Below are 246,054 nucleotides of genomic sequence, written 5' to 3' on the forward strand. Positions count from 1 at the left end.
ATTAAAAAATATATATATTTGCAAAAATGCATCATATTTTTAATGACCACTAATGGCCCACCTGCAGTACCACCACGGCCCACCAGGGGGTCGTGGCCCACACTTTGGGAATCACCGTCTACATAAACGGGCATTTGGCATTCATTCATTTATCATAATTTTACAACTTTGAAGAATATTCTTTAATATTTCCAGATATTTTTTTCATAATATTACAAGTTTATTCTCGTCAAATTGCCAATTTTTTTCTCAATATTTTGACTTTATTCTTGCAAAATTACAGCTGATTTTCCAGTTCTGTTAACAATTTCAACTTTCTTCTTGTAAGTTTCTATGCCGCTTATCCTCACTAGTATTGTGGGGGTATGCTGGAGCCTATCCAAGCTGACTTCAGGTGAGAGAGGCGGGGTACACCCTGGACTGGTGGCCAGCCAATCACAGGGCACATATAGACAAACAACCATTCACACTCACATTCATACCTATGGACCTCAGACCTCACAGCTTGGAGACCAGGGTTCAATTCCACCCTCGGTCATGTCTGTGTGGAGTTTGCATGTTCTCCCCGTGCATGTGTGGGTTTTTTCCGGGTATTCCGGTTTCCTCCCACATTCCAAAAACATGCTAGGTTAATTAGCGACTCCAAATTGTGAGTCAACGAATATGAAAACAACACGATGATGAGACTTACTCTTCATATTTAACGTGGTATAGTATCTCCTCCTCTGTGGGCTTCCCTTCAGCCTCGTCTCCTTTGGGGGTCTTGGTGGACTTGGTGACGTTCACAATCTGGGCCTCGAACCACGCCCCCATGTTCAAGTCTCTTGCGTCCACCATTTCATTGACCTAAGTGAATAGAGGAAAATATGTTTAAACCGACATCTTGTTGGTTTCTCCTGTTTACATTGATAAATAATACAAATTTATAAAAACAATGGAGCTCATTCTTGTGTACGTGTATAAAAGCAACCACTATTACATTTTACAGCAGTTCATAAAACAGACGATCATGTGCATCTTATCAGTTATGCATTTCTGTCATCATAAACGCGCCATTGCCCAATGGCTGCACAAGTACGACATGTCGGTGTCGATCAAATCCAGTGTTTGCCATACATTCAGCAGTATAGCGTGTATGTAAAGGTGTGGAAAAAAATACCCACAAAAAAACAAGAGGTTTTTGTTTAATATTCCCATAATTTGTGGTTAAAAGTAGGGCACTTTCGCTGCTCAGTGCTGTTGCACGGTGGCGCCACAGGGGGCGTTGCAGGCTTGGTTGTTCGGAAGCCCGCACACGGCGGTGAAGAAGAAGAAATAAATCAACTGCTGCTCTTTCGTGTGTTTCAGGTCGGTGAAAAAGAAGTTTTTAAGTACACCACAATATGTAGTACAGTCATGTAGAGTGACTTTTGATGTACTGTATGTTTGTTGTTTATGTGAGAACAGAAAGTCCGTGTATATTATATTATTATATATATTCGCTAATGCTAACAGGCCTAGCGGTGAGAACCGAAGCCTGGCCGCCTTTAGCACCCATTTTAGGTGCAAGTGAAGTAGATGGTAGCACCATGTTTTTTTTTTTTTTTTTTAAAAAACAATTTTCAATGACGCACAGTGGACAAGTGGTTAGCACACAGGCCTCACAGCTAGGAGACCCGAGTTCAATTCCACCCTTGGCTATCTCTGTGGGTTTTCTCCGGGTACTCCGGTTTCCTCCCACATTCCAAAAAACATGCTAGGTTAATTAGCGACTCCAAATTGTCCATAGGTATGAATGTGAGTGTGAATGGTTGTTTGTCTATATGTGCCCTGTGATTGGCTGGCTGGACACCAGTCCAGGGTGTACACCACCTCTCGTCCGAAGACAGCTGGGATAGGCTCCAGCACCCCCACGACAGTATCACTCTGATACTATGAACATCCAGCAGCAACACAACATTTTGGCATGACTACTATTTTGATGAAAAATATACTGAACCAGGGCTGCACAGCGGACGGGTGGTTAGTAAACAGGCTTCACAGCTAGGAGACCCGTGTTCAATTCCACCCTCGGCCATCTCTGTGTGGAGTTTGCGTGTTTTCCCCGTGCATGCGTGGGTTTTCTCCGGGTACTCCGGTTTCCTCCCACATTCCAAAAACATGCTAGGTTAATTAGCGACTCCAAATTGTCCATAGGTATGAATGTGAGTGTGAATGGTTGTTTGTCTATATGTGCCCTGTGATTGGCTGGCCACCAGTCCAGGACAAAGACAGCTGGGATAGGCTCCAGGCTCATTCATTAATTAACACATTGCCGGAGAATAAGAAGACTCAGCAGGAGGGATCACTGTTGTCAACTTAGCGACTTTGTCACTATATTTAGGGAGTAATGAGACCCCTATACAGCAGATCCCTTTTCATAAAAAAGCAACTAGTGATATATAATATACAATAATAACATAATAATAATAAAAACATGGGATGCTGTTGAGGGTGTAATCCTGCTAAAAATATATTTATAAGGAAGGAATGAAAAGTACAGTATTAATAAAAATGAATATTTAAATGTACCTTGTAATATCCGAAGCCAGGATCGGTGAGCTCTGCGGTGTTTGTTTGAGCGGAGGTGCCGGCGGTCTGAACCTCCATCTCGCCATGAGTTGAGCTCTTGTCAGACTCGCTCTGTGTTGAGCCGCAGCCAGAATCGGAGTCCGAGAGCTCGGCTTCTTTGTCCTTGTTTTTGGCTACTTCAGCAGGGGGCGCGTTCTGTCTGATAAGCAACTGCACGATGTCGTTCAGGCCCACGTTGTAGTCGAAGATGGTGTGTCCGTCCTCCATCTTGAGAAAAGGTGAACAAAAAAAAGGGTCCTCAAAGCCTCCATCATTTAAACTAAAAATCTAGATGAACATTTATTTTTATTAAATATCTTACCTGCTTGCCACGATAGAAGAGCCTTTGCCGGTCGGGCTCCACCTTGAAGAGCTCCGAGATCTTCAGACGCAGCTCGTCCACCTTGGTGAGTTTGGATAACGCGTCCACCCGATGGGTTTCTTTCCCATCCATAGTACGCACCTGAATCCACATTGCAGCTGCCCTGTGAAGTGACAGGTTAACTCAAAAGATGGTAGAGGTGCGTATCGGCAACAATCTGGCAATACGATATATTCCATAAGTGGGTCATAAATGACCCGATCAGGTTGTTTTCTAGAAATATCTTCGTAATGAAAATTTTAATAATTTCATATTCCAGGTATTTTTCAGAAAACATGTTTTTGATATCATGCCATTCACATTTTTAACTTATTTTTTATATATTTTAAGAAATTTTAGTTTTTTTGTTACTACCCCAACCTTCCATAAGTGGGTCAAAAATGACCCGGTCAGGTTGTTTTCTTGAAATATCTTCAGAATTAAAATTTTTCATCATTTCATATTCCAGGTATTACTCAAAAAACATGTTTTTGATATCATGCCATTCACATTTTTATCTTACCTTTTATACATTTTAAGAAATTTTAGTTTTTGTGTTACTACCCCAACCTTCCATAAGTGGGTCAAAAATGACCTGGTCAGGTTGTTTTCTTGAAATATCTTTGTAATGAAAAATTTTTATCATTTCATATTCCAGGTATTCCTTAAAAAAAAACATGTTTTTAATATCATGCTATTCACATTTTTAACTGACCTTTATGCAACACACAATCGATCCTCACATTTTCTATTTTTCAAAGATGTAAAAAAAAGTGAAAAATGAAGATGTTTCTAACATGAAATCATTCTTGTGTGGTCCTAAATATAATACTAAATATCATACAAGTGATTATTCCTAACCAAAATGGCAAAATTGTCATAAAAAGGCATTGATTCTAGTATGGGTCACTTTTGACCCACTTATGGAAGAGGGTAGGGTCCAGTCACTTGTGTATCTAAGAGTTAAGGATGTTTGAAATAAGCATTATTTAACATTTGTTCACTTCCTGCTTTCATAATATAATTTAAGTTGTTTTTCTGTGTAATAATTTATTATTTTTTTTAAATTTTATGATTTTATTTTATTTGAACATGCATCAGATTACAATTGAATGCATCCCATAATCAGTTCCCAGTTCCACATGTCCAAAGGGAGTAGGAAGAAGCAAAGCTTACTAAATCCTACCCCCTCCATCTGGTACTTTTACAATCAGTAACTGTTACATTTGTTCACTTCCTGCTTTCCCAATATAATTTAATTTTTTTATTAAAAAAAATATATTTTTAAATGGTTATATTTCATTTGAACATGCATCAGATTACAATTGAATGCATCCCATAATCAGTTCCCAGTTCCACATGTCCAAAAGGAGTAGGAAGAAGCAAAGCTTATTAAATCCTACCCCTCCATCTGGTACTTTTACAATCACTAACTGTTACATTTGTTCACTTCCTGCTTTCCTAATACAGTTAAAGTTGTATTTTTTTTTTGTCCCGTACCAACGTACTACTACTAGTAGTACGAAGTAGTATTTATGTAGCCAAGGTCCGGCGAATGTGCGTTTTGTTGTGTGAAGTTGCAGCATTTTTTGTTATTTTTAAGGTTTGTGCATATTTTTGTGGCATCTGCAGCATATTTCTGATATTTTTGATATTACAGTGTTTGTGATTGCAGTTGAAATTAGCCGACATTTTCTAGCACCGGCGAGGACATCTTCTTGCTGCTCCCGCACTCACCGGACATTGCACGGTGATGCTATGAGGGGGGGGGGGAGAAAGGCTGTCATTTGTGAACAACATCAGCAAAGGGAGGGAAGAAGCTCATTTAAATACAGTGCGGGAAACTGCCACAAGCCACGCCCAGTTCTTTTAAAACCAAGCACATCCGGACGGACGCGAGGGAGCGCTAGCAAACAATGTGACAATGAAACATTTAAGTGTTACCTTCCAAGCTGGTTAAAGCAATAATACAAGTGATCGATGCTGAAATGCAAGATCATCGTGGGTTAGGGTGTCAAATAAATAGCCTGCAGAGTGCGTGGCGTGCACTTTAGCATCCACTCGAAAAAAAAAACACCAACACAAGAGGACGAAAAATAGTGAACCAGTAACAATAGCGTACAACAATAAAAACATTTATTCGGGTTTTTGTGGACTTGACATAAATTTGCGAAATAATTGAGGAAATTACACGTACGAAGAAAGAAGTGGATTTGTTTCGCTTTAAAGTGGGGAAGCCTGTAGAAGGAAATGTATGGTAGTCTTCACGATCACAGGCGAGCTAAGCAAGGTTCACCCTTATTCATAACAAAGCTTAACCTCCAATAAAGTAAATGTTAAAGTTTAAGTAGGATTTAGTAGAATTTGTCCAATGTAAAGACGGAAAACTTTTGATTTTGTTCGCGTCGGTAAGTCTTTGTGGTAAGCACGCTAGTAACGAGGCATGACAAGTTAGCTAACCTCACTGTAACAAGCACCGGCTGTAAATATAAAGAACTAAATAAGATAGAATAAAATTTATTTACCTGTTTGTTCGTCCAAGTGGAAAAAAAAACGGAATTTAACGGACTGGTTCGTTTAACTCCGGTAACTTCTCCGCAGCGCCCGCAAGCCCAACTCGGATGCCTGTTGGCTTCTTTTCAATGAGTAATTCTTCAAGACTTTTCATATCCCACCCGATTTCACCAAGCCTCCACACCATTGGTTGCTTCACTCCCAGTAGCTGCATTTCATTGGCTGGCGGCACTGTCAATCTTTGGTGTAAATGGCGCTCAGTTTCAGCGCGCGAAAGAACATTCTCGTGGGCGCAGCTCACTTCCGACAATTCATCGCGAGATTATGAAGTGCCCCTAAATCACGTGCCCTGACAGATGGTTGCCTAGCTAAACATGTTGGGGTCGTACCGCGGTACTTTATCTTTTCATCAAAGCTTTACTCGACGTTTACTGAACGTAAGCAAACCCTTTAAGACGGACATTATACATTGTGTGTTTGTGTGTATATATACATATTTAGTCAAATTTAGTCAAATTGTAAAAAAAAAAACGTTCAATATTTTACGACTACTACTTCCGGTTAGCACATAAACAGCAACAATGTTAGGAGCCTTTAATTGGTCTTTTACTCTGAATAAAACTACAGCATAACGGACATTATACACTGTGTTTGTGTGTATGTATACATATTTAGTCAAATTTAGTCAAATTGTAAAAAAAAACGTTCAATATTTTACGACTACTACTTCCGGTTAGCACATAAACAGCAACAATGTTAGGAGCCTTTAATTGGTCTTTTACTCTGAATAAAACTACAGCATAACGGACATTATACACTGTGTTTGTGTGTATGTATACATATTTAGTCAAATTTAGTCAAATTGTAAAAAAAAACGTTCAATATTTTACGACTACTACTTCCGGTTAGCACATAAACAGCAAAAATGTTAGGAGCCTTTAATTGGTCTTTTACTCTGAATAAAACTACAGCATAACGGACATTATACACTGTGTTTGTGTGTATATATACATATTTTGTCAAATTGTAAAAAAACCAAAAACGTTCAATATTCTACTAATACTACTTCCGGTTAGCACATAAACAGCAAAAATGTTAGGAGCCTTTAATTCGTCTCTGAATAAAACTACAGCAATCAAATAACTTTTGCAAATAGCTAATGACAATCACGACAACAAAGTCAATATTGAATATAATGTATTTGAGTATTTAAAAAAATCTCAAGTTTATTAATATTTATAATAGTGTATTTTTTATTATTGGCTTTCATATATTACAGGGTATATTACATGTCAAAGAGATCAGCCATATGGCGTCTGTGATGGGGTGGGGCCAGCAGGACAGAGCTGCCTCGGGGGAACGGAGCAGCACTCCGAGCTCAGGGAGGACGACAGGAAGTGGACACGACAGGCCAAGTCGTCCAGGAAGTCTTTTTGTATCTTGGTTATTGCTTGAGAGAGCACATCGGGCAGGGAGCGCATGTTGACAAGCATGAAGTCCAGTTTGTCCTCCAGGGCCACAATCCTCCTGTCCAGATCCTCGCTCCGATGCTGCAGATCCGAGACCAGATCGTACATCATGTTCTGAGTCTGCAGAGCAACATGCAGAGAGACGTGTGACTTCACACTTTGCTGGGCAAGGAACCGCACTGGAGAACTTAAGAGCATCCATTGTAAGTGAGGGCCACTTTCATACATTTTGTGCATGATAAACACAATACGGTGTATGTCAATATATGCTAAGCTATCTGAGAAAAACCCCATTCATGTTGTAGCTTTGCGTTATAGGTGATTAATTAATCTTACAATGTGCCAAAATGGCCCCTGCAGCCCTGACTTACAATATTTGGGAAATCTTTCGTACAATGTTAGTTGGAATAAAATGGAATAAGTCGTCACTGCTACTGTTAAAAGGAACAATGGAAAGCAATTTAGCATATAAAAGTAGAGCACACCAAAATACAGTATTTGCAGGAATGGAATATATAGTAGAAGTATATAGTAGGTCTTTACCACTCGAGCACTCGAGCACCGTGCGGCCCCATGCTGGGGGGGCCATTCTGACATTGTTATAAAATTTTAAATTTTATAATTAAAAACAAACCAAAACATATGTTGGCAGCCCTTATATATTATATATATGTATATATAATATTGCAATTAATTATGAGTTAACTACAAACATGATTAAATATTTTATTTCATTATATATATAATGAATATATTAAATATTATAATTATTATTAATAATTATTCATATATTAAATATATATTTTAAATATTAATATAATATTTATGTTATAAATATTCATATACATTATTAAACACATATATATAATATAATGTTAGGGTTGTGTATGGAATAAAATATTTAATCATGTTTGTAGTTAACTCATAATTAATTGCATTTAATCGCAGGTAAATATAAATAGGGATGGTGAATGATTTGATACACAACTCCAAATTTTATTTAAAGGGATATTAATTGTGGAAATGTGGGCCATTATTTAATTCAAAAAATAATATATTCTGATATTGTTATATATTTTTTACTTTGTAATTTTTTAATTTTATAATTAAAAAAACAAATATGTTGACTGCCCTAATATTATAATATTATATACATATATATATATATATATATATATATATATATATATAATATTGCAATTAATTATGAAATTATGCAATTAATTATGAGTTAACTACAAACATGATAAAATATTTTATTACATTTTATTTCATTATGTATACAATTAATATATTAAATATAATTATTATTAATAATTATTAATATAGTAAATATGTCTTAAATATTAATATAATATTTATATTATATAAATATTCATATACATGTTAATATTATATATATATTAAATATACATATATATATATTATAATGTTAGGGTTGTGTATGAAATAAAATATTTAATCATGTTTGTAGTTAACTCATAGTTAATTGCATTTAATCGCAGGTAAAATGTTTTTATCTATAATAAATAGGGATGGTGAATGATTTGATACATAACTACACATTTTATTTAAAGGGATATTAATTATAGAAATGTGGGCCATTATTTTATTCCAAAAATAAAATACAGTTAGAGATCGCACACTATCATTTATTAGTGGTGAGTACATGTACATTTCATACTTTAAATGTGTTTAATAAGCGTGTGCCATGGAAATGATGTGTGTTTTTATTTTCCCGCCATTCGCTGGTGCTTCCAGGATATAACCACCCCCCCCCCCAAATTGCAAAGATTGTACAAACCTTTGCAAGATCAGCGATGGTGTTGGCCTGGTCAGTTAGCTTCCTTTGATCCATTTTAACTTTCCGCAGTCTTAAAGACAAAATATTAGTACATTGTTGACTTATCAATTGCACCTCATAAAATTAAATGGCGTATTTAAGAACTGTTCCGTTTATTGTAAATAATTTCCAAATCATTTGCTAGCATGCCAGACGCATACGTACTGGTGGATGGCTTGCAGGAATTTACGCTGATGGTGGCGCACTCTGGCACGATCCACTTTCTTCACCAGTTTGGTGTACTTGTAGATCAGCCATGTTTCCCTCAACACATTGGCTGCTGTGTTTTTTATCTGAGGGGGAGAATTCATTCTTTTAAGATCGGTAAAGGGAAAGGAAGCACTCAAGCAGTCATGCCAAAATGTTGTGTTGCTGCTGGATGTTCACAGTATCCGAGTGATACTGTCGTGGGGGTGCTGGAGCCTATCCCAGCTGTCTTCGGACAAGAGGCAGGGTACACCCTGGACTGGTGGCCAGCCAATCACAGGGCACATATAGACAAACAACCATTCACACTCACATTCATACCTATGGACAATTTGGAGTCGCTAATTAACCTAGCATGTTTTTGGAATGTGGGAGGAAACCGGAGTACCCGGAGAAGAGAACATGCAAACTATACACGGAGATAGCCGAGGGTGGAATTGAACCCTGGTCTCCTAGCTGCGAGGTCTGCGTATTGTTATTATTATTATTATTATGTTATATTTTGGTTGCATGGTGGTCGAGTGGTTAGCACGCAGGCTAGGTTAATTAGCGACTCCAAATTGTCCATAGGTATGAATGTGAGTGTGAATGGTTGTTTGTCTATATGTGCCCTGTGATTGGCTGGCCACCAGTCCAGGGTGAATGAATGAATGAATATTATATATTTTTTTCTCGTAGCCCCAAATATCGTGTCGTCTTGTGACACCCAAAGTACAGAGACTCTTTTATGTCATATATTTGGGGATTTCCAAAAATGAAAAACAACCACAGTAGACCTTTTTATAGAGCTGAGTATCCATCATGAAGTTATGGACGTGCTTCTCAGCTCTGGTGAGTTCGGACTTCCTTGCAACCACAGCGACCACCAACGCGGTACAGCCTGCTCCCTGAGGACAAGAGCGGTAAATACGGTAATTAGATCAGACTCTGTGACTACGTGGGTACAAGTACACTATTATAGCTGCTTACTGTAATACACCATTTATTGTTGATTGTTAAGGCCGCAATATCCTAATTGTATTGGAAGTGAAAAAGCGGGATTATCGCACCTCTATGAGACACGTAATGGTAATGGTAATGGTAATGGTTTTATTTAATTTGAACATGCATCAGATTACAATTGAGTGCATCCCATAATCAGTTCCCAGTTCCACATGTCCAAAAGGAGTAGGAAGAAGCAAAGCTTATTAAATCCTACCCCTCCATCTGGTACTTTTACAATCATTAACTGTTACTTTTGTTCACTTCCTGCTTTCCTAATATAGTTTACATTTTTTAAATTAATTTATTTATTTTATTCTTATTATAAATTTTTGTTTATTTTATATTTTTGTTTATTTTATATTTTTGTTTAATTTTATTTTATTCATTCATTCATTTTTATTTTATTATTATTATTTTGTTCATTTTATATTTTTGTTTATTATATATTTTTGTTTATTTTAATTTTATTTTATTTTTTTCATTTATTTTTATTTTATTATTATTATTTTTGTTTATTTTAATTTTATTTTCATTTATTTTTTTCATTTATTTTTATTTTATTATTATTTTTTTGTTTATTTTATATTTTTGTTTATTATATATTTTTGTTTATTTTATATTTTGTTTAATTTAATTTAATTTGATTTTTTTCATTATTTTTTATTTTATTATTTTGTTTATTTTATATTTTTGTTTATTATATATTTTTGTTTATTTTATATTTTTGTTTAATTTAATTTAATTTTGTTTAATTTAATTTAATTTAATTTTTTTCATTTATTTTTATTTTATTATTATTATTTTTGTTTATTTTAATTTAATTATTTTTTTTTCATTTATTTTTATTTTATTATTATTATTTTTGTGTATTTTATATTTTTGTGTATTTTATAATTTAATTTAATTTAATTTAAGTACCGAAGTACTCGGTGATATGAGCATCCAATGCCATAATGGGTACCATAGTAAGTGTCAATATAGTGATATATATAGCACATCATTTCCGTTAGAGCTTTTCGTCCTGTCACTCACATACTCCATGCGTGAAGAGTGAAAGGTAGGAACAGGAAACAGGAAGTCCATAAGATACTGTACAACATTGCAGTGGTAAAACTGGTATTAAGTGTGATTGCATTGGTATTCTACCAGGTTTATCATCTGTAGAGAATAAATCTCACCATGATTCCTGTCAGCAGGCAAACCCCCTTTCCACAATACGTGTGAGGCACCATGTCGCCGTAGCCGATGGACAGGAAGGTGATGGAGATCAGCCACATGGCTCCTAGAAAGGTGCTGCTCACCTCCTGTGCGTCGTGATACCTTTCGGAAGACAACAGCACCTCGTCAGTCGTGTCCAATTCCCGGAAATGAATCCATTCCGATGCGTGTGGCGCCGATACCTCTCGCATATGCGCACGGTCCACGCCGCGATGATCCAACAGGACACACTGAAGACCAGCAGCACCGTGCCGGGGCAGATGGTCATCAGGGTCTTCATGACAAAACGGGTGTCGAAACTAATCTTGTTGAGCGCTCCGATGCTACGAGACGAAGCGTCGGTGAAGAGCTTGCTGTGGAGCAGCATGACCCGGCCAATCAGGTAGAGGCGTAGGAACATGGGCACCGACAGGATGATGTCCACGTCGGCGTCCGCTACCGATGTGGTGTAGCTGAAGGCCAGCCGAGCGGTCCAGCTGAACACGTACTGGCCCGGGATGGGATGGATGGCGCACACCAGGAGCTCCAACGCGACAAAGAGGACTCGCTCAAAGGTCACGGCGATCCTCCAGTCATCCGCACCGTTGTCCACCATGAACAGCTGAGGAATCAAACACTTTCAATCGTTTTGTGCTTTGCTCGACGCTCAAATCTGATTTCCTCTTTTGTTTGCTAACTTTCCCGAACTTAGTAGTATTTCTAGTTTCTAACTAACCAAGATTAATCATGATTAATAATACGCACAAGAAAAGAGCAGACCTTTTGGTCTAACTGAAATGAGTGTTAGTATTTCTAGTGTCTAACTTCGTTTGATGTGGCAGTCTGCTCCATGTAAATCAGATTAATCACGGTTTTGAAATGATTCAATCATGATTAATCACGATTAATTCCTGCTTTCCTCATATAATTTAAGTTTGTATTTAAAAAAAAAACATGATTAATCACAATTAATCCTGATAATAACACACACAAGAAAAGAGCGGACCGTTTAGTCTAACTGAAATGGGTGTTAGTATTTCTAGTTTCTAGCTTCGTTTTTTGTAGCTATCTGCTCCATGTAAATCAGATTAACGGTTACGGTTATTTAACCGGTTATATTACGGTTTTCAAATTATTCAATCACAATTAATCAAGATTAATAATAGCTATCTGAAATGGGTGTTAGTATTTCTAGTTTTTAACTTCGTTTGATGTGGCAGTCTGCGCCATGTAAATCAGATTAATCACAGCTTTCAAATATTCAATCATGATTAATCACGATTAATCCCTGCTTTCATAAGATAGACCTTTTTATTAATTTTTTCCCTTTTAAAAATTAATCATGATTAATTGTGATTAATAATACGCAAGGAGCGGACCTTTTAGTCTAACTGAAATGGGTGTTAATATTTCTAGTTTCTAACTTCGTTTTTTGTAGCTATCTGCTCCATGTAAATCAGATTAATCACGGTTTACAAATGATTCAATCATGATTAATCACGATTAATTCCTACTTTCATAAGATAGTTTAAGTTTTTATTATTTTTGTAAAAATCATGATTAATCATGTTTAATTGCGATTAATACACACACACAAAGAGCGGACCTTTTAGTCTAACTGAAATGGGTGTTAATATTTCTAGTTTCTAACTTTGTGTTTTTGTAGCTATCTGCTCCATGTAAATCAGATTAATCACGGTCTTCAAATGATTCAATCATGATTAATCACCATGTTGCACAATATTTTAAATATGCACATTTGACTTTAATGGCTAGAAAAGATGGTGTTTTTAGGTGGCCGTACACAAAATATTGATGAAAACTTTATGGTAAGATGACTTACTCGTGTTTAGTCAACAGATGGTTTGTCCCAGCAGTTACCTGTATTTCCCTGGCATGGTACATCCCAATGAGAGCCAGTAGAACAGCAGTAGAAACACTAATGAGGCCTTTGAGCACATAAGAATACATGGAGTCCTGGAAAAAAAAGAGGATCCAAGCATGAATGAGTGAAGAACTCCAAAATACTCCACAGACGACCGAAATACCTTGCTGTAAAATCCTCTGGACATCTCCGTCTCGATCACCATGACGACGATGCCGAACATCCCGCACACTAAGGCGTAGTCGCTCAGCTGTTTACGTTTGCCAAAAAGCGCTCTGCGTTGACCCAGCCTGTAGCTGATGTCCTTCTTCTGCGGTACGTTACCTTCCTCCCTGGCGGCGGCGGCGGCGGCGTCGCTATCGACCTTGCTCGAATCCTCCCTGATGACCTTGGAGAAGGCGTCCTCCAGGAGGGCGCTGTGAAGAAGCGGTGAGGCGTCACGGCCGGCCGCCGATTTCACAGCATCGCCGTTGCAGAGGACGTCGCTTCCCGCGACTTCGTAGGGCGTGATGCGCTGGGAGTGTTGGAAAAAACATTTGATGAAATTAATATCAGTTTTTTTTTTTATGATTTAAAAAGGATGAGGTCACCGATTGAAACTTCCTGTACTTGACTTTGTCGTGATCTCGCCGCCTCTTCGGCGAAGCCGTGGCGGTCGAGTGAACTACAGCGACTGGCGGAGAACGACTGGAGAGCCGGCGTGGACGACCTCTTGACGGTCCCGGTCCCGGTCGGATGGTTGGATGATAGATGGCGGCACTTGAAGATGAAGGCGGGGTCTCCGTGCGAATAACGCGCGTGATGGGTAACGTCGGGACGTTGGTTGGCGGACATGTTGGGGATGTTGAACAAGTTGGATCGGGAGTCCTTGAACGCCTCTTGAGGCATCAAACTACCTTGCGATCGCTTTTGTGCGACTTTTGAGACATCTTGATTTGTTTCGTGTGGAAAAACTTGACATGAAAGGTTTTTTTTGTGCGAACGACAAGTGTGATTGGACCGCGGTTCAAAGATGGACGCCATGGAGTCGGGACAGGAACACGCACACGCGTCATTGTGGTTCGGACCGGACGAATCGCCTCCTTCGTCGCTAACCTGGCCACGTAACAGCAGCCGGTCTTGATTACTCAACTGTGATAGGCTCATGCTTTCCGTCTGCAGCTGTGACATCATCGCATCGCAAACCTCCGAGGACGGAATGACGCCATTGGACGTTTCGTGCGGTGCGCGACTTGCCTCCTGCGTTGGTGACGTCGCGTCCGTGAGGCTTCCCGAGTATGGTCCGTGCATCCCGTCCGGACTCTTGGTCGGGGGTGTCGGACCACTCGAAGAGCAGAGCTCATGGTCGCCATCGCGGAACACCTGACCCGTGCTGTCCAGGCGGCGGGTGGCGTTGGTGGGTTTCACCAAAATCAACCTCATGGCATCCCTGCACAGCCCAAACACAAAAAGACTTATTTTTTTGTTTACTACTTTTAACCAGGGGTCTCAAACATGCGGCCCGTGGGCCAAATGTGGCACGCAGGACACCAATTTGAGGCCCCCGCCTTGATATGAAAGTTTAATGTTTGATATGGATGCTGTATGGTATCATGTACCCAGAAAAAATTATTACGTTTGATTCATGTTCATGTTAAAGGTTAAATAACTGTTAATAGTTATCCTCCCTATCCATGTGGAAGTGGTAAGTTTTTGGCTATTTAAGTTGAAAGGAAATAACTTGAAGGCTACCGTTTAGGTCGCTAGTTCTCTAGTTTGCGAGTTAGCATGTGTCTAAAAAAAACATACATAAGTCGCTCCGGAGTATAAGTCGTACAAGGCCAAAAATGCATAATTAGGTATGCTTATTCAGCTACACAAAAAATAAACATGAACAGAAAAGGTGTCCAGTGTTTATGGAACATAAACACTTTTTTCATGTATAAGTCGCTCTGGAGTATAAGTCTCAGGAACAGCCAACCTATGAAAAAAAAGTGTGACTTATAGTCGGGAAAATACGGTATTTAAGAAAAAAATATGAAATTTTTGTAAAATAAACAATTTTTTTTAATGAATAAATGTACAATGAATAAATGTAAATAAGTAAGTAAATAAATAAATGTACAATAAATACATGTAAATAAGTAAGTAAATAAATATGTAGGTAAATAAATAAATGTAAATAAATGAGTAAGTAAATAAATAAATGTACAATAAATACATGTAAATAAATGTACAGTAAATAAGTAAATAAATAAGTAAGTAAATAAATAAATGTACAACAAATAAGTAAATAAATAAATGTACAAAAATAAATGTAAATAAATGTAAATAAATATGTAAGTAAATAAATAAATGTACAATAAATAAATGTACAATAATTAAGTAAGTAAATAAATAAATGCAAATAAGTAAATAAATAAATGTACAATAAATAAATGTAAATAAATAAGTAAGTAAATAAATAAATGTAAATGAGTAAATAAATAAATGTACAATAAATAAATGTACAATACATAAGTAAATAAATAAATGTAAATAAATAAGTAAGTAAATAAATAAATGCACAATAAATAAATGTAAATAATAAGTAAGTAAATAAATACATGTACAATAAGTAAATGCAAATAAATAAGTAAGTAAATAAATAAATGTAAATAAATAAGTAAGTAAATAAATAAATGTAAATAAGTAAGTAAATAAATGTACAATAAATAAAAGTACAATAAATGTACAACCCTAATACAATAAAATGTGACTACATCTGAGGCAGGAATCAATTTCTGTATTTGTGAAAATTAAATAGTAATTACCTTAATTCCAAATACAATAATTAAAATAAGCTACATTTAATTCCAATTCATTTGTTATTTACTAATCAGGATGTAAACCAGAGACGCCCCTCCTTCATTTATCAACATAACAAATCAAAGAAGTCTAACATAACTACTACAATACACGCCCTTGTACTTTATTTGTCGACTGTCCTATAAAGTACTTTTAAAAAGGTCACAGTCCAAAATCCAACCCACAGGCGATCCTTACCTTCTGTTTGGTGTGGAAGGTTCCCACTCGGAGGTGCTCCAGAAGCAGAGTGTCAAGAAGAGGCGAGGGAGTGGGTGTTTCCTCCTCTTGATGAAAGCTACTTTGGAGACGCTCCCCTTTCAAAGCAATCATTAGGATTCAGCCTGAAGATAAGAAGAAGCGGGCAGCCGGCCATGCAAATAGGAATGGCAGTGGGAGGGGGCGATGGGTTAAGATGCAAAATAAATACATAAATTAATAAATGCAATAAATTCATGTAAATAAATATGTAATAAATACATGTACAATAATTAAATGTAAATAAATAATTAAGTAAATAAATAAAGGTACTATAAATAAGTAAATAAATAAATGTACTATAAATAAATGTAAATAAATAAGTAAATAAATAAATGTACAATAAATAAATCTAGAATAAATAAATGTACAATAAATGTAAATAAGTAAGTAAATAAATAAATGTAAATAAATAAGTAAATAAAGAAATGTACAATAAAGAAATGTAAATAAATAAATAAATGTAAATAAATAAGTAAGTAAATAAATAAATGCACAATAAATAAATGTAAATAAATAAGTAAGTAAATAAATAAATGTAAATAAATAAGTAAGTAAATAAATAAATGTAAATAAATAAGTAAGTAAATAAAGAAATGTACAATAAAGAAATGTAAATAAATAAATAAATGTAAATAAGTAAGTAAGTAAATAAATAAATGTACAATAAATAAATGTACAATAAATAAATGTAAATAAATAAGTAAGTAAATAAATAAATGTAAATAAATAAGTAAGTAAATAAAGAAATGTACAATAAAGAAATGTAAATAAATAAGTAAATAAATAAATGTACAATAAATGTACAAAAAAAATGTGTAAAAAAAAAAACAACAAAAAAAAAACATCAGACAGGACAAACCGTGCAAGATCACACATATCAGTCGGGACCGGATCCGCCGATCACCTCTGAGGATCTGCTAGCCTTCAATGCAAAAATAGCAAATAAAAGATGAGTGGCACTCGTCATTTGATGCTCCGTGGTTCAAAGGCCTTTGACATCTCTTATCTGCTCCGACAACAAGAGAGCACGGCTGGACTAAAGCGTCCCATATTAAATCAGCGCAGCGACAACAAGGCCTCTTTAGATGTGCCTGAAAAGAAGTACAAAAAGTAGCAATTATTGAAGCACAGATAAATACCAAAATACAAAAATATATGCCAAAGTATCGTACATATATATATATATATTTTTTTTTTTGGCATATTTATCACACTTAAATGTTTCAGATTATCAAAAAAAATTAAATATTAGAGAGAAAAATTGCACGGCCGTGTGTGAAAAACCTACTAACTTAGCAGTAACAATTGCAATCAAGAGTTTGTGATAACTTGCAATGAGTCTCTCAGAGACAATTTTGCGGAATTGTTGTCATTCGGCCAAATTGGATGATTTCCCAACAAAAAGTGTCTTTTTTTTTTTAAAAAAGGTGGATCGTGGTTCTACCTTTTGGATCACGTTCCATGCTGAAGAACCCAAGTTTGCGGTCACCAATCAAATGGCAGGACATTTCCCCTTTAGGATTTTTGTCACAGCAAGTCTTTCGGATCCTGAAACACAGCATAACAGCCCCAGACCATCACACTACCACCACTATATTTTACTACTGTTGGTATAATGTTCTAATGCAGGGGTGGGAAAACTTTTTGACTTTTTAACTCTATATTTTACACGTAACAGTCCACCTGGAATTATTGGATCAGTAAAAGTGTCATGCAATCTGCTAAATGTGCACTTGGAGATCATTTATTTGATGTAAAGTGCGTTATAATTTTTATTATTTTATATAATTTACTATTATTTTATATTATTTGTTATTATTTTATATTATTTATTATTTATTATTTTATATTATTTGTTATTATTATTTTATATTATTTGTTATTATTTTATATTATTTGTTATTATTTTATATAATTTACTATTATTTTATATTATTTGTTATTATTTTATATTATTTATTATTATTTCATATTATTTGTTATTATTATTTTATATTATTTGTTATTATTATTTTATATTATTTGTACTTACTTAAGTACTTACTTACTTAATTTACTATTTATTTGATGTTGACGTTATAAATTTAGCATAATAATACTAAATATATTATTTTATATTATTTGTTATTATTTTATATTCTTTGTTATTATTTTATATTATTTGTTATTATTTTATATTATTTATTATTTTATATTATTTGTTATTATTATTTTATATTATTTGTTATTATTTTATATAATTTACTATTATTTTATATTATTTGTTATTATTTTATATTATTTATTATTATTTTATATTATTTGTTATTATTTTATATTATTTGTTATTATTATTTTATATTATTTGTTATTATTTTATATTATTTATTATTATTTTATATTATTAATTATTTTATGATATTATATTATTATTATTATTATTATGTGCTTGTGTCCCTTTTTCCAGGAGCATTTTGTAAACAACAGACCACATCAAATAATTAAATTGCAGCTACTTAAACCATGAAAATGTCGGCTCAAGCTATGATGCCAGGTTGTTTTTTTTACTTTAAATGAAACACCTTGGAAAGAACGGGCGGACCGCATTCAAACACTTGGCGAGCCGGATGTGGCCCCCGTGCCGTAGTTTGCCCACCGCTATTCTAATGGGACACAAAAAGTTGGAACTTTTGTCTCATCAGACCGCAGAGTATTTTCCCAAAGATGATGCAAAAAGTCCCACTTGTGTATTTAAGTGTTTTTTAAAAGTGTCACAGGAGTTCGAACCTGGTAATATGTTAGGACACCCACAACTGGTTTAGCTGTAGTCGCTGCCAAGCGCCAATGAAACAGGAAGTAAACGACAAAGCCTGCATGTCTGCTGCCTCAGCAGCTTAGATTGAATGTTGCTGTGTTGTAAAAAAAAAAAAAAAAAAAAATTTAAAGCAACACTAGTGGAAAAAAAAAATATATATATATATTTTTTTAAAGCAACACTAGTGGAAAAAAATAAATTAGATTTTTTTTTTAAAGCAACACTAGTGGAAAAAAAATAAATTAGATTTTTTTTGTAAGCAACACTAGTGGAAAAAAATAAATTTGATTTTTTTTTGTAAGCAACACTAGTGGAAAAAAATATATATATTTTTTTTTTAAAGCAACACGAGTGGAAAAAAATAAATTAGATTTTTTTTTAAAGCAACACGAGTGGAAAAAAAATAAATTAGATTTTTTTTTAAGCAACACTAGTGGAAAGAAAAATTGATTTTTTTAAAGCCAACACTAGTGGAAAAAAAAATAAATTAGATTTTTTTTAAAGCAACACTAGTGGAAAAAAATTAATTAGATTTTTTTTTTAAAGCAACACTAGTGGAAAAAAAATTAAATTTGATTTTTTTTTTAAAGCAACACTAGTGGGAAAAAAATAAATTTGATTTTTTTTTTAAAGCAACACTAGTGGAAAAAAAATAAATTTGATTTTTGTTTTTTTTTTTAAAAAGCAACACTAGTGGAAAAAAAATAAATTTGATTTTTTTTTGAAAGCAACACTAGTGGAAAAAAAATTAATTAAATTTTTTTTTGAAAGCAACACTAGTGGGAAAAAAAATAAAGATTTTTTTTTTTTTTTTAATCAGCTACATAAAACATGAAAATATAATTTATTTTCCGGCAAAATAGACCATGTCACATCCAACTGAGTTATTACATTTTGCATTTTAATGAGAGCCACCTTGTCCACACTTTGAATGGCTTCACCTCAGATGCCCCCCCGTCCCCTTGTCTCCTAATTGAGGGGGGGGGGGGTAGGAATAAAAATCACAGCAAACTAAACGGCCCCACAATCTGGTGGAGGAGATAAGAGGACGCTTACATTCAGCCTCTCGGGAACAAAGCACCATATGACCTCACCTCTAAAAAAAAACGAAGAACTGAATAAAGAACTTATGGGACATATTTGTCACCGGATAACTTTAACTTTAATAAATTAGTATGGAAACATCTGAAAATGATGTAATGATGTCGTTATATTTATTAAGACGCCCTGTGAGGAAGCCGAGATATTATATTATGATTATTTTGTATGAATGAAGTATCCGATGTACTTTGTTTATAAGTATTAATTAATATGAAGTGGGGGAGAGATGGTGCCTTCACTTGGCGTTGTACACGGCAAACTTTTGATTGAGGGGGTTCTCGGGGGACTTTGTCCACTCCTTCTTCAGCTGCTGCTTCAGCTGAGACAATCTCATGTTGGGGTTCTCCATCTTTAAGCGGGGCATGTTGGCTTCCTCGAAGGAGGCAAAAGCGGCTTTCAGCCTGCGCTCGGGATGGCGATCCAGGTCCTCGGGCACCACGCTGGAAGACAAGGAGAGTGGCGGCATCAAACTCGCTCGTCTTGAGTCTTGAGCTGGTCTCGAGTCTTCTTTCCTCCCGTGGCGGCGTGCGATCGTATTACGAGATTTACGCTATGGTCTGTTTCAAGCGGACGTGGACGTGCATGGTGACATTTGTCAACAATGTGTAACATGTAACATGATTAGAGCCCCATACACATAAACTAACACCCCTATAGTCATCTTTACACTCGTATTACCCAATGTAGTAGGCACACTATGTATAAATAAGCCATTTAAGGCATAAATGAATGCATTATTTCATCATTCTAAATACAGTTTTAACATGATTAGAGCCCTGTAGACAAAAACTAACACCCCTATAGTCACCTTTACAGTCGTATTACCCAATATAGTAGACACACTAAGAATAAATAAGCCATTTAAGGCATAAATGAATGCATTATTTCATCATTCTAAATACGGTTTTAACATTATTAGAGCCCCATAAACATAAACTAACACCCCTATAGTCACCTTTACACTTGTATTACCCAAAATAGTAGACACACTAAGAATAAATGAGCAATTTAATGCATAAATGAATGCATTATTTCATCATTCTAAATACGGTTTTAACATTATTAGAGCCCCGTAGACAAAAACTAACACCCCTATAGTCACCTTTACACTCGTATTACCCAATATAGTAGACACACTAAGAATAAATAAGCCATTTAAGGCATAAATTAATGCATTAGTTCATCATTCTAAATATGGTTTTAACATTATTAGAGCCTCATAAATATAAACTAACACCCCTATAGTCACCTTTACACTCGTATTATCCAATATAGTAGTCACACTACAAATAAATAAGCCATTTAATGCATAAATTAATTCATTATTTCATCATTCTAAATACGGTTTTAACATTATTAGAGCCCCGTAGACAAAAACTAACACCCCTATAGTCACCTTTACACTCATATTACCCAATATAGTAGACACACTAAGAATAAATAAGCCATTTAAAGCATAAATGAATGCATTATTTCATCATTCTAAATACGTTTTTAACATTATTAGAGCCCTGTAGACAAAAACTAACACCCCTATAGTCACGTTTAAATTCGTATTACCCAATATAGTAGACACACTAAGAATAAATGAGCAATTTAATGCATAAATGAATGCATTATTTCATCATTTTAAATACGGTTTTAACATTAGAGCCCTGTAGACAAAAACTAACACCCCTATAGTCACCTTTACACTCGTATTACCCAATATAGTAGACACACTAAGAATAAATGAGCAATTTAATGCATAAATGAATGCATTATTTCATCATTCTAAATACGGTTTTAACATTATTAGAGTCCCGTAGACAAAAACTAACACCCCTATAGTCACGTTTAAATTCGTATTACCCAATATAGTAGACATACTAAGAATAAATAAGCCATTTAAGGCATAAATGAATGCATTATTTCATCATTCTAAATACGGTTTTAACATTATTAGAGCGCCGTAGACAAAAACTAACACCCCTATAGTCACGTTTAAATTCGTATTACCCAATATAGTAGACACACTAAGAGTAAATGAGCAATTTAATGCATAAATGAATGCATTATTTCATCATTCTAAATACGGTTTTAACATTATTAGAGCGCCGTAGACAAAAACTAACACCCCTATAGTCACGTTTAAATTCGTATTACCCAATATAGTAGACACACTAAGAGTAAATGAGCAATTTAATGCATAAATGAATGCATTATTTCATCATTCTAAATACGATTTTAACATTATTAGAGCCCTGTAGACAAAAACTAACACCCCTATAGTCACCTTTACACTCGTATTACCCAATATAGTAGACACACTAAGAATAAATAAGCCATTTAAGGCATAAATGAATGCATTATTTCATCATTCTAAATACGGTTTTAACAAATAAAAAATGTTGGTACCTGAGCACAGCAATGGCATCTTCTATTGTTCTTGCTTCCACCGTTCCGTCCTCAATGAGAATCCTGTTGACGTTTTCCTCCAGTGGCGTCTCCAGGTGGCTCTTCTCTGGAATGTGAAAGTGTGATGTTGATAAACGTCTTTATCATGTGGAATTTTAACGTCATTGTTAATCTTCATCGTCTTCATCATGTTTACGTTTTGGCTTGAGCTCCTGAGGCTGCTGCACCATCTGGATGGCCTCCTCGATCTGGGCCCGGGTCACTTTGCCACCGCTTCCACCGCCATCTTTCTGGGTCTTGCCTTTCAGTTTGGCGTTCTCCTCGTCCAGGAGCCGCTGGGTCTCCTTTTTCCTTTCCAACATCTCCGCCCTCCTCTTCTCCTTGTCGTCCTTCAGAAATGTAGAAAAATTACTTCAGATGTTCAGATGCTGTTTTTGGACACAATACACATACTATAAAATTATTTTATGTTTTTTCAAGTCTATTATATTGAGTAGTATGAGTGTAAAGGTGACTATAGGGGTGTTAGTTTTTGTCTACGGGGCTCTAATAATGTTAAAACCGTATTTAGAATGATGAAATAATGCATTCATTTATGCCTTAAATGGCTTGTTTATTCTTAGTGTGCCTACTATATTGGGTAATACCAGTTTAAAGGTGACTATAGGGGTGTTAGTTTTTGTCTACGGGGCTCTAATAATGTTAAAACCATATTTAGAATGATGAAATAATGCATTCATTTATGCCTTAAATGGCTTATTTACTCTTAGTATGTCTCCTATATTGGGTAATATGAGTGTAACGGTGACTATAGGGGTGTTAGTTTTTGTCTACAGGGCTCTAATAATGTTAAAACTGTATTTAGCATGATGAAAAAATGCATTCATTTATGCATTAAATTGCTCATTTATTCTTAGTGTGTCTACTATATTGGGTAATACGAGTGTAAAGGTGACTATAGGGGTGTTAGTTTATGTCTACGGGGCTCTAATAATGTTAAAACCGTATTTAGAATGATGAAATAATGCATTCATTTATGCCTTAAATGGCTTATTTATTCTTAATGTGCCTACTATATTGGGTAATACGAGTGTAACGGTGACTATAGGGGTGTTAGTTTGTGTCTACGGGGCTCTAATAATGTTAAAACCGTATTTAGAATGATGAAATAATGCATTCATTTATGCCTTAAATGGCTTGTTTATTCTTAGTGTGCCTACTATATTGGGTAATACCAGTTTAAAGGTGACTATAGGGGTGTTAGTTTTTGTCTACAGGGCTCTAATAATGTTAAAACCGTATTTAGAATGATGAAATAATGCATTCATTTATGCCTTAAATGGCTCATTTATTCTTAGTGTGTCTACTATATAGGGTAATACGAGTGTAAAGGTGACTATAGGGGTGTTAGTTTGTGTCTGCAGGGCTCTAATAATGTTAAAACCGTATTTAGAATGATGAAATAATGCATTCATGTATGCATTAAATTGCTCATTTATTCTTAGTGTGTCTACTATATTGGGTAATACCAGTTTAAAGGTGACTATAGGGGTGTTAGTTTTTGTCTACAGGGCTCTAATAATGTTAAAACCGTATTTAGAATGATGAAATAATGCATTCATTTATGCCTTAAATGGCTCATTTATTCTTAGTGTGTCTACTATATAGGGTAATACGAGTGTAAAGGTGACTATAGGGGTGTTAGTTTGTGTCTACGGGGCTCTAATAATGTTAAAACCGTATTTAGAATGATGAAATAATGCATTAATTTATGCCTTAAATGGCTCATTTATTCTTAGTGTGCCTACTATATTGGGTAATATGAGTGTAAAGGTGACTATAGGGGTGTTAGTTTTTGTCTACGGGGCTCTAATAATGTTAAAACCGTATTTAGAATGATGAAATAATGCATTCATTTATGCATTAAATTGCTCATTTATTCTTAGTGTGTCTACTATATTGTAGTATGAGTGTAAAGTTGACTATAGGGGTGTTAGTTTTTGTCTACGGGGCTCTAATAATGTTAAAACCGTATTTAGAATGATGAAATAATGCATTCATTTATGCCTTAAATGGCTTATTTATTCTTAGTGTGCCTACTATATTGGGTAATACGAGTGTAAAGGTGACTATAGGGGTGTTAGTTTGTGTCTACAGGGCTCTAATAATATTAAAACCGTATTTAGAATGATGAAATAATGCATTCATTTATGCCTTAAATGGCTTGTTTATTCTTAGTGTGCCTACTATATTGGGTAATATGAGTGTAAAGGTGACTATAGGGGTGTTAGTTTTTGTCTACTGGGCTCTAATAATGTTAAAACCGTATTTAGAATGATGAAATAATGCATTAATTTATGCATTAAATTGCTCATTTATTCTTTGTGTGTCTACTATATTGGGTAATACGAGTGTAAAGGTGACTATAGGGGTGTTAGTTTGTGTCTACGGGGCTCTAATAATGTTAAAACCGTATTTAGAATGATGAAATAATGCATTAATTTATGCCTTAAATGGCTTATTTATTCTTAGTGTGTCTACTATATTGGGTAATACGAGTGTAAAGGTGACTATAGGGGTGTTAGTTTTTGTCTACAGGGCTCTAATAATGTTAAAACCGTATTTAGAATGATGAAATAATGCATTAATTTATGTCTTAAATGGCTTATTTATTCTTAGTGTGCCTACTATATTGGGTAATACGAGTGTAAAGGTGACTATAGGGGTGTTAGTTTTTGTCTACCGGGCTCTAATAATGTTAATTATTTCAACTTTCTTCTTGTAAGTTTCTATGAAGCTTATTTATGCCTTAAATGGCTTATTTACTATTAGTATGTCTCCTATATTGGGTAATATGAGTGTAACGGTGACTATAGGGGTGTTAGTTTTTGTCTACGGGGCTCTAATAATGTTAAAACCGTATTTCGAATGATGAAATAATGCATTCATTTATGTCTTAAATGGCTTATTTATTCTTAGTGTGTCTACTATATTGGGTAATATGAGTGTAAAGGTGACTATAGGGGTGTTAGTTTTTGTCTACTGGGCTCTAATAATGTTAAAAACGTATTTAGAATGATGAAATAATGCATTCATTTATGCATTAAATTGCTCATTTATTCTTAGTGTGTCTATTATATTGGGTAATATGAGTGTAAAGGTGACTATAGGGGTGTTAGTTTTTGTCTACCGGGCTCTAATAATGTTAATTATTTCAACTTTCTTCTTGTAAGTTTCTATGAAGCTTATTTATGCCTTAAATGGCTTATTTACTCTTAGTATGTCTCCTATATTGGGTAATATGAGTGTAAAGGTGACTATAGGGGTGTTAGTTTTTGTCTACAGGGCTCTAATAATGTTAAAACTGTATTTAGCATGATGAAAAAATACATTCATTTATGCATTAAATTGCTAATTTATTCTTAGTGTGTCTACTATATTGTAGTATGAGTGTAAAGTTGATTATAGGGGTGTTAGTTTATGTCTACGGGGCTCTAATAATGTTAAAACCGTATTTAGAATGATGAAATAATGCATTCATTTATGCATTAAATTGCTCATTTATTCTTAGTGTGTCTACTATATTGGGTAATACGAGTGTAAAGGTGACTATAGGGGTGTTAGTTTGTGTCTACGGGGCTCTAATAATGTTAAACCGTATTTAGAATGATGAAATAATGCATTCATTTATGGCTTATTTATTCTTAGTGTGCCTACTATATTGGGTTATACGAGTTTAAAGGTGACTATAGGGGTGTTAGTTTATGTCTATGGGGCTCTAATAATGTTAAAACCGTATTTAGAATGATGAAATAATGCATTAATTTAGTTTTAGTTTATATCCAGAGGGCTCTAATAATGTTTAAAAAAAGGCTTTCTACGCTCTAGCTACAAAAATATTATTTTTATCAATTAGGAATCATACTCGGCGCCTTGTCTTAGTTAAATATCATAAGTAAAGTTGATCCACGGAATTACTGGAGTACGAATCCCTTTGGAGACGGTGCCTACCTTTCTCTGCTCTTTTTTGAGTACGTGTTTGTCAGTTTCCTGCCACAAGGCATCGTCCTCCTCCTGCTTCTTACGAGCGTCCGCTACTGCCTTGGCCTCCGCCTTGCGAGCTCTGGCCGTGGCCGCCTTGGAGTTCTCACCCTGGAACTTCTTTGGCATCCCAGCAGCCGCTGTTCCGCTGATAAGAAAGAGGAAGTGACTTCATTATGAGACATAGTGGGAATTCATGGAATCACTTTAAAACTACTTTCTTTTCATTTTCTGTTACTATTTATTGAATTGTGGCATTGTATATGACTCACTCATGAAAAGTTAGAGATATTCAGGTCATGTATTAATCTTTATTAATCTTTATTGCATGATTTGAAACAGGATGTTCCCCCATAATATATACACAATAAAAGACTATTGCCAAGTCGTTAAATGTTCAAATGTGCAAAAGGGGATGGGTGGAATTCACAACAACCATAACTGCGTCGTTTCTGAATACAGCAATCAAACTTACAAGCTAACAAACAAATGCTAAGAGAAAAAAATAAGTAGAAAAATATAAATACATGATTTCTCTTCCTCTGTTTAGGGCGACTCTCGGCTAGCAGGATGTTAGCCAAATAAACACGTCTCGTTGTTTATTGACTAAACTGCCCACCTATCTTCGTTTATGAGCGCGAGAAGAGCAAAAATAAATATAATTTAAGAAGAAGTATTATATAATACCAGTATCAGACGAAATTCGGGTCGTAACCAGACGACAGTAGTCTGTTGTTACGAAGAGGCATCTGCCACCGATTCCACTCCTTTCACGTAGCGGCGCACTCTGATGACGTCAACAAGTAACGCTAACATTCTATATATTTTGATATTCGATTATGTTAATAATAGATCTTGTGTTGTAGTAATAATAATAATAATAATAATAATAATAATAATAATAATAATAATAATAATAATAATAATAATAATAATAATAATAATAATAATAATAATAATAATAGTCTATTAGGGACAATCTTAGCAAGTTAAAAAAAATCAGCGTTGTTAATTTACTAAAAAGAAAAACATACCTTCCATTTTGGTACAAACGGTGCAGTTTTACCAGCCATAATGCCTTAAATGGCAACGGACACAACCGATATTCATTTTAACAAACAGGGCGGCGTCGACGCTGTGAATTATACGTCACAAACAGCGAATACGTGTGTGTTTGGTGGGTTATATCATGATCAGAGTCAGAGGCACTCATGTTTCATATCTCTTCAGACCTTTACCACTGCTGGAAACAAACCAAGGTAGTTGATTATTTACTTTTATGTATCTATTTATATATGAATCTGAGCTATGATGTTGATACATGATAGAATAGCATAGAAATCTTTAAATTAGACAAGCAAATGGGGCACATAAACAAAAAAATATGATATTGTAGTGCTTGGTTACCGGTACATAATTCACCCCGGAACGATTGATAAGTGGAGTGGTTGCCACCCGGAGGGATGGGCGCGATGGACAGGGTTTTTTTCCCCCGCTTCTTCCTGTTGTGGTTGCGATGCGGCGTTCAGGTTCTCACGTAGCAAGTGAATGTTTGTGAAGAGAATAAAGTTTTCTCTCAAATTCGAGTTAATGTTTGTGAAGAGAATAAAGTTAATAAATTAATTCGACACTCAATATACTAGATTACGTTTTGACTGAGTTTGGCTTTGATCTATTGTCCTACTTTCAAGTACTAGCATAAACACTATGATATTGCATTGGTATCACTTTTCAATAAAGCCATGGACCAATCCAAAATCCACGTAGACTACAATGCTAATCCAATAAAAAGCCGTAGACTAGAAGATGATACAGAGAGGACTTTAATTAGAAAATTCACATGAATTATTATTATTATTATTACTACAATATCCCGTGCTATACAATTTACAATACGATGTATACAATGCGAATGAAAGTTTCTAAAAATCAGAAATCGTTGTCGCTCTCCTCAGACAGAGGCGGTCTCACGCGTCCCTTGGAGGAGCGAGTGGCCCTCGACACGGGGTCTTCCAAACTGTCATCGTCCAACGCTTTGCTCTCGTCCTCACCTTCTTCGTCGTCGTCGTCTTCGTCCACCTCGATCTCACTGTCTTCGGACTAAAAGCAGAAAAAAGGCATCTCGAATTCACAATTGTATGTTAGAATAGAAGTACGATTACACAAAAAGTACTAGTAATCTATTTATTGGTAGAAGGGGGGGGGGCACACAATGGATGGATGGATGGATGGATATAAAAAACACATTTTGAAGCTTGTACACAAGTTTTCTATGCTCCAACTACGAAAATATTCAATTTATCTCACCTACTTCACTGAAATTCACTTATCAAGGTCGGGTCTGGAACCAACTAGCCGTGATAAACGAGGGATTACTGTACTGCATGAGGTCTTACAGTGAAAATAGGATGGATTATTATTCTAATTCGAATACACAAAAATAGACAGTGCTCCAACTACGAAAATATTCAATTTATCTCACCTACTTCACTGAAATTCACTTATCAAGGTCGGGTCAGGAACCAACTAGCCGTGATAAACGAGGGATTACTGTACTGCATGAGGTCTTACAGTGAAAGTAGGATGGATTATTATTCAAATACACAAAAATAGACAGTGCTCCAACTACGAAAATATTCAATTTATCTCACCTACTTCACTGAAATTCACTTATCAAGGTCGGGTCAGGAACCAATTAGCCGTGATAAACGAGGGATGAAAGTAGGATGGATTATTATTCTAATTCGAATACACAAAAATAGACAGTGCTCCAACTACGAAAATATTCAATTTATCTCACCTACTTCACTGAAATTCACTTATCAAGGTCGGGTCTGGAATAAATTAGCCGTGATAAACGAGGGATTACTGTACTGCATGAGGTCTTACAGTGAAAGTAGGATGGATTATTAATCTAATTCGAATACACAAAAATAGACAGCGCTCCAACTACTAAAATATTCCATTTATCTCACCTACTTCACTGAAATTCACTTATCAAGGTCGGGTCTGGAACCAACTAGCCGTGATAAACGAGGGATTACTGTACTGCATGAGGTCTTACAGTGAAAGTAGGATGGATTATTATTCTAATTGGAATACACAAAAATAGACAGTGCTCCAACTACGAAAATATTCAATTTATCTCACCTACTTCACTGAAATTCACTTATCAAGGTCGGGTCTGGAATAAATTAGCCGTGATAAACAAGGGATTACTGTACTGCATGAGGTCTTACAGCGAAAGTAGGATGGATTATTATTCTAATTCGAATACACAAAAATAGACAGTGCTCCAACTACGAAAATATTCAATTTATCTCACCTACTTCACTGAAATTCACTTATCAAGGTCGGGTCTGGAACCAATTAGCCGTGATAAACGAGGGATTACTGTACTGCAGGAGGTCTTACAGTGAAAGTAGGATGGATTATTATTCTATTTCAAATACACAAAAATAGACAGTGCTCCAACTATGAAAATATTCAATTTATCTCACCTACTTCACTGAAATTCACTTATCAAGGTCGGGTCTGGAACCAATTAGCCGTGATAAACGAGGGATTACTGTACTACAGGAGGTCTTACAGTGAACGTAGGATGTCAGGATGGATTATTATTCTAATTCGAATACACAAAAATAGACAGTGCTCCAACTACGAAAATATTCAATTTATCTCACCTACGTCACTGAAATTCACTTATCAAGGTCGGGTCTGGAACCAACTAGCCGTGATAAACGAGGGATTACTGTACTGCAGGAGGTCTTACAGTGAAAGTAGGATGGATTATTATTCTAATTCGAATACACAAAAATAGACAGTGCTCCAACTACGAAAATATTCAATTTATCTCACCTACTTCACTGAAATTCACTTATCAAGGTCGGGTCTGGAATAAATTAGCCGTGATAAACGAGGGATTACTGTACTGCATGAGGTCTTACAGTGAAAGTAGGATGTCAGGATGGATTATTATTCTATTTCGAATACACAAAAATCGACAGCTAACAAAACGCTAACCCGTCACAAACCTTTCCCTTCGGTTTTGGTCTTCTGGGAATGGCTAATGTTGGCTTTGAAGAAACAGATGAGTGCAAAGAAAGAGATGAAATGGACACAGATTGTTGTTAAATCCCATAAAAGCAGTCTTTACCTCGTCGCTGTCACCACCTTGCATGTTCCCGATGAATCTTGCCCCTCTTCCTGGAGGGAAGAATGTTAAAAATTAATGGTAATACTGGTAGAGATGAATGCAATACTGGAAGTATCAAAGTATATATTTTTTTAATTTGTGTTTTAAATGTTGTTCTACCACACAGCTTACTTGGTCCCACCAAATTTAAATGAGATTTTTTTTTCCCCTGCAGAAGCTACAGTTATTTTACACCTGATTAAACTTACTTAAGATTTGTCAGATCAAAACACAGACGGTGCATAAGACTTCGAAAAGTGACATAAGTGACCCTACACTCTTCCATAAGTGGGTCAAAAGTGACCCATACTAGAATCAATGCCTTTTTATGACAATTTTGCCATTTTGGTTAGTAATAATCACTTGTATGATATTTAGTATTATATTTAGGACCACACAAGAATGATTTCATGTTAGAAACATCTTCATTTTTCACTTTTTTTACATCTTTGAAAAAGAAATGACCCCGTACAACAATAGAAAATGTGAGGATCCATTGTGTGTTACATAAAGGTAAGTTAAAAATGTGAATGGCATGATATCAAAAACATGTTTTTTGAGCAATACCTGGAATATGAAATGATGAAAAATTTTCATTACGAAGATATTTTAAGAAAACAACCTGACCGGGTCATTTTTGACCCACTTATGGAAGGTTGGGGTAGTAACACAAAAACTAAAATTTCTTAAAATGTATAAAAGGTAAGTTAAAAATGTGAATGGCATGATATCAAAAACATGTTTTTTTAGGAATACATGGAATATGAAATAATAACAATTTTTAATTACGAAGATATTTCAAGAAAACAACCTGATCGGGTCATTTTTGACCCACTTATGGAAGGTTGGGGTAGTAACACAAAAACTAAAATTTCTTAAAATGTATAAAAAGTAAGTTAAAAATGTGAAAAGCATGATATTAAAAAAATGTTTTTTTTAGGAATACGTGGAATATGAAATTATGAATTTTTTTCATTATGAAGATATTTCAAGAAAACAACCTGACCGGGTCATTTTTGACCCACTTATGGAAGGTTGGGGTAGTAACACAAAAACTAAAATTTCTTAAAATTTATAAAAGTTAAGTTAAAAATGTGAATGGCATGATATTAAGAACATGTTTTTTTAGGAATACCTGGAATATGAAATTATGAAAAATTTTCATTACGAAGATATTTCAAGAAAACAACCTGACCGGGTCATTTTTGACCCACTTATGGAAGGTTGGGGTAGTAACACAAAAACTAAAATTTCTTAAAATGTATAAAAAGGTAAGTTAAAAATGGAACTCAATTAAAGAAACAAAAATAGCTAACATACTGAACAAATCGCTGGTCTGTTTGGCAGCCATCATGCCATTTCGAGTGGGCCGTGGATTGGAGGGCCGGGACTCTTCCAAGTCACTGTCCATGTCCGCTTCGTCCTCAAGGACGTCCATGTCAGAGTCCACATCTTTCACTGCAAGAAATGCATGTTACATGTTTTTGTTATTATGTGTTATATTTTATACGTGTAAACATAGAAGATTTCAGGTCTTGTTGGTCTCACATGAGCTCCTCATGAGATCCCGATCCTCTTCCTTCAGATTTTGCTGCATCATCCTAAGAGTGTTCTCCGTCTCCTACATTGAAATGGACAACATGAGAATCATATTCAATAAGGTATAGAACATATTTTTTTAGTCATTACTGTCACTATTTTGATGCTTATTACAATCAACTCACTAACATCAGTTATTGTGATGCCAGTCACTACCAAAATCCTATTTATAAGTGTTTTTTTTTATTTTTCAAACCCATCCACTCGCTCCCAAAGACAGATTTGGCTTTCTTTTTTTTCCACAAGAGGCACAAAGAGGTGATGATGCAACTCCACAATAGAAAAGAGCATGTTTGGTGCAGTTTTTAGGTGGAAAAAAATGGCAGAAGTGCATTTTACAAAGAGTGCCATGTATGTAGCAACCAGGAAGTGTTGCGCCAAGGAGGTTACGCATTGAAGGGAAATTTTAACACATACACAATTTTTAAAAATTTAAATGTAGAAATTGTGAATAGTTTATGGTATATTTCATGTAGATTCATTTTCTACCGCTTATCCTCACAAGGGTCACAGGGGTTGCTGGAGCCTATCCCAGCTCTCTTCAGGTGAGAGAGGCGGGGTACACCCTGGACTGGTGGCCAGCCAGCCAATCACAGGGCACATATAGACAAACCACCATTCACACTCACATTCATACCTATGGACAATTTGGAGTTGCTAATTAACCTAGCATGTTTTTTTTTGGAATGTGGGAGGAAAACCGGAATACCCGGAGAAAACCCACGCATGCACGGGGAGAACATGCAAACTCCCCACAGAGATGGTCGAGGGTGGGGAAAGACAAAATAAGAAGCCAAAAAGTTACCACTTCCACACAAAATAGGAGGAGAACTCATTCATCCATTTTCTACCGCTTATTCTCACAAGGGTCGCGGGGGGTGCTAGAGCCTATCCCAGCTGTCTTCAGGTGAGAGAGGCGGGGTACGCCCTGGACTGGTGGCCAGCCAATCACAGGGCACATATAGACAAACAACCATTCACACTCACATTCATACCTATGGACAATTTGGAGTCGCTAATTAACCTAGCATGTTTTTTTTTTTGGAATGTGGGAGGAAACCGGAGTACATGGGGAGAACATGCAAACGCCACACAGAGATGGCCGAGGATGGAATTGAACTTGGGTCACCTAGCTGTGAAGCCTGTGTGCAAACCACTCGACCACCGTGCAGCAATAGTTCAGGGTGTCAATTTTATTTTTTTTAAGTGTTACATCATTGTTTAGACATCTTTCTTTTGGTATAAGCCAAGAACACCTTAAAAAAATCAGTCAAAAAATCAACAAAAAATGTCCGATTCCGAGAGGAACGACTGGGATTAAATGGTCTGGAATTGAATGACTATAATGACTATCATGATGTCCTACCTCCATGAAGCATCCTTTGAACCTACCTCAAACCTCTCCTGCTCCAGCTGATGATAATCTTCCAGCTGAGACTCGAGGAAACAAAGGTTTTTGAACTTGGCCACGTAGATCTCATATTGCTTCTGGAGTTCTTCTTCGATCTTCTCGTATTCATCCATGAACGCTGGTCTAAAAAAAAAAAAAAAAAAAAAAAGTGAGCGGACAAGAGAGACATTAGTAGTTGACCTTAATGACGCATGAACATGTCCTTATTATGGATGTTGTGGGGGATGAACATACGTGTATCATATATGTTTTTATTCATAAAGACTACATAAAGTGTCCAAAAAGACTACAAAAAGTCACTGTTTTTTTAAAAAACTGAATCTAGAGGCATCTGAATCCTCCTTGAGCTGAGTGGCAACATCACCCCCCCCCCTCCCACCTCTACATCTTCTCCACCACACTAGGGGCCTCATTCATAGTCATTCAAGTGGTGGGCAAAACTGTTCATTCAGTAAAAAGATCCGTTCATTTCGGTTGATTGGTTGTGTGATCTCCCAGTGTGCAAAAACCTGGTCAGATGTGTCGAGTCAGTTCGTTCACTCATGTTCAATTTGGTTCATTTTTGGTTCCGACTCAACAGCGCAACAACACATAACGACTACTGGTGTGTCGGTCATGAACGAACAAGTCAAAAGAATTGGTTCTTTTTTGTGAACGGAATAAACAAAGTCACTGATTGTGTCGGTCAAGCTCTCGGTCTCGATCTTGAAGTCAGCTAACCCCACCCACCCACCCACCCACCCACAGAGCGAGGCGCGACGATCAGATAAGACAGGGAAGCACTGTCTGCTGTTTGCAACTGAACGGGTATTTTAGGGAAAGTGACTTTGTTTATTCAGTTCACAAAAAAAGAACTAGTTCTTTTGACCCGTTCGTTCATGACTGAGACACCACTAGTTCAATATTGGTACTCATGTTTTCCCGCCTACTTTAGTATTATATCAATCACTGTTATTGTGGTGGCTGCACGGCGGTCGAGTGGTTAGCGCACAGCTCGGAGACCCGAGTTCAATTTCCAATGTGTGGAGTTTGCATGTTTCTCCGGGTACTCCAGTTTCTTCCCACATTCCAAAAAAAACATGCTAGGTTAATTAGCGACTCCGAATTGTCCATAGGTATGAATGTGAGTGTGAATGGTTGTTTGTCTATATGTGCCCTATGATTGGCTGGCAACCAGTCCAGGGTGTAACCCGCCTCTCTAGCTCGAAGACAGCTGGGATAGGCTCCATCACCCCCACAATAGTATCACTCGGATACTGTGAACATCCAGCAGCAACACGACATTTTGGCATGACTACTATTTTGATGAAAAATATACTGAACCAGGGCTGCACAGTGGACGGGTGGTTAGCACACAGGCTTCACAGCTACGAAACCCGAGTTCAATTCCATCCTCGGCCATGTCTGTGTGGAGTTTGCATGTTCTTCCCGTGCATGCGTGGGTTTTCTCCGGGTACTCCGGTTTCCTCCCACATTCCAAAAAAAACATGCTAGGTTAATTAGCAACTCCAAATTGTCCATAGGTATGAATGTGAGTGTGAATGGTTGTTTGTCTATATGTGCCCTGTGATTGGCTGGCTGGTCACCAGTCCAGGGTGGGACAGCTGGGATAGGCTCCAGCAGTAGAAAATGAATGTTATTGCGGTAACACCGTCGACTCACCGCACGCTTTGCAGCGTCTGGAGCCTCTTTCGACTTCTCTCCAGTTCCTGTTGTTTCTTTTCTACCTTGGCATCCAAACTGGCCTCGTCAGAAGCAATATTATTCAACATCTCTTTGGTCTTCTCCACCGTTTCCTTAATAAGAAGAAATTATGTCGGTATTACTATAACTTCAATCACGTTATTGTATGAAGAGAAATACGTACAAAGGCCTCTTTGATGGCGGCTCTGAGGGCCCTCTCGGTGCCATCGATCTCCAGCGGTCTTGCAATGGCGGCGGTTCTCTTTTCCTAAACATAAACGCAGAACCTTTTACGCTAAAAGACAATAAGGACTCGTTCAAAGTGTCCGGGCTTCCGCTCACCCTGAGTTCCACCTCCTTGCCCAGTAAATCGTAAAGCGTCGCTCCTTTAGACGTGACCTCAGACGCCAACTGTCGAGCTTCTTTAAGGTCTGAAATCTAAAGCGAGGACAGAAGACTGAAAACTTTAAAAACAATTTTTTTTTTTCATTTTAAATATTGAGAAAAACTCATTATACCCGTGAGCTAATATCAAATTTGAACTTGCTGCCGTCCTCCTCCACTTGTTCCTCCAGGCCCATCTGCTTGGTCTTCATGGCGCTGTAGAGCACCGAGGTGACCTTCAGCATCTCCTTGACGGCGTAGCCATCAGCCTGGTAGAGGCGCTTGGTGTTCAGCTTGATGTGAGCTTTAGTCGCCTTGGGAGAAAATACACGTACGTATATATACCAGATTGACAAGCAGGTACCTCGTGGATGTAGTAATGTAACTGACGATATTACCATAAACTGAGCCACGGCCTTGATGAAGAATACTCTGTCGGATTCTGTGTCCACATCTGCGGGAATATCCATTTGAGGTTCATATCTATGCCGTGAAACAAAACACAATTATTTCTGCTATCTGGAGATAGATATATATATATTTTTTTATTTTATTTGAGCAAATATATGAAACATTAGTGTTTGTTTGTCAAAAAGTTACCACTTCCACACAAAATAGGAGGAGAACTCATTCATTCATTTTCTACCGCTTTTCCTCACAAGGGTCGCGGGGGTGCTGGAGCCTATCCCAGCTGTCTTTAAGCGAGAGGCGGGGTACACCCTGGACTGGTGGCCAGCCAATCACAGGGCACATATAGACAAACAACCATTCACACTCATATTCATACCTATGGACAATTTGGAGTCGCTAATTAACCTAGCATGTATTTTTGGAATGTGGGAGGAAACCGGAGTACCCGGAGAAAACCCACGCATGCACGGGGAGAACATGCAAACTCCACACAGAGATGGTCAAGGGTGGGGAAAGACAAAATAAGAAGCCAAAAAGTTACCACTTCCACACAAAATAGGAGGAGAACTCATTCATTCATTTTCTACCGCTTATTCTCACAAGGGTCGCGGGGGTGCTGGAGCCTATCCCAGCTGTCTTCAGGCGAGAGGCGGGGTACACCCTGGACTGGTGGCCAGCCAGCCAATCGTAGGGCACATATAGACAAACAACCATTCACACTCACATTCATACCTATGGACAATTTGGAGTGGCTAATTAACCTAGCATGTTTTTGGAATGTGGGAGCAAAACCGGAGTACCCGGAGAAAACCCACGCATGCACGGGGAGAACATGCAAACTCCACACAGAGATGGTCGAGGGTGGGGAAAGACAAAATAAGAAGCCAAAAAGTTACCACTTCCACACAAAATAGGAGGAGAACTCATTCATCCATTTTCTACCGCTTATCCTCACGAGGGTAACGGGGGGTGCTGGAGCCTATCCCAGCTGTCTTCAGGCAAGAGGCGGGGTACACCCTGGACTGGTTGCCAGCCAGCCAATCACAGGGCACATACAGACAAACAACCATTCACACTCACATTCATACCTATGGACAATTTGGAGTCGCTAATTAACCTAGCATGTTTTTGGAATGTGGGATGCACGCATGCACGGGGAAAGCATGCAAACTCCACACAGAGATGGCCTCTGTGTGGGTGGAATTGAACCCTGGTCTCCGAGCTGTGAGGTCTGCGCGCTAACCACTCGACTGCCGTTACCATTATTATTGTTATTATTATCACCATTATTATAATCATCATTAATATTACAATTTTTATCATTATAGTTGTAACAATTTTTTGATTTTTTTTTTCATTTTTTTATTTAAGTTATTTAATTTTACAGACTTCATTGCTTCTTGTAGAGTGCTGTATCATTCCATATGTTGTTTTCTGAAATGTGCAGTATTTGTACTTTTATTATCAATTTATTAGCCCACTTTTTCCCATTTTTTGTAACATTTACATATCATTTTCTGGATTGCATGTGTCTAATCTTATGCATTAAAAAAACAAGAACTTGAGACTGTGTCTGAACAGGTGATATTTTGTACCTTTTCACAAGCCATATCATGATTTCTGCCACCAGGTTGAAGTTAGGTGTTCTGAAGTTCTCCATGGATATCAAACGAGGATAACCCAACGCCCTCATCATTTCTGTAAAATCTGGAAGGGAAAAAACAAAAATATGAGCACGTGCATGCGGTTGAAAATGCGTTGTCATGGCGTTGATGTTGTTGTGATGATAGCTTACTTCTCAAATCCCTGAAGGACATTGTCAGTGATGCTCGGTCCTCGCACCTGCATGTCAAAAACACACGGTAACAACGAGGGTAATAAATTTATGAATTAATGACTGTAATAACGTAGTCAAATAGCTTAAATTCGTGGTTTAAGTTGTTGTGTGCCAAGCTATGTTGTGGTTAGCGTGACTTGTGGTAAGCTAGCTAAACACGTAGCGCGCAGCTACTGTACTTTATTTATTTTCATAATCTACATTATTGGTGTAGATTCTACATTCTCAAAAGTAAATTGATAATATGTAATGTTTATAAGAGTCGCCAATGGTTACCTGTTGAACAGCCAGTCGAGCGGTCGCCCTGAGTAGTAAGTATTTCCGCACGGAAGAAAAACCAAATGACTGTTGACCAATAGCGTACAGTTATACTCATATGTCAACCAATAGGAGACAAAGATAATGATAGAGGCGCCATTTGCGATGCCTGAGCGGAGTAATAAATTTTAAAAAATAAATGTGTTATATATATAATCGTTATTTCATCGGTTGGGTGCGCGAAAAATATTATATGATAATTTAGGAAATTCACTAACAATATATTAGGTGCCTTGCAGACAATGTTAGTCGCAAAAGTACCGTTCCAATATGGCCGCCGTGCACACGCATATGCACTTGAAGGGGCCCAAAGGGTAAAAGTACTAGCAAAAAAACACAGTCGTCAAACATTGTAGACATTTTTTTAATAAGTGTTTCTGAAAGATATCCGTCAAAAAATTAAATTCCAAAATTAATGGAAAATACTGTCTTATTTTGAATGCAAAATACTTCCTGGTTTTTCCAGTGATGTGTTGTTTGTTAGAAGATCTGTCAGCTAGCCGGTTATGTTGATCGATTTATTGTGTTTTAGGTAGGAATTGAGTCTTTAATTATAATCAAAACCAACTTTATTTGCTTAGTATGCTTACACAAATAAGGATTTTAACTTGTGGTTAAATTGTCACTCATATCCACAAATACTTACGTAAGATAAGATGTTAATGAATAGTATTGTGTGGTTTGGGTAACACTTGTCTTTTTTGTTGCAGTATTCCCAATCTACCACGCGGGGGCGACACCGTCCAGTCGTTACCAAAGTAATGTTTTCTATTTCTTCGTTCCGCATTCCTGTTTCACAGCACCATGGAGCAGAGCGGCGAGCCTCTTGACACCAACCACCCGGCAGGAAACGACTCGCCCGGCCGCGGCCTCGACAGCAAACGCCTGAAAGAACTGGAAAATGTCGCCCTGCAGACAACTTTAGTATCGAGAATGGAGGCCGAATCCAGCGCGGACGCCGGCAGCCCCACGGAGGAAGAGCAGCTTAACGGCTTGTCCTTGAGCCACCACGGCGCGGCCCTCTCGCACTTCAACTCGGACGCCAGCGCCGAAGAAACGGAGGTGGCGAAGGTGCGTGTGGCGGAGGAGGAGGAGAGGACCCTGACGGACCATTTAAACAAACGTTTGCTTTCGTCTTTCCTGGAGAAGCTCAACGAAAGGGACCTGGCTCTTCCCGGAGTGGAGCGTCTCGACTGCGCAGTCGCGGACGAGGACTCCAACAGGGCCGCTGATGAGTGGTGACTCACCGGGGGCGGGGAGGGCACGAGGCACGCGGAAGTGGCTCCATTAGGAACAATCAGTGAAGAGACTCTGCATCACATTCAACTACACTTTTGTAAACTTCATTATGATATATAAAAATGAATTATGCTCTTCAAAGTTTGTTTTCTTAATGCCTAAAAATTGTATATATTTTTCAGGTAGTACATGGGATGATAATACAACCACATTTGTTTTATTAACAAGTTTATTTTACCCACAGTATTTCTAAACGTGGGTTGTTTTAGAACCACATTCTGAATTAAAAACATAACAGAAAAAAAAACAACATCAATGCAACAGCAAATCTTTTTCAGGTAATACACTCGGAGACGGAAATGTGACATATTGAACATTATTCCATAGTTTTGCATGACTCTCGTCACGACGTCTGTGCGGCTCTTTCAAACGCACGAGCTCTCGTCTTTCTAGACGCCGCTTAGCCTGGGCGGGATAAAAAAAAAAATGTGGCAAAAAAATAATATAAATGCATAATAGAGTAATTCTTCGTGTTAGCTGCTATAATAACAGTGTCGAAATTGAAAATGCTAATACATGCTAACTGTTTTTCACTTTGGAGAAATATAAAATAGGCATTCAGGAGATGCCTTCAAAGATAATGTGAATAATATGTAGTATTCTCCTCTGGACTCTAGGTGTCAGTAATGTTACAGTAATGTTTGGTGAGACACACAAGCACCAGACTTGATAAAAAAAAAAAGAGGTAATACGGTGTCTAATAATGTCAAAACTCCTATTTAGAAAGTTTTAACCTTCCTCTTGTGTTAGCTTTCTGGTAGCATCTCTTATGTTAACGGGTCGGTTTTGACCCGTGTATTAAATCAGATATAAAATACACTAAAAACAATAAATTTGCTTCTCATGTCTTGGTTACTTTCTTAGGCTTCTTCATCCATGAAAATGTTGCTTTTAATACTTTTGGCCTTTTTTTGGTCACTATACCCCTCCATTTTAATTTCCAAAAATGGTCAAATGAACCTCAAAAGAATATTATTAAATTAATAAATTGAAGGTTCTTTTGTTACCTGGCTATTACTGAGGGATATAGAACATATCTCTTAAATCAATGAGTTTGATTTATTTTCTCATTTTAGTATTAATCACTAAAGAAACAACTATGACAGGGGTCTCAAACACGCGGCCACTAGTTTGAGGCCCCCGCCTTGATATGAAAGTTTAATGTCAGTGCGGCCCGCGCAAGTTTGATATGGATGCTGTATGGTATCATGTACCCAGAAAAAATTATTACGTTTGATTCATGTTCATGTTAAAGGTTAAATAACTGTTAATAGTTATCCTCCCTATCCGTGTGGAAGTGGTAAGTTTTTGGCTATTTCAGTTGAAAGGAAATAACTTGAAGGCTACCGTTTAGGTCGCTAGCTCTCTAGTTTGCGAGTTAGCATGTGTCTCAAGACCCTGCAGTTGCGCAATATGTTGTAAATAAAAAAGAGTATAAATGTGACTATAGTCGTGTTTTGTCATGTCTACAGGGCTCTAATAATGCTTTGTTCATTTTAATATGAAAAAAAATAATTTGTCTACCCACCAACTATATGTGGTTTCTTAAGTTTTTATTATTTGCCGTTTTATTATTATTATTATATTTATTTATTTCTGATTGATTTTCTTTATTCTTGATTTGTTTATTTATTTTTCATCTTATTTTATGTAGAAAAATAAAAAGTACGATATTTGAGAACAGTGGAATGTTTTATCAGAGCTTTTATTGTAGAAAATTGGAACCAAAGCAAAGTTTTTAAAAATTTTTTGTTTTTAATAAATGCGTTTTTTTTTTTTTTTTTTGAAAACCTGATGCGGCCCAGTCTCACCCAGACGCGAGCTCCAGTGGCCCCCAAGTAAATTGAGTTTGAGACCCCTGAACTAGAGTGTGACTATTAAATAACCCACCATGGGGCCAAAAGTGCCAACAATTTATAAAGAAGGTGAGAAACATTGTTGAATTCGATCTCTGAGTAATTATTGTAATTATATTTTTGCATTGTTTTCTGCATGTAAATCAAGAATTATTCTCTATAAAAATGTAACTTTTGATTAATTTAATTGACATGATTTCCTATGGGAAATATTACCTCCATTTGCGTCTGACCTTTCGGAACGAATTACTAACAAAACTCACGAGTCATGACTGAATGTACACACATAGTGAGATACTTTGGGGGTAGTTACCTCGCATTCTGCTTGCATGGCCGCCTGCTTTTTCCCCAGGTCCCACCATAACAAGCCCGGTTTAAGATCAGCTCTCTTGGTCGGTCCTGCATGTTGAGAGAAATGATAACCACTTTTGTGAGTTAACAACTACTCAAAACGAGCCTTTTAGCCCAAGGACACAAGAGAGAAAACAACGTTTGTGTTACTAAGCAAATGGAAAATACTTCATTCATGAGCTCTCAAGTCTCTTTTATCTGCTTACCTGAAACAGAGCTTACAAGGATCCCAACTAGAACAGCCGAGACGACTGCTATGGCACCAATATAGAGGTAGGATATGGCGTAGAAATCATGCAGGCCCCTAGATGTAGCAAAATGATGAATGTATTTACTTTATTTATAGCTTTGATATCACTAATATCATAAAACGGTGCATAAACAGCATCCTACAAAAAGTTTTTTTTTATTATTTTTTTTTAATTTTTATTTGTATATTTTATTTTTATTTTTATTTTTATTTTTATTTTTATTTTTATTTTTAGTTTTAGTTTTATTTTTAGTTTTAATTTAAAATTTAAAATTTAAAATTTAAAATTTAAAATTTAAAATTTAAAATTTAAAATTTAAAATTTAAAATTTTTTATTTTTTATTTTTTATTTTTTATTTTTTATTTTTTATTTTTTATTTTTTATTTTTTATTTTTTATTTTTTATTTTTTATTCAGCATCCTACAAAATGTTTTTTTTATTTTGTTTTATTTTGTTTTATTTTTATTTGTATTTTTTATTTTTATTTTTATTTTTATTTTTATTTTTTATTATTTATTAATTTTTCATTTTTAATTTTATTTTTTTGTTCACTTCCTTTATTCCAAATGTACTCTTTGCCAATTTTGATACATAGGTAAAATATAAGGCGGTATAATATCATAATATAACATTACATAATGTGGTACAACATCAGTCAAAGTTTATAATCACTTTCAATAAAACACATAACAGTCATATCAAATATGGATGTCCGATAATCGGCTGATAATGTCCAAGTCTCAATTTCCGAGTCGGATATCAATACTGATATGTTTAACATCACACTGTAAAATCATTATAAAGTAGCAGTAAACTTTAGTGAGTACAGTTGTATTTGCATCTCCACCCATATCTGAGTACATAATTAATGTATTACATATTTTATATAAGAATACATTTGTGTTACTTGTGTTAGCTTTGGAAAGATTCAATTTCTTTTTTGTTAAAGGGGTATTGGTAAAAATAAATTATACATATGTACATTATATGCCTATATTAGGGATTAGCATATAAATGTGGTATCGGTAGACATCGGTATCACATTATTATTATTATTATTTTTTTTTTTTTACAAAAAGTTTTGTGTGGCACTGACCCGGGACCGTCAGGGAGAAGTGGCGTTGAAATGGAGTGCTGCTGTTGAGTGTCATTCAGGATTCCGGGTTCACACCGGTCTGTGTAAGTGGGCAGCACGCCCATGGTCGCCTGGCTGGGCGGGTACAGAGTGGAACCGACAGCCAGCCACAAAGACACACAGAGGCCCGCTGTCACGCCTGAGAAGGCACCCTGAAACAAAACAGACACCGTTAGAAACCGCAATGTCCAAGTGTACCTCCCTACTCGTCCCAGACCTCATGCGCAGAAACACTGAGGATTGAACCAGCAACCTTCAGGGTGGGCGATGACTACTCTTCCACCCTCGGCTATCTCTGTGTGGAGTTTGCATGTCGTCCAAATTGTCCATAGGTATGAATGTGAGTGTGAATGGTTGTTTGTCTATATGTGCCCTGGGATTGGCTGGCCACCAGTCCAGGGTGTACCCCGCCTCTCTCGCCCCAAGACAGCTGGGATAGGCTCCATCACCCCCACAACAGTATCACTCGGATACTGTGAACATCCAGCAGCAACACAACATTTTGGCATGACTAGTATTTTAATGAAAAATATACTGAACCAGGGCCGGGTGGTTAGCACACAGGTGTCACAGCTAGGAGACCCGAGTTCAATTCCACCCTCGGGCATCTCTGTGTGGAGTTTGCATGTTCTCCCCGTGCATGCGTGGGTTTTCTCCGGGTACTCCGGTTTCCTCCCACATTCCAAAAACATGCTAGGTTAATTAGCAACTCCAAATTATTCATAGGTATGAATGTGAGTGTGAATGGTTGTTTGTCTATATGTGCCCTGTGATTGGCTGGCTGGCCAACAGTCTAAGGTGTACCCCGCCTCTTGCCCGAAGACAGCTGGGATAGGCTCCAGCGCCACCGCGACCCTTGTGAGGATAAGCGGTAGAAAATGAATGAATAATATTAATGTGAGAGTGCACGGTGAACAAGTGGTTTGCATGCAGGCCTCACAGCTAGGAGACCCGAGTTCAATTCCAACCTCGGGCACCTCTGTGCGGAGTTTGCATGCGGTACTCCGGTTTCCACCCACATTCCAAAAACATGCTAGGTTAATTAGCGACTCCAAATTGTCCATAGGTATGAATGTGAGTGTGAATGGTTGTTTGTTTATATGTGCCCTGTGATTGGCTGGCTGGCCACCAGTCCAGCGCCACCGCGACCCTCGTGAGGATAAGCGGTAGAAAACGACAACGAACTAATGTTACATGTAGTGTTAAAAGTAAAACGAATGTAACAGTACAGCGTTCGAGTCCCCAAAATAGCCCGCAATAAGTGAAATCCGCTAAGTAGCCAACGTCATTATTCTATATGTTTTAAAGGCAGTAAACCCCCTCAACATACACTTTTACACTTTTTTCTCCACAAGTAATTATTAAGTCACTCACGCATATTTTTTACTCTTTTTACTCCTGTGACTGTATCTTTTCATCCCGTTGTGGTTCCGCTGTGCTGGAACGTATTTGTAGCCTCGTTAGAACATATTGCTGCGGTCTTCCAAACCGGAGATTCATTTACAAGCTAGCTAGCATCACAAACGGAGCAGACACGGCAAAGCAGCGGGAAGGACATTGATTGACAATGAGCTACAGCCAATCAGAACGTAGAAACAATGGGCGGTGCAGACAGACGACGGAAGGAAGAGAGAGGCAACTCAAATTCCCACAATGCATTTCTTTTTAAAGGGCTAGCAGCCTTCATGTCGGTAATAAAAAATACAAATAAACAAATTCACGAAATATCAAGTAAAATGTTACAGAATGTTACAGAATGTTACATTACAAAAAAAAAACATTTTAGCAGAGGACACAAATACATTTTCAATGAGAAAAATGGCACAGAATATATGAAATTACAGTACTTTTTTATTGAAATATGCCTGTGATAAATCCAAAATGTTATGGTAAGATAAAATAAACAGCAAAAGTTCAATTTTAGCATATAAAAACATAAAACCTGTGACAACCTACACGCTCCTTGCAACTTGGCTCATTCCATGTCGGCTGTCCAAAATCCTTATTGTCCCGTGTCCGTATTGCCGATTATATAGTTGAAAAAAAATTCCACTAATGTTTTCATCTGTACAGAAGAATTACAGCACAGTGTGGTATGATCACGGAGGAATGAAACAACTCACCAGTTTGTTTGTGCCTGGAAGAAACATCCCCAAAATGAACACACCCAGTAACGGACCACTGATGGCAGCCATGACTGTAAGGGACGCCTGAGGAAAAAGCACAACTAATTTATTCCAGAATTAAAGACAGTTGAGTGTAACTGTAACTTTTCACAAAAGTGGACATATTTGGGGGTGTTACATATATATATAGAAATGAAACAAGCATTGGTAATTTTGCAAAAAAAATAGTAATGGTAATGGTTTTATTTCATTTGAACATGCATCAGATTATAATTGAATGCATCACTCTTGCTAGGTGCTAGCATGGTAGCCATTAGCATGTTAGCATTTTAGCTAATTTACTCATGTCTAAAGGCAAATACACTCATGGCATGATGTGGGGACACTATGGGCCTGCCCCAAACTTTTTCGGGACCTGAGGCTGTCTTGCTAGGTGCTAGCATGGTATCCGTTAGCATGTTAGCATTTAAGCTAATTTACTAATGTCTAAAGGCAAATAGACACATGGCATGATGTGGGGACACTATGGGCCTGCCCCAAACTTTTCGGGACCTGAGGCTGTCTTGCTAGGTGCTAGCATGGTAGCCGTTAGCATGTTAGCATTTAAGCTAATTTACTAAAGTCTAAAGGCAAATACACACATGGCATGATGTAGGGCTGTTAAAGGACGACCTTGGCACTTTCTAAACTTGAGGCTCTCTTGCTAGGTGATAGCATGACAACAACTGTTAGCGTGCTAGCATTTTAGCTAATTTACTCATGTCTAAAGGCAAATACACTCATGGCATGATGTGGGGACACTATGGGCCTGCCCCGAACTTTTTCGGGACCTGAGGCTGTCTTGCTAGGTGCTAGCATGGTATCCGTTAGCATGTTAGCATTTAAGCTAATTTACTAATGTCTAAAGGCAAATAGACACATGGCATGATGTGGGGACACTATGGGCCTGCCCCAAACTTTTCGGGACCTGAGGCTGTCTTGCTCGGTGCTAGCATGGTAGCCATTAGCATGTTAGCATTTTAGCTAATTTACTCATGACTAAAGGCAAATACACTCATGGCATGATGTGGGGACACTATGGGCCTGCTCCAAACTTTTCGGGACCTGAGGCTGTCTTGCTAGGTGCTAGCATGGTAGCCGTTAGCATGTTAGCATTTAAGCTAATTTACTAAAGTCTAAAGGCAAATACACACATGGCATGATGTAGGGCTGTTAAAGGACGACCTTGGCACTTTCTAAACTTGAGGCTCTCTTGCTAGGTGATTGCATGACAACAACTGTTAGCGTGCTAGCATTTTAGCTAATTTACTCATGTCTAAAGGCAAATACACTCATGGCATGATGTGGGGACACTATGGGCCTGCCCCGAACTTTTTCGGGACCTGAGGCTGTCTTGCTAGGTGCTAGCATGGTATCCGTTAGCATGTTAGCATTTAAGCTAATTTACTAATGTCTAAAGGCAAATAGACACATGGCATGATGTGGGGACACTATGGGCCTGCCCCAAACTTTTCGGGACCTGAGGCTGTCTTGCTAGGTGCTAGCATGGTAGCCGTTAGCATGTTAGCATTTTAGCTAATTTACTCATGTCTAAAGGCAAATACACTCATGGCATGATGTGGGGACACTATGGGCCTGCTCCAAACTTTTTGGGACCTGAGGCTGTCTTGCTAGGTGCTAGCATGGTAGCCGTTAGCATGTTAGCATTTAAGCTAATTTACTAAAGTCTAAAGGCAAATACACACATGGCATGATGTAGGGATGTTAAAGGACGACCTTGGCACTTTCTAAACTTGAGGCTCTCTTGCTAGGTGCTAGCATGACAACTGTTAGCGTGCTAGCATTTTAGCTAATTTACTCATGTCTAAAGGCAAATACACTCATGGCGTGATGTGGGGACACTATGGGCCTGCTCCAAACTTTTCGGGACCTGAGGCTGTCTTGCTAGGTGCTAGCATGGTAGCCGTTAGCATGTTAGCATTTAAGCTAATTTACTAAAGTCTAAAGGCAAATACACACATGGCATGATGTAGGGATGTTAAAGGACGACCTTGGCACTTTCTAAACTTGAGGCTCTCTTGCTAGGTGCTAGCATGACAACTGTTAGCGTGCTAGCATTTTAGCTAATTTACTCATGTCTAAAGGCAAATACACTCATGGCATGATGTGGGGACACTATGGGCCTGCCCCAAACTTTTTCGGGACCTGAGGCTGTCTTGCTAGGTGCTAGCATGGTAGCCGTTAGCATGTTAGCATTTAAGCTAATTTACTAAAGTCTAAAGGCAAATACACACATGGCATGATGTAGGGATGTTAAAGGACGACCTTGGCACTTTCTAAACTTGAGGCTCTCTTGCTAGGTGCTAGCATGGTAGCCGTTAGCATGTTAGCATTTAAGCTAATTTACTAATGTCTAAAGGCAAATAGACACATGGAATGATGTGGGGACACTATGGGACTGCATCAACCTTTTCTGTACTTGAGGTTGTCTTGCTAGGTGCTAGCACGGTAGCCGTTGGCACACCGGGCCCGAGGTTCACAGCACAGGTGGCAAGCCCATCAAAATTTCTGCGGGAATTTTCTAGTTTGGAAAAGTTTGGACACCCTTGATGGAAAAGTTAAGTAAACACACAGAGGGCAACTACGGCCACTGTGGGGTAAAATAAACCATTCTATTAACGGTAACCATGGAATCTAAATAAGTGCCGCAAGGCATGCTGGGAAGCACTCCAAACAATGCACGTGCCAGGAAACAAGCAGGCAAGAAATGAGCTGAAATTGCATCATACTGATTGTTTACCTGAAGAACCCCCGCGTCCAGGAGGGAGGATAGAGCAGCTACAATGATGCAAGCGGTTCCGTAGACCAAGGCTGGAAGGAGAAACAAAGAAACAAGGTCAATAGGTCGTTCAGGGTCATGTACATCACGGCCATGCTTCCATCTGGCATCTCTCATCCATAGCTTTTGGAACAGAAACCGACGTTGTGCTCCACCTACACAGTCCTTTCGAAAGAAGGATTTGTTTCTTCTGGTTCATGCCGCGCAGATGAGGTTGTAAGAGATCCTCCATTGTTACTGCGGCCATTGCGTTGATACTCGTGGAAACCGTGCTGTCAACAAGGGAAATTCAGATTAGCATGGAAGCTCAGTTAGCATGTTGTCCGGTTAACGTCAAAGATTTATTGCATACATTTTTCAGTTTGTGTACAAAAACTTTTCAAGCATAAAAATATCAAAATGTACTAAAATATAAATATAAGACATTCTGAAGGCGTTATGTTACTATAATGTTCGGTGAAACGCACAAGCACCAGACTTGACCAGACTTTTATTGCAGGTTTGAATTATTTCACAATGGGCACAATAATCCAGAATAAAAACACAGTTAAATAACACGTTAAGCTGACACTCAACTCTAAACCTCCGATGTCACTTCCTGTCCAACTTTGAGTCATCTCCCCGCGGGGGGAAGACATTTATAGCAACACACAAGCATCTTATTTGTCTTAAATTGCTTATCTACTCTTATTATGTCTACTATATTGAGTAATACAGGTGAAAAATGTAACTATAGGGGTGTTAGGTCATGTCTGGAGGTCTTTAATAATGTTAAAAAAATATTTAGAAAGTTTTCTAAACAGTTTTCTATGCTCAAATTGCAAAAATATAATATTAATAAAAATGGAATCGTTCTTTGTGGAACTTTATTGATCAAGGTCGGGTCTGGAAAATAATATTATAATATAATAATGTATTTTGGTTTCAGATGGAACACATTATAGAACTTATAGAGTGGATTAATGCTGCTACCGAAGGTTCCATGGTGTAGTGCTAAACTAAATATAATCATGGAAAATCATGGAGCAAAATAAAGTGGGAATCATAGTACTTGGGGGGGGATTTATCGAGAAAGACAGGATTCAAATACCTCAAGGTGCCGCTGTACGCACAGGCCAGGAACAGACCAGGAAAGCCAGGATAGTTTTTGAATATGTCCAGCACAAAGTACGGCACATACTGCAAAAAAAGAATACTTTCAACCTTTTTACTAGGTAACATCTTGAGCATGGGTCTCAAACACGCGGCCCACGGGCCAAATGTGGCCCGCAGGACGCTAGTTTGAGGCCCCCCGCCTTGATATGAAAGTTTAATGTTAGTGCGGCCCGTGGATGCTGTATGGTATCATGTACCCAGAAAAAATTATTACGTTTGATTCATGTTCATGTTAAAGGTTAAATAACTGTTAATAGTTATCCTCCCTATCCGTGTGGAAGTGGTAAGTTTTTGGCTATTTAAGTTGAAAGGAAATAACTTGGAGGCTACCGTTTAGGTCGCTAGCTCTCTAGTTTGCGAGTTAGCATGTGTCTCAAGACCCTGCAGTTGCGCAATATGTTGTAAATAAAAAGAGTATAAATGTGACTATAGTCGTGTTTTGTCATGTCTATAAAAAAGATTAAAAAAAAAGATAAAGAATTATTTCTCAGAAAATACTTAGCAAAATATGTATAAATCAGGGGTCTCAAACATGCGGCCCGTGGGCCGAATGTGGCCCGCAGGACGCTAGTTTGAGGCCCCCCGCCTTGATATGAAAGTTTAATGTTAGTGCGGCCCCGCGCAAGTTTGATATGGATGCTGTATGGTATCATGTACCCAGAAAAAATTATTACGTTTGATTCATGTTCATGTTAAAGGTTAAATAACTGTTAATAGTTAACCTCCCTATCCGTGTGGAAGTGGTAAGTTTTTGGCTATTTAAGTTGAAAGGAAATAACTTGGAGGCTACCATTTAGGTCGCTAAGCTCTCTAGTTTGCGAGTTAGCATGTGTCTCAAGACCCTGCAGTTGCGCAATATGTTGTAAATAAAAAGAGTATAAATGTGACTATAGTCATGTTTTGTCATGTCTACAGGGCTCTAATAATGCTTTGTTCATTTTAATCTGAAAAAAATAATTTGTCTACCCACCAACTATATGTGGTTTCTATTAGTTTTTATTATTTGCCGTTTTATTATTATTATTATTATATTTATTTATTACTGATTGATTTTCTTTATTCTTGATTTGTTTATTTATTTTTCATGTTATTTTGTGTAGAAAAATAAAAAGTAAGATATTTGAGAACAGTGGAATGTTTTATCAGAGCTTTTATTGTAGAAAATCGGAACAAAAGCAAAGTTAATTAATTTTTATGTTTTTAATAAATGCATTTTTTTTTTTTTTTTGGAAAACCTGATGCAGCCCAGCCTCGCCTAGACCCTAGCTCCAGTGGCCCCCAATTGAGTTTGAGACCCCTGATCTAGAGTCAACCACTTTCCAAATGTTTACAATTTCTCTTGTGAATTTAAAGTGATAGAAACAATGTTAAATAGCGTGACTGGTTCTTCGGTAGCGGTACTCGACAATACGACATCATGCGGAACGTCACTTACTAGATCAGGTGAAGAAAATCTGCCAGACCGCAAAGGATCGCAGTTGACATAGTAAGCAAACATGACGATGCCACAGGTTGCTGCGCTGCCCACAATTAGGAATAAGCCCAACTGGTTGATTAGTAATGCCCTGTGGGGAAAAAAGTCACGTTGGAATTAATCACTTTTTAAAAATATTTACAGAGCGAAAAACAGGAGGGGAAAAAATAATTTTGATAAACGCATATAGTAAATGTAATATTACTTATACTTGAGTTTCGGTCTCGGCCTAATTTTGCCATTGTTAACACTGCTGTTATTCATACTTTGAAAACGTACTTATTCATTTTGACTAAGCTTGACTAAGCCAAACTATCCTCAGGGATCCATCACAGACAGGACATAAACTGTTTGAACGGCAACAATCCAGTCTGACGTAGATACTGGACTTGAAGATCCAGAACAAACCAGTTTTTTTTACCGCAGAGCAATAACTTTGGTCTACAAGCAAAAGGCTTCCGGGACAAAAGTAGTGAAACCTTTCTTGATTTAGGTGACTAATAAAGACAAAGTAAGCCAGAAGTGCAGATTGGTAATAGTTTCCAAAATACAGTATTGGGTCAAAGTAGTACATTTATGCAAAATAAGGAAAAAATGGTAGTTTTTCAGAAGGTAGAGATGTCTACAATCAAGCAGTTCTATCTGACAGCCTGTCTGCACAGTCCAATATATTCATTTCAATAATAATACCAAAAATAATTATAAGCAGCTGGTTGCAAACTTCCGTTTATTTTAATATGGCTCGAGTTTTGAACATGACAAAATACACGCATGTTAAGACGTTTCATGAACGGTAGCAGAAATGAATGTTTGAATGATAATTATAAGCAGCTGGTTGCAAACTTCCATTCATTTTAATACGGCTTGAGTTTTGACATGACAAAATACACGCATGTTGAGACGTTTCATGAACGGTAGCAGAAATGGATGTTTGAATGATAATTATAAGCAGCTGGTTGCAAACTTCCATTCATTTTAATATGGCTCGAGTTTTGAACATGACAAAATGCATGCATGTTGAGACGTTTCATGAACGGTAGCAGAAATGGACGTTTGCATGATAATTATAAGCAGCTGGTTACAAACTTCCATTCATTTTAATATGGCTCGAGTTTTGAACATGACAAAATGCATGCATGTTGAGACGTTTCACGAACGGTAGCAGAAATGGATGTTTGAATGATAATTATAAGCAGCTGGTTGCAAACTTCCATTCATTTTAATACGGCTCGAGTTTTGAACATGACAAAATGCATGCATGTAGAGACGTTTCATGAATGGTAGCAGAAATTGACTTTTGAATGATAATTATAAGCAGCTGGTTGCAAACTTCCATTCATTTTAATATGGCTCAAGTTTTGACATGACAAAATGCATGCAAGTTGAGACGTTTCACGAACGGTAGCAGAAATGGACGTTTGAATGATAATTATAAGCAGCTGGTTGCAAACTTCCATTTATTTTGATATGGCTCGAGTTTTGACATGACAAAATGCATGCATGTTGAGACGTTTCACGAACGGTAGCAGAAATGGACGTTTGCATGATAATTATAAGCAGCTGGTTGCAAACGTCCATTTATTTTAATATGGCTCGAGTTTTGAACATGACAAAATGCATGCATGTAGAGACGTTTGACGAACGGTAGCAGAAATGGATGTTTGAATGATAATTATAAGCAGCTGGTTGAAAACTTCCATTCATTTTAATATGGCTCAAGTTTTGACATGACAAAATGCATGCATGTTGAGACGTTTCATGAACGGTAGCAGAAATGGACGTTTGAATGATAATTATAAGCAGCTGGTTGCAAACTTCCATTTATTTTAATATGGCTCGAGTTTTGACATGACAAAATGCATGCATGTTGAGACGTTTCACGAACGGTAGCAGAAATGGACGTTTGCATGATAATTATAAGCAGCTGGTTGCAAACGTCCATTCATTTTAATATGGCTCAAGTTTTGACATGACAAAATGCATGCATGTAGAGACGTTTCACGAACGGTAGCAGAAATGAACGTTTGAATGATAATTATAAGCAGCTGGTTGCAAAATTCCATTCATTTTAATATGGCTAGAGTTTTGACATGACAAAATGCACGCATGTAGAGACGTTTCATGAACGGTAGCAGAAATTGACTTTTGAATGATAATTATAAGCAGCTGGTTGCAAACTTCCATTTATTTTAATATGGCTCGAGTTTTGACATGACAAAATGCATGCATGTTGAGACGTTTCACGAACGGTAGCAGAAATGGACGTTTGCATGATAATTATAAGCAGCTGGTTGCAAACGTCCATTCATTTTAATATGGCTCAAGTTTTGACATGACAAAATGCATGCATGTAGAGACGTTTCACGAACGGTAGCAGAAATGAACGTTTGAATGATAATTATAAGCAGCTAGTTGCAAAATTCCATTCATTTTAATATGGCTAGAGTTTTGACATGACAAAATGCACGCATGTAGAGACGTTTCATGAACGGTAGCAGAAATTGACTTTTGAATGATAATTATAAGCAGCTGGTTGCAAACTTCCATTCATTTTAATATGGCTCAAGTTTTGACATGACAAAATGCATGCATGTTGAGACGTTTCATGAACAGTAGCAGAAATGGACGTTTGAATGATAATTATAAGCAGCTGGTTGCAAACTTCCATTCATTTTAATATGGCTTGAGTTTTGACATGACAAAATACACGCATGTTGAGACGTTTCATGAACAGTAGCAGAAATGGACGTTTGAATGATAATTATAAGCAGCTGGTTGCAAACTTCCATTCATTTTTATATGGCTCGAGTTTTGACATGACAAAAATGCATGCATGTAGAGACGTTTCATGAATGGTAGCAGAAATGGACGTTTGAATGATAATTATAAGCAGCTGGTTGCAAAATTCCATTCATTTTTATATGGGTCAAGTTTTGACATGACAAAATGCATGCATGTTGAGACGTTTCACGAACGGTAGCAGAAATGGACGTTTGAATGATAATTATAAGCAGCTGGTTGCAAACTTCCATTCATTTTAATATGGCTCGAGTTTTGAAAAAATGCATGCATGTTGAGATGTTTCATGAATGGTAGCAGAAATGGACTTTGAATGATAATTATAAGCAGCTGGTTGCAAAATTCCATTCATTTTAATATGGCTAGAGTTTTGACATGACAAAATGCACGCATGTTGAGACGTTTCATGAACGGTAGCAGAAATAGACATTTGAATGATAATTATAAGCAGCTGGTTGCAAACTTCCATTCATTTTAATACGGCTCGAGTTTTGAACATGACAAAATGCATGCATGTAGAGACGTTTGACGAACGGTAGCAGAAATGGACGTTTGCATGATAATTATAAGCAGCTGGTTGCAAACGTCCATTCATTTTAATATGGCTCAAGTTTTGAACATGACAAAATGCATGCATGTAGAGACGTTTCACGAACGGTAGCAGAAATGAACGTTTGAATGATAATTATAAGCAGCTGGTTGCAAAATTCCATTCATTTTAATATGGCTAGAGTTTTGACATGACAAAATGCACGCATGTAGAGACGTTTCACGAACGTTAGCAGGAATGGATGTTTGAATGATAATTATAAGCAGCTGGTTGCAAACTTCTATTTATTTTAATATGGCTTGAGTTTTGAACATGACAAAATGCATGCATGTTGAGACGTGTCATGAACGGTAGCAGAAATGGACGTTTGAATGATAATTATAAGCAGCTGGTTGCAAACTTCCATTCATTTTAATATGAGTATGAGTATAAGAGACATTTGAACCCTACTTTGCGGAAATGCACTCATCGTAGCTGGATGTGGAACCAGTTCCCCGCCATAAACGAGACACGACTACTTCTTGTTTACACGTCAAGTATCGTATTTGTACTGCTCTGTATTGTTGACACTTCATGCATCATTTATGATCAAATTTGCACTACTCGTTATTGACACGTCATGCATCATGTATGATCATAATTTTAATGGGTGAAGGAAAGTGGCCTTAAATTATCTGATGGTATAACCTCAAGTAATATTTGCTGATTTGAAGATCTTAAAGATAAACTGGATTCATGAAAATTGTAATATTGGAAATGTGGTGCCTTCGGGTATTAAGGCACGGTGTTCAAAGTAAAGGAAAAAAAAAATAATAAGTAGTCATACAAACACAAATTAATTAATACAAATTAATTCATTAATTCATTCATTTTCTACCTCTTGTCCTCATGAGGGTCATGGGGGTGCTGGAGCCTATCCCAGCTGTCTTCGGGCGAGATAGGCGGGATACACCCTGGACTGGTGGCCAGACAGCCAATCACAGGGCACATATAGACAAACAACCATTCACACTCACATTCATACCTATGGACAATTTGGAGTCGCTAATTAACCTAGCATGTTTTTGGAATGTGGGAGGAAACCGGAGTACCCGGAAGAAAACCCACGCATGCACGGGGAGAACATGCAAACTCCACACATAGACAGCCGAGGGTGGAATCGAACTCGGGTCTCCTAGCTGTGAAGCCTGTGTGCTAACCACCTGTCCACTGTGCAGTTCAGTATATTTTTCATCAAAATAGTAGTCATGCCAAAATGTTGTGTTGCTGCTGGATGTTCACAGTATCCAAGTGATACTGTCGGGGGAGTGCTGGAGCCTATCCCAGCTGTCTTCAGGCGAGAGAGGCGGGGTACACCCTGGACTGGTGGCCAGCCAATCACAGGGCACATATAGACAAACAACCATTCACACTCACATTCATACCTATGGACAATTTGGAGTGGCTAATTAACCTAGCATGTCCCGAGCTTTTTTGCCTTTGCCACAGTATGAATATTGACAGAAAATGACATATAACCACATTTTTGCCAAGATTTAGACTTTTAAAGGCTGTGGTCTTAAACATTTGATCAGCTAATGAGGAGAACAAATAAACCAGGACAGGCAACGATTAGGAGGCATGCAAAATGACTGAGTGGTTTTCATTTATGATTTGTTTATTTATTATCGGGAGACGGGATTTTGGTAATGGTAATGGTTTTATTTCATTTAAACATGCATCAGATTACAATTGAATGCATCACATAATCAGTTCCCAGTTCCACATGTCCAAAAGGAGTAGGAAGAAGCAAAGCTTATTAAATCCTACCCCTCCATCTGGTACTTTTACAATCAGTAACTGTTACATTTGTTCACTTCCTGCTTTCTAATATATATATTTTTAATTTTTTAAAAATATTTTTCAAATGTTTTTATTTTATTTTTTTTTTTTTTACATTTGTTCACTTCCTGCTTTCTAATATATATATTTTTAATTTTTTATAAATATTTTTCAATTTGTTTTATTTTTTATTTTTTTACATTTGTTCACTTCCTGCTTTCTAATATATTTAATATTTTTTATTTTATTAAAAAAATTTTTGTCCCGTACCAAACTACAAGGTGATATGACCATAAACTGACATAATGGGTACCATAGTAAGTGTCAATATAGTGATATATTGTATTTTGTATATATTTCTATATATTGTACTTTCTATATTGTACATGTATTTAGCAAACATCAACTGCTTGTATTGTTTCTTGAATTGGCTCATCGTTGTGCATTGTTTGATTTCCTTACTCAATCCATTCCATCGTTTGATTCCACATACTGAAATGCTATGCTAATGCTAACGTAGTCCTAGCATAGAAGTGTTTCAAATGTACTTCTTCCCTGAGATCATATTTCTCCTCTCTTGTAGAGAAGTATTGGATGACATGTTTAGCTAATTGGTTATTTTTAGCATTATGCATTATTTTAGCTGTTTGAAGATGAACTATATCAGCAAGTTGAAGTATTTGTCATTTTAGAAATAAGGAGTTAGTATGTTCTCTGAATTATCCTTACTGGCCTTTTTTTGCAGTACATTTAGCGAGTGAAGATTGCTTTTATAGTGATTAGCCCATATTTCCACACACAAAAAATTATTAAAATTAAAAAAAAATTGAAAAATATAAAAAAATTAAAAATATATATATTAGAAAGCAGGAAGTGAACAAATGTAACAGTTACTGATTGTAAAAGTACCAGATGGAGGGGTAGGATTTAATAAGCTTTGCTTCTTCCTACTCCTTTTGGACATGTGGAACTGGGAACTGATTATGTGATGCATTCATGCATGCATGTTCAAATAAAATTAAACCATTACCATTTTTTTTTTTTGCATATTTGTCACTCTTAAATGTTTCGGATCATTTTTAGCTAATTGGTTATTTTTAGCCTTATGCATTATTTTAGCTGTTTGAAGATGAACTATATCAGCAAGTTGAAGTATTTGTCATTTTAGAAATAAGGAGTTAGTATGTTCTCTGAATTATCCTTACTGGCCTTTTTTTTGCAGTACATTTAGCGAGTGAAGATTGCTTGAGAACAAATTTTTCTTTGTTCAATATTGAAATATTTCTGTCCACCTTATGTTGTATATTTAATAATATAATATGAGGTTTACAGATCATATTTTTTGTGATCTATTGTGATCTTTTTGATGTCATGACACCCTTCGTGTCGAGTCTACTCACCACTGGGCGTCTCTTTCTGTTTTGCAGGAGACATATCGCTGGACTTGAGCTTGGTTCGCTCCATACATGGACAGCCAGACGAGTGCCCCCCCCACGGATAAGCTCCAGAAGGTGTAACGTCGACGTGGGTCAAAGTCAAAACTGTTGAAATAAATCACATATAACTATTTTTTTTTTTTTTAGTACAATAAGCTTTGTGATCCTATCCTAAAACTGCCACATACTCATTGAAATTAATCCGTGATCCATTGTTGGCGATTTCCAGTACCATCGCAGGACCGCCGACGAGAACCGTACCGTGGATGAAAATGGCCACAAAGCCTGAAAGCATCACAATGATCTGGAAAACATCCGTCCAGATCACGGCCTTTATCCCGCCCTATCACAGACGCGTCATTGAGGAAATATTAGCTTTCCATTTCGGCATACTGGGAAGTCTCGGGAATGCCGACATGCTTTACCAGCGTTGTGTACAGGGTGCAGATGATTCCGGTGGAGCAAAGAGACAGCCACATATTGAGTCCAGTTGCTGGAAGTGAACACGCAGCAAAGTTGACTTGCATGAATATAGACGGTATTTCTTGTCGGTCATTGAACTCACCTTGATTAAGTATGAGTGCCGGTGCGTAGATGACAATCCCGGTGTAAAACACCTGAGGAACGGAATCAGACGTACAGGACAAACAAGCAAAATAGACTTTCAGACATCAAACACACTGGTAATGTAATTAATATGTGTTGTTAGTGTGTCTACTGATCTGATGTTAAAGTTGAGACAATTGCTTTTTCTCGAAATAATTTAGCAGGATATAGCGCAGTAAAAATCAGCATTTTTTTCACTAGTTAAATATGAATAAAATAAAATAAAATAAAATAAAATAAAATAAAATAAAATAAAATAAAATAAAATAAAATAAAATAAAATAAAATAAAATTAAATTAAATTAAATTAAAATAAATTAAATTTTACAGCTGTTTTGCTTTATTCCCATAATATTTTGACTTTATTCCCATAACATTATAACTATTTCTGCAACCGAATTTTCCAAAAATTAAATAATAACTAAATGAAATGTATCAATCCATATTAAGAAACGGTAATATTAATTTAGATCATTTACCAAAAAATTAAATTAAATTAAATTGAATTAAATTAAATTAAAATGATGGAGGGGCACCAAAAAAAGATACAAAAAAATCATATTTAACTAGTGAAAAAAATGCAGATTTTTACTTTAAAATTTAAAATTAAATTAAATTATTATTAAACTAAATTAAATTAAATTAAATTAAATTAAATTAAATCAAATTAAAATATATTATTATTTTGGTAAATGATCTAAATTAATATTACCGTTTCTTAATATAGATTGATACAGTTCATTTAGTTATTATTTAATTTTTGGAAAATACGGTTGCAGAAATAGTTATAATGTTATGGGAATAAAGTCAAAATATTATGGGAATAAAGTTGTTGGAAATTAAAAAAAAAAAAAGCAAAACAGCTGTAATTTAAAAAATGTAAATCGCCCGGGGCTTGTTCCTATCGCTGCCACATTTGAAAAAAAAAGTCTGCATTTTTTTCACTAGTTAAATATTATTTTATTATTGTTTTTTCTATTTTTGGGAAATGATCTAAATGGGAATATGGGAATAAAGTCGTTGGAATTTTTTTAAAAAGCAAAGCTGTAATTTTAAAAATGTAAATCTAATGAGACAAAAACTTTGTAATTTTATGAGAATAAACTCATAACAAAAAAATATAGCAATATATATATATGTATATATATATATATATATATATAGCAAAACAGCTGTAATTTTAAAAATATAAATCTTATTTTTTTTTAATATAAAACTTATTTTAAATAATTTTATAATTATTTTAAAAATATAATTTTAACTTTGTAATTTTATGACAATAAACTGACAATAAATATAAATAAAAAAATATAATTATGACGAAAGATTATGTGATGAGGTAAAAAAAAAATGAAAAATCACTCCAGCATCGCTACGACGCCCCGGGGCTTGTTCCTATCTCTGCTGCAGACTTATAAACCTTTTGGAGCCACGGTTTGTACTTCTGAGCTGCCGCTAATTTTCAAACGTTTCCTTATTAGTCGTGACGTCATCATATTTTGTAAGGATAATCCGATATAGTAGTTTGTCAAATCCAAGTTTTAATTTTTTTTGTTCTTACTTTGCACCAACAAAAGCTAAGCCTTAATTTAAAATTCGGTTATCAAAGTGGGCTTGAAAAAAAAAGTACATTCCTAAAAAAAAACTAAGATAATTTTCAACAGTGCTGATAGTATATGAAAGAATAAAACAAAGTATGCGTTTGTCTCACCGTGGCCACGAGAAACTGGACACTTCCAAGCAGCTGCATCCCTCTGCCGAACCTCATCTTCAGATACTGAAGGACAAGAACACACCTGCACTTACAACTACACACTCCATCTACACACACATTCCTTGTCAGTCTTCACTTCTTATATTCATCACGTTTCAGAAGCACGTTTCAACAGTTTGGTCAGAAGAGATGCTGGCTGGGAATACTTGGTTTGGTTTATACACTAGAGTATTTATTTACTGCTAAGGTTTTAGGGCCAAGAAGTATTCGAGACACCAAAACGTGTAATTGTAATTGTAATTAGGGAAAAGTCATACTTTTAGAGAAGAATAAAGATGTCTATCGTTCTGTCATTCTGTCGTTCAGTCTATCTATCTATCCATCTATCGTTCTATCTATAGTTTTGTCGTTCAGTCTACCGTTCTGTCATTCAGTCTATCTATCTATCCATCCATCCATCAATTGTTCTCTCTATCATTTTGTCGTTCAGTCTATCGTTCTGTCTATCATTCTATCTATCCATCCATCCATCCATCCATCCATCGTTTTGTCGTTCAGTCTATCATTCTGTCGTTCTATCTATCTATCCATCCATCCATCTATCGTTCTATCGTTCTGTCGCTCTGTCTATCTATCGTCGTTCAGTCTATCGTTCTGTCTATCATTCTGTCGATCTATCGTTCTGTCGTTCAGTCTATCGTTCCGTCGATCTATCGTTCTGTCGTTCAGTCTATCGTTCTGTCGATCTACCATTCAGTCTATCGTTCTGTCTATCGTTCTGTCTATCGTTCTGTCAATCTATCGTTCAGTCTATCGTTCTGTCTATCGTTCTGTCTATCGTTCTGTCTATCGTTCTGTCTATCGTTCAGTCTATCGTTCTGTCGATCTATCGTTCAGTCTATCGTTCAGTCTATCGTTCAGTCTATCGTTCAGTCTATCGTTCAGTCTATCGTTCAGTCTATCGTTCAGTCTATCGTTCAGTCTATCGTTCAGTCTATCATTCTGTCTATCATTCTGTCGATCGTTCTGTCGATCTATCGTTCTGTCTATCGTTCTGTCGATCTATCGTTCTGTCTATTGTTCTATCGTTCTGTCGATCTATCGTTCAGTCTATCGTTCTGTCTATCATTCTGTTGATCTATCGTTCTGTCTATCTATCGTTCTGTCATTCTATCGTCCTATCTATTCATCCATCCATCCATCCATCCATCCATCTATTGTTCTGTCGTTCTGTCTATCTATCGTTCTGTCATTCTATCGTCCTATCTATCCATCCATCCATCCATCCATCCATCCATCTATTTAACTGTCGTTCTGTCTATCTATCGTTCTGTCGTTCAGTCTATTGTTCTGTCGTTCTATCTATCCATCCATCCATACATCTATCTATCGTTCTATCGTTCTGTCGTTCTGTCTATCTATCATTCTGTCATTCTGTCTATCTATTGTTCTGTCTATCTATCTATCTATTGTTCTATCTATCGTTCTATTGTTCTGTCGTTCTGTCTATCTATCGTTCTGTCGTTCTGTCTATCTATCGTTCTATCTATCTATCGTTCTGTCTATCTATCGTTCTGTCTGTCTGTCTGTCTGTCTGTCTGTCTGTCTGTCTGTCTGTCTGTCTGTCTGTCTGTCTATCTATCTATCTATCTATCTATCTATCTATCTATCTATCTATCTATCGTTCTGTCTATCGTTCCATCCATCCATCTATCTTTTGAGCAGTAGTGTATATGGTTGAATTCCTATAGCAATGAATCCTTTGCTTTGTAAAAAGTGTCCATGTTGACGTTAGCTTACCAAGCACCTGCATCCACTTGGCAAGTCCAATTCCTTTCCATCCACCAAGTCATAACCATCCCTACACAGACTAGAGGTATCACACTGGAATGGACTTCTCACCTGATTGGTGCTTGTGACCCCAAGACGAAAGAAAATGGGCAGAAAGAGATACGCCGTCAGCAGAGTGTTGATGCTTTGGCCGAGGCACATGTACACGAACTTGAAGCCGTAGCGAGAAGCCTCGACTGGAACCCCCAAAACCTGGACGGCGGACATAAAGCTGGCACAGAGGGACAGTCCGACGGGCACCGCCGGCAAACTACGACGACCGGTGAAGAAGTCATCGGTGTTTGCATCCTGGGGCTTCTTCTTCAACGCCTGAAAGAGTCCGATGCCCAAGGAGATCACCAGCATGGCGGCGAAGACCGCATAGTCCGCTAAGACAAAGCTCTGTGTGGAGAACTCGCTGGTTGACTGCACCGCCATCATCCTGTTTGGCAGACGCGCATTGAAACGCATTAGTGCAAATTCAAAAATTTTTTTTTTTTACGCTTTTTCAGCAAGTCTTGAAATTTCCCACTTTGTTCTGTGGTCCTTGAACGCACCATGATTGTATGTCATCATAATTTAAAATGTGTTCAATAAAGTGTTGTGAGGCGTACTTAGGGCTTATGCCTGAATTGTACATCTGGCGTTTAGCATTTAGCTTGTTAGCTTCCAACTGAAAAGGGGAGTCACTTTTATTGCAAATGTTTTTTCTTAAAAATATATTTTTTAATAATATACTGTATTTGTATTTGTATATACTGTATGTGGTGTACTCGCTCATCCGTCATTTCGAGTTTTTTCTTTTTTTTATGCTTTTTCAGCAAGTCTTGAGATTTCCCACTTTCTTCTGTGGTCCTTGAACGCACCGTGATTGTATGCCATCATAATTTAAAATGTGTTCAATAAAGTGTTGTGAGGCGTACTTAGGGCTTAAGCCTGAATTGTACATCTGGCGTTTAGCATTTAGCTTGTTAGCTTCCAACTGAAGAGAAAAGGGGGGGGGCACTTTTATAGCAAATGTTTTTTTTCTTAAAAATATATCTTTGTATTTGTATATACTGTATGTGGTGTACTCGATCATCTCAACACTTTATGAGAGTTTTTTTTTTTACGCTTTTTCAGCAAGTCTCGAGATTTCCCACTTTGTTCTGTGGTCCTTGAACGCACCGTGATTGTGTGTCATCATAATTTAAAATGTGTTCAATAAAGTGTTGTGAGGCGTACTTAGGGTTTATGCCTGAATTGTACATCTGGCGTTTAGCATTTAGCTTGTTAGCTTCCAACTGAAGGGAAAAGGGGGGGGGGCACTTTTATAGCAAATGTTTTTTCTTAAAAATATATTTTTTAATAATATACAGTATTTGTATATACTGTATGTGGTGTACTCGCTCATCCCTCATCTCGAGTTTTTTATTTTTTTATTTTACGCTTTTTCAGCAAGTCTCGAGATTTCCCACTTTGTTCTGTGGTCCTTGAACGCACCGTGATTGTGTGTCATCATTATTTAAAATGTGTTCAATAAAGTGTTGTGAGGCGTACTTAGGGCTTAAGCCTGAATTGTACATCTGGCGTTTAGCATTTAGCTTGTTAGCTTCCAATTGAAGAGAAAAAGGGGAGTCACTTTTATAGCAAATGTTTTTTCTTAAAAATATATATTTTTAATAATATACTGTATTTGTATATACTGTATGTGGTGTACTCGCTCATCCCTCATCTCGAGTTTTTTTCTTTTTTTTACGCTTTTTCAGCAAGTCTTGAGATTTCCCACTTTGTTCTGTGGTCCTTGAATGCACCGTGATTGTGTGTCATCACAATTTTGTTCAAAAAAGTGTTGTGAGGCGTACGTAGGGCCTAAGCCTGAATTGTACATCTGGCGTTTAGCATTTAGCTTGTTAGCTTCCAACTGAAGAGAAAAAGAGGAGTCACTTTTATAGCAAATGTTGATCCAAAATTGGAGAACATGGCCAAACTAAAGTTTGGAGGGGTAAAAAAAATAGACAATTTTACGGCCGTGTCAATGACGAGTGATTCTTGCTATTCCTTGAAGGCAAGGTGGTCCTTGAAGGCAACTCCAACCAGTTTCACTTGAATGACTTTCAACATATATCCACTTTAGTAGTATTATTTGGTAGAACATCACAAAACTATAATCATTCCATCACAGATATGCGTGATGCTAGGTGAAAAATCATCAACATCTGATATATGAAAGACATTTTTTTTAACCCTTTTATGGGATTTATTCTGTTGCATTTTTGCCATTCAGAAAAACTAATGACTTTTCATTCTAAAAACAGAAGTGCATGACTTTCAGTATCTCGTATACTCACTGTGTTGGTCTTTAAATGAAAGATTCCACAGAAGAAAAATGATGGAACTAGTATTCCCGAATTCTGGAAAAAAACATGATAGCCGTCATGGAGCTGAATGGAGCTTCCGTTGCAGCTCATAACCGTTGGGAGTCTAAATAAACTCGTTTAAAAAGACTCACCGCTCTTATTGCTGGTCCCGTTTGACTTCCCTGGCAGGAGAATGCCGATACTTTGAATAGAAGCGCTCTTGCAGCCTGCAGCCAACAACACACTAACACACTCCCAAGGGTAGGTGGTGCAGTCAAAGGTTTACTGCTTATGCAGGAAAAGGGATAATACACGATAATACACGATAAACACGATAATACACGATAAGCACGATAAACATTATATAACATGGGAATGGTTTGATTTCATTTGAACATGATTTTAGAAATAAGGAGTTAGTACAGAGGACTCAAACTCAATTTACCTGGGGGCCACTGGAGCTAGGGTCTGGGCAAGGCTGGGCCTACAAAAAAAAATGCATATATTAAAAACAGAAAAATATACAAACTTTTTCAGTGCTTTGGTTCCGATTTTCTACAATAAAAGCTCTGATAAAACATTCCACTGTTCTCAAATATCTTACTTTTTATTTTTCTACACAAAATAAGATGAAAAATAAATAAGAATGAAAATCAATCAATCAGTAATAAATAAATATAATAATAATAAAACACCAAATAATAAAAACTTATTATTTTTTCAAATTATTTTTTTCAGATTAAAATTACCAAAGCATTATTAGAGCCCTGTAGACATGACAAAACACGACTATAGTCACATTTATACTCTTTTTATTTACAACATATTACGCAACTGCAGGGTCTTGAGACACATGCTAACTTGCAAACTAGACCGCTAGCGACCTAAACGGTAGCCTTCAAGTTATTTCCTTTCAACTTAAATAGCCAAAAACTTACCACTTCCACACGGATAGGGAGGATAACTATTAACAGTTATTTAACCTTTAACATGAACATGAATCAAACGTAATAATTTTTTTTCTGGGTACATGATACCATACAGCATCCATATCAAACTTGCGTGGGGCCGCACTAACATTAAACTTTCATATCAAGGCGGGGGCCTCAAACTGGTGTCCTGCGGGCCACATTTGGCCCTCGGCCCGCATGTTTGAGACCCCTGATTTATACATATTTTGCTAAGTATTTTCTGAGAGATAATTCTTTATTTTTTTTAAATCTTTTTTTATAGACATGACAAAACACGACTATAGTCACATTTATACTCTTTTTATTTACAACATATTGCGCAACTGCAGGGTCTTGAGACACATGCTAACTTGCAAACTAGACCGCTAGCGACCTAAACGGTAGCCTTCAAGTTATTTCCTTTCAACTTAAATAGCCAAAAACTTACCACTTCCACACGGATAGGGAGGATAACTATTAACAGTTATTTAACCTTTAACATGAACATGAATCAAACGTAATCATTTTTTCTGGGTACATGATACCATACAGCATCCATATCAAACTTGCGCGGGGCCGCACTAACATTAAACTTTCATATCAAGGCGGGGGCCTCAAACTAGTGTCCTGTGGGCCACATTTGGCCCTCGGCCCACATGTTTGAGACCCCTGATTTATACATATTAAGCTAAGTATTTTCTGAGAGATAATTCTTTATCTTTTTTTAATCTTTTTTTATAGACATGACAAAACAAGACTATAGTCACATTTATACTCTTTTTATTTACAACATATTGCGCAACTGCAGGGTCTCGAGACACATGCTAACTCGCAAACTAGAGAGCTAGCCACCTCAACGGTAGCCTCCAAGTTATTTCCTTTCAACTTAATTAGCCAAAAACTTACCACTTCCACACGGATAGGGAGGATAACTATTAACAGTTATTTAACCTTTAACATGAACATGAATCAAACGTAATAATTTTTTCTGGGTACATGATACCATACAGCATCCATATCAAACTTGCGCGGGACGCACTAACATTAAACTTTCATATCAAGGCGGGGGCCTCAAACTAGTGTCCTGCGGGCCACATTTGGCCCGCGGGCTGCGTGTTTGAGACCCCTGGGTTAGTGCAAAATTTGTTCTCAATCAAATATCACTCCACACTCTTTATTGCTCTCTGGTTCTACCATATCTTACTTATTGTGTGGAAATATGGGATAATAACTATAAAAGCAATCTTCACTGGCTAAATGTACTGCAAAAAAGGCCAGTAAGGATAATTCAGAGAACATACTAACTCCTTATTTCTAAAATGACAAATACTTCAACTTGCTGATATAGTTCATCTTCAAACAGCTAAAATAATGCATAAGGCTAAAAATAAGCAATTAGCTAAAAATGTCATCCAATACTTCTCTACAAGAGAGGAGAAATATGATCTCAGGGAAGAAGTACATTTGAAACACAAGCCCGATCACTTTAGGCCCCAAAGTGCTTCCTAACTATGAACCATATAAGGACATCCACCCCTCTGTGACATCACAAAGGGACAGTTTTACCACGCCTTTTGAAACCGAGCGTTTTGAGCCATCCCAAAACTTCTTTCAGGGCTCACTTCCAAATACGCAAACCTCATGACATGAAACTTTGGCATAGTTTAACACAAGAATACAACATTTTAACTACATTTATAGGTCAGAAAAGGGGAAAAAGCATAATAGGTCCCCTTTAATATATATATATTTATCCACCCATAATAAAAACTTCCATTGAAAAACTGCAGTTTGTCTTCAGTTGTTTTGTCATTGGCTAATTTTAACTAAATTTGTTTGATGATCCGAAACATTTAAGAGTGACAAATATGCAAAAAAAAAAAATGGTAATGGTTTAATTTTATTTGAACATGCGTGCATGAATGCATCCCATAATCAGTTCCCAGTTCCACATGTCCAAAAGGAGTAGGAAGAAGCAAAGCTTATTAAATCCTACCCCTCCATCTGGTACTTTTACAATCAGTAACTGTTACATTTGTTCACTTCCTGCTTTCATAATATAGTTTAAGTTTTTTTATTTAATTAAAAAAATAAAAAAAATAAAATAAAATAAAAAAATAAAAAAATAAAAAAATAAAAAAATAAAAAAATTAAAAAAATAAAAATTTTAAAATTAAAAAAATATAAAATTATTATTATTTTTTTTATCCCGTACCAAAGTACGAGGGGATATGAGCATCCAATGCCATAATGGGTACCATAGTAGGTTACCCATTACCAGTAGGTGTAAAACGCATAATTTTGGATAAAACTGTATATCATTAGCTTGTGATACAAGGCTGTATTAACTGTAAAATATTCCATTTATGAAGAAGCAATCCCGTTTCGCAGAAATTCACGTGGTTATTGGTCAATGTTTAAAAATGAAAGGTTATTTCTGATTTTTTTTTTTTTATTCCAAACCAAGAATCCTATTGCTTTTTTTACACGTAACAGTCCACCTGGTATTATTGTATCTGTAAAATTGTCATGCAATCTGCTATTATTATTTATTATTTTATATTTATATTTAAATATTTTTAAAAAATAATAAAATATTATAATAATTAAAATAAAATTAAAATAATAATTATTATATTATTATGTAAAATATGCAAATATAACAATAATATTATATATAATTAATATAATAATTAGCTTTAATATAATGAATATAATAATCATAATAGTTATAATAATAATATAATAATTATTATTTTAATTTTTATTATTATTATGTGCTTGTGTCCCTTTTGAGTTGAGTTTAAATTAAATACTTTTGAAAGATTGGGCGGGCCGTATTCAAACACTTGGTGGGCCGGATGTGGCCCCCGCGCCGTAGTTTGCCCACCCCTGCTCTTGACAGTTTGGAGATTTGACAGCCTTATATGGTCATCAAAAGTGAAAGTAAAAAGCCAATATTTTAACACAGAAAAAAATTCCAGGGACAAAATGGAAGCAAAGGAAAGAAGTAAAAAGTAATACAGAACAAATAGTTTTAGACGTATAGAAACGTTTTGAACGCAACGGCGGACATGTTTGCAGTTTCGACTGTTTGTTATGGTGACAGGAAACTGCAAAGCACCTCTACACCGAAGAGGGAAACCACAGCAGGCTTGTTGCTTCTCTTTTCCGGGGAAGATCAGAAGTGGACTTGGGGCACGTAAGTGAATTAAAACATAAACTCCAATTTCAATCCTCCATGATGTAAACGTAATAATGTTTCAACTGAATCACTGACTTACTGTATTGTTCCATAATTCAAAACAGGATTCTCGTTTTTTTTATGCATTTCACACGGAAAGCAAATGTTTTTTTTTCTGTCAAGTGCTAAGAAAAACAGCTGCCGGCGGTGACGCATTCACTTACGCTGGTAATTTGGAGATATAATATCAAACAATCTAATGCAATATTTATGTGCGAAGTTGTACTGCCAGCCAAGACAAATCTCCAAAACTTGTTGTGAGTACTTATTTAACTTAAGTAACCAAAGTAATACAGTTAGCAAACATACAAATGTCTTTTTCCAGAGCGCATAAGATAAGATAACATAAGATAAGATAAGATAACATACGATAAGATGGCTGCACGGGCGACCGAGCGACATAACCGAGTTCAATTCCACCCTCGGCCATCTCTGTGTGGACTTTGCATGTTTTCCCCCGTGCATGCTAGGTTAATTAGCCACTCCAAATTGTCCATAACTATGAATGTGAGTGTGAATGGTTGTTTGTCTATATGTGCCCTGTGATTGGCTGGCCACCAGTCCAGGGTGTACCCCGCCTCTCTCTCGCCCGAAGACAGCTGGGATAGGCTCCAGCGCCCCCGCGACCCTTGTGAGGATAAGCGGTAGAAATTGGATGAATGAATGAATGAGTTCTCCTCCTATTTTGTGTGGAAGTGGTAACTTTTTGGCTTCTTATTTTGTCTTTCCTCACCCTCGGCCATCTCTGTGTGGAGTTTGCATGTTCTCCCCGTGCATGCGTGGGTTTTCTCCGAGTATTCCGGTTTCCTCCCACATTTCAAAAACATGCTAGGTTAATTAGCCACTCCAAATTGTCCATAACTATGAATGTGAGTGTGAATGGTTGTTTGTCTATATGTGCCCTGTGATTGGCTGGCTGGCCACCAGTCCAGGGTGTACCCCGCCTCTCTCTCGCCTGAAGACAGGACAAGATAGGCTCCAGCACCCCCGCGACCCTTGTGAGGATAAGCGGTAGAAAATGGATGAATGAATGAATGAGTTCTCCTCCTATTTTGTGTGGAAGTGGTAACTTTTTGGCTTCTTATTTTGTCTCTCACCAACCTTGGCCATCTCTGTGTGGAGTTTGTATGTTCTCCCTGTGAATGCGTGGGTTTTCATCAGGTATTCCGTTTTTTTCCTCCCACATTCCAAAAACATGCTAAGTTAATTAGCGACTCCAAATTGTCCATAGGTATGAATGTGAGTGTGAATGGTTGTTTGTCTATATGTGCCCTGTGATTGGCTGGCCACCAGTCCAGGGTGTACCCCGCCTCTCTCTCGCCTGAAGACAGCTGGGATAGGCTCCAGCACCCCCTGCGACCCTTGTGAGGAATGAATGAATGAATGTTATATTTTCTGCTGCACGGTGGACGAGTGGTTTGCAACCAGGCCACACAGCTAGGAGACCAGAGTTCGATTCCACCCATGTCTGTGAGGAGTTTGCATGTTCTCCCCGTGCATGCATCGGTTTTCTCCGAGTATTCCGGTTTCCTCCCACATTCCAAAAACATGCTAGGTTAATTAGCCACTCCAAATTGTCCATAGGTATGAATGTGAGTGTGAATGGTTGTTTGTCTATATGTGCCCTGTGATTGGCTGGCCACCAGTCCAGGGTGTACCCCGCCTCTCTCACTCTAAGACAGCTGGGATAGGCTCCAGCACCCCCACAACAGTATCACTCGGATACTGTGAACATCCAGCAGCAACACAACATTTTGGCATGACTACTATTTTGATGAAAAATATACTGAACCAGGGCTGCACAGTGGACGAGTGGTTAGCACACAGGCTTTGCAGCTAGGAGACCCGAGTTCAATTCCATCCTCGGCCATCTCTGTGTGGAGTTAGCATGTTCTCCCCGTGCATGCGTGGGTTTTCTCCGGGTACTCCGGTTTCCTCCCACATTCCAAAAACATGCTAGGTTAATTAGCGACTCCAAATTGTCCATAGGTATGAATGTGAGTGTGAATGGTTGTAATAATAATGTAATAAGTAATGTAGGGGCACCACAGGGGACAGTCCTGTGTCCATTTCTGTTGACTCCGTACACGTCTGATTTCCAGTCCATGCCACCTGTAGAAGTTCTCTGATGACTCTACAGTGGTTGGGTGAATCAGAGACGGACAGGAAGTGGAGTGCAGGACAGTGATTGCTGACTTTGTAGAGTGGTCCCATGCAAACCACCTGCTCCTGAATATGAACAAGACCAAGGATGTGGTGATGCAGTGGGACCCATCACCATTCAGGCCCAGGAGGGGGCAGTAGTGGACCGATACAAATACTTGTGCCAAGCCAAACTAGCTGTCCATTATTAATTTTCCATTAGTTTTTTTTTGGGTGACTACTTTACATTTATGTACCTGGTCATTAGTTCCTCAGCAAATACTCTAAACCAGGGGTCTCAAACATGCGGCCCGCGCAAGTTTGATATGGATGCTGTATGGTATCATGTACCCAGAAAAAATTATTACGTTTGATTCATGTTCATGTTAAAGGTTAAATAACTGTTAATAGTTATCCTCCCTATCCGTGTGGAAGTGGTAAGTTTTTGGCTATTTAAGTTGAAAGGAAATAACTTGAAGGCTACCGTTTAGGTCGCTAGCTGTCTAGTTTGCAAGTTAGCATGTGTCTCAAGACCCTGCAGTTGCGCAATATGTTGTAAATAAAAAGAGTATAAATGTGACTATAGTCGTGTTTTGTCATGTCTACAGGGCTCTAATAATGCTTTGGTAATTTTAATCTGAAAAACCCACCAACTATATGTGGTTTCTTAAGTTTTTATTATTTGCCGTTTTATTATTATTATTATTATTATATTTATTTATTACTGATTGATTGATTTTCTTTATTCTTGATTTGTTTATTTATTTTTCATCTTATTTTGTGCAGAAAAATAAAAAGTAAGATATTTGAGAACAGTGGAATGTTTTATCAGAGCTTTTATTGTAGAAAATCGGAACCAAAGCACTGAAAAAGTTTGGATATTTTTCTGTTTTTAATAAATTTAATAAATATTTTTTTTTCCAGAGCTTTTCTTGTAGAAAATTGGAACCAAAGCAAAGTTTTTAAATTTTTTTTGTTTTTAATAAATGCGTTTTTTTTTTTGAAAACCTGATGTGGCCCAGTCTCACCCAGACCATAGCTCCAGTGGCCTCCAAAGTAAATTGAGTTTGAGACCCCTGGTGTAAACAAATGAATGTTGTATTTTAACTCATCTTTTACTCTGTTTACTTGTTTTTATTCAACCGAAATTTTTCCGAGTATTTTGAAAAGCGCTATACAAATAAAATGTATTATTATTATTAATTGTTTTAGACGTATAGAACAGTTTGAACACAACGGCGGACATGTTTGCAGTTTCGACTGTTTGTCACCGTGACAGGAAACTGCAAAGCACCTCTACACCGAAGAGGGAAACCACAGCAGGCTTGTTGCTTCTCTTTTCCGGGGAAGATCAGAAGTGGACTTGGGGCACGTAAGTGAATTAAAACATAAACTCCAATTTCAATCCTCCATGATGTAAACGTAATAATGTTTCAACTGAATCACTGACTTACTGTATTGTTCCATAATTCAAAACAGGATTCTCGTTTTTTTATGCATTTCACACGGAAAGCAAATGTTTTTTTTCTGTCAAGTGCTAAGAAAAACAGCTGCCGGCGGTGACGCATTCACTTACGCTGGTAATTTGGGGATATAATATCAAACAATCTAATGCAATATTAATATTCATGTGCCAAGTTGTGCTGCCAGCCAAGACAAATCTCCAAAACTTGTTGTGAGTACTTATCGTTTAACTTAAGTAACCAAAGTAATACAGTTAGCAAACATACAAATGTCTTGCAGCAGGAGTTGTTCTTTTTCCAGAGCGCATAAGATAAGATAACACAAGATAAGATACAATAAGATAAGATAACATAAGATAAGATAACATAAGATAAGATAACATAAGATAACATACAATAAGATAAGATAACACAAGATAAGATAAGATAACATAAGATAAGATAACATACAATAAGATAACATAAGATACAATAAGATAAGATACAATAAGATAAGATACAATAAGATAAGATACAATAAGATAAAATAAGATAAGATAACATAACATACAATAAGATAAGATAACATAACATACAATAAGATAACATAAGATACAATAAGATAAGATACAATAAGATAAAATAAGATAAGATAACATAAGATAAGAAAACATACAATAAGATAACATAAAATAAGATACAATAAGATAAGATAACATACAATAAGATAAGATAACATCAGTAAGATAACATACAATAAGATAAGATACAATAAGATAAGATAACATACAATAAGATAAGATAAGATACAATAAGATAAGATAACATACAATAAGATAAGATACAATAAGATAAGATAACATACAATAAGATAAGATAACATACAATAAGATAAGATACAATAAGATAAGATAACATACAATAAGATAAGATACAATAAGATAAGATAACATACAATAAGATAAGATAACATACAATAAGATAAGATAACATACAATAAGATAAGATACAATAAGATAAGATAACATACAATAAGATAAGATACAATAAGATAAGATAACATACAATAAGATAAGATACAATAAGATACAATAAGATAAGATAACATACAATAAGATAAGATAACATACGATAAGATAAGATACAATAAGATAAGATACAATAAGATAAGATAAGATACAATAAGATAACATACAATAAGATAAGATACAATAAGATACAATAAGATAAGATACAATAAGATAACATACAATAAGATAAGATACAATAAGATAACATAAGATAAGATACAATAAGATAAGATACAATAAGATAAGATAAGATACAATAAGATAAGATAACATACAATAAGATGCAATAAGATAAGATACAATAAGATAAGATAAGATACAATAAGATAAGATAACATACAATAAGATGCAATAAGATAAGATACAATAAGATAAGATAACATAAGATAAGATAACATACAATAAGATGCAATAAGATAAGATACAATAAGATAAGATAACATAAGATAAGATAACATACAATAAGATGCAATAAGATAAGATACAATAAGATAAGATACAATAAGATAAGATACAATAAGATAAGATAACATACAATAAGAAAAGATACAATAGGATAACATACAATAAGATAAGATACAATAAGATAAGATACAATAAGATATGATAACATACAATAAGATAAGATAAGATGGCTGCACGGCCTACAAGTGTTTGCCACACAGGCCTCACAGACAGTGATAACCGAGTCAATTCCACCCTCGGCCATCTCTGCGTGGACTCCCCTGTGCATGTTTTCCCTGTGCATGCTAGGTTAATGAATTAGCTTAGCATAATTAGGTAAGTGAATTAACTTTGGTTAAATATACAATACACTAAAACTTGGATTCCACTAAAAAATATAAAAAATAACAGTATAATAATAATAAATAATAATATTTCAACTGTCAGAATCATGGCAGGATTCGTTAAACGTTAATGTTTTTTTTTTTATCGGTAAAGTTCAAAGAAAACGAATCATCTTCTAATTTAGATATTTGCAATAATCAAATGTAATATTTATGGCCAAAACCGGCCCGGCCAAAACAAATCAGCAAAACTTGTGATGACTTCCCATTGAAGCTAAGTAATGAACAAAGTAATAAAGTAATAATAATAAAGTAAGCAAACCTAGAAATGCCTTGCAGCAGTTGTCCTTTTTTCAAAACATATCAGTGATGCCACGACACATGGATTGACATCCACTTTGCCTGACAATATTTGAGTTATGACTCAAATACAACACCAGGTCATGGACCGCCCACTCAATAAACATAGCACAAATAAAACATCCTACTTTGATTAATTATATGATTATACAATTGATTTTTTTTCTTTTTTTTGGAAAAGAAAATATTTATCCAAGCACATATGTTATGTAATTGTGCCGTCATGAATAGTTGCGTCCTATTTAATAAAAACAGGAAAATATACAAAATTTTTCAGTGCTTTGGTTCCGATTTTCTACAATAAAAGCTCTGATAAAACATTCCACTGTTCTCAAATATCTTACTTTTTATTTTTCTACACAAAATAAGATGAAAAATAAATAAACAAATTATTTTTTTTCATATTAAAATGAACAAAGCATTATTAGAGCCCTGTAGACATGACAAAACACGACTATAGTCACATTTATACTCTTTTTATTTACAACATATTGCGCAACTGCAGGGTCTTGAGACACATGCTAACTCGCAAACTAGAGAGCTAGCCACCTAAACGGTAGCCTTCAAGTTATTTCCTTTAAACTTAAATAGCCAAAGACTTACCACTTCCACACAGATAGGGAGGATAACTATTAACAGTTATTTAACCTTTAACATGAACATGAATCAAACGTAATAATTTTTTCTGGGTACATGATACCATACAGCATCCGTAACAAACATTAACCTTTCATATGAAGAAAAAAAAAAAACTTTCATATCAAAGCGGGGGCCTCAAACTAGTGTCCTGCGGGCCACATTTGGCCCGCGGGCCGCGTGTTTGAGACCCCTGCTGTATGGTACCATGTACCCAGAAAAAAATTATTACGTTTGATTAATGTTCATGTTAAAGGTTAAATAACTGTTAATAGTTATCCTCCCTATCCGTGTGGAAGTGGTAAGTTTTTAGCTATTTAAGTTGAAAGGAAATAACTTGAAGGCTACCGTTTAGGTCGCTAGCGCTCTAGTTTGCGAGTTAGCATGTGTCTCAAGACCCTGCAGTTGCGCAATATGTTGTAAATAAAACTTGATTTTCTTTATTCTTGATTTGTTTATTTATTTTTCATCTTATTTTGTGCAGAAAAATAAAAAGTAAGATATTTGAGAACAATGGAATGTTTTATCAGAGCTTTTCTTGTAGAAAATCGGAACCAAATCGAAGTTTTTAATTTTTTTTTTTTTTTTTTGGAAAACCTGATGCGGCCCAGTCTCACCCAGACCCTAGCTCCAGTGGCCCCCAAGTAAATTGAGTTTGAGACCCCTATAATAAAAACCAATACCAACATAACAAGTTGGTGATAGAAAGAACTACACTTAATGATACTGTGATCATTTCATCCTCAGAAGCATCCATGGATCTCAGTCAGGAGGAGTTTACTCCTCTGATAGTCAGAGACCGCGGAGGAAGCCAGAGGTCCAGCACGAGTACTGGTCCCAGTTTACAAGTACACGTCTACTTCCTCCCTGTCACTAAGGATGCATCAACAATACACGTATCAGCTGGGCACATCTCTGCTGAAGATATCTGCATCCAAGCAGCCAGAAGATGCGGTAAGACGTATTATTCTTTACGGAGGCTTCCTGCTTGAACTTTTGTCTTATTTTTTTTAATTTTTTGCATGCTATATTTGTTTTATTTCTCCAGAAATTTTACCAGTTTACCAAAGTCTTTTTGGTTTAGCATCTGGTGACCTCTCATTCTGGTATCCTCCATCACACGTGTTCAAAATGGAAGAAAACATACACGTCCGCTTCAGACTCAGGTAGGAGTATTTACTCCGAAAATATATATATATTTTTTTATATAGCATTGAAAATTCACTAGGGCGGCACGGAGGTCGAGTGGTTAGTGCGCAGACCTCACAGCTAGGAGACCAGAGTTCAAATCCACCCTCGGTCATCTCTGTGTGGAGTTTTCCTCCCACATTCCAAAAACATGCTAGGTTAATTAGCCACTCCAAATTGTCCAAAGGTATGAATGGTTGTCTAAATGTGCCCCGTGATTGGCTGGCTGGCCACCAGTCCAGGGTGTACCCCGCCTCTCTCGCCTGAAGACAGCTGGGATAGGCTCCAGCACCCCCACGACAGTATCACTCGGATACTGTGAACATCCAGCAGCAACACAACATTTTGGCATGACTACTATTTTGATGAAAAATATACTGAACCAGGGCTGCACAGAGGCTTCACAGCTAGGAGACCCGAGTTCAATTCCACCTCTCGGCTATCTCTATGTAGAGTTTGTATGTTCTCCCTGTGCATGTGTGGGTTTTTTCCGGGTACTCCGGTTTCCTCCCACATTCCAAAAACATGCTAGGTTAATTAGCGACTCCAAATTGTCCATAGGTATGAATGTGAGTGTGAATGGTTGTTTGTCTATACGTGCCCTGTGATTGGCTGGCTGGCCACCAGTCCAGGGTGTACCCCGCCTCTCGCCCGAAGACAGCTGGGATAGGCTCCAGCACCCCCCGCGACCCTTGTGAGGAAAAAGCAGTAGAAAATGAATGAATGAAAATTCACTATTTTTTTTCACTAGCAAAAATAAATAAATAAATAAAAAAAAAATTTTTTTTTTAAAAAATCAAATAAATAAAATACATAAAATTTAATTAAATAAAAATTAAAACATTTTTTTTTAATAAAATAAAAATAAAATTCACTAGTCAACATCTTGCAGTTAACTGTTTTAAAAACAGTGTGTTCATATAGACCAGGGGTGGGCAAATATTTTGACTGGTGGGCCGCATTGAGTTAACAAAATTGTCCGGGGGGGGGGCCAGAACATATATTTAACACACACACACACACTATTTTATGCTTATAATTTTCCTTGAATTATTTCTCTAATTGTTCTCATGACCCTTTTTTCAGGAGAACTTTAAACATCAAACCACATCAAACTATGTCATTTAGTCATTTTACAGTTTTGTTGTTTTCCATCCATTCATCCATTTTCCTCCGCTTATCCGGGTCCGAGTTGCGGGGGCAGCAGTCACAGTGGGGAAGCCCAGACTTCCCGGACCCCGGCCACCTCCTCCATCTCCACCGGGAAGACACCAAGGTGTTCCCAGGCCAACTGTGAGACATAATCCCTCCTAAGGTTTGCCCCCGGGGCCTTTTCCCGACTGGGCATGCCCGGAACACCTCACCAGGGAGGCGTCCGGGAGGCATCCGGACTAGATGCCCGAATCACCTTAACTGACTCCTCTTGATGTGAAGGAGAAACGGATGACTGAGCTCCTTATGTTTTTTTTTTTTTTTAACTAAATAAGACAACCGACTTGCAAGTCATGTTGACAGTTTGTATGTTAAAAGTTGAAATCCGGGCCGGATTCAAACACGTTTGCCCACCCCAGGTATAGACAGACGCGTAGTGGGGTACAGCATGTTGCTGTAAATATCAATAACCGTCATTTTTGGGTTCTGATAAAGTAAAGGTCTCGTCAGATGTCAATCAAGATGTGAATTACTTTTTTCTTCCCTCATGTTCAGGTATTTCTTTGGAAACTGGTATGGACAAGGACCACGAAGGTCTTATCGCTACACTCTGACCAGAGATGGAATCAGTCCCGTGTTTGACTACAAAGTCATTGACTACCTCTTTGCTCAGGTAAGGAAAAACATCTTCATTCACGTGCACGTTCGTCAATGTGATTTGATTTTGTTCCATCCAAGTTTTGATATCAGCTAAGCCAGGGGTCTCAAACACGCAGCCCGCGGGCCTAATATGGCCCGCAGGACGCTAGTTTAGGCCCCCGCCTTGATATGAAAGTTTAATGTTAGCGCGGCCTGCGCAAGTTTGATATGGATGCTGTATGGTATCATGTACCCAGAAAAAATTATTACGTTTGATTCATGTTCATGTTAAAGGTTAAATAACTGTTAATAGTTATCCTCCCTATGCGTGTGGAAGTGGTAAGTTTTTGGCTATTTAAGTTGAAAGGAAATAACTTGGAGGCTACCGTTTAGGTCGCTAGCTCTCTAGTTTGTGAGTTAGCATGTGTTTCAAGACCCTGCAGTTGCGCAATATGTTGTAAATAAAAAGAGTATAAATGTGACTAGTTGTGTTTTGTCATGTCTATAAAAAAAAGATTAAAAAAAGATTAAAATTATCTCTCAGAAAATACTTAGCAAAATATGTATAAATCAGGGGTCTCAAACATGCGGCCCGAGGGCCAAATGTGGCCCGCAGGACACTACTTCGAGGCCCCCCCGCCTTGATATGAAAGTTTAATGTTAAGTTTGATATGGATGCTGTATGGTATCATGTACCCAGAAAAAATTATTACGTTTGATTCATGTTCATGTTAAAGGTTAAATAACTGTTAATAGTTATCCTCCCTATCCGTGTGGAAGTGGTAAGTTTTTGGCTATTTAAGTTGAAAGGAAATAACTTGGAGGCTACCGTTTAGGTCGCTAGCTCTCTAGTTTGCGAGTTAGCATGTGTCTCAAGACCCTGCAGTTGCGCAATATGTTGTAAATAAAAAGAGTATAAATGTGACTATAGTCGTGTTTTGTCATGTCTATAAAAAAAAGATTAAAAAAAGATTTAAAATTATCTCTCAGAAAATACTTAGCAAAATATGTATAAATCAGGGGTCTCTAACATGCAGCCCGCGGGCCAAATGTGGCCCGCAGGACGCTAGTTTGAGTCCCCCGCCTTGATATGAAAGTTTAATGTTAGTGCGGCCCGCGCAAGTTTGATATGGATGCTGTATGGTATCATGTACCCAGAAAAAATTATTACGTTTGATTCATGTTCATGTTAAAGGTTAAATAACTGTTAATAGTTATCCTCCCTATCCGTGTGGAAGTGGTAAGTTTTTGGCTATTTAAGTTGAAAGGAAATAACTTGGAGGCTACCGTTTAGGTCGCTAAGCTCTCTAGTTTGCGAGTTAGCATGTGTCTCAAGACCCTGCAGTTGCGCAATATGTTGTAAATAAACAGAGTATAAATGTGACTATAAAATGTCATTAATTTCTATGATACTGATTTGTTTGGGGGGGTACAGGTACGAAGTGACTTTATCAGGGGTGAAGCGGGAGTGACTCCGCCTTTGAGCACTCAAGAAGAATGCCTTGGACTTGCAGTGCTGGACTTGTGGAGGATGGCGAAGGAGCATCATCTGAGCGTCAGGGATCTCTGCAAGACTGTCAGGTACTGACTTAGAAAAGGGGTCTAAGTTGGAACTGGAAAGTTCCCGACTGGGTTTCTCTCAGTTTTTGTTGTAGTACCCTTAAGACTTAAGACAAGTTTCTGTGTAGCTCTTTTGACTAAAGTCGCAGAAAAGGAAAATAACGTAAGAATTCTATGCGTTCTTTCCCTTCAGCTACAAATCGTGCCTTCCTGCGTCACACCGCCGCGACATCCAGAAACGGAACCGCCTGGACCGCTATCGAATCAGAACCACTCTGAAGCGTTTCCTCTTAAAACTCGGAAGCCGCTCAGTGGACGAGTGCAGCTTGAAACTGAAATACCTGGTTGAAATGGCTGGAATCGTTCCCGACGTGGGAAGCGAAGTCTACTTTGTGAACGCTGGTTCTTGTCATTCCGGCGGAACGTTCAGTCACATGAGAGTCGGTGGCGAAACCGGCATTCAAACCAGTGGAAGTTGTCAGCCTGATGGTTCCTTGGTGAGACCGAACGTCAAGAATCGTGATGATTCAAATAGTTAGAATTATAGTGGAATAAAATTAGTAAACAAATGGTACTCTTATTTTGTAGGAATGGCAAACCTTCTGTGATTTCCAGGACATCCTTTCGATTAGCATCGAACGGATATCCCATGAGCTGGTTCTCCAAGACAGCAGGATGGTGACGGTGACTCGTCATGACGACCGATGTCTGGTAAATGATACCATTGACCCTACCTATCAAAAAAAACAACGATAAAACATTTTTTATATGATTTTGTTCCAAAGGAAGCCAATTTCCAGACTCTCAAAGAAGCGTTATCATTCGTATCGCTCGTTGATGGCTACTTCAGACTGACCATCGACTCCAACCACTACTTCTGTCAGGACGTTGCCCCTGAAAGTATTCTGGAGGGTATCAAAAACCGCTGCCACGGACCAATCACGTGAGTCCTTTTCACTGATTATTCAGTTGTACTCTAACGACGACTCTTAATGACTAAATTCCGTCGATCAGATCAGAGTTTGCGGTCGACAAATTGAAAAAATCCGGATCTAAAAGTGGAACGTTCTTACTCCGACAGAGTCCCAAAACGTTTGATAACTTCTTTCTCACTGTCTGTATTCAGGTACTGTAAATATTCCGATAAAAAAAAAATTCTTCCCGATGTTCCTACCTAAGACAATATTGTGACTTATATGGAATATTTGCGCCTTCAGACGTCGCTCGGACTTGATTACAAAGACTGTCTCATCGTTAAGAACGACTTCTACCGTCTTCCTGGTGTCCAGCAGTCCTTTTCCAGTTTGAGAGAGCTCACCGGTTTTTACCGACAACATAAACTGCTGCTGGATCGAGTACCGGCCAAGCTCGACCGCTGCTGTCCACCCCAACCCAAAGGTCGGTTGTCGGTTGTTCCACAACATGACGCCATTTTTAAGCGTGCTTTGCTAAGCGTATCAAAAGTTGAAAAAAAAATATGTTTTCTGATCCCTCGACAGAGTTCACGAATCTCATCATCATACGCGACGGCAGCTCTGTAGAGGCTCGACGGTCCCCAACACCTGAGAGGAAAAAATGTAGTCATATCCAGTTCCACATGATCAAATATGAAGACCTAAAATGGGTATGATGTCATAATCTTCTCATAAGAAATCATCTAAACCAGATAATATGTTCAGGACACCCAAAAACTCTTTTAATATACTATATACCAAGGGTCTCAAACTCAATTTACCTGGGGGCCACTGGAGTTAGGGTCTGGGCAAGGCTGGGCCGCATCAGGTTTTCCAAAAAAAATTAAAAACAGAAAAATATACAAACTTTTTCAGTGCTTTGGTTCCGATTTTCTACAATAATAATAATCTACAATTTTTATTTTTCTACACAAAATAAGATGAAAAATAAATAAACAAATCAAGAATAAAGAAAATCAATCAGTAATAAATAAATATAATAATATATATATAATTTATATAATTTATATATAATAACTTTTTCAGTGCTTTGGTTCCGATTTTCTACAGTAAAAGCTCTGATAAAACATTCCACTGTTCTCAAATATCTTACTTTTTATTTTTCTACACAAAATAAGATGAAAAATAAATAAACAAATCAAGAATAAAGAAAATCAATCAATCAGTAATAAATATAATAATAATAAAAACTTAAGAAACCACATATAGTTGGTGGGTAGACAAATTATTTTTTTCAGATTAAAATGAACAAAGCATTATTAGAGCCCTGTAGACATGACAAAACACGACTATAGTCACATTTATACTCTTTTTATTTACAACATATTGCGCAACTGCAGGGTCTTGAGACACATGCTAACTCGCAAACTAGACCGCTAGCGACCTAAACGGTAGCCTTCAAGTTATTTCCTTTCAACTTAAAAAAAACTTACCACTTCCACACGGATAGGGAGGATAACTATTAACAGTTATTTAACCTTTAACATGAACATGAATCAAACGTAATAATTTTTTCTGGGTACATGATACCATACAGCATCCATATCAAACTTGCGCGGGGCCGCACTAACATTAAACTTTCATATCAAGGTGGGGGCCTCAAACTAGTGTCCTGCGGGCCACATTTGGCCCGCGGGCCGCGTGTTTTAGACCCCTGCTGTATGGTATCATGCACCTAGAAAAAATTACTACGTTTGATTAATGTTCATGTTAAAGGTTAAATAACTGTTAATAGTTATCCTCCCTATCCGTGTGGAAGTGGTAAGTTTTTGGCTATTTAAGTTTAAACATTAAACTTTCATATCAAGGCGGGGGCCTGCGGGCCACATATGGCCCACGGGCCACGTGTTTGAGACCCCTGGAGTAGACAGTATTGCTGATGCCTCATATTTATCAAGAGTGGTACTGTAGTCCTACATAATCTGATGTACACTTGTCCATTTATTATTTTAGGCACTGTTCATTGTACTCAACATTTCCTGGTCAACTTTTTTTTGGCAATTGCACAATTAGAAATTGCACATTTTCTGACATTTTACAAAAGTTTATGTATGAGGTGGCACCCTTAAATCTCGATGGATTTCCTCAAAACTTTGCAAAAGACATTTTTATGTTCATTAGAAAAAAAACATTTTTTTTTCATTTTAAACTTGTATTGGTACCTTTGAGTATTGATACATTTTTAAGTGTTAAGTTGCTGTGTGATGAGTGTAGCATTATTTGTAAAATGACACCATGAGTAAATTACCACCTGCTATTTCTAGTGGGTTGACAAGCTGGCCATGACTGTACTGATAGCTCGAGATTATTGATTATTTGAAGTTATTAGCAGTAGTTATGAAGTAAAGGAGCTTAGAGTCGTGAATGCTGAATCGCAAATATTTTACATTTGTATTACCAGACACATTTCCAGGTAAACTTTTTGGCAATTGCACATTTTCTGAAATTTTACAAAAGTTTATGTGTGAGGTGGCACCGCTAAATTTCAATGGAATTAAAAATTTCCCATTCATCGTCAATATCGATTCTAGTTCTATGACCTGGCGAAATTCTAACAAATCCAATATTGGTTGTGTATTTCTTTCCTCCTCCTATAAAGGGTGAAAGCCTCGGACAGGGATCCTTTACTCGGGTTTTTAAAGGATCCAAAATAGACATCCGTGATGGGGAGAAACATGTGACGGATGTTCTGCTGAAAGAACTCAACGGCGTTCACAAGAACTGCTGGGAAGTGAGTTTAATCCGAATCGAAATGTTGTTTCGATCAATGTTGAAACCGAGGATGTTGACTTGTCATTTCTGTCACTCAGTCTTTTTTCGAAGCTGCCAGCATCATGAGTCAAATCTCGCACAAGCACCTCCTTTTGGTTTACGGCATCAGCGTTCATGGAACAAAAAGTAAGTTGAAAACTCGAGACTCCGGAATGTTATGAGGAGTCATAAGATAAATGGCAATTCATTGCAAAGTCCCGCTTTGTTCATGAAAATGAACGAATCCCCCAAAAAACATTTCTGATTGAATGAGAATAATAAGGACTTCACAGGCAAGGACTTTGCTTCTAGTAGGATGGCACCTAAACCAACCATTTATCATATCAATAAGAACTTCAAGAAGAGAGGTTCAAATGTTGCAAAAAAGGCTTCAGGGCCAGAAACTCCAGCAAGCGTCTGTACCGTCTCTGAAAATTTAGTTGCAAAATCAGATGGATGATTATCAGAGCTGGTTGGTCCAAAAAAAACAACAAAAAAAGGTCCCAAAATAATCGGGCAAAATTCACTGGGAATTTATTTACATTGAAACTAGATAAGGGTGGCACGGCGGACGAGTGGTTAGCGCATAGACCAGGGTTCAATTCCACCCTCTGCATGCGTGGGTTTTCTCCAGGTACTCCGGTTTCCTCCCACATTCCAAAAACATGCTAGGTTAATTAGCGACTCCAAATTGTCCATAGGTATGAATGTGAGTGTGAATGGTTGTTTGTCTATATGTGCCCTGTGATTGGCTGGCCATCAGTCCAGGGTGTACCCCGCCTCTCTCGCCCAAAAGACAGCTGGGATAGGCTCCAGCACCCCCACGACAGTATCACTCGGATACTGTGAACATCCAGCAGCAACACAACATTTTGGCATGACTACTATTTTGATGAAAAATATACTGAACCAGGGCTGCACAGAGGCCGGGTGGTTAGCACACAGGCTTCACAGCTAGGAGACCCGAGTTCAATTCCACCCTCGGCCATCTCTGTGTGGAGTTTGCATGTTCTTTTACATGTTTTCTCCGGGTACTCCGGTTTCCTCCCACATTCCAAAAACATGCTAGGTTAATTAGCGACTCCAAATTGTCCATAGGTATGAATGTGAGTGTGAATGGTTGTTTGTCTATATGTGCCCTGTGATTGGCTGGCCACCAGTCCAGGGTGTACCCCGCCTCTCTCGCCCGAAGACAGCTGGGATAGGCTCCAGCACCCCTTGCTACCCTTGTGAGGAAAAGCGGTAGAAAATGAATGAATGAATGAAACTAGTTATTACTATTAACATGGAAAATGGAAACACTTATATTTGTGTATGTAGTTTAGCATGTATTTGTATGTAGGTATTTTGTATGTTACCTTACATATTAAAGGGTCCCTGACATGACTTATCAACTTTTCAAATTCATTCATTTTCTACCGCTTATCGTAACTTTTTTTTTCTTTCAAATCAAATTTTTCGCTTGCGAATCGTTTTTTTTTTTTTTTAACTTGCAAATATATTAGTTTTGTTTGCGCCATTTTTTTTTCTTGCAAATCCAGTTTTTGCTTGCAAATCATTATTTTTATTTGATTGGATAAAAAGACACAAATTTCTCTGCATAGCTTTTTACTTGGGGACCTTTTACATACCATAAAAGGCTGTCAAAAATTATGTTCAAAACCCGTGCAATAAACCATGTAAGTAAACCCGGTCCTGGTCAACATGTATATAACTATATTCATTCATTTTTTACCTGGAGCCTATCCCAGCTGTCTTTTGGGCGAGAGGCGGGGTACACCCTGGACTGGTGGCCAGCCAATCACAGGGCACATATAGACAAACAACCATTCACACTCATATTCATACCTATAAACAGTTATTATGTCATCTTTTTGGGACTTTTTCACAGTTTTTTCAATGATTAATACGTAGTTTTTCTTCCAAAATTTTTAAAATGTTTTTTTTTTTTCCCAATATTTCAACTTTCTTCAGTTATGTTTCTATGCGGCTTATCCTCACTAGGATTGTGGGGGTATGCTGGGGCCTATCACAGCTGACTTCAGGCAGAAGGCGGGGGTACACCCTGGACTGGTGGCCAGCCAGCCAATCACAGGGCACATATAGACAAACAACCATTCACACTCACATTCATACCTATGGACAATTTGGAGTCGCTAATTAACCTAGCATGTTTTTTGGAATGTTGGAGGAAACTGGAGTACCCGGAGAAAACCCACACATGCACGGGGAGAACATGTAAACTCCACACAGAGATGGCCGAGGGTGGAATTGAACCCTAGTCTCCTAGCTGTGAAACCTGTGTGCTAACCACCCGGCCGCTGTGCAGCCCTGGTTCAGTATATTTTTCATCAAAATAGTAGTCATGCCAAAATGTTGTGTTGCTGCTGGATGTTCACAGTATCCAAGTGATACTGTCGTGGGGGTGCTGGAGCCTATCCCAGTTGTCTTCGGGCGAGAGATGCGGGGTACACCCTGGACTGGTGGCCAGCCAATCACAGGGCACATATAGACAAACAACCATTCACACTCACATTCATACCTATGGACAATTTGGAGTCGCTAATTAACCTAGCATGTTTTGGGAATGTGGGAGGAGACCGGAGTACCCGGAGAAAACCCACACGTGTCAGGGACCCTTTAAAATGAAAACAATACAAGTGACCGACATAAAGGGCGCCGTTTTGGCCCGGGGACCAGCTCTGATGATTCAAAGCTTCACCTAGCATCACTTTGACCCTTTGCTAACTTGCGAGTGCAGCTGTTAAAGCAAACTTCTTTGCAGACATCATGGTCCAAGAGTTTGTAAAGTACGGCGCCCTCGACCTTTACCTAAAGAGGGGGAGATCCGTGTCAGTGAGCTGGAAACTTGACGTCGCCAAACAACTCGCCTGTGCTCTCAACTTTCTGGTGAGGAAACGATTTCTGTTGTGGATGTCAAGAAACGTTGAAAAGCGTGACGACCGTGTTCCTTACAGGAAGAAAAGAACATTGTTCATGGAAATATCTGTGCCAAAAACGTGCTACTGGCCAGAGAAGGTGACATAACCAAGGGCAGCTCTCCTTTCATCAAGCTAAGCGACCCTGGTATCAGCGTTGCCATGATAGGCAGAGATGGTAAAGAACATTGAAGAGTAATACTACATTAAGGAAACACTATGAGCTGTATTCTACAGTAAACCTCGGATATATCGGATTCAATTGTTCCCACTGGTTTTGTCCGATATGAGCGAAATCCGTTATATGCGTATACCGGAAAATGTCCGTTTTACGCATATATCGGATTTATATCCGGTATATGCGTAAATGGGATTTTATCCGTTATAAAAAGGTTGTTTTTTTTAGCTTGTTACTGGTGCTTATTTGTTTAATGGTAAGGTACGTAACAAAATATTTGCGATTCAGCATTCGCGACTCTAAGTTCTACTCTGGTGACATCTCCTTTACTTCATAACTACTGCTAATCCTTCAAATACTGTGCTGCTTGGTAGCTTTTTCTTTGGCAGGAGCCAATCTCGAGCTATCAGTACACTCACGGCCAGCTTGTCAACCCACTGGAATATAATAAAAATAAAAATAATGCTACACTCATCACACAGCAACTTAACACTCAAAATGTATACCTAAGAAATATACATACAGTAAACCTCGGATATATCGGATTCAATTATTCCCACTGGTTTTGTCCAATATAAGCGAAATCCGTTATATGCGTATACCGGAAAATGTCCGCTTTACGCATATATGGGATTTATATCCGGTATATGCGTAAATGGGATTTTATCCGTTATAAAAAGGCACTTCCTTAACTATGTTTCCAATGTACCTGGACGCGCAGGCAACGCTGCAAACGCTGCAAATGACGTCGTATAGCGGCCTGTCACGATTCGGCGAATCGGAGCGCCACGATGCGGCCATCCGATATATGCCAGGGAAATTTAATGGAAATGCATTGGAACGGGACTGGAGATTTTGTCCGAAATAGGCGAAATCCGTTATAAAAAATCCGATATATGCAATGAATTTTTATTGGAAATGCATTACAGAAAAATTGGTTCTTTTTTTTATCTGTCCGTTGTGAGCGAATTTCCGATATATCCGAGTCCGATATATCCGAGGTTTACTGTATATTCTTTTTTTTTTTTTAGTTGGGAGCTGATATTTTCCTGAAACTTACCTATGTTGTATGCGAGGGAAATTTCATGGAAATGCATTGGAACGGGACTGGAGATTTTGTCCGAAATAGGCGAAATCCGTTATAAAAAATCCGATATATGCAATGAATTTTTATTGGAAATGCATTACAGAAAAATTGGTTCTTTTTTTATCTGTCCGTTGTGAGCGAATTTCCGATATATCCGAGTCCGATATATCCGAGGTTTACTGTATTACACAATTGGGAACACGTTATAGTTTGCTACTGATGCATACAAACACTTCTGTATGCTCTTCAGTTATCCTAGACAGAATTCCCTGGGTGGCGCCTGAGGTACTGAAGGCCCCAGACAACCTGACCTTGGAGAGTGATAAGTGGAGCTTTGGCGCCACTGTGTGGGAAATCTTTAACGGTGGAAATGCGCCGCTTCAAGACTGGGACCTTCAACAGGTATGTTCAAAAAAACAGTAAAGTGGCCATTAGGGTGCATCAAATTTGAATGGGAAATTTTCAATTCATGTCTTTTGGGTTTTTTTTTTTTTAGGGGGGTCATGTGTGAACAGTCCATGGGGGGGTAAAGTATGTGCTTGGGGTCGTACGTGCATACATGCATACATGTCATGTCTGTTTATGGCAGAGATGTGTCATTGGGAAGTGCTAACAGGAAGTGATAACCAACCATTTCAGTACTGTGACTTGGTACAGTCCTGAATTCGACTTTACTAATCTTCCTGTTATTTTTGTACTTTCAGAAAAAAATATTACGTTTGATTAATGTTCATGTTAAAGGTTAAATAACTGTTAATAGTTATCCTCCCTATCCGTGTGGAAGTGGTACGTTTTTGGCTATTTAAGTTGAAAGGAAATAACTTGAAGGCTACCGTTTAGGTCGCTAGCTCTCTAGTTTGCGAGTTAGCATGTGTCTCAAGACCCTGCAGTTGCGCAATATGTTGTAAATAAAAAGAGTATAAATGTGACTATAGTCGTGTTTTGTCATGTCTACAGGGCTCTAATAATGTTTTAATTTTAATCTGAAAAAATAATTAATTTTATTTATTTATTACTGATTGATTTTCTTTATTCTTGATTTGTTCATTTATTTTTCATCTTATTTTGTGCAGAAAAATAAAAATTAAGATATTTGAGAACAGTGGAATGTTTTATCAGAGCTTTTATTGTAGAAAATCGGAACCAAAGCACTGAAAATGTTTGTATATTTTTCTTTTTTTTTATTTTGGGGGGGAACCTGATGCTGCCCAGTCTCACCCAGACCCTAGCTCCAGTGGCCCCCCAAGTAAATTGAGTTTGAGACCCCTGGTCGATTCTATATTACTGTTGTTGATGTTATGCTTGCTCGGCTATTAGCTAACTGTCATTAGCAAACTGTAGCTAGCTAATGTTAGCTACAGTAGAGGCAATGAGCACTAAATACTCTATAAATATGACTACAAATCATTCAAATTACAAAAGACAAAACCGCAAATTTGCTAGTAATATGTAATAGGAGTATAAATACCGACAAAAACATAAAGATCACATGAGAGTTCTTGAGATGCAGTCTTTGCTGACCTCAAATCTCCATGGCGACCATTGAACTGTTCACCACTTTAGTCCACAAAAACATAAAGATGATGTATGGTGGCACCCCTAAATAATCATGTATTGGGAAAAATATTTTCTATGTGTTGTTTCTACATATATTGGAACACTTTTAATACCCAGACATATCAAAATTCAATAATTGTGTTTTTTTGATGCACCCTAGTGAGCAAAACGTCCATGTGGGACTAACTGGGATTAAACGCGGTAGCATGGCAGTTTTGTCAATCTCTCAGCAAAAATTCCACACTCCTATTGTAGAAGCAGCAGTTTTACAAAAGCTTCCAGCAGCTTGCGGCCTCTCAATGGACGGAACTGGCTGATCTGATCAGCCAGTGTATGAATTACAAGGCAGCCTTCAGACCTTCATGTCGCGGTCTCATCCGTGACCTCAACAGTCTCATCACATCAGGTACTGACGCTGAATGTACAGTTCTTCATCTTCATCAAGAGACCAATTTACAAACTATACCGACCCGTGAATGAGATTTTTTTTTTTTTTTAATGGTTTCAAAATAGACTATGTGATACTCCACGCCACTGAACCCGTCGCACTGAACCCAGGGTGTCGAACATCCGGCCCCTCCCTGCATAACCAGACATTATTTGAGGAGCGGCACCTACGTTTTATGTCACTGCTGGGAAAGGTAGGCATGACTCCGCTGTTGTTTTTCTGGGGGGGGGGGAATGGTGGGGGACCTCTTAATAGATAATAATAATAGATAATAATTGGTTCGACAATTCAAAGTAGGATTCAATATTAATGAAAGGAATATTTTCATAGATCATTTCAAAGTATGATTTTTGGCATTGTTAGAGCCCTCTAGACATTAAATAACACCCCTATAGTCATCTTCACATTCATATCACCCAATATAGTACATATATTAAGAGAAAATAAGCCATTTAAGACAAAAATATGACTCATGTGTGTTTCAATAAGACATGTGGACAGGAAGTGGCGTTTTAGATTAGTAGCCTGTGTTATTATAATGATGATGAATATTATTATTATTATTATTAATCTATTTCCACCGCTTATCCTCACGAGGGTCGCAGGGGTGCTGGAGCCTATCCCAGCTGTCACACCCTGGACTGGTGGCCAGACAGCCAATCACAGGGCACATATAGACAAACAACCATTCACACTCACATTCATACCTATGGACAATTTGGAGTCGCTAATTAACCTAGCATGTTTTTGGAATGTGGGAGGAAACCGGAGTAACCGGAGAAAACCCACGCATGCACGGGGAGAACATGCAAACTCCACACAGAGATAGCCGAGGATGGAATTGAACTCGGGTCTCCTAGCTGTGAAGCCTGTGTGCTAACCACCCGGCCGCTGTGCAGCCCTGGTTCAGTATATTTTTCATCAAAATAGTAGTCATGCCAAAATGTTGTGTTGCTGCTGGATGTTCACAGTATCCGAGTGATACTGTCGTGGGGGTGCTGGAGCCTATCCCAGCTGTCTTCAGGCAAGAGGCAGGGTACACCCTGGACTGGTGGCCAGCCAGCCAATCACAGGGCACATATAGACAAACAACCATTCACACTCACATTCATACCTATGGACAAATTTGGAGTCGCTAATTAACCTAGCATGTTTTTGGAATGTGGGAGGAAACCGGAGTACCCGGAGAAAACCCACGCATGCACGGATGGCCGAGAGATGGGATTGTGAGGTCTGTGCTCTAACCACTTGACCGCCGTGCAGCCCCATTATTATTATTATTATTATTATTATTCTCTTTTGTTAAAAACAAAAACAAAACATATATCCCTGATGGACAGGTTAACATCTGAGCTAATGTCTTTTTTTGTTTACCCCAGGGAAACTTTGGCAGGGTTGAACTGTGTCGTTATGACCCACTGGGAGATGACACGGGTGAGATGGTTGCTGTAAAGAAGCTGCAGCCCAGTAAACAATCAACCGTGGAAGACTTTCGCAAGGAGATCAAAACCCTCAGCATGTTGCACTGCGACTTCATCGTCAAGTACCGAGGTGTCTGCTACAGCATGGGTAATACAAATGTCAAATATAATACAAAAATTCAATTAAAATAGACTTTTAGAATTGTTTAGTGGGTTTTTTTTTTTAGCTTGTTACTGGTGCTTATTTGTTTAATGGTAAGGTACGTAACTAAATATTTGCAATTCAGCATTCGCGACTCTAAGTTCTACTCTGGTGACATCTCCTTTACTTCACAACTACTGCTAATACTTCAAATACTGTGCTGCTCGGTAGCTTTTTCTTTGGCAGGAGCCAATCTCGAGCTATCAGTACACTCACGGCCAGCTTGTCAACCCACTGGAATATAATAAAAATAAAAATAATGCTACACTCATCACACAGCAACTTAACACTCAAAATGTATACCTAAGAAATATACATACAGTAAACCTCGGATATATCGGATTCAATTATTCCCACTGGTTTTGTCCGATATAAGCGAAATCCGTTATATGCGTATACCGGAAAATGTCCGTTTAACGCATATATCGGATTTATATCCGGTATATGCGTAAATGGGATTTTATCCGTTATAAAAAGGCACTTCCTTGACTATGTTTCCAATGTACCTGGACGCGCAGGCAACGCTGCAAACGCTGCAAATGACGTCGTATAGCGGCCTGTCACGATTCGGCGAATCAGAGCGCCACGATGCGGCCATCCGATATATGCGAGGGAAATTTCATGGAAATGCATTGGAACGGGACTGGAGATTTTGTCCGAAATAGGCGAAATCCGTTATATGCAATGAATTTTTATTGGAAATGCATTACAGAAAAATCGGTTCTTTTTTATCTGTCCGTTGTGAGCGAATTTCCGATATATCCGAGTCCGATATATCAGAGGTTTACTGAATAAGGTACCAATACAAGTTTAAAATGAAAAAAAAAAAAATGTTTTTACGTTTTCACATCATGCATTGCATCCCAAGCAACACATTCATTTGTACCTACAACGGCGCTGCAATGACGTCAGTCTCCCTCTGGGCTCCGCTGTCTCCCTCTGGTGGACACATGCAGCATTGCCGTGCCATCCATCCATCCATCCATGGCGCGTTATGGCAAAGTTCACAACAGAATGTGATTTTTCGGAAGTAGTTGAACTAAAATGTAAAGATGATCTGTATGGATTTTTTTCACAGGTCGTCAGGATATGAGTTTGGTGATGGAATACTTACCCCACGGAAGTCTTATTGGATATCTACAAAACAACAAACACAACATTGTCATCAGGCGCCTGTTACTTTTTGCATCACAGATATGTAAGGTGAGAACTTCCATGAAAAAACAATCACACTTATCGCTATCTCACATTATCTCTATAATAAATAACAATAAAAACACGTTTGACATGTCTACTCCAGGGAATGGCGTACCTGCAGACATTACGTTACGTGCACCGAGACCTGGCGGCCAGAAACATCCTTGTGGCTAGCGATTCCCTGGTGAAAATTGCGGATTTCGGACTGACTAAGATTGTTCCCTTGGACAAGGAATACTACAGAGTCACACAGCCTGGAGAGAGCCCCGTTTTCTGGTAGGTTTCCGTATCTTTGTAAGAATGGTTCTCAACTGGTTTGGCTGCGGGAGCAATAGCATCCATTCATGACAACACCAAAATTGCGGACTTTTCTCCAATTTATTATACAGTAAACCTCGAATATATCGGACTCGGATATATCGGAAATTCGCTCATAACAAACAGATAAAAAAGAACCGATTTTTCTGTAATGCATTTCCAATAAAAATTCATTGCATATATCGGATTTTTTATAACGGATTTCGCCTATTTCGGACAAAATCTCCAGTCCCGTTCCAATGCATTTCCATGAAATTTCCCTCGCATATATCGGATGGCCGCATCGTGGCGCTCCGATTCGCCGAATCGTGACAGGCCGCTATACGACGTCATTTGCAGCGTTTGCAGCGTTGCCTGCGCGTCCAGGTACATTGGAAACATAGTCAAGGAAGTGCCTTTTTATAACGGATAAAATCCCATTTACGCATATACCGGATATAAATCCGATATATGCGTAAAACGGACATTTTCCAGTATACGCATATAACGGATTTCGCTTATATCGGACAAAACCAGTGGGAACAATTGAATCCGATATATCCGAGGTTTACTGTATGTATATTTCTTAGGTATACATTTTGAGTGTTAAGTTGCTGTGTGATGAGTGTAGCATTATTTTTATTTTTATTATATTCCAGTGTGTTGACAAGCTGGCCGTGAGTGTACTGATAGCTCGAGATTGGCTCCTGCCAAAGAAAAAGCTACCGAGCAGCACAGTATTTGAAGTATTAGCAGTAGTTATGAAGTAAAGGAGATGTCACAAGAGTAGAACTTAGGGTCGTGAATGCTGAATCGCAAATATTTTTGTATATTATATCCGAGGTTTACTGTGTATTTCATGGACAAAAACAGTGCAGGTTAAATTTGAAGTAGCGCAAAACACAGGAGATTCTGGAGGAGGCGTGTCCCGAACTTCTGATACAATTCCGATTTTGCCGCCTTGATTATCAGCCTGTACTGATATTGATCCCATATCAACATAAATCATACAACATTTATTTTGTAATGTGGGACGTTAGAAAAGCACCAACCATACATACTAAATTTGTTATCAAATGCGTAATAATGAAGTGATATTGCCGATTTTTGTATTACACATATTTCGGTTTTGAAACTAACGATTCACTCTTGTTGATGCAGGTATGCCCCAGAGTCCATCAACGAGTCCAGATTCTCCCAAAAGTCAGACGTCTGGAGTTACGGAGTTGTTCTTCATGAGCTGTTTTCCTACTGCGATGCAAAATCCAGCCCCCAAAAAGTGAGATTAATTATTGCGTAATACCGTGGTACCTCGGTTTTTGTCATTAAAGGATTAGACCAAAGGTAAGCCGAAAACTGCAAAGGTACAAACATCGAAGTAATTTTTCCCATACGAAATAATTTAAAAAAATGCAGTATTCTGGTCACTACCGGGCATCAGTAATAATAATGTTGATGATACATTACCTTACATTACTTTAAATTGCACTGCATGCAGTCAGAGAAAAAGTTCTCCTCCCGTTCCGTGTGGAAGTGGTACATTTTCCAGTGCTAACTTGATGTTTTAATATGGATTATTAATATGAAATATATTATTTATTATTGATTTTTAATTGGATTATCACATCTACTAATTAGGTAATAGCAGTCCAAATGTGACTATAGTGTTTTTTTCATGTCGACAAAGCTCTATCCATATATACAAGGTCATAAACAACGCTGATGTTGGCATTTTCTTTTAATGCCATGTGATCAATCCACATTATGTTCAAGATATCACAACAAGGAACTTTTTCAGTGCTAACTTGATGTTTTAATATGGATTATTAATATTAATTATATTATTTAATATGGATTTTTAATTGGATTATCGCATCTACTAATTAAGTAATAACAGTCCAAATGTGACTATAGTGTTTTTTTTTTTCATGTCTACAGAGCTCTATGCATATATACAAGGTCAAAAACAAGTTTTCTGTGTTCTTACTACAAAACTATTTCATGTATTATTGATTCCTACTCCGCGGAAATTGACTTATCTTAACCAATTAACAGCAATAAACAAGGGACGGCTGTAAAGGAAGTGGATAAATGAACATTTAACATCACTTTTTTGCTTTCTGCCATAACTAAGACATTGTACAAGAACTGAGGCAACACTTTACCAAAAAAAAAAAAGAGTCATACAGAATATTATCATGTATGTTTCAGCTGTGTATGCAGGAGATTGGAAACAGTGTGCACGGACTATCCGTTTCAATGCATCTTCTAAATGCCCTGAAGAATAACTGGAGGTTGCCTCCTCCTCCCAACTGCCCACCAAAGGTAAATCCTGCTATTTGCTATTTCCCCTATTCATGACAGAGGCCAAGAAAGTGACCACGGAAGTTATTCTTAGCTTATTTCTGATTGTTTTTAATATTTTCATGTGATAGGAGAATCTCTCAATGTTCTGAGCTCCTGTTTCAATGCCAGTATTGAGCAGTGTCATGATGTCAGGAAGTGTTGTTGGCCTAATTACAGCCGAGCACTTCAATTCTGCACTAATTAAGTCATTTAAGTCCCACTAAACTGCAGAGATAATAACTAAATGTTCTCACTGTCACACAAGGTCTACACTTTGATGACACAGTGCTGGACGTACAACTTTGAGGAGCGGCCATGTTTCTCCAGCCTGGAGGATGACATTGACAGCATCATGAGAGAAGAGAGAGAAAACCTGAAAGGCTAACTGAAGTACCGAAATGGTTCAAAAACTATTTAGGAAATCAATTTGTCTACTTATGTGATACTTTGATTAAAAAAAAGTATTAAGAATTATTAAAAGTTTGTCATTTCATTATTTTGAGGCGGAGGGGACAACTAGCTTGATCAACAGTGCCATATTTACCCTACACCTCAAAGCAATATGCCGTTCAAAATGTGTATAAAACTACAACCTACAGGGGTTTAAATACAACGTTTTCATACATAGACACAACTAATTTATGGCAAAAATTAACAGAACAAACAACCAACATGTTAACAACTTACAGTGGCTGAAAAACACGGACGACAGCCAGCTAGCTAGCTAGCTAAACACCGGTATGCAAGTCCAGTCCATAGAACCGCCAATTCCGTAACCACTTCAGTAGTACGTCCTGCAAGTGCTTGGCCGCCATGATGGTGAGCAAAAATCCAAAAGACTTTAGTTACAGCTGAAAATACCATCCTAGAATATAAAGATGAGGGAATGCGGGATAGCGGGACATGTTAACAACTTACAGTGGCTGAGGAACACGGACGCTTGCTAGTTAGCTAGCTGACTAGCTAGAACCGCCAATTCTGTAACCACTTCCGTAACCACTTCCGTAGTACGTCCTGCAAGTGTTTGGCCGCCATGATAGTGAGCAAAATCCAAAAGACTTTAGTTACAGCTGAATAGAACCGTGCAGCGTGAGATCATCACATAATTAGGAACACATATTTAGCATTTGACATGACGTAGAGTTGGACATTGACTGAAGTGGATGCTGAAAAAGGAGGAAATAGTACCTAAGTTGGAGGCCGAGCATTTTGAAAGTCTGACAATTCCGTAAGCACTTCCGTAGTACGTCCTGCAAGGGTTCGGCGGCCATGATGGTGAGCAAAATCCACCTGCGACTTGACAAACAGTATAGAAAATGGATGGATGGAAAAAAAACACTCAATCCAGGAGAAAAACAATAGTCAACATTTCAATCAATGAATGAAATATGCCTTTTGTGCACAAGAAAAACTTTTTTACATGTTGAGTTCAACTCATGAACAATGTCAGCGTTGCTTTTGTATTTTTTTTTTTTGAGTATTATGTTTTCATTATTAAAATTTTTCAATGTATCCAGTCAGGTTTTTCCCATTAAGACCAAAAATCTCTTTTGCCAGAGAGACCTGGCCAAAAGGAAGCAGAAGACCTACATTTAAAACAAGTCTTTCAGTCAATACACATAAGGTACAATCATGGAAAAAATTCCAAATGAATGTCATCGCTCCATAGTACACAGTATCCAGGATAAGACAATGAGTATCATAAATTCCCGTGTGTAAGCTGCGACCGTTTTATATATATATATACAGCGTTGTTGTTAATTTACGGCTAAATTTTAATTTTTAATCTCTACTTCAGAACTACATCCAAGCAGCGCAGTCATTGAAATGCTGCACTGACGTCAGCCTCCATATGGGTTCCTCTGGTGGACAGAAACAGCACTGCAGCTGTTTTACTTTATATCGTGTCATAACCTCCTGCAATTTCACGCGTGTCACAATATAACAGTGGGCTCAACACAGAGCCTTGAGGAATACCTTTTATTTTTTTTTTCAACATTGCAAAACAGAAAAAGAATAAAGAACCCTTAAACTGAACAGCCTGGGATCTGCTTATGAAATAATTTGCAAATGTCTCATTTGCAACAATTCAACAGTTTGTTGAGAAAAAACAACAACTTCATAGCCAGTCACAGTAAAAAAAAAAAAAAAAAATGATATGAGCCCTCAAGCTGAGCTACAATCACAATAAATTATTATTATAAAACGTCAGAAACCCTGAGACAACATTTTACAAAACCATACAATGACTTAAATAGCAATAGGTTACACTGAAAGTTGGGGATAGTGTAACAGAATCAGTACCACGATACAAAATGGCCCCCAAGCCACACCGAAGTGTTTTGGGGTTTGACAAAAAAAATCGTTTTTTGTGAAACAACAAACCAAAAAAGTGACACAAAACACAATCGATACATGTTTTGTCGGAAATGATAATCTGAAATGTGGGATTCCGAGAAAAAGGAATAATCTGCTCCAGTGTTAAACTATTGCAATTACTATACATACAACTATTATATCGTCAACCTGTTATTAACTGTACAAGCAACATTGTAACATTGTAACATTCCTACCTTGTTTTTCCCACTGTTAAAATGTAAAATGTATCCATAAAAAGCTATGAAAAGCAAAGAAAAAGCCAAACAGTCCGTTGAAATGAACTCTCATGAGGTACGCTGACATGCCCTGGTTCAGTATATTTTTCATCAAAATAGTAGTCATGCCAAAATGTCGTGTTGCTGCTGGATGTTCACAGTATCCGAGTGATACTGTCGTGGGGGGTGCTGGAGCCTATCCCAGCTGTCTTCAGGCGAGAGAGGCGGGGTACACCCTGAGACTGGTGGCCAGCCAATCACAGTGCACATATAGACAAACAACCATTCACACTCACATTCATACCTACGGACAATTTGGAGTCGCTAATTAACCTAGCATGTTTTTTTGGAATGTGGGAGGAAACCGGAGTACCCGGAGAAAACTCATGCATGCACGGGGAGAACATGTAAACTCCACACAGAATTACCCGAGGGTGGAATCGAACTGGGGTCTCCTAGCTGTGTAGCCTGCGCGCTAACCACCACCTATACTTGTGAAATATATTCAAAGTTTATTTGTATTTCTGAATGTAATTAAGGTGTTTTTAATCACTCTTTTGTTTCTTTGCCTCACACACACATACACAAACAGCCACACCAGCATGCTCTGCTAAACTAAGCTAACCCCGCTAGCTTCCATTCACGCTCTGATTTTTGTTGTGGTTGGTTTTCTTTTGGATTTGTCACACAAAAAAATGCATTTTTAAAGCACTTCAGTATGGCTGCACGGTAAACACGTGGTTAGCATGCAGGCCTCACAACTTGGAGACCCGAGTTCAATTCCACCCTCGGTCATGAATGTGGGAGGAAACTGGAGTACCCGGAGAAAACCCACACATGCATGGGGAGAACATGTAAACTCCACACAGAGATGGTTGAGGATGGAATTGAACTCGGGTCTCCTAGCTGTGAAGCCTGTGCGCTAACCACCCGGCCGCTGTGCAGCCCTGGTTCAGTATATTTTTCATCAAAATAGTAGTCATGCCAAAATGTTGTGTTGCTGCTGGATGTTCACAGTATCCGAGTGATACTGTCGTGGGGGGTGCTGGAGCCTATCCCAGCTGTCTTCGGCCAATCACAGGGCACATATAGACAAACAACCATTCACACTCACATTCATACCTATGGACAATTTGGAGTCGCTAATTAATTAGCATGTTTTTGGAATGTGGGAGGAAACCGGAGTCCACGCATGCACGGTGAGAACATGTAAACTCCACACAGAGATGGCCGAGGGTGGAATTGAACGCTGGTCTCCGAGCTGTGAGGTGTGAGCGCTAACTACTAGTCCACCGTGCCGGTCCAATTTTCAAATTGCATGACACCACCGAGACCCGGACCACACACAAGCAGGGGATGAGGGCAAGGAGAGGTGCGGGAGTTATGGGGGCGCCCAAATGATGATGTAGTCTTTAGTCCACCTCAGCAGTCACCAAGCCCGAGTGTACTAATTCATCATGAGAAGAAGAAGTTGACCTGATTGGTTCCATTGACAGCTGCTTGTCAACATAAAAACGTCCATATCTACAAAAACAGTCCATGTAGTCCACGGTCTTTAGTCCAAATCTCAGTTCAAGTTCATAGCCAGTAAGTAACTATCTCCAAGTTGACTTAGGATCCACATTTCAAAGCGGGTCCATGTATCCGGTTCCACATGAGATACATCTGAGCTGGGAGAAACCTGTGGACCAGGAGAACGTCCCTATAAAAGCACGGATCATATCCGTCTATGTTTCTGGACGGGATGTACAGTCCGGCTGTCTTCACCCCCATATGGGAGCTCGGTGCAAGTCCGGCCGAGGCCAGACACATCCCCATGTAAACATCATCGATGGGAAGAACGGGAACAGATCGGGACATCTTGTATATGACTAAAGCTGTGTAGCCGGAAAGCAGGAAGCCGCCGCCACCACAGTAGGGAGGATACGAGTCCGACTCCTGCACCTGAACGGGGATGTAGTACTTACTCCCGGGCGATCTAATCGGCCCCACGTTTTGGATCAGATGCCCGGTGAAGAGATGTTTGCTTCCGTTGTTGCCTTTAAGGCTGTGGAGATACTCCACCATGTTGTCCGTGTGAGCAAAAACGTCGTCGTCGCCGTTTAAAATGAAACGAGCCTTCGGACAGTTTTTGTGCATCCACTCCAGGAAGAGAACTTGCTTCAAGGTGAGGTTGTAGAACGAGTCGGCAAAGTCCCACTGCAGGATGTCCTCGTGCTCCTGTTGCTCTGCTTCCAGGAGTTTGTTCAACCTTGTCTTTTCAAAGCCTTCATTCGTCGTCCCGGCGACAAAAACCCTTCGGATCCAGACGCCGTTGTGCAATCTCTCTTTAGCCCAGGTCTTACGGAGAACCTCTCGACGCTCGTAGTTCGCAGGGGAGCTTTTTATGACCAGGAGTAGGAAAACATCTTCTGATCGATCGACTCCGCCGCATTTTTGAGGGAGATCCAATATCATGGGGAAGTGGCGACAATGCCGATAGTACAGAAAGTCTTTTATCGCAACAGGAAGTGAGCTGAAGCCTGAGATGTTGTCAACAGATGTGTTTCTTTGACAACTCGGCCACATGAAGGCGTGGTGGTTGGCGGTCGGAGGAGGTGTTTGATGATGATGATGCTCTCCCATGTTGTCTTGAATGGTCTTTTGGTCCATGACGTTTTTAAAGAGATGGACGGCCAGCAGACTCAAACATGCAAGCAGCAAGCCGCCTCGGACTCTGATGGGTCTCATCCTCGAAACTCTGCCGAGAGAAAGCATTGTTTATTATTTGCATCGATACGTTGTCTTATGAAAGGCATTATAATAGCCACGTTTACATGAGGAGTAAACCAATGGAATCGTTCCGAAATGACTTTTCCCGAAAACAATGGTATCCATGGAAAGGAATATTCCAATCTCTTGTTTACATGCGCCGCTATAATCAACCAGAATAAAACGTAAACATCAACGTCGTGTGATAACGACTTCCCGCGAGTTTTTGTCACTCGCAAACTAGAGAGCTAGCGACCTAAACGGTAGCCTCCGAGTTATTTCCTTTCAACTTAAATAGCCAAAAAACTTACCACTTCCACACGGATAGGGAGGATAACTATTAACAGTTATTTAACCTTTAACATGAACATGAATCAAACGTAATAATTTTTTCTGGGTACATGATACCATACAGCATCCATATCAAACTTGCGCGGGCCGCACTAACATTAAACTTTCATATCAAAGCGGGGGCATCAAACTAGTGTCCTGCGGCCCACATTTGGCCCACGGGCCGCATGCTTGAGACCCCTGATTTATACATATTTTGCAAAGTATTTTCTGGAAGATAATTCTTTATCTTTTTTAAAAAAAAATTTTTATAGACATGACAAAACACGACTATAGTCACATTTATACTCTGTTTATTTACAACATATTGCGCAACTGCAGGGTCTTGAGACACATGCTAACTCGCAAACTAGAGAGCTAGCGACCTAAACGGTAGCCTCCGAGTTATTTCCTTTCAACTTAAATAGCCAAAAAACTTACCACTTCCACACGGATAGGGAGGATAACTATTAACAGTTATTTAACCTTTAACATGAACATGAATCAAACGTAATAATTTTTTCTGGGTACATGATACCATACAGCATCCATATCAAACTTGCGTGGGGCTGCACTAACGTTCATATCAAGGCGGGGGCCTCAAACTAGTGTCCTGCGGCCCACATTTGGCCCACGGGCCGCATGCTTGAGACCCCTGATTTATACATATTTTCTGGAAGATAATTCTTTATCTTTTTTTTAATCTTTTTTTTATAGACATGACAAAACACGACTATAGTCACATTTATACTCTTTTTATTTACAACATATTGCGCAACTGCGGGGTCTCGAGACACATGCTAACTCGCAAACTAGAGAGCTAGCGACCTAAACGGTAGCCTTCAAGTTATTTCCGTTAAACTTAAATAGCCAAAAACTTACCACTTCCACACGGATAGGGAGGATAACTATTAACAGTTATTTAACCTTTAACATGAACATGAATCAAACGTAATATTTTTTTTCTGGGTACATGATACCATACAGCATCCATATCAAACTTGCGCGGGGCCGCACTAACATTAAACTTTCATATCAAGGCGGGGGCCTCAAAGTAGTGTCCTGCGGCCCACATTTGGCCCACGGGCCGCATGCTTGAGACCCCTGATTTATACATATTTTGCTAAGTATTTTCTGGAAGATAATTCTTTATCTTTTTTTTAATCTTTTTTTTAATAGACATGACAAAACACGACTATAGTCACATTTATACTCTGTTTATTTACAACATATTGCGCAACTGCGGGGTCTCGAGACACATGCTAACTCGCAAACTAGAGAGCTAGCGACCTAAACAGTAGCCTTCGAGTTATTTCCTTTAAACTTAAATAGCAAAAAAAAACTTACCACTTCCACACGGATAGGGAGGATAACTATTAACAGTTATTTAACCTTTAACATGAACATTAATCAAACGTAATCATTTTTTCTGGGTACATGATACCATACAGCATCCATATCAAACTTGCGCGGGGCCGCACTAACATTAAACTTTCATATCAAGGCGGGGGCCTCAAACTAGTGTCCTGGGGCCCACATTTGGCCCACGGGCCGCATGCTTGAGACCCCTGATTTATACATATTTTGCTAAGTATTTTCTGAGAGATAATTCTTTATCTTTTTTTTAATCTTTTTCTTTATAGACATGACAAAACACGACTATAGTCACATTTATACTCTTTTTATTTACAACATATTGCGCAACTGCGGGGTCTCGAGACACATGCTAACTCGCAAACTAGAGAGCTAGCGACCTAAACGGTCGCCTTCGAGTTATTTCCTTTCAACTTAAATAGCCAAAAACTTACCACTTCCACACGGATAGGGAGGATAACTATTAACAGTTATTTAACCTTTAACATGAACATGAATCAAACGTAATATTTTTTTTCTGGGTACATGATACCATACAGCATCCATATCAAACTTGCGCGGGGCCGCACTAACATTAAACTTTCATATCAAGGCGGGGGCCTCAAACTAGTGTCCTGCGGGCCACATTTGGCCCACGGGCCGCATGCTTGAGACCCCTGATTTATACATATTTTGCTAAGTATTTTCCGAGAGATAATTCTTTATCTTTTTTTAATCTTTTTTTTTATAGACATGACAAAACACGACTATAGTCACATTTATACTCTTTTTATTTACAACATATTGCGCAACTGCGGGGTCTCGAGACACATGCTAACTCGCAAACTAGAGAGCTAGCGACCTAAACGGTAGCCTCCGAGTTATTTCCTTTCAACTTAAATAGCCAAAAAACTTACCACTTCCACACGGATAGGGAGGATAACTATTAACAGTTATTTAACCTTTAACATGAACATGAATCAAACGTAATAATTTTTTCCAATTTTTTTTTTGCCGCACTAACATTACATTTTCATATCAAGGCGGGGGCCTCAAACTAGTGTCCTGCGGGCCACATTTGGAAAAAAAAATGGAATGCCAGCCAAATTGATATTATGAATTTAAAATTTCCCATTCAAATTTGATGCACCCTAGTATACATATATATTGTATTTCATGTGGTAGTGTGGACATGCAGAACAGGAAAAGTCCACAAGAACAAAGTAAAAAAATAACAGGAAGTTTAGTAAAGTCCAACTAAGGACTGTACCAAGTCACAGTACTGAAATGGTTGGTCATCACTTCCTGTTAGCACTTCCCAATGACACATCTCTGCCATAAGCAGACATGACATGTATGCATGTATGCACGTACGACCCCAAACACATACTTTACCCCCCCCCCCCCCCACCACATGGACTGTTGACACTTGACCCCCACCCCTTGTAAGTGAGCAGTGAACTGCAGACCTGATCTAAAAGCAGACATGAGGTGACTCGGCAAGAACGCGTGGATGCTCTGCCGGTGCAATGGGCGTGTCGTGGAAATTACAAGCAGGCTGGAATAAGTTACATGGCTGGTTAGCCATTAGTCATTGGAATAAACTACACTGCTATTCCACATGAGACAACCTCGGGGGAAAAAAAAAACGACATGTCATGACGTGAGGGTGACCTCACCCTGTTTACCAAACGTGACAAAAATCCTCGAAAACGAGCCAATGTATCCTTCAACAAGACGTGGTTTCATTTCATTTCATCGTCCAAAAATAAAATTTCTGGGGATCATAATAGAAGAAAATATGAGCAGGAAACCTCATATTACAAACATACAACATAAGGTGGCATCTACCATATCTTACTTATTGTGTGGAAATATGGGCTAATAACTATAAAAGCAATCTTCACTCGCTAAATGTACTGCAAAAAAAGGTCAGTCAGGATAATTCATAATGCCGCCTATAGAGAACATACTAACTCCTTATTTGTAAAATCACAAATACTTCAACTTGTTGATATAGTTCATCTTCAAACAGCTAAAATAATACTATAATAATAATAATAATTAATAATAATAATACTTCGGTACAGGACATTTAAAAAAAATTAAATTAAATTAAATTAAATTAAATTAAATTAAATTAAATTAAATTAAATTAAATTAAATTAAATTAAATTAGAAAAGCAGGAAGTGAACAAATGTAACAGTTACTGATTGTAAAAGTACCAGAGAACATACTAACTCCTTATTTCTACAATCACAAATACTTCAACTTGTTGATATAGTTCATCTTCAAACAGCTAAAATAATACTATAATAATAATAATAATAATACTTTGGTACAGGACAAAAATTAAATTAAATTAAATTAAGAAAGCAGGAAGTGAACAAATATAACAGTTACTGATTGTAAAAGTACAAGAGAACATACTAACTCCTTATTTCTACAATCACAAATACTTCAACTTGTTGATATAGTTCATCTTCAAACAGCTAAAATAATACTATAATAATAATAATAATAATACTTCGGTACAGGACAAAAATTAAATTAAATTAAATTAAATTAAATTCAGAAAGCAGGAAGTGAACAAATGTAACAGTTACTGATTGTAAAAGTACCAGGGAACATACTAACTCCTTATTTCTACAATCACAAATACTTCAACTTGTTGATATAGTTCAGCTAAAATAATACTATAATAATAATAATACTTCGGTACAGGACAAAAATAAAATAAAATAAAATAAAATAAAATAAAATAAAATAAAATAAAATAAAATAAAATAAAATAAAATAAAATAAAGAAAAATTAAATTAAATTAAATTTCATTCTATTCAATTCAATTCAATTAGGAAAGCAGGAAGTGAACAAATGTAACAGTTACTGATTGTAAAAGTACCAGATGGAGGGGTAGGATTTAATAAGCTTTGCTTCTTCCTACTCCTTTTGGACATGTGGAACTGGGAACTAATTATGGGATGCATTCAATTGTAATCTGATGCATGTTCAAATGAAATAAAACCATTACCATTACCATTACCATATGTTGATGATATGTAGTATATGTAGTATACTAATCCCTAATAAAAACACAGGCTACTCCAAATCACTCTTTCACATTTATCACACCATTATTTATATCTTAAATGGCGTATTTATTCCTATTATGTTTACTACACTGGGTATTACGAATGTAAAGTTGATTATGGGGTATTATTTCATGTCTAGATGGCTCTAATTATGTTAAAAAAAATAATTTTAGAAGGACGTGAACACGTTTTAAATGCTCTAACTACAAAAATATTCCATTTATAAATAAGGAATCCGACTTGGCGGAAATGTACTTTGTTAAATGAACCGACTGTACTCCTAAACTAAAGACAAATATGCAGAAATTGAGCAAAAACACGCAGACTATTATTTCAAGTCATAACAAAGTTGGCAAATGTTGGCTTTCTTATCAAGCGTATGATAAAATCCACTTGTCACTGTGAGGCGGAACCTTTGAACTGTGGCATTTATGGCTGGGGTATGCAACGCTCAACGCACCAACAGGAAGTTCCCTTAGTTTCAGTTTCAGACGCACAGCATGGAGCAGAAAAGCACAACATGGTAGAGCAAACCAATGAAATTAAACCATCTTGTACCATACAAACATAATGTTAGCCGAGTAGCGGGCTAGCTTTCTCTTATTCATGACTACTTGTTTAGGTGGGGAAGTATTTCCTCGGCGGACCGCTCAATTATGGCGGAATCAAACGGCAAACTGAGACACTGACAAAAGCTGTTGGAAAAAAAAACATCGAAACTCCTCTCTTACAGAGCGTGAATAGAAGCTAGCGGGGTTAGCTTAGTTTAGCATTGCATGCTAGTGTGGCTGTTTGTATATGTATATGAGGCAAAAAACAAAAGAACACCTTAATTACATTCAGAAGTACAAATAAACTTTGAATATACTTCACGAGTATGGGTGATGTTAGCCACACAGCTAGGAGACCCGAGTTCGATTCCACCCTTGGAGTTTGCATGTTCTCCCCGTGGTATGAATGTGAGTGTGAATGATTGTTTGTCTATATGTGCCCTGTGATTGGCTGGCCACCAGTCCAGGGTGTACGCCACCACTGTGAACATCCAGCAGCAACACAACATTTTGGCATGACTACTATTTTGCATGACTACTATTTTGATGAAAAATATACTGAACCAGGGCTGCGCAGCGGCCGGGTGGTTAGCACACAGGCTTCACAGCTAGGAGACCCGAGTTCAATTCCACTCCGGTTTCCTCCCACATTCCAAAAACATGCTAGGTTAATTAGCCACTCCAAATTGTCCATAGGTATGAATGTGAGTGTGAATGGTTGTTTGTCTATATGTGCCCTGTGATTGGCTGGCCACCAGTCCAGGGTGTACCCCGCCTCTCTCGCCTGAAGACAGCTGGGATAGGCTCCAGCACCCCCACAACAGTATCACTCGGATACTGTGAACATCCAGCAGCAACACAACATTTTGGCATGACTACTATTTTGATGAAAAATATACTGAACCAGGGCTGCACAGTGGACGAGTGGTTAGCACACAGGCTTCACAGCTAGGAGACCCCAGTTCAATTCCACCCTCGGCCATCTCTGTGTGGAGTTTGCATGTTCTCCCCGTGTATGTGTGGGTTTTCTCCGGGTACTCCGGTTTCCTCCCACATTCCAAAAACATGCTAGGTTAATTAGCCACTCCAAATTGTCCATAGGTATGAATGTGAGTGTGAATGGTTGTTTGTCTATATGTGCCCTGTGATTGGCTCTCCACCAGTCCAGGGTGTACCCCGCCTCTCTCGCTCTAAGACAGCTGGGATAGGCTCCAGCACCCCCACGACAGTATCACTCAGATACTGTGAACATCCAGCAGCAACACAACATTTTGGCATGACTACTATTTTGATGAAAAATAGGTGTGTGTGGTTAGCACACAGGCTTCACAGCTAGGAGACCCGAGTTCAATTCCACCCTCCACCCTTGGCTGGCCACCAGTCCAGAGTGTACCCGCCTCTCTCGTTCTGAAGACAACTGGGATAGGCTCCAGCACCCCTCGCAACCCTCATGAGGAAGAAAATGAATGACTTAATATTTCACGAGTAATGGCCGATTACTCCCCCGCCGCCAGTACTGTTGCATGTATGTCCCGTTTGCTTTGTACAAACCATCAAAGATCTTATGATCTTATGAAATACTATTATTATTCATATTATCCCGCATAAAACTATATTTTGGAGCAACCAAGTTGAATTAAAGCTAAATTACTGATTATTGAAATATAAATACAGGAACAAAGTTTCACCCTGTGTTTGTGTAGTGACTCCGTTTTTGAACGAAACTAATGAAATCAGTTGATATTAATATGAGTTACCTTCCAGCAGTAAATATAATCAATTTATTAGAATTTATTAGAATTCCGAACCATTTTACTTTCAGCATTTTTTTCGGTTTTCGTTGAGTTATTCAAGCGTTAAGATGGTGTGAGAATAGAAAAATATAAGCTAACTCGTTGCACGAAAAACGTCAAAACACGCGGATTTAATTCAACTTTACATTTAGTCACAAAACAAAACCACCAACGAGGCACTGTTTTTTTGTTTGTTTGTTTTTTTGTCGCCAAAAACGCCTAAAAATAATTTAAAGTAATTTAAACAACTTGAAATGGAGTCAGACGACCTAGCTAAACTGTTTACATTTACCGTTACGACGAGTCATTAAAAAGCAATTTTAAAAAAAAAATGAGTGAGTGACTTTAAAGGCAAGTATAATAAAGTATAAAATATAAAAGATGAAAGGATAAAATAGGATGAGAGGACTTACTTTGTGACGGACGAAAGCAGCCCCTTGCCGTCTGTGTGTGCCAGCAACATGATGGACACTGACGGCAATGTACTGTACTGTGTAGGGGGCGGGCGGATCGTGTCAGATATCGATGCTGTCGATATGGAGGGTAGTGTCTGGATTGGGTCGATATTTTTCGATATTTTCCCTTTTTTTTAAATTAAAAAAAAAATTGAATTTTTTTTTAAACCTTTTTTGTCCCTCAGGAAATTTTTTAAAAAGTGATGCTGTCGATATAGAGGGTAGTGTCTGGATTGGATAGATACTAGGTTGAAGAGGTCGATATTTTTCGATGTTTTTCTTTTTTTTTATTTTAATTTAAATTTTTTTATATTAAAATTTTTTTTTTATTGAAATGACTTTTTTGTCCCTCAGGAAATTAAAAAAAAAGTGATGCTGTCGATATAGAGGATAGTGTCTGGATTGGATCGATACGAGGTTGAAGAGGTCGATATTTTTCTATATTTTTCCTTTATTTATTATTTTTTATAATTTTTTTAAAAATATATATATATTTTTTTTTTAATTGAAATGACTTTTTTTGTCCCTCAGGAAATTAAAAAAAAGTGATGCTGTCGATATAGAGGGTAGTGTCTGGATTGGATCGATACTATTTTTCTATATTTTTCCTTTTTTAAATTTATTTATTTTTATTTTTATTTTTTAATTGAAATGACTTTTTTTGTCCCACAGGAAATTAAAAAAAAGTGATGCTGTCGATATAGAGGGTAGTGTCTGGATTGGATCGATACTAGGTTGAAGAGGTCGATATTTTTCGATATTTTCCCCTTTTTTTAAAAAAAATATTTTTAATTTTTCTTTTTTTTATTGAAATGACTTTTTTGTCCCTCAGGAAATTTATAAAAAAAAAAAAAGTGATGCTGTCGATATAGAGGGTAGTGTCTGGATTTGATCGATACTAGGTTGAAAAGGTCGATATTTTTCGATATTTTTAAAAATATATATTTCTAATTTTTACTTTTTTTTTATTGAAATGACTTTTTTTGTCCCTCAGGAAATAAAAAAAGTGATGCTGTCGATATAGAGGGTAGTGTCTGGATTGGATTGATACTAGGTTGAAGAGGTCGATATTTTTCGATATTTTTCCTTTTTTTTTTGTTAATTTAAAAAAAAATATTTTTAATTTTAATTTTTTTTTTTATTGAAATGACTTTTTTTGTCCCTCAGGAAATTAAAAAAACAAGTGAGTTGGTGGAATGTTAACCTTATATGCCGAACCAAGGAGAGGGGAACCAACTGTGCAAGGCAAACATTGCCGAGATTATTGGGCTGGTTAGAGAAGAATAAATACCATCAAACCATAAAACCAGGATGTTATCGACTGCGGTGGGTGAGCGTATTTGAAGAGGAGAACACAAGCCGAGTCATTGGAGGAAATGTGCAACATTATGACACGATTACTCAATACGGAACGTCCTGATAACCACGATACTGATACCGGAATGTGACATGTGTTCAGCGATACCACCGAGATAACAAAACATGTGGGTAACCTTGAACAAATGGGTACAAAATATACAAGAGTAGAATATTAACATTAGCAATACCATGGAGTATATGGAGTAATACTATTTTAATCCAAGTACATTTCCTACGGTATTGGCTGTGTCCAAAAAGTAGATATGAAGCGCATTAATATTTGTTGAATGATACTAGTTTACAAGTAAAATACTTCCAAAAGTACAAAAGTAGTGGTAGTTTTTCTTGGTTTAGGTTACTAATAAAGACAAAGTGTACATTGGCTGTATTTTCCAAGATGCAGTATTGGATCAAAGTAGTAATTGTATGCAAAATAATGCAAATATTGTAGTTTATCAGAAGGTACAGTGTGTGTACAAGCAACTATTTCTGAGGTTTGATGTAAAAAAAAAGACAAATTTCATGAATTTCTTGGAAACAACAAAGCAGATCATTATAAGCAGCTGGTGGCAAACGTACAAAAATATTCAATTTATGAATAAGGAATCCGACTTTCCGGAAATGTACTTGCTTAAATTAACTGACTGTACTCCCGTCATTAAAGTATGATATGAAAACAAAAGAAAAATATGGGATGGGATCGATACTAGGTTGAAGAGGTCGATATTTTTCGATATTTATCTTCAAAAAAAAAAAATTTAATTGAAATTTCTTAATTTGTCCCTCAAGAAATTAAAAAAAAGTGAGTTGGTGGAATGTTAACCTTATATGCTGATCATGATGACTTGAAAGCAGATCATTATAAGCAGCTGGTGGCAAATGTACGAAAATATTCCATTTATAAATAAGGAATCCGACTTTGCGGAAATGTACTTGCTTAAATTAACTGACTGTACTCCCGTCATTAAAGTATGATATGAAAACTAAAGAAAAATATGGGATGGGATCGATACTAGGTTGAAGAGGTCGATATTTTTCGATATTTATCTTCAAAAAAAATTTTTTTTTAATTGAAATTTCTTAATTTGTCCCTCAGGAAATAAAAAAAAAAGTGAGTTGGTGGAATGTTAACCTTATATGCTGATCATGATGACTTGAAAGCAGATCATTATAAGCAGCTGGTGGCAAACGTACGAAAATATTCCATTTATAAATAAGGAATCCGACTTTGCGGAAATGTACTTGGTTAAATTAACTGACTGTACTCCTGTCATTAGAGTATGATATGAAAACTAAAGAAAAATATGGGATGGGATCGATACTAGGTTGAAGAGGTTGATATTTTTTGATATTTATCTTCAAAAAAATTTTTTTTTTAATTGAAATTTCTTAATTTGTCCCTCAGGAAATTAAAAAAAAAGTGAGTTGGTGGAATGTTAACCTTATATGCTGATCACGATGACTTGAAAGCAGATCATTATAAGCAGCTGGTGGCAAACGTACAAAAATATTCCATTTATAAATAAGGAATCCGACTTTGCGGAAATGTACTTGGTTAAATTAATTGACTGTACTCCCGTCATTAAAGTATGATATGAAAACTAAAGAAAAATATGGAATAGGATCGATACTAGGTTGAAGAGGTCGATATTTTTCGATATTTATCTTTTTTAAAAAAAAAAATTTTAATTGAAATTTCTTAATTTGTCCCTCAGGAAATTAAAAAAAAAGTGAGTTGGTGGAATGTTAACCTTATATGCTGATCATGATGACTTGAAAGCAGATCATTATAAGCAGCTGGTGGCAAACGTACGAAAATATTCCATTTATAAATAAGGAATCCGACTTTGCGGAAATGTACTTGCTTAAATTAAGTGACTGTACTCCCGTCATTAAAGTATGATATGAAAACTAAAGAAAAATATGGGATGGGATCGATACTAGGTTGAAGAGGTCGATATTTTTCGATATTTATCTTTAAAAAAAAATTTTTTAAATTGAAATGACTTTATTTGTCCCTCAAGAAATTAAAAAAAAAGTGAGTTGGTGGAATGTTAACCTTATATGCTGATCATGATGACTTGAAAGCAGATCATTATAAGCAGCTGGTGGCAAACGTACGAAAATATTCCATTTATAAATAAGGAATCCGACTTTGCGGAAATGTACTTGCTTAAATTAAGTGACTGTACTCCCGTCATTAGAGTATGATATGAAAACTAAAGAAAAATATGGGATGGAATCGATACTAGGTTGAAGAGGTCGATATTTTTCGATATTTATCTTCAAAAAAAATTTTTTTTGAATTGAAATTTCTTAATTTGTCCCTCAGGAAATTAAAAAAAAAGTGAGTTGGTGGAATGTTAACATTATATGCTGATCATGATGACTTGAAAGCAGATCATTATAAGCAGCTGGTGGCAAACGTACAAAAATATTCCATTTATAAATAAGGAATCCGACTTTGCGGAAATGTACTTGGTTAAATTAACTGACTGTACTCTCGTCATTAAAGTATGATATGAAAACGAAAGAAAAATATGGGATGGGATCGATACTAGGTCGATATATTTTGATATTTATCTTAAAAAAAAAATTTTTTAATTGAAATTTCTTAATTTGTCCCTCAGGAAATTAAAAAAAAAGTGAGTTGGTGGAATGTTAACCTTATATGCTGATCATGATGACTTGAAAGCAGATCATTATAAGCAGCTGGTGGCAAATCTCCTCAAGTAGATATACTTTTTTTTTTTTTTGCATTCCAATTCAATCACTTGATGTCTTAAGATATTTCCTGTTTATTTCTCGACGGATAAACAAGTACAACTTCAGAATTTCCTAGCAAAAAATACCCAAATTTATTGTATAAATATGGTATTTTGATGTAAAATTATCTCATTTATCTCATATTAAAATAAATTCCCAGTTCATAGCCCTATAGATATGAATTATGAATAGAATTATTCTATTTTTCTAGCACCCACAGCTCATAAAGTGAATGTAAACTATTCATAATGTTACTGACGCTGATGTTTTCAATCCCGAGTATTAGCTTCCCAAGCATCTGTCACGTGAGGAATGTGAGTGGATGCTCGGAAGGGAATGTCCTCTTCCTCTGTGGGACAAAAACACGCGTCCATTCTGTGTCGGAGTCGCTTCCTGAGCTGCAGGCGCCGTTTAACCGAGATAGTGTTGTACTCCTGGGTCTTCAGCTTGGCGTAGTAATCTGAGAACTTGTTAAAAAGGAAGGAAATGGGCATCCCGTTCAGGATGATTCCGAAGGAAATGCAGCCAAAGGCTACGATGCGGCCCAGGATGGTCACGGGAACCACATCCCCGTAGCCCACAGTGGAGATGCTGACCTAAGAAGAAAAAAAAAAAAAAAAAGAGCAACATATTCTTTTAATATTGATACTTTCAAGCTCTTTATGCTCTAAAACAGGGGTCTCAAACATGCGGTCCGCGTGCCAAATGTGGCCCGCAGGACACCAGTTTGAGGCCCCCGCCTTGATATGAAAGTTTAAATGCTGTATGGTATCATGTACCCAGAAAAAATTATTACGTTTGATTCATGTTCATGTTAAAGGTTAAATAACTGTTAATAGTTATCCTCCCTATCCGTGTGGAAGTGGTAAGTTTTTGGCTATTTAAGTTGAAAGGAAATAACTTGAAGGCTACCGTTTAGGTCGCTAGCGGTCTAGTTTGCGAGTTAGCATGTGTCTCAAGACCCTGCAGTTGCGCAATATGTTGTAAATAAAAAGAGTATAAATGTGACTATAGTCGTGTTTTGTCATGTCTACAGGGCTCTAATAATGCCATTTTATTTGCCATTTTATTATTATTATTATTATATTTATTAATTTATGACTGATTGATTGTTTTTCTTTATTCTTGATTTGTTTATTTTTCATCTTATTTTGTGCAGAAAAATAAAAATTAAGAGCTTTTATTGTAGAAAATGGGAACCAAAGCACTGAAAAAGTTTGTATATTTTTTTAAAAAAATTTTAAAAATTAAAAAAAAAATTAAAATGTTTTTAATAAATGCGTTTTTTTTGTTTTTTTTTTTTTTGAAAACCTGATGCGGCCCAGCCTTACCCAGACCCTAGCTCCAGTGGCCCCCCAGGTAAATTGAGTTTGAGACCCCTTGCTCTAAAATCCATTCCTAAATCTAAGTACCGAGATCAGAATTCCATGTTTACTCCGATCAAAGCCTCGGCAGGTGAGTTCCGGTTAACGCTTCTAAATCTCTCCGTTGACCAAGTTCCTTAATCTACTGACTTCTTGGACGTCACCAAAGCACCTTTAAGTGATGCGTCTTACGTGAACGAGCAGTGATTTCCGCCATAACAGATCCATGCAGTTATCGAGGTGGATCAAATCCCGGGAATGTTGTGAGTGACGCATAAAGTGTGATAGATTAGTCCAGATCAATCACCACAAAGATCTTCTGTAAGACAGGAGTACTTCTGATTTTTTTAAAGAATGTATACATTCTCAAAAATGAAGTAAATGATCGCTGTTTTGTGGTTGTTTATGGCCTACGATTCAGTGTGGAAGTGGTACAAACCCTAAAGTCAAATTTCATATTAGTCACAAAGATCTTCTGTAAGACAGGAGTACTTCTGATATTTTTAAGACTGTATACATTCTCAAAAATGCAGTAAATGATCGCTGTTTTATGGTTGTCTATGGCCTACGATTCAGTGTGGAAGTGGTACAAACCCTAAAGTCATATTTCACATTAGTCAAAGATCTTCTGTAAGACAGGAGTACTTCTGATTTTTTTTTTAAGAATGTATACATTCTGAAAAATGAAGTAAATGATGGCTGTTTTGTGGTTGTCTATGGCCTACGATTCAGTGTGGAAGTGGTACAAGCCCTAAAGTCATATTTCACATTAGACAAAGATCTTCTATAAGTCAGGAGTACTTCTGATTTTTTTAAGAATGTATACATTCTCACAAATGAAGTAAATGATTGCTGTTTTGTGGTTGTCTACGGCCTACGAGTCAGTGTGGAAGTGGTACAAACCCTAAAGTCATATTTCACATTAGTTACAAAGATCTTCTATAAGACAGGAGTACTTTTGCTATTTTTAAGAATGTATACATTCTCAAAAATGAAGTAAATGATTGCTGTTTTGTGGTTGTCTATGGCCTACGATTCAGTGTGGAAGTGGTACAAACCCTAAAGTCATATTTCATATTAGTCACAAAGATCTTCTGTAAGACAGGAGTACTTCTGCTATTTTTAAGACTGTATACATTCTCAAAAATGCAGTAAATGAACGCTGCTTTGTGGTTGTCTATAGCCTACGAGTCAGTGTGGAAGTGGTACAAACTCTAAAGTCATATTTCACATTAGTCACAAAGATCTTCTGTAAGACAGGAGCACTTCTGATATTTTTAAGAATGTATACATTCTCAAAAATGAAGTAAATTATGTCTGTTTTGTGGTTGTCTATGGCCTACGAGTCAGTGTGGAAGTGGTACAAACCCTAAAGTCATATTTCACATTAGTCACAAAGATCTTCTGTAAGACAGGAACACTTTTGCTATTTTTAAGAATGTATACATTCTCAAAAATGCAGTAAATGATCGCTGTTTTGTGGTTGTCTATGGCCTACGATTCAGTGTGGAAGTGGTAAAAACCCTAAAGTCATATTTCACATTAGACAAAGATCTTCTATAAGTCAGGAGTACTTCTGATTTTTTTAAGAATGTATACATTCTCAAAAATGAAGTAAATGATGGCTGTTTTATGGTTGTCTATGGCCTACGAGTCAGTGTGGAAGTGGTACAAACCCTAAAGTCATATTTCACATTAGTCACAAAGATCTTCTATAAGAGAGGAGCACTTTTGCTATTTTCAAGAATGTATACATTCTCAAAAATGCAGTAAATGATCGCTGTTTTGTGGTTGTCTATGGCCTACGATTCAGTGAGGAAGTGGTACAAACCCTAAAGTCATATTTCACGTTAGTTACAAAGATCTTCTATAAGACAGGAGCACTTTTGCTACTTTTAAGAATGTATAAATTCTCAAAAATGAAGTAAATGATCTCTGTTTTGTAGTTGTCTATGGCCTACGAGTCAGTGTGGAAGTGGTACAAACCCATGCTTACGTTTAGAATAAAAAAACTTGGGAGGCTAACTCGTCGGTTCGGTACGTTGCTAGCGTCTGTGGCGGCATGAATATACCAATCAAGTGATACATGTCATAGTGGGGGGGTGCATTATTTTTTTGTGTGATCGACCGCCATTAGGTTCCAGATACAACGACAACAACAACAACAAAGAACTTTGCTCAATGCTAACAGTGAGATGTCTCCTATACAGATTTAGATAATACAACTACAAAGGTGACTATAGGGGTGCTATTTCATGTTTACAGGGCTCTAATGTAAAACAATTGTAGAAGGTCATAAACAGGTTTTCTATGCGCCACCTACAAAAATATTCCATTTATTAATATTGAATCCGACTTCATGTCGAGTCTGGAACCAATGAAGCGCCACAAACTCGTCAAAGATCCTCTATAGAACAAGAGTGCCTTCAGGCTAGGTTTATCTGAGAAACAAATAAAGGCGTCGGTATTTGTTTTTCAGTTGGTTGAGCGACTTAGCTCGTCATTGGCAAAGCAAACTTTGCAGCGGTTAAATATTCATAACAACCATATTTGCAATATGGAAAGTTGGCGCTTTGTCGACTTTCGGAATGCTAGCGTGGCAGCTACTGTAACAGTTGGAGCGTGAGTCGATTAATCATGCCTGGCGAGCCAGGTTTTGGAGAATGTTTAGTCCTTCTATCCTGGGCTCAATCAAGATGACATGGTCTCGCCGACGTGTCCTAGGTCTTTCCTGAGGCGTTCCCAGGCTGGAAGAGAGACATGGTCTCTCCAATGTGTCCTAGGTCTTTTCTAGGGCGGTCCCAGGCTGGTGGAGAGACATGGTCTCGCCGACATGTCCTGGGTCTTTCCTGAGGCGTTCCCAGCCTAGGTCTTTCCCCACGTTGGCGGAGAGACATGGTCTCGCCAACGTGTTCAAAGTCTTTCCTGAGTCGTTTCCAGGCTGGCAGAGAGACATGGTCTCTCCAACATGTCCTAGGTCTTTCCTGGGACGGTCCCAGGCTGGCGGAGAAACATGGTCTCGCCGACGTGTCCTGGGTCTTTCCTGAGGCGTTCCCAGCCTAGGTCTTTCCCCACGCTGGCGGAGAGACATGGTCTCGCCAACGTGTCCTAGGTCTTTCCTGAGGCGTTCCCAGGCTGGAAGAGAGACATGGTCTCTCCAATGTGTCCTAGGTCTTTCCTAGGGCGGTCCCAGGCTGACGGAGAGACATGGTCTCGCCAACGTGTTCTAGGTCTTTCCCGAGTCGTTCCCAGGCTGGCGGAGAGACATGGTCTCGCCAACGTGTCCTAGGTCTTTCCTGAACCCCACGCTGGCAGAGAGTCATGGTCTTTCCTCAGGCATTCCCAGGCTGGCGGAGAGACATGGTCTCGCCGACGTCTCCTAGGTCCAGCCTAGGTCTTTCCTGGGGCGGCCCCACGCTGGCAGAGAGACATGGTCTCGCCAACGTGTCCTAGGTCTTTCCTGGGGTGACCCCACGCTGGCAGAGAGATATGGTCTCGCCAACGTGTCCTAGGTCTTTCCTGAGGCGTTCCCAGACTGGCGGAGAGACAAGGTCTCTTCAATGTTTCCTCGGTCTTTCCTCAGGCATTACACCAGGCTAGGTCTTTTCTGGGGTGCCCCCATGCTGGCGGAGAGACATGGTCTTTCCAACCTGTCCTAGGTCTTTCCTGAGACGGCCACAGGCTGGTGGAGAGACGTGGTCTCTCCAACGTGTCCTAGGTCTTTCCTGAGGCGTTCCCAGGCTGGCGGAGAGACATGGTCTCGCCAACGTGTCCTCTGTCTTTCCTGAGCCGTGCCCAGGCTGGCGGAGAGACATGGTCTCTCCAACGTGTCCTAGGTTTTTCCTGAGGCATTACCAGCCTCGGTCTTTCCTGAGGCGTTCCCAGGCTGGCAGAGAGACATGGTCTCGCCAACGTGTCCTAGGTCTTTCCTGAGGCATTCCCAGCCTAGGTCTTTCCTGGGGCGGCCCTACACTGGCGGAGAGACATGGTCTCGCCAAAGTGTCCTAGGTCTTTCCTGAGTTGTTCCCAGGCTGGCAGAGAGACATGGTCTCTCCAAAGGTGTCCTAGGTCTTTCCTGAGGCGTTCCCAGCCTCGGTCTTTCCTCAGGTGTTCCCAGGCTGGCGGAGAGACATGGTCTCGCAAACTTGTCCTAGGTCTTTCCTGGGGCGGCCCCACGATGGCGGAGAGACATGGTCTCGCCAACCTGTCCTCTGTCTTTCCTGAGTTGTTCCCAGGCTGGCAGAGAGACATGGTCTCTCCAATGGTGTCCTAGGTCTTTCTGAGGCCTCCTTTTGTTGTGCCACACCCTGAACTAACCAGGAGGCATCCCAACCAGATGGTCGAGCCAGCAACCATCTGGCCATCCTACGGATGACGGGGATGCATGAACATTTACCCGTCTTTACCACAAGGGGGCGATGGAGAGCTCGCATCACTGCAGACATAACAGTTTTGAACTTGGGACCAGTCCGAGGTCCTTCAGTGGCTGACGAATGAGAAGATACTCACCGCGGCCCACCACCAGGCGTACGGAATACTGCTGATGGGAGAGTCCGCCGTCTCCCTCTCGGCCGAGTGCAGGAGAGCGGAGAAAGTGAAGATCCCCATGGCGATGAAGAGCAAAATACAGGAAGCCTGCTGGTAACACTGACGCAGCGTGAACCCGAACGCCCTCATTCCGGTGGAGTGCCGCGCCAGTTTCAAAATCCGAAAAATCCTCAGGAGTTTCACGACTTTCAGAACGTGGCTCAACTTGCTGACGCTGGCCAGAGCCCTGAGGTCCTCCTGAGTGTCGTCGGCGCCCATCACGACTTCGGCGATGATCTGAACGAAATAAGGCATGACGGCCACCATGTCCACAAAGTTGAGTCCGCTCCTCAGAAACACTTTGATGTCGGGCGTGGTCGCCAGGCGCATCAGATACTCGCCGGCGAAGAACACGATGGTAACGATCTCCACCCACTCCATGTAGGTCTTACCACATATTTGGTAGTTCTGGAGTTCCTCTAAAGTGTTCAGAGACATGGCAAGAATCGAGAAGAGAACAAAAAGGTTCGATACCACGTTGAAAGCTTTGGCCCAAATGGACCAGTAAGGGTTCTCCACGATGTTCCATAAATTCTTCCGTATGTTCCCGAATGCCATATTTTGGAATAACTCGTCGTCGTATTTGACTTCGATCTCAGCCATAAGTTCTCGCTCGACTTTAAGGTTGTCTTTCATTTCGTCCACTTTCTCCTCGAACACCAACCAGCAGCAACGTTTGGTGTCCTTCAGGCTCAAACCCCAGTAAGCGATCTCCTCCTCGAAGTGGATTGGACACATTTCCCGAATGACCCATAGTTCTCCGCTGGCGTAGAAATGGCAAATATGGTGGAAAAATGCCGGATCCCGATCAAAGAAGAATTCGTTTTTTTTAACCGAGTAGTCATCGCAGAGTTTGAGTACGCGGCTTCGATCCGTGCAGGTCGCCAGCGATCCGATACGAGTGTGAGGGTAGTTCATGGCGCACTTTTTCGGAATATGAAAAACCTTCCCGCCGACATTCACTTTCACGTGACTTTGCCGTTGTTTGGGTTTGTCGTCGTTTGACGCACGCTCGGGAGCGTCGAGGTTCCCGAGCGAGCTCCACGCTTTCACCGCGTCCTGCTGAGAGAACGGGAACGTCTTCATGTCGCTCACGGCCTTTGACGGGCAGTTGATGGTGCTGCGGCGACTCTGTAGGCATCGCTGCAGGTCGGCGTTATCCGCCGCCATTGCATCCGCCGTCACGGGGAGGGGGGGGGCAGGAAATGAGTCGTGACGCAGAACAAAAAACAGGAAAAACGACTCACGTGTTAATTTTCTGAATCATCCAAAAAGAATCCATCTCTTCCCGGCACCGCTGATATTCTCTGTGAGCGGCTGCTTTTCCTGTTTCGGAAAGCGTTCCCAAACATGCCGTGGCCACCTTTGGTAGTAGATTAGACACAGGCGGACGCTAATTGATCCCATTGATCCCATTGGTGGATCTCCAAGTTTCCTTAAGGAGTTGTAAATATAGTGGCGGTGGCGGAGATTAGGGAACAAAGTTGATTTAAGGATTGGAGTCACAAGGCCAAACGAGGACCGAAGAGTTGGGAAGGAGTTTGGTTTTTCCACGTGAATTATTAATTGTCAGAAAATATTGTTTTGGCGATATATCGTTCCACAATACTGTATCAATTTATCAGTTTTTTTATTTAATTTTAAAAATTTAAAAATGTAGAAATTAAAAAAAAAATTTTTTTTAATCAGTAACTTACATTTGTTCACTTCCTGCTTTCCTAATATAGTTTAAGTTTTTGAATTTAATTTTAAAAATTAAATTTTTTTTAATTAAAAAATTAAAATTTTTTTATTTTTTAAATTAAATAAAAAACAAACTATATTAGGAAAGTAGGAAGTGAACAAATGTAACAGTTACTGATTGTAAAAGTACCAGATGGAGGGGTAGGATTTAATAAGCTTTGCTTCTTTCTACTACTTTTGGACATGTGGAACTGGGAACTGATTATTGCGTGCATTAAATAAAAAATATTTTTTTTTATTAAAACATTTTAAAAAATTCTTAATTTTTAATTTTTTTAATTTATTTTGTATTTTAATTTTGTTGTAAATATAGTGGCGGTGGCGGAGATTAGGAAACAAAGTTGATTTAAGGATTGAAGTCACAAGGCCAAACGAGGACCGAAGAGTTGGGAAGGAGTTTGGTTTTTCCACGTGAATTATTAATTGTAAGAAAATATTGTTTTGGCTATATATCGTTCCACAATACTGTATCAATATTGAAAAGTATGATTTAAAAATGTAAAAATTTACATACATACTGTTATATTTGTTCACTTCCTGCTTTCCTAATATAATTTAAGTTTTTTCATTTAATTTTAAAAATGTAAAAATTAAAAAAAAAAATTTTTTTAGTTATTTATCAGTAACTTACATTTGTTCACTTCCTGCTTTCCTAATATAGTTTAAGTTTTTTAATTTAATTTTATAAATTGAAAAATTTTAATTTTTTTTAATTGAAAAAATTTTAATTTTTTTTAATTTTTAAAATTAAATAAAAAAACTTAAACTATATTAGGAAAGTAGGAAGTGAACAAATGTAACAGTTACTGATTGTAAAAGTACCAGATGGAGGGGTAGGATTTAATAAGCTTTGCTTCTTCCTACTCCTTTTGGACATGTGGAACTGGGAACTGATTATGGCGTGCATTAATTAAAAATTATTTTTTTTATTAAATTTTTTTTTTTAATTCTTAATTTTTAATTTTTAAATTTATTTTTTATTTTAATTTTGTTGTAAATATAGTGGCGGTGGCGGAGATTAGGGAACAAAGTTGATTTAAGGATTGGAGTCACAAGGCCAAACGAGGACCGAAGAGTTGGGAAGGAGTTTGGTTTTTCCTTGTGAATTATTAATTGTAAGAAAATATTCTTTTGGCAATATATCGTTCCACAATACTGTATCAATATTGAAAAGTATGATTTAAAAATGTACAAATTTACATACATACTGTTATATTTGTTCACTTCCTGCTTTCCTAATATAATTTAAGTTTTTTCATTTAATTTTAAAAATGTAAAAATTAAAAAAAAATATTTTTTTTTAGTTATTTATCAGTAACTTACATTTGTTCACTTCCTGCTTTCCTAATATAGTTTAAGTTTTTTAATTTAATTTTATAAATTGAAACATTTTAATTTTTTTTAATTGAAAAATTTTAATTTTTTTTAATTTTTAAAATTAAATAAAAAAAACTTAAACTATATTAGGAAAGTAGGAAGTGAACAAATGTAACAGTTAGTGATTGTAAAAGTACCAGATGGAGGGGTAGGATTTAATAAGCTTTGCTTTTTCCTACTCCTTTTGGACATGTGGAACTGGGAACTGACTATGGCGTGCATTAATTAAAAATTATTTTTTTTATTAAATTTTTTTTTAATTCTTAATTTTGATTTTTTTTAATTTATTTTTTATTTTAATTTAAAAAATTATAAATTCTAAAAATATATTTTTTTTAATTTTTATTTATTTATTTTTTTTAATTAAATAAAAAAACAAACTATATTAGGAAAGCAGGAAGTCAACAAATATAACAGTATGTATGTAAATTTTTAAATCATACTTTTCAATATTGATACAGTATTGTGGAACGATATATCGCCAAAACAATATTTTCTTACAATTAATAATTCACGTGGAAAAACCAAACTCCTTCCCAACTCTTCGGTCCTCGTTTGGCCTTGTGACTCCAATCCTTAAATCAACTTTGTTCCCTAATCTCCGCCACCGCCACTATATTTACAACAAAATTAAAATAAAAAATAAATAAAAAAATTAGGTATTAGGTAAAATTAGGTATTTTAGGAATACCTGGAATATGAAATGATGAACATTTTCATTATGAAGATATTTCAAGAAAACAACCTGACCGGGTCATTTTTGACCCACTTATGGAAGGTTGGGGTAGTAACACAAAAACTAAAATTTCTTAAAATTTATAAAAGGTAAGTTAAAAATGTGAATGACATGATATCAAAAATATGTTTTTTGAACAATACCTGGAATATAAAATGATAAAAAAATTTCCTTATGAAGATATTTCAAGAAAACAACCTGACCGGGTCATTTTTGACCCACTTATGGAAGGTTGGGGTAGTAACACAAAAACTAAAATTTCTTAAAATGTATAAAAGGTAAGTTAAAAATATGAACTGCATGATATCAAAAACATGTTTTTTGAGGAATACCTGGAATATGAAATTATAAAAAATTTTCATTACGAAGATATTTCAAGAAAACAACCTGACCGGGTCATTTTTTTACTGTATTGTTTGTTGTTTTTGTTCATAACCACTTCCTGGTTCACCCGAGGAGATGTAAGAATTTGGGGTGTACTTATTTTCAGTATTTACTCTACTGGGTACTGCATCCTTTTATTGGCTTTTCCATTGTGACTTATCGAAATTTAATTGGAAAATAAAAAAAGAAGTGATGTGTACACACCCTCTTAACTCCCACTTGTAACAAAAAAAAGTATATGAATGGTTAAAAGGGGAGGGCGCGGGGGGGGGGGGGGGGGGGCAAAGTCCACAGGCAGGGCAATGTGACTTTTAAAAAAAAAAAAAAAAAAGATTTGACTAAAGTTGTTGATAGGAAAAAATCAAAAGTGCAAATCAACTTGGCCCTGCATCCAAACCCTGAGGCATCCCACAAGATGCAAGATAGGGTATATCAAGCCACCAGAGAGTGGGTGGATAGCGGGTGAAAAGTGGGTGTATAGTGGGTGGATTGCAGTCCAACACAGATTCAGCTCATTTAGCACCAGGAAGCAAGTGGAAGGGATTCGAACAAACCAGAACTGAAATGCGGAACTAAACAATTTTAATTGATTCTATCTTTCCAGTCACGTTTGACCCGCGGTGCAAATGCAAAAGTGCCATAATAAATTAAAAAGCCTAGCTTTTTTTTTGTTTTCAATAAATACAAAACATCAATTTGTACCGCACTAAAATATGTTTCTCGGCGCACAGACCCGTCAATCAAACTCACAACGTTCAAACAACAAAAAAAACAACTGCGCTCATAAACAGAAAGAAAGGCGGCGTTTCCGCTGTCAGTTGACCTAAAAACCCACAAGAAACTGAAAAATACTACTTCCTGTTACTTCCTGTTATTGCGTACACGCAAACACTAACTACAGTAGTCGTCGAATACAGTTAAAGAATGACATTGAAGGCACCGCTGATTTGGAGGATGTATAAAAATAATTCTAAGGCCTCGCAGCTAGGAGACACGAGTTCGATTCCACCCTCGGCCAACTCTGTGCAAAAAAAAAAAAAAAAACAGAAAAAAAACAACCACAACAAAAATAGCATTTTTAAAGTCCTTCAATATGGAAGTATGGAATTGAACACGGGTCTCCTAGTTGTGAGGCCTGCATGCTAACCACTTGCCCACCGTGCAGCCATACTGAAGGACTTTGAAAATGCATTTTTGTTGTGACAAATAAAAGAAAAACAACCACAACAAAAATAGCATTTTTAAAGTCCTTCAGTAAGGAAGTATGGAATTGAACTCGGGTCTCCTAGTTGCGTGTTGTCCACCGTGCAGCCATACTGACGGACTTTGAAAATGCATTTTTGTTGTGACAAATCAAAAAAAAAAAAAAACAACCATAACAAAAATAGCATTTTTAAAGTCCTTCAGTATGGAATTGAACACGGGTCTCCTAGTTGTGAGGCCTGAGTGCTAACCACTTTTCCACCATGCAGCCATACTGAAGGACTTAAGAATGCTTTTTTGTTGTGACAAATCAAAAAAAAAAAACACAACAAAAATAGCATTTTTAAAGTCCTTCAGTAAGGAAGTATGGAATTGAACTCGGGTCTCCTAGTTGCGGGGCCTGCATGCTAACCACTTGTCCACCGTGCAGCCATACTGAAGGACTTTGAAAATGCATTTTTGTTGTGACAAATCAAAAAAAAAAAACAACCATAACAAAAATAGCATTTTTAAAGTCCTTCAGTATGGAATTGAACTCGGGTCTCCTAGTTGTGAGGCCTGCATGCTAACCACTTTAAAAATGCATTTTTGTTGTGACAAATAAAAAAAACAAAAAAACAACCACAACAAAAATAGCATTTTTAAAGTCCTTCAGTAAGGAAGTATGGACTTGAACTCGGGTCTTCCAGTTGCGAGGCCTGCATGCTAACCACTTGACCACCGTGCAGCAATACTGAAGGACTTTAAAAATGCATTTTTGTCGTGACAAAAAAAAAACAGAAAAAAACAACCACAACAAAAATAGCATTTTTAAAGTCCTTCAGTATGGAAGTATGGAATTGAACACGGGTCTCCTAGTTGTGAGGCCTGAGTGCTAACCACTTGTCCACCGTGCAGCCATACTGAAGGACTTTAAAAATGCTTTTTTGTTGTGACAAATCAAAAAAAAAAACACAACAAAAATAGCATTTTTAAAGTCCTTCAGTATGGAAGTATGGAATTGAAATCGGGTCTCCTAGTTGCGAGGCCTGCATGCTAAACACTTGACCACCGTGCAGCCATACTGAAGGACTTTAAAAATGCAGTTTTGTTTTTTTTGTTTTTTTAAAAACATCTTAAATGGAAGTTCTTGTGTCCAGTTGTACTTCAAGTAAATGTTTTGTGTAACTGAAAAAGTGTTCAAGTCCCAAACGGAAGCTGCGATTGTTCTGCTTTTAGGACTCCACTTCTCCAAAATAGACGAGAGTCACAAAAGCAGAACATAAAAATCCTTCAAAATCAAACCAGGAATGACCTACAGTCTGTTCCTGTTTGGGGTGGGGGGGCATGTCGAGAACTGGGACGGGGCCAGGCGGAGAGGTGGGCGACGCTGCAGGCCACCGCGGGGGTTATCTGTGTCGCAGCCTCTTCATTCACTGTCCAAGTCCAGCTTAAGAGTTTCCTGGCAGAGGAGAGCACACGGCTTAGTTGACACACTGAACCACGTTAAGCCTTGAAGGCGGGGAATCGAACTCTACTGGGGACCTATTATGTTTTTCCCACTTTCCCAACCTATAAATGCAGTTAGAATGTTGTATTATCATTTTGTGATGTACAAGCGATACGGACTTCCTGATATGAGCCATCATTTCATAGATCCGGAAGTCCTCGGGAGTGCTTGAAAGTGGGACCAATCACAGCGGAGTGGGCGTACCTGGAGGCGGGCCATGGGTGGAATAAAGTAAACAGACTGTTTTTTACCTGGAAGCAGGATGTCAGTGGATAAAATGAGGATAAACAGTAGAAAATGAATGAATGAATGAATGATTAATTTGAAAACTGTGATTAATGGGATTAAAAAACAGCACTACTTGTTATAAATGACATGAGAATACTACATGCAAAACTACATGCACTCTTGAAGCAAATTCAAATATCACGGTCGGGTGTAGAACTAATTAACTGCGATAAACAAGGGATGACTGTATTTCAAATGGTGATTAATCATGACTAATTCATTTGAAAACTGTGATTAAATGGGATTAAAACAGCACTACTTATTATAGATGACATGAGATTGACATGAGTCAGTCCAGGGTGTACCCCGCCTCTCGCCCGAAGACAGCTGGGATAGGCTCCAGCATGCCATGTGACCCTCGTGAGGATAAGCGGGTAGAAAATGAATGAATGATTAATTTGAAAACTGTGATTAATGGGATTAAAACAGCACTACTTGTTATAGATGACATGAGATTGACATGAGTCAGTCCAGGGTGTACCCCGCCTCTCGCCTGAAGACAGCTGGGATAGGCTCCAGCACGCCCCCACGACCCTCGTGAGGATAAGTGGTAGAAAATGAATGATTGATTAATTTGAAAACTGTGATTAATGGGATTAAAACAGCACTACTTGTTATAAATGACATGAGATTGACATGAGTCAGTCCAGGGTGTACCCCGCCTCTCGCCCGAAGACAGCTGGGATAGGCTCCAGCATCCCATGTGACCCTCGTGAGGAAAAAGCGGTAGAAAATGAATGAATGAATGAATATTTTAATGAAATTCCAAAAAGTTCAGATACTTTTTCATACCATTGTATTTCAACTTTATGCTATAAAAAAATGTTTAAATTAATATTCCTTATAAAAAAAAATTCTGTAAAATTTCAAACCTTTTGTTGTTAAATAATAAATTTTTTTCTAAATATTTTGACTTTATTAGATTTCACCGTTTCACCATTTTTGCTGATTTCTTGTTAAATTAGAGTTTTAGATCTAGGGCAGATTTAAAAAAAAAAATGCAGGCTAAAATGGCCCCCAGGCCGCACTTTGAACACCCAGGATGTAAAGTCAAGTTTAAGGGATGCTCCCGAAATGTGCGTGGGCTCGTACTATTTCAGTATGCGGCACGTAGGGAACTTGTGTGTGTTGCCCCCCACCCCCCCCCTCCAACTACCCCCGCCCACTCGCCTTCACACATGCATGCGTGCCAAACATGTCTCCCGCGTGGAACTTTAACTGGAACGCCATTATTATTTCCTGCGGTAAAACCGGTTTTCCAGGCTCCGGTGTATAAAAACATGTCCCGTTGTTAATGAAACAATACGTTGATTTATTATTCTGGTTCATTGAGGTGGTGTGGAAGTGGTTGATATGACATTGGGAGCTGTTGGAAGGGTTTCACCCTGTTATGTTATTTCTCCCCCCCTTCCACCAGGAAACACCTGGAAAGCCGAGTGAGAAAACAATGGCGGCGCTCACATAGGAAAAAGCTAAATGAGCTATTTGCATGATTTATGTATTATTATTACTAGCTATTATTATCTGATATTATCTGCATGGGATGCCAGGTGTACAAAGCACATAATCCACATAAGACGATGCTGTACTTCAACCGCCATCACACCAATTGGTCACGACTTCTAAAAATAGCCCCAAAGCGTAAATCGACACCTCGGTGATGCACTTGGAAATATTTGGGGCGCCGATGTGAAACAAAGTTGAAGGGCGTCTTCTTCTCGGTGACGGATGGACCGCGCCATATGTGTGTGTGTGTGTGTGTGGGGGGGGGGGGGGGGGGGTCTTGCCTTATCGAGGCATGCGTGCGGACCCTTGATGAGGGGGTCCCGGGACTCTTTGAGGGTGAAGCTCTGCGCTGTGAGATTCCCGGCGGGGCGGAACTCCTCTCTCCACCACCACAGAAGCGTTCCCACCAAGAGCACGCTGAGGAACACTAGGAGAATAACACAGGTAGGGTATATCCGGGAATACACAGACAACTTCTTTCTCCTGGAAGTGGGGGAAAAACCATTATACTCGTTTCGCTAACGTGCTGCCTTCAAGGTCCTTTGGGTGTTCAACCAGCTTGTAATAAGGAGAGTAGTGGCTGGGTTGTCACCATGGTGCCAGTTGGTGCCAGTTGGCGCCAAAGATTACGTGATTGGTGTGTTGTGGCGCCGAATTAATGTTCGCTCAGTATGACGCCGTTAATTCGCCGCCACAGCTAGCCACTGCGCGCCAATCACATAATCTTTGGCGCAAACTAGCGCCGGCCCAGTGGACTCCTAGCATCATTGGGGCAACTTGGCTCGTGCCATTACATTCCAGTGGATTCCAATAGGCGGATTTTGTTTGTGACATTTGGTTCCACTTGGTGGACACTTCGCACCACTTGCATCAAAAGCAATATGCGTGACAAAGATTTGAAATATTTTGAAATTTTTGCCGCCATTACGGGCCACCACGAGCCAGTTGGAGCCACTGCACGCCACTAGGCACCTTATTGGCGACACAGCAAATTGCATTGGCGCGAACTGGCACCAACTGGCTCCGGCCCAGTGGACTCCTAGCATCATTGGCGCAACTTGGCTCGTGCCATTACATTCCAGTGGATTCCAATAGGCGGATTGTTTGTGACATTTGGTTCCACTTGGTGGACACTTGGCACCACTTGCATCAAAAGCAATTGGCGTGACAAAGATTAGAAATATTTTGAAATTTTTGCCGTCGTTACGGGCCACCACGAGCCAGTTGGAGCCACTGCACGCCACTAGGCACCTTATTGGCGACACGAAGCGCCACAGCAAATTGCATTGGCGCGAACTGGCACCAGTGAACTAGATTTACATCTTACATCATTGGCGCAACTTGGCTCGCGCCATTACATTCCAGTGGATTCCAATAGGCGGATTGTTTGTGACATTTGGTTCCACTTGGTGGACACTTCGCACCACTTGCATCAAGCAATTTATTTTAAACATTTTGAAATTTTTGCCGCCATTATGGGACCACTTCGAGCCAGTTGGAGCCACTGCACGCCTGTAGGCACCTTATAGGTGACACTAGGCGCCACAGCAAATTGCATTGGCGCGAACTGGCACCAATTGGCTCCGGCCCAGTGGACTCCCAGCATCATTGGCGCAACTTGGCTCGTGCCATTACATTCCAGTGGATTCCAATAGGCGGATTGTTTGTGACATTTGGTTCCACTTGGTGGACACTTCGCACCACTTGCATCAAGCAATTGATTTTAAACATTTTGACATTTTCTTGCCGCCAAACTAAATTTTTGCCGTCGTTATGGGGCCACTTCAAGCCAGTTGGAGCCACTGCATGCCACTAGGCACCTTATTGGCGCCACAGCCAATTGCATTGGCGCAAACTGGCATCAACTGGCTCCGGCCCAGTGGACTCCTAGCATCATTGGCGCAACTTGGCTCGTGCCATTACATTCCAGTGGATTCCAATAGGCGGATTGTTTGTGACATTTGGTTCCACTTGGTGGACACTTTACACCATTTGCATCAAGCAATTGATTTTAAACATTTTGAAATTTTCTTGCCGCCGTTATGGGCCACCACGAGCCAGTTGGAGCCACTGCACGCCACTAGGCACCTTATTGGCGCCACAGCCAATTGCATTGGCGCGAACTGGCACCAACTGGCTCCGGCCCAGTGGACTCCTAACATCAGAAGACAACCCAAATAAAAATAAAAGACATCGACAAATAAAGCGATGCTTACCGACAAGCGAGAGGATTCCGGCAAACGCAGGATCGGATAAGCGTGTTGCGGGAACGGTGCGGGAGATAGCGGGAACGTCTGGCGATCGGTTCTTCACCGCGTCGGCTGGAGCGCATCGGAAGTTTGGAGTCGCCGAAACGAGGTCGACGACGCACCCGTGCGCGCACACCTTCCCAGGACGGCCGCACGCGGCGTCGCCTGTGACCCGGAAAGAACACAACGCTAATTTAAAATAAAGACGTCACACAAACAGCCACACCAGCATGCTCTGCTAAACTAAGCTAACCCCGCTAGCTTCCATTCACGCTCTGATTTTTGTTGTGGTTGGTTTTCTTTTGGATTTGTCACAAAAAAAAAAAATGCATTTTTAAAGTCCTTCAGTATGGCTGCACGGTGACCAAGTGGTTAGCATGCAGGCCTCACAGCTAGGAGACCCGAGTTCAATTCCACCCTCGGACTATTTTTGTTGTTGTTTTTTTTTAGAGCCATGGGGGTTTTATTTGTCACAACAAAAATGCATTTTTAAAGTCCTTCAGTATGGCTGCACGGTGACCAAGTGGTTAGCTTGCAGGCCTCACAGCTAGGAGACCCGAGTTCAATTCCACCCCCGGCCATTTCTGTGTGAAGTTTGCATGTTCTTCCTGTGCATGCGTGGGTTTTCTCCAGGTACTCCGGTTTCACGGTGAGTGAGTGGTTAGCATGTAGGCCTCACAACTTGGACACCCAAGTTCAATTCCACCCTCGGACTATTTTTGTTGTTGTTTTTTTTTTTTTTTTAGAGCCATGGATTTGTCACAACAAAAATGCATTTTTAAAGTCCTTCAGTATGGCTGCACGGTGCGGTGACCAAGTGGTTAGCATGCAGGCCTCACAACTTGGAGACCCAAGTTCAATTCCACCCTCGGACTATTTTTGTTGTTTTTTTTTTTTTTAGAGCCATAAGGGTTTTATTTGTCACAACAAAAATGCATTTTTAAAGTCCTTCAGTATGGCTGCACGGTGACCAAGTGGTTAGCATTCAGGCCTCACAACTAGGAGACCCGAGTTAAATTCCACCCTCGGCCATGCTAGGTTAATTTGCGACTATTTTTGTTGTGGTTGTTTTTTTTTTAGAGCCATGGGGGGGGGGGGTATTATAACGTTTTCCATAATGCATTTCATCCAAGCTGAGCATTTATTTGCGCTGCGATGATGTCAGCCTCCCTCAAGGCTGGCACCAATGCAGTGCCATCCATCCATACGTTTTCTTTTTTTTTTTTTTCCATACGTTTTCTATGTCACGTGTTCTCCAATTAAATGTTTTGCTCAGACAAAAAAAAAAAAAAATTCCTACCGTCGGGTTGAAGAACGCCGTGAAGGACGGCAACGCCGCCTGGTGAGGTGACGTTTATCGGAAGGATCTGGAAGTCGCTACCGCTGTGCTTGCTAGCTCTGCAGATGGAATGCGTGTCGAGGTCACTCCAGTATAGGAAACCCTGAAACAGAAGAATTACATATAATGCAGATATAATAATGCAGGGCTCCACAGTGGTGCACGCTGCTTGTTGAGAAGAGCGATACACGCAGCGTATCATTTTTCCACTATAATGGAACTTTTTATGGAATGTTTTTGAAGGCAAGGTTGCGTTTATCCGTCCACATTTCATCGCTTTACCTCAAACACCGCCAGGCCGAACGGACGATCCAGATATCCGTTGGACTCGACCACCGTTTTGCGGTGTCGCCCATCCAGATCGACTCTGGAGATGCTTCTCATTCCCTGATCGAGCCAGTACAGCAAGTGGCGAGGCGTATCTAGGCAGGAAGGTAACTATGAGGAACTCCACTCCAACTACAATGCTAGTCAATGCTAATGCTATTTTAAAACACAGGAACGTTGTCGTGTGTAGGAACCCAACCCAGAGAAAGAGCAACCGGGTGGAGTATAAGAGAAGTGACCAGGGTCAATCTGTCCTGGGCATCCAAGGTCGTCCTCTCAATCCTTGGCGAGCTGCTGCACTCTGCCCAAAAAAGCAGCCTGAAAAAATAAAAAAATAAAAAATATATATATTTTTTTAGTTTAATTATTATTAAACAACTTCCATTGAATGTACACAGCAGGGGTGTCCATAATGCGGTTTGGGGCTGTTTTTTTTTTTTTTTTTTTTTTACAATGATAAAAACAAAATATTCAGAAAAAAAGTCACAATGTATGTAATATTATGAGGGAATTTTTAAAAATCGTTTTAAAGCCGTAATATTATCAGAAACAAACAAAAAAAAGTCACTTTTAGTTATGAGAATAAAGTCAAAATACACTGAAGGACTACCTATATTACCTATGGACAATTTGGAGTCGCTAATTAACCTAGCATGGCCGAGGGTGGAATTGAACTCGGCCTGCATGCTAACCACTCGTCCACCGTGCAGCAATACTGAAGGACTTTAAAAATGCATTTTTGTTGTGACAAATCAAACCCCCATGGCTCTAAAAAAAAAAACACAACTACAACAAAAATAGTCGCCAATTAACCTAGCATGGCAAAGGATGGAATTGAACTCGGGTCTCCTCGTTGTGAGGCCTGCATGCTAACCAAAAATGTTATTTTTGTTGTGTTTTTTTTTTTTGTCACAACAAAAAATGCATTTTTATATGGCTGCACGGTGGACAAATGCTTAGCATGCAGGTCTCACAGCTAGGAGACCCGAGTTCAATTCCACCCTCGGCCATGCTAGGTTAATTGGAGACTATTTTTGTTGTGGTTGTTTTGTTTTTGTTTTTTTTTAAGCCATGGGGGTTTCATTTGTCACAACAAAAATGCATTTTTAAAGCCCTTCAGTATGGCTGCACGGTGAGTGAGTGGTTAGCATGCAGGCCTCACAACTTGGAGACCCAAGTTCAATTCCACCCTCGGACTATTTTTGTTGTTGTTTTTTTTAGAGCCATGGGGGTTTAATTTGTCACAACAAAAAATGCTTTTTTAAAGTCCTTCAGTATGGCTGCACGGTGTATGAGTGGTTAGCATGCAGGCCTCACAGCTAGGAGACCCGAGTTCAATTCCACCCTCGGACTATTTTTGTTGTTTTTTTAGAGCCATGGGGGTTTAATTTGTCACAACAAAAAATGCATTTTTAAAGTCCTTCAGTATGGCTGCACGGTGAGTGAGTGGTTAGCATGCAGGCCTCACAGCTTGGAGACCCAAGTTCAATTCCACCCTCGGACTATTTTTGTTGTTGTTTTTTTTAGAGCCATGGGGGTTTAATTTGTCACAACAAAAAATGCATTTTTAAAGTCCTTCAGTATGGCTGCACGGTGATCAAGTGGTTAGCATGGAGGCCTCACAGTTAGGAGACCAGAGTTCAATTCCCCCCTCGGCCCATACTAGGTTAATTGGCGACTATTTTTGTTGTAGTTGTTTTTTTAGAGCCATGGGGGTTTGATTTGTCACAACAAAAATGCATTTTTAAAGTCCTTCAGTATGGCTGCACGGTGGTCAAGTGGTTAGCATGCAGGCCTCACAGCTAGGAGACCCCAGTTCAAAACACTCCAGCAGCAGAAACGTAAAAAAAATTGTAACATAACTATGTAGAACCTAGCATATGCACACGTGTTGCTTTACAAAAACCTCAAGTTGGACATATAAAATCCAAAATGGCCGTCCCACCCGCGTAGGGGCTCGACCGCGACTGCACAAGGCTTGTCCAGCCCTGTGATGAGCGAGCGCTGTGCGGAGCCATCCAGCGAGGCGACGCCGATGGAACCGCTCTCCATACTGGTCCAGTAGAGAAGACGATGGATCCAGTCCGCCGCCAAGCCAAACACTGGGCTATGAACATCCAGCAGCGACGCGACATCCGTGTCCTCTGCGTTTAACTTGACCCTGAAAATGAAGTCATGTGTTTTCTTTATATTTGCTTTGCGGGATGTCTCTTTGACCGGAACCGGATGTGGATTTGCTTCCCAGAGTGTTTACATTTGGATTTGGATTTGATGTTTTGTCCTCATTGAGGAGTTAAAATACTACTTCCTGTTAGCACAGATGTGTAGCGCAGACGGGTAGTTCTGTCACCGACCTGTATATGGACGTCCGTCCCTGCCAGGCTAGGTAGAGTGTGTTATTGGAGGCCAAGGCTGCCACAGGTCCGGGTCCAGGTCCTGGTCCTGGTACATGTGCTGTCAGGGTCCTGGATGTCGCACCACTAAGGCTCATCTGAACGAGTCCTTTAGATGTGGACACGAGTAGGCGGGCTTCGTCCCCTGGATGGATATAAGCAAAGCTTAATACATCCTCAGTAACTGTTACATTTGTTCACTTCCTGCTTTCCTAATATGATTTAAGTTTTTTTTTTTTTTTTTTTTGTCACGTACCTTTTGAATAGTAGATCATAGTAGCGCTCAAATTCTTAATTTTTAATACTTAAATTTTTTTAAATAAAATAAAATAATGAATTTAAATTATTTTTACAAATGAGAATTTAAAATACGCACTTATAATTATTGAAAAATTAAAAATTATTTACACAATAATATTCACGTATGTGGAAATAAATACCACATCTAAAATGAATTAGGCAAGCATAACTATGCGTGTGATGATTCTATTATCATTTTAAAAAAACATGGAAAAAAAAATCATAAAAATATTACAAATAAATTGATGACATATTGTAGTCTTTCATTTGAACATGCATCAGATTACAATTGAATGCATCACATAATCAGTTCACAGTTCCACATGTCCGAAAGGAGTAGGAAGAAGCAAAGCTTATTAAATCCTACCCCTCCATCTGGTACTTTTACAATCAGTAACTGTTACATTTGTTCACTTCCTGCTTTCCATAATACAGTATAAGGGTTTTTTTTTTTAAATAATGCACCTCGTACCAAAGTATATTTTACATATTACACTGCTTCTTTTTACACTTTTAACAGTTCAAAAAATGAAATTAGACTACAGTTTATCACTTTGCTAAATGCTAAAATTAGCTTGTAACATTAATATATCATCTGTCACACACATGTGAGAGTTTTACAGAATGTAATTGGCTGAGAGGGCGGCACGGCGGACGAGTGGTTAGTGCGCAGACCTCACAGCTAGGAGACCAGGGTTCGATTTCCACCCTCGGCGAAACTAGGTTAATTAGCGACTCCAAATTGTCCATAGGTATGAATGTGAGTGTGAATGGTTGTTTGTCTATATGTGCCCTGTGATCTCCAAAGTTGTGAGGCCTGCATGCTAACCACTTATCCACCGTGCAGCCATACTGAAGGACTTTAAAAATGCATTTTTGTTGTGACACATCAAAAAAAAAACACAACCACAATAAAAATTGCATTTTAAAGTCCTTCAGCAAGTGGTTAGCATGCAGGTCTCACAGCTAGGAGACCCGAGTTCAATTCCACCCTTGACCATAGTGGGTTAATTGGCGACTCCAAAGTGTCCATAGGTATGAATGTGAGTGTGAATGGTTGTTTGTCTATATGTGCCCTGTGATCTCCAAAGTTGTGAGGCCTGCATGCTAACCACTTAACCACCGTGCAGCCGTACTGAAGGACTTTAAAAATGCATTTTTGTTGTTACAAATCAAAAAAAAAAAAACCAACCACAACAAAAACAGTATTTTTAAAGTACTTCGGCGAGTGGTTAGCATGCAGGCCTCACAGCTAGGAGACCCGAGTTCAATTCCACCCTCGACCATGCTAGGTTAATTAGTGACTCCAAATTGTCCATAGGTATGAATGTGAGTGTGAATGGTTGTTTGTCTATATGTGCCCTGTGATTGCCTAGTTCTGAAGCCTGCATGCTAACCACTTAACCACCGTGCAGCCATACTGAAGGACTTTAAAAATGAATTTTTGTTGTGACAAATCCAAAAAAAAACAACCACAACAAAAATAGCATTTTAAAACGCCTTCGGCGAGTGGTTAGCATGCAGGCCTCACAGCTAGGAAACCCGAGTTCAATTCCACCCTCGGCCATGCTAGGTTAATTAGCGACTCCAAATTGTCCATAGGTATGAATGTGAGTGTGAATGGTTGTTTGTCTATATGTGCCCTGTGATCTCCTAGTTGTGAGGCCTGCATGCTAACCACTTAAGCACCGTGCAGCCGTACTGAAGGACTTTAAAAATGCATTTTTGTTGCGACAAATCAAAAAAAAAAACAGCCACAACAAAAATAGCATTTTTAAAGTCCTTCAGCGAGTGGTTAGCATGCAGGTCTCACAGCTAGGAGACCCGAGTTCAATTCCACCCTCGACCATGCTAGGTTAATTGGCGACTCCAAATTGTCCATGGGTATGAATATGAATGTGAGTGTGAAAGGTTGCTGTGTGATCTCCTGGTTGTGAGGCCTGCATGCTAACCACTTAACCACCGTGCTATTTTTGTTGTGGTTGTTTTTTTTTGGGGGGGGGGGGGGTTGTCACAACAAAAATGCATTTTTTAAGTCCTTCAGTATCAGTGGTTAGCATGCAGGCCTCACAGCTAGGAGACCCGAGTTCAATTCCACCCTCGGCCATGCTAGGTTAATTAGCGACTCCAAATTGTCCATAGGTATGAATGTGAGTGTGAATGGTTGTTTGTCTATATGTGCCCTGTGATTGGCTGGCCACCAGTCCAGGGTGTACCCCGCCTCTCTCGCCCCAAGACAGCTGGGATAGGCTCCAGCACCCGCCACGACCGTCATGTAGAAAATGAATGTAATTGGCTGAGACCGCATCTCTTCAAGTCTGGTAGTAAAAAAAAAACTGTAGTACTTTAGTACATCGGAAACATGACCAAAGTGTTTTATGAGTACAACTTCAGCGAAGGCATGCGGTTGCAGTAAAAATGCCCCCCCTCCCCCCCTCCAGGTAAATGACTGCTAGTTTATAAGCCTGAAGGTTGAATTATTATGACAGCAACTATGTATTCTAGTGACGGCGTGTTTGTACAGCAGGTCCACCTTGACGATGGTTCAAGGCGGGGCGCCGCTGCCAACGTTGCGCAATATTCAAGCGTTCCCGATTTTCGTTTCTTCATAAGCCTGAGCAAACAGCGACGCACCGAAAACGTGCTGTGCAAACACGTGCGCCGATGACCAGATGATCCTGTTCAAACACCTCCGTCCTTGAGTTTGTACTTAAGACGGGACTTCAAGACCGGTGGGGCTCAAGGCCAGGATCGGTCTCAGCATGGGACTTGGACATGGACGCTAAAGATGTGTGTGTATTTTATTCATAACGTCATAATAGCTCACCTTTGACCTTGCATTCTCGGCTTATCGGGGTCATCTGATAGCCGTCCAGGCACTCGCAGGCGAGGCTGCCGTTGGTGTGAACGCACATCTGATCGCAAACGTCGCTCTCCAGGCACATGTCGACCTCTGGGTGAGAAAACACGGAAGAATTAGACATTTCTAAACATTCCCGAGTACAAGTGTATTGGAACACCGCTTGAAGTGAGAAGTAATCATTCGTTTTCTACCGCTTTTCCTCACGAGGGTCGAGGAGGGGTGCTGGAGCCTATCCCAGCTGTCTTCAGGCGAGAGAGGCGGGGTACACCCTGGACTGGTGGCCAGCCAATCACAGGGCATATATAGACAAACAACCATTCACACTCACATTCATACCTATGGACAATTTGGAGTCGCTAATTAACCTAGCATGTTTTTGGAATGTGGGAGGAAACCGGAATACCCGGAAAAAACCCACGCATGCATGGGAAGAACATGCAAACTCCACACAGAGATGGCCGAGGATGGAATTGAACTCAGGTCTCCTAGCTGTGAAGCCCGTGTGCTAACCACTTCTCCACTGTGCAGCCCTGGTTCAGTATATTTTTCATCAAAATAGTAGTCATGCCAAAATGTTGTGTTGCTGCTGGATGTTCATAGTATCCGAGTGATACTGTCGTGGGAGTGCTGGAGCCTATCCCAGCTGTCTTCAGGCGAGAGGCGGGGTACACCCTGGACTGGTGGCCAGCCAATCACAGGGCACATATAGACAAACAACCATTCACACTCACATTCATACCTATGGACAATTTGGAGTCGCTAATTAACCTAGCATGTTTTTGGAATGTGGGAAAAAAACGGAGAAAACCCATTTTTTAATTTTCCAAATATTTCAATTTTTTTCTAAATTTTCTTTTAGTAATATTATGATTTTATTCACATAATATTAGAACTTTTTTCCCCAACCTAATTTTCAAAAAATTACAAATCTATTTAATAATTTTACAACTTTTTACAATAATATTCTTTAATATTTCCAGTCATTGCTTCTAAAATAAAATGACATAATTTTTTTTCATAATATTACAAGTTTATTCTCGTCAAATTGCCAAAAAAAATTTTCTCAATATTTTGACTTTATTCTTGCAAAATTACAGCTGATTTTCCAGTTCTGTTAACTATTTCAACTTTCTTCTTGTAAGTTTCTATGCCGCTTATCCTCACTAGGATTGTGGGGGGTATGCTGGAGCCTATCCCAGGCTCTCTCGCCAATTTTGTGGTTGGAATTTTGATAAATAGTGCAATTAAATTGGTGGTGGTGGTGGTGGGGGGAATTAAGGTATTATAACATTTTCCATAATGCATTTCATCCAAGCAGAGCATTCATTTGCGCTGCGATGATCTCAGCCTCCCTCAAGGCTCCCCTCGGCTCCCTCTGTTGGACAGAGGCAGCACTGAAGCGCAGTTTTTTTTCTATGCCACCTGTTTTTTGTTTTTTTTTTTAAACATATTGCTACATGTTTGTATATTTCACCAGCTACCTTTTGATTATGTGTTAAGTTGCTGCGCAACGATTTTAGAGTTCTTTGTCAGTTTAATGTATAGGTTATTTTTTTTAATCGCCTTATGTTCAGCTCAATATGGTAACTATTCAGGAAGGTATTCCAAGATCCTGTACGTACTTTACTTGGAGGGTGGGGAGGGGGGGGGGTGTAGAAATAACTCACCTTCGCAATGTGTATTCCCAACAAGCTTCATACGGTCAGGACATTCACAGTGAAAGCCCATCCCTGTGTCCACACAGCGATGGGAACAGCCTCCATTGTTGAGCAGACACTCGTTCTGCTCTGCAAAGGGAAACAAACCATTACATCAGCAGCAGGAAGTACTTCCTGGCGGAACGAAAACAAAACCACATCGGCATTAAACTGTGTTTATGTGTCATGAATGAATGCTGCTTACATTGGAAAATATGTTTGATGATTATGTGAACAAATTAAATGATCTACAATGGAAATTATTTGGTTTTAATTACGTAATTGGCAATTTATAACGTCTTATTAAGCGTCGATCCAAACTGCATTCTGCAGCGTGACTGTGGCGCCCTCTGCTGGCTGAATTCATGTAGTGTTCTCTTTTTTTTAACCCCACATTTTAGCATCTTTTCAAAAAAAATATTGAAAAATTTTCTCCTCGGAATATCATCACATACTATTTTGACTTTATTCTAATAATATTTGAATTTTTTCCCTAACCTAATTTGACCAAAATGACAACTTTATTCAGTTATTTTTATAAAAACATTAAAAGGTTTTATAAAATATGTTTTTGTCTTTACTATTTCAACTTGATGCTATTGAAATGACACTATTTTTACTATATTATTATCAGATTATTATTATAAATTATCTATTAATTATTATCAGAAAATTTAGACTTTTTTGCTGTTTGTAATACGACTTTATTATAATAAAGGCTTAAAAAATATCTTGAAAATATTAATATTGTGCTACTAAAATGTAGTGTTTTATAGCTACATAGCTACACAGAGTCAAATATGAAAAGTATAAAAAATAAAATAAATAAAAGGTAAATAAAAAATAAAATAAAAAAAATAATAAAATACTAATAAAAATAATAATTAAATATAATAAGACTTTATTATAATAAAGGCTTAAAAAATATTTTGAATATATTAATATTGTGCTACTAAAATGTAGTTTTTTTTCCTCACCATAATATTTGCTATCCAGCATATCAGGATTACAAGTTATTTAAATTCATGTTATTTTTTAATACCAATAAATCAGGAAATATTTGGAAAATGTATTTCTCAGTAGTTTGAATTTTTTTTCATTAAATATATATTAATTAATTAATTATATATATTTATATTTATTATTATATATATATTATTATAATTATAACATCATTATTTATTTATATTTATATTTTAATTATATATTATTATAAATTATATATCTACACAGTCAAATATGAAAAGTATAAAAAATAAAATACATAAAAGGTAAATATAAAATAAAATAATAAAATAATAAATAAAATAATAAAATAATAAAATAATAAAATGATAAAATGATAAAAAAAAATATATATATATAAAAGGTGTCCTTAAGAAGAAAATGTATTTCTCAGTAGTTTGAATTTTTTTTAAAATTATATATGTATTTATTAATTAATTATATATATATATTTATATTTATTATTATATACATATTATTATAATTATAACATCATTATTTATTTATATTTATATTTTAATTATATATTATTATAAATTATATATCTACACAGTCAAATATGAAAAGTATAAAAAATAAAATAAATAAAAGGTAAATAAAATAATAAAATAATACAATAATAAAATAATAAAACAATAAAATAATAAAATAATAATGATAAAATAATAAAATAATAATGATAAAATAATAAAATAATAAAATAATTAAAAAATATATATACATAAAAGGTGTCCTTAAGAATAAAAAAAGGTGCAGTTTTCTTTAAGAATTTAAAAACAAAGTCGTGCGGATGAAAAATGGCCTCCTACCACATTCGTCTTCGTCGCTGGCGTCCGTGCAGTCCGCTTTGTTGTCACACCTCCAGCTGTGGGGGACGCACTTGCCGTCGCCGCACTCGAACTCGGATGCTGTGCAAGAGAGAGCGCTACGGGGGCCGCACAACTCCCGCAGCTCGTCCCGCCCGTCTTTGCAGTCCACGCGGCCGTCGCACAGCTTGACGGCCTGCAGGCAGCCGTCGGACGGGCCGCAGGAGACGAGGCCGGCGGCGCAGCTCGGACAGGGGTCCTCGTCGCTTCTGTCGCCGCAGTCGTCCACGCCGTTGCAGCGCAGGCGCCAGGGTATGCATCGTCTGCTGCTGCGGCAGGAAAACTCGTTCTTCGTACACCGAGGCTCACCTATGGGATGCGACACACAGCTAGGAGACCAGGGTTCGATTCCACCCTCGGCCATCTCTGTGTGGAGTTTGCATGTTCTCCCCGTGCATGCGTGGGTTTTCTCCGGGTACTCCGATTTCCTCCCACATTCCAAAAACATGCTAGGTTAATTAGCGACTCCAAATTGTCCATAGGTATGAATGTGAGTGTGAATGGTTGTTTGTCTATATGTGCCCTGTGATTGGCTGGCCACCAGTCCAGGGTGTACCCCGCCTCTCTCACCCGAAGACATCTGGGATAGGCTCACCCTTGTGAGTAAAAGAGGTTGAAAATGAATGAATATTGTTTCACAAAACTTGATGTCAGATTTAATCATGTGGGTCCAGCGAAGAAAAAATGTCTGGAATTCTGTATGCAATCCTCCTGTAAGAGGATTATAAAGCATTTTCTCACAGAGAAGGTGGGGGGGGGGGGGGGGTATGAATGATGCCAGGTGAACCTTCCATTAAATTATTTTCATGAATTCCTTAGACTAGTGCAGGGGTCTCAAACACGTGGCCCGCGGGCCAAATGTGGCCCGCAGGACACTACTTTGAGGCCCCCGCCTTGATATGAAAGTTTAATGTTTGATATGGATGCTGTATGGTATCATGTACCCAGAAAAAATTATTACGTTTGATTCATGTTCATGTTAAAGGTTAAATAACTGTTAATAGTTATCCTCCCTATCCGTGTGGAAGTGGTAAGTTTTTGGCTATTTAAGTTTAAAGGAAATAACTTGAAGGCCAGCGTTTAGGTCGCTAGCTCTCTAGTTTGCGAGTTAGCATGTGTCTCGAGACCCCGCAGTTGCGCAATATGTTGTAAATAAAAAGAGTATAAATGTGACTATAGTCGTGTTTTGTCATGTCTATATAAAAAAAGGATTAAAATAAGATAAAGAATTATCTCTCAGAAAATACTTAGCAATATATGTATAAATCAGGGGTCTCAAACATGCGGTCTGCGGGCCAAATGTGGCCCGCAGGACACTGGTTTGAGGCCCCCGCTTTGATATGAAAGTTTAATGTTAGTGCGGCCCCGCGCAAGTTTGATATGGATGCTGTATGGTATCATGTACCCAGAAAAAATTATTACGTTTGATTCATGTTCATGTTAAAGGTTAAATAACTGTTAATAGTTATCCTCCCTATCCGTGTGGAAGTGGTAAGTTTTTGGCTATTTAAGTTTAAAGGAAATAACTTGAAGGCTACCGTTTAGGTCGCTAAGCTCTGAAATACGCTACTGAAATACGCCATTACCAGGAAATGTTACGTTTAAGAGCCACTTTGTCCAAACCACAACACGACACTCACCACAGTGCCGTTCGTCCGATCCGTCCACGCAGTCGCCGTGTCCATCACATAACTTCTGTTTCAGGATGCAGGAGCCATCTTTACACCTGAACTCCACCTGTTCACGACAGGTAAGCGGAGTACGACCAGCAGCACCTGAAAAACATACACACATATTCTGTGAAATATTGTCTTTTATTGACATTTTGTTTCTTAAATCATTATTTGTGCTACACTGTGTAATTATCATTAATTTGTCAATTTAGACAGGAAGAGCTCAGAGCGTCATTAGTGGTTAGCCACTTAGTTTGCCATTATATTTGCCACCACCAGGGGGCGCTACACAGCAGCTAACCATGCAAAATTGGCCAAAACATTAGCCAACCAATACGAAGCCCACCCAGGAACGATTTGGGAATGTCACACTTCCCAAACTGCAAAAAAATAAATAAATGGTGGAATTCCACTTAAAAAAAAAAACTTAAATAGTGCATTCAAATTAATTAATTCAGTGTAAACATATGTGACTGTGTTAACAGATGTTTACGATTAAAAAATACAAACGGCAGGACGTTATGACGTCTCCAGCGATAAAGTTTGCAATCTTTAACGTCTGCATTTACAGCTGAACAAACATTAATGTGTATATGTATGTTTTTTTGTACGTAACGGCAAAAGAGTGTAAAGAATAACGATCAAGTTTGCTGCGGTAAGCTAGCATGACATATTGATTCATTCAAACCGACAGTCAACTTTCGGTCCTTCCGGTGAACAAAACGCACAGAAAAACGTATCAAATAAAGAAGAGAGTGTATGTCCTTAGATTTTTTTTTATAAGTTGTACCTGAAATATGATGGAGTGTGGTAAAAGACATCAAAATAAATACGCTTCCAAGGTGTCCCATGCTTGTTTGGCGTCCTCCACAGTTTGTGTAGCTGGCGCGGAAAGATGACGTCAGAGGGGCTTCGGCGACCTTTTCATTTTCATGAGAACATTTTTTTTAATAATTAGACTAGAAATTCTATGGATTTTACTGTAGCCATTCATGTTTTTGAAGATATTATAACACATAAATTATTAAAATAAATTATTTGGAACACGTTTTTAACTTCATAATATCAGTTCCTTTTGTCATTGTAAATTTACATATAGGGTGTTTCACTTCCTGTGTGACAAGCATATGACTTTTATAAATTGAATTAACTTTATGTGTCCAGTCAACCATAACTGACATAATTTTGTTTTTTTTTTTTGTCGTGATTTTGTCGGAGGTTGGAATTGAACTCGTGGCTCCAAGCTATGAGGCCTTCGTGCTAACCACTCAACCACTGTGCAGCAAAATTAGTAAATGAACATCTTAAATCACTATTTCAAGTTATTTTATTTGCACTTATGGAATATACAATATACAGAACGCTGAACAGAGCTCTGCGTGGGTGGGTAGTGGGTGTGGGTAGGGGGGGGGTTTCCAAAGGGTCGTTCCTCTCAGAGGTACGGCTCGTCTGTGGAGAGCTCCGGCTCCTTGTACACACCCCCGGGGGTCACTGGAGGCTTGGCCGCCACAGCAGCAACTTGGCTGGAAAACAAGAATTTGTAAACAACCCGACATGAACGATATTGATGAGATGATATTGGAGGGACTCGAACATTCACCTGCCAGCAGTGAGCGCCTTCTGTGAAGACATGACGACCATGGGAGGTGTGGACTCTCTGCGTCCATCTCTGGTGAAATAGTAGTTGCTGGCAAACTTGTGGCTCGGCCCGACTGGTAGCTTAGGCGGCGGCTGCGTCCTAGAGGGGGAAGCGTGGCATGACAATAAAGTGACTTCCTGCTCAGTGCAAAGTAAGCTGCAAGATAAATTACCTAAAAAAAGAGGAACTAGAAAGACACATTACTGTCATAGCATCATTAAAATGTCAATTTTGCGTTTTAATATCGTGGCATGATAAAGTGGCTTCCTGTTCAGTGCAAAGTAAGCTGAAAGATTAATTACCAAAAAAAAAAAACAGGAACTAGAAACACACATCACTGCCATGACATTATCACAATGTCAATTTTGCATTTTAATATTGTCCTCTTCATCATTATTATTATTATGACTAGGAAGCGTGGCATGACAACAAAGTGACTTTCTGTTCAGTGCAAAGTAAGCTGTAAGAAAATTACCAAAAAAAAAACACATTATTGCCATAGCATCATCACAATGTCAATTTTGCATTTTAATATTGACCTCTTCATCATTATTATTATGACTAGGAAGCATGGCGTGATAAAGTGACTTCCTGTTCAGTGCAAAGTAAGCTGCAAGGAAATTACAAAAAAAAAAACACATTACTGCCATACATCATCACAATGTCAATTTTGCATTTTAATATTGTCTTCTTCATCATCATCATTAAGACTAGGAAGCGTGGCATGATAACAAAGTGACTTCCTGTTCAGTGCAAAGTAAGCTGAAAGATAAATTAACAAAAAAAAATCTGGAAACACACATTACTGTCATAGCATCATTAAAATGTTAATTTTGCATTTTAATATTGTCTTCTTCATCATCATTATAAGCATGGCATGACAACGAAGTGACTTCCTGTTCAGTGCAATGTAAGCTGCAAAATAAATTACTTCCCAAAAATCAGAAACTCGAAACACACATGACTGTCATAGCATCATTAAAATGTCAATTTTGCATTTTAATATTGTCTTCATCATCATTATTATTATTGTGACTAAGAAGCGTGGCATGACAACAAAGTGACTTCCTGTTCAGTGCAAAGTAAGCTGAAAGATAAATTACCCCCAAAAAACAGGAACTAGAATCACACATTACTGTCATAGCATCATTAAAATGTTAATTTTGCATTTTAATATTGTCTTCTTCATTATTATTATTATTATTATGACTAGGAAGCGTGGCATGACAACAAAGTGACTTCCTGTTCAGTGCAAAGTAAGCTGCAATATAAATTACCTAAAAAAAGAGGACATAGAAACACACATGACTGTCATAGCATCATTAAAATGTCAATTTTGCGTTTCAATATTGTCTTCTTCATCATTATTATGACTAGGAAGCGTGGCATGATAAAGTGACTTCCTGTTCAGTGCAAAGTAAGCTGAAAGATGAATTACCAAAAAAAACAGGAACTAGAAACACACATCACTGCCGTAACATCATCACAATGTAAATTTTGCATTTTAATATTGTCCTCTTCATCATTATTATTATGACTAGGAAGTGTGGAAAAGTGACTTCCTGTTCAGTGCAAAGTAAGCTGCAAGAAAATACCAATAGCATCATGAAAATGTTAATTTTGCATTTTAATATTGTCCTCTTCATCATTATTATTATTATGACTAGGAAGCGTGGCATGATAACAAAGTGACTTCCTGTTCAGTGCAAAGTAAGCTGAAAGATAAATTACCCAAAAAACAGGAACTAGAATCACACATTACTGTCATAGCATCATTAAAATGTTAATTTTGCATATTAATGGGCTTTTAAAGGCTTGGATCCTGTTTTCTATAATGGCTGCCATCAAGAGGATTAATACTCCATACTCCCAAGTGTTTATTTACAATGGTTAACTTCTTCTTACACTTGTCTGACTATGAAGTATTGGTACTTAAGGTTCATCCCCAAAGATAACCACCTTGGGACCAAGTACTCGTCATTGCAGGCATTTTTTAAGGCATTTTATTGTTTTAATGCCATAATAGACATTAATGACAACAGGGGACAGTTAGCGGTATGAAACAATGCACCACTTTTGAATAGTAGAGGAGTTACAACGGCACTTCCGGTTATGTCTCCATCCTCTCAATATGATAAACTCACCTCTTGGCTACCTCTTCGTACCGTAGTTGGAGCTTACTCTGAAGGTCATGCTAAAAAAAATAATAAAACAGAACTACATTAAAAGATTTGTAAAGGGTTTAATAAAGGCCAAACTTACATGCGAAGTCATGAAATACTATCGACGGTCTTCCTAGCAAGCAGACGCTGACCCTTTAGCTGCCTCGTAATTAAACCCGCTCAGCAATAATTGCAATATAAGTCAAAACTATACAATAATAATAATAATGGTCCTGTCCTGGAGTTAAGACGTGTCAAAGTTTAAATGACTTACCCCTGATAGAAAATTTCGAAGCCTTTGAATAATTTTGGTAGCAGTCGCCATGTTTGCTGTTATGAAGGGCACGCGCTTCTTCGCCTCCTTTTGGTAGCCAGTGCGGTTCTCTTACACAATACCGCTACCTGGTGGCGCGGGAGGGTTACTGCATCTTGTATGGATTTAATTTATCTCTCTCTCTCTATATATATATATTTAAAAAAACTTAAAAAATAAATATATTAATATATATATATAAATAAAAAAAATAAAAATAAAAATATTCATACATATTAATTATATTAAATATTAATATATATATGTTATACTAGTCTTCAATGCTTCTGCTATACCCTCCTTTTTTTCAGTGCTTTGGTTCTTTGCAAAAGCTCTGATAAAACATTAAATTATAATAAATTATTATAAATAAAATTTTATTTATTATTAAATAATTAAATAAATGTTTAATGTTAATTTTTATTTTTCAACACAAAATAAAATGGAAAAATAAATAAGCAAATAAAAAAAGAAATGAAACAAGTGAAACAAATTATTTTTTATTTATTATTAAATTATTAAATAAATGTTTAATGTTAATTTTTATTTTTCAACACAAAATAAGATGGAAAAATAAATAAGCAAATCAAAAAACAAATGAAACAAATGAACAAATTAATTTTTATTTATTATTAAATTATTAAATAAATGTTTAATGTTAATTTTTATTTTTCGACACAAAATAAGATGGAAAAATAAATAAGCAAATCAAAAAACAAATGAAACAAATGAACAAATACATTTTTATTCATTATTAAATTATTTAAAAATAACGAATTATTTTTTTATTAATTATATAACTATTATACTATATTAATACGAGATTAAAATGAAACTAGTCATGCAAAATGAAAAACAATTAACTATTATTTTTTTATTATTAATTAACTATTAATTATTATTATTAATTAACTATTAATTGTTATTATTAATTAACTATTAATTATTATTTTCTTTTTTATTATTAATTAACTATTTTATTTTTATTTTTTATTAATTATATAACTATTATACTATATTAATACGAGATTAAAATGAAACTGTTTTAAAAAATACTTTCCTATAATGCATTGTGCTGGAGCAAAGCATTTCATTAATAATAAAAATATATATATATAATTAACTATTAATTATAAATGTTTAAATAAATGTTTAATGTTAATTTTTATTTTTCGACACAAAATAAGAGGGAAAAAATAAGCAAATCAAAAAACAAATGAAACAAATGAATTTTTATTTATTATTAAATATTTAATGTTATTTTTTTAACACAAAATAAGATGGAAAAATAAATAAGCAAATCAAAAAACAAATGAAAAAAATATTTTTATTTATAATTAAATTATTAAATAATCGTTTAATGTCAATTTTTATTTTTCGACACAAAATAAGATGGAAAAATAAATAAGCAAATCAAAAAACAAATTAAATTAAACTTCCATATCAAGGCGGGGGATCCCTGCTTTAAAAGTATGGAAATTACTATAATTAAAAATACGTCAAACACAAGATTGATCCAGGAGAAATACAAATTTGTATTTATTCCAACATGAAAACACAGTACCGGGCGACGGCGCCAATATACCATGCAGTCAAGTATTACGCAATGTGTGCTTTTCTCATGCAGCATGCACTGAACAGAAGAATCCACAGGAGAACACGTGCACGTTTACACTTCAACCCGCCAGTATCACATGTGCCTTTTTGTTACATGTTGACCACAGTTACATACTCAAAATGATTCGATTCTTTAATTGAAGAGTCGAGTATCTTAATTTGAATCTTTTTTTTTTTGGGATGTTTTTGCATTAAGAGATGTAATAATTGAACTCAAATGACCTTTTGCACCATTTAGTGAGATGGTGTAAGGCAGGGGTGGGCAAACTACGGCCCGGGGGCCACATCCGGCCCGCCAAGTGTTTGAATACGGCCCGCCCAATCTTTCCAAAGTATTGAATTTAAAGTCAACATACAACCTGGCATCATGGCCTGAGCCAACCTTTTGATGGTTGTATCAATTTCGTTGTTTGACATGGTCTGTTGTTTACAAAGTGCTCCTGAAAAAAGGGACACAAGCACATAATAATAATAAAAATTAAAATATTTATTATTATATTATTATTATAACTATTATATTAATTATATTAATGCTAATTATTATATTAATTATATATAATAATATTGTTATATTTGCATATTTTACATAATAATAATATAATAATTATTATTTTAATTTTATTTTAATTATTATAATATTTTATTATTTTTAAAAATTTAAATATAAATATAAAATAATAAATAATAATAGCAGATTGCATGACAATTTTACAGATACAATAATACCAGGTGGACTGTTACGTGTAAAATATATAGTCTGCCCCCCCCCCCCCCCCCGAAATTTTGTTATATCAATGCGGCCCGCGAGTCAAAGTTTGCCCACCCCTGCTTTAGTGCAAAGTGTTTTTTTGCAGTGAATTCCTATTATGTTATTTTATTGAGTGTTTTTTTTTAAATTTGCAATGATTCTATACTTTCATGGTAAAAAAAAAAAAAGTCTCCTGCAGAAAAAAAAAACGTAAAAGTATACCAAGAGCCCAACAATCCATTTGTCTTATTCCAAAAAAAAAAAAAAAAAAAAACATGACAACAACCCTGTTTTATACGCACTTGTAAACACATCACAAGTCATTTTCAGCGTGGAGATTTTGCATTAATATTACTGAATTACAAATAAAACGTGTAAATTTAATTTGTGGTATGAAATAAAGTAGTTTTCATTATAGAGTACACACAAAAAAAAAACTGTACAGTACATTATATCGCAGGTTTGTAAACAATTCCATCACACGCTCGGTGCGGACTTGAACACAACATTAAAAGGTTTCCAGTTTGAACTGGAGATGGAAAGGCTTTGGCGTGGGTGTTTAAATCCATATAACCATGACTACATCACTTGGGGGGGGGGGGGGTAAAAGTAAAAGTATCCTCTACTCAATCTTATCCCAATAATGTTACATTAAACAGCAACTTAAGCGATAATCCCTCCTGTTTGCTACTAGTCGTCATTGTCCCCGGAGCGTACCATTCTTGAAAATATACATTTGTACAACACACACACATTTTCCATATTTAGTGGTACAAAATATATTTGTGTACTCCATTGTAAACATCCCGACACTGTTAATGCTAAGTAACACGCACACATATACAAGCTTGTATGAGAATAAACATACAAAATATCATTTATTACGAATATTATGTAAAATACAAGTTGCAAAGAACCTCCATTTTTGGCTTTTTATGGAGCACATCAGAACATAAGAACATCCAAAATCCAAAAAAAAGATGATCCTAACCTCTGAAGATATGCAGATTTTGCTGTGACTTTGCATTCATTCACATAAAAAAACTGTCGTGAGCACGAATCCGTATATGAGCAATTCTATTCTGCAGCCTATAATAATGTCTTTGTGTTGCGTTTATGGAATCCAAAGCAAAAAAAATTTTGCTGGAGCCTATCCCAGCTGTTTTCAGGCGAGAGAGGAGTATACAGGTATACCCTGGACTGGTCGCCAGCCAGCCAATCACAGGGCACATATAGACAAACAACCATTCACACTCACATTCATACCTATGGATAATTTTTGGAGTCGCTAATTAACCTAGCATGTTTTTTTTTGGAATGTGGGAGGAAACCGGAGTACCCGGAGAAAACCCACGCATGCACGGGGAGAACATGCAAACTCCACACAGAGATGGCCGATGGTGGGGAAAGACAAAATAAGAAGCCAAAAAGTTACCACTTCCACACAAAATAGGAGAACTCATTAATTCATTCATTTTCTACCGCTTTTCCTCACAAGGGTCGCAGGGGTGCTGGAGCCTATCCCAGCTGTGCAGCCCTGGTTCAGTATATTTTTCATCAAAATAGTAGTCATGCCAAAATGTCGTGTTGCTGCTGGATGTTCAGAGATATTGTCGTGGGGGTGCATGTTTTTGGAATGTGGGAGGAAACTGGAGTACCCGGAAAAAAAACCCACGCATGCACAGGGAGAACGCATGGGGAAAGAAGAAATAAAAAGCCAAAAAGTTACCACTTCCACACAAAATAGGAGAACTCAATTCATTCATTTTCTACCGCTTTTCCTCACGAGGGTCGCAGGGGTGCTGGAGCCTATCCCAGCTGTGCAGCCCTGGTTCAGTATATTTTTCATCACAATAGTAGTCATGCCAAAATGTCGTGTTGCTGCTGGATGTTCAGAGATATTGTCGTGGGGGTGCATGTTTTTGGAATGTGGGAGGAAACTGGAGTACCCGGAAAAAAACCCACGCATGCACAGGGAGAACGCATGGGGAAAGAAGAAATAAAAAGCCAAAAAGTTACCACTTCCACACAAAATAGGAGAACTCAATTCATTCATTTTCTACCGCTTTTCCTCACAAGGGTCGCAGGGGTGCTGGAGCCTATCCCAGCTGTGCAGCCCTGGTTCAGTATATTTTTCATCAAAATAGTAGTCATGCCAAAATGTTGTGTTGCTGCTGGATGTTCACAGTATCCGAGTGATACTGTTGTGGGGGTGCTGGAGCCTATCCCAGCTGTTTTCGGGCGAGAGAGGCGGGGTACACCCTGGACTGGTGGCCAGCCAATCACAGGGCACATATAGACAAACAACCATTCACACTCACATTCATACCTATGGATAATTTTTGGAGTCGCTAATTAGCCTAGCATGTTTTTGGAATGTGGGAGGAAACCGGAGTACCCGGAGAAAACCCACGGGGAGAACATGCAAACTCCACACAGAAATGGCCGAGGGTGGAATTGAACTCGGGTCTGCGTGCTAACCACTCGACCACCGTGCAGCCCTCTAAAAAAAAAAAAAAGACATGAAACCTGAAATTACAGATGAAGGATTCTGGACATCAACATCTAATGGAAGCTAAACGTGGGGAATAAAAACATTTTGGTCCAGTAACAATTCCCAGCTTTATCAAACTATTTTGTACCACAGCGATTTATTTAAAAATATACATTTATTAAAAAAAAAAAAAAAAAAAAAGGCAAAAAGCACATTTTATGGATACAAAAAAAGTTGAGCCTTGGCTGTTCAACCAACAAGAACTTCCTTCTTCTCCACTTTAGTGCGTGGAGCTTTAGAACGGTAATAAATACGAGCAGCAGCTCCAACAAAAGCTAATATGCTAATATTTACAATACAAAAAATTCAAGTAAAATCTCAAGAGTCTTCCTCCTCCCTCCGAGTGAGACCAGTCGTCACTTTTTCACCTCCTTCACCTCCTTCATCTCCTTCATCTCCTGTCTGCACTCGGGCTTCTCTGCTGAAGGTCCGATTTCAGCGGAAGTGGCTTCTTCCTGATTGCGGCTTTTATTGTGAAGGGGCTCCGCCTGCTGCTGATGTGATGACATGACCGTAAGCTCCTGTTGGGACTCCTCCCCGTCGGAGCACGGCTCCCACTCGTCCTGCTCCTCGCTCTCCGTCGAGCCCTGCACGGCAATCTGGGGCACCAGGGTGAACCTCCTCACGATGGGTCCCGGCGGATCCGATTCCTCGCTGTTTTGGGTTCCAGCGAAAGCCGTCCTGTGCTGCAGCTGGTGTCGGGCTTGGGTTTGAGTCGCGGGTTTGTGGCAGCCGCCGGTGTGGTTGCCGCCGCCGCCCCCGCCGGTGTGGTTGCCGCCGCCGCCCCCACCGCCGCCCCCGCCGCCCCCGCCGCTGTGGTTGCCGCCGCTGTGGCCACCGCCGCTGTGGCCACCGCCGCTGTGGCCGCCGCCGCCCCCGCCGCCCCCGCCGCTGTGGCCGCCGCCGCCCCCGCCGCTGTGGCCGCCGCCGCCCCCGCCGCCGCCCCCGCCGCTGTGGCCGCCGCCGCCCTCGCCGCTGTGGCCGCCGCCGCCCCCGCCGCTGGGGGCGCCGCCGCCCCCGCCCCCCTTCTCCTCCGGTTCGTCGAAGCTCACTTCCTGCACCGCCTCCTGCTTTTTGAAGGAGTCCCTGCGCTCGGAGAGGTTGAGCTTCCGCATCACCACGAGCTGCTCGGAGCGCTCCAGCCCCGAGTCCCACAGCCTCTGGGCACCCAAGTAGCTCCCCAGACGGCTGTGGTCAACCCCGAAATGGGACCCCGACACGGCCCCCTCGGCTTCAAAGTCGACGAGCAGATCCCCTTCGCCGTAAAACGGCACTTCCAGGGTGTGCCTGCGGGGGGTGTACGACTTCTTATCGGCGTGGTAAATCCCAGACAGCTTCTCCGCCGACTGGACTCTCTTGAGGAGCGGCGACCGAGGCGGCTCGGCGCTGCGAGGCCGCACGACGTGTCTGACGATCGTCGGCGGCGACAGGGTTTTGCCGTGGAAGTGGAGCGTCTTGGCGAAGCCCGGCAGCGGCGAGGGCGAGCGCTGTGGAGAAAGCGGCTGTGCCGAGGACGACGAGGAGCAGGCGAGAGGCGAAGGCGGGATGTTGCTGGTCGACTTCCGCCGCCCGACTTTGGTGTAGCGCTGAGTGCTGAGCTTGGAGCCCAAGCCGTGGAGGGAGCTGGGGCGGATGTGGGCCGCGGGGGAACTGGGAGAACTGGAGCAAGGAGACGTGCTCTGAGGAGAATTATTATCTGGGAGGAAAAACCAGTTAATTATTTGAAGTTCTGACGTCGGAAGAACAACAAAGACTCACCAAAGACCTGATGGTCCGGCGCGGGGCTTCGGCAGGGGGTGGAGGGTCCGGGGGAGAGGCTGTGCGTCGGCGATCCTGGAAGACTCTCGCTGGAGGAAACCGAATGGTGGAGCCCCGACGAGAAGCTACGACTGCTGTGCATGACCGTGCTCTGCTTGGAGAGCTTCTTCAAGATGCTGCGTCTCCTAAAGCGTCACAACAAACCAGATCCAGACCAGGTTCCCAGGCCTTACCCCCCGGACACCCGAGCCGGTACCCCGGCAAAATCAACCCATCCCGGGCTCACCTATCGTAGTTATCCCTCCTCCGGCTCTTCTTGCTGCGGCGAGCCATCTTGCCTTTGTGTTTCGTCTTTCGAGCCGGACCGACTTTGATGGACGTGTTCTCCAGGGCGATGGTCTGGAGCGCCACCTTGCTGCCACTCTGCGGGTTTACACATTCGTACAGGGTACCCATTTATTCGGTTGTCACCCCATTGGAAATGACGGGAGGTCATTTGCGGTTTCAGCTTAAGAACTTAATTCATCACACGGCGACTTAACACTCAAAAGTTGCAACTATAATAACTATGTAACTATATTAATTATATTATACTATATTATTTCTACTATGACTCTATTATAATTCTATTATACGATATTAATTATTATATTAACTAATTAATTAACTATTAATTAATAAAAAATAGTTAATTAATAATAAAAAAGAAAAAAATACTTAATAGTTAATTAATAAAAAAATTATAGTTAATTATAATTTTTTATTTTTTTATTTTTTTTTAATTATTAATAAAATGCTTTGCTCCGGCACAATGCATTATGAGAAAATATTTTTTTAAACAGTTTCATTTTAATCTTGTATTAATATAGTATAATAGTTATATAATTCATTAAAAAAATATTAATAGTTAATTAATAATAAAAAAGAAAATAATAATTAATAATAACAATAATAATTAATAGTTAATCATTAATAGTTAATTATTATTTTTCATTTTGCATGACTAGTTTCATTTTAATCTCGTATTAATATAGTATAATAGTTATATAATTAATAAAAAAATAATTAGTTAATAAAAAGAAAATAATAATTAATAGTAATTAATAATAATCAATAGTTAATTCATAATTAAAAAAAATAATTAATAGCCAATTATTATTTTTTATTATAAATTAACTATTATTATTATTATTTTATTATTATTATTCAACTATTATTTTTTATTATTAATTAACTATTAATTATTTTTATTTTATTTTTTTATTAATTATATATACGAGATTAAAATGAAACTGTTTAAAAAAAATATTTTCCTATAATGCATTGTGCCGGAGCAAAGCATTTCATTGGACGAAAAGCGGCACAGAAAATGGATGGCTTTGGCTACACCAGACGAATCCAGAGGGAGGCGCTGCGGGCACCGAATCCTCGGCTTAGATGCATTGAATTATGAGAAAACTTTTTTCTTCCATTTTCAAAATGAGTTGTATATTTCACATAACACATTTTGAGTGTTAAGTCGCTGCGTGATGAGTTTCGTGTTCGTGTTTCGTTGCCAGTTGTACCTTCAACAGGAGCTCAATCATCTCGGTGTGAACCAGGCCTTGCACGGACTCCCCGTTCACATGAGTGATCAGGTCCCCGGTGCGAAGCCCTGCCTGGTAGGCTGGGCTGCCTTCGTCCACACTCTGCAGCAACAACACCGCATGATGACGTCAAAAATAACGAATCAAATAGAAAAAGTCGTACGAGAGCACCCACCGACACCATGTGATGCACCGTGTAGACGTCGCTGTCGCCCATGTAGACGCGGATGGCCTGCACCGTGAAGCCATACTTCTTGCCGGACGTGTGGATGATGATGGGCGGCTTGAAGCTACCGGGACTGAGGGACAGGTCGCGGCTGGGGGAGGAGTCCCGAGAGGAGGGGTTGGAGGACAGTGAACGTGGGGAGATCGGACTGGCCTGGAGGCCAATAGGGGAGTCATCTGAAACGCACGCGAGATCGCAGATTGAATATTTTGTACGACAGATTAATCACAGTTTACAAATTAATTACAACCTTAAAAGCTCATATTCCAAATATACAACATAAGGCGGCCAGAAAGCAAAATTATCACTCCACACTCTTTATTGCTCTCTGGTTCTACCATATCTTACTTATTGTGTGGAAATATGGGATAATAACTATAAAAGCAATCTTCACTGGCTAAATGTACTGCAAAAAAGGCCAGTAAGGATAATTCATAATGCCGCCTACAGAGAACATTCATTCAATGATTTTCTACCGCTTTTTCCTTCCTCACGGGGGGTGCTGGAGCCTATCCCAGCTGTCTTTTGCGCGAGAGGAGGGGTACACCCTGGACTGGTGGCCAGCCAACCAATCACAGGGCACATATAGACAAACAACCATTCACACTCACATTCATACCTATGGATAATTTGGAGTGGCTAATTAACCTAGCATGTTTTTGGAATGTGGGAGGAAACCGGAGTACCCGGAGAAAACCCACGCATGCACGGGGAGAACATGCAAACTCCACACAGAAACGGCCGAGGATGGAATTGAACTCGGGTCTCCTAGCTGTGAAGCCTGTGTGCAAACCACCCGGTCTCTGTGCAGCCCTGGTTCAGTATATTTTTCATCAAAATAGTAGTCATGCCAAAATGTTGTGTTGCTGCTGGATGTTCACAGTATCCGAGTGATACTGTCGCGGGGGTGCTGGAGCCTATCCCAGCTGTCTTCAGGCGAGAGAGGCGGGGTACACCCTGGACTGGTGGCCAGCCAATCACAGGGCACATATAGACAAACAACCATTCACACTCACATTCATACCGATGGACAATTTGGAGTCGCTAATTAACCTAGCATGTTTTTGGAACGTGGGAGGAAAGGAGTATTTTTAAAAATGTAAAAAATTTACAATTTAAAAATATATTTTTTTAAATGTTACAATTTAAAAAAATTTTTTTTTTAAATTTACAATTTAAAAATATATATTTTTTTAAATTTACAATTTAAAAATAACAATTAAAAAAAAAATTACAATTTAAAAATAAAAAATGTAAACAAATTTACAATTTAAAAAAAATGTAAATTTTTACAATTTTTAAAATTAAATTAAAAAAATTAAACTATATTAGGAAAGCAGGAAGTGAACAAATGTAACAGTTAGTGATTGTAAAAGTACCAGATGGAGGGGTAGGATTTAATAAGCTTTGCTTCTTCCTACTCCTTTTGGACATGTGGAACTGGGAACTGATTATGGGATGCATTCAATTGTAATCTGATGCATGTTCAAATGAAATTAAACCATTACCATTACCATTACCATTACCATTACCATTACCAATTCTGATGAATCCCAACCAGTAACCGATGCCGACGTTGTGTACCTGTGGTAATGATGAGAGACAGAGCTGAGACGGAGGCAGACTTGGGAACCTTTCCTCCACAGGGCAGCCTCTGTTTGTCTGGGGTCTCCAGCTGGTTACCAAAGCGTCGGGGGCCAGCCGGCTCTTTGGGGGAGGAGTGTTTGGCCCCGGTGCTGTTGCTGCGTATCCTGATTCGCCGCAGTTTGGAAACGACCACCTCGGCTGCAGGTTAGAGGACCAATGACGTGGCTTAAAAAGACTCACTCAGACCTGAAAAGTTTGTATTTGTATTTACCCTCGTCGTCCGTGGAGACGGCAAAGCGGGGCATCATCTCCAAGCTGTGAGTGCTGCTCATCACCAGGGGGCTGCTGCTCCTTTCAGACTGGGAGGAGCTGGGTGACAGTCGGGGGCAAAGGCTGCGACAATAAAAGACAACAATGGAGGTCATGTCATCTAATGTTTGCATGTTTTTTGCTGTGTAAAAGAAAAGAAAAAAATAAGTAAAAAATAAGTAAAAAAAAAAACATGATTGGTAAAGGATAAAGATGTCAACATGTAAAAACTGTGTTCTTTCTAACAAAGTACAGTGTGTGTACTGTACATAATACCTGTAGTATCATGTAATTATTAACTACTTATGGGTTTTTTGCTGTGTAAAAAATAAGAAAAAATAGTAAAAAAAATAAGGAAAAAAAACACATGGGTTTTTTGCTGTGTAAAAAAAGAAAAAAGTATTGAAAAAATAAGTAAAAAAAAAAACAAAAACATGATGGGTAAAGGAAAAAAAAGTGTAAATATCAAACAATAACATTATGTAATTATTAACTACTTATGGGTTTTTTTGCTGTGTAAAAAATAAGAAAAAATAGTAAAAAAATAAGGGAAAAAACACGATTGGTAAAGGATAAAGATGTAGACATCAAACAACAACATCATGTAATTATTAACTCTTTATGGGGTTTTTTTCTGTGTAAAAGAAAAGAAAAAAATAAGTAAAAAATAAGTTAAAAAAACAATATGATTGGTAAAGGATAAAGATGTAAACATGTAAAAACTGTGTGCTTTCTAACAATGTACAGTGTGTGTACCGTACATAATACCTGTAGTATCATGGAATTATTAACTACTTATGGGTTTTTTGCTGTGTAAAAGAAAAGAAAAAAATAAGGAACAAAATAAGTAAAAAAACAAAAAACAAAAACATGATTGGTAAAGGATAAAGATGTAAACATCAAACAATAACATCATGTAATTATTAACTACTTATGGGTTTTTGCTGTGTAAAAAATAAGTTAAAAATTTGTGAAAAATAAGAAAAAAATAAGTAACAAATGAGCAAAAAATAAGTATAAAAATATGCTGTGAATGCTTAATCATAAATGTGCAGGTATCCACTGAATAGGAACAAAAAAAAAAACGCGTCTTCCAACGTAGACAAACTTGTGCCTACCTGGCCATGCGCCCAGGAAGCCGGGGCTCAAGAACGCCCTCCGCTGGGCCTGCAGAGGGGCTGTGCCCTCCGACCTCCCCGCGCTCCTCTTTGTCCTCGCTGTGGCTGCGGTCGGAAGAGAAGCTCAGGTTGGACGGCGTTGCCAGGTGTTCTGTGCTGCTGTAAACCTGAGAGAGCGGGCGACAAACCGACACACGTCAGTCAGTTTCCTGCTGCTTTTATCAGGACATTCGAGTGCCTCGACAGATCTGGTTTCTGCTTTCATTTCGGAATTTGAGTTATAGGTTATGGCTGCTAACGGTAGCCTGTGTTTATGTTTGGGACTATTTTTAATTGAGCTGCAATAAAAGCCTGTTGCTGTGGAGATCATTAGTCATTATCATTCAAAATGCTTAATGTTATCTATGAAAATAAAAATAAAAATAAAAATAAAAATAAAAATAAAAATAAAAATAAAAATAAAAATAAAAATAAAAATAAAAATAAAAATAAAAATAAAATAAAATAAAATAAAATAAAAATAAAAATAAATAAAAATAAAATAAAAATGAAATAAAAACAAAATAAGAATAAAATAAAAATTAAATAAATAAATAAATAAATAAAAATAAAAATAAAAATAAAAATAAAAATAAAAATAAAAATAAAAATAAAAAATGAAAATAAAAATGAAAATAAAAATAAAAATGAAAATAAAATAAAAACAATGAAAATACAAATAAAAATACAAATAAAATAAAAAATAATTATTAAAAAAATAAATATATTTTTTTACATAATAAGATTAAGATATGCCTTTATTCGTCCCTCAGTGGGGAAATTTGTATTGCACAGCAGCAAGAGTACAGAATCAGTTAAGCAATAATACCTGAGAGAGCGGGCGACAAACCGACAAACGTCAGTTACCTGCTGCTTTTATCAGCACATTGGAGTGCCTCGAAAGATCTGGTTTCTGCTTTCATTACCTTGCTGAAACGATGCGACCAGGAAGCAAACTGCCTTATTTCCAGGGAAGACTCTTCATCATTGGTTTCCTCGTCCTCGTCGGATGCCATATGATGATAACGCTCTGATCGAGCTGAAATGATGCAAAAAAAAAAAACGGTTAATACTTCATAAAAACAACCAAAGCAAATCTCCAAAGCATCTTACTGTCAAAATAGCTGGTATCGTCCTCGGCGTCGAGCTGAGGGATGAATTCAGCTTTCTGTCGTAACAGTCCGTTCCAGTCCAAATCCGCAAAGAAGGCGTGTTGTTTGACCTCGGAGGCGCCGCCTACAGCCAAAACATCATGTTAACATTTGCGTCGTTAAACACAAACGGAAAAAAAGCACCACGTTTTTATGTAACGGTGAGCAGTACCAGTTCCTAGTCTCTCCAGGGGGCTTTGCCTCAGCAGATGGGTGATCATGTCCTGGGCATCAGTTGGGAGGGCGTCGTCTCCTTCAGGCCAAATGATTTCATCTGAAAATGATATGACAAAAAATATGAAAAGCCGATTCTTCTCACAAATGACAGAATTTATTATTTATATTATATTTAGTATTTATATTTATTATTATGATTATCTATTTACAAATGAAATACGTTTGTGGTTAGATCATCGAAAACCTGTTTACAACCTTCTAAATATGGTTTTAAACTTTATTAAAGCCCTCTAGACATCAACTAACATCCCTATAGTCACATTTAAACATTATTAGAGCCCTCTAGGTGTCAACTAACATCCCTATAGTCACATTTAAACATTATTAGAGCCCTCTAGACGTCAACTAACATCCCTATAGTCACATTTAAACATTATTAGAGCCCTCTAGACGTCAACTAACATCCCTATAGTCACATTTAAACATTATTAGAGCCCTCTAGACGTCAACTAACATCCCTATAGTCACATTTAAACATTATTAGAGCCCTCTAGACGTCAACTAACATCCCTATAGTCACATTTAAACATTATTAGAGCCCTCTAGACGTCAACTAACATCCCTATAGTCACATTTAAACATTATTAGAGCCCTCTAGGTGTGAACTAACATCCCTATAGTCACATTTAAACATTATTAGAGCCCTCGGGGTGTGAACTAACATCCCTATAGTCACATTTAAACATCATTAGAGTCCTCTAGGTGTGAACTAACATCCCTATAGTCACATTTAAACATTATTAGAGCCCCTGAGGTGTGAACTAACATCCCTATAGTCACATTTAAACATTATTAGAGCCCCTGAGGTGTGAACTAACATCCCTATAGTCACATTTAAACATCATTAGAGTCCTCTAGGTGTGAACTAACATCCCTATAGTCACATTTAAACATTATTAGAGCCCTCTAGGTGTGAACTAACATCCCTATAGTCACATTTAAACATTATTAGAGCCCTCTGGGTGTGAACTAACATCCCTATAGTCACATTTAAACATCATTAGAGTCCTCTAGGTGTGAACTAACATCCCTATAGTCACATTTAAACATTATTAGAGCCCCTGAGGTGTGAACTAACATCCCTATAGTCACATTTAAACATTATTAGAGCCCTCTAGGTGTGAACTAACATCCCTATAGTCACATTTAAACATTATTAGAGCCCTCTAGGTGTGAACTAACATCCCTATAGTCACATTTAAACATTATTAGAGCCCTCTCGGTGTGAACCAACATCCCTATAGTCACAGTTAAACATTATTAGAGCCCTCTAGGTGTGAACTAACATCCCTATAGTCACATTTAAACATCATTAGAGCCCTCTGGGTGTGAACTAACATCCCTATAGTCACATTTAAACATTATTAGAGCCCTCTCGGTGTTAACTAACATCCCTATAGTCACATTTAAACATTATTAGAGCCCTCTAGGTGTGAACTAACATCCCTATAGTCACATTTAAACATTATTAGAGCCCTCTCAGTGTGAACTAACATCCCTATAGTCACAGTTAAACATTATTAGAGCCCTCTAGGTGTGAACTAACAACCCTATAGTCACATTTAAACATTATTAGAGCCCTCTAGGTGTGAACTAACATCCCTATAGTCACATTTAAACATTATTAGAGCCCTCTAGGTGTGAACTAACATCCCTATAGTCACATTTAAACATTATTAGAGCCCCTGAGGTGTGAACTAACATCCCTATAGTCACATTTAAACATTATTAGAGCCCTCTAGGTGTGAACTAACATCCCTATAGTCACATTTAAACATTATTAGAGCCCTCTAGGTGTGAACTAACATCCCTATAGTCACATTTAAACATTATTAGAGCCCTCTCGGTGTGAACCAACATCCCTATAGTCACAGTTAAACATTATTAGAGCCCTCTAGGTGTGAACTAACATCCCTATAGTCACATTTAAACATTATTAGAGCCCTCTAGGTGTGAACTAACATCCCTATAGTCACATTTAAACATTATTAGAGCCCTCTAGGTGTGAACTAACATCCCTATAGTCACATTTAAACATTATTAGAGCCCCTGAGGTGTGAACTAACATCCCTATAGTCACATTTAAACATTATTAGAGCCCTCTAGGTGTGAACTAACATCCCTATAGTCACATTTAAACATTATTAGAGCCCTCTAGGTGTGAACTAACATCCCTATAGTCACATTTAAACATTATTAGAGCCCTCTAGGTGTGAACTAACAACCCTATAGTCACATTTAAACATCATTAGAGCCCTCTCGGTGTGAACTAACATCCCTATAGTCACATTTAAACATTATTAGAGCCCTCTGGGTGTGAACTAACATCCCTATAGTCACATTTAAACATTATTAGAGCCCTCTAGGTGTGAACTAACATCCCTATAGTCACATTAACACTCTTATTACCCAAAAAAATAAATAAAATAAAAATAAAAATAAATAAAAATAAATAAAAAAAATAAAATTGAAATAAATAAAATAAAAATTAAAATAAAAAAAATAAGAATAAAAATAAATAATACAAAAAATAAAACAAATATATATATATACAAAATAAGAAAATTTAAAAAATAATAAAATAAAAATAAAAATAAAATGAAAATTTTTAACCTGAAAATCGTTGTATTTCAGAATGTTAATAGACCAAATCAACCATACAACAGCATGGTTTATTCATATATTTCTGATAAAGCGTGATAAGAGTGAAGAGTGACGACTGTGCATCGTTTTCTGCTCACCGCTGACCACCTGGCCAAACAGCTCCTCTGGAGTGTCGCCGAAAAACGGAACACATCCCACCAAGAACTCGTAGAGGATGATCCCCATGGCCCACCAGTCTACGGGCTTTCCATATCCCTGCCTGAGAATCACCTCCGGGGCGATGTACTCTGGAGTGCCACACACCTGAACACACCAAACACGCCCCCCCCCCAAACAGAAAACATTTAGAAAAAGAAAAACAAATACCAGATGTTGCCAACTTTTCGCCGTCCGACCTGCTTGTCAACAAACTCTCTGGTGTCTTTCTCGATGTGACCCTCGTAGAGGTTGGTGGTCATGTTCATCAGGCCGATTTTTGACAGGCCAAAGTCTGTCAGCTTGATGTGACCCATGGATGTGATCAGCAAACTGTTGGGGGGGCGGGGGATTACATCAATCACATTCAAATAATCATTTACTTCTATAGCTACTGTGGTACATACAAAGTAAATATATGGTATATGGATACTGGTTCAAAGTAATATGGTAATGGTTTTATTTCATTTGAACATGCATCAGATTACAATTGAATGCATCACATAATCAGTTCCCAGTTCCACATGTCCAAAAGGAGTAGGAAGAAGCAAAGCTTATTAAATCCTACCCCTCCATCTGGTACTTTTACAATCAGTAACTGTTACATTTGTTCACTTCCTGCTTTCCTAATATAGTTGTTTTTATAGTTTTTTTATTTTAGTTTATTTCATTTTATTATTTTAGTTTTTCATTTCAATTGAAATTCAAATTTGAAATTCAAATTTGAAATTCAAATTTTAATTTCAAATTTTAATTTCAAATTTTAATTTAATTTTAATTTAATTTAATTTTAATTTAACTCCACACTGAGATGGCCGAGAGTGGAATTGAACTTGGGTCTCCAAAATTAAAATTTTAATTTAGAATTTAAAATTTGAATTCAAATTAGATTCAATTTAAAATTTTGAAGACCCAAGTTCGATTCCACTCTCGGCCATCCCAGTGTGGGGTTTGCATGTTCTCCCTGTGTTTTTTTATTTTAGTTTATTTCATTTTATTATTTTAGTTTTTCATTTCAATTGAAATTCAAATTTTAATTGAATTTTAATTGTAATTGTAATTTTAACTCCACACTGAGATGGCCGAGAGTGGAATCGAACTTGGGTCTCCAAAATTAAAATTAAAATTAAAATTAAAATTAAAATTAAAATTAAAATTAAAATTAAAATTAAAATTAAAATTAAAATTAAAATTAAAATTAAAATTAAAATTAAAATTAAAATTAAAATCCACACTGAGATGGCCGAGAGTGGAATCGAACTTGGGTCTCCAAAATTAAAATTAAAATTTAGAATTCAAATTAGATTTAAATTTATATTTTGGAGACCCAAGTTCGATTCCACTCTCGGCCATCCCAGTGTGGAGTTTGCATGTTCTCCCCGTGCATGCGTGGGTTTTCTCCGGGTACTCCGGTTTCCTCCCACATTCCAAAAAAACATGCTAGGTTAATTAGCGACTCCAAATTGTCCATAGGTATGAATGTGAGTGTGAATGGTTGTTTGTCTATATGTGCCCTGTGATTGGCTGGCTGGCCACCAGTCCAGGGTGTGTACTCACTTGTCGGGTTTTAGATCTCGGTGTACTATGCCATAATTGTGAAGGTACTCCAGAGCCAGGACGGTTTCAGCAAAGTACATCCTTGTCATTTCCACAGGTAGTGGACCCATGTTCTTCAATAGGTTGGCACAATCTCCACCTTCAAAAGGTATTGAACCACAATTATTAATTATGAACTATTTAGAATCCCCCCCCCCCCCTTGATGTTAAGCTTCTGTTTGATTCCCTCTTACCTTCCACATACTCCATGACCATGCAGAGGTGACGTCTCGTCTCGAAAGAACAAAACATGGACACGACGAAGGGGTTCTCGGCAAAAGTCAAAATGTCTCTCTCCACAAACGCCTGCTGGATTTGGTTCCTCAGGACCAGGTTCTGACGGTTTATCTTCTTCATGGCAAAGCGCTGGCGGGTCTCCTTGTGGCGGACCAGATACACGGCCCTGTCAAACATCAGGATTTTGTATTAGATAATAATAATAATAATAATAATAATACCCCCCATGAGAGTTATATAATAACTGAGACCAAGGGGGGAATAGAACAGGAAGTAGAAACAATCCTCTTACCCGTAGGCCCCGTTACTGATGAGTTTAATGGTCTCAAAATCACTCTCTAAAGGTTTCCGCCGTGTTGGGGTCACCGCCTGGGGGGTTTTATTCTACAGGGAAAGCAGAAACAGGAATATTCCTCAAAAAACATGTTTTTGATATCATGACATTCATATTTTTAACTTACCTTTTATACATTTTAAGAAATTTTAGTTTTTGTGTTACTACCCCAACCTTCCATAAGTGGGTCAAAAATGACCCGGTCAGGTTGTTTTCTTGAAATATTGTCCTAATGAAAATTTTTCACCATTTCATATTCCAGGTATTCCTCAAAAAACATGTTTTTAATATCATGCCATTCACATTTTTAACTTACCTTTTATACATTTTAAGAAATTTTAGTTTTTGTGTTACTACCCCAACCTTCCATAAGTGGGTCAAAAATGACCCGGTCAGGTTGTTTTCTTGAAATATCTTTGTAATTGAAATTTTTTATCATTTCATATTCCAGGTATTCCTCAAAAAACATGTTTTTGATATCATGCCATTAATATTTTTAACTTACCTTTTATACATTTTAAGAAATTTTAGTTTTTGTGTTACTACCCCAACCTTCCATAAGTGGGTCAAAAATGACCCGGTCAGGTTGTTTTCTTGAAATATCTTCGTAATGAAATTTTTTTATCATTTCATATTCCAGGTATTCCTCAAAAAACATATTTTTTATATCATGGCGTTCACATTTTTAACTTACCTTTAATACATTTTAAGAAATTTTAGTTTTTGTGTTACTACCCCAACCTTCCATAAGTGGGTCAAAAATGACCCGGTCAGGTTGTTTTCTTCAAATATCTTCATAACGAAAATTTTTTATCATTTAATATTCCAGGTATTCCTCAAAAAACATGTTTTTGATATCATGTCATTCATATTTTTAACTGACCTTTTATACATTTTAAGACATTTTAGTTTTTGTGTTACTACCCCAACCTTCCATAAGTGGGTCAAAAATGACCCGGTCGGGTTGTTTTCTTGAAATATCTTTGTAATTGAAATTTTTTATCATTTCATATTCCAGGTATTCCTCAAAAAACATGTTTTTGATATCATGCCATTAATATTTTTAACTTACCTTTTATACATTTTAAGAAATTTTAGTTTTTGTGTTACTACCCCAACCTTCCATAAGTGGGTCAAAAATGACCCGGTCAGGTTCTTGAAATATCTTCATAACGAAAATTTTTTATCATTTAATATTCCAGGTATTCCTCAAAAAACATGTTTTTGATATCATGCCATTCATATTTTTAACTGACCTTTTATACATTTTAAGAAATTTTAGTTTTTGTGTTACTACCCCAACCTTCCATAAGTGGGTCAAAAATGACCCGGTCAGGTTGTTTTCTTGAAATATCTTCATAATGAAAATTTTTTATCATTTCATATTCCAGGTATTTTAAAAAAAACATATTTTTGATATCATGCCGTTCACATTTTTAACTTACCTTTTATACATTTTAAGAATTTTTTGTTTTTGAGTTTTTCCCATATTTAGAGGGCTTTCATGATGTTTAAAATTGTATTTAGAAGCTAATAAACAGGTTGTCTATGACTTATATGTGGTATTTTGTCTTATTATGTCGACTATATTGGGTAATAGGAGTATAAAGACGACTGTGGGGTGTTATTTCATGTTTAGAGGGCTTTCATAATGTTTAAAATTGTATTTAGAAGTTGGTAAACATGTTTTCTATGTCTTATGTGTCGTATTTTGTCTTATTATGTCAACTATATTGGGTAATAGGAGTATAAAGATGACTGTGGGGTGTCATTTCATGTTTAGAGGGCTTTCATAATGCTTAAAATTGTATTTAGAAGTTGGTAAACATGTTTTCTATGTCTTATTTTGTCTTATTATGTCGACTATATTGGGTAATAGGAGTATAAAGATGACTGTAGGGTGTCATTTCATATTTAGAGGGCTTTCATAATGTTTAAAATTGTATTTAGAATTTGGTAAACATGTTTTCTATGTCTTATGTGTCGTATTCTGTCTTATTATGTCGACTATATTGGGTAATAGGAGTATAAAGATGACTGTGGGGTGTCACATTGACTCACTTCCACGTCCGGCTCCGTGGACACAGAGGGACTGTAATCATACTGGTCAAGGTGCACCATGTCTACAAATAAAACAAAAAAAACAAGACTAAGTCAAATGCGTCTATGATGTACGTATTATATTACAGCAATTATCTCGAAAAGGTTTGCCCTTTTTTTTTATACCTTCTAAAAGGTCTCTCGTCAGGCCCAGCTGGTTTATGATGTATCGAGGGATGTCCGATTTGATTCCCTGGCCGACTTTGGCGTGACCTTCTGCTGCTTCAAGCAGGTGGTAGAACTCTTCTGGATCAAACTCCTGCAAAAAAAAAATAAAATAATAATAATATTTCATTTGAACATGCATCAGATTACAATTGAATGCATCCCATAATGAGTTCACAGTTCAACATGTCCAAAAGGAGTAGGAAGAAGCAAAGCTTATTAAATCCTACCCCTCCATCTGGTACTTTTACAATCAGTAACTGTTACATTTGTTCACTTCCTGCTTTCTTTTAACCCTTAGATGTCAGGTTGTTTTCTTGAAATATCTTCGTAATGAAATTTTTTTAATCATTTCATATTCCAGGTATTCCTCAAAAAACATGTTTTTGATATCATGCCGTTCACATTTTTAACTTACCTTTTATAAATTTTAAGAAATGTTAGTTTTTGTGTTACTACCCCAACCTTCCATAAGTGGGTCAAAAATGACCCGGTCAGGTTGTTTTCTTGAAATATCTTTGTAATACATTTTTTTTAATCATTTCATATTCCAGGTATTCCTCAAAAAACATATTTTTGATATCAGGCCGTTCACATTTTTAACTTACCTTTTATACATTTTAAGAAATTTTAGTTTTTGTGTTACTACCCCAACCTTCCATAAGTGGGTCAAAAATTACCAAGTCAAGTTGTTTTCTTAAAATATCTTCATAATGAAAAATTGTTATATTTCATATTCTGGATTTTCCTAAAAAACATGATTTTGATATCATACCATTCACATTTTTAAGTAATCTTTTATACATTTTAAGAAATTTTAGTTTTTGTGTTACTACCCCAACCTTCCATAAGTGGGTCAAAAATGACCCGGTCAGGTTGTTTTCTTGAAATACAGTGGGGCAAAAAAGTATTTAGTCAGCCACCAATTGTGCAAGTTCTCCCACTTAAAAAGATGAGAGAGGCCTGTAATTTTCATCATAGGTACGCTTCAACTATGAGAGACAAAATGAGAAAAAAAAATCCAGATAATCACATTGTTTGATTTTTAAAGAATTTATTTGCAAATCATGGTGGAAAATAAGTATTTGGTCACCTACAAACAAGCAAGATTTGTGGCTCTCACAGACCTGTAAGTTCTTCTTTAAGAAGCTCCTCTGTCCTCCACTCGTTACCTGTATTGATGGCACCTGTTTGAACTGGTTATCAGTATAAAAGACACCTGTCCACAACCTCAGACAGTCACACTCCAAACTCCACTATGGCCAAGACCAAAGAGCTGTCAAAGGACATCAGAAACAAAATTGTAGACCTGCACCAGGCTGGGAAGACTGAATCTGCAATAGTTAAGCAGCTTGGTGTGAAGAAATCAACTGTGGGAGCAATTGTGAGAAAATGGAAGACCTACAAGACCACCGATAATCTCCCTCGATCTGGGGCTCCACGCAAGATCTCACCCCGTGGGGTCAAAATGATAACAAGAACGGTGAGCAAAAATCCCAGAACCACACGGGGGGACCTAGTGAAAGACCTGCAGAGAGCTGGGACCATATTAACGAAGGCTACCATAAGTAACACACTCCGCCGCCAGGGACTCAAATCCTGCAGTGCCAGACGTGTCCCCCTGCTGAAGCCAGTACATGTCCAAGCCCGTCTGAAGTTTGCTAGAGAGCATTTGGATGATCCAGAAGAGGATTGGGAGAATGTAATATGGTCAGATGAAACCAAAATAGAACTTTTTGGTATCAACTCAACTCGTCGTGTTTGGAGGAGAAAGAATGCTGAGTTGCATCCAAACAACACCACACCTACTGTGAAGCATGGGGGTGGAAACATCATGCTCTGGGGCTGTTTTTCTGCAAAGGGACCAGGACAACTGATCCGTGTAAATGGGAGAATGAATGGGGCCATGTATCGTGAGATTCTGAATGAAAACCTTCTTCCATCAGCAAGGGCACTGAAGATGAAACGTGGCTGGGTCTTTCAGCATGACAACGATCCCAAACACACCGCCCGGGCAACGAAGGAGTGGCTTCATAAGAAGCATTTCAAGGTCCTGGAGTGGCCTAGCCAGTCTCCAGATCTCAACCCCATAGAAAATCTTTGGAGGGAGTTGAAAATCCGTGTTGCCCAGCGACAGCCCCTAAACATCACTGCTCTAGAGGCGATCTGCATGGAGGAATGGGCCAAAATACCTACAACAGTGTGTGAAAATCTTGTGAAGAGTTACAGAAAACGTTTGATCTCTGTCATTGCCAACAAAGGGTATATCACAAAGTATTGAGATGAACTTTTGTTTTTGACCAAATACTTATTTTCCACCATGATTTGCAAATAAATTCTTTAAAAATCAAACAATATGATTATCTGGATTTTTTTTTCTCATTTTGTCTCTCATAGTTGAAGCGTACCTATGATGAAAATTACAGGCCTCTCTCATCTTTTTAAGTGGGAGAACTTGCACAATTGGTGGCTGACTAAATACTTTTTTGCCCCACTGTATCTTCATAATGAAATTTTTTTTTATCATTTCATATTCCAGGTATTCCTAAAAAACATATTTTTGATATCATGCCGTTCACATTTTTAACTTCCCTTTATGCTACACACAATGGATCCTCACATTTTCTATTGTTGTACGGGGTCATTTTCTTTTTCAAAGATGTAAAAAAAGTGAAAAATGAAGATGTTTCTAACATGAAATCATTCTTGTGTGGTCCTAAATATAATACTAAATATCATAGAAGTGATTATTACGAACCAAAATGGCAAAAAGTGGAATAAAAAGGCATTGATTCTAGTATGGGTCATTTTTTTTACCCACTTATGGAAGACCAGTCCCAACCCAGGTCAACCAGCAGTGTTGGTTTCCGAAGGCAAAATGAGTTAAGTCGTATTCAAGTCCTTTCACACAGATGATGAGCATCCCATTTTGCTTCCACGAATAACCACTCAAGAACGCCATCTAATTTTGGTGTTATTTCACAACGAGCTCACTTCGCCCCATTTCAGTCAAATCCATGTCATTTTCAATTAGACGTCTCTGCTTACCAGACACTCGAGGAGGCGGGCGGGCCGAGAGATTACGATGAGGATCTTCCTCACCAGCTGGATGATGACAGTCACCTCCTCGCTTTCCGAGCGCTCGTAAGCCTGGAAAACAGCATGGGGGCGGGGGGACGAGGGGGGGGGCGCAAGGAGAAAAATGTCAAGTTTATTTATACAGTGAGTCCGAACTAAAAATATGACATCCATCCATTCATTTTCCGTCGCTTATACGGGTCCGGGTCGCAGGGGGGTAAGCGGTCTTCCCGGTCCCCGGTCCCCGGCCACCTCTTCCAGCTCCACCGGGAGGACACCAAGGGCGTTCCCAAGGCCAGCTGCGTGTCCTGGGTCTGCCCCGGGGTCTTTTTTTTCCTGGCTGGGCATGCCCAGAACACCTCATCAGGGAGGCGTCCGGGGTTCCATGTCCCAAGAACCAGATTTGGCCGCCGAAGACCAGGTTGGGGATCCTGGTCCCAATGGGATCCTTTAACTCTAACTCTAACAAAACCAACAGTGCAGTTTGTCAGCTGGTCTTAAAATTTATTAAAAATATAATTATATGTAATTATTATTAATTATGTAATTTATTATATATTAATTATATTCATTCATTCATTTTCTACCGCTTTTATATAATTATAATTATTATATATATTATTATATATAATTATATATAATTATAAAAGAGTATATTAAATTTATTATAATTATTATATTTATATAATATATTTATATTATAATTATAAAAAATAATTATAATTATCCATTCATTTTCTACCGCTTTTTCCTCACAAGGGTCGACAAACTCCACACAGAGATGACCGAGGGTGGGGAAAGACAAAATAAGAAGCCAAAAAGTTACCACTTCCACACAAAATAGGAGGAGAAATCCATTTTCTACCGCTTATCCTCCCTCACGAGGGTCGCAGGGGTGCTGGAGTCTATCCCAGCTGTCTTCAAGCAAGAGGCGGGGTACAACCTAGACTGGTCGCCAGCCAATCACAGGGCACATATAGACAAACAACCATTCACACTCACATTCATACCTATGGACAATTTGGAGTCGCTAATTAACCTAGCATGTTTTTTTTTGGAATGTGGGAGGAAACCGGAATACCCGGAAAAAACCCACGCATGCACGGGGAAAACATGCAAACTCCACACAGACATGGCCGAGGGTGGAATTGAACTCCGGTCTCCTAGCTGTGAAGCCTGTGTGCCAACCACTTACCCACTGTGCAGCCCTGGTTCAGTATATTTTTCATCAAAATAGTAGTCATGCCAAAATGTTGTGTTGCTGCTGGATGTTCACAGTATCTGAGTGATACTGTTGTGGGGGTGCTGGAGCCTATCCCAGCTGTCTTTTGGGGGTGAGAGGCGGGGTACACCCTGGACTGGTGGCCAGCCAATCACAGGGCACATATAGACAAACAACCATTCACACTCACATTCATACCTATGGACAATTTGGAGTTAATGGTAATTATAAAAGAGTGTATTATATACTAGCACAATTCAAGAAGCAGATTATGATTCATTGATATGTTGGCAATATTTAGTCGGCTTATATTTTTTGCTATTTCAAGTTCAATCCCAATAAAGGGTCCATGTTGTGTTCCAAGCAGATGGATACTACATTAAGTATACAAATATGAAAGCAGAAGCATGAGTGAAGTGCGTCACATGTTACGTCATTTTGAACACAGCGGGAGTGTGACGGGTCAAGTCTGAGTCAGTCAGCAGATTGCCGGAGACGCAATCCCAATGAGCCGTATGGAATATGTTCGATTCCATCCTCGTCCATGTCTGTGTGGAGTTTGCATGTTCTCCCCGTGCATGCGTGGCTTTTCTCCGGGTACTCCGGTTTCCTCCCACATTCCAAAAAAATAACATGCTAGGTTAATTAGCCACTCCAAATTGTCCATAGGTATGAATGTGAGTGTGAATGGTTGTTTGTCTATATGTGCCCTGTGATTGGCTGGCTGGCCACCAGGGTGTACGCCGCCCTTTGCCTGAAGCTGGGATAGGCTCCAGCACCCCTGCGACCCTCGTGAGGATAAGCAGTAATAAATGGCTTTCTCCTCCTATTTTTTGTGGAAGTGGTAACTTTTTGTCTTCTTATTTTGTCTTTCCCCACCCTCGGCCATCTCTGTGTGGAGTTTGCATGTTCTCCCCGTGCATGCGTGGGTTTCCTCCCACATTCCAAAAACATGCTAGGTTAATTAGCCACTAATTAGCCACAATTTTTCCATAAGTATGAATGTGAGTGTGAATGGTTGTTTGTCTATATGTGCCCTGTGATTGGCTGGCTGGCGACCAGTCCAGGGTGTACCCCGCCTCTTGCTTGAAGACAGCTGGGATAGGCTCCAGCACCCCTTGTGAGGATAAGCGGTAGAAAATGGCTTTCTCCTCCTATTTTGTGTGGAAGTGGTAACTTTTTGTCTTCTTATGTTGTCTTTCTCCACCCTCGGCCATCTCTGTGTGGAGTTTGCATGTTCTCCCCGTGCATGCGTGGGTTTCTTCCCACATTCCAAAAACATGCTAGGTTAATTAGCCACTAATTAGCCACAATTTTTCCATAGGTATGAATGTGAGTGTGAATGGTTGTTTGTCTATATGTGCCCTGTGATTGGCTGGCGACCAGTCCAGGGTGTACCCCGCCTCTTGCTTGAAGACAGCTGGGATAGACTCCAGCACCCCTTGTGAGGATAAGCGGTAGAAAATGGCTTTCTCCTCCTATTTTGTGTGGAAGTGGTAACTTTTTGGCTTCTTATTTTGTCTTTCCCCACCCTCGGAGTTTGCATGTTCTCCCCGTGCATGCGTGGGTTTTCTCCGGGTACTCCGGTTTCCTCCCACATTCCAAAAAAAAACATGCTAGGTTAATTAGCCACTCCAAATTTTTCCATAGGTATGAATGTGAGTGTGAATGGTTGTTTGTCTATATGTGCCCTGTGATTGGCTGGCCACCAGTCCAGGGTGTACCCCGCCTCTTGCTTGAAGACAGCTGGGATAGGCTCCAGCACCCCTCGTGAGGATAATCGGTAGAAAATGAATAATATTTCAATACTTTTTATCATAATTGATGGATTTCCTAAAATTCCAATGGAAGTTTGGTGCATCAAGTTAATACAACAGTGAAATATATGTGTGAAATAGTGTTTTTCCACAGCATGGGAAGGGATTTATGAGTTCAGCTGGACAAACAGAGGAACTACGCCTTTTATCAGCGTGTGTGCCTTGGGGCAAACGGGCGATTATCGAGCGGTAAGCCCGACTGCATCGGGTAATGTCGTTACAGTCAAGTGGCCAGCCGACACGGAAGCACTCACGGGTTACACGTCAATTATCATAACGATAATCCACCCAGACGCTGCGTCCTAACCTCGTGAAGCAGCTTCTCCAACTTCTCCTGCAGCTCGGCGAAGTAGCGGGACGTAACCAGGCCTTTCTGGGACTTCTCCAAACAGTCACGGACCAGCTCCACCAACTGGTGCTGGATGAAGCCCAGCACCCCGTCGGCCAGCGGGAGGGAGCTGTCTGGAGAACAGTGGGTGACAATTTCCAACAAGCGCTCCTCCATCTGGGCTGTGGCCTGCAGGCAAGAATGGCAACGTGAGCACATTTGAATAAAAAAATGGAGCGGTAATTAATTTGAAAAAAAAATCAGTTTTTGTGTTACTACCCCAACCTTCCATAAGTGGGTCAAAAATGACCCGGTCAGGTTCTTGAAATATCTTCATAATGAATTTTTTTTTTCATCATTTCATATTCCAGGTATTCCTCAAAAAACATGTTTTTGATATCATGCCATTCACATTTTTAATTTACATTTTATAAATTTTAAGAAATTTTAGTTTTTGTGTTACTACCCCAACCTTCCATAAGTGGGTCAAAAATGACCCGGTCAGGTTCTTGAAATATCTTCATAATGAAATGTTTTTTAATCATTTCATATTCCAGGTATTCCTCAAAAAACATGTTTTGATGTCATACCATTCACATTTTTAACTTACCTTTTATAAATTTTAAGAAATTTTAGTTTTTGTGTTACTACCCCAACCTTCCATAAGTGGGTCAAAAATGACCCGGTCAGGTTGTTTTCTTGAAATATCTTCATAATTAAATTTTTTTTAATCATTTCATATTCCAGGTATTCCTCAAAAAACATGTTTTTGATATCATGCCATTCACATTTTTAAGTTACCTTTTATAAATTTTAAGAAATTTTAGTTTTTGTGTTACTACCCCAACCTTCCATAAGTGGGTCAAAAATGACCCGGTCAGGTTGTTTTCTTGAAATATCTTCATAATGAAAAAATTGTTATCATTTCATATTCCAGGTATTCTTTAAAAAACATTTTTGATATCATGCCATTCACATTTTTAACTTATCTTTTATACATTTTAAGAAATTTTAGTTTTTGTGTTACTACCCCAACCTTCCATAAGTGGGTCAAAAATGACCCGGTCAGGTTGTTTTCTTGAAATATCTTCGTAATGAAATTTTTTCATCATTTCATATTCCAGGTATTCCTCAAAAACATTTTTGATATCATGCCATTCACATTTTTAACTTACCTTTTATACATTTTAAGAAATTTTAGTTTTTGTGTTACTACCCCAACCTTCCATAAGTGGGTCAAAAATGACCCGGTCAGGTTGTTTTCTTGAAATAACCTCATAATGAAAAAATTGTTATCATTTCATATTCCAGGTATGCAAAGCCATTCTTTAAGCTCACCTTTGGAAACCGCTCTCTGTAAACATGGTTCATCATGACTATCTCATTGTCAAAGGAGACGCTTGATCGACCGGGGCTGCAAGACAAAAACAAAACAAAACAAATACTATTACTAGTACTCGTTCACAACATTTACTACAGTATAGAACGTAAACTTGCTTTGAACTGTAACACTCTGTTAGCACGGGGTGTGAGATGATGTCACCAAGAACAAAGTCAACTGACGACAAAAGATGTTTTGGTTAACTCCTAAAAAACCTGAAGAGCACAATACCGACAAAACCTACTCAACTATCCAAGCGGTTTTAGTAGTACGTCGACGCCAAAGCCAAGGGGCCAAAAACCCTGTCGGGGTTGACTAAGTCAACCTGACTAAGTCAGCGACTTAAGGAGACAGGACGCACGGTCACGGATACCTTTATGTATAAAACGCTTTGTTAGTCATCAAACGCCACCAAAGCTGAATTTTAATCTCTTTAACAGTCAGCAAAACCAAAACCAAGACCAAGACCAAGACCGGGGTTCATAAAGACCGTTTGTAAAAGTAGAAATTCCTGCCATTAGCTAGCGGTGTGTGCTTTGACAAGAACGGGACACAAAATAGTTAATGTGACGCTACACCAGGGGTGGGCAAACTACGGCCCGGGGGCCACATCCGGCCCGCCAAGTGCTTGAATACGGCCCGCCCAATCTTTCCAAAGTATTTCATTTAAACTCAACATACAACCTGACATCAAGGCTTGAGCCTTAATAATATAATTAATATAATATTATTAATTATTGACATTATTAATTATTGACATTATTAATTATTAATAATAATATTAAATAAAATAATAATAATTATTAATAATAGTAATTATTATTAATAATAATACTAAATAAAAATTATTGAATAATAATTATTATTATTGTTATTATAATACATTTAATTTATAACACACTTTACATCAAATAAATCATCTCATCTCGATGATTAATCAATTATCCAATTAATCAACAGATATTTTGGTATTCGATTAATCGCTTTTTAAAAAAGTATTTCATTTAAACTCAACATACAACCTGACATCAAGGCTTGAGCCTTAATCATATAATTAATATAATATTATTAATTATTGACATTATTAATAATTAATAATAATATTAAATAAAATAATAATTATTATTATTAATAGTAATTATTATTAATAATAATACTAAATAAAAAATATTTAATAATAATAATAATTATTATTATTATTGTTATTATAATACATTTAATTTATAACACACTTTACATCAAATAAATCATCTCAAAGTGCACATATAGCAGATTGCATGACACTTTTACATGTAAAACGTGTGTAAAATATACGTGTAAAAATTGACCGTTACGTGTAAAATATTATATAGTCTGCCCCCCCCCCTCCCCCCGTCAATGTTGTTAAATCAATGCGGCCCACAAGTCAAAAAGTTTGCCCACCCCTGCGCTCGACGCAACAAAACGGGAATATCGGTCCTTCCAAGAGTTCCTTACCGGGTTTGCCACAATTAATCGATGATTAATCAATTATCAACAGATATTAATCAACAGATATTTTGGTATTCGATTAATCGCTTTTTTTTAAAGTATTTCATTTAAACTCAACATACAACCTGACATCAAGGCTTGAGCCTTAATAATATAATTAATATAATATTATTAATTATTGACATTATTAATTATTGACATTATTAATTATTGACATTATTAATTATTGACATTATTAATTATTAATAATAATATTAAATAAAATAATAATTATTATTAATAATAGTAATATTATTAATAATAGTAATTATTATTAATAATAATACTAAATAAAACATATTGAATAATAATAATTAATAATATATATATATATAGACTGTAATAATGAATAATAATTATTATTATTATTATTGTTATTATTTTATTTTTATTTATTATTATTTTTTAATTATTGTTATTATAACAGGAATATCGGTCCTTCCAAGAGTTCCTTACCGGGTTTGCCACAATTAATCGATGATTAATCAATTATCCAATTAATCAACAGATATTTTGGTATTGATTAATCGCTTTTTTAGAAATTGTAAGTATCCATTTATTTCATATTATCGTTTTTTGGGGAAAACATCTACTCAGTAAACTCAGCCAGCCTTTGGATAACCGGAATCATGGCTAGCAATAGTACGAATTCCTTGGTACTATTGCTAGCCATGAGTACGAAGTCCTTGGTACTATTGCTAGCCATGATTCCGGTTCCTCCATTTTCGACTTCCAGGTGAAGTACATAAGCAAACAAAGCACATAAGATGAAAGCAGTGTGCCACCCAGCATTATTCGGTCAAAATGGGGACGGTCACCACAACTTCAACCTACGATGTCGAGGTTTTTGACAGGTCTGGACTGATATTCTTTTGGGTTCGGATATCAGGATCGGATCGGAAATGTGCATCCGTGCATGGTGTAAAAATGGGTTTCAAATAGAGGATAGGGGAATCATAGAATAAGAACCAGATTGTTTATTCCTGACAACAATACCTAATACAGACGTCCGGGCTTATCTGCAGTCCCTGTATGCCTACAAGTAAGCGGGTCTTATTACAGCGCAGCTGCAAAACAGCATCCTCCCCTGGGTCAGCCTCTTACACAATTCTTGAGCGTATAAAAGGCCGGACAGGGAAAGGAAGGGTGCTATTTTTGTTTAAGACCCGCTTACTTGTAGGCATACAGGGACTGCAAATAAGCCCGGAGTCAGACAGAAATGGTAATGGTTGAGTTTATTTCAAACATGCATACAAGACCTAAATATATATAAATATATATAGTATCTCGCCATGCACGGATGCACATTTCAGATCCGATCCTGATGGTCCGGACTTATCTGCAGTCCCTGTATGCCTACAGGGTTTTATATACTTTTTTAGGGTTTTATATGCTTTTATACACTCAAGATTGTATAAGAGGCTGGGCAGGGAAAAAGGAAGGGTGCTTTTTTTTTTTTGCAGCTGCGCTGTAATAAGACCCGCTTACTTGTAGGCATACAGGGACTGTAGATAAGCCCGGAGTCAGACAGAAATGGTAATGGTTGAGTTTATTTCAAACATGCATACAAGACCTATATATATATACATATACTATCTCGCCATGTACGGATGCACATTTCAGATCCAATCCTGATGGTCCGGACTTATCTGCAGTCCCTGTATGCCTACAGGATTTTATATACTTTTTTTCGGGTTTTATATGCTTTTATACACTCAAGATTGTATAAGACGCTGGGCAGGGAAAAAGGAAGGGTGCTTTTTTTTTTTTGCAGCTGCGCTGTAATAAGACCCGCTTACTTGTAGGCATACAGGGACTACAGATAAGCCCGGAGTCAGACAGAAATGGTAATGGTTGAGTTTATTTCAAACATGCATACAAGACCTATATATATATAGACTGTAATAAGACCCGCTTACTTGTAGGCATACAGGGACATCCATCAAACCACGCATTCTAAACCTGTCAATATTTAGACGGACACATGTTTTCAGGTCAGTGTTGAGTGATGATTCAACTGCCAAAAGCCGTATTTGATTTCCGTGTGAAAAACGTCGCCGCGCAAAGCTGTTAAAAGCTGTTAAAAGCTGTTATCAGAGTGAATTTCACAGTTAGGTTTTGATGCGTCTGTTGCACACGTGTTTATATCTAAAGCAGGGGTTTCTTCAGGCCAAACAGTGACTCACCGGCAGCGCTCGGTATTTCATCGACTACCACATCATCGTGGATTTAGGCATAGGACGCTGGAGGAATTTTTCAGGAAAAAAAAAAAAAAAAACTAGCTCGGCAAAGCTAATGTAAACATGCGCTCCCGAGCCTTTTTGTTGTCAAAGCCGGCCCTAGACAGTACGACGGCCGCCCAGCACGCATTGCTGCAGCTCACCGTTGCACCCAACTAACACCCCCCCGCGAAACACCCCCGCCGTCGACTACAGTTCAGCAGCTACATCCCTGCAGCACTCTGTAAGCTAGCACGCCGCCCACGCATGGCACACCATGGTGCCAGAACACAGAGCGCTCGGGCATCATACAAACAGCGCAAAAGAGGAGCCAACACACAAAAGTTGTCAAAAAAATCAAACGGCTAAGCCGTCGAATCGCCACCTGCCCGCCGGCCATCTTGCATGTATAATCAACGAGGAGGAACCCGATGAAGGATTACGAATCCATCTTGGTCATGAAACAACATCTCACCTAAACACATGCTTTTCCTTCCCGTCTGCCATGCAGGCCTTAACATGCACAATCTTTGCCTCGGGATTTATTGCATTTGACTAGACCTGTCATCATAACAAATTGTCCTACAAGGTATTGTCCACAATAGGGATCGACCGATATGGTTTTTTTGGGGGCCGATGCCGATACCGTTTTTTTTTTCATCACCCTTAGCCGATGGCCGATTTTGCTTGGGCCGATACTGCTTTTGATCCCTCAATTTACATGAAAAAATGACAATGATAACAAATATTACAGGCAAGCTAACTCTATTACTTTTGAAAACGCGCCCTAGATGTGATTCAACAGTGGGGGCGGGGTACCACGACTACGTGTGTTGCGGGGTCATATTACCTTGTACTTCGATTTTAAAATAAAAAAATAAAAATGAATAAATTCAAAATTTTTTACATTTTTTTAATTTAAATAAAATAATAATAATAATAATTTTTTATTTTAAAATTTTATTTTTTAAAAAAAAAAATAAAATTTAAAATAAAAAATGAAAAATTCTATTAAAAAAATATTTTAATTTAAATAAAAAAAACTCATTTTAATTTTTTTAATTTTAAAATGTTTCATTAAAAAAAAATTAAAATGTAAAATAAAAAATGAAAAATTCAAAAAATAAATTAAATTTAAATTTAAAAAAATAATAATAATTTTTACTTTTTTTAATTTTACAATTTTATTTTTTTATTTAAATTTTAAATTAAAAAATAAAAAATTAAACAAAAATTAAAAAAAATACTTTTTTTTTAAATGTAAATTTAAAAAAAAATTGTTTTTTTTTATTTTTTAATTTTTAAATCGAAGTACGAGGTAATATGACCCCGCAACACACATAGTCGCGGTACCCCGCCCCCACTGTTGAATCACATCGAGGGTGCGTTTTCACAAGTAATAGAGTTAGCTTGCCTGTAATATTTGTTATCATTGTCATTTTAAAATTTTTAAATTTTTAAAATAAAAAAAAAAACCTTCAACTAGATTAGGAAAGTAGGAAGTGAATTTTTAAAAAAAAATTTAAATGTAAATTGTTTTTATTTAAATTAAAAAAAAATCTAAACAATTATTTTTTTTTTAATTAAAAAAAATATATATTTTTTAATTTTTTAATTTTTTAAATCGAAGTACGAGGTAATATGACCCCGCAACACACGTAGTCGCGGTACCCTGCCCCCACTGTTGAATCACATCGAGGGCACGTTTTCACAAGTTAGCTTGCGAGTTAGCGAGTTAGCTTGCCTGTAATATTTATCATTGTCATTTTAAAAATTTTTAATTTTTAAAATATTTAAAAAAATTCAACTAGATTAGGAAAGCAGGAAGTGAACAAATGTAACAGTTACTGATTGTAAAAGTACCAGATGGAGGGGTAGGATTTAATAAGCTTTGCTTCTTCCTACTCCTTTTGGACATGTGGAACTGGGAACTGATTATGTGATGCATTCAATTGTAATCTGATGCATGTTCAAATGAAATAAAACCATTACCATTAACAGAGTTTGTTTGAGTATCAACATTCTGATCCTTCAGCCTTCACCTGGGACTTGATTATTATTATTATTATTATTATTATTTTTACAGGTGATGTCTGATTGAGACAGACACAATGAAAATAGCTACTATTGGTTATTTCCCAGTAGATTTGTAAAAAAAAATAAATAAATAAAACCCAGCTTTCCGGTCAGTGATGTAAAATGTGCTACCTGAGGCTCCGAGAGCGAGGTCGTATGACGGTGGCGGGCCGCCCATCCTCGTCGGTTATACTGTCAGTGCTGCGGAAGTGTTTGAAAAGGAAGTGCAGCTCGTCTTGCGTCGGCTGGTAGGGAAGCTGATGAAGGCGCTCTTGGGAGGAGGAGGAAGACTGCAGACGAACGAGAGAGACATTAGTTAAGAATTTCGTTTTGTGGCATTTACTAAGTCACTGCAATCAGGAGGGACGCCCGTCATCAGCAGCCCTCAAAAATACCCACTTTTCCAAATAACCATTTGGATAAATAAAGCAAAAGCGCTTATGAGGCGTTCAAGTGCACTGTGTATTTCTGTGCCACCGAAGCAAGTGCAAGAAACACTATTGAATTTGTGTGTTGCGGCTCTTCTGTTCGCCACCAAAGTCTTCAATAAAGGAAAAAGTACTGTTAAATATTCATTTATATATAATATTATTACATGTATTTACTACTACTATTATACTTATTGTTGAAGAGTCTTGAACCAGTCATGATGTGCTATATATATCACTATATTGACACTTACTATGGTACCCATTATGGCATTGGATGCTCATATCACCGAGTACTTTGGTACGGGACAGAAAAAAAAAATAAATAAATGAATAAAAATTAAAAAAACTAAATAAAAATTAATAAAAATTAATAAAAATTAATGAAATAAATGTATAAATAAAATAAATTTGCTAAATACAAGGATGAAGAGTCTTGAACCAGTCATGATGTGCTATATATATCACTATATTGACACTTACTATGGTACCCATTATGGCATTGGATACTCATATCACCGAGTACTTTGGTACGTGACAAAAAATAAAAAAAAAAATTAAATTTTTTTAAAAAAATTTAAAAAACTAAATAAAAATTAATAAAAATTAATGAAATAAATTTATAAATAAAATAAATTTGCTAAATACAAGGATGAAGAGTCTTGAACCAGTCATGATGTGCTATATATATCACTATATTGACACTTACTATGGTACCCATTATGGCATTGGATGCTCATATCACCGAGTACTTTGGTACGGGACAAAAAATTAAAAAAAAAATTAAAAAAAAATAAAAAATTAAATAAAATAAATAAAAATTAATAAAAATTAATGAAATACATTAATAAATAAAATAAATTTGCTAAATACAAGGATGAAGAGTCTTGAACCAGTCATGATGTGCTATATATATCACTATATTGACACTTACTATGGTACCCATTATGGCATTGGATGCTCATATCACCGAGTACTTTGGTACGGGACAAAAAATTTTTAAAAAATTTTAAAAAATTTAAAAAAATGAAAAAAATTAATAAAAATTAATAAAAATTAATGAAATAAATTTATAAATAAAATACATTTGCTAAATACAAGGATGAAGAGTCTTGAACCAGTCATGATGTGCTATATATATCACTATATTGACACATACTATGGTACCCATTATGGCATTGGATGCTCATATCACCGAGTACTTCGGTACAAAGTACATTATTTAAAAATTATTAAAATTATTTTAAAAATTATTATTAAAAATTATTTAAAAAAAAAACAAACCTAAAACTGTATTATGGAAAGCAGGACAAAAATAAATAAATAAAATTAAATTAAAAAAAAATATTATATATACATTAAATATATATATTAAAAATAAAATAAAATTAAAAAATATATATTAGAAAGCAGGAAGTGAACAAATGTAACAGTTACTGAATGTTAAAGTACCAGATGGAGGGGTAGGATTTATTAAGCTTTGCTTCTTCCTAGGCGGCACGGCGCTCTAGTGGTTCGACCTCACAGCTAGGAGCTGTGGAGACCAGGGTTCAATTCCACCCTCTGCCATCTCTGCATGTTCTCCCCCATGCATGTGTGGGTTTTCTCCGGGTAGAGGCGGGGGACACCCTGGACTGGTGGCCAAGCCAGCCAATCACAGGGCACATATAGACAAACAACCATTCACACTCACATTCATACCTATGGACAATTTGGAGTCGCTAATTAACCTAGCATGTTTTTGGAATGTGGGAGGAGTCCCTGGAGAAACATGTTTACACGCCACACAGAGGGTGGAATCGAACTCGGGTCTAGCTGTGTGGCGTGCACGCTAACCACTTCACCACCGTGCAGCCCAATTTCCCCTCATTCTCAAATGCAAATAACAGATATGATTCAGTGATACTTTTGCATCAGCGTCTGAGAAGGAGTGTTGTGTGTACTTGTGCTACTGCAAACCACAAGTAATGTGTTCAGACAAGTTAGACCGACATCAAGTTAAAACAATACTGCCGGGAAAAAGCCGTGCAAACGCCCAGGCAGCAGGTAATCCACCCGCGTCGAGCAGTATGCTGTATGGTATCATGTACCCAGAAAAAATTATTACGTTTGATTCATGTTCATGTTAAAGGTTAAATAACTGTTAATAGTTATCCTCCCTATCCGTGTGGAAGTGGTAAGTTTTTGGCTTTTTTAAGTTGAAAGGAAATAACTTGAAGGCTACCGTTTAGGTCGCTAGCTCTCTAGTTTGCGAGTTAGCATGTGTCTCGAGACCCTGCAGTTGCGCAATATGTTGTAAATTAAAAAAAGTATAAATGTGACTATAGTCGTGTTTTGTCATGTCTATAAAAAAAAGATTAAAATAAGATAAAGAATTATCTCTCAGAAAATACTTAGCAAAATATGTAAAAATCAGGGGTCTCAAACACGCGGCCCGCGGGCCAAATGTGGCCCGCAGGACACTACTTTGAGGCCCACGCCTTGATATGAAAGTTTAATGTTAGTGTGGCCCCGCGCAAGTTTGATATGGATGCTGTATGGTATCATGTACCCAGAAAAAATTATTACGTTTGATTCATGTTCATGTTAAAGGTTAAATAACTGTTAATAGTTATCCTCCCTATCCGTGTGGAAGTGGTAAGTTTTTGGCTATTTAAGTTGAAAGGAAATAACTTGAAGGCTACCGTTTAGGTCGCTAGCTCTCTAGTTTGCGAGTTAGCATGTGTCTCAAGACCCTGCAGTTGCGCAATATGTTGTAAATAAAAAGAGTATAAATGTGACTATAGTCGTGTTTTGTCATGTCTACAGAGCTCTAATAATGCTTTGTTCATTTTAATCTGAAAATAATAATTTGTCTACCCACCAACTATATGTGGTTTCTTAAGTTTTTATTATTTGGTGTTTTATTATTATTATTATATTTATTACTGATTGATTTTCTTTATTCTTGATTTGTTTTTTTTTTTTTGTGTAGAAAAATAAAAAGTAAGATATTTGAGAACAGTGGAATGTTTTATTAGAGCTTTTTTTGGAGAAATTTTAAATTTTTTTTGTTTTTAATAAATGCGGTTTTTTTGGGGGGGGGGGGGGACCTGATGCGGTCCAGTCTCACCCAGACCATAGCTCCAGTGGCCCCCAAGTAAATTGAGTTTGAGACCCCTGATCTAAACCATTCTATACTTTATTCATAAGTCCAGTTTTATTAAAAAAATAAAATATATACGTATCTATATAAAACATGTGCCGAGTTTAATTATAAAATATTAGCAAGATTGAACTTATATATTTTCCTGTTCCCGGGTGTGTTCTTTTAGCGAATGCTGAGATATGACGTAACACGCAGCTCTAGACGTTCTTCGATTTTTAAACTAAATTTCAAAACTGGAAAATACGAAAAACGAAAAAAAAAAAACGAAAATATGAAAAACGAAAAACTGTCAATACAGAGTTATTCCAACAAGTGAAAAAAAAAAAACTCCAGGAAGTCGGTATCACATAATGTTGATTTTTACGTTTTACTGGGCATGCCCCATTGACTATTCCGGTTGATTATAGCGGTACGGGCTACTTACTGAAACAGTGGAGCTGGGCGGGTTGGTTCCATAGCCCGACGAGGGCAGGGACGCCAGGGACCATCGTCGGCCCTCGGCTCTGGTTGGAAGACATTGAGCGTTAGTTAGCATTTTATTAGCGCAACATTTGCATAACAAAATAACAAAAACAACACTCGGTGACGGTGTGTACTGCTGTGTACTCTTGCAACAACATCTTCAATTATACAGTATCTGTATATACAGTATTTTGATATACAAGCCAAACGATGAAAGAAAATGCAGCTTACAGTTCGTAATGATTAGCAAAATAAGGTAACCCGACACGTTAGCATTTTTTTTCAAACAACAATAACAACGCAGAATTGGTGCTAAAGCTATTGGATCTTATTCAATCGTACATTCAAGTGTACATAAAGTTGTGGTCAGTGAATCTGCAGTACTAAAAGTTTGGGATCACTTGCAAATGTCTTATATTGGGGTCTAACAAGGACAGAAAAACGCTGCACAACTGAAGAAACAAAGTAACAAACAAGGATTATTCCATATGATCGGTGTCAATTTCACTCATGGATGATTGGTATCAAAATCGGCAACATAGATGTTCCGTGCTCCAACTAAAAAAAAAATTTCTCAATAGCACAAACTGGGTCTAACAAGGACAGAAAAACGCTACAGAACTGTGCAAGAAGAAACAAAGTAAAAAAAAATATTCCATATGATCGGTGTCGGAATCGGTCAATTTCACTCATGGATGATTGGTATCAAAATCGGCAACATAAATCCCTCGTATTTACAAAGTCATAAACAGATTTTCCGTGCTCCAACTACAAAAATATTCCATTTATTGACTTGGAATCCTATATCGTGGAAATTAATTTATCGCTAGCAGGTCTGTAACCAATTAATTAAACCAGGGGTGACTAATCATGAAAGACAAAAAAAATAATTCGCAATAGCACAAACTGGGTCTAACAAGGACAGAAAAACGCTACAGAACTGTGCAAGAAGAAACAAAAAACAAGAATTATTCCATATGATCGGTGTCGGAATCGGTCAATTTCACTCATGGATGATTGGTATCAAAATCGGCAACATAAATCCCTAATCATGAAGGACAAAAAAATACTTTGCAATAGCACAAACTGGGTCTAACAAGGACAGAAAAATGCTGCAGACATGAAGGCCATAGTCCTTCATAGCAGGACCGCCAATAAAAAAGCCATATCTCAGACCGGAATAAAACATTTCCAAGTGATCCCAAACTTTTGAGCGTTCGTGTACATGAGGTAAAAGCCACAGGAAGTAGCTACCTGTCCGCACGAGCCAAGTGACTGGGACGGCGGCACGAAAGCGAAGAAACGAGAAGAGAAGAGAGGAGAAAGAAAAGAGTTTAGTGTAAATGATCCCGTGACCTCCGGCTGGAGGAATTGGGCTGAGGAATTCATCCTGACAATGTCGCCTTCCTTGCCGCCGTGCATTAGCGCCGACGCGGCCGTTCAAATCTTTTACGTAACCGAAAACAGGAGTGACTCGACTGCACAAAAGGCATAATAAGGCAGACCCAACCAGCAAGTTTGACGAGGAATGTTGAAACCAGTACAGGTTTCAAATGTTATTTGATGATGATGATGATGATGATGATTTACGAGAGCGACATTCCTCAAAGATTGTTTTTCATTTACAAGCGAGGCCAAAAGTTTAAAGCTGGTGGAAGTCATTTGGTGCTTCGAGTCGCTGCGATTGGAATGGACGCAGAAGTTCATCAGCAAAGGTGGTGGACAACCAATTAGCTAAAAATGTCATCCAATACTTCTCTACAAGAAAGGAGAAATATGAGCTCAGGGAAGAAGTACATTTGAAACACTGTTAATTAAAATTAAAATTAAAATTAAAATTAAAATTAAAATTAAAATTAAAATTAAAATTAAAATTAAAATTAAAATTAAAATTAAAATTAAAATTAAAATTAAATCTACTCTCAATCTCAAACTCAATCCATTCCTTAGTTTGATTCCACATACTGAAATGCTATGGCTAGCATAACGTAGTCCTAGCATAGAAGTGTTTCAAATGTACTTCTTCCCTGAGATCACATTTTAATTTAATTTAATTTAAACTACATTAAATTTAAACTTAATTAAATTTAAACTATATTAAATTTAAACTATATTAAATTTAAACTATATTAAATTTAAACTATATTAAATTTAAACTTAATTTAATTTAAACTATATTAAATTTAGACTTAATTTAATTTAAACTATATTAAATTTAAACTTAATTTAATTTAAACTATATTAAATTTAAACTATATTAAATTTAAACTATATTAAATTTAAACTTAATTTAATTTAAACTATATTAAATTTAAACTTAATTTAATTTAAACTATATTAAATTTTGACTTAATTTAATTTAAACTATATTAAATTTAAACTTAATTTAATTTAAACTATATTAAATTTAAACTTAATTTAATTTAAACTATATTAAATTTAGACTTAATTTAATTTAAACTTAATTTAAACTATATTAAATTTAAACTTAATTTAATTTAAATTATATTAAATTAAATTAAATCAAATCTAATTAAATTTAATCTCAAACTCAATCCATTCCATAGTTTGATTCCACATACTGAAATGCTATGGCTAGCATAACGTAGTCCTAGCATAGAAGTGTTTCAAATGTACTTCTTCCCTGAGATCATATTTTAATTTAATTTAATTTAAACTACATTAAATTTAAACTTAATTTAATTTAAACTATGTTAAATTTAAACTTAATTTAATTTAAACTATGTTAAATTTAAACTATATTAAATTTAAACTATATTAAATTTAAACTATATTAAATTTAAACTATATTAAATTTAAACTATATTAAATTTAGACTTAATTCAATTTAAACTTAATTTAATTTAATTTAAACTATATTAAATTTAAACTTAATTTAATTTAAACTATATTAAATTTAAACTTAATTTAATTTAAATTATATTAAATTAAATCAAATCTAATTAAATTTAATCTCAAACTCAATCCATTCCATAGTTTGATTCCACATACTGAAATGCTATGGCTAGCATAACGTAGTCCTAGCATAGAAGTGTTTCCAATGTACTTCTTCCCTGAGATCATATTTTAATTTAATTTAATTTAAACATTATTAAATTAAATTAAATTAGAAAAACTTAAACTATATTAGGAAAGCAGGAAGTGAACAAATGTAACAGTTACTGATTGTAAAAGTGCCAGATGGAGGGGTAGGATTTAATAAGCTTTGCTTCTTCCTACTCCTTTTGGACATGTGGAACTGGGAACTGATTATGTGATGCATTCAATTGTAATCTGATGCATGTTCAAATGAAATAAAACCATTACCATTACCATTACCATAGTGGGGTCCGTAAGCGCGTCACTATATTACAGGACTCAGCTGTAGGAAAAACTGCTGTCATGGTCTAGGTTCAGGGGAACAAGTACAGGAGTTGTACACATGGCATATATACGTATCATCATTATCGTTTATCGTCATCATCATCAGGGCGCCATCGTTTTAAGTCATCTAGCAATGATCCTCACCCCCCCCCCCCCCAAGTTTCCAACAACTGTTGCTAGGTGTCTTCAAGGGTGCCATCATTTCAAGTCTCACTTGTAGGCTACACATGCTTGTAAGAGAAGCGCGTTGCCATGGGAACTGGCTTGACTACTGTATGAGTGGGCTTCAGGGTACCCTCTAACCAACGACAGCGAGACTCATCCTCGCCTGGAAGAGGATCCGGGTGGAAAAGGGGGGTGGGGGGGTCTGCAACCTCCAGGCTGACGCCAAATCCCACATGGAGACCCTGAACGTGTCATCGCACTTATTAGGTTTTTCAATTATCGACTCTTAACGAGGTGCGTTGGTTCACTTGGGTTCAAAGTGTCAAATCAAAGATATCCAGTAAAATTTAAATTTGACAATTTTTGTAAGGAAAATTTGTTAAAAATAATGCAAAATATTCCCAAATTTCATTTTGGAATAAAAATACATTTGCTGCTGTTCACTATTACAGCTAACATTGTCAAAACAATCTCATTCGACCTTGTTTACACATTTTGCCGGGCTCTCAATGCCTCTCTGGCGCCGTTAGTTAGCTTGTTTGTGTCCCACGTGGGAGCTACAAGTGTCAATTAATCTTGCTCTGTTGTTGTCCTTTCTTTTTTGTCAAAGTGTATTTTGTAGTAAATATATGGTAATGGTTTAATTTCATTTGAACATGCATCAGATTACAATTGAATGCATCACATAATAAATTCACAGTTCCACATGTCCAAAATAAGTAGGAAGAGGCTCACGTCCTGCCTTTCTGATATATATATTTTTATTCATTTTTTTTATTCTTTTGTTTAAATATTTTCATTCTTATTTTTTTAAAATATTTTCATTCATATCTTTTAAATATTTTCATTTTTATTTTATTTTTAAAAATATTTTCATTCTTATTTTTAAAAATATTTCCATTCTTATTTTTTAATAGTTTTAATTCTTTTTATATTTAAATTTATTTTTAAATTTTTTAACTTTGACTTAAAATTGTAATTAAAATTTTAATTTTTACACATTAACATTTTTACACATTAACATTTTTACACATTAACATTTTTAAAAAATTACAATTTTTAAAAATTTAAATTAAAAAAGTTTCAAATTAAAATTTAAAAAAAAAAATTTGTACTCATTAAAATAAAAAAAATTAATTTAAATTTTTACACATTAAAATTTTTATTTTTATAGTCCTGACTAAATATACTCAGGTAACTCTGAGCGACATTGCCATTAAATGAACAGGTTTGCAATAATCTCAGTTCATGATAATAAGTCAGAAAATTTGTGTCATAAATTAAAATTAAAATTAAAATTAAAATTAAAATTAAAATTAAAATTAAAATTAAAATTACAATTACAATTACAATTACAATTACAATTAAAATTAAAATTAAAATTAAAATTAAAATTAAAATAAAAATTAAATAAATCGGATATTTCTGACATTTTTGTGAAATACTGAAGTGTTGTCATACCTTCGGGCAAATGGAAAGTTGAGGCAGGCACTAGTCGATGCATTCCGAGGACTGTCCAGGGGGCTGCTTGCAGCTGATAGAGGAAAAATTAAATTAGTCATATTCACGCCTTAAACCAGGGGTCTCAAACTCAATTTACTTGGGGGCCACTGGAGCTTGGGTCTGGGTGAGACTGGGCCACATCAGGTTTTCAAAAAAAAAAACGTATTTATTAAAAACAAAAAAATGGTTCCAATTTTCTACAATAAAAGCTCTGATAAAACATTCCACTGTTCTCAAATATCTTAATTTTTCTACACAAAATAAGATGAAAAATAAATAAACAAATCAAAAAGAAAATCAATCAGTAATAAATAAATAAATATAATAATAATAATAAAACGGCAAATAATAAAAACTTAAGAAAGCACATATAGTTGGTGGGTAGACAAATTATTTTTTTCAGATTAAAATGAACAAAGCATTATTAGAGCCCTGTAGACATGACAAAACACGACTATAGTCACATTTATACTCTTTTTATTTACAACATATTGCGCAACTGCAGGGTCTTGAGACACATGCTAACTCGCAAACTAGAGAGCTAGCGACCTAAACAGTAGCCTTCAAGTTATTTCCTTTAAACTTAAATAGCCAAAAAAAAACTTACCACTTCCACACGGATAGGGAGGATAACTATTACCAGTTATTTAACCTTTAACATGAACATGAATCAAACGTAATAATTTTTTCTGGGTACATGATACCATACAGCATCCATATCAAACTTGCATTAAACTTTCATATCAAGGCGGGGGCCTCAAACTAGTGTCCTGCGGGCCACATTTGGCCCGCGGGCCGCATGTTTGAGACCCCTGATTTACAACATATTACGCAACTGCAGGGTCTTGAGACACATGCTAACTCGCAAACTACAGAGCTAGCGACCTAAACGGTAGCCTTCAAGTTATTTCCTTTCAACTTAAATAGCAAAAAAAAAACGTACCACTTCCACACGGATAGGGAGGATAACTATTAACAGTTATTTAACCTTTAACATGAACATTAATCAAACGTAATAATTTTTTTCTGGGTACATGATACCATACAGCATCCATATCAAACTTGCGTGGGGCCGCACTAACATTAAACTTTCATATCAAGGCGGGGCCTCAAACTAGTGTCGTGCGGGCCACATTTGGCCCGCGGGACGCGTGTTTGAGACCCCTGACCTAAACGGTAGCCTTCAAGATTTTTCCTTTAAACTTAAAAAAGCCAAAAACTTACCACTTCCACACGGATAGGGAGGATAACTATTAACAGTTATTTAACCTTTAACATGAACATGAATCAAACGTAATAATTTTTTCTGGGTACATGATACCATACAGCATCCATATCAAACTTGCGCGGGCCGTGCTAACATTAAACTTTCATATCAAGGCCGGGGGCCGCGTGTTTGAGACCCCTGATCTACAGGTAATATGTTATTAATGGTTCTGCAAAGGGATGGGGGTGGGGTGAGGGGTTTGTGGGGGGGTCCTAGAGTTTACAAACAGTTACTCAGGTTTCGTGGAATCGCTGACGTGTTTATTTATAAAAAAAAACCCTGATACCTATTCGTCGGAAATGTGACTTGAGGCTTGTGTTTTCATTCCCGACATTAGGATTTAATCCCCACGGGAGTCCAAATAAGACCCATGCATGTTTGGGAACTCGAGGCAAAAGATGTTCCTCGCCGCTTGGAGGAAACAAGATGGTGCTGGCGTGAAACCGGAGCTCATTTCTTGCTCGTGTATCAAAATGTTCTTAAATAGTTTGGACGCCGGCACGCCGAGCAGCCACAGGATCAGTCGATGCTGCTGAGCTCAAATTACGAGACGCGGTATTGGACTGGTTTAACAACAAACCACCTGCCGCCGACGATGACTCCGCCGCCGACATCTTTAATAGCGCTTTGAGCGAGACGACAAAAATTGCAGCAAAACAAGTTGTGTTGTTTGTGTGGACATGTTGTTGTTGTTGCGGCGGCGGCGGCGGCGGATGGGTCGCTGGTGAAACATGAAGCAGAAAGCCGGGCGGGATTGGGTGTCATCTGAGAGCCGACCTACACAACTTTAGGACACGGCTGTCAACAGTACTATTCTCTGTGTCGCATTTTGGCTCTCATTGTCGTCGCCATCGGACATGACCTACTTTAGCGGCGTTCGGTTCGGTACGGGACCCACTTTTTCTGTCCGTAGTGTAGTTTTCCAAGCCGATACCGATAACTTCCTGCTTTTCAACGGGGGTACTTGAATTTACTTTGGGTTTACTAGACGACAAAATCACCCTGTGGGTCACCTTTTCGCACTATTCTAACGCTGATGTCAAATAAGCCATTTTTTTGTGTTATGTTGGCATAGTCGTTAGCGGTCATAAAAAGCCAAAATATTTGTGTCAAAGTGAAAGTTGTGCTCAAAATGCTTTTTTTCACAAAACAAAATGCAACTTTTCACAAAAAAAAAAAAAATTCTCCCATTTTTAGTTGGGAACTGATATTTTCCTGAAACTTACCAATGTTCTACTGCTGATTACTAAAGAATCTGCACGCCGAATCAGTCGCAATAACATCAAATTGCATGCAAACCAGATGTGGATTCTAACACTGATGTCAAATAAGCCATTTTTTGTGTTATGTTGGTATAGTCGTTAGCGGTCATAAAAAGCCAAAATATTTGTGTCAAAGTGAAAGTTGTGCTCAAAATGCATTTTTTCACAAAACAAAATGCAACTTTTCACAAAAAAAAGAAAAATTCTCCCATTTTTAGTTGGGAACTGATATTTTCCTGAAACTTACCAATGTTCTACTGCTGATTACTAAAGAATCTGCACGCCGAATAAGTCGCAATAACATAAAAAATTGCATGCAAACCAGATGTGGATTCTAACCCATTTTTGTGTTATGTTGGTATAGTCGTTAGCGGTCATAAAAAGCCAAAATATTTGTGTCAAAGTGAAAGTTGTGCTCAAAATGCATTTTTTCACAAAACAAAATTCAACTTTTCACAAAAAAAAAAAAATTCTCCCATTTTTAGTTGGGAACTGATATTTTCCTGAAACTTACCAATGTTCTACTGCTGATTACTAAAGAATCTGCACGCCGAATAAGTCGCAATAACATAAAAAATTGCATGCAAACCAGATGTGGATTCTAACACTGATGTCAAATAAGCCATTTTTTGTGTTATGTTGGTATAGTCGTTAGCGGTCATAAAAAGCCAAAATATTTGTGTCAAAGTGAAAGTTGTGCTCAAAATGCATTTTTTCACAAAACAAAATTCAACTTTTCACAAAAAAAAAAAAAATCTCCCATTTTTAGTTGGGAACTGATATTTTCCTGAAACTTACCAATGTTCTACTGCTGATTACTAAAGAATATGCACGCCGAATCAGTCGCAATAACATCAAATTGCATGCAAACCAGATGTGGATTCTAACCCATTTTTGTGTTATGTTGGTATAGTCGTTAGCGGTCATAAAAAGCCAAAATATTTGTGTCAAAGTGAAAGTTGTGCTCAAAATGCATTTTTTCACAAAACAAAATGCAACTTTTCACAAAAAAAAAAAGAAATTCTCCCATTTTTAGTTGGGAACTGATATTTTCCTGAAACTTACCAATGTTCTACTGCTGATTACTAAAGAATCTGCACGCCGAATAAGTCGCAATAACATAAAAAATTGCATGCAAACAAGATGTGGATTCTAACCCATTTTTGTGTTATGTTGGTATAGTCGTTAGCGGTCATAAAAAGACAAAATATTTGTGTCAAAGTGAAAGTTGTGCTCAAAATGCATTTTTTCACAAAACAAAATGCAACTTTTAACAAAAAGCTGTTTTTTCTCCCATTTTTAGTTGGGAACTAATATTTTCCTGAAACTTACCAATGTTCTACTGCTGATTACTAAAGAATCTGCACGCCGAATAAGTCGCAATAACATAAAAAATTGCATGCAAACCAGATGTGGATTCTAACCCATTTTTGTGTTATGTTGGTATAGTCGTTAGCGGTCATAAAAAGCCAAAATATTTGTGTCAAAGTGAAAGTTGTGCTCAAAATGCATTTTTTCACAAAACAAAATGCAACTTTTCACAAAAAAAAAAAAAATTCTCCCATTTTTAGTTGGGAACTAATATTTTCCTGAAACTTACCAATGTTCTACTGCTGATTACTAAAGAATCTGCACGCCGAATCAGTCGCAATAACATCAAATTGCATGCAAACCAGATGTGGATTCTAACACTGATGTCAAATAAGCCATTTTTTGTGTTATGTTGGTATAGTCGTTAGCGGTCATAAAAAGACAAAATATTTGTGTCAAAGTGAAAGTTGTGCTCAAAATGCATTTTTTCACAAAAACAAAATGCAACTTTTCACAAAAAGCTGTTTTTTCTCCCATTTTTAGTTGGGAACTAATATTTTCCTGAAACTTACCAATGTTCTACTGCTGATTACTAAACAACGGAAAAGGGTAGAAGCAAACTTTTTTTTTCTGATGAAAGTAAGTGTTTGAACGTAAGCGTTTTGAGCTAAAAAAATAAAATAAAAAAAACAGAAAATTAGCTTTTCTGCAGGGAACCAAATTCATCGATGATTGACGTCCATATTTTTTTTTATTTTAGTGAAACCCAAAACATCTGAGCAGTTGTTGACTTCTATGAAACAAAAATATTCATTCATTTTCTACCGCTACCGTCTACCGTCGTGGGGGTTGCTGGAGCCTATCCCAGCTGTCTTAGGGCAAGAGGCTGGACTGGTCGCCAGCCAATCACAGAGCACATATAGACAAACAAAGAGGATGGAATTGCAAAACGCATCTTTTCACAAAACAAAATGCAACTTTTCACAAAAAGCTGTTTTTCCTCCCATTTTTAGTTGGGAACTGATATTTTCCTGAAACTTACCAATGTTCTACTGCTGATTACTAAAGAACGGAAAAGGGTAGAAGCAAACTTTTTTTTCTGATGAAAGTAAGTGTTTGAACGTAAGCATTTTGAGCTAAAAAAAAATGAAAAAACAGAAAATTAGCTTTTTCTGCAGGGAACCAAATTCATCGATGACTGACGTCCATATTTTTTTTTTATTTTAGTGAAACCCAAAACATCTGAGCAGTTGTTGACTTCTATGAAACAAAAATATTCATTCATTTTCTACCGCTTATCCTCACAAGGGTCGTGTGGGATGCTGGAGCCTATCCCAGCTGTCTTAGGGCGAGAGGCTGGACTGGTTGCCGGCCAATCACAGGGCACATTTAGATAAACAACGAGGGTGGAATTGCAAAATGCATCTTTTCACAAAAAAAATGCAACTTTTCACAAAAAGCTGTTTTTCCTCCCATTTTTAGTTGGGAGCTGATATTTTCCTGAAACTAACCAATGTTCTACTGCTGATTACTAAAGAACGGAAAAAGGTAGAAGCAAACTTTTTTTTCTGATGAAAGTAAGTGTTTCAATGTAAGCATTTTGAGCTAAAAAAAATTAAAAAAACAGAAAATTAGCTTTTTCTGCAGGGAACCAAATTCATCAATGACTGACGTCCATTTTTTTTTTATTTTAGTGAAACCCAAAACATCTGAGCAGTTGTTGACTTCTATGAAACAAAAATATTCATTCATTTTCTACCGCTTATCCTCACAAGGGTCGTGGGGGGGGCTGGAGCCTATCCCAACTGTCTTAGGGCAAGAGGCTGGACTGGTTGCCGGCCAATCACAGGGCACATTTAGATAAACAACGAGGGTGTAATTGCAAAATGCATTTTTTCACAAAAACAAAATGCAACTTTTCACAAAAAGCTGTTTTTCCTCCCATTTTTAGTTGGGAACTGATATTTTCCTGAAACTTACCAATGTTCTACTGCTGATTACTAAAGAACGGAAAAGGGTAGAAGCAAACTTTTTTTTTCTGATGAAAGTAAGTGTTTGAACGTAATCATTTTGAGCTAAAAAAAAATGTAAAAAACAGAAAATTAGCTTTTTCTGCAGGGAACCAAATTCATCGATGACTGACGTCCATATTTTTTTTTTATTTTAGTGAAACCCAAAACATCTGAGCAGTTGTTGACTTCGATGAAACAAAAATATTCATTCATTTTCTACCGCTACCGTCTACCGTCGTGGGGGTTGCTGGAGCCTATCCCAGCTGTCTTAGGGCAAGAGGCTGGACTGGTCGCCAGCCAATCACAGGGCACATATAGACAAACAACGAGGATGGAATTGCAAAACGCATCTTTTCACAAAAACAAAATGCAACTTTTCACAAAAAGCTGTTTTTCTCCCATATTTAGTTGGGAACTGATATTTTCCTGAAACTTACCAATGTTCTACTGCTGATTATTCAAGAACGGAAAAGGGTAGAAGCAAACTTTTTTTTTCTGATGAAAGTATGTGTTTTGAGCTAAAACAAAATAAATAAATAATCGCACCAAGGCTGGACCACGACCCCAGCAGAGAGCCCAGATCTTACCTGTATGGACTGAGAGTGGGGAGAGTGGTCGGGACAGAGTGGGTGATGGCGTTCCAACACAGAGGCTCTTCCTGTTGCTGCTGCGACAGCTGGAACGCAAACAGAACGGGAGAGAAGTCACGACGAGCAGAGTCGCTCAACACAGATGGAAGATTGAAAAAAAAAAAAACATACTCCAATAATACTAATTGCATGTCACTCGTAAAAATCGGGTTACGGAGTATACTGCCTTCCGCAGGGATGATCTGATCTGAAGGGTTAATCCGACTGGTAGAACGTTTCACGGAAAAACAACCTTGTGTGTATTCCTCTAAGCTTGGTGTAATGACATGGGCCTTGGTTATCCACCATCGACACCATTCTTCTTATGCAACACTTGTGTTAACTCTGTGCAATGGGAGAGAGCAGACATGACGCCGAATGACCGTAATGGCGGATCACGGATTAACGAGATCTGACCTCGGAAGTGGCCATGATCCGCTAAGCCGTGCCTACGCCTGCACGCCGAATAAGTCGCAATAACATCAAATTGCATGCAAACCAGATGTGGATTCTAACCCATTTTTTGTGTTATGTTGGTATAGTCGTTAGCGGTCATAAAAAGCCAAAATATTTGTGTCAAAGTGAAAGTTGTGCTCAAAACGCATTTTTTCACAAAACAAAATGCAACTTTTCACAAAAAGCTGTTTTTCCTCCCATTTTTAGTTGGGAACTGATATTTTCCTGAAACTTAATAACATCAAATTGCATGCAAACCAGATTCTAACCCATTTTTTTGTGTTACGTTGGTATCGTTGTTAGCGGTCATAAAAAGCCAAAATATTTGTGTCAAAGTTGTGCTCAAAATGCAACTTTTCACAAAAAAAACCTTTTCTCCCATTTTTTTAGTTGGGAACTAATATTTTCCTGAAACTTACCAATGTTCTACTGCTGATTACTAAAGAATCTGCACGCCGAATAAGTCGCAATAACATAAAAAATTGCATGCAAACTGGATGTGGATTCTAACGCTGATGTCAAAAAAGCCATTTTTATGTTATGTTGGTATCGTCGTTAGCGGTCATAAAAAGCGAAAATATTTGTGTCAAAGTGAAAGTTGTGCTCAAAATGCATCTTTTCACAAAACAAAATGCAACTTTTCACACAAAAAAAATTCTCCCATTTTTAGTTGGGAACTGATATTTTCCTGAAACTTACCAATGTTCTACTGCTGATTACTAAAGAATCTACACGCCGAATAAGTCGCAATAACATCAAATTGCATGCAAACCAGATGTGGATTCTAACCCATTTTTTGTGTTATGTTGGTATAGTCGTTAGCGGTCATAAAAAGCCAAAATATTTGTGTCAAAGTGAAAGTTGTGCTCAAAATGCATATTTTTACAAAACAAAATGCATCTTTTCACAAAAAAAAAAAATTCTCCCATTTTTAGTTGGGAACTGATATTTTCCTGAAACTTACCAATGTTCTACTGCTGATTACTAAAGAATCTGCACACCGAATAAGTCGCAATAACATAAAAAATTGCATGCAAACTAGATGTGGATTCTAACGCTGATGTCAAAAAAGCCATTTTTATGTTATGTTGGTATAGTCGTTAGCAGTCATAAAAAGCCAAAATATTTGTGTCAAAGTGAAAGTTGTGCTCAAAATGCATCTTTTTACAAAACAAAATGCAACTTTTCACAAAAAAAAAACTTTTTCTCCCATTTTTAGTTGGGAACTGATATTTTCCTGAAACTTACCAATGTTCTACTGCTGATTACTAAAGCCAAAATATTTGTGTCAAAGTGAAAGTTGTGCTCAAAATGCATCTTTTCACAAAAACAAAATGCAACTTTTCACAAAAAAAAAATTCTCCCATTTTTAGTTGGGAACTGATATTTTCCTGAAACTTACCAATGTTCTACTGCTGATTACTAAAGCCAAAATATTTGTGTCAAAGTGAAAGTTGTGCTCAAAATGCATCTTTTCACAAAAACAAAATGCAACTTTTCACAAAAAAAAAATTCTCCCATTTTTAGTTGGGAACTGATATTTTCCTGAAACTTACCAATGTTCTACTGCTGATTACTAAAGCCAAAATATTTGTGTCAAAGTGAAAGTTGCGCTCAAAACGCATCTTTTCACAAAAACAAAATGCAACTTTTCACAAAAGGCTTTTTTTCTCCCATTTTTAGTTGGGAACTGAAATTTTCCTGAAACTTCCCTGCTGGTGGGCTGGTGGGTGATGGTCGAGTTTTATCATCTATGTTGTGTATTGTCCTTCACTAGGATGCAGTGAGCTGGTTTGGGCTATTTAGCATCCATAAATCAATGGCTTTAGCGGGGTGGTAGTGGGAGGTGTGGGGCGAGTCAACGCAAATTAATTCACTGTTTCATAGTGTCAGACAGATTGATGTCTACCAACTCGGATAATCCTTCAAACACCATATTGGTTGCTGACCAACCAACATAAATCCTCGTCTGTCAGAATTACATTTTTTTACATTGCAGTCCGTTTAGATTTAAAGTAATTTCTCAGGGAAGATCGGCCTGGAAGAACATTTACGTAACAACAACTCTAATCTGCAAGCAAATTCATGACACGCTAGTATGGCCTCGTCAGAGAAGGACGAGAAGAAGAAAAAAAAAAATCCAAAGAAGGAACCTCCTGTCAACAAACTCAAGGCTGACAGGAGTGAGTCCAACGCCAACGACAGCAGCACGCCCAGCTTGAGCTGCAGATGTCCAAGACTGATTTATTTGTGGACAAGGGAGGGGAGAAAATAATCCACCAGCTCTAAAAAGAAAGGGGGGAAAACTTGGGACCATAAACACACCATGAGCAGATGTTGCTAAACTCGCTATGCTTGTCATACTTTGGTAAATCATGCAAGAAAACCTGTTTACCACCTTGTAGATATGGTTTTTAACATTATTAGAGCCCTCTAGACATGAACTAACACCCCTATAATAAGTGAATTTCCACAAAGTAGGATAAATTGAATATTTTCAGCATAGAAAACCTGTTTACCACCTTGTAGATATGGTTTTTAACATTATTAGAGCTCTCAAGACATGAACTAACACCCCTATAATAAGCGAATTTCCACAAAGTAGGATAAATTGGATATTTTCAGCATAGAAAACCTGTTTACCATCTTGTAGATATGGTTTTTAACATTATTAGAGCTCTCTAAACATGAACTAACACCCCTATAACAAATGAATTTCCGCAAAGTTGGATTAATTTAATATTTTCAGCATAGAAAACCTGTTTTCCACCTTGTAGATATGGTTTTTAACATTATTAGAGCCCTCAAGACATGAACTAACACCCCTATAATAAGTGAATTTCCACAAAGTAGCATAAATTGGATATTTTCAGCATAGAAAACCTGTTTACCATCTTGTAGATATGGTTTTTAACATTATTAGAGCCCTCTAGACATGAACTAACACCCCTATAATAAGTGAATTTCCGCAAAGTAGGATAAATTGAATATTTTAAGCATAGAAAACCTGTTTACCATCTTGTAGATATGGTTTTTTAACATTATTAGAGCCCTCTAGACATGAACTAACACCCCTATAATAAGTGAATTTCCGCAAAGTTGGATAAATTGGATATTTTCAGCATAGAAAACCTGTTTACCACCTTGTAGATATGTTTTTAACATTATTAGAGCCCTCTAGACATGAACTAACACCCCTATAATAAGTTAATTTCCGCAAAGAAGGATAAATTGGATATTTTCAGCATAGAAAACCTGTTTACCACCTTGCAGATATGTTTTTTTTAACATCATTAGAGCCCTCTAGACATGAACTAACACCCCTATAATAAGTGAATTTCCGCAAAGTAGGATAAATTGGATATTTTCAGCATAGAAAACCTGTTTACCATCTTGTAGATATGGTTTTTAACATTATTAGAGCCCTCTAGACATGAACTAACACCCCTATAATAAGTGAATTTCCACAAAGAAGGATAAATTGGATATTTTCAGCATAGAAAACCTGTTAGCCACCTTGTAGATATGGTTTTTAACATTATTAGAGCCCTCTAGTCAAAAACTAACACCCCTATAATCACTGAAATTTCAGCAAAGTAGGATAAATTAAATATTTTCAGCATAGAAAACCTGTTTACCATCTTGTAGATATGGTTTTTAACATTATTAGAGCCCTCTAGACATGAACTAACACCCCTATAACAAGCGAATTTCCACAAAGTAGGATAAATTGAATATATTCAGCATAGAAAACCTGTTTACCACCTTGTAGATATGGTTTTTAACATTATTAGAGCCCTCTAGACATGAACTAACACCCCTATATTAAGTGAATTTCCGCAAAGTAGGATAAATTGGATATTTTCAGCATAGAAAACCTGTTTACCACCTTGTAGATATGTTTTTTTAACATTATTAGAGACCTCTAGACATGAACTAACACCCCTATAATAAGCGAATTTCCTCAAAGTAGGATAAATTGGATATTTTCAGCATGGAAAACCTGTTTACCACCTTGTAGATATGGTTTTTAACATTATTAGAGCTCTCTAGACATGAACTAACACCCCTATAATAAGTGATTTTTTACAAAGTAGCATAAATTGAATATTTTCAGCATGGAAAACCTGTTTACCACCTTGTAGATATGGTTTTTAACATTATTAGAGCCCTCTAGACATGAACTAACACCCCTATAATAACTGAATTTCCACAAAGTAGGATAAATTGAATATTTTCAGCATAGAAAACCTGTTTACCATCTTGTATATATGGTTTTTAACATTATTAGAGCCCTCTAGACATGAACTAACACCCCTATAATAAGTGAATTTCCGCAAAGTCGGATTAATTTAATATTTTCAGCATAGAAAACCTGTTTACCACCTTGTAGATATGGTTTTTTAACATTATTAGAGCCCTCTAGACATGAACTAACACCCCTATAATAAGTGTATTTCCACAAAGTAAGATAAATTGAATATTTTCAGCATAGAAAACCTGTTTACCATCTTGTAGATATGTTTTTTTAACATTATTAGAGACCTCAAGACATGAACTAACACCCCTATAATAAGCGAATTTCCGCAAAGTCGGATTAATTGAATATTTTCAGCATCGGAAACCTGTTTACCACCTTGTAGATATGTTTTTTTAATATTATTAGAGCCCTCTAAACATGAACTAACACCCCTATAATAAGTGAATTTCCGCAAAGTCAGATTAATTTAATATTTTCAGCATAGAAAACCTGTTTACCACCTTGTAGATATGTTTTTTTAATATTATTAGAGCCCTCTAAACATGAACTAACACCCCTATAATAAGTGAATTTCCGCAAAGTAGGATAAATTGGATATTTTCAGCATAGAAAACATGTTTACCATCTTGTAGATGTTTTTTTAACATTATTAGAGACCTCTAGACATGAACTAACACCCCTATAATAAGTGAATTTCCGCAAAGTCGGATTAATTTAATATATTCAGCATAGGAAACCTGTTTACCATCTTGTAGATATGTTTTTTTAACATTATTAGAGCCCTCTAGACATGAACTAACACCCCTATAATAAGTGAATTTCCACAAAGTCGGATTAATTTAATATTTTCAGCATAGAAAACCTGTTTACCATCTTGTAGATATGGTTTTTAACATTATTAGAGCCCTCTAGACATGAACTAACACCCCTATAATAAGCAAATTAATTTTTTTAACTTATGTTCAAATAATGTAAAGAGTAAAGAGGAAAAGCTAATTCATGCAATGCAATACTGTTTGTTGGTTTCAAAGCAATTTCAAATGAAGACGAATGGAAACTGTTGCGTAGATTTTTTTTGTTGTTGTTGTTGAGGCTAAATATTTATTTTTTTTGAGTGTACTTTGGTGTAACTTGTACCTTAAAAATGAACTCCTGTCATAAAAGATGCAAAAATATGTATTTTCCCCACCATTGTCTGTGTTTGCAGGGTAAACAAAGTGATGTAGAACAATGAGCTCATGATATTGGATGAGCTCATTATGATGACCTGGGGGGGGGGGGGGGGTTGATGGACAGGACCCAATACAACACAAAATATAGTCCGGGGTCAGTAATTGTCATAAAACCTTCACGCAAAATGATATCATTGATCTGCTGCAATGTTAATCCTCAATTCAAGTACTGTCCATCTAATTAAAACAGGATTCCAGTGCTCCAGTAAATAGCCCTATCCCAAAACAAAAGCATCAACTCCACTCATGAACGCGGGATTAACATTCGTATATTTAGCTTTCTTAACAACACGGCTATTTCGTTAAGACAGACAAGAGTAAGAAAAGCAAAAAAAATGTACTTTGTGTCCTAAATCGTCCCTTTAAACAACAAAACGAAGCAAAACTAGCTTGAAGTTCCAAATTCCAAACTCCTGTGAACTAACCTTTTCGAGCGCTTCAGCAAGGCTCCGGGAACAAAACGGGACTTGTTCTGGCTCGGTTGACTCGGGTCCGACATACTGTTCGGTTTTCTTTCATGGCCTTAAAAAGTTATTCGGCATTTTCAAATCGAGCCGAGCTCCTCCGCTAGTCTCCCCGCCATCGTCGTTCCGTGTCGACGGTTCCTTTTGTGTCTTAACGCCGAGTCCGAAGAGACCGACACCGAACCAAAACGGTTCCCGCGTTGGCTTTATGTGCTCCGGTCCCTTGTCAGACACGGGTACGGTCCCGGAAAGGTCTTCCCCATGACGGTGTCTTTGTGTGGATAACGCCGAGCACACCGCTTCGGGACGCCGACACGCAGACGCTGCTGCTGCTAACGTGTGAGGGAACCTGGAGTCTGGTGTTGCGTTCAAGTGCTGCTCGGTAGTTTCAGTTTAGAGCAAGGGGGGGGGTGTCCAAAGTGCAGCGCGGGGGGGGGGGTATTTGTGGCCCACGGCTCGTGTTTAATGACCCTTTGCATATTATAAAAATAACATTAAGCAAGAAAACTACAAAAAATGCATAATGCAGAAAGTCCAAAGTTAGAAATCATTCATAAGCACCAAAAAAAAACAATAATATACAAACAATATCAATTTACTATGACGTTACAGTGTGGATCAAAGTTGTCCACGCAAGACAACGTCCCGCGTTGCTTCGATACGAATGAGTCAAACCGTTTGTTGTCTGTGAGATGTTACTTATTTTGTCTTTTTTTTTTTTACCTGTTTACCACCTTGTAGATATGTTTTTATCATTATTAGAGCCCTCTAGACATGAACTAACACCCCTATAATAAGTGAATTTCCGCAAAGTAGGATAAATTGAATATTTTCAGCATAGAAAACCTGTTTACCACCTTGTAGATATGGTTTTTAACATCATTAGAGCCCTCAAGACATGAACTAACACCCCTATAATAAGCGAATTTCCGCAAAGTAGGATAAATTGTATATTTTCAGCATAGAAAACCTGTTTACCACCTTGTAAATATGTTTTTTTTAACATTATTAGAGCCCTCTAGACATGAACTAACACCCCTATAATAAGCAAATTTCCACAAAGTAGGATAAATTGAATATTTTCAGCATAGAAAACCTGTTTACCACCTTGTAGATATGGTTTTTAACATTATTAGAGTCCTCTAGACATGAACTAACACCCCTACAATAAGTGAATTTCCGTAAAGTAGGAAAAATTGAATATTTTCAGCATAGAAAACCTGTTTACCATCTTGTAGATATGGTTTTTAACATTATTAGAGTCCTCTAGACATGAACTAACACCCCTATAATAAGTGAATTTCCGCAAAGTAGGATAAATTGAATATTTTCAGCATAGAAAACCTGTTTACCACCTAGTAGATATGTTTTTTAACATTATTAGAGCCCTCTAGACAAGAACTAGCACCCCTAAAATAAGTTAATTTCCGCAAAGTAGTATAAATTGAATATATTCAGCATAGAAAACCTGTTTACCATCTTGTAGATATGTTTTTTAACATTATTAGAGTCCTCTAGACATGAACTAACACCCCTATAATAAGTGCATTTCCACAAAGTAGGATAAATTCTATATTTTCAGCATAGAAAACCTGTTTACCACCTTGTAGATATGTTTTTTTTAACATCATTAGAGCCCTCTAGACATGAACTAACACCCCTATAATAAGCGAATTTCCGCAAAGTAGGATAAATTCAATATTTTCAGCATAGAAAACGTCCTCACGAGGGTCACGGGGGTGCTGGAGCCTATCCCACCTGTCTCCGGGCGAGAGGCGGGGTACACCCTGGACTGGTGGCCAGCCAATCACAGGGCACATATAGACAAACAACCATTCACACTCACATTCATACCTATGGACAATTTGGAGTGGGAGGAAACCGGAGTAGGTTGGAATTGAACCCTGGTCTCCTAGCTGTGAGGTCTCTCGTCCGCCGTGCCGCCCCTGTCCAATTCATTTCTGACTAAATGAGCATTGAATAATACAGCGGAACCTTGGTTAGAGTCGTTAATCCCTTCCAAAAGGTCGGACTCTAACCAAAACGTACTCTAACTGAATCAATTTTTCCTGTAAGAAATCATGTAAATCTAATTAATCTGTTCCAGAAAGCCAAAAATGTTACACAAGACACATTTTTATAATTTCACAAGCAAAAAAACTAACATGCTAACCATGTTAGCCACACAGCGAGGGTATCGAATCTCTGTTTGGGTATCTCTGTGTGGACTTTTCATTTCAACGACAGATTTTGTGTGTATGTACGTTGCCATTGACATGTACACAAAGATGATACGGCTGATTTCGTGATTGCTGCGAGCCATTGAAAGCATCACGAGACGTGTGCTATGCGGGATCCAATATATCCAATGTTATAACGATAACACATGCAATATTGTATATATATATGTTTGTTCAATACAGCAAAAACCAAATCCACGGTCATCATGTGCTCGGTTGTAAAGTCATTAAAAAAAAAACCTTCCAGTTGTTTGGTTACCGACTAAAGAGTTCATTTGTTTAATGTGTTCTTTTTAAAACATTGCCATGCCAGTTTGTCGGGATTGGGTAATGTTTACACACATTCAAATGCATGCGGCATCGAGATCTGTCAAAATCTTCTGATCGCTTTAACGAAAAAAAAAAAAGATTCATTATGATTGTGCGATAGATAGCCAAGCCCTGCTCGCATATCCACAAACATGCGGGATTCAAACGTCTCTGTTTGCAGTGTTGCCTTCCTCCGGAGCACCCACCATCGTTGCTAAGCAACCCACATAGACTTAGACACAACTAATAACGGATGGGGGCTTTGCTGGTGGGAAAAGGAGCATCTTCAAATACGGATATAGACTCACTTTTATTGGCCATGAATTTCAATGTATATATTTATGTACTGTACAAGCCAAATCATGTTTGGACGTCCATCTTAATGACGATTAATGCAGCCCCATCAAAGGTTTGCGGATTCGAACGCCATTGCTTGCTCTGGGAGAAACTAACACCCCTATAATAAGTGAATTTCCGCAAATTTTCCGGATTATTTGCATATATTCAGCATAGAAAACCTGTTTACCATCTTGTAGATATGGTTTTTAACATCATTAGAGCCCTCTAGACATGAACTAACACCCCTATAATAAGTTAATTTCTGCAAAGTAGGATAAATTGAATATTTTCAGCATAGAAAACCTGTTAACCACCTTGCAGATATGGTTTTTAACATTATTAGAGCCCTCTAGTCAAAAACTAACACCCCTATAATCACTGAAATTTCAGCAAAGTAGGATAAATTAAATATTTTCAGCATAGAAAACCTGTTTACCACCTTGTACATATGTTTTTTAACATTATTAGAGCCCTCTATACATGAAGTAACACCCCTATAATAAGTGAATTTCCGCAAAGTAGGATAAATTGAATATTTTCAGCATAGAAAACCTGTTTACCACCTTGTAGATATGGTTTTTAACATTATTAGAGCCCTCTTGACATGAACTAACACCCCTATAATAAGTTAATTTCTGCAAAGTAGGATAAATTGAATATTTTAAGCATAGAAAACCTGTTAACCACCTTGCAGATATGGTTTTTAACATTATTAGAGCCCTCTAGTCAAAAACTAACACCCCTATAATAACTGAAATTTCAGCAAAGTAGTATAAATTGAATATATTCAGCATAGAAAACCTGTTTACCACCTTGTAGATATGGTTTTTAACATTATTAGAGCCCTCTAGACATGAACTAACACCCCTATAATAAGCGAATTTCCGCAAAGTAGTATAAATTGAATATGGAAAACCTGTTTACCATCTTGTAGATATGGTTTTTAACATCAGTAGAGCCCTCCAGACATGAACTAACACCCCTATAATAAGTGAATTTCCGCAAATTTTCCGGATTTTTTGAATATTTTCAGCACGGAAAACCTGTTTACCACCTTGTAGATATGGTTTTTAACATTATTAGAGCCCTCTAGACATGAACTAACACCCCTATAATAAGTGAATTTCCGCAAAGTAGGATGAATTGTGACAGCTCAAATATCTAAACAAATATCTAAAATTGTCCTTTATTACCCGTTTAACGGTAATCAACAGTAAAACATTGGTAAGTTGCAGGAAAATATTAGCTCCCGACTAAAAAAAAGAGGAAAAAAACAGCTTTTTGTGAAAATATACATTTCAAGCAATTTTTTTTTTCTTTTGTAACAGCTCAAATATCAGAACAAATATCCAAAACTGCCCCTTATTACCCCGCCGTATCCTTATAACACCGTTTTACGGTAATCAACAGTAAAACATTGGTAAGTTGTGGGAAAATATTGGCTCCCAACTAAAAAAAAAGAGAGGAAAAAAGACAGCTTTTTGTGAAAATATACATTTTAAGCAAATATTTTTTGGTACATTGGTAAGTTGCAGGAAAATATTAGCTCCCGACTAAAAAATGAGAGGAAAAAAAACGGCTTTTTGTGAAAATATACATTTTAAGCAAATATTTTTTTTGGTACTTTGGTAAGTTGCAGGAAAATATTAGCTCCCGACTAAAAAACGAGAGAAAAAAAAAACAGCTTTTTGTGAAAATATACATTTTAAGCAAATATTTTTTTGGTACTTTGGTAAGTTGCAGGAAAATATTAGCTCCCGACTAAAAAACGAGAGAAAAAAAACAGCTTTTTGTGAAAATATACATTTTAAGCAAATATTTTTTTGGTACTTTGGTAAGTTGCAGGACAATATTAGCTCCCGACTAAAAAACGAGAGAAAAAAAAACAGCTTTTTGTGAAAATATACATTTTAAGCAAATATATTTTTGGTACTTGGGTAAGTTGCAGGAAAATATTAGCTCCCGACTAAAAAAAGAGAAGAAAAAAAACGGCTTTTTGTGAAAATATACATTTTAAGCAAATAAACTCATGGAGGTGACGCTAGCAGCAGCGTGTGACTTGAGCGTCTTACCTCCAGGGGTGAAGGGTTTGCAAGGGACTGCAGGGGCTGCAGGGGCTGCAGGGGCTCAGGAGGGTGGGGCTCTGACAAGTGGGTGATAAACTGAAAGGCAAGACATGGTTTCATGGATTAGTACGCTGACGTGGGCGGACCCTCCAACGCCGCTATCTACCATCAGTGGAAAGCACAACTCGTGAGGAACCATGTGACCCAACTATAGCCCGTCAATGACATGTTCTTTTTTTCCATAAAATGGGAATTAGGGCTTGTTTGTCTAGGAACTTGGAACTCTAGGTTCCAACAATTCCAAGTACAGTGGAACCCGCTTAAGTCAGGGGGGTGTCCCAATCCGATATTGATATCTGGAGCCTATCCCAGCTGTCTTCAAGCGAAAGGCGGGGTACACCCTGGACTGGTCGCCAGCCAATCACAGGGCACATATAGACAAACAACCATTCACACTCACATTCATACTGATTCATAATTGAATACAAAAAAAATTTCGATTTTTTTGCTAAAATGAAGCATATCCAAGCCTAAAAATTGATTAATTAAGTAAAAAAAACAAATAAGGCATTCAGAAGATGCATTCAAAGACGATGTGATGTAATGTAGTGTTCGATGCTGGTCACTATGTGTCAGTAATGTCAATGTTTGGTGAGACACACAAGCACCAGACAAAACACAGGAGTTCTTATTGTGTTGACTATATTGTTAACTCATGCCCAATCCCAACAAAGTATTTACATGTCTTTTAAGTTTTTTTTTTCGCACAAGTGGCAAAAAGAGGTGATGATGACACTCCCCACTAATGCATTTAACACTTCAGAGCACTTTTAAGTCCCAAAACACAAATAATACATGACAGGAAGTAGTAACTGAGAGAGCGTTTTTCTGTGTTGTTAATGTTGGTATCGTTGTTTGGATATTTCAGCTGTCACAAAAGAAAACAATATTTGCTTGAAATGTATATTTTCACAAAAAGACATTTTTTTGTCTCTTCTTTTAGTCGGGAGCTAAAATTTTCCTGCAACTTACCAATGTTTTACCGTTGATTACCGTAAAACGGAGTCATAAGAGACGGCGGGGTAATAAGGGACAGTTTTCGGGAAAAAATTTTTTTGAACGATTTGTTCAAGAATATATGCTTCTTTGAAAAAAAACAACAAAAAGCTTCCTGTTTAACATGAAAAGGCAGAATTACTTTTAAAACATTTTCCCGAAAATCGTCCCTTATTACCCCGCCATTCCTTAAGACCCCATTTTATGGAAATCAACAGTAAAACATTGGTAAGTTGCAGGAAAATATTAGCTCCCGACTAAAAAAAGAGAGAAAAAAAATGCTTTTTGTGACAGCTGAAATATCTAAACAAATATCTAAAATTGTCACTTATTACTCAATTTTACGGTAATCAACAGTAAAACATTGGTAAGTTGCAGGAAAATATTAGCTCCCGACTAAAAAAAAGAAAAAAAATGCTTTTTGTGAAAATATACATTGTAAGCAAATATGTTTTTCTTTTGTGACAGCTCAAATATCTAAAAAAAAATATCTAAAATTTGTCCCTTATTACTCCGCCGTCCCTTATAACACCGTTTTACGGTAATCAACAGTAAAACATTGGTAAGTTGCAGGAAAATATTAGCTCCCGACTAAAGAAAGAGAGAAAAAAAGGCTTTTTGTGACAGCTGAAATATCTAAACAAATATCTAAAATTGTCCCTTATTACTCAATTTTAAGGTAATCAACAGTAAAACATTGGTAAGTTGCAGGAAAATATTAGCTCCCGACTAAAAAAAAAGAAAAAAAATGCTTTTTGTGAAAATATACATTTTAAGCAAATATGTTTTTCTTTTGTGACAGCTCAAATATCTAAAAAAAATATCTAAAATTTGTCCCTTATTACTCCGCCGTCCCTTATAACACCGTTTTACGGTAATCAACAGTAAAACATTGGTAAGTTGCAGGAAAATATTAGCTCCCGACTAAAGAAAGAGAGAAAAAAAGGCTTTTTGTGACAGCTGAAATATCTAAACAAATATCTAAAATTGTCCCTTATTACTCAATTTTAAGGTAATCAACAGTAAAACATTGGTAAGTTGCAGGAAAATATTAGCTCCCGACTAAAAAAAAAGAAAAAAAATGCTTTTTGTGAAAATATACATTTTAAGCAAATATGTTTTTCTTTTGTGACAGCTCAAATATCTAAAAAAAATATCTAAAATTTGTCCCTTATTACTCCGCCGTCCCTTATAACACCGTTTTACGGTAATCAACAGTAAAACATTGGTAAGTTGCAGGAAAATATTAGCTCCCGACTAAAAAAAGAGAGAAAAAAAAGGCTTTTTGTGACAGCTGAAATATCTAAACAAATATCTAAAATTGTCCCTTATAACTCAATTTTGAGGTAATCAACAGTAAAACATTGGTAAGTTGCAGGAAAATATTAGCTCCCAACTAAAAAAAAGAAAAAAAATGCTTTTTGTGAAAATATACATTTTAAGCAAATATGTTTTTCTTTTGTGACAGCTCAAATATCTAAAAAAAATATCTAAAATTTGTCCCTTATTACTCCGCCGTCCCTTATAACACCGTTTTACGGTAATCAACAGTAAAACATTGGTAAGTTGCAGGAAAATATTAGCTCCCGACTAAAAAAAAAGAAAAAAAAATGCTTTTTGTGAAAATATACATTTTAAGCAAATATGTTTTTCTTTTGTGACAGCTCAAATATCTAAAAAAAAAATCAAAAATTTGACCTTTATAACTCAATTTTACAGTAATCAACAGTAAAACATTGGTAAGTTGCAGGAAAATATTAGCTCCTGACTAAAAAAAAAGAGAAAAAATGGCTTTTTGTGAAAATAAACATTTCAAGCAAATATTTTTTTATTTTGTTACAGCTCAAATATCAAAACAAATATGTAAAATTTTTCCCTTATTACTCCGCCGTCCCTTATAACTCAATTTTACGGAAATCAACAGTAAAACATTGGTAAGTTGCAGGAAAAAATTATTATTAAATTTAAAAATTAAAAATTAAAAATTAAAAATTAAAAATTAAAAATTAAAAATTAAAAATTAAAAATTAAAAATTAAAAATTAAAAATTAAAAATATCTGTTCTGGGTATGTGCAACAATATCTGTTCAGTAACAATATCTGAAAAAAATGACTATTGCAGCTGATTGAACGTGCTTTCGAGAGGAAGTGAACCCACACCAGACAGGAAATGTCATTGTCCAACAGTGCTAAGTTAGCATCATGCAACACTGTGTGATGCAAACACCCAGCATGGCGACATACTGCAGCAGCCAACACTTCCTATATCTCAGTCCATCACTTTTGCCTTGAAATATGCCAAGATCAGCTGCCCAAAGGCGTGCGTGCATGCGGCACCCTAATGCTGACCCTGCACCACTTTCCTAACTGACATGGATAGAGGTATTTTTTATTTTATTTTTTTAATTATTATTATTATTATTAATAATAATAATAATAATAATAATAATAATATGAATAATATAAAAAATAAAGAAAAAATAAATTAATTAATTAATTTATTAATTAAAAAATAATCATAAATTTTTTTTTTATTATTTGAAAATTGTCAAGAATATTGAATGATTCAGTTTTTTTCTAAAAATTAAATATTATAGTCACAATATCCATCCATTTTCCTGACCCTGCGCCAGTTTCCTAACTGACATGGATAGAGATATTTTGTATTTTATTTTTTTAAATAATAATAATAATATGAGTAATATTAAAATTATATAATATAAAAAATAAAGAAATAAAAAATTAATTAATTAAATTAATTAATTAATTAAATAAAAAATAAAAATATGTTTTTATTTTTGGATTATTTGAAAATTGTCAAGAATATTGAATGATTTAGTTTTTTTCTAAAAATTAAATAATATTATAGTCACAATATCCATCCATTTTCCTGACCCTGCGCCAGTTTCTTAACTGACATGGATCGAGATATTTTTTATTTTTATTTTTTTAATAATAATATGAATAATACAAAAATATAATAATATAAAAAATAAAGAAAAAAATAATTAATTAATTAAATAAAATAATAATAATAATGAAATATTTTTTATTTTTTTATTATTTGAAAATTGTCAAGAATATTGAATGATTCCGTTTTTTTCTAAAAATGAAATAATATTATAGTCCCAATATCCATCCATTTTCCTGACCCCGCGCCACTTTCCTAACCATTCGCCTGTTTGGATGCGAGCTGGGCTCCACAGAGCGTCCATTGTCTCAGAGCTGCAGATGCTTCACGGCGCTACCAAAGCAGGTACCAAAACACTAATGAACACGTTGTCATAGTAATGCAGAGAGGATGTTAGAACCTGTGCAACTCCTCCTTCTATAGACTGGGTTCGTTATGCCGTGTTGCGTCTAAACACGGGGTTCCCTAAGGCAAAGATGCCCTTTAAAGATGCTGATGAATTATGTGTCATTTTCATTCCATCAGCACTCGGTGGTCATATTCCCTCAATACGACGCAAACGTAAACCGTAGACACGTACAACAACAACCATTATGTTATTCCAATACTTCAGCTTAACTTAAGAATGTATACTGTGTAGCATGTGTAGCAGTTTTAAAGTGGGTTATATCGGATGAGTTATTTAGAAAATAACTTTCAAAAAATTGCAAGAAATTGCAATAAAATAACAAAAAACTTTATAAATAACTTTATAAATAACTTAAAAAAATAGCAAAAAATAGCAAAAAAAAAAACAGAGTAGAAATGTAATGAGAAAAGCTTAAAAACACAGAGATTTGTCTATACTGTGTAGCATGTGTAGCAGTTTTAAGTGGGTTATATCAGATGAGTTATTTAGAAAATAACTTTAAAAAATAGCAAAAAATAGCAAAAAAATAGCAAAAATGGCAAAAAATTGCAAAAAATAGCAGAACACTGTATAAATAACTTTATAAATAGCAAAAAACAGAAAAAAAACAAAAAATAGAAAAAATACCAAAAAATAGAAAAAAATACCAAAAAATAGAAAAAAATACCAAAAATACAAAAAAATAGCAAGAAAAAAGCAAAAATGGTCAAAACAGAGTAGAAATGCAATGAGAAAAGCTTAAAAACACGAAGATTTGTCTATACTGTGTAGCATGTGTAGCAGTTTTTAAGTGGGTTATATCGGATGAGATATTTAGAAAATAACTTTCCAAAAATTGCAAAAAATTGCAATAAAATAACAAAAAACTTTATAAATAACTTTATAAATAACTTTATAAATAACTTTAAAAAATAGCAAAAAATAGCAAAAAAAAAAACAGAGTAGAAATGCAATGAGAAAAGCTTAAAAACACAAAGATTTGTCTATACTGTGTAGCATGTGTAGCAGTTTTTAAGTGGGTTATATCAGATGAGTTATTTAGAAAATAACTTTTAAAAAATAGCAAAAAAATAGCAAAAAAATAGCAAAAAAATAGCAAAAATGGCAAAAAATTGCAAAAAATAGCAGAACACTTTATAAATAACTTTATAAATAGCAAAAAACAGAAAAAAAAACAAAAAATAGAAAAAATACCAAAAAATAGAAAAAAATACCAAAAAATAGAAAAAAATACCAAAAATACAAAAAAATAGCAAGAAAAAAGCAAAAATGGTCAAAACAGAGTAGAAATGCAATGAGAAAAGCTTAAAAACACAAAGATTTGTCTATACTGTGTAGCATGTGTAGCGGTTTTTAAGTGGGTTGTATCGGATGAGTTATTTAGAAAATAACTTTTGAAAAATAGCAAAAAATAGCAAAAAAAGCAAAAATTAGCAAAAAAAATAGCAAAGAAATAACTAAAAACTTTATAAATAACTTTATGAATAACTTAAAAAAATAGCAAAAAATAGCAAAAAATAGCAAGAAAATAGCAAAAATGGTCAAAACAGAGTAGAAATGCAATGAGAAAAGCTTAAAAACACAAAGATTTGTCTATGTGTAGCATGTGTAGCAGTTTTTAAGTGGATTATATCGGATTAGTTATTTAGAAAATAAATAGCAAAAGAATAGCAAAAAAATAGCAAATAACTTTATAAATAACTTTATATATAACTTTAAAGAAAATAGCAAAAAGCAAAAAAAATAGCAAAAAATAGCAACAAAATATGCGATGAATAATGCATCATTTTGATTCCATCAGCACTCAGTGGTGATATTCCAATACGACACAAACGTAAACCGTACATACATACAACAGCAACCGTTCCAATACTTGAGCTTAACTTAAACATTTGCATGAGAAAAAAAAAAACAAGCAAACATAAACATAAATTGTAAGGCGGCTGTGATCATCCAGCCCCTCCCTGTTTGCACGGCGAGAGTGATACCTCCTCTGTATCTGTGCGGGAGCACCAGCTAAGCGCCTAAAAAAAGACAATGAAAACAAAGAGCGCATACTGAACTGAGATCATCCACTGAGGAGGCAAAGTGATTCCTACGCTTCGACTTCTGATGGATCAGTGGGCAGCATGGTACCCCCCTACCCCCCCTACCCCCACCCCCCCAACACCCAACCCCATACCATCATTTCCTACTAAAAACAAAGTGTGGGTATGTGCAACAAGCACAAACTTATCTATATATACATCTATATATATATAAGTATATATTTGCATAATAATGAAAATCCACGAGTCTGTCTGGTGCTGTGAGGGAGGATGTGTGATTCATGCGGCAATGTTGGAGTGAGAAAATAAACAATGCTACGCAAGAGCGGGACAATGGGAAAGGAAACATCATATGGCGGCAGCATTCTCGACAACTATGTGGAAATGTAGGTTAAAGTAGTGAAACATACACAAGTGGGTGATATCGGATGAGTTGTTTTGAAAATAACTTAAAAAATAGCAAAAAATTGCAAAAAAAATGCACAAAAAATTGCACAAAAATAGCAAAAAATTGCAAAAAAAAATGCAAAAAATTGCAAGAAAATAGCAAAAATTGTCAAAACAGAGTAGAAATGTAATGAGAAAAGCTTAAAAACACAAAGATTTGTCTATACTGTGTAGCATGTGTAGCAGTTTTTAAGTGGGTTGTATTGGATGAGTTATTTAGAAAATAACTTTAAAAAATAGCAAAAACATAGCAAATAACTTTATAAATAACTTTAAAAAATAGCAAAAAATAGCAAAAAAATATATAATTTTAAGTGGGTTGTATCTGATGAGTTATTTAGAAAATAACTTTTAAAAAATAGCAAAAAATAGCAAAAATAGCAAAAAAATAGCAAAAAATAGCAAATAACTTTATAAATCACTTTATAAAAACTTTAAAAAATAGCAAAAAATAGCAAAAAATAGCAAAAAATAGCAAAAGATAGCAAAAAAGCAAAAAATGGCAAAAAATAGCAAGAAAATAGCAAAAAATGGTCAAAACAGAGTAGAAATGAAAGAGAAAAGCTTAAAAACACAAAGATTTGTCTATAATGTGTAGCAGTTTTTAAGTGGGTTATATCGGATTAGTTATTTAGAAAATAACTTTAGAAAAATAGCAAAAAATTGCAAAAAAAATAGCAAAAAAATAGCAAAAAATAGCAAATAACTTTATAAATAACTTAGCAAAAAATAAAAAGGGTCACAACAGAGTAGAAATGCAAGAGAAAAGCACACAAACATTTGTCTATACTGTGCAGCATGTGTAGCAGTTTTTAAGAAAAAAAAAATTTTTTATTTTTTAAGTGTTCAAAGCTTGGACACCCCTGAATTAAAGTATTGCAAAAACAGATTATTATTGAAAAAACAGTTCAAACTAAAAAAATCCAGAAAAACTGTCTTTATGTTGAATAGCTAAGACTTTGTTTTGATGGGTGTTCCTGAACATATTTGTTTATATATTTATGTATATTTCATTTTTGTTCCAGTCTAAACTTCCAACAGTTTCCATATGACATCATGTAGTTGTTGCCCCCCCCCCCCCTCCTTCTCCCTCCCAAAAAAAAATATATACAACATGTGTACACAACTTTGACACGATGTAAAAACAGTAATAATAATAATAATAATAAAGGTAGACTTACTCCAGAGTCAAAGAAGGGATCTTCAGTTTATCCCGTCTGGACTTCATGATTGCGGCCACACCACAAGAGGCGGCTTCCCCGGTTAGCAAAACCCCGCACGACTCGCCCTCTGAGCCGGCTTCAAGTTCCAACCACTCATCGCTTCGAAAATACTAAAAATGAGCACTTTGACGGCACAAGGTTTCCACCGATTTGAGTAGTTTAAAGAGGAAGCTTTGAAAAAGCCAAAAAGAAACAACGAAGGAAAGAGTGGCTTCTGTGGTGCGTTCAAAGAGCACCGGAGAGCGACTGGCAGCCAAGCCAACAGAGACCAGTCACCGTTACCCGCCATGTGACTGCTGGGAGGGGAGGGCGGGGGTAAGGGAGGAGGGAGGGATTCTATTGGCTGAGGCTAATTCAATTTGGGCGGTGGGTGGGTGTCAGTCAGCGGTGGGAACTGGGGGCGGGCGAATCAATGCAAATGTCGATACAAATCATCCATACTAGCCATGTTATTCATTTTCATAGCTAATAGTACTTTATGCTTTAAAAAAATATATATATATTGTGTATTTTTTACTTTATTTGGGGGAAGAAGGGTGATACTGTATATTTTGTTATCAATCCGATACCATTATAGTGTGTTTTATTGTGACTATTGACTTTTATTGTGGGCTTCCCTACTGAGACTGCTGACTATAAGCGGAGGAAAATGGATGGATATTGTGACTATAATATTATTTAATTTTTAGAAAGAAAATAAATAATTCAATACTCTTGACAATTTTCAAATAATATAAAAAAATTATATTATTTTTATATTATTTTTTTAAATATTTTTTAAAATAAAAATTTTAAAACAAAAACTTACCACTTCCACACAGATAGGGAGGATAACTATTAACAGTTATTTAACCTTTAACATGAACATGAATCAAACGTAATAATTTTTTCTGGGTACATGATACCATACAGCATCCATATCAAACTTGCGCGGTGCCGCACTAACATTAAACTTTCATATCAAGGCGGGGGCCTCAAAGTAGTGTCCTGCGGGCCACATTTGGCCCGCGGGCCGCGTGTTTGAGACCCCTGATTTACAACATATTGCGCAACTGCAGGGTCTTGAGGCACATGCTAACTCGCAAACTAGAGAGCTTAGCCACCTAAACGGTAGCCTTCAAGTTATTTCCTTTCAACTTAAATAGCCAAAAACTTACCACTTCCACACGGATAGGGAGGATAACTATTAACAGTTATTTAACCTTTAACATGAACATGAATCAAACGTAATAATTTTTTCTGGGTACATGATACCATACAGCATCCGTATCAAACTTGCGCGGGGCCGCGCTAACATTAAACTTTCATATCAAGGCGGGGGCCTCAAAGTAGTGTCCCCGCGTGTTTGAGACCCCTGATTTACAACATATTGCGCAACTGCAGGGTCTTGAGACACATGCTAACTCGCAAACTAGAGCACTAGCAACCTAAACGGTAGCCTTCAAGTTATTTCCTTTCAACTTAAATAGCCAAAAACTTACCACTTCCACACGGATAGGGAGGATAACTATTAACAGTTATTTAACCTTTAACATGAACATGAATCAAACGTAATCATTTTTTCTGGGTACATGATACCATACAGCATCCATATCAAACTTGCGCGGGCTGCACTAACATTAAACTTTCATATCAAGGCGGGGGCCTCAAACTAGTGTCTTGCGGGCCACATTTGGCCCGCGGGCCGCGTGTTTGAGACCCCTGATTTACACCATATTACGCAACTGCAGGGTCTTGAGGCACATGCTAACTCGCAAACTAGAGAGCAAGCGACCTAAACGGTAGCCTCCAAGTTATTTCCTTTCAACTTAAATAGCCAAAAACTTACCACTTCCACACGGATAGGGAGGATAACTATTAACAGTTATTTAACCTTTAACATGAACATGAATCAAACGTAATAATTTTTTCTGGGTACATGATACCATACAGCATCCATATCAAACTAACATTAAACTTTCATATCAAGGCGGGGGCCTCAAAGTAGTGTCCTGCGGGCCACATTCGGCCCGCGGGCCGCATGTTTGAGACCCCTGATTTACAACATATTGCGCAACTGCAGGGTCTTGAGACACATGCTAACTCGCAAACTAGAGAGCTTAGCGACCTAAACGGTAGCCTCCAAGTTATTTCCTTTCAACTTAAATAGCCAAAAACTTACCACTTCCACACGGATAGGGAGGATAACTATTAACAGTTCTTTAACCTTTAACATGAACATGAATCAAACGTAATAATTTTTTCTGGGTACATGATACCATACAGCATCCATATCAAACTTGCGCGGGGCCGCACTAACATTAAACTTTCATATCAAGGCGGGGGCCTCAAAGTAGTGTCCTGCGGGCCACATTTGGCCCGCGGGCCGCGTGTTTGAGACCCCTGATTTACAACATATTGCGCAACTGCAGTGTCTTGAGACACATGCTAACTCGCAAACTAGAGAGCTAGAGACCTAAACGGTAGCCTCCAAGTTATTTCCTTTCAACTTAAATAGCCAAAAACTTACCACTTCCACACGGATAGGGAGGATAACTATTAACAGTTATTTAACCTTTAACATGAACATGAATCAATCGTAATAATTTTTTCTGGGTACATGATACCATACAGCATCCATATCAAACTAACATTAAACTTTCATATCAAGGCGGGGGCCTCAAAGTAGTGTGGGCCGTATGTTTGAGACCCCTTATTTACAACATATTGTGCAACTGCAGGGTCTTGAGACACATGCTAACTCGCAAACTAGAGAGCTTAGCCACCTAAACGGTAGCCTTCAAGTTATTTCCTTTCAACTTAAATAGCCAAAAACTTACCACTTCCACACGGATAGGGAGGATAACTATTAACAGTTATTTAACCTTTAACATGAACATGAATCAAACGTAATAATTTTTTCTGGGTACATGATACCATACAGCATCCGTATAAAACTTGCGCGGGGCCGCACTGACATTAAACTTTCATATCAAGGCGGGGTCTCAAACTAGTGTCTGGGCCGCATGTTTGAGACCCCTGATTTAAATTGTCCAATTAAAGCTAACATGCATATTTTTAGCGTATGGGAGGAAGTCACACAGATAGATGCATATACGTGTGTATGTGTTTTGGGAGGGGGGAGTGGTGGTGTGGTGGGGGGGTGTGGGGGGGGGGGTTCTCAGCAAAATGTCTCCAATGGCAACCAGTGACAGAGTTGACACCAGTGTCTTACTGGTTGCTAGGAAGCTGCTGAACGCTAGGTCATATTCTCTGGCTTGACTTTGCGGATTCGGTCATAATTCCTCATTGTTTGAGTCATGGAATGCTATTTATGATTATCATTTATTTATTAAATGAATTATTTAAAGGGATTCAGTGAGGGAAAAATTGGATCCCGATGAATACATATTTTTGGCCTGGATTTTTTAAGCATTTTTTTTTTGCACAAATTAGGCACATATGCATAATCTAATATTTTGCCTTTTATGGAGATAGTAGTGCTTGGTATTATTAAGATAGCAAGCCTTTGAATTATTGGATATTTTTTTTCACTTAAATTTATAATTATTAATTATAAATAATTATTATTAATAATTAATTAATAATTATTATTTATTAAATTATTAATAATTATTAATAATTTGACACATTTTATGAGAGTGAATTCATATTTTTTATGGGTTGCCAGTAACACAGACTAAGAGGATGTATTGGTATTATTGTGTGCTCTCTCTTCCATGATGAGGTAATGAGCGGATCGCACATCGGCATGGGGCCGACGATATATGAAATATGAAATATGAAATATGAGATACGTCAACGTGATGGAACGGAACCTCAAAAAAAAGAGGCTTAAACAAGTTCAATCCCACAACAACGTTGTGGTTCGGTGAGCGGGGGGGTTCCCATCCCCGCCAGGTCATTGTTTCCCTGTTGCGTTGCTTTTAATAAGAGAGTCCGTTTTGCAGCGGTTACCATGGCAACAAGGGCTTTCCTCTTCCTCTCATGAGCCTGCACGCTTCGCCCGTATCGACTGCGTTGACGAAATGCTCGCCGATTCACCGCTTCGGCACTTGCTTTTTTTTTTTTTTCTACATGACTTCAATCAATGGTTAAATAATTATTACCTTATGTTATGCTATGCTAGCTATGCTATGCTAGGTTGCATTCATTCTAAATCAATAACAATCCACTCAGTTGTGTTGAATGCTTTGTTTGTGTTTCATTGGTGCATTTCAATATGTGGACCATGGGGGGTCCAAAGTGTGGACCCGGGGGCCATTTGCAGCGCGTGGTTGTTTTGTTATTGGTCCGCTGTACATTCTAAACATATAATTCATTCATTGGGGGGTATGCTGGAGCCTATCCCAGCAGTCTTCAGGCAAGAGGCGGGGTACACCCTGGACTGGTGGCCAGCCAGCCAATCACAGAGCACATATAGACAAACAACCATTCACACTCACATTCATACCTATGGACAATTTGGAGTCGCCAGTTAGCATTTTTAGCATGTTAGCAAACTAGCATGTTTTTGGAATGTGGGAGGAAACCGGAGTACCCGGAGAAAACCCACTCATGCACGGAGAGAACATGCAAACTCCACACAGAGATGGCCGAGGGTGGAATTGAACAGTGGTCTCCTACCCACTCATCCACCGTGCAGCCCACATATCATTTAACAATAAAAATAAAAATAAAAAAATTTGCAGGAATTTTCCAAGAATAAGTGAGAGTATTATGTAAAAAAAAAAAATCCAATGTAATCAGAAAATTTTTTACGTGAATAATTATGTGAATATTAATTAACACCAATTTGAAATATGTAGAAAAACACTGTATTAAATAATATGAATGAATAACAATGAATAAAGTTGTAATTTTGGATAAATTACGTTGCGGAAAGTTATAAGGCTACGAGAATAAACTCAAAATATTATAGCAATAAAGTTATAATTACAAGAAGAACATTTACAAGACGAAATATGAAATTATTAGAAAAAAAATGAAAATAAAAACACCTATGATTGTATAAGAATTAAATCAGAATATTAACAAAAAAAATTGCAATCTAATGAGAAAAGGGTGCAATATTACAATATAAGATTGCAATATTATCTCCCAATGACGTTCATTGTTAGCTAGCTCATATTAACTAGTTTTCTGGCGTTATAATGCACAACTCTAATGTTTTAAATCATGAAAATACAGCAGTATACTGTAAGTATTACGTGTTGTCATAAATATACTTGTTTTTGCATGATCACAGCATGTATATAAAACGATAAAACATTGTTTACATTTTTTTAGAGGATTTCTCAGTCAAAATAGGTGTCTCCAAATGACGTTCATTGTTAGCTAGCTCATATTAACTAGTTTTCTGGCGTTATAATGCACAACTCTAATGTTTTAAATCATGAAAATACGTCCGGATATTGGAAGTATTACGTGTTATCATAAGCACAGCATGTATATTAAACATTAAAACATTGTTCGAGTTTTTTTTTAAGGGTTTCGTAGTCGAAATAGGTGTCTCCCAATGACGTTCATTGTTAGCTAGCTCATATTAACTAGTTTTCTGGTGTTATAATGCACAACTCTAATGTTTTAAATCATGAAAATACGTCCGGATATTGGAAGTATTACGTGTTATCATAAGCACAGCATGTATATAAAACGATAAAACATTGTTCGAGTTTTTTTTAGAGGGTTTCGTAGTCAAAATAGGTGTCTCCCAATGACGTTCATTGTTAGCTAGCTCATATTAACTAGTTTTCTGGTGTTATAATGCACAACTCTAATGTTTTAAATCATGAAAATACAGCAGGATACTGTAAGTATTACGTGTTATCATAAATATACTTGTTCTTGCATGATCACAGCATGTATATAAAACGCTAAAAAATTGTTCGAGCTTTTTTTTAGAGGGTTTCGTAGTCAAAATAGGTGTCTCCCAATGACGTTCATTGTTAGCTAGCTCATATTAACTAGTTTTCTGGCGTTATAATGCACAACTCTAATGTTTTAAATCATGAAAATACAGCAGGATATTGGAAGTATTACGTGTTATCATAAGCACAGCATGTATATTAAACGATAAAACATTGTTCGAGTTTTTTTTAGAGGATTTCTCAGTCAAAATAGGTGTCTCCCAAATTACGTTCATTGTTAGCTAGCTCATATTAACTAGTTTTCTGGCGTTATAATGCACAACTCTAATGTTTTAAATCATGAAAATACAGCAGGATACTGTAAGTATTACGTGTTATCATAAAAATACTTGTTCTTGCATGATCACAGCATGTATATAAAACGATAAAACATTGTTCGAGTTTTTTTTAGAGGGTTTCGTAGTCAAAATAGGTGTCTCCCAATGACGTTCATTGTTAGCTAGCTCATATTAACTAGTTTTCTGGTGTTATAATGCACAACTCTAATGTTTTAAATCATGAAAATACAGCAGTATACTGTAAGTATTACGTGTTATCATAAGCACAGCATGTATATAAAACGATAAAACATTGTTTACATTTTTTTTAGAGGATTTCTCAGTCAAAATAGGTGTCTTCCAATGACGTTCATTGTTAGCTAGCTCATATAAACTAGTTTTCTGGTGTTATAATGCACAATTCTAATGTTTTAAATCATGAAAATACGTCAAGATACTGTAAGTATTACATGTTATCATAAATATACTTGTTCTTGCATGATCACAGCATGTATATAAAACGATAAAACATTGTTCGAGTTTTTTTTTCAAGGGTTTCGTAGTCAAAATAGGTGTCTCCCAATGACGTTCATTGTTAGCTAGCTCATATTAACTAGTTTTCTGGCGTTATAATGCACAACTCAAATGTTTTAAATCATGAAAATACGGCAGGATACTGTAAGTATTACATGTTATCATAAATATACTTGTTTTTGCATGATCACAGCATGTATATAAAACGATAAAACATTGTTCGAGTTTTTTTTTGAAGGGTTTCGTAGTCGAAATAGGTGTCTCCCAATGACGTTCATTGTTAGCTAGCTCATATTAACTAGTTTTCTGGTGTTATAATGCACAACTCTAATGTTTTAAATCATGAAAATACAGCAGGATACTGTAAGTATTACGTGTTATCATAAACACAGCATGTATATAAAACGATAAAACATTGTTCGAGTTTTTTTTAGAGGGTTTCGTAGTCAAAATAGGTGTCTCCCAAATTACGTTCATTGTTAGCTAGCTCATATTAACTAGTTTTCTGGTGTTATAATGCACAACTCGAATATTTTAAATCATGAAAATACAGCAGTATACTGTAAGTATTACATGTTATCATAAATGTACTTGTTCTTGCATGATCACAGCATGTATATAAAACGATAAAAAATTGTTCGAGCTTTTTTTTAGAGGGTTTCGTAGTCGAAATAGGTGTCTCCCAATGACGTTCATTGTTAGCTAGCTCATATTAACTAGTTTTCTGGCGTTATAATGCACAACTCTAATGTTTTAAATCATGAAAATACGTCTGGATACTGTAAGTATTACGTATTATCATAAGCACAGCATGTATATAAAACGATAAAACATTGTTCGAGTTTTTTTTTAAGGGTTTCGTAGTCAAAATAGGTGTCTCCCAATGATGTTCATTGTTAGCTAGCTCATATTAACTAGTTTTCTGGTGTTATAATGCACAACTCTAATGTTTTAAATCATGAAAATACGTCCGGATATTGGAAGTATTACGTGTTATCATAAGCACAGCATGTATATAAAACGATAAAACATTGTTCGAGTTTTTTTTAGAGGGTTTCGTAGTCAAAATAGGTGTCTCCCAAATTACGTTCATTGTTAGCTAGCTCATATTAACTAGTTTTCTGGTGTTATAATGCACAACTCGAATATTTTAAATCATGAAAATACAGCAGTATACTGTAAGTATTACGTGTTATCATAAGCACAGCATGTATATAAAACGATAAAACATTGTTTACATTTTTTTAGAGGATTTCTCAGTCAAAATAGGTGTCTCCAAATGACGTTCATTGTTAGCTAGCTCATATTAACTAGTTTTCTGGTGTTATAATGCACAACTCTAATGTTTTAAATCATGAAAATATGTCAGGATACTGTAAGTATTATCATAAATGTACTTGTTTACATCAGCACGGAAGACAGGAGGTGTCTGCAGCCCGCAAGGTAGCCATTTCAGCGCTAAGTTCCTGTTGACGCTGTCTTCCTGTTGGGCACACAAAGTGCATGATAAACATAAAAAGCCTCACTTTGTTGTCAGTCATGCTGGAGGAGAATGTCACCAAACGTTTCGGGTTAGTTTTGATGATAACTACACAAATGGTTATCAGTGGTAAGTTTTTTTTTTTTTTTTGCATTATTTTCTATTTTAATGTTTAATTATATCGCTTTACAAATTGTCGGTATAATTAGTATTATATTCTAATATATGTTTTTATTCATGTATAGGTTGGGGCCAAGTAGAGGTCAAAGGGGTCGTGAGTCGTAACGTCACCCTTCGGTTCGTATTAAACGACAGCGTCACCACAAAGAGCCATTTTGCTGTTTACACAACGGGATCCCAAAAGATGGCCGAGTGCTTTCCGAGGAAAGGTTGCTTCCCGGGAAAACCTGGTTTTGACCTTTATGTTGGGAATTTTTCTGTACTTTGCCGAATTACAAATGTCACACAAGGTCACGCTGGGATATACTGGGTCACGCTGTTCACGGAAAGAGGCCGGACCAGACGGAGTCCTTCAGTGCACCTGGTAGTTCGGGAGGAAGACGGCCATGACACCAGTAAGATATCACTATATATAAATATATATATATATAAAATATGAAATCATCTTTTGTGATATTTCAACTTTTTCCACTATAATGCCACTTCAAAAATTATTCAGTTAATCAAAACAACAAGCGATTAATCAAGAAATTGCAGTCAAAAAATTGGCTTTTTTGATGAAAACCGATATGCTGATATTGACCGATATCAGCCGATACCGATATGAGTAACATGACATATCTCCTGTGGTGGAATGAATGTTTTCTGGAAAAAAAATCTGATACCGATATCGACCAATATCACATTCTGATACCGATATGGGGCCGATTTTTATTATCAGTACCGATAATTATCAGATATCCCTATTTGTTACTTGCTTTATGTTAGGTTTATTGTGGTAAAAATCAGCAAGGGTTCAAATATATTAATATTGATGAATATATTATTATTGATATTTTGTAACGTAGCGCAAAAAGGATCCCCCTTCCCTCCCCCCACCATTTGTTGTTGTTCAAATATTATTCAGTTAATCAAAACAACAAGCGATTAGTCGACTAAGAAAATAATAAAAACAATTGCAGTCAAAAAATTGGCTTTTTTGATGAAAACCAATATGCCGATATTGACTGATATCAGCCGATACCGATATGTGTAACATGACATATCTCCTGTGGTGGAATGAATGTGCTGTGTACAGTATTTCCATGATCAGGAGAAAAAAAAAATCTGATACCGATATCGACCGATATCACATTCTGATACCGATATGGGGCCGATTTTTATTATCGGTGCCGATAATTATCAGACATCCCTATTTGTTCACATCTTTATAATGTGGTAAAAACCGATGAAAAACCGATATGCCGATATTGACCGATATCAGCCGATACCGATATGTGTAACATGACATATCTCCTGTGGTGGAATGAATGTGCTGTATACCGTATTTACATGATCAGGAGAAAAAAAAATCTGATACCGATATCGACCGATATCACATTCTGATACCGATATGTGGCCGATTTTTATTATCGGTGCTGATAATTATCAGACATCCCTATTTGTTCACATCTTTATAATGTGGTAAAAACCGATGAAAAAACGATATGCCGATATTGACCGATATCAGCCGATACCGATATGAGTAACATGACATATCTCCTGTGGTGGAATGAATGTGCTGTATACAGTATTTACATGATCAGGAGAAAAAAAATCTGATACCGATATCGACCGATATCACATTCTGATACCGATATGGGGCCGATTTTTATTATCGGTGCCGATAATTATCAGACATCCCTATTTGTTCACATCTTTATAATGTGGTAAAAAACGATGAAAAAACGATATGCCGATATTGACCGATATCAGCCGATACCGATATGAGTAACATGACATATATTCTGTGGTGGAATGAATGTGCTGTGTACAGTATTTCCATGATAAGGAGAAAAAAAATCTGATACCGATATCGACCGATATCGCATTCTGATACCGATATGGGGCCGATTTTTATTATCGGTGCCGATAATTATCGGACATCCCTATTTGTTCACATCTTTGTAATGTGGTAAAAAACCGATGAAAAACCGATATGCCGATATTGACCGATATCAGCCGATACCGATATGAGTAACATGACATATCACCTGTGGTGGAATGAATGTGCTGTGTACAGTATTTCCATGATCAGGAAAAAAAATCTGATATCGACCAATATCACATTCTGATACCGATATAGGGCCGATTTTTATTATCGGTGCCGATAATTATCAGACATCCCTATTTGTTACTTGCTTTATGGTAGGTTTATTGTATCAAAGACAGAAATATGTTAGCCAGATTGACTAGTCATATCTTTATAATGTGGTAAAAACCGATGAAAAACCAATATGCCGATATTGACCGATATCAGTCGATACCGATATGTGTAACATGATATATCTCCTGTGGTGGAATGAATGTGCTGTATACAGTATTTACATGATCAGGAGAAAAAAAAATCTGATACCGATATCGACCGATATCACATTCTGATACCGATATGGGGCCGATTTTTATTATCGGTGCCGATAATTATCAGACATCCCTATTTGTTCACATCTTTATAATGTGGTAAAAACCGATGAAAAACCGATATGCCGATAATGACCGATATCAGCCGATACCGATATGAGTAACATGACATATCTCCTGTGGTGGAATGAATGTGCTGTGTACAGTATTTCCATGATCAGGAAAAAAAATCTGATACCGATATCGACCGATATCACATTCTGATACAGATATGGGGCCGATTTTTATTATTGGTGCCGATAATTATCAGACATCCCTATTTGTTCACATCTTTATAATATGGTAAAAACCTATGAAAAAACGATATGCCGATATTGACCGATATCAGCCGATACCGATATGAGTAACATGACATATAAAAAAGAAAATAATAAAAAAAATTGCAGTCAAAAAATTGGCTTTTTTTAAGAAAACCGATATGCCGATATTGACCGATATTAGCCGATACCGATATGTGTAACATGACATATCTCCTGTGGTGGAATGAATGTGCTGTGTACATTATTTCCATGATCAGAAAAAAAAATCTGATACCGATATCGACCGATATCACATTTTGATACTGATATGGGGCCGATTTTTATTATCGGTGCCGATAATTAAAAAGCATATTAGGTCCCATTTAAATCCACATTTGCCTTTTTGTATCCCACAGATTCTCATAAACAGGAAAACAGCACAACAACCAAATCCGTACTTCAAGAAAGACCTGGTCCCTTTTTGGGTCCAATCATTGCTGTCATTGTGGTTTCACTCGTCGTCTTGTTGGCGGCAACACTCGCCTGCTTCTTGTGGCATCGCATCCAAGCAAGAGGTACGGATTCTTCTTCTCTGGAATTTTTTTAAAGTCTTTAAGGTCTCTAACGACACTCCCAGACATCCATATTCGGACATTTCCCAATCGAAAGCTTCACTAAAGTTTATGCTTATGTGAAGGTTCCTGGTTTCAGTTTCAAGTTCAGTATTAGAGTACAGATAAATGAATAAATATGATCAGTTTCTCTGGTATTTCAAATTGCAGAGTCAGGAAAAAAATTCTAACAAAAATTTGAATTATCCCAAATAAAAATCCCTAATAAATACACGGGCTACCGTTGTGGCAGTAAACCAAGCCAAGCTGAAACTCAACTCTGAAACCCCCAACGTCCCTTCCAGGGCCTCAAATATTATTCAGTTCATCAAAACACAAGTGATTAGTTGACTAAGAAAATCATTTAAAAAATTGCAGTCAAAAAATTGGCTTTTTTGATGAAAACCGATATGCCGATATTGACCGATATCAGCCGATACCGATATGAGTAACATGACATATCTCCTGTGGTGGAATGAATGTGTCCAGGAAAAAAAATCTGATACCGATATTGACCGATATCACATTCTGATACCGATATAGGGACGATTTTTATTATCGGTGCCGATAATTATCAGACATCCCTATTTGTTACTTGCTTTATGGTAGGTTTATTGTATCAGAGACAGAAATATGTTAGCCAGTTTGGCTAGTCACATCTTTATAATGTGGTAAAAACCGATGAAAAACCGATATGCCGATATTGACCGATATCAGCCGATACCAATATGAGTAACATGACATATCTCCTGTGGTGGAATGAATGTGCTGTGTACAGTATTTCCATGATCAGGAAAAAAAAATCTGATACCGATATCGACTGATATCACATTCTGATACCAATATGGGGCCGATTTTTATTATCGGTGCCGATAATTATCAGACATCCCCATTTGTTTCAGGCATTTTTTCAGTTAAAAAAAAACAAAAATCAGGCATTTTTTCAGTAATTTGTCAAAAATAAAGCCAAAATATTAAGATAAAAAATTGGTAAAATAGTCATAAAAAAGTCCCAATTTTACAAGAATAAACTCGTCATATTACAACAAAAAAGTAGGTCGCTTTAGTCTCATACAGTTGACATTTGATACCGATATTGACCGAAATCACATTTTGATACCGATATGGGGCCGATTTTTATTATCGGTGCAGATAATTATCAGACATCCCTATTTGTTACTTGCTTTATGTTCGGTTTATTGTATCAAAGACAGAAATGTGTCATCCAGTTTGACGAGTCACATCTTTATAATGTGGTAAAAATCAACAAGAGTTCAAATATATTACTCGAAAAATTTGTGAGATTTTCGTGCGGAGTGTACTGTACTTCCCCACTCTATATTTATGGTGTATTTTTGCTCTGTGGCCTGACAAACAATACATTGTAATGACTCCTACTCACTTTCAACACATGCACGATTCCGCAGGAAACCGACATGTCCTCGTTACCAGAAGAATGTCAAAAACCGTCGCTATCTAGAGCAGCGCTGTGCAAATTCCTTTTTTTTTTTTTTTTTATTTTAAAAAAAAAACCTTTAACATCAAAACTGTAGCCGGTCACATGACTTGCGGTGCTACTGTAGAGCTACTTGAGTCGCCGAAATAGGACACAACACGTCAACGCACGCAAAGCACAAAGGAGTTAGCCAACTGATATCCAATGTTTTCTTCTTCATAGTCTATATTGTTGTTGCAGCTGCACTGCCCAGCATGCCTTGCGGCCATTTGGAACTCACATTTTGAAGTTACGTGTTATGTTTAGCGCCGACTTGTGGATAAATGTGAGTGAGTGGGGAAAAAATCATAATTACGTAACATAGAACGTACAGGAAGGACCTTGAAGTAGTTAAAACAAATAAACAAATAAACAAACAAATAAATAAATAAATAAATAAATAAATAAATAAATAAATAAATAAATAAATAAATAAATAAATAACAAGCAGTAATTTGTCAAGAATAAAGCCAATATATAAAAATATAAAAATATAAAAATATAAAAATATAAAAATATAAAAATATTAAAATATTAAAATATTAAAATATTAAAATATTAAAATATTAAAATATTAAAATATTAAAATATTAAAATATTAAAATTTATGCGTATTTATTTACTTTGATTATTTATTTTATTTAATATGTATAATATTTATATATGTAATATTAATATTAAAATAATATTCATAATTAATAATTTTGGTAGCATAAAGTTGAAATATTTAATATAATACTTAATATATTTTTTAAATGAGAAACAAACAAAACAATGAATAAAATAAATAAATAAATAATTTCGAGACAAACATTTCCATAAAGAAATTAATTAGTGGAAATTCTAAATAGCAGAAATGGGGGGGGGGGGGGGGTAATTTAAACAAAAATATTCAAAATAGTCCTACTGTAATAAGAAAAAAGTCACAATTTACTCGTCATATTACAACAAGGTAGGTCACTTTAGTCTCATAGAGTTGACATATTAAAAATTCATAATACTCAAAAAATACTACGTCATAATACCACGAGAAAGACAACACTTTATTTTGAAAATCAGGATGGGGAAAAAGTACAAATATTATGGGAATAAAGTCATAATATTACAAAAAGATGTGAGTGAGTGAGTGAGTCAGTGAGTGAGTGAGTGAGTGAGTGAGTGAGTGAGTGAGTGAGTGAGTGAGTGGGTGAGTGAGTGAGTGAGTGAGTGAGTGGGTGGGTGGGTGAGTGAGTGAGTGGGTGAGTGAGTGAGTGAGTGAGTGAGTGAGTGGGTGAGTGAGTGAGTCAGTGAGTGAGTGAGTGAGTGAGTGGGTGGGTGAGTGAGTGAGTGAGTGAGTGAGTGAGTGGGTGAGTGAGTGAGTGAGTGAGTGAGTGAGTGAGTGAGTGAGTGGGTGAGTGAGTGAGTGAGTGAGTCAGTGAGTGAGTGAGTGAGTGAGTGGGTGAGTGAGTGAGTGAGTGAGTCAGTGAGTGAGTGAGTGAGTGAGTGAGTGAGTGAGTGAGTGAGTGAGTGAGTGAGTGAGTGAGTGGGTGAGTGAGTGAGTGAGTCAGTGAGTGAGTGAGTGAGTGAGTGAGTGAGTGAGTGGGTGAGTGAGTGAGTGAGTGAGTGAGTGGGTGAGTGAGTGAGTGAGTGGGTGAGTGAGTGAGTGAGTGAGTGAGCGAGTGAGTGAGTGAGTGAGTGGGTGAGTGAGTGAGTGAGTGGGTGAGTGGGTGAGTGAGTGGGTGAGTGAGTGAGTGAGTGAGTGAGTGGGTGAGTGGGTGAGTGAGTGAGTGAGTGGGTGAGTGAGTGAGTGAGTGAGCGAGTGAGCGAGTGAGCGAGTGGGCGAGTGAGTGAGTGAGTGAGTGGGTGAGTGAGTGAGTGAGTGAGTGAGTGAGTGAGTGAGTGAGCGAGCGAGCGAGCGAGCGAGCGGGCGGGTGAGTGAGTGAGTGAGTGAGTGAGTGAGTGAGTGAGTGAGTGAGTGAGTGAGTGAGTGAGTGGGTGAGTGGGTGGGTGAGTGAGTGGGTGAGTGAGTGAGTGAGTGAGTGAGTGAGTGAGTGAGTGAGTGAGTGGGTGAGTGAGTGGGTGGGTGAGTGAGTGAGTGCGTGAGTGAGTGAGTGAGTGAGTGAGTGAGTGAGTGAGTGAGTGAGTGAGTGAGTGAGTGAGTGAGTGAGTGAGTGAGTGAGTGAGTGGGTGAGTGAGTGGGTGAGTGAGTGAGTGAGTGAGTCAGTGAGTGAGTGAGTGAGTGAGTGAGTGAGTGAGTGAGTGAGTGAGTGAGTGAGTGAGTGAGTGAGTGGGTGAGTGAGTGAGTGGGTGAGTGAGTGAGTGAGTCAGTGAGTGAGTGAGTGAGTGAGTGAGTGGGTGAGTGGGTGAGTGAGTGAGTGAGTGAGTGGGTGAGCGAGTGAGTGAGTGAGTGAGTGAGCGAGTGAGTGAGTGGTTCCACTTACCGACTTGCTCCATATTTTTGTCCAGATCGTAGTGCAGAAGGAAACTCCCAACCCTCGCCACAGGTGAGACTCACAAGTCCAGGAGAACATCTGAAACAGAAGCTCCACTTTAACTCTTGTTTCCTAATTGTCAGGTGCCCCCTGCCGTGCCAGAGACCACCTTTGTGTACAGCGTCCTGGACTTCCCCATGAGGCAGGCAACACCTGACAAGGACGAGCCAAAGCGTACAAACTACTGTAGCATTCGCTATCACCTCAACCAAATAAAGTGCAATTAAATGGAACACCGTTGGTTGTCTTTTAAGGAAAACGTTAGTGAATATGGGGCTGCACGGTGGTTGAGTGGTTAGCACGCAGACCTCACAGCTCGGAGACAAGGGTTCAATTCCACCCTCGGCTATCTCTGTGTGGAGTTTGCATGCGTGGGTTAATAGTTATCCTCCCTATCCGTGTGGAAGTGGTAAGTTTTTGGCTATTTAAGTTGAAAGGAAATAACTTGAAGGCTACCGTTTCGGTCGCTAGCTCTCTAGTTTGCGAGTTAGCATGTGTCTCAAGACCCTGCAGTTGCGCAATATGTTGTAAATCAGGGGTCTCAAACACGCGGCCTGCGGGCCAAATGTGGCATATGTAGAATATGTTCTCGGACACGGGACACAGGCAATTTGAATGAGAAGCTATAGTTTTTCTTTTGTTTTTCTTATTATGCACAGTTAACTAAAAGGAGCCTCACGGCTAGGAAACCCGAGTTTGATTCCACCCTCTGTGTGGAGTTTGCATGTTCTCCCCGTGAGTTTTCTCCGGGTACTCCGGTTTCCTCCCACATTCCAAAAAAAACATGCTAGGTTAATTAGCGACTCCAAATTGTCCATAGGTATGAATGTGAGTGTGAATGGTTGTTTGTCTATATGTGCCCTGTGATTGGCTGGCTGGCCACCAGTCCAGGACAAAGACAGCTGGGATAGGCTCCAGCACCCCCCCCCCACGACCCTCGTGAGGATAAGCGGTAGAAAATGAATAAATGAATGAAAGTCATGCTTGAAATGTATCTTTACTCCCTTTTAGTTGGGAACTGATATTTTCCTGAAACCTACCTATGTTCTACCGCTGATTACTAACGAATGGAAAAAGGTAGAAACAAACTTTTTTTTTTTGGTGAAAGATGGGAGTCTAATCTTTTTATTGGTAGGTTAAAATAAATAAATATATTATAAATGTATATAAATAATTAATAACAATATAATAATAATATTATAATAATAGAAATAATAATAAATAATAATATAATAATAATAATTAATAATATAAACAAATATATAATTCAGAGATGAAAATTTCCACAAAGAAATGAATTAGTTGAAAATTAAATTAAATTAAATTAAATTAAATTAAATTAAATTAAATTAAATTAAATTAAATTAAATTAAATTAAATTAAATTAAATTAAATTAAATTAAATTAAATTAAATTAAATTAAATTACATTAAATTAAATTAAATTAAATAATAATTCAAAATAGTCCTATTGTAACAAGAAAAAAGTGTCAATTTTACAAGAATAAACTTGTCATATTACAACAAAAAAGTAGGTCACTTTAGTCTCATACATTTGACATATTAAAAATTCTTAAAAATCATAATACTACGAGAAAGCCAACAATTTTTTTGAAAATTAGGTTGGGGAAAAAGTAAAAATATTATGGGAATAAAGTCACAATATTACTAAAAGATTATTTATTATTTATAATCATTTAAATAATTTATTTAAATAATATTTAAAAAGAAAAAAACAACAGCAGGAATGGGGAAAAAGAACAAAGTTTATACTTGAAATGTTGTTTTTTTTTAATGGACACCCCTGGTGTATAGTATTGTTACTTGAGAATAAAATAGTTGCTGAACTTTTAATCATCCTGTACCGCGCCAACTTGGCTTTAGCTGTGTTTACACAATGCCTGTTTATACTTTATTTAATTTTTAATATACAGGCAAGTCAAATTTTGCCGTTGAAAAGCCTAAGAACGTGACAAGAAAAATGTTGTAACATGTTGTAAGACAAATACTGCCCTCTGGTGGCTGTAAAGTGCAACACTGCTAAACGTCAGTTACGGGGGCCGCCGTGAGAACCAGTGAAAAGCGTCTACCGCGAACAAAGCAACAGAATCAAACAAAAGGTCACCTTCAAAATAAAGGCATGCTTGTGTGGGTGACGTCACAAACAGAACTGCTTTGAGGATGTGCTGATCTGTGCTGATCTCCAGTGTTCGAAACCCCCCCCACCACCACCACTGCTGACACACATGTGCGGTTTTCTTCTGCAGCTCGTACAAACCCGTAACACCTGAAACCTGTGACATTTCTGAGAAACAGATCTGGGTGAAGTGAAGGCAACGCTCTCTTTTTCTCACACACATATTATTGAACCTGAACTACACACTGGAGAACACACAGTGGACTTCATGGGGCGGATTTCAGCACACGGATATATTGTCATGTTGCTTATGTTCTTTTTAACTTTGAGCCAAGGTAAATTCATTTTAATATTCGTATTATTAATACTAATCGTTATATTTGCTATAATTTCACTACTTCCTGTGTTTATACGCCTTGGACTTAAAGTGTGCTACAACTTCATTCATTTTCTAACGCTTTTTCCTGTGCTACAACTTAAAATGTAGTTTTTAATTGGTGATAATTTCATTTCAGTTTATTTATTTTCAGTTTAAAAATGAAATATTTTCGTACTTTTGAACTATTTTCGGACTAAACGTGGCTTTTATGTAAATTCGCCATACAGGAACGTCACAAGTTAGCTAGTAGCATGCGTTCTGCGCATGCGTACCCCTACGGTACGGTAGCCCTGTAGGTCAATGCTCATATTACTGCGTCCACATATAGACATGCTATAGCTAAATGCCGCATCGAGTGGGCTTGTCCACTGCCGCTATACGTCAAAGTCGCCGCCATATTGGATGTGTCAAGGCTGTAAATGTACTTTTAGTACTTTATTGACACATCCACGTATGTCTGTGGTGTTTACAGTCAATATTCTTCAGTACTTAAGCATCGAAAACGTGTTTCCAATTGTGTTTACTATCATTACAAACATTGGAAAAACGTCATTTTGCCACATTTACACAAGTATTACTCAAAATAGTAGATTTAATAACAAAATCACACATAACATAGACTCACAAGTTAGTATTATTCCTTGTTTCTGGACAGTTCAACACTTCCTGGTTTTCTTCTTCTAAGGACTATTTTCCTAAAAACGTAGTTCTAACCCTTGCATGCGCAACGTCACTGACCTCTATAGGCCACAGGTGAAATAGCAGCTCAGTACAACACAATACACCCGCCGCCTTTCCCAGTATTTTCGTTCATTTAGACACATTTATGCTTGAAAAAAATATGCTTAAATGTGCATATTTTTGACAAATCCATTCAATAGCAAAAAAGCGCTTATTTATTAATTCATTTATTTTGAAAAAAAAAAACGTAAATAATACTACTAATAATAAAATGCTTCTCCAAAAGGGTCAGAATGTAACATTACTGGCACCTAGTGGCCAGTGTAGAATACTACATATCAAGTCTTATGAATGCTTTACACAGTATTTTCGTTCATTTAGACACGTTTATGCTTGAAAAAATATGCTTAAATGTGCATATTTTTGACAAATGCATTCAACAGCAAAACAGCGATTATTTATTAATTCATTTATTTTGAAAACAAACGTAAATAATAATAATAATAATAATAATAAAATGCTTCTCCAAAAGGATCAGAATGTAACATTACTGACACCTAGTGGCCAGAGTAGAATACTACATATCAAGTCTTCTGAATGCCGTACACAGTATTTTCGTTCATTAAAACACGTTTATGCTTGAAAAAATATGCTTAAATGTGCATATTTTTGACAAATACATACAACAGCAAAAACTATTATTTATTAATTCATTTATTTTGAAAAAAAAAAACATAAATAATAATAAAAATAAAATGCTTCTCCAAAAGGGTCATTACTGACACCTAGTGGCCAGTGTGGAATACTACAAATCAAGTCTTATGAATGCCTTATTTTCGTTCATTTTGACACGTTTATGCTTGAAAAAATATGCTTAATATGCATATTTTAGAAGAATGCATTCAACAGCAAAACAGCGATTTTTTATGAATTCATTTATTTTGAAAAAAAAATCGTAAATAATAAAAAAAATAATAAAATGCTTCTCCAAAAGGATCAGAATGTAACATTGCTGACACCTAGTGGCCAGTGTGGAATACTACATATCACTTCTTATGAATGCCTTACAGTATTTTCGTTCATTTTGACACGTTTATGCTTGAAAAAAATATGCTTAAATGTGCATATTTTTGACAAATGCATTCAACAGCAAAATAGCGATTATTTATGAATTTATTTATTTTGAAAAACGCAAATAATAATAATGATAAAATGCTTCTCCAAAAGGGTCAGAATGCAACATTACTGACAACTAGTGGCCAGTGTAGAATACTACATATCACTTCTTATGAATGCCTTACACAGTATTTTCGTTCATTTTGACACGTTTATGCTTGAAAAAATATGCTTAAATGTGCATATTTTTGACAAATACATACAACAGCAAAAAATATTATTTATTAATTCATTTATTTTGAAAAAAAACCCCATAAATAATAATAAAAATAAAATGCTTCTCCAAAAGGGTCATTACTGACACCTAGTGGCCAGTGTGGAATACTAAATATCACTTCTTATGAATGCCTTACACAGTATTTTCGTTTATTTTGACACGTTTATGCTTGAAAAAATATGCTTAAATGTGCATATTTTTGACAAATGCATTCAACAGCAAAATAGCGATTATTTATGAATTTATTTATTTTGAAAAAACGCAAATAATAATAATAAAATGCTTCTCCAAAAGGATCAGAATGTAACATTACTGACACCTAGTGGCCAGTGTAGAATACTACATATCACTTCTTATGAATGCCTTACACAGTATTTTCGTTAATTTAGACACGTTTATGCTTGAAAAAAATATGCTTAAATGTGCATATTTTTGACAAATGCATTCAACAGCAAAACAGCGATTATTTATGAATTTATTTATTTTGAAAAAACGCAAATAATAATAATAATAAAATGCTTCTCCAAAAGGGTCAGAATGCAACATTACTGACACCTAGTGGCCAGTGTAGAATACTACATATCACTTCTTATGAATGCCTTACACAGTATTTTCGTTAATTTTGACACGTTTATGCTTGAAAAAATATGCTTAAATGTGCATATTTTTGACAAATACATACAACAGCAAAAAATATTATTTATTAATTCATTTATTTTGAAAAAAAAACCCATAAATAATAATAAAAATAAAATGCTTCTCCAAAAGGGTCATTACTGACACCTAGTGGCCAGTGTAGAATACTACATATCACTTCTTATGAATGCCTTACACAGTATTTTCGTTCATTTTTACACGTTTATGCTTGAAAAAAATATGCTTAAATCTGCATATTTTTGACAAATGCATTAAACAGCAAAAAAGCGATTATTTATTAATTCATTTATTTTGAAAAAAAAAACATAAATAATAATAATAATAATAATAAAATGCTTCTCCAAAAGGGTCAGAATGTAACGCTCCTTCAAGTCCTCAGTGCTTTCGAAGAAACATTGCGGAGTCCGTTTACAAGTGCGAATGGCACTCGAACGCAACTCAGCGTGATGTGACGTACGACCTCTACTTCAACTTCAGGTAAGCGCCCCCAGCGACTAGGAAGTACACGCCTTCCGTGGTGGTTTTTATTAAGATGCTGAAATCCGCAGTGCCAAAAGGCTCGGCCGCTTCAGGGAGACGCACGCTTGGGTTGCTGATGAGCAGCTCATCAAATATAAGCCGGTTGACGTTTGGGTGGAAGCGCGTGAAGGAGACTCCAAGTGCTCCTCGAACAAGACTTCGGTTTTACTCAGCGAAACAGGTGAGGGTGAAGAAGGTATTATACTCAATGATAATTGTTTATTAAGGTGGAAAACTCAATTTTAAATGTATTTAATACATATTGTATTCCGATTTTTCATTTTTGCTGTTTTATTTTTATTTTTCCAAATATTTCTACTTTTTTCTTATATAATTTCGGTCATTTTTTTTCTTAATATTATGACTTTACTATGATAATATTTAAATTTTATTTTTTATACTTTTATAATGAGTCATAATTTATATAAATAATTCATAATAATTAAACATTTCAACTTTCGTCTTAAATAATTTTTGGTCAATTTTTTTTCTTAATATTATGACTTTACTCTGATAATGTTAAAACTTTATTTTTTATGGTACTATAATGAGTCATAATTCATATAAATAATTCACAATAATTAATTAATATTAAATATTATAGAATAAATAATTAAACATTTAAACTTTTGTCTTATATAATTTTGGTAAAAAAAAATTCTTAATATTATGACTTTACTCCGATAATATTTAAACTTTATTTTTTATCGTATTATAATGAGTCATAATTCATATAAATAATTCATAATAATTAATTAAACATTTTTTTTTCTTCAACTTTCTTGTTATATAATTTTGGTCTTTTTTTCTTAATATTATGCCTTTACTCTGATAATATTTAAACTTTATTTTTATATTATTATAATGAGTCATAATTCATAGAAATATTTAATAATAATTAATTAAACATTTCAACTTTCTTCTTATATAATTTTGGTCAATTTTTTTCTTAATATTATGACTTTACTATGATAATATTAAAATTTTATTTTTTATAGTATTATAATGAGTCATAATTTATATAAATAATTAATAATAATTAAACATTTAAACTTTCGTCTTAAATAATTTTGGTCAATTTTTGTTCTTAATATTATGACTTTACTCTGATAATATTTAAACATTATTTCCATAGTATTATAATGAGTTATAATTAATATAAATCATTAATAATAATTAATTGTGTCTAATAAAAAATATATATTTTTAGTTTTTAGTTTCTCATATTACCACTTCTAAAAAAGGACATATTTTTAATATTTCAACTTTTTCAATTTTCAACTTTATGCTACTGCTGAATTGATTTTTTTTTTTCAATTTCAACTTTCTCCTTAAAAACATTCTTGTAATTATGACTTTATTCCATAATATATTGATTTAATTTTCTTAATATAATAAAAATTTCTGTCATCTAATTTTCCCCCAAATTGAATGCATTATTTTTTTTATTTTTTTGCTGGTTTCTCATAAAGTTATGACTTTTAAAAATATTTTAATTTTTATAAATATTCATTCATTCATTCATTTTCTACCGCTTTTTCCTCACGAGGGTTGCGGGGGGTGATAAATATTATTATGATTTTTAATTTAATTTAATTTAATTTAATTTAATTTAATTTAATTTAATTTAATTTAATTTAATTTAATTTAATTTAATTTAATTTAATTTAATTTAATTTAATTTAATTTAATTTAATTTAATTTAATTTAATTTAATTTAATTTAATTTAATTTAATTTAATTTAATTTAATTTAATTTAATTTAATTTAATTTCTTGTCATAGCGTACAACAAAAAGTACAACAAAAGCAAAGGTCATGCCATGTGTTTATTGGTGCTACTGCTAATTCAACAGTTAAATTCGAAGCACCGAACATGTCTATTTCCTGGACACAAAACCACCTCAGGATGACCTGGATCGCTGCGGAGAAACATCCTGCCATGGCGGAGGTCTGGTTTCGAAAAGCTGAGAGTCAGTCTTGGGAAAAAGTGAGTTGTTTGTTTTCTATGCGAACCAATGGATGCATTCGCTATTCGCTAACGTCGATTACCGTTTGATTTATTTGTGACAGAGACGGAACCTCACAGAATTCACACAGGGGAACAATTTGATGTGTGAGTATTTACCTGCGTGGCATTCAACCAACAATTGGAAATACACTTAAAATGTCATTAACCCTTCGATGCACCAGTGACTGGACTAGTTAAAAAAGTGAAAAGCATGATATTAAAAACATGTTTTTTTAGGAATACCTGGAATATGAAATGATAACAATTTTTCATTACGAAGATTTTTCAAGAAAACAACCTGACCGGGTCATTTTTGACCCACTTATGGAAGGTTGGGGTAGTAACACAAAAACTAAAATTTCTTAGAATTTATAAAAATAAGTTAAAAATATGAATGGCATGATATCAAAAACATGTTTTTTTTTAGGAATACCTGGAATATGAAATTATGAAAAAATTTTATTACGGAGATATTTCAAGAAAACAACCTGACCGGGTCATTTTTGACCCACTTATGGAAGGTTGGGGTAGTAACACAAAAACTAAAATTTCTTAAAATGTATAAAAGGTAAGTTAAAAATGTGAATGGCATGATATCAAAAACATGTTTTTTTTTAGGAATACCAGGAATATGAAATGATAAAAACATTTCATTATGAAGATATTTCAAGAAAACAACCTGACCGGGTCATTTTTGACCCACTTATGGAAGGTTGGGGTAGTAACACAAAAACTAACATTTCTTAAAATGTATAAAAAGTAATTTAAAAATGTGAATAGCATGATATCAAAAACATGTTTTTTTAGGAATACCTGGAATATGAAATGATGAAAAATTTTCATGATGAAGATATTTCAAGAAAACAACCTGACCGGGTCTTTTTTGACCCACTTATGGAAGGTTGGGGTAGTAACATAAAAACTAAAATTTCTTAAAATATATAAAAGGTAAGTTAAAAATGTGAAAAGCATGATATTAAAAACATGTTTTTTTAGGAATACTTGGAATATGAAAAAAAATAAAAATTTTCATTATGAAGATATTACAAGAAAACAACCTGACCGGGTCATTTTTGACCCACTTATGGAAGGTTGGGGTAGTAACACAAAAACTAAAATTTCTTAAAATGTATAAAAAGTAATTTAAAAATGTGAATGGCGTGATATCAAAAACATGTTTTTTGAGGAATACCTGGAATATGAAATGATGAAAAATTTTCATTACAAAGATATTTCAAGAAAAAAACTGTTTTTGTTTCTCAATCAGACCAGTTAGTTATTGATAACATCCAGAAGCAAACATCCTACCAGATTCAGCTCCGACATCAAACCACAGTGGCCCGCAACCCACTGTGGAGCGACTGGTCTCCACTTGTGACGGTTCCTGCAGGTGATTTTTTAGATAAATTATATCATCAACTGTGTTGAAAAATTAAAAACAATAATAAAAAGTTCCTACTTACCATTATTTGTTTTTTTTTTAAACACAGAACTTGAACATAAAATGGATGTCAACGTGACTCTGGAAGCTTTAGAAGGTTTTCGGAAGGTCAAACTGCTGTGGAAGGTAAGTCTTTTAATTATTATTATATAATATATAATAATAAAAATATTTAAAAAATATATTATATATATATATAATATATAAAAATAATTAAATTAAAAAAAATAAAAAAAATAATAAGAATAATACCTCTGTGGAATTGTGTCTGATCTGCAATCTACCACTTAGCCAGTGCGCCATGCCTCCTCCGCAGCAGCAGTGTCGGGAGTGACCTACATCCTGAATGACCAGCAGTCTTCCCGAGGTTGTCCTTGTAAGACGAAACCACGTTCCATCCGGGACACGGAATCCACAACATACGTGTCCTACGCTCCTGTTAGCATCTCCGTCGTAGCCAGAAATGCTGCTAGCTCTTCTCCTGAAGCCGTCATACAGATTCCGGCGCACGCGGCGACCGATTTAAAACGTAAGATTCATAAGTTATATTAATTTTTCATGAATTATTTTATTTTTTTTTTGTGTTCACAGCTTGTGATAAAATATTACTGAACGAAAAAGTGAAAAAGTTCACCTGCCTCGAATGGTACGAGATTCAAGATGGAGACTCGAGGCCACAAAATGTCCGCACGTTGACAGCCAGGATGACTAAAAAAGAGAGGACGCTTATTAGAAACAGTAAGTTGATGTTAACCTTCCTCTTGTGTTAGCTTGGGATAGGCTCCAGCACCCCCCACGACAGTATCACTCGGATACTGTGAACATCCGGCAGCAACACAACATTTTGGCATGACTACTATTTTGATGAAAAATATACTGAACCAGGGCTGCACAGTGGACGAGTGGTTAGCACACAGGCTTCACATGTTAAAAGGTTCATGTTAAAGGTTAAATAACTGTTAATAGTTATCCTCCCTATCCGTGTGGAAGTGGTAAGTTTTTGGCTATTTAAGTTGAAAGGAAATAACTTGAAGGCTACCGTTTAGGTCAGGGGTCTCAAACACGCGGCCCGTGGGCCAAATGTGGCCCACAGGACACTAGTTTGAGGCCCCCGCCTTGATATGAAAGTTTAATGCTAGTGCTAGTGCTAATGCTAAGTTTGATATGGATGCTGTATGGTATCATGTACCCAGAAAAAATTATTACGTTTGATTCATGTTCATGTTAAAGGTTAAATAACTGTTAATAGTTATCCTCCCTATCCGTGTGGAAGTGGTAAGTTTTTGGCTATTTAAGTTGAAAGGAAATAACTTGAAGGCTACCGTTTCGGTCGCTAGCTCTCTAGTTTGCGAGTTAGCATGTGTCTCAAGACCCTGCAGTTGCGCAATATGTTGTAAATCAGGGGTCTCAAACACGCGGCCCGCGGGCCAAATGTGGCATATGTAGAATATGTTCTCGGACACGGGACACAGGCAATTTGAATGAGAAGCTATAGTTTTTCTTTTGTTTACTTATTTTGCACAGTTAACTAAAAGGAGCCTCACGGCTAGGAAACCCGAGTTTGATTCCACCCTCTGTGTGGAGTTTGCATGTTCTCCCCGTGCATGCGTGGGTTTTTTCCGGGTACTTCGGTTTCCTCCCACATTCCAAAAAAAAAACATGCTAGGTTAATTAGCGACTCCAAATTGTCCATAGGTATGAATGTGAGTGTGAATGGTTGTTTGTCTATATGTGCCCTGTGATTGGCTGGCCACCAGTCCAGGGTGTACACCGTCTCTCTCGCTTGAAGACAGCTGGGATAGGCTCCAGCACCCCCACAACAGTATCACTCGGATACTGTGAACATCCAGCAGCAACACAACATTTTGGCATGACTACTATTTTGATGAAAAATATACTGAACCAGGGCTGCACAGAGGACGAGTGGTTAGCACACAGGCTTCACAGCTAGGAGACCCGAGTTCGATTCCACCCTCGGGCATCTCTGTGTGGAGTTTGCATGTTCTCCCCGTGCATGCGTGGGTTTTCTCCGGGTACTCCGGTTTCTTCCCACATTCCAAAAACATGCTAGGTTAATTAGCGACTCCAAATTGTCCATAGGTATGAATGTGAGTGTGAATGGTTGTTTGTCTATATGTGCCCTGTGATTGGCTGGCCACCAGTCCAGGGTGTAACCCGCCTCTCTCGCTCGAAGACAGCTGGGATAGGCTCCAGCACCCCTCACGACAGTATCACTCAGATACTGTGAACATCCAGCAGCAACACAACATTTTGGCATGACTCAATAGTTAATTGAACTATTTTTATGCTTGAGTATGTGCATATTTTTTTTTTTTTTTTTTTTACTAATAATGGACTCTTCCTGTTGTAGGCACCGAGGACTACGTAGGTTACCTTTACTACGAACATCTGTGCGTCAACAAGCGACCGAAAACAGTTAAAATGTGTCTTTTTTATCAAAATGAAAACGGTAAGTTCATTTCAGCTTAACTTTCATCGGTTTTGTTTACCTTAGCGCACAAGATAAACATGTGACTGAAATACAGAATGATATTTTGTTGTTGTTGTTGTTGAAATCGAAACCTTTGAATTCTGCCTAGCAACAAGTGACAATACAACTGTATGTACTTGACGGGTGCTTCCATTTGAAAGAAATTACACAATTGTTTATTATTATTGTTATTATTATTATTATTATTATTATTATTACCATTATTGGTGCTGCAACAATTAATCTAAGATTAATCAAATTAATCGTCATTCATGAAAGCAGATATACATATACATATACATACATACCATTGCTTAAATAATTTGACGGCAGGGACCATCTATATGTAGGTGGAAAACAATCAAAGAGAACAATATACTTGCTCACGGTGCAACAAAACGACAACACAACCTAACAACGCATCCACGGCAAGTTAACGCATCACAAAATCCAATACAAACTAAGCGCCACACATAACACGTAACTTTTCTAACACAAACATTTATTTCCAAATGCCCGCAAAGCATGCTGGGTAGTCAGGCAAGCTGATTTAATGATAACCAGGGCTTTCAAAAAAAAGGTTTTTCAAAAAAATCGACATCATTTACAAATCAAATGGAATATTTTTGTTTTGTTTTGGTTTTTTTTTTTTTTTTTACTGAATGTCGTTTTCTGGAATTTTCAGTTCCAAAAATAGCTCCCCGGAACTTGTTTGTTTTTAATCAAACACACAATTCTGCAACACTGTCTTGGAAAGCTATTCCCAGCACGGAGCGGAGAGGTTTCCTAACACATTACAACTTGTGTAGTGTGAATATCAATACTCAGAATGAGCAGAAACGTAAGTACATTATTTTTTATTATATATTTTTTTTATAATATTTCTACTCAGCTACAGTCCAAAAGCCTTCTGGTTATACTTGCTTCAAGAACTACAACATAGCGGAATGCTGTTTGCATGTTCTACCTATGTATGAATATGTGTGCATGGTTGTTCCGCAGGGACATATCTTAAGCCCCTTTTTTATTTCAGAATGTCACAGAATACCAGCATCTTTAGTTACATACCGTCTGGAAAAGTTGAATCCGGCGATGAAGTACAACATCAGTGTCGCTGGCGTGACGACAGCAGGGGAAGGTCCAAAGGCCACAGTAACTATCAACACACTGCCATTGAATTCTATGAACGGTATCAGTACTTTGAGTATGAATATTAATGGCGACTGTTTAGTGAATTAAGTGAAGACTTCATTTTAAATATATATATATTTTTTTCCTTAATAGAATGGTTGAAACTTGGCTTGGTGTCGGCGTTCCTGTTCATTCTACTTTTAGTAGTGTGTACATGCATCTGTAAAAGGTAAATAAAGCAGGTTTTAAACACAACTTATACAGTAAATGTACAGTGGAACCTCGGTTAGCGTCATATATATATATATATATATACGTTCCAGAAGGTTCTACTCTTCTGTTTTACCGTAATAAATAATGTAAATTCAATTAATATGTTCTAGAAACACAAAAATATGTGTAGTTTCAACACAGTAACATAAAGTATGTCGCTATTTTAGAACTTTTGTTCTGACCTGGTCCAATTCCGACTAGTCCTCCTCCGTGTAACGACACTTCCGCATTCCTCACGAGACGGCCGCGAGATGCATTCGCTTAGACTCCGGAAATCACAATTATATCTTTATTGTGCGCATGTGTGGTATAAATAAACCCAAAGCCGAATAAAACAATATGTTAATATTCTTATATCTCACTAACATAACACGGAGTAGAATTAGATGCATTTATGTACGCTCGGAAATACTAAAAAGCACATCTACACTTCAAAACGTGAATTCAAGTGAAAGTACACGATGTCTTTGAACGCGACTCTTCAGTGTGATTCAAATGTGCTGGTTTTTCAGTTCATTTGGAGCTGTTAATATATAAAAAATGTAGATTTAATTTTGTTCTGTCAGTTATCTTTTTGTTTATAAAATACAGTAAAAATGGCCATATTTCACATCGTTATTTTTATAATTTTTTTATTATTTTATTTGGGCAAATATATGAAATATTACAGTGCATTTCTTACAGCAATCAAAATATAACTTTCCATTATTTACATCTGTATTCAACTATCTGATCTGTTATTATTATCATTGTAATATTATTATTGTTATTATCTTTTTGTTTATAAAATACAATAAAAATGGCCATATTTCACATCGTTATTTTTATTATTTTTTAAATTATTTTATTTGGGCAAATATATGAAATATTACAGTGCATTTTTTACATCAATCAAAATAACTTTCCATTATTTACATTTGTATTCAACTATCTGATCTGTTATTATTATCATTGTAATATTATTATTGTTATTATCATTATTGTTGTAATTTTTATCATTATTACCATTATTATTGTTATTATTATCACCATTATTATAATCATCATTAATATAAACATTTTCATCATTATTGTTGTAAAAATTTTTGATTTTTTTTTCCACTTATGTGGAAAAATTGTGATTAATTGTGATTAATTTGATTAAAGTGTTTAATAATTTAACAGACCTTGTTTGTTACAGTTTTCCAATAGGAGTTTGAAATCAAAATGCATAAAAATATAAAAAAAATACATAAGAATGATGACTGAAAGGGATAAATGAAAATTGCCAAAGACACAATGTGGCAGTAAGATCAACACACACACACACACTCACCACTGATTACATTATAAACGATTGATGGAGCTGCGCTGGGTGACCCAGTTTATCCACTCATGCACTAATTTTGTACACTAACCAAAAAACACTAACCAAGGTTCCACTCTGCATCTTTTTTTTTAATCTTTGTAATATTTTCTTTTCTTCAGAATGAAAAAGAATATATTTCCTCCAGTTCCGGAGCCCTCTATTTTAGACTTTGCTTCTAGTAAAGCAGTGACTCAGGTAAATATGTATTTTTCTAAAATTAATATTGGATATGATTAAAGGCAGGGGTGGGCAAACTACGGCCTGGGGGCCACATCCGGCCCGCCAAGTGTTTGAATATGGCCCGCCCAATCTTTCCAAAGTATTTCATTTAAGTGCTCCTGAAAAAAGGGACACAAGCACATAATAATAATAATAATCATAATTATTATTATTATTATTAGATTATTATAATAATTATTAGAACTATTATGATTATTATAATTATTATATTACTGCTAATTATTATATTTATATATAATATTATTGTTATATTTGCATATTTTACATAATAATAATATAATTATTTTAATTTTATTGTAATTATTATAATATTTTATTATTTTTAAAATATTTAAATATAAATATAAAATAATAAATAATAATAGCAGATTGCATGACAATTTTACAGATACAATAATACCAGGTGGACTGTTACGTGTAAAATGTATAGTCTGCCCCCCCCCCCCCCCCCCCCGTAAATTTTGTCATATCAATGCGGCCCGCGAGTCAAAAAGTTTGCCCACCCCTGATTAAAGGGGACCGATAACTGTTATTAGAGTCAATAATGAGCAAAATAATGAGCAAAATGGTGCCCGTTTTTAAGTATATGGCTATGTGGGGATTTTTCAAGAAGACTAATTCCAAAAACGTAAACACGTTGTCAAACTATGTCGACAACAGGAATGGATGCAGGAGGCCAAGGAGGAGGTAGAACATGACTTCACACTCCAGTTCCTCCATCCAAAGGATGAGACCCCGGCTGGGGATTCAGACGAGACGGCCACGGACATTGAGACCAATGATGATGCCCTGATCCCTTCACCATCACAAACCCTGAGGGATGCCAAAGAGGAAATGCCAAATCATGAACAAGATTTGCTTGCTTTGTTGTTATACAGAAAGGGTTTGGTTTTTGACATGAAGACCGACTCGGGTTAAATACATTTAAAGTACTGTGACATCATATATATGATACTTTATATCATATCATATCATAAAGGCATATCATATCATGTGTATTATTATTTCAACAACAAACTCTTACCACAGAAAAGTGTGATAGTAATCCCTCGTTTATCGCAATTGAGTAGGATTACTTATTTATAAATGGAATATTTTCATTGTTCAAGCATAGAAAACCTGTTTCAAACCTTCTAAATACTATTTTTTAACATGATTTGAGCCCTCTAGACATGAAATAACACCCCTATAGTCACCTCATTCATTCATTCATTCATTCATTTTCTACCGCTTTTTCCTCACGAGAGTCGCGGAGGTGCTGGAGCCTATCCCAGTCCAGGTGATCCAAATTGTTCTTTCCATGATCCAAATTGTTCTTCCCATGATCCAAGTTGTTCTTTACATGATCCAAATTGTTCTTTACATGATCCAAATTGTTCTTTACGTGATCCAAATTGTTCTTTACGTGATCCAAATTGTTCTTTCCATGATCCAAATTGCTGTTTACATGATCCAAATTGTTCTTCCCATGATCCAAATTGGTCTTTCCGTGATCCAAATTGTTCTTTCCGTTATCCAAATTGTTGTTTACATGATCCAAATTGTTGTTTACATGATCCAAATTGTTGTTTCCATGATCCAAATTGTTATTTCCGTGATCCAAATTGTTCTTTCCATGATCCAAATTGTTCTTTCCATGATCCAAATTGTTGTTTACGTGATCCAAATTGTTCTTTCCATGATCCAAATTGTTCTTTATATGATCCAAATTGTTCTTTATATGATCCAAATTGTTCTTTCCATGATCCAAATTGTTCTTTCCATGATCCAAATTGTTCTTTCCATGATCCAAATTGTTCTTTAAATGATCCAAATTGTTCTTTCCGTGATCCAAATTGTTCTTTCCATGATCCAAATTGTTCTTTCCACGAT

General features: G+C 36.9%; 14 protein-coding genes and 2 long non-coding RNA genes across 33 annotated transcripts in view; 4 read left to right on the forward strand and 12 right to left on the reverse strand.

The window, feature by feature from the left end:
• The window catches only part of uhrf1 (ubiquitin-like with PHD and ring finger domains 1), a 19,211-nt gene extending 13,571 nt beyond the window's left edge, over positions 1 to 5,640 (reverse strand). Inside the window, exons 1-4 of the mRNA XM_058072715.1 lie at positions 5,476 to 5,640; positions 2,912 to 3,074; positions 2,551 to 2,817; positions 692 to 846 (exon numbers count right to left, since the gene is read on the reverse strand). Of these exons, the coding sequence (XP_057928698.1) occupies positions 692 to 846; positions 2,551 to 2,817; positions 2,912 to 3,064 (575 nt within the window). The 5' untranslated portion in view covers positions 3,065 to 3,074; positions 5,476 to 5,640. The remainder of the gene's footprint in view (positions 1 to 691; positions 847 to 2,550; positions 2,818 to 2,911; positions 3,075 to 5,475) is intronic.
• Positions 5,489 to 15,206, forward strand: LOC131129304 (uncharacterized). 2 transcript variants are annotated; one of them, XR_009129823.1, is made up of 3 exons: positions 5,489 to 5,901; positions 6,744 to 7,136; positions 11,161 to 15,206. It is a non-coding gene; the product is annotated as an uncharacterized LOC131129304 (long non-coding RNA). The 2 variants fall into 2 exon arrangements; XR_009129822.1 differs by having other exon boundaries at positions 5,491 to 5,901; positions 11,164 to 15,206.
• Positions 6,583 to 13,607, reverse strand: kcnn1b (potassium intermediate/small conductance calcium-activated channel, subfamily N, member 1b). Of its 3 annotated transcripts, none has more exons than XM_058072718.1 (8): positions 13,213 to 13,607; positions 13,046 to 13,141; positions 11,324 to 11,786; positions 11,146 to 11,288; positions 9,760 to 9,870; positions 8,942 to 9,069; positions 8,738 to 8,807; positions 6,583 to 7,053 (listed from the first exon to the last, which is right to left on the reverse strand). In XM_058072718.1, exons 1-8 carry the CDS (start codon positions 13,270 to 13,272, stop codon positions 6,766 to 6,768), a joined length of 1,359 nt encoding a protein of 452 aa, XP_057928701.1. In that variant the 5' UTR covers positions 13,273 to 13,607; the 3' UTR covers positions 6,583 to 6,765. The 3 variants fall into 3 exon arrangements, with proteins under 3 accessions (XP_057928701.1, XP_057928700.1, XP_057928699.1); XM_058072717.1 differs by having other exon boundaries at positions 11,146 to 11,287; positions 11,368 to 11,786; positions 13,008 to 13,141; positions 13,213 to 13,268; XM_058072716.1 differs by having other exon boundaries at positions 11,146 to 11,287; positions 11,368 to 11,786; positions 13,046 to 13,258.
• On the reverse strand, positions 13,457 to 17,800 carry LOC131129303 (uncharacterized). The gene is made up of 4 exons (XM_058072719.1): positions 17,578 to 17,800; positions 16,993 to 17,224; positions 16,074 to 16,216; positions 13,457 to 14,478 (listed from the first exon to the last, which is right to left on the reverse strand). Exon 4 carries the CDS (start codon positions 14,469 to 14,471, stop codon positions 13,614 to 13,616), a length of 858 nt encoding a protein of 285 aa, XP_057928702.1. The 5' UTR covers positions 14,472 to 14,478; positions 16,074 to 16,216; positions 16,993 to 17,224; positions 17,578 to 17,800; the 3' UTR covers positions 13,457 to 13,613.
• Positions 17,801 to 19,757: 1,957 nt separating this feature from the next.
• On the reverse strand, positions 19,758 to 27,270 carry ccdc124 (coiled-coil domain containing 124). The gene is made up of 5 exons (XM_058073323.1): positions 27,154 to 27,270; positions 26,437 to 26,614; positions 22,622 to 22,814; positions 22,426 to 22,531; positions 19,758 to 20,468 (listed from the first exon to the last, which is right to left on the reverse strand). Exons 2-5 carry the CDS (start codon positions 26,593 to 26,595, stop codon positions 20,264 to 20,266), a joined length of 663 nt encoding a protein of 220 aa, XP_057929306.1. The 5' UTR covers positions 26,596 to 26,614; positions 27,154 to 27,270; the 3' UTR covers positions 19,758 to 20,263.
• A 1,017-nt stretch (positions 27,271 to 28,287) lies between these two features.
• cluap1 (clusterin associated protein 1) lies at positions 28,288 to 38,379 on the reverse strand. The gene is made up of 13 exons (XM_058072382.1): positions 38,263 to 38,379; positions 37,945 to 37,991; positions 37,745 to 37,856; positions 36,137 to 36,221; positions 35,873 to 36,052; positions 35,697 to 35,792; positions 35,539 to 35,622; positions 35,334 to 35,467; positions 33,653 to 33,794; positions 32,210 to 32,282; positions 31,982 to 32,119; positions 30,623 to 30,672; positions 28,288 to 28,566 (listed from the first exon to the last, which is right to left on the reverse strand). Exons 2-13 carry the CDS (start codon positions 37,964 to 37,966, stop codon positions 28,396 to 28,398), a joined length of 1,287 nt encoding a protein of 428 aa, XP_057928365.1. The 5' UTR covers positions 37,967 to 37,991; positions 38,263 to 38,379; the 3' UTR covers positions 28,288 to 28,395.
• A 133-nt stretch (positions 38,380 to 38,512) lies between these two features.
• Positions 38,513 to 98,060, reverse strand: slc5a5 (solute carrier family 5 member 5). Of its 8 annotated transcripts, XM_058072377.1 has the most exons (24): positions 95,142 to 95,618; positions 91,729 to 91,751; positions 91,501 to 91,653; positions 79,657 to 79,787; positions 79,399 to 79,550; positions 64,332 to 64,370; positions 64,039 to 64,171; positions 63,878 to 63,940; positions 61,720 to 61,989; positions 61,518 to 61,629; positions 59,715 to 59,780; positions 57,963 to 58,014; positions 57,823 to 57,890; positions 57,586 to 57,740; positions 57,362 to 57,502; positions 50,753 to 50,882; positions 49,253 to 49,341; positions 48,322 to 48,434; positions 48,124 to 48,194; positions 45,321 to 45,407; positions 43,159 to 43,349; positions 42,017 to 42,114; positions 41,773 to 41,858; positions 38,513 to 40,008 (listed from the first exon to the last, which is right to left on the reverse strand). In XM_058072377.1, exons 9-24 carry the CDS (start codon positions 61,986 to 61,988, stop codon positions 39,856 to 39,858), a joined length of 1,881 nt encoding a protein of 626 aa, XP_057928360.1. In that variant the 5' UTR covers position 61,989; positions 63,878 to 63,940; positions 64,039 to 64,171; positions 64,332 to 64,370; positions 79,399 to 79,550; positions 79,657 to 79,787; positions 91,501 to 91,653; positions 91,729 to 91,751; positions 95,142 to 95,618; the 3' UTR covers positions 38,513 to 39,855. The 8 variants fall into 8 exon arrangements, with proteins under 8 accessions (XP_057928360.1, XP_057928358.1, XP_057928361.1 ...); XM_058072375.1 differs by lacking the exon at positions 95,142 to 95,618 and adding an exon at positions 95,643 to 98,060 and having other exon boundaries at positions 61,518 to 61,989; XM_058072378.1 differs by having other exon boundaries at positions 61,620 to 61,989.
• Positions 71,513 to 94,945, forward strand: jak3 (Janus kinase 3 (a protein tyrosine kinase, leukocyte)). Its single transcript, XM_058072371.1, has 24 exons — positions 71,513 to 71,594; positions 75,266 to 75,472; positions 75,567 to 75,684; positions 77,414 to 77,531; positions 78,933 to 79,078; positions 79,251 to 79,554; positions 79,646 to 79,768; positions 79,843 to 80,000; positions 80,072 to 80,183; positions 80,275 to 80,455; positions 80,557 to 80,681; positions 82,631 to 82,762; positions 82,842 to 82,929; positions 85,568 to 85,692; positions 85,761 to 85,899; positions 87,237 to 87,388; positions 88,799 to 88,949; positions 89,057 to 89,184; positions 90,371 to 90,560; positions 91,693 to 91,817; positions 91,915 to 92,087; positions 93,270 to 93,387; positions 94,320 to 94,433; positions 94,720 to 94,945. Exons 2-24 carry the CDS (start codon positions 75,274 to 75,276, stop codon positions 94,837 to 94,839), a joined length of 3,339 nt encoding a protein of 1,112 aa, XP_057928354.1. The 5' UTR covers positions 71,513 to 71,594; positions 75,266 to 75,273; the 3' UTR covers positions 94,840 to 94,945.
• Positions 98,061 to 98,215: 155 nt separating the features above from the next.
• Positions 98,216 to 117,517, reverse strand: LOC131129167 (N-acetyllactosaminide beta-1,3-N-acetylglucosaminyltransferase 3-like). Of its 2 annotated transcripts, none has more exons than XM_058072384.1 (2): positions 117,374 to 117,517; positions 98,216 to 99,788 (listed from the first exon to the last, which is right to left on the reverse strand). In XM_058072384.1, the coding sequence occupies exon 2, from the start codon at positions 99,776 to 99,778 to the stop codon at positions 98,660 to 98,662; it is 1,119 nt and encodes a 372-aa protein (XP_057928367.1). In that variant the 5' UTR covers positions 99,779 to 99,788; positions 117,374 to 117,517; the 3' UTR covers positions 98,216 to 98,659. The 2 variants fall into 2 exon arrangements, with proteins under 2 accessions (XP_057928367.1, XP_057928366.1); XM_058072383.1 differs by lacking the exon at positions 117,374 to 117,517 and adding an exon at positions 107,334 to 111,225.
• On the reverse strand, positions 111,376 to 118,951 carry LOC131129165 (potassium voltage-gated channel subfamily V member 2-like). The gene is made up of 2 exons (XM_058072380.1): positions 117,374 to 118,951; positions 111,376 to 112,096 (listed from the first exon to the last, which is right to left on the reverse strand). Exons 1-2 carry the CDS (start codon positions 118,619 to 118,621, stop codon positions 111,770 to 111,772), a joined length of 1,575 nt encoding a protein of 524 aa, XP_057928363.1. The 5' UTR covers positions 118,622 to 118,951; the 3' UTR covers positions 111,376 to 111,769.
• Positions 118,952 to 122,035: 3,084 nt separating this feature from the next.
• Positions 122,036 to 141,800, reverse strand: LOC131130053 (low-density lipoprotein receptor-like). Of its 3 annotated transcripts, XM_058074121.1 has the most exons (13): positions 141,680 to 141,800; positions 140,857 to 140,991; positions 139,160 to 139,525; positions 137,316 to 137,435; positions 135,613 to 135,738; positions 132,447 to 132,630; positions 132,038 to 132,253; positions 130,292 to 130,410; positions 130,048 to 130,187; positions 129,727 to 129,868; positions 128,394 to 128,591; positions 126,459 to 126,604; positions 122,036 to 124,335 (listed from the first exon to the last, which is right to left on the reverse strand). In XM_058074121.1, exons 1-13 carry the CDS (start codon positions 141,738 to 141,740, stop codon positions 124,303 to 124,305), a joined length of 1,986 nt encoding a protein of 661 aa, XP_057930104.1. In that variant the 5' UTR covers positions 141,741 to 141,800; the 3' UTR covers positions 122,036 to 124,302. The 3 variants fall into 3 exon arrangements, with proteins under 3 accessions (XP_057930104.1, XP_057930106.1, XP_057930105.1); XM_058074123.1 differs by lacking the exon at positions 132,038 to 132,253; XM_058074122.1 differs by lacking the exon at positions 128,394 to 128,591.
• A 398-nt stretch (positions 141,801 to 142,198) lies between these two features.
• ndufa7 (NADH:ubiquinone oxidoreductase subunit A7) lies at positions 142,199 to 145,071 on the reverse strand. Its single transcript, XM_058073473.1, has 4 exons — positions 144,965 to 145,071; positions 144,673 to 144,722; positions 142,490 to 142,627; positions 142,199 to 142,412 (listed from the first exon to the last, which is right to left on the reverse strand). Exons 1-4 carry the CDS (start codon positions 145,013 to 145,015, stop codon positions 142,322 to 142,324), a joined length of 330 nt encoding a protein of 109 aa, XP_057929456.1. The 5' UTR covers positions 145,016 to 145,071; the 3' UTR covers positions 142,199 to 142,321.
• Positions 145,072 to 148,112: 3,041 nt separating this feature from the next.
• Positions 148,113 to 214,080, reverse strand: LOC131129447 (microtubule-associated serine/threonine-protein kinase 3-like). Its single transcript, XM_058073031.1, has 29 exons — positions 213,785 to 214,080; positions 205,739 to 205,828; positions 194,324 to 194,412; positions 187,843 to 187,915; positions 184,087 to 184,107; positions 182,795 to 182,873; positions 178,927 to 179,084; positions 172,948 to 173,023; positions 171,589 to 171,798; positions 168,213 to 168,314; positions 165,126 to 165,258; positions 164,961 to 165,022; positions 162,858 to 162,949; positions 162,523 to 162,731; positions 162,290 to 162,428; positions 160,933 to 161,065; positions 160,675 to 160,840; positions 157,869 to 157,970; positions 157,659 to 157,781; positions 157,472 to 157,584; positions 156,507 to 156,673; positions 155,351 to 155,472; positions 155,077 to 155,277; positions 153,442 to 153,668; positions 153,246 to 153,368; positions 151,967 to 152,103; positions 151,681 to 151,865; positions 150,896 to 151,618; positions 148,113 to 150,625 (listed from the first exon to the last, which is right to left on the reverse strand). Exons 1-29 carry the CDS (start codon positions 213,829 to 213,831, stop codon positions 150,279 to 150,281), a joined length of 4,449 nt encoding a protein of 1,482 aa, XP_057929014.1. The 5' UTR covers positions 213,832 to 214,080; the 3' UTR covers positions 148,113 to 150,278.
• A 7,998-nt stretch (positions 214,081 to 222,078) lies between these two features.
• LOC131129409 (uncharacterized) lies at positions 222,079 to 231,813 on the forward strand. Its single transcript, XM_058072964.1, has 6 exons — positions 222,079 to 222,156; positions 222,273 to 222,602; positions 225,323 to 225,481; positions 229,458 to 229,495; positions 229,567 to 229,700; positions 231,750 to 231,813. The coding sequence occupies exons 1-6, from the start codon at positions 222,087 to 222,089 to the stop codon at positions 231,811 to 231,813; spliced, it is 795 nt and encodes a 264-aa protein (XP_057928947.1). The 5' UTR covers positions 222,079 to 222,086.
• Positions 231,720 to 245,714, forward strand: il12rb1 (interleukin 12 receptor subunit beta 1). 3 transcript variants are annotated; one of them, XM_058074266.1, is made up of 15 exons: positions 231,720 to 231,954; positions 235,077 to 235,206; positions 235,278 to 235,429; positions 237,104 to 237,237; positions 237,321 to 237,363; positions 238,526 to 238,648; positions 238,749 to 238,825; positions 238,991 to 239,228; positions 239,291 to 239,437; positions 241,071 to 241,169; positions 241,876 to 242,031; positions 242,224 to 242,379; positions 242,475 to 242,550; positions 244,062 to 244,137; positions 244,843 to 245,714. In XM_058074266.1, exons 1-15 carry the CDS (start codon positions 231,888 to 231,890, stop codon positions 245,098 to 245,100), a joined length of 1,932 nt encoding a protein of 643 aa, XP_057930249.1. In that variant the 5' UTR covers positions 231,720 to 231,887; the 3' UTR covers positions 245,101 to 245,714. The 3 variants fall into 3 exon arrangements, 2 of the variants coding, with proteins under 2 accessions (XP_057930249.1, XP_057930250.1); XR_009129956.1 differs by lacking the exon at positions 244,843 to 245,714 and having other exon boundaries at positions 242,224 to 242,342; positions 244,062 to 244,112; XM_058074267.1 differs by lacking the exons at positions 231,720 to 231,954; positions 235,077 to 235,206 and having other exon boundaries at positions 235,317 to 235,429; positions 237,156 to 237,237.
• On the reverse strand, positions 237,122 to 242,834 carry LOC131130111 (uncharacterized). Of its 3 annotated transcripts, XR_009129959.1 has the most exons (6): positions 242,777 to 242,821; positions 242,259 to 242,357; positions 239,334 to 239,407; positions 238,952 to 239,180; positions 238,722 to 238,816; positions 237,122 to 238,642 (listed from the first exon to the last, which is right to left on the reverse strand). It is a non-coding gene; the product is annotated as an uncharacterized LOC131130111 (long non-coding RNA). The 3 variants fall into 3 exon arrangements; XR_009129958.1 differs by having other exon boundaries at positions 238,952 to 239,407; positions 242,259 to 242,346; positions 242,777 to 242,834; XR_009129957.1 differs by having other exon boundaries at positions 238,952 to 239,407.
• Positions 245,715 to 246,054: the final 340 nt, after the last annotated feature.

The sequence above is a fragment of the Doryrhamphus excisus genome, chromosome 5 (genome assembly GCF_030265055.1).
Source record: "Doryrhamphus excisus isolate RoL2022-K1 chromosome 5, RoL_Dexc_1.0, whole genome shotgun sequence".
In the NCBI taxonomy this organism is placed as follows: domain Eukaryota; kingdom Metazoa; phylum Chordata; class Actinopteri; order Syngnathiformes; family Syngnathidae; genus Doryrhamphus; species Doryrhamphus excisus.

What these genes read in the sequence shown, in the direction of transcription:
- LOC131129447 (XM_058073031.1), bottom strand. Translation starts at nt 213,831, where the DNA reads ATGAAGTCCAGACGGGATAAACTGAAGATCCCTTCTTTGACTCTGGA. An exon ending in CCCACTCTCAGTCCATACAG is followed by an intron (nt 187,916 to 194,323) that starts GTAAGATCTGGG and finishes TTCCTCTATCAG; the next exon opens with CTGCAAGCAGCCCCCTGGAC. An exon ending in CCCGCCTCCTCGAGTGTCTG is followed by an intron (nt 165,259 to 168,212) that starts GTAAGCAGAGAC and finishes TTTTTTTTGCAG; the next exon opens with GAGTTTGATCCAGAAGAGTT.
- ndufa7 (XM_058073473.1), bottom strand. Translation starts at nt 145,015, where the DNA reads ATGGCGACTGCTACCAAAATTATTCAAAGGCTTCGAAATTTTCTATCA. An exon ending in TACGAAGAGGTAGCCAAGAG is followed by an intron (nt 142,628 to 144,672) that starts GTGAGTTTATCA and finishes TTCCCCCTCTAG; the next exon opens with GACGCAGCCGCCGCCTAAGC. An exon ending in AAGGCGCTCACTGCTGGCAG is followed by an intron (nt 142,413 to 142,489) that starts GTGAATGTTCGA and finishes CTTGTTTTCCAG; the next exon opens with CCAAGTTGCTGCTGTGGCGG.
- LOC131129167 (XM_058072383.1), bottom strand. Translation starts at nt 107,383, where the DNA reads ATGTTGCTGGCACACACAGACGGCAAGGGGCTGCTTTCGTCCGTCACA. An exon ending in CTGCTTTCGTCCGTCACAAA is followed by an intron (nt 99,789 to 107,333) that starts GTAAGTCCTCTC and finishes TTCTCTCGGCAG; the next exon opens with AGTTTCGAGGATGAGACCCA.
- LOC131129165 (XM_058072380.1), bottom strand. Translation starts at nt 118,621, where the DNA reads ATGGCGGCGGATAACGCCGACCTGCAGCGATGCCTACAGAGTCGCCGC. An exon ending in ACGCCTGGTGGTGGGCCGCG is followed by an intron (nt 112,097 to 117,373) that starts GTGAGTATCTTC and finishes TTTTCTTCTTAG; the next exon opens with GTCAGCATCTCCACTGTGGG.
- kcnn1b (XM_058072718.1), bottom strand. Translation starts at nt 13,272, where the DNA reads ATGTTCGGCATCGTCGTCATGGTGATCGAGACGGAGATGTCCAGAGGA. An exon ending in TTCCTGCAAGCCATCCACCA is followed by an intron (nt 8,808 to 8,941) that starts GTACGTATGCGT and finishes TTTGTCTTTAAG; the next exon opens with ACTGCGGAAAGTTAAAATGG. An exon ending in CCATCGCTGATCTTGCAAAG is followed by an intron (nt 7,054 to 8,737) that starts GTTTGTACAATC and finishes GTTGCTCTGCAG; the next exon opens with ACTCAGAACATGATGTACGA.
- ccdc124 (XM_058073323.1), bottom strand. Translation starts at nt 26,595, where the DNA reads ATGCCAAAGAAGTTCCAGGGTGAGAACTCCAAGGCGGCCACGGCCAGA. An exon ending in TCAAAAAAGAGCAGAGAAAG is followed by an intron (nt 22,815 to 26,436) that starts GTAGGCACCGTC and finishes ACATTTCTGAAG; the next exon opens with GACGACAAGGAGAAGAGGAG. An exon ending in GATGCCATTGCTGTGCTCAG is followed by an intron (nt 20,469 to 22,425) that starts GTACCAACATTT and finishes CTTGTCTTCCAG; the next exon opens with CGTGGTGCCCGAGGACCTGG.
- LOC131130053 (XM_058074121.1), bottom strand. Translation starts at nt 141,740, where the DNA reads ATGGGACACCTTGGAAGCGTATTTATTTTGATGTCTTTTACCACACTC. An exon ending in CCGAGAATGCAAGGTCAAAG is followed by an intron (nt 132,631 to 135,612) that starts GTGAGCTATTAT and finishes ATATCCATCCAG; the next exon opens with GGGACGAAGCCCGCCTACTC. An exon ending in CGCACGCATGCCTCGATAAG is followed by an intron (nt 124,336 to 126,458) that starts GCAAGACCCCCC and finishes CTCCTCTGCCAG; the next exon opens with GAAACTCTTAAGCTGGACTT.
- cluap1 (XM_058072382.1), bottom strand. Translation starts at nt 37,966, where the DNA reads ATGTCCTTCAGGGATTTGAGAA. An exon ending in AGGCCGTGGCTCAGTTTATG is followed by an intron (nt 36,053 to 36,136) that starts GTAATATCGTCA and finishes TTTTCTCCCAAG; the next exon opens with GCGACTAAAGCTCACATCAA. An exon ending in CCGCCATCAAAGAGGCCTTT is followed by an intron (nt 35,468 to 35,538) that starts GTACGTATTTCT and finishes CTTCTTATTAAG; the next exon opens with GAAACGGTGGAGAAGACCAA.
- LOC131129409 (XM_058072964.1), top strand. Translation starts at nt 222,087, where the DNA reads ATGCTGGAGGAGAATGTCACCAAACGTTTCGGGTTAGTTTTGATGATA. An exon ending in ACTCCCAACCCTCGCCACAG is followed by an intron (nt 229,496 to 229,566) that starts GTGAGACTCACA and finishes CCTAATTGTCAG; the next exon opens with GTGCCCCCTGCCGTGCCAGA. An exon ending in TATCACCTCAACCAAATAAA is followed by an intron (nt 229,701 to 231,749) that starts GTGCAATTAAAT and finishes TTTCTTCTGCAG; the next exon opens with CTCGTACAAACCCGTAACAC.
- jak3 (XM_058072371.1), top strand. Translation starts at nt 75,274, where the DNA reads ATGGATCTCAGTCAGGAGGAGTTTACTCCTCTGATAGTCAGAGACCGC. An exon ending in CTGTCCACCCCAACCCAAAG is followed by an intron (nt 80,456 to 80,556) that starts GTCGGTTGTCGG and finishes ATCCCTCGACAG; the next exon opens with AGTTCACGAATCTCATCATC. An exon ending in TTCACAAGAACTGCTGGGAA is followed by an intron (nt 82,763 to 82,841) that starts GTGAGTTTAATC and finishes TCTGTCACTCAG; the next exon opens with TCTTTTTTCGAAGCTGCCAG.
- slc5a5 (XM_058072375.1), bottom strand. Translation starts at nt 61,988, where the DNA reads ATGATGGCGGTGCAGTCAACCAGCGAGTTCTCCACACAGAGCTTTGTC. An exon ending in TCCAGTTTCTCGTGGCCACG is followed by an intron (nt 58,015 to 59,714) that starts GTGAGACAAACG and finishes TCCGTTCCTCAG; the next exon opens with GTGTTTTACACCGGGATTGT. An exon ending in GCGTACAGCGGCACCTTGAG is followed by an intron (nt 48,435 to 49,252) that starts GTATTTGAATCC and finishes CCTTGTTGACAG; the next exon opens with CACGGTTTCCACGAGTATCA.
- LOC131129303 (XM_058072719.1), bottom strand. Translation starts at nt 14,471, where the DNA reads ATGAGGTTGATTTTGGTGAAACCCACCAACGCCACCCGCCGCCTGGAC.
- il12rb1 (XM_058074266.1), top strand. Translation starts at nt 231,888, where the DNA reads ATGGGGCGGATTTCAGCACACGGATATATTGTCATGTTGCTTATGTTC. An exon ending in GGTTTTACTCAGCGAAACAG is followed by an intron (nt 235,430 to 237,103) that starts GTGAGGGTGAAG and finishes CTAATTCAACAG; the next exon opens with TTAAATTCGAAGCACCGAAC. An exon ending in TGTACATGCATCTGTAAAAG is followed by an intron (nt 242,551 to 244,061) that starts GTAAATAAAGCA and finishes TCTTTTCTTCAG; the next exon opens with AATGAAAAAGAATATATTTC.